Source organism: Hypanus sabinus, chromosome 9, assembly GCF_030144855.1.
Source record: "Hypanus sabinus isolate sHypSab1 chromosome 9, sHypSab1.hap1, whole genome shotgun sequence".
Lineage (NCBI taxonomy): Eukaryota > Metazoa > Chordata > Chondrichthyes > Myliobatiformes > Dasyatidae > Hypanus > Hypanus sabinus.
The window spans coordinates 40,641,329-40,929,686 of record NC_082714.1 but is presented as its reverse complement, the minus strand read 5'-3'; the positions used below and the strand labels follow the sequence as shown (position 1 = coordinate 40,929,686).

Here is a 288,358-nt window from a genome sequence, read left to right as displayed (position 1 = left end):
GCTAGAAATGGAAGGTGGCTATCATGTTTTCAACTAGCTTTTAACAAGTTTTGCTAAACAAAAGTGACCAAATATATGATTTGTGAGCTGCAGATTGGCAGAGGTTCAATTAATGAACATTGGTTGATGGACTGGCTGAAGGGATACTGAAAATCTGTGCTAACCAATAGGCTGGAATGTTCAAGGACATCTTCAACCTCTCACTGCTGCAGTGGGAGCTTGCTTCAAAAGGGCAGCAATCAATCTGGTGCCCGGGAGGAGCAGGAAGAGATGTCTCAATAACAGTCACATGTTCACATCCAGCCGGTGACATTCACATTTATTGTGATGAAGTGCTTTGAGAGGTTGGACATGGCTAGAAATAGATACTGCTTGAGCAAGAACTGCAATTCGCTGACCATTACACCAGGTCTGCAACGGATGCAATCTAATGGGCTGTCCACTCAGCTTTGGAGGGCCTGGATATCAGCAATACATACATCAGGCTGCTGTTTATTGAATACAGCTGGGTGTTCAACACCACAATCCCCTCAGTACTATTCAACAAGCCTCCAGGATCTGATCCTCTGCACCTCCCTCTCCTGCTGGAGCCTTGGCTTCTTCATTGGGAGATGTTGCTGACAATCAACACAGGTGCACATCAAGGATGTAACTTAGCTCACCAGCCCATTCTCTCTACACCAGGGGTTCCCAGTCCGGGGTCCATGTGCCCCTTTCTTAATGACGTTGGTCCATGGAATAAGAAAGGTTGGGAACTCTTGCTCTACACTCATGACTGTGAAGTTAAGAATAGCTTATGCACCATCTCTAAATTTGCCGATGATGCCACCGTTCTTGGCAGAATCGCAGATTGGGACGAGGAGGTGTAACAACAATCTCACACTCAACATTGACAAGACTGATTGTGCGCTTCAGGAAGGAGAGGTCAGGAGAACACACACCAGTCTTCATTGAGGGGTGTAAAGGGTGGACAGTTTTGAGTTCCTGGGTGTCAACATCTCAGTGGATCTATCCAGGGCCCAACACATTGATGCAATCATGAAGGAGGCATGCCAGTGTTTCTACTTCATTAGGAATGTTAGGTGACCTGCAAAGACTTGCAACTTTCTACAGATGTATGGTGAAGAGCATCCTGACTGGTGACATTACCACCTGGTTTAGAGGCTCAATGCACAGAATCACAAGAAACTGCAGAGGGTTATAGCCTCAACCAGCTCCATCACAGGCACTACCCTTACCATCAGTGAAGACATCTTCTCGAGGTGGTATCCATCATAATGAGCTCTCAACATCGGGGACATGTCCTCTTCTCGTTACTACCATCAGAGAGGAGGTATAAGAGCCTGAAGACCCACACTCAATGTTTTAGGAGCAGCTTCTTCCCCTCCATCATCAAATTTCTGAACAGTCCATGAACTACCTCATTGTTCTTCTTTCTCACGTTCTGTTATCTTGTAATTTACAGCTATTTTTATGTTTTGCTCTGAACTGCTTCTGCAAAACAACAAATTTCACAATATACAGTACTGTGAAAAAGTCTAAGGCATGTGTAAAAAATTCTGTAAACTGAAGATTCCTTCAAAAATAATGAAAGGAAAAGTTTCTAAATTTCAAAAAAAATTATTACAAAGAACAGTAAACAGTAAAAAATGAAATCCAATCGAAATTTGGTGTGACCATCCTAAGCCTTTAAAACTGCGTCAATTCTCTTAGGTACGTGGTTGTGGAGTTTTATAAGAAAGTTGGCTAGTAGGTTCTTCCAAGCATCTTGAACATAGAACCTGGAAATCTACAGCTCATTACAGGCCCTTCAGCCCACAATGTTGTGCCAACCATATAACCTACTCTAGAAACTGCCTAGCATTACCTTACTGCATAGCCCTCTATTTTTCTAAACTCCATGTGCTTATCTATGAGTCTCTTAAAAGACCCATTTATATCCATCTCCACCACCATCACCAGCAGTGCATTTCACACACATTTGGTTATCTGTCTCTCCAGGTAACCCTGGACAGCCTTGATCAGGGCTCTGTGGAGGCCATACCATCAGAAACCATACGAAAAACCTAAGACTTTCGTTCAGTACTGTATTTCAGCAATAATGAACCTGATTCTGATTCTCTTTCTGAATTTTTGAAGCTTCTACCAGTTAGTTATTCTAACTAGTTATTCTAGTATGGCAATGTCCTACTTCTGATATGTGTTGATGCACTAAACTGGGTGTTTATGAGGACATTACATGAGAGATGTGGTGGTGGAGTGATGGTGGGTGTCTTGGTTAGGGACCTGAAGGGAGCAGTAACATTATGAGAAGCTGGGATGGGCTCCAAGTGTTGAGTTGGGCTCTGCTCCAGGGGCACCTCTAAATGGTATTGGCACCTCCTTGGATAAGATGCTCAAATTGCCCAGGCAATACTCCAACCGAGCTTTACATGGGGAGCGACGTTAAACCATGTGTGGCTGATATCAAAAGCTCTACAGGCACACATGGATGGACCAGAGCCACTCTGCTTTCCTGCACCATGCTCTTCTGCTTGGAAATCATTGCCATTGCCTTCCACTTCAGAAATAATTATTTTTAACTCACGAGCTAGAAAAAAAAGTAGGCATCCAAATTTCTTATCTGTTGTAGTGTTTTAAAGATATAACACCTAAAAAGAGAGTTGACTGAAAAGTTTGCCCCTATGACAGCATCATTTTGTAATAACCTGAAAAAAATTTGCTTCTTTAGAGAATGTTCCAGAGTGATTGATTTTCTGGGATTGTAGAAAACAATATCTGGGACTGAGAACAGCTAATGTGAAACCCTTTGGAAGTGATATTTTCTTCTTCTTGGGCCCTTAGCTCCCAGCAGAGCATGAGCCATTGATGACCCCCGTCTTCATCGTCCGAAGTCGATGTTATGATGGGAGTTCATCAAAGTTTTTGTAATCCATTGTAACCACTGTGCAAGGGACTGGCCTGTACATCTTCACCAGAGCCCTGATGGCTGGCCTTTACTCAGTTCCACCTCTTACCAATGGGATGTAGGGTTGGACTTTGAGGGGTGGAAGTGATATCAGAAAGAATGTCATCATGGGTATTGAATAGTGGACCTGAGGCTGGTGTGAGGTCCAACTCTTTTTCACAAGGGAGCTCAATTAAGATCAGGCACGGTAAAAACTACACTCTGGTGCAAGGTAAAATTAAGTGGGTGAGTTGAGTTTGAGGATCATGTAACACTACATTAAAAAGGAGAAGCAGATGCTTTAAATGGTCAAAGGAAACATCATTTTAGACTATCAGGCAAATTCTTTGCAGCATCACTTGGAACCAAGTTATAAATTGTAGTAGCTTTGATGACTAAAGACCACACAAATGGCATGAAATGTATTCTCCCTTGCTAGTGATCACTTCCCAACTGGAACTATTAATATTATGAGCATAAAATGGCTGCACTCCAGCTTTCAAAGAAAACAGTAGTGTGATTGATAAAGCTCTGCTATTTGATCCTGAATCAATATAATTTATGAGCTGTTTCATTACACTCAGAAAATACCTGCTGGGATTTGGAAAATCGAAATGTAAGGGGACTCAGTCTGACCGTTCTCTTTTAACCTCACTGACACTTAGTTCTTATGTTCAAGCATAACTCTTAGTTGTATAAAATTAACTTGGTAAAAGCTTGAAATTCAAATTCATGAAAAAATGAGTAATTTTAATAGCACTGCCAGAACATTAATGATTATCTTTTGTGAACCATTTAATTCAAATTTTATTCAAATACACATTCATGCTCAATTCAAACTCTCCCTATAGATATTTTGCTTGATTACAATTATTAGGAAATTAAGTTTTATTACAACAAAATAACCTTTACTTACGCCAATGACATCTATGAACGAATTACAAATTGTCTTATAGAACATTAGAGTTGAACTAAATTTTGTTGTATGACGACAAGTAGAAGTAGTGAATTGTGTATCTGTGTCTTCAATTACCTGCCTATCAATTTGATTTATATAATGTTTCACAGTGTGACCACCAGTCATTGCTGTTGAAAATTAAAAATTAGACACAGCAAAACAATGGGAACAATAATGAGGCTATGCTAAGATTTTTGCCTTTTCATTGGTACATCCCAAATCAGCAGGAAAACATTGAAGAAGTACTGGGCCTAATAAAAGATTGACAGCTGTGCTTGATTGTATTCCTGGAGGCTTCACCTGCTGATCCACTCCTCCCATTGATCTACCAGCACATTTAAATTTTTTTAAAGCTGGGGTTGCCCAACAGTTTAAACCTCACTTCACTTCAAATAACTTACTTTTGTTCCACAGTCCAATTCTAAAACTTTCAAAAACATTATAACTCATTGATGAGAGTGAGTGTAAAGATGCTGACGTATTCTACCTCACAGATTTAAAAAGGCTCTAAAACATCCATCTTCTGATTGTACTACTTGATGGCAAAGGATTCTTCATTCTATATCATCACTGATCTTTGGTATTTTTGTGACTAATAAATTGCAATTCTTAAAACCTAAAAATAGAATCAGTCCTAGAGTAAGGTTTTGATTCATTGACAGTCCAGGACAATGCAAAGAGCATTGGCAACTATAGTCTTGAAGAACTGGCCAATTCTAGCCATAATAGCAGATCAAAAGCAAATTCTCATTGATGATTCCATGAAGCTCGAGCCTGAACATCTATGAGTACACTTGGTGCACATTTAGGGCCACATTGGATTAAAGTGAAAATAGACAGGGGTGTGTGTGTGGGGGGGGGGGGGGAATATCATCTGAATAATGTGATTGGCTGATCCTAAATCTATAGTAACAGGAGGATAGAAATAGTTTGATTGGTTCCTGCCAGACGAAATGTAGCATCAGGAAATAATTATCAATGTGATTGGCTGCAGCTGTCAAACGGTCTTGGGGACAAGGATACTCAAGTGGTTAGTTTTCTGTAAGTTGTCTTTTACTTATTGATGTAAATCGTACATCAGAATTGCACTTGATTTATTTGTGTTTAACATTTTAATACTAAATTAGTCATTCACCGGATAAGATGTTATTTCAGCCTGTTGCCAACTCTTCTCTTTCATGAGGATTTGTACTGTACCATACCATTGGAAGGGTATTTCAGTGGTATTATATAGTGCAAATCTTGACTGCAGGGAAGACTTCCTGGATGAAGAATTTAATTCTTCAAATGGATCAGACACAACAGAAAAATTAACACACATTTTAAACAAAACATACAGGGTTCTGAGTATACATGTTTTCTTAGAAAATCAACATTTCCACAGATGCAGTGAAAATTAATGCTAAATATTTATGAAACATCACCCTATGCTAACCCAAACAATCCATCCTAAATCTTGTTATTGAAGGAATTGTGTAAGAGTAATTTATTCAAAGTGGTTGGGGAGCCATTAAGGTTTGAATTGGATGTTTTGATGAATGTATCGCTGAAGTATCTGCTACAAGCAAGGTGGAATACTTTGTCCTTCCAATCTGTTCCTTAGACACTTCCTTACAGAAAAGCAGAAAAGAAAACATAATTTAAGTTTAATGATTAATAGCTATGAAATTGATGCTTATTGGATTTAAAGACAGGACATTGTTCTGTATTTGTGATTGATTATTGTCCGTCAATGTAAAACTGAGGCATATGGTACAGAGAGAAGCCAGGCTGAATACTTTACAATGACTTCTGCTGGAGGTGTCTAGGAATGAATGTCCAGTGAGTTCAAAACTAGATTCAAGTATGTAATCCTACATTTTCATCACCTTAGTTTAAACATTAAGACCGGATATACAGGAAAACTGTTCAATTGTAGACGTTCCTGGGACAGTTCCCTAGAAAACAAATTAAGGTTTTATGCAAGGATTGAAGGTAATTAGGTAGAGAAAAGATCATCATCCTGGGTACTAGCCTACAAAGTACCCAGGACATCTTCAGAGAGCAGTGTTTCAGAAAGGCAGCGTCCATTATTAAGGGCCTCCAGCACCCAGGGCATGCCCTTTTCTCACTGTTACCATCAGGTAGGAGGTACAGAAGCCTGAAGGCACACACTCAGAGATTCAGGAACAGTTTCTTCCTCTCTGCCATCTGATTCTTAAATGGACATTGAACCTCTGGACACTACCTCACTTTTTTAATATTCAGTATTTCTGCTTTTTGCACAATTTTTAATCTATTCAATATATGTATACTGTAATCTATTTATTTATTTATTAATCATTATTTTCTTCGATATTATGTATTGCATTGAATTGCTGCTGTTAAGTTAGCAAATTTCATGTCACACGCCGGTGATAATAAACCTGATTCTGATTCTGCTGTGTTACTTTAGTGGGTAAAATTGGTGATGAAGAAATATTACATTGACATAGTAGGGTTAAGCCTACCATAATAAGCTTTGCACTAAAAGACTGTCTCAGAGCAGAGTGTAACTGATCCAAATCCTTATGTATCCTTTGACATCTTTACCCATTGCCAAATTTGTGACAATTTGTGTATTGTCTGTGGGCTTATTAATTAGACCACCTACATTTTCATCCAAATCATTGAGGTACATTATAAACAACAGAGATCCTAGCACTGCTGTTTGTGGACATTGCTCACAGATCTCCAGTCAGAAAAACACTCTGGTTTCCATTTATGAATCTAATTTACCAACACACCATGGATTCTATGCATGCTAATCTTCTGGCCCAGCCTACTTTATCAAATGCTTTGTTCAAGACAAAATAGAAAACATCCATTGTGCTATCCTCATCTATTATATTTGTTACTTTATCGAAAAATTATATCAAATTTGTGAGACAGGACTAAGCCATGCTGACTATCCCTAAGAAGTCCAAATGGAAGTAAAACCTGTCCATAAGAACTTCCTCCAATAATTTCCTTACCACTAATGTGAGACTCACCTGCATAATATTTCCTGGTTTGTCCCTGTTGATCTTTTTAAACAAAGGAAGAACATTGGCTATACTTCAGTCTTCTGGCACCTCACCTGTGGCTAAAAGAGGATACAAGGATGTCCATCAAAGTCCTAGTGATCTCCCTTTATTCCCTCAGTACCCTGGGACTAATGCCGTCAGGCCTGGGGACTTATCCTCTTTGCTTTTTTTTTCAAGATGCTCAGTTTCTCTTCCTTCTGTATATCAACATGCCCTAGAATTTCAATATATCCCCCAACTGCATCTCCCCATTATCCATGTCCTTCTCTTCAGTGAATGCCGATGCAAAATACTCATTAAGGAGCTCAGCCATTTTTTTTCTGGATCTACACACTACACCCCTCCCTGGTTCCTTGTGTGGACCCACACTTCTGCATTAACTTCCTTGGGATTCTCCTTGATCCTATTTGCCAGGGCATTTCATGGTACTTTTAGCCCTTGTAATTTCTTGCTTGAATTCATTCCTGCCTCCCTTATATTCCTCAAGGGCCTTGTATGATTTCAGCTTCCTAAGTATTAAATATACTTCCTATTTTTGATTGAACTTACAGTACTTTTCGTCATTCAATGTTCCTGAACCTCACCATTCATGTATTTCATCTGCACAGAACATACTGCTTTTAAAACTGAATCAATGGACTTTCAAAAGACTCCTGTGTGTCATTGTCACATTAGATTCATGCAGCCGCTCACAGTTTATGTTCTCCAATTTCCATGTAAATCTGTTATAATTAGCCTTCCTCCAATTTCATACCCAAGAACCGATCTTATCCTTACTCGTAACTAGCTTAGAACTTGTGGAATTATGGTCACTTTTCCCAAAATATTTCTGTACTGAAACTTTGATCAGCTGGCCAGACTCAATATGATGCCCAAGTTGGAGTATGTATATATCTAGATTCAAGAAACTCTCCTGGATGCACCTAACAAATTCTACTCATCTAGGCCCCTGGCATTAAAGAAGTTGCCATTACTATTAGTAAATTAAAATCACTCACTTCTGTAATCCTGTTGTATCCACTTGTCTACCTGCATATCTGTTCTGAAAACACTCCCTGGCTGTTGGAAGCCCTATAGTATAACCCCAGCATTACACCTTTCTTAGTTATGAGTCTGACATATTTGGCCTTGCCAGATAGGTTCTTTTTTAGTGCAATTTATGGCATTCACCTTAATCGGTACTACAATCCGTAAGAGCCTATGATGCTGCTTCAGTTTTTTATTGCACCTATGAACACATGTACTTATGCATATGACAATAAGCTCAACTTTGACTTTGCCTTTGAATTCTCCCAACTTACTTTGTTATCCCTTGTTATCATATCTGAAACATCTATATACCCTGGAACGCTGAGCTGCTAATCTTGCCCTTCTCTCAGTCTAGTTTCTGTATTGACTACAGCATCATATTTCCATGTGTTAATCTTGGTCCTTAGCTCATCTTCTTTACCCATTATACTCCTTAAATGAACATGAATGGTGCCCAACTAGTAAAGGTTGATGCATAAATACTCACGTAATGTAAGTGAGGAACAACTGCCTGTTTTACTTACAGCCTGTTACTCCACAAGCATTTAGGGAAACAATGAAGGTCCTCCATCTCTGGTGGGACTTCTTCTCAGTTTTTGCTACTGTCAGTCATGCAAGTCCTGGGTGGAGACCCAGGAATGCCATCGCCCTCAGATGTAGAAGGGACATCTCTCATAACAATTTTGTTTTACCAGTCAGGATTGTTAGTCCTGAGCTGAACCCCTGAACCTGGAGGACCGGTGGACCACTCTTAGTCTGTTCTCTACCCTTTGACCTGTTTGGCATGGATGACCCTACCAAGAGCCAAAGCGTAAAGCCCTGACTCCAGCCAACGTAGCTCTCTGGGCCATTAAGGCACGCAAGCCTCCAAACCATGACAAGTTCATGGTCCTCTTGGAGGATTTGCCTGTTTTAAACTCCTAGCAAATTTACTGTGGAATTGGGCAGAGCAGGAGCTGAGTTTTCTCCATTTGGAGTCAAAATCATTTGCCACCAAATGTTCCAATTATTTTTTTTTAATATTTGTCTCTGGCTATTATTTGCCCCATTCCTCTTCACCTCATTGTAACTCCTCCAGCACATGAAACATGGCATAAGGACACTGCTCGAGAGATACGCATGCTGACATTCATGTTTAAATAATGCCGGGCTTCCAGGGCATCTATGATATACATTGCAAGGTTCACTCAAGTCAAGCAGGTAAGACTCAAGAATCAATCTGGGACAATGCTCAGCCCTCCCACTTGGGTAGACCATTGTTGCTTCAATAAACTTGTAAAATAATAACCAATTTCCACTCCATCGTATAAAGGATAGATGTACGTAGGGAGCAGGTGAATCTTAGATCAGACCAACATCACTGTATGTTATTGATGCAATAAATCACACCTAGCCACAATTTGTCTCTCGGTTTACAAGTTAATTTCACTTCTGCAGATATTTATCATACTTTGGCTAAGACAAAATCCATGGGAATGGGCTATAATAGTTCATGGAATACATTTGTGTCTACATCTGTGGTGCACCTTTATTTAACCAGTTCTGGCAGATTATAAAATTGCCACATCTTTGAAATTCTAGGTACAAGAGAGCAATGGAATGAGTGCTTTAATTGGGAGCTGGTAGGATGTAGATTTGAAGGAGCCCACCTCTCAGAGCTGGCATGTTAATTCATAGGAGCACGGAGATCAGAGTCCATCCGTTTATGTAAGTGAGCTACCAAAAGAAACAAAAGTCACGGGAAACTGGAAATCTGAAGTAAAAATCTGAAAATGTACTAAATCTCAGCAGTAATAGAAATGGAAGCAGTTTTGAGGTTTTAAGTCAATGATTTTACCTCTCCCTCCACAGGTACTGCCAGGTCAGTAAGGTAAGTGTATGTGGAAAGCATTTGAATCTCTACTCATCTTTTCCCTTAAATCCAGACTCCCAAGTGCTCAGTATTTTAGGAGGAGATATCAAGTTTGCCCTCTCTTATCATATGGTTTAGTTGAGTTCACAAGAATCCTTTCAAATCTTATTGGAAAATCACCTCAAAGCCGAAGTCAATGGAAATTTATTATCAAAATTCATGTCTGTCACCAAATACTACCTCGAGATTCATTTTCTTGCAGGCATTTACAAGAAAATAAAGAAATGCAATAGAATTTATGAAAAGCTATACATAAACAAAGACCAATAAACAAACAATGTGCAAAAGATGACAAATCATGTAAATAATGATTTAAAAAAAAGTATTTTGATAACACGGAGAGCCTGAGTTGTAGATCATTCAAAGGAATCTGTAGGTTGTGAAGTCAATTCAGTGTTGAGATGAGAAGTTATCTACGCTGGTTCAGGAGCCTGATGGTTGTAGGGGAGTAACTCTTCTTGAACTTGGTGGTGTGGGTCCTAAGGCTCCTGTACCTACTGTCTGATGATAATAGCGAGAAGACAGCATGGCCCAGATGATGGGGGTCCTTGATAATGAATGCTGTTTTAATGTGGCAGTGCTTCTTGCAAATGTGCGCAATGTTGGGAAATGCTTTGCCTGTAATCGACTAGGCTGTGTCCAACACTTTCTGTTGACCTTTTCCATTCCAGGGCAAGTGTTTCCTAACCAGGCTATGATGCAACCAGTCAGAAAACTCTCCACTGTGTACCTGTAAAAGTTTGTCAATGTTTTAGTTGACATTCCAAATCTATGTAAACACCTACGGAAGTAGAGACACTGCTGTGCGTTCCTTGTGAAGTCACTTACGTGCTGGTTTCAGAACAGATCCTATGATACAGGAGCACCAAGGAATTTAAAGTTGCTGATCCTCTCCACCTCTCATTGACCTCTAGTTTCTTCCTCCTGAGGTCAATAATCAGCTCTTTGGTTTTGCTGATGCTGGGTGAGAGGTCATTGTTGTACCATTCAACCAGATTTCAGTGTATTTTAGCTTGAAAGTAATCTGCACAAGATAGACTTGGTTCATAATATTGAATGCTAGTAAAGACTCTTGGGCTAATTCAAGCCATGGAATAACTATAACCAGATTGAAAGGTCTATTGAACAATACAGAAGAGATGTAATTTATAAAACTTACATTCCTCAATTGTATGAGAGGCTGTTGCTCCTGACTCAAGCCACTTATTGATTCCAATGACATGGTTGTTTAGAAATTAGAAATTAGAATTTATCCTCTTGTTGCATTAATTATATGCTGCATCAATCTCTAGTGACTCTATCCATTCCTTGATAAGTTTGTGACATTGGTAAAAGTATGTGAAAAGTAATGGAATGCTTTGCATCCAAATCCGTGTGCTTATCAGAAACTTCAACATTTCTGTTAATAGCTCCATTAACTCAGTGCTGGGAAGTGTGGATTAGTGCTTAAATATAAAATGTTGGAAACACTCAGTAGGTCTGGAAGCGTCTGTGAACAGAGAAAAGTTAATACTTCAGATCAGAATCTGTGTTCCTATTTCAGTTATATTAGAAATATAGAAACCCCACGGCACAATACAGGACCTTCAGCCCACAAAGCTGTGCTGACCATGTCCTTAGAAATTACCTAGGGTTACCCATAGCCCTCTATTTTTCTGAGCTCCATGTACCTGTCCAGGGGACTCTTAAAAGACCCTATCGTATCCACCTCCATCACCGTTGCCAGCAGTCCATTGCACACAGTCACCACTCTCTGCATAAAAAACTTACCCCGATATCTCCTCTGCACCTACTTCTAAGCACCTTAACATTGTGCCCTCTCGTGTCAGCCATTTCAGCCCTGGGAAAAAGCCTCTAACTATCCACATGATCGAATCCTCTCATCATCTTATACACCTCTATCAGGTCACCTCTCATCCTCCATCGCTCCAAGGAAAAAAGGCCAAGTTCATTCAACCTATTCTCATAAGGCATGCTCCCCAATCCAGGCAACATCCTTGTGAATCTCCTCTGCACACTTTCTATGGTTTCCACATCCTTCCTGTAGTGAGGTGACCAGAAATGAGCACAGTACTCCAAGTGGGGTCTGACCAGGGTCCTATAAAGCTGTAACATTACCTCTCAGCTCTTGAACTCAATCCCACAGTTGATGAAAGCTGTATGATTTCTTAACCACAGAGTCAACCTGTGCAGCTGCTTTGAATGTCCTATGGACTCGGACCCCAAGATCCCTCTGATCCTCCACGCTGCCAAGAGTCTTTCTTTTTGTAATTTATTTTTTAATTGAAGTTCATCAAACAAACATTTCCATTAATACTATATTTTGTCATCATATTTGACCTACCAAAATGAACCACCTCACACATATCTGGGTTGAACTCTATCTGCCACTTCTCAGCCCAGTTTTGCATCCATTAACTGTCTTGTTGTAACCTTTGACAGCCCTCCACACTATCCACAACACCCCCAACCTTTGTGTCATCAGCAAATTTACTAACCCATCCCTCCATTTCTTCATCCAGGTCATTTATAAAAATCACAAAAAACAGGGGTCCCAAACAGATCCCTGAGGCACACCACTGGTGACCGACCTCCATGCAGAGTATGACCCGTCAACAACCACTCTTTGCTTTCTGTGAGCAAGCCAGTTCTGGATCCACAAAGCAAGGTCCCCTTGGATCCCATGTCTCCTCGCTTTCTCAATGAGCCCTGCATGGGGTACTTTGTCAAATGCCTTGCTGAAATCCATATACACTACATCTACTGCTTTACCTTCATCAATGTGTTTAGGCACATTCTCAAAAAATTCAGTCCGGCTCGTAAGGCACGACATGCCTTTCTCAAAGCCATACTGACTATTCCTAATCATATTATGCCTCTCCAAATGTTCATAAATCCTTCCTCTCAGGATCTTCTCCATCAACTTACCAACCACCGAAGTAAGACTCACTTGTCTATAATTTCTTTGGTTATCTCTACCCCCTTTCTTGAATAATGGAACAATATCCGCAACCCTCCAATCCTCCAGAACATCTCCTGTCCCCACTGATGATGCAAAAACCATCACCAGAGGCTCAGCAATCTCCTCCTTTGCCTCCCACAGTAGCCAGGGGGTACTTCTCATCCGGTCCCAGTGACTTACCCAACTTGATGATTTCCAAAAGCTCCAGCACATCCTCTTTCTCAACATCAACATGCTCAAGCTTTTCAGTCCACTGTAAGTCATCCCTACAATTGCAAGATCCTTTTCCGTAGTGAATACTGAAGCAAAGTACTCATTAAGTACCTCTGCTGTCTCTTCTGGTTCCATACACACTTTTCCACTGTCACACCTGATTGGTCCTATTCTGTCATGTCTTATCCTCTTGCTCTTCAAGTACTTGTAGAATGCCTTGGGGTTTTCCTTAATCCTGTCCACCAAGACCTTCTCATGGCCCCTTCTGGCTCTCCTAATTTCTTTCTTAAGCTCCTTCCTGCTAGCCTTATTATCTTCTAGATCTCTATCATTACCTATTTTCTTTTGAACCTTTTGTAACTTATTTTCTTCTTGGCCAGATTTACCACAGCCTTTGTACACCACGATTTCTGTACCCTATCATCCTTTCCCTGTCTCATTGGAATGTACCTGTGGAGAACTCCACGCAAATATCCTCTGACTTGTTTCGTTTATCAGGATTCTTGCTTGAGTAGTGCAGAGGCACATCTAGTAGAACCATGGCTCACATCTCCAGGGACCTGAGTTCAATGCTGACGTCAGGTGACATTTGTGGTGAGTTTGCATGTTCTCCCTGTAGCCATGTGGGTTTCCACCGGTTGTTTCGGGTTCCTTCCACGTCCCAGAGATGAGCTGCTTTGTAGATGAAATTGCCTGTTGTGTTGGTGAATGGTAGAATCTTGGAGAACTAAATAAAATGGATTTAGTGTAGGATTTGTGTAAATGGCTGTTTGATGGTGGCTGAAGAACCTGGTTGTGTACTACATGACTCTGCGTGATTTCAGACTTCCAGAGTCTGCAGATTTTTGATTTTCATTTACGATCTTTAAATTTTTCTCCCAAGGCAGCCGCAATGTTGTATTTACGGTTAATTTATGTTTTTTTATTGTGAATGCTGCTAGGCATCTGTGAAATGGGCTGCAACTATTTTTATTGCATCTGTACATACATGTACTTGTGCATATGAAAATAAACTTGACTTTTACAAAATGGTGGGAGAATAAAGGGTGTGGAAGTAAAAACACACGGAGAAGGAACTTTGCCTTGTTCAGTGTGTCTGGGCAATCCAAAAGTGAAGAATTAGTCCTAGTGACTCCGCAGTGGGAGTGGTTCCAATCCAAGTGAGCTGCAGACTCGTCAGGGCCAAAGGTTTCTGCAGAGAGCTCACAAGTGATCGCACAAAAAGGTGGCAATCTGTAAACAGGTTGAATGAGTTCTTTAATATTATGGTTTCCATTGTAAAGTGAATTTGGGAGATACTGATCTCTGAAGGTCCCCTTTCTGCTGACAGCAAAAGAAAGGTGTGTTGTGTGACCCACGATGTCATGAATGCACATCTGGCAGCAAGTGAAGGCCCCTGAAGGGCCTGCCACAATATTGCAAGGGTTGCTGATCAACCTTTGAAAAGGGTCACAGAGTTATTAAGGACTGAGATTTGAGAAAGGAGAAGATGAACTTGTTGACAATAGATACAATTTCCAGGCATTTGTCTCGCTGCTAGGTCTCTAAGGATATGAGTTTGAAGCTGAAATGGCAGCCACAAACTGGTCAAGCATGGAATAATGCCTTGTCCAGATAATTATTTGACTACCCATGTTGTCATATTTGATTGACAGAAGGGGATGATGCCTCTGGGACATGCAACTCTGATTGGTTAACTTTGTATGAAATGGACTTCTTTGACTTTAAGTTACAAAAATACGATGATTCTCAGAATTCTCACAGAACTGGCATCAGTCATCAGAAGATCCAAAGGAGGTATAGGAAGCATTTTTTTTTCAGCAGTCACTTCGTAGTTAAAAGGTTACTGTCTGTCAACGGAAGCCCTCTTTGTCCAGAGGTTGTGCTTAGTAGCCCAGGTGGCAAGGTGGGAAATTAAATTATGTGTTCCATGCATAAGATGGGGGAGGAGTAAGAGGGAAGTTCTTCCTTGTATTGTATATACAAAAGACAATTTTTAGCAAGAATTAGAGATGCAAGTGGAACAGGGGCAACTTTTCATCTGGCACTATGGATTAGAAGTTGGAATATCAATGGTGGTAAACAACATTGTGGGCAATTCTAATCTTTGTGAAAGCTGAAAGAAGAGTGAGATCTTCACAAGTTCATTACTCAGGACCGTTTGTTGTGTTTTCTTCAGTAAAGCTCCTCTAAAGCAGAGCATTCCCTTTTAACATTGCAAAGTGAATACATAAAGAGAAGGATTGGGAATATGTCATCATAACCTTCTGCCCGTTCTGCTACCCATAAATATTATGGCTGAACATCTACTTCTGCACCATTTTCCAGAACTATCAGCACATCGTTTGATTCCCTTCACGTCGGGAGATCTGTCATCCTTGGGTTTGAACAACTAAAATGACAGCCTACATAGCTATCTTGGGCAGATAGTTCCAAAGATTCACTACCCTCCTGGGTTGAATTGAAATAGGAAATAAATTCATGTTGATTTTCAATCCCATTATTCTTTTTAAGGAGTTCTGTAATTACTTCATTCATTCTATATTCCAGTATTTTACCGACAATTGATGGGTTGCAACATTTGCTACGTAAATCAGTGGAGACAATTTTTAATGCTAGCTCATAAAGGGCAAACAACAATGTAAGAATCACTCTTCTTACCATAGGAACACTTGGTCTTGAATGAGTGAATGAACGGATGCTGTAATGATGGCAAGGATATGGGGGAGGGCTCCCAAAGGGTCTGAGGGAATTAGACAAGCTGGCGAAGAGCCATTCCTTCAGTAGGCATGCCACTTTTTGCAAGAGACTCCCCAGAGTTACAGCCCAAGAACTCCAGCAGATAGTTGGCAGGAATTATGAGAGGTGTAAGAGAAATCACCAACAGCCTAGAATCTAAGAGTGGCAGTGACACCCCGACCCGTATAAGAAAAGCAATCCAGCTGTGTGTGTAATGCTGTAGCAGTTCACAGGAGGACAAAGAATGCAGTCTGAGTGTCCTCCCTTTAAATAACAGAGTTCCAGGGGAAAAAATTAGTAGAACCTGACTGTTCTGTGAATAAATAAGACTCAAAGTAGTGAAGTAGAAAAAAAATCTCATTGGAGTTTGTTGACAGAGATGGGGCTGTTCTACATTGGAAAATAGGCATTAGAGGGTAAATGAACATCTTGCTGAAAAGTAAAGTTCTGTTTTCAAATGCTGCTAAATGATCAGAAAGGTTTGCAAAGTTGCTCTACTCTGACTCCAGCCAATATTCAACTGCACTGTGTTACTTCTTTGGAAATGCATGGACATATTTCCTGGTCTGTGACTCTCAAGTTTCCAGGAGACAAACAAATCTCCTCCAGTTTAAGAAGATAGATTCAGTCATGTTGCACATTAATGCAAGATATCATGATATTAGAAACATTGCATTCAAAACACACAGTACAGAAATAACAATCCATTCAGATTATGAAAAATTTTCACTTCAGAAGCTTAACAAGAGAAAGAGTAGACAATGCGTCTCTCAACTATTTTCTTACATTCTGCACTTCCTTGGCTGAACTTTGAAATCCCACAAACTTCCATATCCTTTGATACCCTTAGTAATGGACCTTAAGAGAGAGAATTTGTAGAATGTCTAAGGGATGGCTTTTTAGAACAGCTTGTTGTTGAGCCCTCTTGAGGATTGACTGTGTTGGATTGGGTGTTGTGTAATGATCCAGAGATGATAAGAGAGCTTAAGGTTAAGGAACCTTTGGGGAACAGTGATCACAATATGATTACAATATGATCGCGTTCACATTGAAATTTGAGTGGGAAAAAATAAAATCCAATGTGAAGGTATTTCAATGGAATAAAAGAAATTATAATGGCAGGAACTGGTCAAAGTTGACTGCAAAGGGACATTTGCAGGAAAGGCAGCAGAGCAGCAATGGCTGGAGTTCCTGTGAAAAATGAGGGAAGTGCAAAACAGGTATATTCCAAATAAGAACAAATTTTTCAAAGGGAAGAAGGACACTACTGTGGTTGACAAGTGAAGTCAGAGCCAAAGTAAAAGCAAAAGAGAGGGCATACAAGGAAGCCAGAGCTAGTAGGGAGACAGAGGATTGGGGAGCTTTAAGAACTTGCAGAAGGAAACTAAGAAGGTCCTTCAGAAGGAAAAGATGAATTATAAGAGGAAGCTAGTGACTAATATCAAAGAAGATACTAAAAGCTTTTTAAGTATATAAGGGGTAAAAGAGAGTTGAGGGTAGATATAGGACCAATACAAAATGATACTGGAAATATTGTAATGAGAGCTGCAGAGATGGCAGGGGAACTGAATGTGTATTTTGCATCAGTCTTGACAGTGGAAGACGTCTGCAGTGTACCGGACATTCAAGGGTGTCAGGGAAGTGAAGTTTGTGCAGTGAAAATTATGACTGAGAAGGTGCTCAGGAAGTTTAATGGTCTGAGGGTGGATAAATCTCCTGGACCTGATGGAATGCACCCTTGGGTTCTGAAGGAAGTAGCTGGAGAGGTTGCGGAGGCATTAGTGATGATCTTTCAAGAATTGATAGATTCTGTCATTGTACTGGATGACTGGAAAATTGTAAATGTTACTCCACTATTTAAGAAGGGTGGGAGGCAGCAGGAAGTAAGCTATAGACCTGTTAGTCTGATATCAGTGGTTGTGAAGTTGTTGGAATCGATTGTTAGGGATGAGATTACGGAGTACCTGGAGGCACATGACAAGATAGGGCAAAGCCAGCATAGTTTCCTGAAAGGAAAATCCTGCCTGTTAAACCAAGTGTAATTCTTTGAGGCAATTACAAGCAGGGTAGACAAAGGAGATGCAGTAGATTTGATTTTCAGAATACATTTGACAAGGTGCCACACATGAGGCTGCTTTGCAAGATAAGAGCCCATGGGACTACAGGGAAGTTACTTGCATGGGTGGAGCATTGGCTGGTCGGCAGAAAACAGAGAGTGGGAATAAAGGGATCCTATTCTGGCTGGCTGCCGGTTCCACAGGGGTCGGTGTTGGAACAGTTGCTTTTTACGCTGTATGTCAATGATTTGGACTATGCTATTAATGGATTTGTGGCTAAATTTGCCGATGATACAAAGATAGGTGGAGGAGCGGGTAGTGTTGAGGAAACAGAAAGCCTGCAGAGAGACTTAGATTGTTTAGGGGAATGGGCAAAGAAGTGACAAATGAAATACAATAGTGGAAAGTGTATGGTCATGCACTTTGGTAGAAGAAATAAACAGGCAGACTATTACTTAGATGGGGAGAGAATTCAAAATGCAGAGCTGCAAAGGGACTTGGGAGTCCTTGTGCAAGGTACCCTTAAGGTTAACCTCCAAGTTGAGTCGGTTGTGAAGAAGGCGAATGCAATGTTGACATTCATTTCTAGAGGTATAGAATATAAGAGCAAGAATGTGATGTTGAGGCTCTATAAGGCTCTCGTGAGACCACATTTGGAGTATTGTGTTCAGTTTCGGGCTCCTTACTTTAGAAAGGATGTACTGACATTGAAGAGGGTTCAGAGGATATTCACGAGCATTATTCCGGGAATGAAAGGGTTACTGTATGAGGAACCTCTGGGAGTTCCTGGGCTGTATTCCCTGGAGTTCAGGAGAATGAGGGGGGATCTCATAGAAACATTCTTGATGTTAAAAGGCCAGAACATGGCAAATTTATTTTCCATGGTAGGGAATTCTAGGACAAGAGTGCATGACTTCAGGATCGAAGGACATCCTTTTAGAACTGAGATGCGGAGAAATTACTTTAGTCAGAGAGTGGTAAATCTGTGGAATTTGTTGCCACAAGTGGCTGTGGAAGCCAAGTCATTGGGTGTATTTAAGGCAGTGATAGATATGTTCTTGATTAGCCAGGGCATCAAAGGGTATGCAGTGAAAACAGGGGAGTGGTGATGACTGGAAGAATTGGATCAGCCCATGATTGAATGGTGGAGCAGACTTGATGGGACTAATGGCCTATTTCTGCTCCTATATGTTATGGTCTTATGGTCCATTCGTCAAAATTTCAACAGATCTCTGTCTTAAATATGCTCATTATTTTGGCAAATGCATCACTTCACTCTGAAAGTTCATAAACCATATGAACTAGTCCTCATTAGGGGATTAGAAATGGAGAGTGATAGCAGCTTTAAATTTCTTGTTAAAATATCCGAGAATTTGTAAAGAGGACCGATAGTGGCTCTACTTTTCTAGAAGATGTGTAGATTCGGCATGTTATGAAACTCCTATAGATGTACCATGGAGAGTATCCTAACATCAGCATCATGGCCTGGTGTGGAAGCATCACTGCCCACAAATGGAAAAGTGGTGAAGGGTGTACTTTCCTCATGATGGCACTTACCTGCTGATCCCAGGACAGTTCCTCTGAAATGATAATGACAGAGAATTTAACAGTACTGACTCTCTCCACCTTCAATCCCCTAATGAGGACTGGTTCATGGATCACCAGCTTATTCCTTCTGTAGCTATAATCAGCTCTTTGGTTTTGCTGACATTGAGTGAGAAGCTGTTGCCGTGGCACCGCTCAACCAGATTTTCAATCTCCCTCTTACACGTTGATTTCAGTCTCTGAGACTGATCCTCACACTGGATTCAGAGACTGAAATCATAGGGTTGTCAGGGGCTGTGGGTGTTTATAAAGGTACTTCCATGTTCTGTCAGTCAAAGTGAGCATGAAAGGCATTGAGCTCATCTGAGAGCAAGAGCTTGTTGTCATTTATGTTGCTTAGTTTGATTTGTGTGAGTAATGGCATTCAAGTGCTGCCACAGCTGTCGAGCATCTTTCTGTGATTCAATTTTCATCCAGAATTGCCATTTTGCTTGTGAAATAGATTTCTAGAGGTCATACCCAGAGCTCTTGTACTTCCCTGGATCACCAGACCTGAACGCCGCCAACTTAGACCTTAGTAGATTGCAAATCTTGTGATCAATACAACCCATTCCATTACGGGCAAAGCCCTCCTCACTACTGAATACATTTTACATGGAGCACAAGAACGCAGCCTTAGGTCCCACAGCATCAGGTTCAGGAAGTTATTACTCTACAAGCATCAGACTTCTGAACCAGCATGGACATCTTCTCTCCTCAACTCTGAATTGACTTCACAGCCTACTGTATTTATTTACTTTCCTGTAAATGCCTGCAAGTAAATGAATCTCAAGATAGAATATGGCAACAGGTATGCACTTTAATAATAAATTTACCTTGAACTTTAAACTGTCAGGAGCAGAGAATATTAACCCAACCTACCTGCTATCTATATGTAAATATCACATTCCTTTTAGATAATAAGACTATAAGACACAGCAGCAAGATCAGGCTATTCAGTTTGACTCTGTTCTGCAATACACTCTTGGCTGATTTACCCTCAGTGGCCATTTCATTCACCCTTGTGTACCTAATAAAATGGCAATTGCACATATGCTTGTGATCTGCTGCTGCTGTAGTCCATCCACTTCAAGGTTCAACATTGTGTGCATGATTATTTGAGTTGCTGTCAGCTTGAACCAGTCTGGCCTTGGACCTCTCTCATTAGCGCCATGTTTTCACCCACAGAACTGCGCAAACTGGATGGGTTTTGTTTGACACACCTTTCTCTGTGAACTTTAGAGACTGCTGTGCATCCCAGGAGACCAGCAGAGTCTGAGATACTCAAGTCACCCTATCTGGCACCAACAATCATTCCACGGTCAAAATCACTTAGATCACATTTCTTCCCAGTTTTGATGTTTGGTGTGAGCAACAGTTGAACTTCTTGATCATGTCTGCATGCTCTTATGCATTGACTTGCTGCCTCATGATTGGCTGATTATGTATCTACATTAACAAGCAGGAATATCTACTAAAGTGTCCATTAACTGTCTTACCCATCTCAATCCCATTCTCCTATTTCTCTCCACAACCTTTGATGCTTTTACTAATTAAGTATCCTCAGCCTCCACTTTAAATATGCCCAATGACTTGGTTTCCATAGCTGTCTGTGGCAATGAATTCCACAGCTTCACCACCCTCTGGCTAAAGAAATTACCCCTCATCTCTGCTCTAAAGGGACCATGCTTCAATTCTGAGGCTGTGCCCTCTGATTCTAGACTCTATCACTACTGTAACACCCTCTGCATGTTCATTTTATAGTAGGTTTCAGTGAAATCCTTCCCTCCTCATTCTTCTAAACTCCAGTGATTACAGGCACAGAGCTATTGTACACTAATCTTTTCATTCTCATACACCTCCTTTGGACTGTCTCCAATGCCAGCTCGTCCTTTCTAAAACTGCTCACATCTCTTTACATGTGTCTGGTCAATACCTTATAAAGCCTCAGCACTACAGTTACTTTTATATTCTAGTCCTTTCAGAATGAATGCTAAAATTGCATTTGCTTTCATTACCACTGACTCCATCTTAGGGAATCCTGCATGAGGACTCCTAAGTCTCTTTGCACCACCAGTTTCTAAATTTGCTCCCAGTTTAGAAAATAGTATACAACTTTCTTCCTTCTACCTAAGTTCATGACCATACACCTCCCTACACTGTATTCCATCTGCCACTTTGCCCATTTGCCTAACATGTCCTTCTGCAAACTCCCTGCTTCCTCAGCACTACCTGCACCTTCACTGACGGTTTGTCCACAAAGTTGGCTACAAAGCCATCAATTCCATCATCCAGATCACTAAGATATAATATGAAAAGTACTGGACACAACATTGACCCTTGTGGAACACCAATAGTCACTGGCAGCCAACCAGAAAAGGTCCCCTTCATTCCTGCTCTTTGCCTTTAGCCAGTTAGTCAATCTTCTGTCCTGTAATACCATGGGCTCTTATCTTGTTTAGCAACGTTATGCAAGGCATCTTATTCATCAGTATGCAACATGTGTGGCCCCACTTTTCATTCCTTCAACTTGAATAAACTCCTGCATTGTGGTTCTCAGCTATATCGGCCCTTCTTGCCTCAACAGTACATTCATTGCCCTACAGTGCAAGGTTCGTGTACAGAAAAGACTGAGGCATCTCCACAACCACATTTATAGAGCCTTCAACACACAAATTGCTGGAGGAGCTCAGCTGGGTAGGCAGCGTCTCTGGAAAAGAGTGCAGTTGATGTTTCATCCCAAGACACTCCTGCTTGGGTTTCTAGCCTCTGCAGATTTTCTCTTGTTGTTATAGAGCCTTCAACTGCCTAAGGGCTTCCCTAGCCTCTTGCCCCTCGCTATCAACCAAATCAAACTGGAATGATGATTCTCTCTTCTTGATATATTGTATTGGGCCAAAGTCTAACAGCAGGCATGTCCATGGAAGCCGCTACTAACTGCAGTGTACATTTCAGCATCATCTCGATTACCATATTGTCTGCCTGATTTCTTTCACATCCATTGAATTTTCCTTGAGCCCACACTGAGTCTAGAGATAACGTGAAATCCCCTAAGGGTGTCATACAGCACCAAAAGAGTCTCTTTTGACAGTGAGTCTGCAATGATCTCTCATTTGACTGACACTACATTCACTCTCCATTTTTACTCTCAGCACATTCTCGGCAACTCTTGCCAGACTCTGCCACCCCCTTGCCCACTAGGGGCAATTTGTAGTACCCAATTAAACTACTAACATGCACCCCCTTGAGATGTAGAAGGAAGCCAGGGCATCCAAGTGGAACGATGTGCAAACTCCATATAGTCAGCACCTCCAATCAGGATTGAACTTGTGTCTCTAAAACCGTGAAGCAGCGATTCTACTAGTTCCAGTGGCTAACCCGAGACGTTGCTGAATATGGCTTTGTAGTTGATTATTTTGAATAAGCTTTTTAAAAAATTCTTAGCATACTTATGTTTTAAATGATAATACTTTAAGGTATTCAAAGTAAGTTATCTCTTCATTTTCTTTACTTTAGTTTTAATATTTATTTAGTTTTTAACCAATTTCAATAGGTCACAGAGTGGCAACCATTATTAAAAGCTTTCAGTCAATACTGGAGGCAAGATCTCAGTAGAGCTTAGTCGCCACTCATGGCCTGCTTCAGAAGTAAGGACTGAAAAAGCCAGTATTGAACCAAAAGTTTAGGGCAGCTGTACGTCTAGCACAGGAGGCAACCTGGATTCACTATATGCAGTCCACTGCCTTCAGCTCAATGACCAAACCATGGATCTATAAGTTGCAAGTTTGACTAACTGCAGATGGGGTTATCTGTGGCCATGCTGCTCCTTTCAAATTCCTGGGCTTTTACTCATTTGAATTTAGAATAGAGAGAGGTAATCTCACTGAAATATGCAAAATTCTTATTGGGTTTTACAAGATAGATTCCTAATCAAAGTTTCTCCTGGTTGGAATACCAAGAATAAAGGGCTACACTATTTCAAAATGGCACAGCTTTGGAATACAAGGACATCCATTTAGAACAGAAATGAGGGGCAATTTCTTTAGCCAGAAGGTGGAAAATCTGTGGAATTCATCTGTGGAATCTGTGCAATGAACGGCATTGGGTATATCTAAAGCAGAGGTTAATAGGATCTTCATTAGTAAAGATACCAAAGGTTGTGGGGAGAAGGCAGGAGAATGCAGTTGAAAGGGATAATAAATCAACCATGATGGAATGGTGGAGCGGACTCTTTGGGACAAATGGCCAAATTCCTGCTTCTATGCCTTATGGTCTTAAATTAAGGAGTTGGACATTCAAGATGGAGAAGAAATACCTTTGGTATTCTCCACTTGGCTTTGGAGGGTCTGCCAATAAGTATATGCAAGATGGGGATCACTGGATTATTAGATCAAGCAGTATGAGGTCTGTGCAATTAATTGGCTCCTCACAAAAAGGTTGCTGTTGTTGAGTGTTCGAGCAGGTACAAGGGGCTGAATGGTCTACTCCTACTTCTATTTCTTATGTTCGTAAATTATACTCATTGCATACATAAGCTACTTCCATTTAACCTTGTTTACATTGTTACCTCATACAGCTTGATGTGGTGGAGAGCCCCATCCAACAGCATTATGGGACGATCTTCAGTTGAAGGATTAAATTGGTATAAGTTTGTGGCTCACCACAAGTGACAATTAGAGATGGACAATAAATGTGGGTACTTATTGCCAAGCACTTGAAAACGAATTTTAAAGTAATGTCACAGATTATTTATGTATATTTTAAAAGGCAATTAATTTAAATAGTTTAAGTAAATTAGGAAAAAAAGCAGGTGCAATCCACTTAGTCCTTTGAGTCTACTCTGACATTCGGTTAAATCAAGACTGACCTTCTATCTCAGCTTCAACTTTCCCACATGAATAATTTAATTAGGTATTACTGACAGGCTCCCAGATTCCCTGAGTGTAGAGAGCAAACAAGTTGTATTCCTCACCAACCAGCTGCTTTGTGACATGGACAAGTCAAGGAGCTGCTTACTCCATTAACATGCAAACTACCAGAAAACTCACACACTTCAAGCCCTCTTTTACCTTACTTTAATTTATATTTATATATGGATAATTACTTTCTGCTTTGATCTTCCTTCCCGTATACTAATTGACACCGGTTGGAACACGGACAACATTTTAAATATGTTGCCTCAAGCTTATACAAACATTACAAGAAAATGGGCAACTTGACCCTTTTTTCTGCATCAGTTCTCACTAAATCCTTACCATCCCACTCTCTCACTGGACTCAATTACTATTGCAAGCTGTGGTTATTGCTTATGCCCTGTTCAGAAGTTCTGTGCTCCTGCAGAACTTCTCTCCTTTTGTACATTTTGAGTTCACAATAGAATCCAAATGCCCTCACTATTTGTAACAATCACTGTTGATACAGATCAAGTTTATATGGAAATAGCAGCACTCCGTGGGCATATCAGTTTGCTTTAGCAGAACTTCCTATTTTTATTTCGGATTTCCAGCACCTGCGTATCTTTGATTTTCAAAATCCAATTTATACGACACCAGCTGCAGATTGACTACTTATTTTGTACAGTAATTATACTTTAATGATTTACTACTTAAGCTAATATATCAACTCATAGCTATTAAATCCTTATATTTTCAACTACAATGTAAGTTACAAATTTGTAACCAGTGGAGTTTCGAACTAATTGCAGTGTATTGGCAATGAATGTTAAATCCATTCACTCCACATCATGACTGTTTCGTATCTAAGAATTTAAGTAATATTTTAAATTTTGTCCAAACCAGTTAAGGTAAGGATCTTTGTTCACCTGATTCAAGCATAATTCATATGTATTCCCATCCTGGTATTTAAACTGCAAGACATGTTAAGAATGTTGCCTGATTCTTCAGCTCATATCTATCAAGATCCATAACCCACTATTGTTTTTGTTTTACATGCAGCTTGAACTGGGACAAACCTCTGGTGTATTTGTATATTAATTATCCCATCTTAATATTCAAGGTATGTTTTAAATGCAGATCTTGGAGTTCTACTCATGCACTGATGAGGCAGCAGTTCTGGATTTCTAGGTTTGAATTATTACTTCTTATGAGCAATTCAAGTAATTTTCTTTATTGTTCCTGTGAACTTCTTTTCAAATCCTTCATAAGAGATCTGCATTTCTGCTTCTCTTGTGAAACCCAAATACTCCTTAGAAAAGCTTCTTCAGAGTCCACCTTAGTATTTGTTTCTTCAGTTCCTCTCTTCAGTTTCTTCTGAATACCAATGGTGGTTCTCCGTTCTGTTGCTTCAATCACCTGCTGAATCGCCTCTCTGCATGATCATGGCACTTGGGTACTGCCCAGTGCATTTTGAATTTCACTTAGCTTTTTTGGAAGGCCAAGTGAGACAAGTTAAATGCTTTTGTTCAAACAGTAGCAATTTAGCCTCTGAGTCAGTATGCTCTGGTTGCAAGACCAGCTTCGGAATTTAATGAGGCTGCTACTTCATTGCAGGACTTAGGAATGTTAAAAAGACAAACAAAGCGCTGGAGGAACTCAGCAGGTCAGGTAGTTATCTATGGAAAGGAATAAAGAGTTTCAGGCCGAGATCCTTCTTCACAACTGAGGAACATTGTTTGGGTGTTGGAGGTGTACCTTAGTAACATTTTGAACTGTCCACCTTGTTGGTGGTTCATGGTACCTTTGTAGGAGGCTTATTTGTTGACTTGAAAAAACTACCTCTCATATGCATCATTCCTAAAATATACTAACCTCCTTACTTTAGCCCTTACTGAATGCAAGTTTGTTGTTGTGCTTTCTTACATAACAACAGTAATTGTATTTCTAAAGTTAATCATTGGATGTGGAGCACACCAGGAATAATGAGAAGCACAAATCCTCTCTTTCTGTAGATAATCAATATCAGTAATAATCAAATACTCTGATTTACAAATTAAACCAAAAAAATGGATATAACTACTGAAATTTATCTTCAAAACATTGGCAAGGACTCCAGAAAGTCATGCAATAAAAGTTTGTCAAACTCCATGTTACTCCAAACTCTGTAGCCCTGAAGATACGCTGATATTGCAGACTATTATAAGTTAATGTTTCCTCCACGTTTGTATTACCTACTGTATGTATTTTTACACCTGTGTGGTTAAATACACTCAGTGGCCATTTTATGAGGTACACTTGTACACCTGCTCATTAATGCAAATATCTAATCAGCCAATCATGTGGCAGCAAGTCAATACATAAAAGCTCACAGACATGATCAAGAGGTTCAGTTGTTGTTTAGACTGAACATCAGAATGAGGAAGAAATGTGATCTAAGAGACTTTGACCATGGAATGATTGTTCGTGCCAGACAGGGTGCTTTAAGTATCTCAGAAATTGCTGATCTCCTGGGATTTTCATGCACAACACTCTCTAAAGTTTACAGAGAATGGTGTGAAAAACAAAAAGCATCCAGTGAGCAGCAGTTCTGTGGGTGAAAACACCTTGTTAATAAGAGAGATCAGTGGAGAATGGCCAGACTGGTTCAAACTGTCATCAAGGCAGTGAAACAACAATACAGAGACAAGACTCAGACTCAGCTTTCACCAACACCACACACAGCTTATGGCAGGGTCTGCACACCATCGCAGACTTCAAAGCTAAACGCAACGGAGTTTCCAACATCAATGCCTCTCTCCCAGATGAGCTAAATCATTTTTACACTCAACTCAATGTCACCAACACTGAGCCCCTGAGGAGACCTGTTGATGATGTGACCAGTGCCTTGGTCATCTCTGAGGCTGAAGTACGCAAATGTTTCCAACGAGTGGGCAGTCGCGAGGCTGCAGGACCGGACGGCATCCCAGCGCGAGTACTCAGGACGTGCGCAGCACAACTGGCAGGTGTGTTTACAGACATTTTTAATCTCTCTCTCTTCCAGTGTAGAGTGACCTCCTGCTTCAAAACATCCACCATTGTCCCAGTACCTAAAAAGACCAAGATAACATGTCTGAATGACTGGTGTCCTGTCGCATTCACATTAATAATAAGCAAATGCTTTGAGAGGATGGTCAAGGCCTACATCTGGAGCTTGCTACCACGCACACTGGGCCCCCTACAATTTGCCTACCGACACAACCGATCGACAGGTGGTGCAATAGCCACAGCTCTACATACCGTCCTTACACATCTGGAGAAGAGGGATGTTTATGTGAGAATACTGTTCTTGGACTCCAGTTCAGCATTCAACACCATAATTCCCTCCAGGCTTGACAGGAAGCTCAGAGACCTTGGCCTTCACCCAGCTATGTGTAGCTGGATCCTGGACTTTCTGTCAGATCACCAACAACAAGTGGTAAGAGTGGGCTCCCTTGCCTCTGCCCCACTGGCCCTCAACATAGGTGTCCCTCAGGGCTGAGTACTGAGCCCCCTCCTTTACTCTCTGTATAACCATGACCATGTGTCCACCCACAGCTCCAATCTGCTAATTAAGTTTGATGATGACACTACACTGATTGGCCTAATTTCAAACAATAATGAGTCAGCCTACAGAGAGGAAGTCATCACTCTGACACAGTAGTGTCAAGACAACAACCTCTCCCTCAACATCGCAAAAACAAAGGAGCTGGTTGTGGACTACAGGAAGAATGGAGACAGGCTAACCCTTATTGACATCATTGGATCTGGGGTTGAGAGGGTGAACAGCTTTAAGTTCCTTGGCATAAACATCACCGAGGATCTCACGTGGTCTGTACATACCGACTGTGTGGTGAAAAAGGCACAACAGCACCTCTTTCACCTCAGATGGTTGAAGAAGTTTGGTATGCCCCCCCCCCCATATTCTAAGAACTTTCTATAGGGGCACAATTGAGAGCATCCTGCCTAGCTACATCACTGTCTGGTATGAAAACTGTACTTCCCTCAATTGCAAGACTCTGCAGAGCGTGGTGTGGACAGCCCAGTGCATCTGTAGGTGTGAACTTCCCACTATTCAGGACATTTACAAAGACAGGTGCGTAAAAAGGGCCCGATTCACCCCAACCACAAACTGTTCCAGCTGCCACCATCTGGGAAATGGTACCTAGCTTAAAAGTCAGGACCAAGAGGCTCCAGGACAGCTTCTTCCACCTAGGCCATCAGACTGCTTAATTCATGCTGACACAACTGTATTTCTATGTTATGTTGAGTATCCTGTTGTACTTAATATTTATTATAAATTATTATAGTTGCACATTGCACATTTGAACAGAGAGGTAACGTAAAGATTTTTACTCATGTAAATGAAGGATGTCAGTAATAAAGTCAATTCAATTCAAACTGACAGGAAGGTGACAATAACTCAAATAACCACACATTACAACAGCAGTGTGCAGAAGAGCCCTGCTGAATGTGTAACACTGTGAATCTTGAAGTGGATGGGCTGCAGCAGCGGAAGACCACAAACATGTACCTAATAAAGCGGCCTCTGGGTGTAAATCTACTGCTTAGTAATCATGTTTTATTTTTCTGAATGCCTGTCCTACTCTTGGCATTAGCATAAAATGAATCTGCTGGTTAATAACTGAACATTATAGACAAGTCCAGCAGATCACAATCTGTAGACCTTAGACTATCCATGAACAGTTTTATTAATAAAGCTCCATTCAGTATGTCCCCAACTCATAATTCACATTCACTTTATTCGATTATTCTGAGGTTGTTGTTACTAGATAATTACATTACTGTTTTATCTTGCATGTGACAAAAGGCAGGTCTATGCTCATGTGATTCTCATTTTGTGTACAATGATGCAATTAGATGTTTCACTGATCAGCGAGGCCAACTGATATTCCCGGTCTCCAAGGCAAATCATTTTGCCCCTGATCAACCCTAGCTCTGCTGTCTTCAGATAAGGCTTGGGATGCTGTAGCTGGGCGCGATAGACGGAAAATCAATTTGGATTCCAATTTCTGATTACAGTCCTATAAGTCTTGCAGGGAAAGGTATGTGCTCAGCAGGGTCAAGTTGCACTGTCAAGCCTAAGTAGTGAATAGCACCTCTGGCCTTATTAGTTAAGAAGACATGCTGGAGGCCTGCTGGGTGGCTGCTAAACCATTTCCCAGCGCAAGTCGCAGTTACGTGAGAAGGACAAGGACAATAGATCAGAGTAAGATCCAAGCTGCCACTCACAATCTCCACATACAAATAATCATGTCACTGTACTGTAATAACTCTTACATGTTTATTCTGTGTCAAAATTATCTGACACTTTAGTGTGGTCTGGTATAATAATTGGCACAGTTGTGCAGTTGGTGGAGCTGGTGTCTCATAGCTTCAGGGACCAGGTTCAGTCCTGACCTCTGGTATCATCTGTACGGTTTGTGTTTTGCCCCTGTATGGGCTTGCCCTTGCAGCTCCGTCTCTTTTCCTATTTTCCTTTTTTATTTTAGGGACACAATGTGGAACAGGCCCTTCCCAAAGAGCAACCCACCTAATTAACACTAGCCTGGTCACATGACAAGTTACAATGATAAAAATTAACCTACTAACCAGTGTGCCTTTGGACTGTGGGAAGAAACCGGAGCACCCGGAGGGAACCCATGCAGTCACGGGGAGAAGGAATGGTGCAAGAATTTGATTCTGAACTCCGACTGCCTCAGCTGTAATGGCATTGTGCTAACCACCATTCTTCCATGGCGTGATTTCCTAACCCCATCCTAATTACAGTCGGGGTTGGTGGATTATTTGGCCACAGTAAGTTGCCCCTAGTGGGTAGATGGGTGGTAGGACCCTGGGAAGCATTGAAGAAGAGGAAGAGAAATTTGGCGAAGAATAGGACCTTTCTGAGAAGTCCCTTTCCCCTTCCTTCTTCCTCTATTGCCCATTCTGGCCTCTTACATTCTCTCCTCAACTGCCCATCACCTCCCCTCAGTGGCCTTCCTTTCCCCCTTTCTTCCATGGTCCACCCTCCTCTCCTATCAGATTCCTTCTTAAAACATAAGAGCATAGAAGTTTGCAGCACACGACAGGCCCTTCAGATTGGCCTATCAAAGTTCTCTTTGGGAACTAGCTGACTTGATCAGCATTTCTGATCTGGCTATTGTTCACGATTGCACTTAACAATATTGTGCCAACCATGTAACCTATTCTTCTCCAGCTCTTTGCCTTTCCCACCCACCTGGCCTCACCTATCAACTTCTAGCTAGTCCTCCTTCCCTCTCCCCACCCATTTTATTCTGCCGTCTCCCAGTCCTGCAGAAGGGTCTCAGCCAGAAATAGATCTGTTGTGAACTGTTCTGCCTATCTTCTTTCATGAAGCTCTAAGTGTGAGTGTTGCCCTGAAGCAAGACCAGTAAGTGCCAAACCAACAAGGTCAGCCGGCATCTGCGGAGAGTGAAAGAGAGTCAGTGCGTCTGGTCAGTCAGCTTTGGAAAGAACTGGAAAGCTGAGAGTATACAAGTGTGTTTTATGATGCAGAGAGAGGCTGGAGAGAGAACATCTGCGGTAGGTGGAGACCAAAATTATCCGGGCAGAGTAATTGATTTCATTGTGGCAATTAGGAGAGGAAAATACAAAATAACACATTGGAGTTGAACACAGCTGCTGCTGAACATCTGAGAGGAGAATGCTGAAGAAATTCAGCCAATTGTACAGCAACTGTGGAGAGAGAAAAGCCAAATGTTGGGAACATCAGAACTGGACACAGACAGATATTGCCTCGATGGAAAATGAGATCCTCTTCTCTGAGCTTATCACTGGAACAGAAGAGAAATCCAAAGAGGAGGAGACGGTGGAATGGGGAGGAGAATTATGGTGATACGTCTCCCCTTTGGTCAGAACAATGGTGATATGCAATTTTTCCCCAGTTCTAGTGGGAATGTTGGCCCTTGTTTCTCACTCCATAGATTCTGTCTGATCTGCTGAATATTTCCAGCATTTTCTATTTTTGTTTCAGCTCTCCAGCAACTGTAATTTTTTGCTTTGATACATATTGTCCTGAATATTTCATTAGTTTCTCCTGCTCCTTCCTTCACGATGCCTTGGATATTTCTTACACGTTTTATTGCCATATATTTGTGAGAGTTAAAAGCGAATCCATTTTAGCAGGGTGAATTTTATCATCAATAGGACTTTGAGATTATTGTTAATGCCTTAGGACCTCATTCTGAAACGTGAGCACAGTACTTTGACAAGTAAGTGCTGCCTCTTTCAGCCTGCTGCTGTTAAAAGCTATCCACTTGTCTCCCTGGAAATTAGTGTCCTTTATTTTGAAGACCACTCTCCCTTCTACACTCGAAGTCCAGCAACCCCTCACTCGAACAGACATCCACATCGTGAGCAGGACACGTTAAGGGAACTCCCAGTTCTGTTATAATTAATATTCTATTTTCAATTTAATGTATCAATATTTGCTTTAAGAGGCAAGTGAGTTTAGGACTTTATTTTGTCGGCAGCCGCCTGCTGGCACACATAATCCCTGCTTTATTAGAAAACAACAAGGTTGGTGAGGGGTTGAAGGGAGAGTGTTGATCCGTATTTAGTTCCCATTCTGGAAGAACTGGAATCCGCTTTGAAGATGAGACCGCAATGTGAGTTTTAGCGCGGTGTCTTGTGAGGAGAGAGAAGAAGGGAGGGGAAAAAAGCTGGAATCTAAAAAGGAAGTCCCCCCTTTTTTGTTGCTGTTTTGTGTCAATGCCGCTGAGTGAGGTGAGCAACCTGTTGTATTAGACCGGCTGACTAGATAAAGATACAGGCAGAGAGAGACATTCACACAGGACAGGAGGAAGGGTCAGATGGACGGACCGAGTGAAAAGGTAAGGTTTTATCCGAATGAGATGTCCCAGGCGAGGGAGGTTATAAAAGCTAGGAGGCTGGGTGATAGAAGGACCCATCTGACGATCCATCAGCCGAAGTGGGGATCCGGAGGCAGATACACTGATAAATAGAAACGCTGACATTTTGTTTCTCGTGTTGATTTATAATCGGTGGGAACACAGCAAACTGTTCTTTCAGTTATCAGTCAGCATGTAGTATTTAACGGAGTGTTTTTCGTTAATTTGTGCATTGCTTGTCGAACTAAAAAACATTTCTATTTTATATATCGAATAAATATCCGGAAGAGGGTTTCTCCGTGTGAGACAATTTAACAAAAATTTCTGCCGTGAGCAGATTGACGGCAATTTACTTTCAAACAAACGAACGGGGAGACATTTTTCAAAAATCAAATCCTCTAACATACCTACTTCTGAGTACAAACGTGGTATATTATTACTGTTTCGTGTACTGATTGTCAAACATGACTGATTATATCTGTATTTTGCGGAATCTTTGGCAACATTAGTTACATGCAAAAGGTCCTGAAGACCTTGTAACACTGACCCCTGCCGCTTGTTACTGGGACACCATCCTGGCGCTTTTATCGCTTCCCTCAGTTGTTTAAAGCCGCAAGTTTTCCATTTCAACCATCCTCGAAACCCCTTCCATTTTACGAAGGGAAAACCCCTCAGAATTCTAGTAACTAAAGTTAATACCAGTGTGAGAAGATTGGAAAAAAAAGTCGCGTAAAGCTTCCCTGAAATGAAATTGAAAGTACAGTTTTTCAACTGGGGTGGGGGGGGGGGAACCAAATGTGGAGAGTTTCATAGGGTGGGCGTTTTAAGAAAAACGAGGAGAGAGCGAGAGCCTCCTTACCCCCTCCCCGATGATTACAGAGCAGTGCCCCTAACCATCTCACCGAGAAGGTGCACGCTGCCGCCCAGAATGTTAACGGCGAGCAGGTTGAGGAAAAATGTGACTGAAGGGTATTAGGTTGTTTCATATTCGGAAGGATTTGGCCAGCGGATCGGTTGGGATCATTCGCCAGGAGCTCAGATTAGCTTCTTCAAACATCAAAGAACACAAATAATTTGTCGGAGGCTACCAGGCCGAAATGACTGCAGAGAACTAACGCCGTGATTGTAAATAGGTTATTGTTTAAAACAGCCGTAAATAAGACTTGACAACATTGATGCTGTTATAGACGCCCTCTAGCCTCTTATAAATAATCATGGCAAAAAAATGTTGAAGGCTTGTGTGTTTTTTCTCTTTTAAATTGGCAATGAAGTATTAAAGCTAGTGAGGCCGGGTTTCCTAGATGAAGACTGGGCTAGGTCGAGCAGCGAAGGTCATTGTTCATGAGATTAAGTCCCTTTGGTCAGCCTCTTGAGACAATTAGTAAGATTGTGAGTTGACAATCAAAATTGCTGTTATTAACAATAGTGACGCTTCCCAGCAGATTTGATTGCAAAATCCTTGTCTTTTTTTACAATGTCACGTTTAATCTCTTGTATTTTTCAAGATTTATGTATTTTGCACGGTATCACTACAAAGCTGTCTGCCTGATCTATCCAGTCCTCACCAGCATCAATTGATAATCTAATGACTAACTCATTACTGTTTTTGAGGCATTGCAAAACATAAATTGCTTCCTGGGCTTTAAAGAATTTTGCTATTTCTTGAATCCAGGAAAATTGAGCTGTTTTCTCCTCAGGACAAGAGGCAGAAATCCTTAGTGTCAAGTTGCAAGATGAAACCTAACATGTGAATGGTTGTGATGCTTCACTCTACATGAGCTCAACACCTCGTAAACACACTTTGAAAGGGAGAATAAAGCAACATCTGTGCAAATCCCTGCAGCATTGGTGATTCTGTCTCCTCTGTCTTGGAGGCCAACGTCGGAACATCTTTCAAGAGTGGGAGCCCTCGCAAGACGTTAGGCCCTGGTGTAGACACTGAAAACCTATGCCAACCAATTGGCAGGAGTGTGTTTAGTGGCATCTTCAATCTCGTACTGCTGCAGTTGAAGGTTCCTACCTGCTTCAAAAGGGTGACAATCATACCAGTGCCCAAGAAGAGCAGGATGAGCTGCCCCAACAACTTTCACCCAGTGGTACTCACATCTACTATGATGAAGTGCTTTGAGATGTTGGTTACGGCCAGAATCAAGTCCCGCTTAAGCAAGGACCTGGACCCACTGCAATTTGCCTATTGCCACAATAGGTCTACAGTGGATGCAATCTCACTTGGCCTTGGATCATCTGCTTGGCCTTGGATCAAAAGCAATACCTACATCAGGCTGCTGTTTATAGATTACAGCTCAGCATTCAACACAATCATACCCTCAGTTTTAATCAACAAGCTTCAAAACCTGAGCCTCTGTACCTCCCTCTGCAACTGGATCAGTGCATCTTCTCTGGGAGACCAGTCAGTGCAGGTTGGAAATACCGCCTCCTCCTTGCTGGCCACCAACACTGGCGCACCTCGGAGATGCACACTGAGCCCACTGTTCTACTCTCTCTGTACCCATGAGTATGTGGCGAGGCACAGCTCAAACACCCGCCAGCTATAAATTTGCCGATGGCACAACTATCGCTGGCAGAATTTCAGACAGTATCTTTTTCACAGGGTGAAATGTCTAATACCAGAGGGCATGCATTTAACGTGAGAGGGGGTCATTTCAAAGGACATGTGAGGGGAAAGGTTTTTAACCCAGAGAGTGGTAGCTGCCTGGGCAGTGGTAAGGCAGAAACATTTGGAACTTTTGAGAGGTGTTTAGATAGGCAAGTTCAAGTTCAATTGTCATTCAACCAGACAGGCATACCCATAAATCCAGCCAAATAAACAGAGTTGCTCTGGGGCCAAGATGCAAATTGCAGTACCAGCAGTTACACATGTCACAGAACACAGATAGCACATATAAGACAGCAGCGCATATAAGTTATCAGTAAAGGGGAGATAAAAAAAAATATATAGTCCAGGATGCTGAGTCCATGAATGTTGCAGTGGTCTGCAATCGAACACAATACAGGTTGTCTTCTGCCAAGCGAACACTGGGGGAGCAGCAATGACTCCAGCTGGGACACTGTGCTGTACTGCCTCCAGTGGAGCATGCTGACTCTCCCCTGGGTGGTTGTAAACAGGCAGCACTGCAGCTTGAGACCTAATCCTGGCTATGACTGAGGCCACACAGCTCCCTCGCTGTTCACCCCCACTGCCTGCCAATAAATCAGTGAATCGCACTTGCTGCATTCCCCATTGACAACGTCCAGCAGGATGTTGTGATCACTAGAAAAACAGACATGAAAAAGAGGAAAATGGAAAGATATGGCCATTGTGTCAGCAGAAGGGATTAGTTTAGTTAGCTATTCAATTGCTAATTTAATTAGTTCAGCACAACATTGTAGGCCAAAGGACCTGTTCTTGTGGTGTGCTATGTTCCAAGTTCTGATTTAATTTTTATATATATTTCTTATTGTAATTCATTGTTTTTATTATAATGTTTGCAATGCGCTGCTGCTGCAAAACAACAAATTTCACGATATATGCCAGTGATACTAAATGTGATTCTGATTGTAATTATATGCAAGCGGGCTTTATGACCACCTGTGGTAGACTGGATATCTGCTATCTAAATTCAGCAGATGTGAACTAATTAGAAACAATCTTCATCGTTCCAGGCTACCTCACCTGTGCCTAACTGAGATAAAAACAAAATTTGCTTCTTAACACATTGACGTGGTTGCCAAAGTTTAGCTGTTAACATGAGATTCTTATCAATCAGTTCCAAATCTCACCAGGGTGTATCATACAGATGAGTAATTTTAACTGGGCAATTGTTTCGTGACAAACTGAACTTTTGCTTGACTTACATCTGTAGGCACATGTCTACATCTGTGCATGCACAGGTTAACATTCAAGGGCAGTTTTAGACACACACACACACACACTCTCTCTCTCTCTCTCTCTCTCTCTCTCACACACTCACACACTCACTCTCTCTCTCTGACAGACACACACATACACAGCTATACACACACATGCACATATGCATATATTGTATAGTTACAAGCACACGGCTGAAACATATACACCTCAGCTACTCATACACAAGTGCAGTTATACACATACAACTACAAATATAAATACACACATGCACACAAACAAACACACCTTTGGGTGTTTTAAGTATGTCATTAAAGTAGAAGTTTTCAAACTTCTCTTTTTGCCATTTGAATATCACACACCTCTAAGATCATCCCAAACACTAAAGATTCTGCAAATGCTGGAAATCCAGTGTAACACATACAAAACAATGGAGTTAGGTGAAGCCAGGTGGGTTGAAGTAAGAAGCTGGGAGGTGATAGGTAGAAAAGGTGGAGAGCTGGAGAAGAAGAAATCTGATAGGAGAGAAGAGTGGATCAGGGGAGAAAAGGAAGGGGGAAGGTCACCAGGGGAAGGTGATGGGCAGGTGAGGAGAAAAAAAAATTAAGAGGGAAGTCAGAATGGGAATAGAAGAAGAGGGAAGGGGGAGAGGGAAATTGACCAGGTTAGAGAAATCATGGCCATGATGAGGGCACTCTCAGGTTGAAGGAGCAACGCCTCATATACCGTTTAGGTAACCTCTGGGCTGACGATGTGGACAAGAAACCTCATCTAACAAGAAACCTCACCTTTCAGCCAATACTCCTTCCCCTCCCCCATCTTCTTATTCTGGCTTCTTCCCCCTTCCTTTCAGTCCCGATGAAGAGTCTTGGCCTGAAAAATCGACTGTTTATTCACTTTCATAGAAAGTGCCGGACCTGCTGAGATCCTCCACCATTGTGCATGCATTATGTTAGGATTATCCCACATATTTTCCATCTGCATGATGCCAACACTGATCATGAGCTTAATGTCACCTCAATGATCAGACAAACCCATTTATTTATCTTGCAGTCACTCAGGACAGGACTTTAACTTACAAACCACATTTGAAACCAGCTTCACAATTCAGAACGAAGAACGATTTTGTTGCCAAGCTTTCAGAATGCTCTTGGTGTGCTAGTGTGCATTGTGGGCACAGGCAGTGCATCAGTGAGTTTCAAAGGTTTGTGCCCTGGAGCGTACTTTATTTTTTCTTTGTGGTAACTTGATAGTGCTGGCCCTTTGGGACATATTCCATCCACCAACATTTCTCTGGAGATGCATCATGCACATGTGCAACAGTCTCTGCTCTATTCAATATGTCCAACTTATTCCATCCTTCCAAAGCCCTTTGTTTTTTTTGTTTCCTCAACTGCAAGAAAGGTGAAATGAAATGTAAAATGAAGTCCTCTCCTCTCCACCCACTCATCTTCAACAACTCTGCAGTTGGCACCATTTCAACATTCAGGTTTGTGGGCATTATTATTTTGCAGCGCCTCATGGGAGACCCATATCTCTTTCATTAACAAAAAGGCTTGGCAGAGGATCTACTTCTTGCAACAGCTGGTAAAATTCCATCTTCTCCAGAACATATTGGATCAATTCTTTACTGCCATCATAGAGAGCATCTTCACATCCGCCATTACTGTCTGGTTTGGTGCAGCATCCTCTCTCAATATACGAGGGCTAGAGCCAACAGTAGATGAGCAGAAAAGGTTGTTGGGTGTAATCTACCATCACTGCAGGACTTGTGTATGTCCAGGACAAAGAAGTGCATCCCTCAGCTCATTGTTGCAAGCCTTGGAATATGACTGTGAAATTCAGTTGTGAGTGATCCTTGCACTGGATGTTCAGCATGTCTTGAACAGACTATGGTGTATCTTTTACTGAGTTGGTAATCTTCCAACAACTGCTGACATTTGTATTGGCACATGTTCTTCGTGGACCACAGAGTCCTGTGTTATGCGTCTCCTTGGGATAAACTTCCAAAAGACCATTGCATTGGTTTTCAGAACTTCTTGGCAAATAAATACTCCAGAAGAAGATAGATGACAGATCCTCACCACAGCTACACCAAACTTCCATCTCTGTATGAAACAGCCTTCTCATCATCAGTCCTGCAAAGTTTTGTCGTTTGTTTGAAAGTTCCGATAATGAGTCTAATGCAGAACCATCCAGCAGGGTCCACCATCACAAGGCCTCATGCAGATTGACAGTGGTCAGATACGATCTGCACAAATGCCTGGTATTACAAGGCCTGACTGAATGTAACACCCAGGGCAAATGGTACCTCAGTGCATAGTGTCTCTTGGTGTACTGCATATTTAGAGTCTGCTCATAGTTTGATGCAGCCACACACAAAGATGGCCATCAGGAGATGGCCAGATAATCAAGCAAAAACAATTGCAGGTGTTGGAAATCTCACATAAAAATAGGAAATGCTAGAAACACTCAACAGGACAGACAGAATCTTGTGGGGTGAGAAACACAATAAATGATTCAGCTCTGAGGCCTTCCATTTTCTTTTCTCTCAACTTTTGTTGGAGGTTTTTACATTTCAATATGTAAATGAAATGAACGGTGGCTTGGTTGCTGCAAAGCATATAATGCAAGACCAATTGCACTCCCACATGGTGACAAGGTGTTTTCCTCAATGGAGAGCGAATCCATTGCCAGATTTGCAGTATTTGTTTCACCTTGGCTATCTGCTCCATGGAGACTTTGAGGCATGCTACTCCTCCTCGCCTTCAACATATTCAAATGATTAGGCTTGATGGTAATGCAAAGTTAAAAGTAGCTTGAATTGTTACTGGCCCACATCAGCTTATGTTTACCTCTGCAGTGAAGGGAACAAGAGAGACGTCAGGGAGATGCTAAAAACATGGTCTCATATTTCCTCTGACTAACTCAAGCCCTTGAGGCCAGTTTGAACTATTTACAGATGCTCATCAATCTGAAGACCGGCAGCAAGTCCAAGCAGAAGACATTTTCTCTCTGTCCAATATTTTTATTAATATATATATATATATATAATCTATGAATACAGTACAGGAAAAAGTATATACATCAGTACATCAAATTAAATCGCATATAAAGATTCCTTACCCTAGATTCGTACAAGTCAATTAGTTTGTAACATTGAAAAATAATAATTTTATTATCTAAAAAATTCTAGCACACTACCAAGACCGAAGCTGATTAGTAGAAAAAAAGAAAAAAGATCGTTAGTCATCATCTGTGCTTTAACAGCGAATCAGAGGTTTTGAAAATAATTCAGAAAAGGTCCCCACAATGTTTGAAAGTCTTGATTAGATTCAAAGATTGAACAACGAATCTTCACTAAATTTAAACATGACATCACATCACGTAACCATTGGGCGTGAATAGGAGGGGCCACATCTTTCCATTTAAGCAATAGCATCCTACTGGCCATAGGAGACATAAAAGTCAAAATGTGCAAATCAGATGGCTCCAAAATAATATCCTTTCCTCCAACAGTACCAAGTAAAGCAGTCAAAGAATTAGGCTTGAAATTTACTTTAAAAAATATCGAAAAGGTTTGAAATACTTCTTTCCAATATTCTCCAAGACTCAGACATGTCCAAAACATATATGAATGAGTGAAGCTTCTCCGTTATTCCATTTATCACAATATGGAGATATATCTATATAAAAACGAGACAACTTATCCTTAGTCATATGGGCAGATATTTTCCAAGTATAGGGAGGCTTTAACCTTTCTTGCTTAGATTGTCACCCTTCTAGTGCTCACATCAACCCTGATGGATTTGGTAAAAGGCTTGAACAAAGCAAGGTAGGGAAGGCAGCCTTGCCACGCTCCTAATTTAATGGGTAGACCTGCTTGCTATTTATTAATTATTGGTATTTGTATAAAGCGGCTGCATCCATTTGTACGTTCCCTCCCCAAGCCTTGTCATGAGAAGCACACCTCCATGGATTATCCATCATATGGATTAGCCTGATCCAAGATGGTTAAATAAATGCACACTCACTGGCCCACACACAGTCAGAGGGTCCCTGATTGTACAAAGCCGTCAGAGTTCTTCCCGCTGGGTACAGGACAGATCTAATCCCAGTGTATCACCAGTCTCAGAGCATATTTTACTCATTTAATGCTGTCCAGTTATAATAATTGCCATATGTTCATCTTGAGACATTTGCAGGGGCTCCAGATCAAACTCCGGAAATACAGTAGTAGATACAGATAGGATGAATGCACACAGTCTTCCCTCCAGGGAGGGGGAACGAAACACTAGAGGGCATCAGAAGGTGGCAGAGTTACAAGGGACCTGGGTGGGAGCAACTTCACACAGAGAGTGGTGGGCATATGAGTAGGTGGTTGAGGCAGGTACAATAGCAATATTTAAAAGACATTTGGATAAGTATGTATGGCTAGGAGGAGTTTAGAGCAATATGTGCTAAATATGGGAAAATACATCCAGCTTGATAGACATCATCAATAAGTGGGGCTGAATTCTGTTTCCATGCTGTATTAGTATAGGACTCTGCCAAATGCTGCAGCTATTGGAGAAAATAGTATTTCTGTAAATTCTAACATCAGCATAAGACAATAAGTAGAGAATAATTAGGAATTATGATGAGAGAGAGTAACCTGACTCCCAGTTTGGGAACCTGTGCTCCACAGGTTCAAAGTAGTTCAAAGTAAAATTATTATCGAAGTACATATATGTCACCATATACAACCCTAAGATTCGTTTTCTTCCAGGCATACTCAATAAATCCATAATAGAATAATAACCGTAATAGAATCAATGAAAGACCTCACCAACTTGGGCATTCAATCAGTGTGCAAAAGACAACAAACTGTGCAAATACAAAAAGAAAGAAATAATCATAATAAATAAGCAATAAATATCAAGAATGTGAGATGAAGAGACCTTGAAAGTGAGCCCATAGGCTGCAGGAACAATTTCAATGATGGGACAAGTGAAACTGAGTGAAGTTATTATCCTTTTGTTCATTTTCATTTTTCAATCTTTTTTATTGATGTCCAAATAAAGAATATGCAAATTGGAAGAGGAGTTTAACAAGTAGATAATATAAAAGACATATAAACAGCAATAGTAAAAACAAAAAGTATATAATATCAAAGTCAAATAAGTAAAATATTATGCTGTAATATATGCAATGGTCAAAAAAAAACTACAACTCCTCATAACAATCGTAAAAAAAGATTGGAAATTTTATTGATAAGGAAAAAAAAACCCACTAAACTAAACTGAAATAAAAATCAAAAAAAAGAAAGAGAAAAAAAGGAAAGAAAAAGAAAGATTGGGCAGTCCAATTGAAGATAAAATTAGAAAAAAACAGAGAGGGAAAAAAACACATCCTTCCAGTCATCTCCGAACCTTCACGGACAAGAATTTTCCCCAAAGAGAATTTTAAAAATAAATAAAAATAAATTAAATCATGTGAAAATATTGTATAAAAGGTCACCAGACTTGTTCAAAATTATAGGATGTATCAAATGTCCATCTTCTAATTTTCTCCAAGCTTCGACATGACATAATGGAGGAGAGCCAATAGGAAACAGTGGGGGGTTAGCTTCTTTCCAGTGTAGCAAAATAGCTCTCCTAGCCAGTAAAGTTGAAAAAGCTATCACATGTTGGGTGGAAGCAGACACTTTGCTTGCTTCCTCTGGAATAATCCCAAAAATGTTTGTATCCCAAACATTTGATATTATTGTTAATAATTGATTATTGATATTATATTATTAATTTGATATTATTATAACATTGTAATCCCAAAAACCCTCATATGTTTTGGTCATGTGTAAGTTTAAATAAATTTTGGAGGGATGTGTTTGGAATATTATCAAAAGTTATAGATATGGATGTTTAACCCTTTTGTTCAAGCGCCTGATGGTTGAGGGGTAATAACTGTTCCTGAACCTGGTGGTATGAGTCCTGTGGTTCCTGTACCTTCTAGCTGATAGCAGCAGTGAGAAGTGAGCATGCCCTGGGTGGTAGTAGATGCGCTCAGTGGTGGAAGTAGAGACACTGCTGTGCTTTCTTCATAATTGCACTTAGGGTGCATGCTGGACCCAGGACAGGTACTCCGAAATAATAACACTAAGGAATTTAAAGTTGCTGACCCTCTCTGCCTCCGATTCTCCAATGAGGACAGCTCATGGACTTCTGGTTTCCCATTCCTGAAGTCAATAATCAGTTTCTTTGTCTTGCTAACATTGAGTAAGAGGTTGTTATTATTGGCACGACTCAACCAGATTAATACTCTCCCTCCTACATGCTGATTTGTCACCACCTTTGATTCAGCCTACGACAGTGGTGTCATCAGCAAACTCGAATATGGCATTAGAGCTGTGCTTCGTCTCACAGTCATAAGCATAAAGTGACTAAAGCAGGGGGCTAATGATACAGCCTTATGGTAAAGATTGTGGAGGAGATGTTGTTGTCAATTCAAACTTACTGGGGTCTACAAGTGAGCAAATCAAGAATCCAATTGCACAAGGAGATATTGAGTCCAAGGTCTTGAAACTTATTGATTAGTTTTGAGGGGATGATGGTGTTGAATGCAAGCTGTAGCTGGTAAAGAGCATCCTGATGTATGCATCTTCGCTGTCCAGATGTTTCAGGTTTGAATGAAATGGCATCTGCTGTGGACCTGGTGCTCCAGTGGGCAAATTGGAGCAAATGCAAGTCACTTCCCAGGCAGCAGTTGATATGTTTCATCACCAGCCCCTGTGGATGTAAGTGCTGCTGGTTGATAATTACTGATGCAGGTTACCACTTTCTTCTTGAGCACTGGTATAGATGAAGCCTGTTTGAAGCAGGTAGATTCCTCAGACTGCTGAAGCAAGAGGTTAAAGAGCTCAGTGAACACCCCAACCAGTTGCTCAACACAGATATTTAGTCTTACTGGTAGGAATCTCCTTAGGAAAACATCAGTGCTTTGATTTGGCCACAAACATCATCAATGTGGTGTGATGTTTGGTTCACTGTGTTTGGAGCATCTTCAGCTAACCAAAAGAAGAAAAGAAATCTTGTGAAGCAATGGGTGGTGGAGGGGAATTTTCTTGACTGCACTTCTGCCTGAAAAAGATGCGATAAGCTAAGTGAAGTTCCCTGAAGGGGGAAACTGTTCGCATCCCAGCTGAGTAAACGCAAGCTGAAATTAGTTGCTCCCAAGCTGACAACTGGGGGGGAAATTACTTGAACCACAGAGTCTGATTATGTCTGCAAAAATGAGTGTGTGGTTTATGTTTTGGGTAGAGTCACTTCATCAAAGTGGACAGGTTATCGCTGCTGAATCCAGTAGGTGGGACAATCTGATTGCATAGTCTGTCCTCTCACCAACGCATGAGGGATGCTGGGGGTAAAAAGACCATCAGCAGGAGACTTTGAAAGAACAAAATGGCATTAAAGCATTGCCATAAGTAATCATCAAAATAATGGGGGAAGCTAGGTGTGCATCAGTCTGGAAAAGTTGGGTTTGTTTAACTGTGCTTGAGTTTTGAAGGCTGAAAAGTGGCTAAAGATGTCAGCTTTAAAATGTAAGCATATTGGCATCTGTAACAGGCCAAAGAAGGACTCTCTGTAATTGGAGTGAGGAGAATTCAAGTTTAAAAAGGATGAAGATGCTAGCAGGAGGGGATCCTGTGTCAATATTTGGGCTCATCGGAGTAAAACAGGCCACACCAAGCAAATGGTGCCTGAATTGAAAACAGTACACTTAAGCTGCTGCCTTAGGTGAAGTGCTGGAGGGCTGGTGCTAATCAAGAGGTTAAAAATAAAGAGTGGAGAAACTGATTTGTGTTCTGAAAGTGCCAGTAGAAGTGATTTTGGTGCAAGAGTGATAAGAGATGTCTGGAAGGATTGTGGTGTCCTAGAAAAGAGGGATTGAAGGGAAATGGGGTAAGGAAATGTGATTTGACAATCAGTCACACTGGAGTTGTGCTGATGATATGGTGAAAGGGAAGACTAGTGAGATGGAAGGAGAGGACATGGAAAAATCTGAAAACATTCTTAGAACAAATAATAGATAATGTGTTGGTCGAGTGACCTGAGGTACTGTGTTTCTGTCTGCTAATTTTAGTGACGAAGTAGGAATGCCCACAGTTTGTCTCATCATTGGCAGAGGAACAGACTAACTATTTCTCCAAGGTGCTCTGAGGAATTCTGTCCAACACCTGCTTCATAAGGAGGGACAAAAGGGAGAGAGTCTAAATGAGAATCAGAATCCGATTTAATATCTCTGTCATATGTCATGAAATCAGTTTTTTAGTGGCAGCAGTGCATTGCAATAAAAATTATACACTACAGTAAGTATACCTATACACACAAATAAATTAAACAGGTAGTGCAAAAAGAGAGGGAAGGGAAATAATTACTGTGGTAGTGTTCCATTCAAAAATCTGGTTGCTGAGGGGAAAAAGTCATTCCTGAAATATTGAGTGTGCGCCTTCAGGCTCCTGTACCTCCTCCTTGATGGTAGCAATGAGATGAGGAAATTTCCTAGACGATTGGGGTCCTTAATGATGGATGCTACCTCTTTGAGGCATCGGCTTTTGAAGGTGTCCTCGATGCTGGGGAAGCTATTGTCCATGATGGAGCTGGCTGAGTTCACAACATTCTGCAGCTTTTTCCGACCCTGTGCAGAGGTCCCTCCAAATCAGGTAGCACCAGACTGGCCTCCACCAGTTAAAATACTCTCCGCGGTACATCCGTATAAATTTGCGAGTGTCCTTGGTGGCATACCAATTCTCCTTGAACTGCCAGCGAAATATAGCTGGTGACATGTCTTCTTTGTAATTGCATAAATGTGTTGGGCCCAGATCCTCAGAGAAGTTGACTCCCAGGAACTTAAAACTGCTTACCCTTTCCACTTCTGCCCTGTGTTCCCAAGTCTTGCCCTTTCTCAAGTTCACTATCATTTCCTTGGTCTTACTGACATTGAGTGCAAGGTGTTGCTGTGGCACCCTTCAAACAGACTATCTATCTTGCTTGTGTACGCCTCCTCATCACCATCTGAATTTCTGCCAACAATAGTTGTGTTGTTGGCAAATTTATAGATGGCGTTTAAGCAGTGCCTAGCCACACAATCGTGGGTGCAGAGCAGTGGGCTAAGCACATATCCTTGTAAGTGCTTAAGAGTGTTGATTGTCAGCAAGGAGGAGGTGCTATTGCCAGTCAGTACAGACTGTGGTCTCCCGTGAGGAAGTCAAGGATCTAGCTGCAGAGGGAGGTAGAGGAGCCCAGGTTTTGGAGCTTGTTGTTTAGAACTGAGGATATATGATTATGTTGAATGCTGAGCTGCAATCAATAAACATCAACCTATCGAAGGTATTACTAATGTCTGGATGATCCAAGGCCAGGTGGAGAGTCAGTGAAATCACATCCACAGGATCCATAGGCAGGAGCTGATTCTGACCATGACTAACCTCTCAAAGCTCTTCATTACAGTAGATGCGAGTGCCGCTGGATTACAATAGTTGAGGCAGCTCACCCTGCTCTTTTTGGCCACTGATATGATTGACACTCTTTTGAAGCTGACGGGAATCTCTGACTGCAACAGTGAGAGATTGAAGATGTCCTTGAACACTCTCACCTGTTAGTTGGCACAGGCTTTCAGAGCCCTACCAGGTACTTCATCAGGACCTGACACCTGGTGAAGGTTCACCTTCTTGAAAAATGCTCTGAAGTCGGCCTCCAAAACAGAGATCTCAGGTCACCAGATGCTGCAGGGATTTGCACTGGTGTAGTTTTATTCTCCCTTTCAAAGTGTGTATAAAAGGCATTGAGCTCATCTGGGAGTGAAGCATCACCTTGTAGGAGTAGTGGCCTGCAAACCCTGCCAGAGCTAACATGCATCCAATTCCATCTATAACCTCAACTGGAGAAATAATTTTATTTTCAGAAAGACTTGTTCATGACCAATTGTGAAATATGTACAGTTAAGAAAGAAAAGTCTTTACCCTAGGCTGAACGGGCTTCAACACACAAGTTTAAAATGTCGTGTTTTTAGATTGGACTACGATAGTTGCTAAGACTGAGCCAGCTCCCAAGTTTTCCCAATTCAACCCTGGCAACCACATCCCAGTAAATCAAATCAGTTCCTTATGATCCGGCCTCTGCAATGAAGTTGTTCTGATTTAGCAGATCAATTCAAAGAAACAATGGAACACACTGAATCCCTGCAGAGTGGCCTGCAGTAGCAGGACAACAGTGGCTCATTAACTTAAACGATAGAAGCAATCCAAATACTCATCAATCTGATAGAGGTAATGCACTAAAATGCAAGATGGAAACCACAGGACACTGTGGCATCTAACATTGCCATGCAAAATGCCACTGATATTTGTAAGCAGAATTTCTTCCATGCCTGATTTGTTTGTCTAAAGACAGCACATGAGCGCATGGTCACTAACTCACCAGAATTAATGCATTCTCATTTTCTGCTTCCCAACATTTAGTGTGCCTTTGTCACTTGTTTCACATAAGGTTTACCATCTCCTCATATTTCCACTCAAATCCTCTTTTACTTCTTTTCAAATTCTTCTTTTTCAGTACTATTGGATGAATACTTGGTATACACTCAATGTCCATTTTATTAGGTACACCCGTATGTTTGCTCATTATTAGAAACATCTAATCATTCAATCATGTGGCAGCAACTCAATGCCTAAAAACATGTGGACATGGTGAAGAGGTTCCGCTGCAATCAGACCAAATATCAGAATGGGGAAGAAACATGATTTAAGTGACTTTGACTGTGGAATGGTTGTTGGTGCCAGATGGGGTGGTTTGAGTATTTCAGAAACAGCTGATCTCCTGGGTTTTGCACACACAGCTGTCTCTAGAGTTTACAGAGATTGGTGCAAAAAGCAGAAAATATATAGTGAATGGTAGTTATGTGGGTGAAAATGCCTTGTACTGGGAGAGGGCAGAGGAGAATGGCCAGACGGGTTTAATCTGACAGGATCACAACAATAACTCAAATAACCATATATTACACAAGTGGGTGTGCAGAAGAGCATCTATGAATGCACAACACCTTAAACTTTGAAGTGGATGATCTACAACAGCAGAAGGCCATGAACGTACATTCAGTGACCACTTTATTAGCTAATAAATTGGCCATTGAGTGTATGACCTATAGCTCTACTCCCTGGGCTGATTTTGTTTTGAAACTTTTGAAACATTTATCTATAGAATGAGTCTTTTATTATGGCTTTGTTCCAAGATATATCATATTTCAAGCAAACTGATACAGACTCTGGAGGGAGCGATAAAGAGATTAGCTTTATTGGTCACCTGTACTTTGAAACATATATACAGCCAACACAATGTGAGTATGTGCTGGGGTCAGCCCACAAGTGCCGCCATGCTGAAGGCTCAACCATATTATGCCCACAACTTACTAACCCTAAGCCTTTGGAATGTGGGAGGAAACCCGAGTTGTCACAGGGAGAATGTACAAACTCCTTACAGACGGTGGTGGGAATTGAACCCCGATCGATGACACTTTAATAGTGTTGTGCTAACTGCTAGGTTACCCTTCCACCCAATTTGGCAATGTAGCCGCTGTGGGGTTGCTTCCTCTGGTTGAGGACTCGAGAATTAGAGGGCACTGTCTCTCGATAAAATGGAAATGAGGAAAGAAAAATCTTCAATTTGAAGCTGCACACAGAAACTGCTGGAGGAACTCAGCAGGCCAGGCAGCATCTATGGTAAAGAGTAAACACTTGACATTTCAGGCCAAGACCCTTCATCTGTCCTGATGTTTTCTGGCTTGCTACGAGGAGTGCCATGAGAGATCTGATAGATCTTTTAGATATACTTAGTTGAAGTATGTTTAGCAGGAAATGCAGAATTAATGTATTATTTTTGATATACAGGGCACTGCACACATAGGGCCTTTAGCATTGTCAAGGAACCCTCACATCCATCCAACAATCTCTTTGACCCCCCCCCCCCCTACCGTTAGGCAGTAGGACAAGGACTATAACAATGGGAAACAGCCTTCGCCCAGGCCATGAGACTTGCCACCACTCAGATCTCACCACATATGAAATGTCACTAGTATTACACTGTTTGCTTTTTAACTTGTGTCTTAAGTGCATCTCGTGCTAAATGTCAATCTTCTAGAATATTTTTTATTATTTGTTAATTTACTAATTTGAAGCCAGTCAGTCAGTTATGTATATGTACCAGCTTGTGCACCTTGGTCCAGTGGGACGTTGTTTCGTTTGGCAGTATACGGAGTTCGATTGGATGACAATAAACTTGAACTTAAACCTGAGGTGTGTGAGTGTGCCTTTTGTGATGGGAATTTATTGCTGTGCTAAAGAACTTCCACTCTAAAATCTTCCTTGATTTATTTAGTCCAGTGACAAGCTCAGATGAAATAGGTGCAGTTCACTGTCAGTTCTGTTCAATAAAACAAGAAAAAATAATTAAACAATGAATTCTTTAGGGAATCCCAAAAATATAACTGTAATTCAGAGCGAGGAGTTCAAATTCAGGCAATTTTTGTATTTTGGATGTCCAGGCATTTCTTGCAACTTTCGCAGGGATGAAGAGTGGGGGAGGCCCCAGCTGAAGTTGTAGTGTGGTGAATACCAGGAAGAATGGAAGTGGATTTGATGGTGAGCTTGAGTATTGCTGGTATGAACTGCAATTTGATGAAAAACCTGCATGAATATCAGTGATCTGAATAAAGAATTCTTCTGCTCTGTGAACAGGAGGTTTGATATGATGCTCTGGCTTTGAAAAGGAAGTAGTGTTGGATTGGATTGAACTGAAGGGGAGACCTATGTCAACTTGAATTAAGGATGAATGGGTGTAACTCCGAATTTGTTCATTCAAGGATTTATTTATAGCAAAATTTATGTTCCACTACATTTTCAGTGCAATTAATTAATTTCATACAGGTTCACTTTTTAAGTTGACAAGTAGTTGAGAAGATGGAAAAAATCTTGCCAACTGTTCCAAGTCATTGTTTAGCTCTTCATGGGTGTCTGTTTTGACAGACGTTGCATAAATCAGGGGTTCCCAACCTGGGGTTCATGAAACTGGTCAGTGAATGCTAGGGGTCCGTGACATAATGTAGTTTGGGAACACTGGAGGCACAAGACTGCTGATGTTGTAATCTGAACCAATAGACCATCAATGGGTTAAGCATCAATTCACTATGGATTCCAGTCTTTATATACCTCTATCTGTCATGAAGAAGGTCTTGTAGCCCTCTACTTCTCTCTGCAAATGAAGGTCCAACCAGTTGCTTTCCAAAAGCACTCTTGTACAACTGGCTGAACTAGTGCTTAGTCTGAACAACTTCTCTTTTGACTTCACTCTCTTCCTAAAAATCAAAGGTATAGCCATCGGCATTCCCATTGGCTTTCTCTCCACTGACTGCATGGAAAAGCACTTGCCCCAAATCTTTCTGCTGTTGTTACACATCTCACTGTGTTCCTCGAGCAGATTTTGTTGTTCCATACATGGGTTCGGGTCATGGTATCTTACCAGCAATTGTCGCATGACAGATTTTATTTGGATGTAAATATTATTAAGTCACCCACTCATGTTTTCCATTCATAAGAATTATATCCCTGTATCATCCCCAGTTTAATGTGAAAGCTTACATTGTTCTTTAACGTGAGAGCATCCTTCAGGAAGGTGAACCCCTGGAAAATACATCTGGCCCAGATAGGATACCAGGCCAAGTACTAAAGACCTGTGCTGATCAACAGGCTGGAGTGTTCTCCAATCTTTAACTTATCTTTAATTTCTTGCTTCAGCATTCTGAAGTATCATCTGCTTCAACTAGGTTTCGATTCTACTGGTGCCTAAGAAAAACACGATAACCTGCCACAGTGACGATCACCCAGAAACACTTACATCCATGGTGATAAAAAGTGTTTTGAGAGGTTGGTGATGAAACATATCAACTCCTGCTTGAAAAGTGACTTGAATCCACTTCAATTTGCCTACCGGGGCAACGGGCCTACAGCAGATGCCATTTCATTGGCACTTCACTCAACCCTGGAACATCTGAACAGCTTGGTATTCAATACAATCATCCCCTCAAAACTGGTCAATAAGCTTCAAGACCTTGGCCTCAATACCTCCTTGTGCAATTGGATCCTCAATTTCTTCACTTGCAGACTCCAGTCAGTTCGGATTGGGAACAGCATCTCCTCCACAATCTCCATCAACACAGGTGCACCCCAAGGCTACGTGCTTTACACTTATCTCTCTGTGGCTAAGCACAGCTCCTCTGCCACTCTCAAGTTTGCCAATGACACCTCCGTAGTAGGTCAAATGGAAGGTGGTGATGAATCAGTGTATAGGAGGAAGGTTGAAAACAGCAACCTCTCACTCATTGTTAGCAAGACCTAAGAGCTGATTATTGACCTTAGAAGCAGGGAACCAGAGGGCCATGAGCCAGCACTCATCGAGAGATAGGATGAGGAGAGGGTCAGCAACTTTAAATTACTCAGTATTATCATTTCAGAGGATCTATCTTGGGCTCAGCATGTAAGTGCCATTTCGAGGAAAGCTCAGCAGTGCTCTTACTTCCTTAGAAGTTTGCGAAGATTCGGCATGACATCTAAAACTTTGACACACTTCTACAGGTGTGTATTGGAGAGTACATTGACTGGCTGCATCCAAGCCTGGTATGGAAACACCAATGCCCTTAACTGGAAAATACTACAAAAAGTAGTGGATATGCCCACTCCATCACTGGTAAAGCCCTCCCCACCGCTGAGCACATCTATATGGAACATTGTCACAGGAAAGCAGCATCCACCATTAGGGACTCCCACCACCCAGATCATGTTTTCTTCTCACTGTTGCCATCAGAAAGAAGGTACAGGAGCCACTGGAGTCATGCCACCAGGTTCAGGAGCAGTTATTACCCCTCAATCATCAGGCTGTTGAACCAGAGGAGATAATTTCACTCAGCTTCACTTGCCCCATCACTGAACTGTTCCCACAAACAATGGACTCAAAAGTGACTCAAAAAATGGACTCTTCATCTCATGTTCTCACTTTTATTATTTATTTATTTATATTAGTCTGTATTTGCACACTTTATTGTCTTTTCCACTGTGTTTGTCCACCCTGTTGGCTGCAGTCTTTCATTGATTCTGTTAAGGCTGTTGGATTTACTGATTATACCCACAAGAAATCAAATCTCTGGGCTGTATATGGTGACGTACTGTATATGTACTTTGAATTCTCCCAGCTTCCTACTTTCTCAAATGACTTCTATGCCTTTATCAAGATTTATTAAGTAGTTGACAGACTGGAGTCTGAGTTTGTTTATGGGGATGATTTTGAACATTGTACAATTGAACTGCTTTGAACTGCCATTGAGTCATTTAATCCCTTCTCTTTTATCCAAAATATTTTACTTTTTCCTTGAGCCCTAACATAATACTCCTCAAAAATTGTATTGTACAATATCAAATACATTGTTGATTGGTATTAATTTGTGACATTCTTTAGAGATCCTAATAAATCTGTTAATACATCATGCAGTTTTATATTGTACATGCTGCCTGGGGCTGTGGATTGGCTGACTCAAACTCAAATAACTAGGTTTTTACTGTACACCAGGGGGAACAGGTTTTCTAAAGGTTTGTCGTCTGAACTCTTTAATGTAGTTTAAAAATAATTTGTCTCTTAGCTACAGGGTAGGTCAATATACTTATGTTATTTTGTACTTTCTTAAAGAAGACCTGACATTTTTTAACCCTTGCCAACATTGTGTGAAGCATTGTATCGTGTTTTATCTTCAATTAATTGTTTTTGTTCTGCAATATTTCTTGCTTCATGCTTGAACTTGGAAACCTGTTGGACTGCAAGAAGGTCCCAGAAGTAGAAAAAGTTTTATTGTTGAGAAAGTTTACTGGGCGGATCTTACTTTGCTAGCTAGCACTTTGGAATATTGAAGTTTTGAATATGCTGGAGGTCAGATACTGACACATTTGATCACTCGTTCCACTCCTGGACTTAACACTTGAGTCCTGGAGCAGTTCTTGATCAACCTGAGCAAAGATGCCTGATAGACCATGACAGGCTTCATTGTTTTGCACCAGTTATTTGAATGAAGTTACCAACTTTTATTTAAAATTAGTGAGGATTATGATTTTCCTCATTGTTCTTTATTTCAGTTTAAATATTTCAATTTCAGTGTTTTCAGACAATTACTTTCTAAATATTTATATGACTTGGATAATTAAATGCAGTTCAACTGTGCCCTCATGTCTTCGATCATCAGTTGCAGCTACTGCAACTAATCCCATGCATTAACACATCTGAGGGGCTGTCTGCTTCAATATTAATTCTATATTAAGAAATATTATTCTTAATTTATATCTTCTGTACAGAGAAATATAAAAAGCTTCCAGGATCATGTTCAGTGCAGACATAATGGGCTGAATGGCCTACTTCTGTGCTGAACTCTTATACATTCTACGTTCTTTCTAGGGTCTTCCCATCCTCCAACAGTGAGCAGAATTGGATACTATGTTCAAGTGTTTCATTGAGATTCAACATAAATTTACTGTTTTTGAACACTGTCTTTATTATGAAGCTGAGGAACCCATGTGTATCACCTCAGTCTTTCTGCATTAAGTTTTATCTTTCATGTGTGCACCCATTTCACCAGCCTGTCTTTAACTTCCATCACTCTCCTAGTCACTGTTTACTGTATTTCAGCTCTGTATTTTCATATTTCAATTGCAAATGTTGAAATGGTTCCCAATACACTGGCCCATTAATCTGTTAGGAAGAGTGCCTGTACTAACACCAGCCTCAAGGTGGCGCCACTGCATATATTCCTCCAGCCTGAGAAACAATCTTCCTTCCTAATTCTGTGTCAAGATCTCCAGCCAGTGTCCATGCTGCTAAATCTTTGTTTATTTCCTTTTCTTCCAATTTTCAATCGATTCCTAATCCAAACATCTTCAAACATTATAACTTTTTTTGCTGTTGAAGACAGCATATACTGGATTTAAGCTTAACAGTGTACTTCAGAATGAAAAGGGGATTTTTCCCATACATTGAACTGTGTGCAAAATGGCCATGTGATTTCATTTTTACGTTCACCAAACACTGCTGAATGAACACTGCTTGGTTACTTCTACAAAACAAATTGATTTTAAAATTTAATTTAATCCTAAATTTGGAGAAGGTCAACATCGGCCTCATATCTTTCAAAATTTCCTTCTTGTCAGTTTAAAGAACCAGTGGGAGTTTTAATAACAAAAATATGTAGAGAGTTCAGTGCATCAATAAAACATTCATTTACCCGATGCTTCGAAGTAAAGCAAAGCGCTTAAGTTTATCAGGATGCAAATACAAGAAGATTGGACAAGTAAATATTTAATAGCTGCAGAGCACAGCAGAATGATTACCATTGATAAATAAAGGTAAAAAATGACTGAATGTCTTCCTTCATTAAACATGTGTTAGTAAAAAAGAGCGCAGATCAGACATTTACTCAACATAAGCTCAGACCAGCAGAGTGAGGGCAAATAACCACTTTTGTCACACAACTTAATGCACAAGTGATGTAATATTGGCTAGAACATCCGCTTCTTTTCCCTCCCTTCCCTTTTCTGACTTTGGCTCCTGTTGCATAAGGTCCTACAGGCATCAACATTTGCCTGACCTTTCCCAAGCAGCCATTCATCAGGCTCAACCGCAGGTGGTAGGTGTTGGAAAACTTGTCTCTGTGAAGTAATGGCCAGGTAAAACCACTTCGGCCTGAACAATGTCCGAACCAAAAGTGGCAGATCAACTGGGATCTGGCAGAAGTAACATTCAACGGAGACAGAACACCTTCCCCTTTGTGTTCCACCATTTGAGATTTGCCTTTTAGATTACTCAAACCCCAGATCTGGTTTTTAGATGAGTGGTGAATTCATACAGCTTTGAGTTGGTGTCCAGATACTGGAAGCTTTTCTCAGATCAAGTGGATAGAAGCCTGGAAGGCGGGGACCAAATGAGTTTTTCTTTCTTTTTCTCATATATTTAAAAAAGATTAAATTTAAAAAGTAGTAAAAAAAGTAAGAGAAGAAGTGTTCTGGTGAAGAGTCTCGGCCCAAAACGTTGACTGTAGTCTTTTCCATATATGCTGCCTGGCCTGCTGATTTTGTGTGTATTGCTTGGATTTCCAGCATCTGCAATTTAGTAACAAGATAGTGTTCGTGGGTTCAATCCTTTCAGAAATCTGATGGCAGAAGAGGAAGAAGCTGTTCCTGAATCGTTCAGTGTGTGTGTGCCTTCAGGCTCCTATACTTCCTCCCTGATGGTAACAATGAGAAGAGGGCATGTCCTGGGTGATGGGAGGGGTTCCTTAATGACGGATGCCACCTTTTTTGAGGCATCACTCCTTGTAGATACCCTGGATGCTAGGGATGCTAGTGCCCATGATGGAGCTGACTGAGTTTGCAACTTGCTGTAGTTTATTCTGATCCTGTGCAGTGACCCCCCCCCCCCCCACCCCACCACCATACCAGACTGGTGCAGCCAGTTAGAATGCTCCTCATTGAACATCTGTAGAAATTTGTGATCGTCTTTGGTGACATACCAAATCTCCTCAAACTCCCAATGAAATGTAGCTGCTGTTGTGTCTTCTTTGTAACTGCATCGATATGTTGGGCCCTGGTTAGGTCCTCAGAGATGTTGACACGCAGGAACTTGAAATTGCTCACCCTTTCTGCTTCTGATCACTATGAGGACTGTTGTGTGTTCCCTTATCTTACCCTTTCTGAAGTTTACAATCAATTCTTTGGTCATACTGACATTGAGTGAAAGGTTGCTGGTGCAACATCACTCAGCTAGCTGATATAGCTTGCTCCTGTATGCCTCTTCATCACCATCTGAAACTCTGCCAAAAACTGAGTGTGGTCCACAAATTTATAGATGGGGTTTGAGCTTTGCCTAACCCCACACTCATGGGTGCAGAGAGAGTAGAGCAGTGGGCAAAGCACACATCCTTGAGGTGTGCTGGAGTTGATTGTCAGTGGGGTGGAGACGTTATTTCTGATCCACACAAACTGTGCTCTTCAGGTGAGGAAGTCGAGGATCCAGTTGCAGAATTGCATTGGTCACCATTGCCTTGATTTCCCTACTGTAATCTCAGTGTTTCAGTCCTTCCATGGCCTCACCTTTCCATCTTAATAATATACCTGAGCACCTCCATTAAGGTGCACACTGATTCCTTTGCCTCATCTGATGAGCCTACATTTTGTCTGCAATATTCCTTTGAATAACTGGAGGTCGACAGAATTCTAAATTACAAAGAAAGGTCATTAAGCTCATCAGGCCTTCATCTCTTTGTCTACATCCCTGTAAGCACTGGATTATAAAGGTGTTGTCCAACTTCATACCAAGCATTGTGTGGCCTTCTGCAGGCAGTCCTACTACTCAGGTCAATACCCTCCGGAGCTTGTCATTTTGTTGTGCTGACTTTTTAAAATTTTGCTTCCTTCTGACAGATGAAAGAATAGCTTTATTTGTCACATGTACATTGAAATATTAAAACGTACCGTGAAATAGATCATTTGCGTTAAATCAAACCAGCAAGGATTCTGCTGGGGGCAGCCCACAGATGTCGCCATGCTTCCAGTGCCAACATAGCATGCCCACATCTCACTCGCCCAAATTGTACATCTTTGGAATGTTTCTATTTCTACGTTATTGCTTTAAATTGCATTTCTCTTTCTGAGAAATATTCCGTAAGCAATAAATGGACAGGTTAGGAATGGGGTGTTTTAGGGGATGGTGGAGATAGGGAGGCATGGATGATAGGGGCAAATTGAATGAATAGGAAGGAACTGATCAGGGAAGCTGAGAGTGTTTGCCAGGAAAGGGGGGGGGTGACTGAAATTGGGAGAGAGGTAAGTAGAGAGACTGACACAGGAAAGGAAGGAGGCTGAGTAGGAGAGAAGGAGGTAAAGAGGCTGAGAGAGGGAAAGAAAGAGAGAGTAAACTGAGAGAGATGGTAGGGAGACTGAGTGAGAGGAAAAGGGGCACAAATGGGGTAGAGAGAGACGGCTTAGAGAATGAAGAAACAAAAAAGAAAAGAGCCTGAAAGACTTTGAGTCTGGTGAAGGTTAGAGGAGAGATGGAAAGAGAGGGAATGAAGACCAATAAGAAGAAACAGCTAGTGGACACATTCCATGTCCAAGCAGTTGCAATTCTCATACGAGCTGCTGGACCTGATAAAAGAATCGTACATATTAATCCTCCCATTGCTGCTCACTGTCTTCCTGTGGAATGGCGCCTGGTTTCTGATCCGTGCTGTCACACGTTCTGTTTCCCACTGTGAGAACAACTGCTGAGAGGTGTCACTTTTCCACCTTTGAAGATTAGGACTTTAGTCGGCGACTGGACAACCATCTTTCAGTAGTGATAAATTTGTACAATTTTCCCATTGTTGGATAAAATGACTGCCAGGCCTTTGGTTGTGCAGGAAGCTGTGGGAGAGCGTGAGAAGACTATGACTGCAGTGCTTTCCAGGATTTGGCATTATCTTCAGGGAATGGTGAAAAGGATCAGCTGCACACTGAACAAGCATGGTGCCAATTCCTTGCTGGTTGGCGCGCTCTCTCTCTCTCTCTCTCCCTCATGTCCTCCTCCTTTGAATCAAACATTTGGCAGTCATGCTGCCTTTGCCCACAAATTGTTTTCTTCTGCTCTTTCATGTAGTTCCATTCTTTCCTCTCTGCTCCTTCCAGCCAGTCTGGCTGTAATCAGAAAAAAAAAGCCCCAGAGGTTAGTACTAGATACATGCTTGTCTTTTTTAAATTGAATTTTATTTCTTTAAGCTAGCCTCTGGCTATTCATTTCCCTTTTTTCAATCAGCAAGCACAATATTAGTGTGGCTCTTCAGACCCCTGCCGTTGCTAGGCAGCACCATAGCTTATTCAGCTGGTGGTACTGGAGTTGAGCTGCTCTCTGTCAACCTCCATTTTTATTTCAAGAGTCCTTATGGGATTCAATCAGCAGCCTGACAGATGCAATGATTACCAGAGTTGAAAACCAATCAGGGCACGATGTTCTCGGACCTGGTTAGGTACTGATTGATGGTAAAATCATAGACTGGTCACAAGGAGCTAATTAGATAATTGGTGGATTATCTAAGATGCAGGTTGAGCATCCAGCATTTTAAAAATTCTATTTTAATGTGAGATTCTCATTGGTGCACTGAAATGACAAAGGGTTTGGAGAATCCTTGTACAAGCATAGGTAACAGTTGGGCTGAATAGCCTTTTTTACTGTTTTTTTAACATTTTCTACATTATTTGGTATAACGTCTTTACATCTCTCATTCCTGTTTGTATATATTATAAGATAGATATCATATTTCAGTTAAATTTATGATTGAATATATGCTTCAATATACATGTGAATCTGAATGCATGGGCGTTTTAGAAATGATTGTCCTCGTGTGGTAATGGGCTACACAAGTCAGGAGACTAAGTTTTGTTCTCTGCTGTGTGCCAGGTTTGTTGCACTGCCTCTGATCTCTGTTCAGTCGCTGCAGGATGCAGTTTGGATGCACTGAGCTTCTTGAGTGTTGCTTGATCTGCGCTGGAAAGTCCTCATCAAGCTGCCTTGCAAATAGTGGAAAGGATTCGGGATGTCAGAGTGATGAGTTGCCTACTGAAGGATCCCTAGCCTTTGATCTGCGATATTCAATTGGCTAGTCTGGTTGAGCGTCTGGTCAATGGTCACTCCCCAGATGCAATGATGGGGATGTTATTATGGTTTGTAACTCCAAAACATAAAATTAATTGAAAGGAAAGCACAGAGGGTCTGGAATGCAAGTCTAATTTCATTTTTATTTTTAGCGAGGCGAGCGCATATGATGTGATGTTTATAATTCACTTATTTTACATATAGCACATTATGAAATATTTAAATGAACAAGAATGCTTAATCAAGCAACATATTTACAATATTACTCAAAGACTGCTGAAATATTGAAAACACAACACACACTTCCCTGCTCCAGCTCAATATAGAATGCGTCTCAACTTACTACATTATATATACAGTATGCTACATAATATACTATATGGACATCCACAGCAAGGTAATTTTTAAATTGTCCCATTCAGGCCTAAAGATTTAATCGCTGGGGAGGATGTCTTACTCTTGTGGGATAACGCCTTTCCTGCAGAATGGAATCACTCTGCTTAGCAGGTGAGACTTGAGGCTGTGACACTGTCTCAGGTCCTTGGACCTCATCCATGGTGGTTGTAGGATCATAATGTTTGCGTAGTGTCTGATGCCATCACTTCCTTTACTTTTTCAAAAGCCACCTCACACTGCTTTGTCCATTGCCATTTCTTCCCAATCTGTAGTAATGAGTTCAAGAGGTGGGGCACAGTAGCCACGTTTGGCAGGGACCATTTATAGTAATTGATAAATAGTAAAGACACAGCACTCCCAGACTTGTGGCTGTGAAACAACCTGAAGTTCTGAGGCCTCCTCCATGGTAGTTGTAGAAGTTGACTCAGGGACTGCAAGAAGAGGTTCTGACAGCTCTGCCCACGTTTCTTCTCTAATAATTGACTCTGCTCTCCTCAACTGGTTGATATGTTCTCTTCAGATGGCTTCAGATGCAATCTCCACTGTGTAGGGGAGCAATTCAATTCTGTCCTTAATCTTTCTGGGTACCCACTTTTAATCACCTTGGCAGTCTCTCACCAGACTGCTTGTCTAAGAGTGAAACATTAAACCTCCTTGTCTGAGCAGCCAGCAACTTGCCTCAGCTGTTTGTCTTGCATACTTGTTCTGAGGTTGGGTTTGAGGAGATCCAAGCATGAACGCAAGGGTTGACCCAGGAAGAGCATAGCGGGTGAGTTGTGAGTTGTGGAGTTATGGCTACAATGCGATCTACAAGGAGGAAATTGGCGAGTTTCTGATTCGGTGTTAGTGTAGTGTGTTCTGCTGACATTACTCACAGAAAATTCGTTAGGCTCCAGACAAATCTTTCCACCAAGCCAATTGTAGCCGGGTGCTAGGTACAGAAGTAATATGTCTTATTCCATTCATTTTCAGGAATGACTGAAACTGTTCCACAACAAACTGTGGTCCATTGTCATTGACTGAGTGTTCTGGAACATCAGGCCTTCAGAAGGGGCTTCTCATCACGTCAACAGAGTGCGAGGCTGTCGTGGAGGCTATCGGGAACTCTTCTGGCGGCTTTGTATCTGCATCCACTACTACCAAGAAATGTGTGCCCATGAATCCTCTGCCAGGGTATTGCAAACCATTCACAGGGATGGAGAGGTACTGCTCTTGGCATCTTCTTTATGTGTTGGCATCCCGCACAGTGCGTGGCGGGCTGCTCGAACTGCTGATCTACCCCAGGACACCAGACAAAGCTTTGAGCTGGTGCTTTCATTTTGACAATGCCTAGATGTAGCTCCTCCTACACTGTACACCTCAGCTTGGATGGTACAACAACTCTCAATCCCCACATAATGCAGCCCCGTCGAGGGCAAGTTCATCCCAGTGCTGATAAACATGGGGGGAACTGGAGTTTCTTCTTCACGTTCCAACCATTTTGTGTGGCCATGTAGACCTGAGACAGTGTGGGGTCTTTTCTGGTTTCTGGATTATCTCTGCCTTAATAGGGAGACTTCCAATTTGCATTACAGAGAATACATCAAGAGCAGTAACCTTTTTTGTAAATTCTTCAGGTATTTCCTTTTCCAAGGATAAATAGGGCATTTCCATGATTAGTTGTCCTCCTGAATTTGATCTTGTAATTGTGTCCTCCAAGGATCTGAGTCCATCTCTGCATTCGTGCTGCTACTGTTAGTGGAACAATCTTCTGTGGAGTGAAAATGGACACTGGTGGTTATAAACCCTCTCCCATACAAGTAATCTTTGAAATGTTTTACACCCCAAACTGGACTCTGTCAATCTGTGTGTAACTTTTCTCTGCTAATATGTGACATGACTGCCCCTATACCATAAGGTGAGGCGCCACAGCTGAGCTTCACTGGATGATGTGGATCACCATGTATCGGTATTGTGTCTGATGTTACCTCTTCCAACGTCACCTCACATTGTTATGTCCATTGCCATTTCTTCGTAATCTGTAGTAATAGGTTCAAGTAGCAAGGTTGACAGAAACCTATTACATTAATCGACCAATCCTAAAAAGGACCTCAGCTGTGACACATCTTTTGGCCTTAAGGCATCCAACTGCTTAAATTTTCTCAGCACACTTGTGTAATCCCGGTGTATTGATGGTGTGAGCACAGTAGATGATACTTGGTTTGAAGAATTCATACTTGTCACATCATACTCTGAGCCCAGAGTCTTCTAATCTTTTTAACACTGTGTTGAGATTCTGGAGATCTCCCTTGTCATCCTTTATGGTAACAATAATATCAACCTGGTAACAATGATTCCTGGACAGCCTTGCAGCACCTGGTCCATAGCTTTCTGCTGGAATGCAGGTGTAGATGCTACTCCAGATATAACTTTGTATTTGACAAAGTCCTTTGTGAGTGTTTATGGTTAGAGGCACTTTGGACTCTTCTTCCATCTCCATCTGTAGGTAGACCTCAGCGAAGTCCACTCTGCTGAAGCATTTTCCTCCTGAAAGGTTTGGAAGAATATCCTCTGCCCTGGGCAGAAGATATTGATCTAATTTCCATACTGGGTTGATGGTTACCCTAAAATCACCACAGATGCATTCTCCTTGACTGCTAGGACCACTGGCATTGACCATTGGCTCCTCTCAACCTTGGAAGAAATTCCTTCAGCCTCCGTACGATTCACAGGACTGTGCAAAAGTCTACGGCACATAGACATAGCTGGGATACCTAAATCCTTTGCACGGTACTGCATTTGTCAATGTGGAGTGGAGAATGAGCTTGTAAATCTGGCAGGAGCAAATGATATTGGGGGGAGGGGGTAGAGTGCCATAAGGGAAGTGTGGAACAGGTGGCAGAGAAGGACTGCCAGGGGCAGGGGGTGGTGTGGGTGTAACATGCTCAGCCCTGAGAGACCAGGCAAGCTCATTTGATTCGAAACACTTGGTTTATTTATCATTATAGAATATCTCTCTAGTGCTTCCTGCTCCCTCCTCTCTCCCTTCCCCTTTTCCCAACCATGATTCCCCTCTCCCTGCCCTTTTCCCACTCTCAGTCCACAATAGAGACCCATATCAATATCAGGTTTATCATCACTCACATATGTCATGAAATTTGTTTTTTTTTGCAGTCACAGTATAATGCAATACATAAAATTACTATAGCACCATACAAAAGTCTTAAGCACCCTAGCTTTATATATGTGCCTAAGACTTTTGCACACTACTGCAGTACACTGGCTGCTTTATCACGGATGGTACAAATAACTAGACAGGCTTTGTAAAAGCAACACACACAAAATGCTGATGGAACACAGCAGGCCAGGCAGCATCTATAGGAAGAAGCAATGTTGACGTTTCGGGCCGAGACCCTTCATCAGGACTAACTGAAAGGAAAGATAGTAAGAGATTTGAAAGTAGGAGGGGGAGGGGAAAATGCGAAATGATAGGAGAAGACCAGAGGGGGTGGGATGAAGCTAAGAGCTGGAAAGGTGATTGGCGAAAGTGATACAGAGCTGGAGAAGGGAAAGGATCATGGGACGGGAGGCCTAGGGAGAAAGAAAGGGGGGGGGGGAAGCACCAGAGGGAGATGGAGAACAGGCAGAGTGATGGGCAGAGAGAGAGAAGAAAAGAGGGGGAAAAATCTAAATATATCAGAGATGGGGTAAGAAGGGGAGGAGGGGCATTAACGGAAGTCAGAGAAGTCAATGTTCATGCCATCAGGTTGGAGGCTACCCAGCTGGTATATAAGGTGTTGTTCCTCTAACCTGAGTGTGGCTTCATCTTGACCGTAGAGGAGGCTATGGATAGACATATCAGAATGGGAATGGGATGTGGAATTAAAATGTGTGGCCACTGGGAGATCCTGTTTACTCTGGCGGACAGAGCGTAGGTGTTCAGCGAAACGGTCTCCCAGTCTGCATCGGGTCTCATCAATGTATAAAAGGCCACACTGGGAGCACCAGACACAGTATACCACACCAGACAACTCACAGGTGAAGTGTCACCTCACCTGGAAGGACTGTCTGGGGCCCTGAATGATGGTGAGGGAAGAAGTGTAAAGGCAGGTGTAGCACTTGTTCCGCTTACAAGCGCAGGAGGGAGATCGGTGGGAAGGGATGGGGGGGGGGGGGGGGGAATGGACAAGGGAGTTGCGTAGGGAGCGATGGGTGTGGCATTTTCAGTTAACACTATTTTATCCTTGATAGTTTCTCTTGAACACTGCTGTGGCTTTATCTAGTACCTTTCTTAATTTGCTTTAAGTTGACTCTATTCCAAGAGATCTGGCATGCAAACAGGGGCTGGATCCAATCAAATTGTAGTTGTTCCGGCCAATTAATATTGATCCTCAAGAGTGATCTTTTCTCCAGTGTAAATTCTTAGTTGGATATCTACAGGCTTCAGTTTAGTATCTTTGAAATGCTGTTCAAACTCATTTTGCGGAATGACTGAAACAGCCGAGCCAGTGCAGAAACTCCATTTCAATTAATTTGCCATTCACTGCTAGTGTAAGCCATATTTCCTGTTGATTGTTAGTTTTCACAGTATATATCTCAAGGCTACTCAGTCCTGTGTCATTCTCATCATTATTAGATTTTTCATGAACAGCATGCAGATTTGCGCTCAAGTGCTATGTTATAGTAAATGACCATTGTCCAGTGGCTCTCATATCTCCTCTGATGAAATGCTTTGAGAGGTTGGACATGGCTAGAATCAAGTCCTGCCTAAGCGAGGACCTGGACCCATGGCAATTTGCCTCTTGCCACATTTGGTTTACAGCAGGTGCAATCTCACTGGCTCTCCACTCAGCCTTCGACAATAATAATACTTTTGTCAGGCTGCTGACAGCTCAGCGTTCAACACAATCATACCCTCAATTCTAATCAACAGGTTCTAAAACCTGGGCCTCTTGTACCTCTCTCTGCAAATGGATCATTGACTTCCTCATTGGGAGTCCACAGTCGGTGCGGATCAGAAATAACATCTCTTCCTCACTGGCAATCAGTACACCTCAAGTATGCAAGCTTAGCCCACTGCTCTACTCTCTCTACACCAATGACTGTGTGGCTAGGAACAGCGCAAACCTGCCTTTGGCAGAATTTCAGATAGTGATGAGGAGGCATACAGAGGTGATATAGATCAGCTAATTGAATGGTGTTGTAGCAACAACCTTGCACCAATGTCAGTAAGACCACGGAATTGATTGTGGACTTCAGAATGGGTAAGACAAGGAAACATACACCAGTCCTTATAGAGGGATCAGAAGTGGAAAGGGTGAGCAGTTTCAAGTTTCAAGATGTGAGCCAATGTCTCTGAGGATCTGTCCTGGGCCCAACATATTGATGCAATTACAAAGAAGGCCTGACAGTGGCTACATTTCATTAGGAGTTTGAGGAGGTTTGGTATGTCACTAAAGACACTCGCAAATTTCCATAGATGTACCATGAAGAGGATTCTAACTGGTTGCATCACCATCTGGTATGGAGGGGCCACTGCACAGGATCAGAATGAGGTGCAGAGAATTGTTAATGCAGTCAGCTCCATCATGGGCACTAGTCTCCCCAGCAATCAGAACACCTTCAAAAGGTGATGTCTCAAAAAGGCACATCCATCATTAAGGACCCCAATCACCCAGGACATGCCCTCCTCACATTGCTCCCATCAAGGAGGTACAGAAGCCTGAAGACACACACTCAACATTTCAGGAACAGAATGGACAATGAACTTATAAATGGTGATACTTTTTTCTTTGTTTTATTTAATGAGTCATAGAGCTATATTGTACAGAAACAGTCCCTTGGACCATCATTTCCATGGCAGTTATTAGGTGCTAATCCCATTTAGCAATGCTTTGCCCCTAGTCTTGGTAGCTCAAGATGCTTTTAAGGTGTTGTGATCATAGTTGCTTCCATCACCTTTTCAAACACTGGTTTCAGTCACCACCTGGGTAAAAATAAAATCTTTGTCAGATTCTCTCTGAACCTCTTATTTCTCACCTTAGACATTCCTGCCATGGGGATTTTCCATATTTGTCCCATTTATACCTCTTATACTTCTGTACATCTCTTAAGCTTCTTTTGCTCCACAGAAAATAAACACAATCTATCCTGTCTTTCCTCATAAATGAAACATTCCACCCCGGCAATAACCTGGTGAGTTTCCTCAACCTCATTCTTTCTAAGTAGTGGTAACACTATATTCCTGCTGTAGCGTAACCTATGTTTTATACAATGGTGCCACGACCTCCCTGCTCTTAATAACCTGGCTAACGAGGCAGGGAGTGGAAAATGGTCACTCACACATTTTATTCTTACTCTGAGCCTGGCTGAATATGCTGTCAAAGGTTTATGAAAAGAATGTTTTGCACAGATATCATCAACAGAATTGCAGGCTACTGTAGAAGACCCTCTGATAAATAGTCATATGAAAATCATCTATTTATATTTGCAGATATTTAGAGGTTTATGGGCCATTGTTCACACCTAATTCCTTGCTCCACCTCAAGGCCTGTATGTAAATTGATCTTTGTGATATGTTTTGTAACTTCAAAACATTAAACTAATTCAAAGAAAGACACAGGAATCCAAACTGTGGGTCTAAAACATGGACCAAATGTGGTAGTGTGTTGACATATGCAATTCATGTATTTATACATATAATCAGTAATGGATTATTTAAATGAACAAGAATATTTAATCAAACAATATATGTACAAGATTGCTCAATATTTACAATATTACTGAAATATTAAATACAGAACAAAATCCCTTTACTTTGCTTTACCTCATTCTGTCACCCATCTCTTTTTCTCTCTGTCTCCTCAATGCTCTTTCTGCTCATTGGTGAGGTTTCTACCTATCCTCTCAGGTGGATATAAAAATATATCTTGATACTGTAACCCCCTGGGTCACCTCAGGCTCGCTCAGCTCGTTCTCGTCTAGGGGGAGCAGCCTTCAGCCCCGCCAAACTGGGTAATCAGCTGGTGTGGATGCTGTGTGATGTCCCCGCCTCGCGAAAGAACAAACAGGACACCATATGTGATTAAATGATTACAGTTTATAAAGATTACTATAACTAAGTAATAATGATACAGTATGCATGAAGGAAAAGAAAATACAGAAAAGGCGCCAAACTTATTAAAGTCCAAACCACTTCATGCACAACCATTGGAGCTCAATTACTGAAGTCTTCTGGCCACCATTCGATTCCCTCCGAATTCCTTGACTCGCAGCTCAGGACCACCCGAAGTGATCAACCAAGCACATCTATCTTCGTCTCCTCTCCTCGGGATACTTCCTGGCCTTGGACCCCCGCTTGGGGTCCGTTCCTCGCCCAGCTAACAGCATCACGTCCTCTCTCTCTCACCCCCTCGCGCCGACCTCCCCAAAAGCCCGCCAACAATAGCTTACAGACTCAGAAGAACGAACAACATTAATCCCAATTGGTTTACAAAGGAATATAATTCTCGTTATCAGTAAATTTTAACCCAAACAAGCTTCCAGCACTCTCTCGCAGTAAAGAAGCATTCCTACTTTTAACAAAACAAAGAAGCCATTTTGATTAAAATAGACAGTAACAAAGAAAAAGAAGAAACCCCCATTTACAATACTACTTAGAAGAAGACAAATTCTCCAATCCTATTGCCCTGTCCAGTTTTTATCACATAACAAACACTACTGAAATGCATTTGAAATGGTATTTTATTACCTTGTTTGTGAGAACTTTTTTCTCTCTATTGTAACATATAGACATCAGGGGCTTGTCAATGATGATTTTTCGATGTACACTCTCTGTTGTTCTCTGGAGGCAAAATATTTCAAACATCTACACAAAGTTTGCTGCCACAGGTTGACTACCTGAGCTACAGATGAACTTGAGTAGAGACACATAAGATTAATCTATCACATGGCTGTCAGACCATTGCTCAAGCGGTCAATGAAACCGCATCACTGGCAGCCTGCTTTAAATGTTAAATTCTGGAGCAAAGGAATCAACAAAAATGTTAGTGCCATTTTAAATCCAATTACCAACCCGTCTATTAAAGCCTATTGACTTTACCTGTGAAATAGAGGATCACTGGTACATTTTACTTTATCTTCATTATCTTCATTCAGTGGGATAATCTGATCCTCCTTTTCTCATATCTCTTATCTCTGGTTCTTCGATTTCCAAATAGCAGATCTAGTCAGCCACTTTCTCACTAACTAATTGGAGACTGGTGTGTAAAGGAATTTAGAAAAGATTATTTTATTATCTCAGATTTTATATTAGAAAAATGGGATTGGACATGTGGGAACAATTTGAAAATATGCATATGTAACAAATCTTGGACATGTTGTGAACTGTGAGCACAGCAAGAAACTTCAAGAGGATATAGGTTTGTTTTTCAAATAGTGAATTCAATTTAATTTTCAAATACTAAGTTTAATTAATCTATTATCGTGATATATTTTGATGAGAGGGAAAATCAATAATATGATAGAAATTGCAAAATAAAAATGAAATAAAAATAACAGTCCGAATTAGATTTTAAAGGTGCAATGTTGAAGGAGGTGAAGAAGCAGGGAAACTGTGTGTATCTACATACAAATCCTTTTGGATAGCAGAACTTTAGGGAGGACGTTAAGGTCTTGAAAGGAGGGAACACCAATTATGAAGGACATCAGCAATGTAGATGTCCTTCGTAAATCTGGAAAATCTGTGGCTTGAGCACTTGAACAGAACAGGCTGTAAATTAACTTACAGATTGGTAGAAATGTTGAAAATCAGCTTCTAAAATTGTATTTATTTTGAATAGGCCCTTCAGGCCCTTAAAGCTGCACTGCCAGAAGCCCTCGATTTAACCCTAGTCTAATCATGGGACAATTTACAATGACCAATTAACCTGCCCAGTATGTCTTTGGACTGTGGGAGGAAACTGGAGCACCTGGAGAAAACCCAAGCATTCCACGGGGGGGAACACACAAACTCCTTACAGACTCCTGGAATTGAACTTTGAACTCTGATGCTCTGAGCTGTAATGACGTCACAATAACCACTACGCTACTGTTGCACTCATTTTTTTTGAGATTCTGCTGGCAAGGCCGGTATGTATTTTGCTCGAGAGGTGTGAGGATAAACTACCTTCTTTAACTTTTGGTGAAGGTGCCCCCATGTTGCTCACGAGCAGTGAGTTCTAAGATATATACATACCGTGGAATGCACCGCCTGCATTTGCAACCAGCACAACCTCAGGATGTGCTAAGGCCGGCCCACAGGAACAGCCGCTCATCTCAATGCCAACATAGCCAGCCCACAATGTACAGCAGAACTACAGAGAACACAATAAAGCAGAACACAACAAACAACAAAACGCAACACCAAAAACAAGCCCTTTTCTTCCCTCCCACCCACTCATTCACAAAACACAGACAGGTTTTCAGACCCAGGAGAGAGGGCTCCAGTGGACTCACAGACAACAGGCCTCTGACCTCCCTGTGTCCTCTCACACTCACACTGAACTGGCTGGCTCGAGTACCTAGGGGATCACCGGTCCTTATGCCTGCATAGATCCAGGGGCATGCTGAGCTGGAGGCGCCAGCAGCACTCTCCTCGCTGGTCCTTGTCCACAGCGTTTGCTAGCATGAGATCCGGCGATGTCCACGTCGCTATCCCTCGAGCCTGGAGCACAGACTGGACACCTGGACTGTGGACGCCCTTCACCACATGTGCACATCGCCGGCCTTTGAATGCGAAGCCGGTCTGACCTGTAGCATCTCCCTAAGAGTTAATCTGTCTTCTACTTAACCCACATTCTTGCTCCTAAACCCTAATCAGACCCTCTCTGTCCCCAAAGTCATCCCTACAAATTTTAAAATACATCTAAGTGTGAGCCATGACCTTGTTGCAGACTAGAACTCATTGAAGATTACAGTGTTAGTCTTGGTACCCTTTTGCTTCTTGGTGGTAGAATTGGTGGGTTGGGATGTGCTTTTGGATTAGTCTTGGTAAATTACTGCTACGTTCCCTGGATCTCACAGCTGTGTCCTATGGCTGAGTTCCTCAAGTGCTGTGAAGTCACTGCTCATCCAGATTAGTGGGGGAAGTATGCCATTTCACTCCTAACTTGTGCCTTGTAAGAGCATTGAATGGCTTTGAGGGGCCTGAATGTGAGTTAATCACTTCTGATACACAGCCAGAGTATTGATGACATTGAATGCCAAAGGAGACACTTTCTGTTGGTGATGGCTATTGAATAGCACTTTTGTGATATAATGTTACCTGCCATTTGTCAGACCACAATCATGTCTAGGTTTTGCGGAAGGCACTCATGGAATGCTTCATGTGTTGAGCAGTTGCAAATGGAATTTAAAGGAGAGGCAATGGACGGTGTTTACTTGGATTTTCACAAGGCCTTGGACAAGGTGATGCACATCACCTTAAAGAACCTATGGTATTACAGGAAAGATACCAGCATGGATAGATGGGCTGACTGGCAAGAGGCAAGGAGCAGGAATAAAAGGGGCCTATTCTCATTGGCAGCCAGTGACCAGTGGTGCCAGGACTGCTTCTGTTACCAGGTTCAGATATGGCCCAGGTACGGAGAGAGAGACACATGAAGCAGATTGATAGAACATAGACTTTAATGCGAACAGTATTAAAGGGAAATAAAACAATAAATGCTAGGCCAAACAGGGCCATTAACTAAAACTCTCAAAAGGGAAATGAAGCCTACACTGCAGCTGAAAAGAACATCTAAACATTAAATGAATACCACTCGTCTCAGAGTCAGTTTACTTCAAAGTCCAATATCTCAGGGAAGGCTGAATGCAAAACAGCAGCGAAGCATTGCTACGCCCTGTCCAAGTCTGGACAAGCACTACGACGACAAGTATGGAGTTAAATACTATCCTGATTAAATAATAATTAGCTGACACGTGCATATTCACAAGCGTAATTGCCGTATTTACTGTGCTGCTGAATCCATGGTTGTGATGGGGCCCCCCTCTTGAGGCGCAGCCCCTGAGGCGCCACGGCCCAGTGTCCACTGGAAGTCCCAGATCAGCGACTTGTCCAAGATGTCCTTCATCGGGATCCAAGTACGTTCTTCTGGACCGTACCCTTCTGTTGTGATGGAAATGAGACAGATTCCTTGGGTCTCAAAGGCAAGGGCTCTGGACACACAGTTTTAATAATAAGAAGTTTTTATACAAGGTGAGAAGAGCTTGGGAACAACACAAGCGGTTACAATATTCGCACAAACACGCTTAGTATAGACGAGCATGGGAAAAGTCAGGTTGGCAGTACAATACACGGGAAAATGGTGTGGGGACAGAGTACAGGTACACATAGAAGCAAGGGAAAAGTAACTATGATACCTGCCAACCTTTGACTATGGGCAGCCATGGCTCTCTGCTACAGGGACAACAATAAACGCTCCCACAACCCTACAGCTCACCAGATTTCTCCAACGCTGTACTGCAGTCTTCAGCCTGGGTTGAAGCAGGGTGGTCCCTCGAGGATGGCAAAAAGAGAGCGAGCCAAGCACATGTAGCACCCTTTATAGGTCAGGGGGCTGGAGGGTCAGGCCCAGGTGATTCACCAGGGGGCCAGTGGCTTGGTGCTAGACGGGGTAATCCAATTAAGATGGCCAGTAGTTAAGTATGCATTGATTAGTTGGGAGGGCTGAAATGTTGGCTGGCATGTGTCATGCCTTCTGACCAGGTGAGGGCAGTGCTGTCACATGACAGGTTACACCTTCCCAGTCCACAAGGTGCTGGACCTTACCATGTACCCGGTGAGCTGCCAGCTGGCACCGCACAGTATAGACAAGGGAACCATCTACAAGGTGGGGAGGAGGGGGAGGTGGGGTGACTGGGGCCAGGGGAGAGGTAGTAACCAGCTTGAGCTGGGAAACATGGAATACTGGGTGGATCTTCAGTGATGCTGGTAGACGCGATCTATAGGACACCGTATTGATGGCCTTTTCCACTACAAATGGTCCCACGTAGATCGGTGCCAGTTTCCGGTTCTCGACTTTCAGGGGAAGATCTCTTGAGCGAACCAGACCTCCTCCCCTGGTTTGAATGGCCTTGCCTGTCGACGGAGCTGATCAGCCTGCCGGGAATGGTGTTTCTGGGCGCGCAGCAGAGTAGTCCAGGCTCATCTCCAGGTGCACTTGTAGCGCTGGATCAGCTGTTCAGCAGGAGTAACTCCTACGTTGATCTCCTGATCAGGGAAGAGCAGGAGCTGGAATCCCTTCTGACATTCAAAGGGAGGCATGCCGGTGGAGGACGACTGGAGGTTATTGTGGGCGATCTCTGCCCAATCCAATTGGGAGCTCCAGGATGTGGGATTGGAAGACACAAGGCAGCTCAGGGTTGTCTCCAACTCCTGGTTCACTCTCTCAGTCTGGCCATTAGATTCGGGGTGGAAGCCATGGAGTCTTGAGGAAAGCCATGGAGCCTGAACATACGCAACACACACAAAATGCTGGTGGAACGTAGCAGGCCAGGGAGCATCTATAGGAAGAAGTACAGTCAATGTTTCGGGCCGAGACCCTTCGAGTCCTGACGATAAATGCTTCTTCCTATAGATACTGCCCGGCTTGCTGCATTCCACCAGCATTTTGTGTGTGTTGCTTGAATTTCCAACATCTGCAGATTTCCTCGTGTTTGAGCCTGAACATATGTTGAACCATGAGTGTGGCGGTCTCACAAGCTGATGGGAGCTTGGGGAGGGCAATGAAGTGGGCAGCCTTGGAAAATTGATCCACAACGACCAACATGGTGGCGTTTCCATTAGATGGGGGTAGACCAATGCTGAAATCTACTGAGAGGTGGGACCAGGGATGGTGGGGCACAGGCAGTGGACATAACAGACCCCCAGGACGCTGGTGTGATGTCTTGTTCCGAGCGCAGGTGGGACAGGCAGATGCAAAGTCATGGACATCTGGGACATAGACAGCCACCAAAGTTGTCTATAAACTCCTGAGACCATTGAGTTCCTGGAGGTTCAGCCAGACGGGAGGAGTGACCTCATTCCAACACTTTGGAATGCACTGCAGCAAAGACAAACATTCGGTTGGGAGGAACCCTATCTGGGCCTGGATCTGATTGTTGGGCGGCCCTCACCTCTGCCTCTATTCCCCCGATCACCGGAGCAGTGATACATGAGCGAGGAAGAATGGGCTGTGGATTGGCATTGTCCTCAGATCCGTTGAACTGCTGGGAGAGCGTCGGTCTTTGTATCTTGCTGCCAGGATGATAAGTGAGGATGAAATTGAACCGTGTGAAGAAGAGAGCCCACCGAGGTTGCCGAGGGTTAAGTCTCTTAGCATTGTGAATATAGGAGATGTTCTTGAGATCTGTCCAGACCAAGAATGGATGCTCTGCCCCCTCCAGCCAGTATTGCCATTCCTCCAGCACTTCCTTGACAGCCAGAAGCTCCCGGTTCCCAACAGCGTAATTCCTCATGGCCGGAGTCAAGCGACGGGAAAGAAAGCCACAAGGGTGCAGCTGGCTATCCGCAGACGAGCGCTGAGAGAGGACAGCTCCATGCCGACATCGATGCATCCACCTTGACAACGAATGGCTGAGGTGGGTCTGGGTGTTGCAGAGGCGGGGCCGTGGTGAAACGGCGCTTCAGCTTGGAAAATGCTTGGTCAGCATCGTCTGTCCAATGGAATCCTGCCGAGTTCTTCATGGTGAGTGCATTAATTGGAGCAGCGATAGAGTCAAAATTCTGGATGAAGCGGCAATAAAAGTTTGCAAACCCCATGAAGCGCCATGCCTGTTTGACTGTAGACGGTTTGGGCCATTCTGCAACTGCCTGAACTCTACTAGGGTCCATTTGAACACTGGATGGGTTAAGTATATAGCCCAAAAACGACACCTGGTCTTTGTGGAATTCACACTTTTCAGGCTTGGCGTACAGGTTATTTTCAAGAAGGCGTCTGAGTCCTCTCCAGACATGCTGGACGAGCTCCTGATGATAAGGATGTCGTCTAAATACACAAACACAAACTGCCTCCACATGTCCCTGAGCACATCGTTAACCGAGGCCTGGACCAAAAGGCATCACCAGGTGTTCATAATGGCCATTAGAGGTGTTGAAAGCCGATTTCCACTCACCCCCTTCTCTTATGTGAATCAGATTGGAAGCATTGCAGAGATCAACTTCAGAAAATATTGTTGCTCCCTGGAGGTGTTAAAACGCAGATGCCAGCAAGGGAAGAGGGCAGTGATGTTATTCAGGGACCAATAATCGATGCAGGGACAGAGCTTGCCATCTTCCTTGCTCACAAAAAAGAAGCCCACTCCTGCTGCCCATGCTCAATGCCTCCTTAATGTTTCAGGCCACCGTTTCAGGATGAGGGAGGGAGAAGAGTCGGCCCTGGGGAGGACTAGTGCCAGGTAGGAGGTCTATGGCACAGTCGTATGGCTGGTGGGGTGGGGGGGATGCAGGGTGGTGGTCTTTCTTTTACTGAAAACCTCAAGGAGATCCACATATTCAGCCGGAATCCCAGACAGGTCCGCATCCTCAGCTGACACGGGCGGAGGGGATTCATGGAATGGAGCTTGAGCTGGACCCCGACAGGTAGACAGGGATGCCTGTCTCCACTCTTGGAGTAACTTCAGAAACCAATCGATCCGTGGGTTATGTCGGGATAGCCAGGGGAGACCAAGTACCAGTGGCAGTTCAGGTGAATTAACCAGGTAGAAAGGTGTTTCTTCATGACGGTTGCCTTCGAGCACCAGTTGGAGGCGTTGGGTGGAAAGGTGGATCTGGCCGTTCCCAGAGGTCGGCCGTCCAGCTCCTTGACGTTGATCTTTTCTCTCAATTCCTGAGTTGGAACTCCCCACCTTTGAGCGGGAGAGATGTCCATAAGATTCCCGGCTGCACTAGAGTCAATAAACGCCATAAGTTCATGGGTCTGAGACCTCCACGACAAGGAAGCTGCGAGCATTACAGAATCAGGGGAAGCTGACCGAAGAGAGAACCGACCCATCGGGATTCCCCTCCCTGCTGACGGGTATTCTCTTCTACTGGACGCTTGGAACATGCCGCCCGGAAGTGTCCTGGATCACCACAACAGAGGCAGAAACTGTTCTCCAGTGCTGCTGTCATTCCTCCTGAGACAATAAGTTTGTGGACGGCAGCCAGGAGTGCAGAAATCGCAGACACCTGAGTCCAATCGTCTGTGATGAGCTGTTGAACAGTTGCGGCTAGGGACGATACCAGTTCCTCCAAGTGAGACTGGGCGTGTCGGCACGAGGTTATCTGCACCATTGTCTCCGTAACTTCACTGAGAACAGATTCCATTGCCTGTATCTTGTCTCCTACCTGACCAATGAATCTCACAGCCAAGGTCAGCTGCTCTCTCTCTCTGCTGGGCCCACCTTTGTCATTCGAGACTTGCTGTCACCAGGTTCCGATATGGCCCAAGTGCGGAGTGAGAGACACTGAAGCAGGTCGATAGTTCACAGACTTTAATGCGAACAGTGTTAAAGGGAAAAGAAAACAATAAACGCCAGGTCAAACAGGGCCATTAACTAAAACTCTCAAATGGAAAATGAAGCCTGCACTGCAGCTGAAAAGAACATCTAAACATTAAACAAATACTGCTAGTCTTCAGAGTCAGTTTACTTCAAAGTCCAGTATCTCAGGGAAGGCCAAATGCAAAACAACAGCAAGGCGTTGCTGTGCTCTGTCCAAGTGTTGACAAGCACTACGACGACAAGTATGGAGTTAAATACTATCACAATTAAATAATAATTAGCTGACATGTGCAAATTCACAAGGGCAATTGGTATATCTACTGCGCTGCTGAATCTGTGGTTGTGAATGCTTCTTTATACACCATGTGTCAATGATTTGAATGACAGAATTGATGGCTTTGTAGCCAAGTGATTAAGTATATTTAAAGCAAAGGTTGATAGGTTCTTAATTAGACAGGGCATCAAAGGCTACTGGGAGAAGGCAGAAGAATGGAGTTGAGAGGTCTTATAAATCAGACATGGTGGAATTGCACAGCAGACTTGATGGGCTGAATGGCCTAATTCTATTATGTCATGCCCTTACAGTCATTGGGGAACATCCCCACGTCTGCCCTTATGAAGGAAGGAAGATTCTTAATGAAGCAACTGAAGATGGGCTGCTTCATTAATAATTTGAGGAAGGGCATAGAGAAAGTAAATACATGGAAACTGCACCCCTTGGCAGAGGAATGATGAACAATGAAGTTACAGATTTAATATGAATCAAAGGGAATTACAAGACACTGGCACAGGTTCAGGGGACTGAGTGGCCAACTATGCTGGGATGATTCTCTCTGTCTAACTCTGTCTTTACTTTCTTCCGTTGAAGGAAATAGAGAAGATTCCTTGCTGGACATTGTCACCCACAATGCACCTGCCCCATAGAGTCTATCCCAAGCTGCTGTTCTTCTGAAACTCCTTTTAGGCTGCAGACTTCCCTTACCCAAAGGACAACCCTACACGACCCCTCCAAACTCTTACTTAAAAGCTGATGACGATGGTTTATTTCACCTCTATTAATTGCACTCATAACCCAGTGGTTATTCCAGGATTAATCCCGTCTTCAGGTGGAGAAAGAATTAATAAAGTTTGCTCAAAATTTCTTGTACTTTTTTTAGAAAGTGTTATGCGGGTCTTTAACTGAGAGTGCCTAAAGGAAATAGAAACAATAATGTTCATTTAATCAAAATATCTAATTTTCATTGTCTCAATTCCTTCATTTGATTGGATTATTTTATCACCAATTAACAGACAGTGAGTGTTTTTGTTTTGGCAAATTCACCTCTTTCTCTGTGAAGGCAGTCTGTCCAAACATAAGCCATCATTTTTCAAATTCCATCTGCTAACACATTGGCCCCTACAGTGCTCAAGAATGAATAAATGTGTCACAAGGTGCCCTTTGCTGGCTGGCACTATAAATCACTCTGATAACTGACAGTACAAAGATACAGCTTTCAGGAGAGCAATCCTGCCCAGTAAAGTAAATGCATCAGGTAGGTAATGATTTCAAATAGAGATTAAAAATATTGTTCTTTTTACAGAACTGACTATTGCAATTTGTGTTGTTTTCATCCTAATGTTCATATTTGCAGTGGAGAGTACATCTTACCATTCTTGCTACCCTTACGTTATATACAGTATAATTGTATATAAACACAATAATATCTGAGTGAAACTTTTCCAAGAAGGCTACTGACATACAATGCAAAATACAATTGGCAACACCTGACATTAAATTATTTTTTTCTTTAATTAACACATAACAACTTGATTGAATTTATTGTTCCTTTGTGAAACCAATTTCAAGGCCAAAGGTCTGTAATACAGAAAAGAAAAAGTTAAGTTCTTCGAAAGCTCCCTCTATGATTTTGGGATGTCCTTTACAGCCATTGAAGTACTTTTACCACCTGGTCACTATAATCATGGAGTCATATCGCACTGAAATAGGACCTTAGGACCTTTGGCCCACTAAGTTCCCAAGATGGTTTCCATTCTGTGTTCAAAGGCCAGCAATGCGGACATGGGGCGTCTGTGGACTGGGCCGGTAAGCCCACCAGATGTCAGGCTGGACCCCCCCATCACTGCATCAGTGAGTTGTCAGCAGTTTCCAGAGTTGGAGTTCCATGCGGACAGGAGGAACGAGCTCTGATGATCTCCTAGATTCGCAAATCGATGAGAAAAGAGTTCCATGCCTAGTGTTTGGGGTCCTGTCATTGACATGTTCAGAGTTTGAGGCCTAGTGATCAGCGGGTTCTGGGGGTCAGTGCTGACCACTATGTCCTTGTCTCAAAAAGGAGAAATGTGGAGGAGCTGAATGAAAACAGCAGACTTTGTGTTCCACAGAGCAAACCCCCAATTACTTCTCTGGAGGGAAACTCTACTGCAACAGACAGGTAAGCATTGCACTAAGGCTGCTGATGGAGTTTAAATAGGATGGCTACTCTTAATGACAAGGACTTGTGTGGTCATTGCAATGTATGGATCTATTTCTTTTAGAACAATGACCACCACACACCCCCTTAGCACTATGTATTGATCCGTTGTCCGCGTATGCGCATTGTTCTCTCTCTCGTTGTAATGTGAATACACCAGTTAAAGCCATCTCCTGGATGCATGCTTTTATTTACTTGATATCTATTGTGCATGGACACAACAAATTGACGACAAGTATGAACCTGAATGTCAATAAATATCATGACTGCACCGACAGTTGTGGGAGGGGACAGCAAAAGTTAACCAGCACAGGAAAGCTGAAGGACATATGAGTAACGGTGAAAGATGCGCTGAATTTAAAATAAAAATAACGTGGCAATGGCTTCAGTTGGGGAAGTTGACAAATCTGATAGTGCTGATGAAGGCTGGAAGTCATATATCGCGAAGGTTGAACTGTATAGTAACATGAATAACGTGGAGGAGGAAAAGAACGCCCCTACACTTCTTAGCTTAATGGGTGCAGAGTCTCTTATGCAACCTAGTAATCCCTGAAAGTGCAGCAAGCAAGATGTTCGACGAAATTGTTACCATTTTACAAAATCACTTGAGCCCTAAGCTGCTAGTAATAGCTGAGAGATTTAGATTTTACAAAAGGAACCAATCAAAAGATGAAAGCAATTTTGAATACACTGCAGAACTGTGCAAACTTTCCCAATACTGTGACTTTGGAGAAGGACTTTCTGATGAATTAAGGTACAGGTTTGTATCTGTGTCAGGAGTGGCACACCACACAGTCTTTTGTTCTGTGCCTTGTAAGCCATGAAAAATGCCCAACGCTGGCGTCTCAGGCCTGAGTTGATGTCTTCATCATCATCTTGTATCTGGCATGCATAGTCGAAGCGCTCTAGAGACTACTATCCAAAAGGGACCGAGCCTTACATGTCCCATTGATCATTGCAATATTGTTACAGACTGCAGCAAAGGATGCAGCAGACCTACAGAAAAAGAGGTTAGAATGTGAAATACACAAAATGTCACTGAATGGTGGAAAAAGCCAAAAATGTTATCAATGTGTTAATTCCTCCCATGATGCAAAAGACTGGTGGTTCAAAGAAAGAGTTTGCAGAAAGTGCCACAGACAAGGTCAAATAAAGAGAGTGCAAGGCAGACAAGAAGCACAACCAAGTAAAAAGTTTCAAACACAAAACTAACCAAACGTGTAAAGTTACCAAATGTAAAACAGATTCAGACAACATAGAGTCAGACAAAGGTGAACTGTTATCCCTAGAACTGCACAGTATAACTGAAGCAGATCACAAAATAACTTGGATAACAATAGGTGTGTCTGGAAAATGGAGCTGGATACCTGGTTGGTGCTGTGTATAATTCCAGAGACTAACTAGAAGAGATTGAGAAGATCTCAGTGATGCTAAAGTGGCAAAAAAGTGTCTCCTAAATGCAAACTGAAAGTAAATGTGACATATGGAGACCAAACACAAAAGTTAGAGCATCATGTATTGAAAGGTGGAGGGCCAGCACTTTTCAGACATGAATGGTGGAGGAAAATCCTACTAGACTGATACTCAATCAAAGATCTTGGTGTGACATCAACAGGCAACTGCAGCCCAAATGGTAGCACTAACCAGAGACTGTCACAGCTGCTTAATGCTAATGAGAAGGTGTTTGAGAACTGAATAGATAAACAGATCGAAGACTTGGCAAAAAGATGTTTGATTTGCCAAAAATTTTGGAATACACCCCCACAGGCACCATTACACCCGTGGGAGTGGCCATTGTCACCAAGGCAAAGAGTGCATATTGACTTTACTGGGCCATTCATGGACTCCATGTTCCTGATTGCTATGAATCCTCAGTTGAAGTGGCCAGAGGTTATGCCAATGAAGTCAACCTTCTCAGCAAAGACCGTCTCCACTCTGAGGACTATCTGTGCCAGAAATAGCATGCCAGAACAAATTGTGAGTGACAATGGACTCTTCCAACCGTTCATGAAGAAAAATGGCATCAGGCACTTCAAGTCAGCTCCTCACTATCCAGATTAGCTGAAAGGTTTGCCCAAACCTTCAAGAAGTCCATTAAAGCAATGGACAGGGAGGACATTTCTCAACAGCACAAGGTGGACAACTTCCTTTTTGTGTATCAGAACTCTGTTTATGTGACAACAAATCAAACACCTGCAATGCTGTTTATGAACAGGAATCTGAGATCTCGAGTAGGTCTCCTAAAACCAGATCTACGGAGGGAAGTACAGAATAAACAGTTCAGCTGGTTTCCAAGTGAAGCAGCAAGTAGTTTTGAGATTGGACAGTAATTTCTAGTATGTGATTATTGAGAAGACAAGTGGATATCCAGTAGGATAGCTACAAGAACTAAATTACTGATGTACATAGTGAATTTTGGAGATCAGACACGGAGGCATTATGTGGACCAGGTACTGGATGCTCAGCCGAAGAATACACCTGAGTCAACTGCATCCAACAAGACGGACACATTACAGTCACCGGACTTACCTCTCAGTGACGATCATGTCACTGACAGCAATATGACACCAGAACCCGAAAACATTGTCTCAGACAAGACACCTGCCAAACCTGATGCCACCCCATAGGTCCAGAGGTGCTATCCTGAAAGAAACAGAGCACAACCCAAAGGACTGAATCTTTAGAACTGTGAAGTTGGTTATAGACTGTTATTGTGAAAGCATGTTTATTTGGAATATGGGTTTATGAAAGGGAAATTGAATGTTTGTACATATTGTTACATGCCCGTGGGTATCTTGTGACTGTCACATGACCATGATGTAATTGAGTATCTGGTGAGCATTTTGTAATGGTCCTGTGATGGTGGGGTGATGTAATTTCCCGCCAGTGTGAGGTCACATGATGTAATTTTCCCACCAGTGAGAGGTCACGTGATGGCCTGTTTCAACAGGTATAAAACAGGAAAGCCTTGCTGTGACACAGGGTAGTTTGTTGTTTAATTTGTCAGTGACTCCATTACGCTGCGTATTTATCTCATGATGTAGTTTTGTTTTAAAGTGGAGTTTTACTTTCTGTCTTAAGTCTGAAAGGTTATTGCCGGCATTCTCACCAAATGCAGCCAGTATTGGTTTCTACCTTTGCAGTCCAGTCGGAGAGTGAAGAATTTATTGAAGTGCGGAGACCTGAAAGATCGAGTAAAGTTGGTTTCGTCATCGGTAATACAGGATTGACTTTGTTGAATCCTCATTCAGAGGGTGGAGGAAAATCCTACTAGACTGATACTCAATCAAAGATCTTGGTGTGACATCAACAGGCAACTGCAGCCCAAATGGTAGCACTAACCAGAGACTATCACAGCTGCTTAATGCTAATGAGAAGGTGTTTGAGAACTGAATAGATAAACAGATCGAAGACTTGGCAAAAAGATGTTTGATTTGCCAAAAATCATCCGAGATAGCTCCTGCATTGTGAAAGCAGAAAGAGCTGGACGCAGCCATATTCGCCAAGGAAAGGTCAGTGCCTTTAAGCCATTTTATTTCCTTCATTGTAATTCCTTCGGGCAAGGCATATTTCGGCTGGGATCAGCAGTAACGTCATGTCGTTGAGGAATTTGTTACTTCAGGAAAGTCTCTCCTAAATGACTGTGTAAATCATTGGGACTTCTGCATTTACCATTTTTAAGAACTGTGTTCACATTTATTGCTTTAAGATCTGTTCGAGTTGCCATATAGCCATTAACTTCCGGTTAAGTTAGTCGTTCGTTTACTTTTCATTTTTTTTCATTGAGCAGTGTTTAATAAATGTTTTATTTGTTTATAAAAATACCTGTCTCAATTTTATATTAATTGTTGCCATATCATAACAATATACAGTTTCATGTTGCATTAATCTAAAGGGGGGAGAAGTGTAATGTATGGATCTATTTCTTTTAGAGCAATGACCCCACCCCCCTTAGCTCTACATATTGATCTATTGTCTACGCACGCACATTGTTCTCTCTCTCTCTCGCTGCAATATGAGTATGCCAGTTAAAGTCATCTCCCATGTGTATGCTTTTATTTAATTGATATGTAGTTGTGCATGGACACAACAGATATCTGCATCTTGTATGGGCTCCTTGGTCTGGGAGATAAATAGAAAGTGGATCTGAGGCCAAGCAGAGAGATACTGGCTACTGCAAGAGAAAAGGGCCAGCTCCTTTCCCCATGACAGGAAATGGATATCCTCCTATATAGTCCTGGATCCTCAGTGCCAGATCATTAGTGACACACTGAGAACCCAGGCTGCCCTGCTGACCATTCCCAAATCATCCTGAAATCAGTCTGTATCCCACCGCAGCACAAGGAATGCAATACACCATGGTGGAAGCCTGTAGCACACATCAGCGCAAGCTTCGGCACTACACTGTAGTGTAAAGGAACACACCGTGAAGGTGAAGGAGGTTGAAGAAGTGATGAGCCTGAGGTACATTTGTTAACTAAAAACATTATTGTCTGAATGATTGAATGAAGAGAATCTGCTGACAAATCTGCTTCTGTTTGGACCTCCAGGCAGTTAATTAATATGAATTAATCAAATAGCTGCATCATTATGCAAAATCTATAAATCAATTATCAACATTTCTGTTATTTAAAGATGTCTTGAACTCACTAACTATTAAAGGCAACACAATTCAACCTTGCATCCTCTGTTCAAAATGCGTATAGAACTAGGAATTCCATAGCTTTACTTATTAAAGAAAAACACAGTGAATTGTTGGAAATGCTTAGTGGGTCAAGAAGACTCTATCTGAGTCTGTTGAATTCAATGTCCACAGGGCTATTGTCTGGTCAGAAGATGCCGTGCTGCTCAGTGAGTGTGATAGAGAGCAGTCAGTAAATGCACTCCTTACACATGTGCATCCACTCACACACAAACGTTGCCTTGTCATTCTGCCGAGGTGGCAGTGAGTGTGCACACTTCATTGTCTTCCCCGATATACCCACTGTTCTCCCTCTGCATTGCTACGCACATTCAGAGTCAGACACCAAAGTTTAGTTTAACTCTAAACTGAGCTGATGCACTGGGGTTAGCTTTACGGTGCCTTTCCCGCCAGTCACGGCAAAATGGGGACATGTAAGCGTGGATATGTTGTTTGTATATTGCATTTAAAGGAGGTACTTCTGTTTATTTTGTAATATGATTGTAACTACATTGTGGGGTGCATCATATTCTGATTCATGTGTAACCTTAAGTTAACTGTGTTGGTAATTAAAGATGGTATATCCCTGTGCCCAGATAAAGGAGCTCTTCGCCCTCAGTAAGGGAGAGAGATTGGGGCTATCGGGAGTTCACATCGGACAATAATAAGTATGAGCTATTATTGTGTTTACTTGTAGATGTCATTTTGTAAATATCGGCATTTTTCTTTTCAAGATATTCATTAATTTTTGAAAGTTTGATTCTTGATGCACCTACTGAACACCCTTGCTCTAAAGTGGGAAGCGAGCTCAGCCGTTGTTTCTTTGGTCATAGCCCATGACTGCAACAGTGACTTCATGCAGAACTCATTGGGATACTGTTGGAGTTGAAAGAGAAAGTGTTGGAGAAAAATAAAATAACAGGGAATGTAGGGAAGTAGTGGGAGTGGTGTGCAAAACAGTCATCCAACTATTACATTCCTTCATAGGCTGTGTAGTTCCATTCCTTACGTTTTCATCTTAGCCCCCAGTCTCTGCAATGTTTTGATTTTTCTTCACGTTTAGTGCTTTGGACTTTATCAAATTTAGATGTATCTGCTGCCCTCTGATGGTCATCTACAGGATTTTTCTTCAGTAGAAAGCAACGACCGAAGGTTGGGAGGAGTTCTGTGATTATAATTGCATTGTTCAGAGTGATTCTGAAGGCTATTTGAAAAGGAAGTGTTAACAGTAAAATTTTATTGTTAAGCATTCAGAAATCGATCCTAATTACCTAAAATCTACACCATTATTACACTACTGTCACTATTAATAGAAATTAATTGACACATAGTGAATTAGAAATGAGATCTTGGAATGAACAGATCTATAGTGATTCAGTAATTGATGTATTTTTTTTTTGTATTCAATCACCCAACATTGACCCAAGCCTCCACGTGCAATAGCAGAAGGAGCCTAGCCCGTGGATTTTCCCCACAAAAGAAGCCTGAGGCAACTGCAGATAAAAGAAATCTATATTCTATATTCAACAAATGGCTGCTGGTGGATTTAATATGGAAATTTAGTAGTAATTTAGGATTGATTGTGTGTTCCATTGTCAACTAAAGGTAAGTACCTGTGGGTGCACACAGCAAGATCCCAGAGAGAGCAGCAAGGTTAATGATATGATAATAATTTCTTCCATTGCCCCATCACTGACACACAGCAGCACCAGCCTGGATTCGATCTTGAACTCACAGCCTTTGTATTTAACACGCTGAAGTGTAAACAAACCAACAAGACGGGTATGTTCATGCAATGCAACAATCTGATGCATCACAAAGAACGGTCTTGTGCTAGTTAATGAACAAATAGATTAGTTACTGTGTTATATTTTTATGGTTTCTGGTGTAGTTGTAGCTTTCCTTCTAAGGTTCTTGCTTCTAAGGTGCAGCTGTTATACAACATATTGAAACATGGATTCAGCTCACAAAAGATTCCCAGTGCTTTGTGTGGACACTTCGCTCCTCACCCATAGACACGGCACCTTTTAGTGCCACCAGCCAATGAGCAGTGCAGGCGGAGCCAATCAAAGTGCTGCCTGCAGTACACTGGAGGTTCAGATTTAATTGTGTATCATATCCCCACACCCCCTTTTACAGTTGTATATTGGAGGTGCAGATTTAATTGTGTACCATAATAAACACGCCCTCTTTTCCAGTGGTTCATTTATCTCTTATATTGTTAATTCCAGTTACATTTCCACTGTAAAATACAAAGTTTGTGGTTTCAAGACAAATCCAATCTGCAGTCCATGCTCAGGGCTTTGAACAGAGAATTCAAGCTGTTGCTGATATAAATCTGCTAGAGAGTGAAAAAAGAAATGGATCTAATTATTTCTTTTTCTGCATCTGCAACTGGATCCTCAACTTCCTCACTGGAAGACCACCCTCTGTGAGGATCAGAAATAACACCTCCACCTCACTGGTTCACCTCAAGGATGCAAGCTTAGCCCACTGCTCTACTCTCTCCACACTGCGTGGCTAGGCACAGCGCAAATTCCATCTATAAATTTGCTGATGACACAACTATTGTTGGCAGAATTTTTAATGGTGACAAGAAGGTGTACAGGAGTGAGATTGATCAGCTGGTTGACAACCGTGCGCTTAGAATTAACTAAAGAATTGACAGTGGACTTCAGAAAGGGTAAGATGAGGGAACACACACCGGTCCTCATCGAGGGATCAAAAATGGAAAGAGTGAGCAATTTCAAGTTTCTGGGTGCCAACATCTCTGAGGACCTATCCAGAGCCAGACATATTGATGCAGTTACAAAGAAGGCTCAACAGTGGCTACGTTTCATTAGGAGTTTGAAGAGTTTTGGTATGTCACCAAAGACACTCACAGATTTCTACAGATGTACTATGGAGAGCATTCTAATTGGCTGCATCACTGGCAGGTATGGGGGAAGGTGCTCTGCACAGGATCCAAACAAGCTGTAAACTCAGTCAGCTCCATTACGGACACTAGCCTCCCCAGTATCCAGAACATCTTTAAGGAGCGATGCCTCAACAGGCAGCACTATCATTTAGGAGCCCCATCACCCAGGTCATGCCTCGTTCTCATTGCTACCAGCAGGAAAGGAGGTACAGGAGCCTGAATGCACATACTCAATGATTCAGGAACAGCTTCTTCCCCTCCCCATGAACACTACCTCTCTACTTTTTTTTGCACTACTTATTTAATTTAACTTTATATGTACTATACTTCGTAGTTTTTATTATTATGTATTGCAATTACTTCTGCCGCATAACAAAAAATTTCATGACGTATATCGTTGATATTAAATCTAATTCTGATTCTGATATTGTGCATGGCAATATGCATCCTGTGAAATGGGAGGAAAATACTATTAAAGATAAATCCCTTGCACTATATTTGGATCTTAAATCCTCCAGTGACCACCCATTGTAAATCATAATGCAGGATTTGGGAGGTGACGTGTTCTGACAAATTTCATTTCCTCTGCTGCTCAATCAGGTTTTTTTGATGTTGTTTACTTTGAAGATGTGAGTCATGTAGATAATGGTCTGAGAGCATCATTCACTATTTACTTTAGATTGTAGATAACATTATCTACTTATGGCCACTAATTTTTACTTGCCTACAAGTGGAACTCTTGTGGCATTGGTCTCCATAATCTTTTTTTAAGTGACATATCTGCCTTGTTATCAGGTGAGCCTTCAGAGGTGTGGAGCTGCTAACAAGAGGGTCAGAGTCTAATAGTGGCCTCAAGACCAAAGGTTTATTAGCACATTAACAGGAATGGTTTATTCCTGGTTTCAACATCTCAGAAAATCTATCCGGGGCCCAGCATATTAACGGTCACAACGAGGACATACCAACAGCTATATTTCTCTCCACCTCCTTACATCTTTCCCGACATTATCCTAATCAATCTGATTCAGTGTGTTGGCCTCTGACTATGTTGGGTCTTTTCATCGAAGAAGAGGTAAGACCTCTCAAAGTGCAAAGATCCAAACCTTTGACGATACTCTGTGTAGTTTATGAAGCACTGGACCTGGGCCAGAGGTTATGTGGGGTTTAGGACTTGTTGGAAGGCAAGAGTAGGAGAATCAGGCCCAGTTGCCCCAGTACCTGTACTCCCTTTTGATCCGTACAAATCAAATCTTTCTGGCTTTCTTTAAGTTACTGCCCAGTGTTGTGATGTGGGAGGGGCAGGAGTGAAACCAGGAAGGAAGAACTGTGATAAATGGGACACTAAATTGGATCTCTACTGTTTACTGGCAACCAACTATTATCCCTTATGTACAATTGTTGCTGCTGTTTTATGAGCTGGGGCTGAAGACCTTCATTACTCCTACTCCACGCCCAAGCTGCAAGATGCTGTTATATAATACTCACTGTCTTTATCACTGGATGTCACTGGGCAATGAAACCAAATTGTTAAAATTGTTAAAATGCCACAGAATTGCAGCTTGAGTTTGTTGGCTAAGTACCAAATTGTTCTGGCGAGACCTCTCTGCTAACACGCTAGATGTTCCATTGTTGCTCAGTAAGTTTTAAAGCTAGCACTTGGCTTTGGGATGCTTACATTGCAGGCAGTGAGACCAGCAGTGGAAAGGGTGAGCAGCTTCAAGTTCCTGAGCATCAATATCTCAGTGCCTCTGTCCTGGGCCCAACATATTGATGCAATCATGGTGAAGGCACACCGGCTGCTACACTTCATGGGCAGTTTGAGGAGATCTGCCCTGCAACCAAAGAACCTTGCAAATTTCTACAGAAGTACAATAGAGAGTATTCTGGTTAGCTGCATCACCATCTGGTACGGAGGCTTCAATGTGCAGGATGAAAGAGGCAGCTGCAGACAGTTGTCAACTCAGCCAGCTGCATCATCGGTACAAGCTTCCCACAGTTGATGACGTCTGCAAAAGGCGATGCCTCAAAAAGGCAGCGTCCATCATTAGGGGCCCTCACCAAGGACATGCCCTCTTCTTAATACCACCATCAGGGTAGAGGTGTAGGCACCTGAAGGCCCACTCTTATCATTTTAGGACCAGATATCAGATTACTGATTTCAGAATCAAAATCAGAATCAGATTCATTATCACCAGCATGTGATGTGTAATCTGTTAACTTAGCAGCAGCAGTTCAATGCAATACAAAATTTAGCAGGGAAATTAATAATAACAATAAATACAATAAAATAATAATAATAAATCAATTACATATATTGAATAGATTTTTAAAAACATGCAAAAACAGAAATACTATATATTTAAAAAAAGTGAGGTAGTGTCCAAGGGTTCAATGTCTATTTAGGAATTGGATGGCAGAGGGGAAGAAGCTGTTCCTGAATCGCTGAGTGTGTGTTTTCAGGCTTCTGTACCTCCTGCCTGATGGTAACAATGAGAAAAGGGCATGCCCTGGGTGCTGGAGGTCCTTAATAGTGGACGCTGCCTTTCTGAGACACTGCTTCCTGAAGATGTCCTGGGTATTTTCTAAGCTAGTACCCAAGATGGAGCTGACTAGATTTACAACCTTCTGCAGCTTCTTTCAGTCCTGTGCAGTAGCCCCTCCATACTAGACAGTGATGCAGCCTGTCAGAATGCTCTCCACGGTACATCTATAGAAGTTTTTGAGTGTATTTGTTGACATGCCAAATCTCTTCAAACTCCTAATAAAGTATAGTCACTGTCTTGCCTTCTTTATAACTACATCAACAGGTTAGATCCTCAGAGATCTTGGCACCAAGGAACTTGAAGCTGCTCACTGTCTCCACTTCGGATCCCTCTATGAGGATTGGTATGTGTTCCTTCATCTTACCCTTCTGGAAGTCCACAATCAGCTCTATTTACTTAGCCCTATGCATTTAACTTAATTTATTTTTGTAACTTAGATATTTTTTATGTACTGCTGCCAGAAAACAACAAATTTTATGACATGTGCCAGTGATTCTGGTTTTGATTCATCTATGGAGATTCAGAGTGTAGGCATCCAGGCCTTATATCACTTCGAAAAGCAGAATCCAGAGGTAACAATGCAGACCTTTTGCCTAATATTAGAGAACTTGCATTTAAACTTTTAAAAAAGGCCTCTTCTTTGGGGCTTTATGTCAATTTCCTTTACTGAAAGAATGGAGAATCAGGATGGCAGGAACTTGCAGGGAAAGTTAGTGGACATTCCATTGACCCGTTCCTCTCTCAGCAAGCTTGAACCTGCACTGCCCTGATGTGAAAAAGTGGCACTCCGGATTCATTTCTGGAGTGACAATTCCCTGAAAGGGTGTGATGATCACCAAATAACTTGAATACAGGACCAACTTTTAATGGAGTATATCATAGATATTGGCCTCTGGGATCCAAAAGTTCAAAGTCCAATATAAATTTATTATCAAAGTACCTATAAATCACCCAAGATTCATTTTCTTGTGGGCATTCACATTGACTACAAAGAAGCAGCACAAAATCAATGAAAAAACTGCCCACAAGATGGACAAACAACTAACATGCAAAAGACAACACACTGTGCAAATACACACAAAAAAACAAAATAATATTAAGAAATACCGTACATAAGAAATAAGTGTCCCACTTGGTGGTGCAATAATATCAGCGCCGGACTCCGGAGCGAAGGTTCCCGAATTCAAATCCAAGTCGGGTTGAGCATTGAGCTAGCAACTCAGCCTCGTAAAAACAAGAATAGCTTGCTACGGAAACACTGTCGACTTAAGGGCTATTCTTCTTCTTCATCATAGGAAATAAGTATTGACAAAATGAGATGAAAGTGAGTCCACAGAGTGTGGGAACAGTTAGTGTTGAGAAGAATGAAGTTATCCCCTCTACTTCAAGGGCCTGATGGTTGAGGGGTAATAACTGTTCCTGAACCTGGTCGTGTGGGTCCTGAGGCTCCTGTATCTCCTTCCTGTTGGCAGCAGTGAGAAGAGAGCATGACCCGGATGGTAAGGGTCCTTGACGATGGATATTTCTTTCCTGCAACACCACTCCTTGTAGATGTGCTCTGTGGTGGGGAGGGGTTGATGTGTGATGGACTGGGCCAGATCCATTCCTTTTTGTAGAACTTCCCATTCAAGGGCATTGCTGTCCCCATACCAGGCTGTGGTGCAACCAGTCGGTATACTCTCCACTGCTCATCTATAGCAGCTCATCAGTTTATTTTAGATGACATGCCGAATCTTCACAAACCTCCAAGAAAGTAGAGATGGTGCACTTCTCTCTGTGTAATGGCACTTCCATGCTGGACCCAAGTCCGATCCTCAGAACTGATAGCGTGAGGAATTTAAATTTGCTGACCCTCTCCACCTCTGACCCCTGGAGGAGAACTTTTGGTTTCTGCTTGCAGTCAATAGTCAGTTCCTTGGTCTTGCTGACAATGAGTGAGAGGTTTTTATTGTGGCACTAATCTTTCAAATTCTCCCCTATATGCTGACTTGTCACCACCTTTGATTTGGCCAATGATGATGGTGACGTCAGCAAACTTCAATATGGTTTTGGAGTTAGTCTCACAATCATAAGCACAGAACAAGCATTTAATGCAGTCAAGTGTGAGGTGTTGCACTTTGGGAGGACAAGCCAGGGTAGATCTTACACAGTGAGCAGCAGGGCACCTGAGGAGTGTGGTAGAACAGATTCATATTCCTTGAAAGTGGAGTACAGGTAGATAGGCTTGCAAAGAGTTCTCTTGGCACATTGACCTTCATTAATCAAAGTATTGAGTGTAGGTGTTGAGATGTTATGCTGAAGTTGTATAAGACATTGGTGAGGCCAAATTTGGAGTATTGAGTGCAGTTCTGGTCATATACCAACAGGAAAGGTATTAATAAGATTGAAAGAGTACTGAGAAAATTTACAAAGATGTTGCTGGGCTTGAGAAACAGTTGAATAGGTTAGAACTTTATTCATTGCGGGATAGAAAAATGAGGGAAGATTTCATAGAGCTATACCAAATTATAAGGGGTATAGATAGGGTAAATGCAAGCAGGTTTTTACCACTGAGGATGAGTAAAACTAGAACTGGAGGTCATAGGTTAAGAGTGAAAGGTGAAATGTTTAAAGAGAACCTGAGGAGAAACTTCTTCACTCAAGGGGTGAGAGGGTGGAACGAGCTGCCAAATAGATGTGAATGTGGATTGCAATTGTTAATAGAAGTTTGGATAGGGACACAGTTGAGAGGGGTGTGGGGGCTACAGTTGAGAGGGATGTGGGGGGCTACAGTTGAGATTGGTGTGGGGTGCTACAGTTGAGAGGGATGTGGGGGGCTACAGTTGAGAGGGATGTGGGGGGCTATGGTTGAGAGGGGTGTGGGGTCTAAGGTGCAGGTATTCATTGATGGGACGAGGCAAAATATCAGTGTGGCATGAACTAGATGGGTTGAAGGGCCTGTTTCTGTGCTGTGGTGCACTCTTGACTATATAAAAGGAGGAACTGTCAGCTCTTTTTATGAATAAGAACTAAATGGCAGCAGTGCTAAGTGAGTTGAAATTTTTAGGGAAAGGACAGACAGGTTCGGTAATTTAGAAAGAACCTTTGATCCATTGTTGAAAAGGAATTGGATGCTTTTGTTCCTGTAATTGTGTGAAAGCCAGTGATGTTGCGGTTCTGGTGCTGCATTTTGAAATAATGTGTTTGATTATTCTAAGGTCACTTTGCATCTTGCTATTTGTAGTCTGGGTGTTTCTCTGACTGATCGTCAGATGCCCTTGACTAATATTAAGGCAATTAATATTGATGCTGAATTAGAAACAGAAAATGCTGCATGCATCTTATTATAGTCACTTCTGTTTCTTTCCTCACAAGTGCTCCTGACCTGCTGAGCGTATCCAGCATTTCAGATTTCAGATTCACTTATTTATCCCGAGTACATCAAAACGTAGTGTGAAGTGCACCGTTTGTGTTAACGACCAGTACTGCCCAAGGGCGTGCTGTGGGCAGCCCACAACCGAAGCCACACGTTCTGGTGCCAACATAACACACCCACAATGCTCGGCAGGGCAAGCCAGAGGACACCAAAATAGAAAACAGCAAGCAACAAATCAGTAACATTGAAACAAGCTCTCATTCGTCCCTCCTGCCCACCGATACACACGGACAGTCTTCCAACACCAGGCCTCTAGGTCTTCAGTCTCCAGCCACCTGGTGGTGTGGGTCCTGAGGCCCCTGCACCTCCTCCCCAATGGTGGCAGTGAGAAGAGGGCGTGGTCTGGATGGCGGGAACCCTTGCTGAAGGATGCTGCTTGCCTTCAGCTGAGCTTCATGTAGATGTTCTCAATGGTGGAGGCGGTTAATCCGTGGATAGGGATGAACCACTTCTTTTGGGGGACTTTTCCATTCAAGGCCGTGACGCAACTAGTCCAATAGAGTCTCCGCCGCACATCTACCCATGTTCCGGATCTCCCTCTCACCTCCTGCGTTCTTGACGGCAACACCTCCAGGCCTTAAGATTCAGAGTTAAAATTCACTGAGACTTGATGAGGTGTGGCTTTCTGGAAGCCGAGGGATTCAACAAGGCTCTCTATATTTCCCTATAAGAGGTTATTTGACCATTAAGTGATCCCATCTCCCACAAATTTCTCTTCAGCCTATTCTCTCTCCTTCTACTACCCATCTGCAGCAGGGGTAACTCACTGTGGTTAATCAGCCACCAACCGGCTCAGCTTTGTGATTGGGAGGAAACCAGAACGCCCTGTGGAAATGCACGCGATGGAGTCCCTGCAGACTCCTCACAGAGAACACTGGAGATCAACGTCGAACACTGGCCGTTGGAGTTGAGAGGCAGCAGTACCAGCCGCTCTGGCCTCGCCCTGCTTCAAAGGTCGGAGCATTCGAAGAGCTAGACTACGAGCTGGTCCTGCAGTTTCCCGGCAGACTGCACAGCAGATCCGAAGTCAGCTTCAGGAAGACAGAGTCAGAAGCAAGAAATGGAATGCTTCCCAGAGTCCCCCAACCAAAGCAACCTTCAGAACAGTAAAACATGTTTATTGTTGAGATCCACATCGCAATCTGGGTGATACTGATCGAGGGACATGAACTCAAAGCTCGAGTATTCAGCTTCATTTACTCCCATACCTTGATGTAGTGATGAACAAAGCACTCGATACCAGGCAGTTGGACCAGTCTGCAACATTGGACAGGCCCTACCAGATCTCACCGGAGTGTTAGGAGCAGTTTTAGCACCTTGCTTTGAAGGATAACTTGGCTATGGAAGGAGTACAGATTAATTAAACACAAAGTACACTGCAGATGCTGTGTCCTGACGAAGGGTCTCGGTCCGAAACGTTGACTGCTCGTTTCCACGGATACTGCCCAACCTGCTGAGTTCCTCCAGCGTGTTTGTACGTGTTGTACAGATTACTTAATTGATGTCTGAGGGTTTATTTACGAGGGGAGGTTGCATGAATTGATGTCATCTCCTCAAATGTACATGGTTCAGGGGTGATTTGAATGAAGCGGATGGTGTATAGTCAGAATGAGCTACCAACAACAGTATTTTATGAGGCCTCTCCATTGGGGTCGACCATGGAAGTTGCATCCTAGCTGTCCAGATACGCAAGCCTGGGCAGTACAATAAGGAGAGCAAGCTGTTGCCCATGTAGCAAACTCCCTCTCTCCAAGCAGCTGATGAACCCAAAGGGACGCCAGAGACCAATACAGTTTGGCACCAGCAGCACTGCCAGAGTTACCAGTCAGCAGTGAACTCAATGTAGGACTGCCTTAGGGACTCCAGCTGCAGATTTTTCCCCTCGGGATTTACTCCTGCAGCCTTCTAAGGCAGCAGAGGTTTGAGATCAGAGTTTTCCTTCTCCTGGATGAGCTGCCAACCACAGCTGATGAGCCCCATCTGCCCGAAGCGACTGGGTTTAAGGCACCAGTAACCTGCCTTTGCCCCTTCTCCAGCCCGGTAGAAACAGTTCCACCGGACTTAGCAGTTAAGCCACATGTGAAGGCCAGGAGCTGGACTTGGTTGTCAGAGGCTATTTGAACTCACACCATTGGGAGCTTTTTAATAGGTAGTGGACGCTTAACCCCATTACCACTGTTGGCTATAACAACCATAGGAGGAGTCTGGAGAACTATGGACCAAATGCAGGTGGATGAACTAGCCCACTAGGAAGGCTGTCGGCATTGGACGAGCTGTCCGAAGACCCTGTTTCCATCTGGATGAATCTAAGACTACTGTTTTCTTAGGCTTGCTACAATCACCTTCACAAAGAATTATTGTATTGTTACACCAAAAAAGAGAGAGAAGGCCCTTTAAAACCAAGCCATCTTCGTGTAAGATAATTGATCTCATTGTCCTGCTCATTCTCTTTGGCCTCGCAACAAACACCAAATGCTGGAGAAGCTCAGCTGGTCGGGCAGCATCTGTGGATAAGAATAAACAATCGACGTTTCAGGCCAAGACCCTTCTTCAGGACTTTTCCTCTAAGTGCTTATCAAGTCTTTTATAAAAGTCAGATTTGAATCTGCTTCCGTGTCTGCAATTAGCTAACTATTCCTAGTAATTCCTGTGTTTACTTTGGTGCTTTTATCAAAAACTTTAGGTTAGTATCCTGTTCTTTTTGTTGGTTAAACCCTTCATTGATCTCCAACACTATCAAATCTCCTCTCAACCTTCTCTGTTCCAAGGGACAAAACCTTTTCTTTCCCAGCCTGTCAGTGTAATTGCATTTGAGGAATTATTTTGCTAAAACTTTTCTATGTTTTTACCTGATGCCTTCACGCCTTTCCTAAAATGCAGTGCTCATGCTGGTGCAGTGCTGCTTGAAAACGAACCATTTCTTTTTAAGAAGTTCCGCATCATCTCCTTATTTGTCTAATTAACAAAACTTAAATTATTCAGCTACTGATGCCACCGAATTCTGAGCCCAACCTCCGAAGTACCTGGCGAGCAATTTAATTACTTTGCTCTCACTCCATATCAACAATCTTAAATGAAGCTATGGAGCTAAGAAGGGCAGATAAATCTTTATGGGCAACACACACAAAATGCTGGAGGAACTCAGCAGGACAGGCAACATCTATGATAAAGGGTACTGTCGACGTTTCGAGATGAGACCCTCCGAAACATCAGCTGTTTACTCTTCTCCAGAGATGCTGCCTGGCCTGCTGAGTTCCTCAATCATTTTGAGTGTGTTGCTTGGATTTCCAGCATCTGCAGATTTTCTCTTGTTGGTGATTAAATCTTTATGGGTACTGACTTAAATCTCCCCCCAACCTGAAGGTTATCTCAAGCATCATCAACCAACCCTTCACATTAACACCTGTCTCCAGCGTGTATAGTAAGTAAAGCCCAGGTCCTGTATTTGCACTTTCACATAATCCTTCCTGCTTCAAATGTTTGTGCACTTGAATTCACGGTGTATCCCTGCAGATCATTTTCAGAAATATTTAATACCCCATTTTGAGTGAAATTTCTGTTATTGCCTGTAATTTACAAACTTTAATTTATTTTGTTTTATATATTTAGACAAATGCAGTAAAATCTATTTCGTTCATTCATTTATCTATGGACTTATTTAAATAAATAATTCACAGTGTGAATTAGGCCTTCCAGCCCATCGAGCTGTGCCACCCAGCAAACCTGCAATTTAACCCTAGCCTAATCACAGGAAAATTTACAATGAACAATTAACCTACCAACTGCTACGTCTTTGGACTGTGGGAGGAAACCGGAGCACCTGGAGGAAACCCACGCGGTCACATGGAGAATGGACAAAATCCTTACAGGCAGCGGCGGTAATAACTGTTGCTATTTAAGTCATCTTATATTCCCTCAGACTAACTATGCCACACTATTTCCTGCTATGGTGATGCTTCAATTTCAAAGCCAGTTCTCGTTTCCTTGTTCTAAGGTTGCCTTTACTTAAGCCTTGGCTGATAACATTAATTAACTTTACAGCCGGGAAAAAATTCCCAGCTTTATTTAAGGGGAAATCATTCAGTTTGATTGGGCCTTTCTTTCCCCCAGAGCTGGGTCCACGGTTCCATGAATCTGTAATATTCCCTCAGTCATATTTGCATTCATTATCAATGATCTGCATGGTTAAACCCAAGTTTATCTGATCAATGTTTTCAATTAAATCAAGAAATTGGCACTTTTTTACATTCTACTTGGTCTTGTTTTAAAATTCAACCTTTTTGGATAAATTTAAGAGTCTTATTGGAACAAATCATTGGAATACAACTTCCACATAATCCAATATTATTTTTACTAGGTGATATTGAAGGGATAAAACCAAAACTTAAATTGAACAAATATCAGAAAAAAATTATAAAAATTGCATTGGCAGCAGCCAAAAAGGCTATTCCAGTTACTTGGAAATCAGATTCATACTTAACTATGGACCGTTGGAATAATGAAATTTTTAGCTGCATTCCACTTGAAAAAATTACTTATAATTTAGGAAATGAATATGACATATTTCTGAAAATTTGACATCCTTATTTACAAAAGATAGGATTAAGTATATAAGTTCTTTGAAGATAAAGTTATTAGCCATTTGGGGAAAGAAATAAATATATATATTAAAGTTATTTTCAACTCCATGGAGCATGTGGGGATCTTCCGATATCCAGGCACTCTTACTTTCTTTCTTCTTTCTTTTTCTTTTCCCCTTTTTTTTCAGATGGGGATGTTAGCGGGGGAAGGGTTAAGGGGAGGGGGTAGGGCTGATATTATACTCTACTATTCTATCACACTATTCATTCTATGTAATTATCTTAAAAATTGAATTAAAAATATATTTTTAAAAATGATCTGCATGGTTGCTGATAAATCCAACTTATTGACATCGGCCTCCAACTCTGGCAACTGAACCTTCTCTGCATGAGTGGAATGTCACAAAGCAATATCAACTATCTTCAGCTGCCAGGATAAAATGTTGGTACCCCAGCGAAGAACATTTACTCAATATGCACATGTTAAGGTCGCTGTTATGATGGACAGGTAATATTTAGAAGGATTTTAGAGAGATTTCTGGGTTATATTAGCAAAACTAGCCTCATTTACATAGTCTAGGATTGTTAAAGCGGAAGTGCTATCGTAAGACTTTATTTTGCCGTATTTGTAATTCAGACCCTGGATATACAACTTGAGTCCAGGAGCTGGGAAGTATTAATATGGTGAATGAAACAATCTTCATGGTCATTTAAAGCATTCGCCAAGCTCACCGGAGGGTTTCGAGAAAAATGTCTTCCATCTTAACCTGTTGTGCCTACTTGAAACTTCCGATCCAGAACAAAGATGTTGACTCTTTGCTGCCCTCTGAAGTGACTTTGCTAATCTACATCAGAATGGCTTCAGTGGCTCAAAATGGTGTTTTATCATCACATCCTCAGTGAAGCCTTTCTACGAAGGCTGAGGAAAGTCCATCTCCCACCCCCCATCCTCATCACATTCTACAGGGGTTGTATTGAGAGCTCCCTGAGCAGCTGCATCACTGCCTGGTTCGGAAATTGCACCATCTCGGATCGCAAGACCCTGCAGTGGATAGTGAGGTCAGCTGAGAAGATCATCGGGGTCTCTCTTCCCGCCATCACGGACATTTACACTACACACTGTATCCGCAAAGGAAACAGCATTATGAGGGACCCCATGCACCTCTCATACAATCTCTTCTCCCTCCTGCCGTTTGGGAAAAGACACTGAAGCATTTGGGCTCTCACAACCAGACTATGTAACAGTTTCTTCCCCCAAGCTATCAGACTCAATACCCAGAGTCTGGACTGACACATTGCCCTATTGTCCTGTGTATTATTTATTGCAATGCCTGCACTGTTTCTGTGCACTTTACGCAGTTCTGTGTAGGTCTGTAGTCTAGCATAGTTTTCTCTGTGTTGTTTTTTTACATAGTTCAGTCTAGTTTTTGTACTGTGTCATGTAACACCATGGTCCTCAAAAACGTTGTCTCATTTTTACTATGTACTGTACCAGCGGTTATGGTCGAAATGACAATAAAAGTGACTTGACTTGACTTGATAGGCACCAAATACTGGTCTAGCCTATGATATCCACTTTTTGTGACTGAATAAAACAAACTTGATGTTGATTCTATCACTCAAATGGTGATGGAGTCTGGAACCTACTGCCTGAATGCGGCATTGTGGTAGATAGCACTTTAGAGAGATTTTATAAAATGGCTGAATGAGCATTTATGGCAGAGATTGATATTGGGGAAGTAATAATGGTGTGAGAGTTATCAAGGAGAGACAGGGTGGGAAAAAGACAGATGAGGGAGGGGAAGGACAAGAGAAGGAAATAGAAAGGATTAACTGAAGAAAAGGAAAGGTTTGGGAGATAAAATCAGTGTGACCAAGACAGCTGAGAGACGGGTGCAAAAAGGAATGGAGAAAGTGATGAGGAAGAGAAAGAAAGGTTATGAAGATGAGAAGGTACAGAGAGAGGGAGAGGGAGGGAGGGAGAGGGGAAGGAGAGGGAGAGAGAGAGGGAGAGACAAAGAAGAGAAAGAAAGGCTATGGAGATCAGAATGTACAGAGAGAGGGGGAGAGTGAGAGGGAAATGGGGAGAGAGAGAGAGGAAGAAGAGGTAGAGGGAGAGTGATGAGGAAGAGAAAGACTATGAATATCAGAATGTACAGAGAGAGCGAGAGAGTGAGGAAGGGAGGGAGAGGGAGAGAGAGATAGGGAGAGGAAGAGGGTGTAAGAGAAAGGTAGGTAGAGAGTGAGCGAGAGAGTGAGTGAAGAGGAAGAGAAAGAAAGGTTATGAAGATCAGAATGTATAGGGAGAGAAAGGAAGAAATAATGATAAATTAATAGCGGAGCAAGACAAAATTAAATAAAGTGTGAAATAAAAAAGAGAGCGAGGAAGAAAGAAAGAGAATAATTGATGAAAGAGTTTTAAACAATATGCAAATTTAGTAATTAATGTGACTTTTATACCAAAGTGACCCCTGTATGAAAATAGTGAAGATAACAATCTTAGGGAGATACATTGTTCTCAGAGTGTTTTGTAAATTTATTAGAATATAGTTTGAGAAATGAGAGTTAAATTATAAATGAGATTATGCAAATTAATATTTTATTGCAATTTCAAAGGCTAAGGGTAATTTGATTGAGGTTTGCAAGCTGTTAAGGTACATTGCAAGGAAGTTTTTCAGTAGATGGCAAGTCTAGAGCCTGAGCCTAAAAATTAACTATGGGCCTTGCAGGTGAAGCCGGGAGACCTAGTCACAGTGAGTGAGTGACAGCAGTCTGCAACTCTCTTTCTCAAATATTTCTTGCTGAATCAGTCTTGAAGTTCAAATCTGAAATCCTTATTTTTGATAAATGAAGACAGTAAACAAAAGGGAAATTAGATTGGCCATTATTTCACTGAAATTGAGAATAGTTTGAGGGGCTAAGTCATCTTCCTTTGTCCCAGCCTGTGTTTAGCTTGGCAATTCTAAGTAGCCCCTTCACTCCACTGATTCTTTCACATCGCTGAATATAGGAAAAATCCCTCCTTGTAGATCTTGGACCGCAATTAGTATCTTAAGTGCCCAGATCCAATCCACTTGTAACTCTGACTGTAAGATTTCTCAGCACAATTATTTCCTGTTGAATCTAACAGGAGATATGTGGTCCATTCATTAGCATAGATACACGGTCACTTATGAAATATCACAATAGTGGCTTCTGAGTTATCAATGTGTGAAAAGAACTATTAATGGAGAAAGATGTTGCAGTGTAATGAAAGATCCCAGAGATGATCTCCACACTGGATGGTGGTATGCCCAGAAACCTATAAAGCAGGCTGGTTGTCAAAGGCAGAAAACAAAGGGAAATCTTACACTAGTCCAGTGAGGTAGCTATATTATATAAATAATTAACAAAAACTTTCTAATCCAGGAAAAGGCCTTAGCAAATATAAATAACATCAGAAAGTAGATATCTTTTGACCTTGAACCAGACCAGTAATGACACAGCCCATAGCCAGGGTTTGTAAATTTTATCTTCCTTACATATGGAAAATGCAAAAGGAACCCTGCTATTCTCTGCCATGAAGTTGTGACCACTGATCTGGCTCATGAACACCAGGTTCATGATCAAGAATAGATCAAGGATCATAATAACTTGCATTTATATATTTTTCATTTATTGATTTTAATGATCTGGACATCGCTAGCTAGCCTGCACTGATAGCCATCCCTAGATGCTCTTAAGAAAGTGGTGCTGAGTTCACTTCTTGAACTGCTGTGGTGAAGGTACTCACACAGTGCTGTCAGTGAGGGAGTTTTAAGATTTAAACTGAACTATGTTGAAGGGCCCATGATATATTTCCACGTCAGAATGGTGCACAACCCAGGGAAACCTACAGGTGGCAGTGTTTTCCCACTTACCTACTACGCTTGTTCTTGGATATTGTGGATGTGGGTGGTAATATTGGAATAACCTGGGAAGTAAATGAAGTAAAACTTGTAGCGCAGGGGCTGAATGTTTAGGATCACCCATGGGGCGCCTTCGCTCAGTCTGCCACAATAGGCGGGTTTTCCCAGTGGCCACCCGTTTTAACTCTACTACCCATTCCTATTCCGACATGCTGATCCACGGCCTCCTCTGCTGCCATAATGAGGCCACTCTCAGGTTGAAGGGGCAGCACCTCCTATTCAGTCTGAGTAGCCTCCGGCCTGATGGCCTGAACATCGAACTCTTCACTTCCAAAAATGTTTCCCACCTCTCCCTTTTCTCTTTTGCCATTCCCCATTCTAGATCCCCTCTTACCCCTTCTCTTCACACGCCTATCACCTGTCTCTGGGCTCCATCATCCTTTCTTTTCTCCCATGATCCACCCGCCTCTTCTTCTTTTTCAGCCCTTTACCTTTCCCACCTATCACCTCCCTGCTTCTCTCTTTATACTGCTCACCTTTCCCCTCACCTGCTGGTCATATCTCTTGCCCCTCCTTCCCCCCCTCTTCCCACCTTCTTATTCTGGTTTCAACCACCTTCCTTTCCAGCCATGAGGAAAGAGCTCAGCCCTGGACATCAACTGTTTGTTTATCTCCATAAATGCTGCCTGAGCTGCTGAGTTCATCTAGTGCTTTGTGTGTTACACAGGGTACCAATCAGGAAGGCTATTTTTGCCCTGGATGCTTTCTCTGCATCATATGAAAAAGATTGATATAATTAAATACAACCTGTTGAAAATGAGTCTTCTTCAATTAAAATTTAAATGGGAAATGCTGCTATATAAACACTTCTCTGTTTGCCTTTTGGATGTTTTTCTACGGTGCTATAAGTTCTCGTGTCAGTTTATACTTGAGAAACCCTCTATTGGAAGTACTTTTTATAAAATTTTGTTGTTTAGTTTCAAATAGCTAAATTTCCCGTTATTTTTAAGTAAATCCATTGTTTCTTACATTGAAGAATGCAACCCAGTATTTATTCAATAACTTTTAATGCTTCAGTTTAAAGATTTTAGAACATACGAAGTATTTCTGTTTCACATGGAAAAGTATGAAAAAATTTGATTTTCTCATACTCAAAGCATGAGATAATTTGATATGCCTTCTGTGCAGCACATCAATAAATGATTATTTAAACTAAATATCAGGAACTTGAAAAGTTCATTAAGATTAATAAAAGATACCTATTTGCTAATTAATGATTGGTGAAGTCATTGGAAACAGCTGTCCTGCATACATATTTGATGTCATAATTAGCAAAAGCATCTATGTCTCATTTCAACTATATAAAAATAAAAGTTTGAGTTTAAAGAGTATATTACACTGAATACTCAAAGCCTTACTTTTTGTTTACCTGAAGCTCTGCTCTTTTTACAAAGTGTGTATATTCCAAAATTAAATTTTGATAAAGCATGTAGGACTATATTGCATTTCTACCCCATTGCCTATATAGACATACCATTCCCTCTATTCAACACACCTGAGAAGCTGGAGGAACTGGCAGGCCAGGCAGCATCTATGGAAAAGAGTACAGTCAATGGTTCAGGCTGAGGCCCATCGAAAGGACTGAGTTTTCTCTTGTTTGCCACTCCCTCTATTAATTAGTTTGCATGCATGTTTATATATTATCATAAATACTGCACATAGCATTTTTTGGAACTAGATCCCTCAAAGTTGCCATGTAAATTGATAAGGTTGTTAAGAAGACATACGGTTAGTTGGACTTCATTAATCAATGGACTGCATTCAGACACCACAAGATAATGTTGCAGCTGTATAAAGCTTTGCTGAGGTCACACCTGGAATAGTGTGTTCAGCTCTGGTCACCTCATTATAGGAAGGTTGTAGAAATTTTAGAGAAGGCACACAGGAGATTTACCAGGGTGCTGCCCGGACTAGAGGGCATGGTTTATGAAGATAAGTTGAGCGAACTAGGGCTTTTCTCTGTGGAGCAAAGGAAGATGAGAGGTGACTTGAAAGAGATGTACAAGATGACAAGAGTCAACGATTGAGTGGACAGCTGGAGACGTTCTCCCCCAGGGTGGCAATGGCTAATACAAGATGGCATAATTTTAAGGTGATTGAAGGGAAGAATTGGGGTGGGGGAGGGGGGAGATGACAGGGTGTGGTTGCTGTGTGTGATGCACCATCAATAACTCTCGGAGATGTGAGTCAAGGTAGGCTTTTATTAGCTGGAAGAAAGCACCGTCAGCAGCAAGAGTCCACCACACAACATCCTGGAGACTGAGGGAGGAGCAGTGCCTCCAATCGCCTTTATACAGGGGTTTGTGGGAGGAGCCACAGGAGCAGTCAGCAGAGGGGTGTGTCCAGACAGGTATATGTAGTTCACCACAGTGCGGAACGCCTGCAAGGGGTGGTGGTGGAGGCAGATACTTTAGGGACATATAAGAGACTCTTAGTTAGAGACGGATGATAAAAAATGGAAGGAAGGGTTAGATTGATCTTTGAGTAGCTTAAAAGTTTGGCACAACACAGTGAGCTGAAAGGCCAGTACTGTACTGTTCCATCCTTTATGATTCAAAGTAAAAAGAAGCAAGCTGAAGAAACTGTTACTCTATTAACCACCATCTCAATCTGATTAAAATTGAAAATCAATGCTAAATTGTGCTTGAGTGATGAATATTGATCAGGACTTCTGTCCTTAAATCTTATACTCATTTTAACATCCTATCTGAGAAATGGACCTGAAGACAGTGTGGCATTCCCTCAGTCTTGCACTGAACATGCTGCCTAGTTTAGGCGATGACGTTTCTGGGGCAAATCTTGAACCACCACCACCACCTTTTTGCGATTCAGAAATGTGTTTGCCCCAACTGAGCCTCAGCTGTCACTGAGTGGAATAGGGATGGGGGGAGCTCACAGAATTTCCCAGAGTACTTCACCATTTAAGAAAAGGTTAGTTGAAAGTGGGTTGTGAATCTGGATAAAGAACAGGATCACAACTACTGATCATTGTGAGGAATACACACCAGCTCAGAATGGTTGATTCCATGTTGCCTTTCCAATGTCATTGCATCTCCTCCATCGTTTATCCCAATGGAGTCGAATGACTCATGGCGGATGAGGGACATCCTGCCTAGTTTCTCTGTTAGCTTGTTAACGTATTGGCAAAGAGCCCATTCCCAAACACAACATGGGTTCCCTGGTAAAACATATAAAATTGCTTTGATAGGATGCACCTTTCCAATAATGTAATATGTGAGCATGTTTCCCCTCAAACAACACACTTGCTTGCCTGGTAAACTTGTTCTCGCATTGGAAAAACTTCTCCATTCACTTTCTCCAATTTAAAGGCAGAGCTACGGACACTTTCATGCATCTAATCAATGATTATCTTTTTATGGGATATGTTGTAGTCTTTTTTCACTTCTTGCTCAGGCTCCCTTGATTCTTCCACTGAGACGTCAATGACTCATAGTGCCGCCTCCTGTACTCACGCACAACTCGACCACTGCCTTTGCTCCTATTTTTGAGCTCACTGAATTTCTAATGAAATCTGAGTTTTATATCAAATTGCAAGTTCAATGTTAACTCTAAGAAACTTCAGTTTACTGGCGGCTGACATCAGCCAACATTTAGACGTCAAATTCAGGAACAGTTAAAAGCTTAGAAACTAGAAGACTGCTGTGCAAAATTGCTTCCATGATCTGCCTCATTTGCACCAGATTTACCACACACTAGCTTCCCAATTTTTTTATACAAACCAAGTAGTAGCCTGCTTTTAATAACACGTTGAAAAGATGACTGAACAACTGTTTCTGTTTTGAAATTAGAAAGTTTCCCCTTTCTGGTGAAGGAGATCGAGGATGGCTACTCTGGGCACAGAGAGTTTCAGGAGTGGGACTCCAACTCAGACACCAGAAGGGAATGTGGTGATGAACTTCAGTTTTGATGGATATCCACTGGAAGAGGATGAAATTCAGATCAAGGAGAGGAAGAGGCAAGGCAGCAGGATGTCCATAGTCAATGAACCAGGTGATGTGGCATCTGTAAATGTGTATTTGCACATTAGTTCCTTTACTTACCCCACTTCAGTCCTTTACGTTGTCACGTACATGCAGCCTGTAAAAGTTTCAGCAGCAACAGAACACACCCGGAGTCTGGTTTTGCTGTTAACAAAACACTATTTCATTAGTAATGACGTAATATAGTCACTTAAACCAGGTAAATCAAGAGTTAATGGTGTTATGCATATATAAGTGTAAAATTATAAATATCAAAACTTCTTTAAGCTTAGGTGGTAAGAGTTACAGTCTTACGATAGCATGTAAGAAAAGTTCAGTTCAAAATGCACAGGTTAATTAATGCGAGATGTTTGTAATCCAAAGGTGAATGTTGTGAGAAGGCAATTACGTCAATATTCCACAGATTCCACGACAGCAATACAAAAGAACAGTAGCAGTAGGTTTTATCTCCGAAGTTGTTCCACTCCACACACAAAATATCACCAACAGTGATCTTCAACGAATATCCTTTCAATACAAGTGGTACCACACCCAAATTCAGCTAAGGGGCATCCCAAAGTGGTGACCACAGGATACTCAAACAGAATCCACGTATGGATTATCACCAACAGTAGCTTGTCACAAAGGGGACCATCTCCAAGGGAACCACCAGGCAAGGGTCGACACAAGGGTAGATTCCACAAGGTTACCCCAATCACACACAACGTGATAGCCACTTATCCAGTTCCACATCATGCGAGATAACTCCAACAGTGATTTCTTCAGAGAACTACCACACCCAGACAAAGCGTAAACACACACGTGGTATTCACAAAAGTTTTCCCCTCACCAGAGAACCCACTCCTGTGGATTAACTATGTGACAATCACACTTTGGTAGCTGAATGGAAACAAACTCACCCTTATGGGCTACTTAGAGAGAAAGTCCAAATATTTGATCTCTTTGTCACCAGGTTTCTTCTGTTTCAAACCTTCCTCCCCTCCCCTCCCCTCTCCTCTCCGCTCCACAAAATTTCTTCTAGTTGCAGAAAACTTGTGAGAGTCATTTATCAATACTCTGGATCAATCTCAACTCAGCCCTTTTGGGCCAGTGAGAGTTTAAACCAGCGACCGACTCACTGGTGTCTTCCATTGCCTGAATCTATCTCGACTCTGACTGTGTGTGTCTGTGTCCTTGCAGAAAGTAAACGAGGTGCAGAGAAACCGTAACATTGATTGTCTATCAAATAACTCCACTCTCCACGTCATAGAAACCAAAGCAACTTTGTAATCAGTAGAAATCCATGTGTCCAAAAGTCAGTCTCATTCTCTCGTCATTTTAAAGTGACGATCCACAGATAAAATGAACCCTGGTGGTACATAACAATGTACCAGCAGACTTGCTGCACTCATGCCAGTGGTTGTGCTTTAGGTGCAAGCTTTGATGATACTGGGGTGAAATCTCTCTTCCAGCCTTAGTGTGGTGGGGACCTAGGCGAGGATGCATATGATGGAGCATCCAAAACTAGAATTGATGGTTCTAAGCTAGCCGCTAGACGAGAAATCAAAGTAGAGCTGACGGTTGAGCACCAAACCTCAGATCAGGTACTCTTTAAATTTAGAATCCTGTCGCCAAACTATGGCCTCCAATTAGTGAGATGGGCACGAATTTTTAAAGAGGCTGCGCCAACTATCCGTGTTCTGGAGAGTCGGAGCATCTAAATCCCAGAAGCGGGCGCAGTTAGGTGCGTACCGAAACAATTAGTCTAGGCATGTGAGTGGGAATATTCTGACATTGGGAAGAATGAAGTCAAATCTTCTGGAAGTGAATACAAGTGTCAGCCAATAGCAATGCTTATGTTAAATGCCAGTGACAGGACAAATATTCATCCTGCTAATGCTGATTATTGGGAAAGTCTCAGCCCGGGACCTTTCACTACAGCTCTTTGTGATCACACTCACAAACTAACGTCCCTTCACTCCAACACCTCACAGCCTCCTTACCATGGCTTTACATTATAACTACACAATCACCCCAAGAACTGATTCCCAGATCAAGTTGACCAATTGCATCTCTAGTTTCACCTTTCACATGTTGGCTTGTTCAAGAATGGGTCCTAGCTACTTTTACCTTCGTCTCTCTCTCTCTCTCTCTCTCTCTCTCTCTCTCTCTCTCTCTCTCTCTCTCTCTCTCTCTCTCTCTCTCTCTCTCTCTCTTCCTAAGGCTCTGTATCTTTTCAAATCTTTCCCCGGTCGGAAAAGCTTGGTCAAAAACCCACCGCTTTGATCAATCCCCTTAAGTTGTCTCCTCTTTCTCCTGATGAGAGGAACCTGGAATTCGTGTAATGTCATTGCTGCTCCTGGATTTGTTAATTTAACGGAGCAGATTTGAAAAGCTAGAGGCAAAAATATGTTTGAAAATTAACGACAAAACATTAATCTTTAATACTCATACAAATAAATTAGCCTTGTGTCTAATCACTCATTTGCATAGATTTAATTAGGAAAGTGGTTTCATCAAGCTTGTTCACACCACTGAGGTCTTGAAAGAAGCACACCGATCTTCCTTTCTAAATACATGAAGACATATTTCCATATGCAACACCTTCTGACATTTTGGGACCATTCAGCTGAGGATTACCAGACAAGTGAGAGAACCGATTTCTTTTCACACCTTTGTGCTATTTACCATCATTGCTTTTCTCAAGCTGATTTTTTTGCATCAATATTTTCAATAAATATCAGGCATGAGATTTCTTTCCGGACCACGTGTTATTTAGGTGCTGCCATTACAGTTACTGCTCATTAGCCACAGGCGTTCCGGGGGACAATGAAGCTTCTCCACCTCTGCATGGCCGTAACATTGCACACAAATAAAGAAGGATTCTTCATTGCCGTTTCTGTAACAATTACGTTTGACCAATCGGGGTCGTTAGCCCTGAGCTGGACCCTCAACCTGGAGGACTGGTGAACCACTCTTTGCCCTGTTTGGCCTGGGTGACCCTACCAAGAGCTAAAGCACAAGGCCCTGATTCCAGCCAATGTAGCTCTCCAGGTCATTGAGGTACATAAGATTCCAAACCCTACGACAAGGCTGAGGTTTTGTTGGAGGTTACTTACTTGCATAAATATAGCACCTGTGTAAGCCTCCATGCTTGTGGCTGCTGATGATGTGTGAGTATTCCCAGCTAATGCACACATTTTTGATGACAGTGCGTGTGTAAGTGTGACTGGATGGTCCTGCAAAGCCCCCAACAGAATCAACAATTATCTTTAAGGGTAGTTCTTGGTACACTCTCAAGAAGTGTTGTACAAGGAAGAAGGGCATATCTGCCAAGGATGACTGAAGGGCAATACTCTTAAGGGAACCTCAATAAGAGGCAATATCCAACGAACTAACATGAAATGTGTCACCTTCTGAACATTTCTGATCATGCCAGTATTTATTAGTTTTTATTTTATTGAGATACATCATGCAGTAGGCTCTTCCAGAGCTTCAACCCACACCACCAGCCTAGCCTAATTATGGGACAATTTACAATTTACAAAGACCTACCAACCCCCCAATATGTCTTTGGACTGTGGGGAGGAACCAGAGCCCCTGGAGGAAGCCCACGTATTCACGGGGAGAACGTATAAACACCTTACAGGCAGCTGCGGGAATTGAACCCCGGTTGCTGGTACTGTAAAGCGTTGTGCTAACCACTACGCTACCGCGCTGCCCTTACTTAGCTCCTGAGTTGAGCCATTGGCCAAGATTTGGTAACGGTGGCAGATTTCTTTCTCTGAAGGATATTTAGTGAACCAGGTGGGATTTTAAACAACAATCTGCCACTGAGACTATTTCTAAACAAATCAGCACTCTTTTAATTGTTTAAATTGAAACTTACCAGTGGTCAATGTCGGACTTGTAGATCAGCAGTCTAGAAAGCTGACTGCTAGTCCACTCATTTTAGCCGCTTCACCCTGCACGTCAAAGCTTATACCACCACTGCCAGGCCAGGTTCCAGGGTGTGACTGTCTGAAAGGAGAGAGGCTCCTTGTTGGAGGGAAGGTTTGTTTTCAGTGAGGGGTTGTGGTGTGTAGATTAAGGGACTGCCCCATTGGCTAATTGAATCAGAAACAATTGCTGGATGAGGAGAACGGACTCAAAATGAAGTGCTGCTGGCACCTACCGTTCCATGCCCACGATTGGCTAAACAATAGCCACCCCATGGATGGAGACCACTGCCTTTGGTATGACTGACCCCCCCCCCCCCCCACCATTTGGGTTGCTGCTGCTATCTCTACTTGTGCATTACATTAATCTATCAATGCAAGACAAGTGCAGTGTGACTGTGAGAGATGATCAAGGCGTTTGAGTAATGTGACTGCTGTATTCACAAACTGACATTTGGATGCCATGTGGTAACAGAATCAACTCTTAGGCTGTCTAAGAAAGGATGTGGGAAAATTATTAGTAGGTGAGTGTTGGAGCTATGGTGAATTGATCAGTGTCCGAGGCTAGAATGTAGTTGGTGGGTAGAGCTTTTGAAGATGCATGCGCAGGCTTGGTCATTGACTGTGTTCATATATCTGGGCAACACACACAAAATGGTGGAGGGGATCAGCAGGCCAAGCAGCATCTATGGAAAAGAGTAAATAGTCGACATTTCATCATCTGAAGGGTGAGTTCCTTCAGCATTTTGTATGTGTGGCTTCAATTTCCAGAATGTGCAGATTTTCTCTTTTTGTCGTATACCTGGGGCTTGACTTCTATTTGTTTATCTGACGGGTCACCAGTCTCTGTAGAGTGAATGTGCCTCTCTTGCTCATCACACTCCCCACCAAGACTCCAATTCAGCTTCTAAACATTACGATGCTTTTTTCTTCCATGTGCCATTGAATTACTGTATTGAGCAGGATTATTGATCAGATAGGGTAGGATAAACCCTATCACAGGAGCTGGGCAGTTCACAGTTTGGGGTTAATATAATAATAAAACTATGGATTGTTAAAACACCCATCAGGGTGGCATGTTCTGATTAGTAACTCCAAAACATAAAACTAATTGAATGAAAACACAGAGGGGTCATGAATGACAAGCAAGAGAAAATCTGCAGATGCTGGAAATCCGAGCAACTCACACAAAATCCTGGAGGAGCTCAGCAGGCCAGGCAACATCTATGGAAAAAAGAACAGTCAATGTTTTGGGCTGAAATGTCAGCTGTACTTTTTTCCATAGGAGGGGGTGGGGGGTGCGCGCGCATGCATATGTGTGCGTGTGTGTGTGTGTGTGTGTGTGTGTGTGTGTGTGTGTGTGTGTGTGTGCGTGTGTGTGTGCGTGTGTGTGTGTGTGTGTGTGTGTGTGTGTGTGTGTGTGTGTGTGTGTGTGTGTGTGTGTGTGTACACATATGTACTTCTTACTGAGTTTGCTAGTTTGCTATGTCATGGCTCGACCGAGTGCCCAGCGGTATAATTGGGCAGGCAGGCTGGGCTCATCAGCCTTGGCTGGGCGCCAGCCTAGGAAACAGACAACTCCGATTCCAGACCCCGGCAGGTGGGACTCATTGGCCTTGCCAGACAGTCTGTCTAGGAGAAGGAAAACTCCAATACCCAACCTACAGCCTTGCAGTTATCGCAGCTTGCTGTGCCATTGTGGAACGTCCCTCGACCTGAAGGTTGGAATCAGTCCATGAACACTGATCCTCACTATAAACCTACACAGGCAGGTGGGAAGAAAAGTCCTACAGCGATGGAGAAGGGGAGAAATGACAGGTGTTAGATGAAACTGGGAGTCGCAGTCTCAATTCTGCATGCAGGCGGCTCAGACCCAGGGGTCTCTGTCTGTTAACCTGAGGCAACAACAGCCTTCGGCAGGCTCTGAGTGACCCAGCAGCCCCTCCTCAGGGATAGACTGCCTGTTCCTGATGGAGACGGACCTAGAAAAGGTTGCCCAAAAAAATCCTTCCTCACCACCACCTGGTTTGTTCACCGTGCCCAATGGGCATCTTACTCAAGCGGTACGAAAAAGGAAAATAAATCAAACAACGTCAATATATCTCAACATCATATGCTGGAATGTACACACAATGCAGGACTCTACAGAAGTGACTGACCCCATAGATGCTCAGCGCTTGTGACACGAGAACAAGCTTGGTGGACAATATCATTGCTGCTATAAGCAAAGTACATTTTGAAGATCAAGGGTCTTTAATAGAGCGTGGTGCAGACTACACTCACTTAGGTCAGGCAGAGGCAGCAACAAGAACAGATTCTTTGGGCTGGCCTTGGTGATCAAAAACACCATCGTCAATAAGCTTCAAAGCCTACTGATCCGACACTCAGATCAATTTATGTCCCTGCAACTCCCGCTGCAAGACAACCAATTAGTCACCCTTGTAAACATCTACGCCCTGACACTGCAAGCAGACCCTGCTGTCAAAGTGATGTTCTATTGGGAGCTGAAGTCCTTCCTATTGGAAACATGTAAGGCAGACAAGATCATCGTCCAGGCAACTTCAATGCCAGGGTGGGTAGAGATGGCAAGGTATGGCTGGGAATCTTCTGTCATCATGGTGTCAGAAACTGCAACGACAATAGGAGGATGCTCCTGGAGCTCAGCACAGAATTAGATCTGGTTAGAACTTTTGTACCCTGGGGAAAATAAACACTCAGGACTAAAAATACTTTTTTAGATCTTTAATTCCTTTATCCATTTTAGGTGTTTTAATGCAGAAAGAGGGTATCAAAATAAAAACAACAAAATGAATTTTAAAAAAGAAATATGGTTCCTGCTGTTATAATCTCAGTTTAGTATTGGTCCACACCCTTGCATCAACTAGTTACGAATGCAGGACAAAAATAAACAAAATACACAAAACCAATATGGTAGTGGCAATTCTTAAAAAAAAAAATACAATACAAACAACATTAGAATCCCACCAACCCTGTACCTTATACAGAACATCAAAAATATAAATAAATGCACCTCATCTTAACTAAGATGTATACTCACTTTGCCACACATGTGCTTAACTTCCAGACACGTACAGGCTAGATCCTGAAACGAATTCTCCTCACTCACGCTACTAGGCCGATAAGGAACTTCACACAACCGTGCTATCCAGCGCCGATACCTTACTTGCGAAAATCTAAAGCATCTGCATGTAAAACATTGCAAATTACCAATATTCTAGATTTACAAACGAGTATGAAGGAATAATATTATCAAATATTATTGACCCATCCTCACCATATGATCAGTATTCAATGTTCTTTCTAGAACGTGGCAACCCTTCTTTCTACTCCGCACATGCATAATGATGTCACCATTTTCTCTTAAAGGCACAGGCTGCTATTTTAGCATTACCAGGGTGAATACACAAGTGCACTTTAACAATAAAAAATTCAACAGTCACTTGGCACATTACAAATTTGCTGTTTTAACAGAAAGCCAGATTCAAGATGACCTGAAGACACGCTCGATATGAACACTGGCACCTCCTGGACTACATCCTGGAGCTCCAAAAGGATGTGTCAGATGTTCTACACACCAGGGTCATGCCGAACGCAGACTATTATACGGATCACATGCTCGTCAGGGCAAAAGTCAGACTGGCTATCAAGCCAGCAATAAGGAAAAGGGGACCAGGGTTGAAGAGACTCCAGGTGGATAAGCTCTTTGGCTTTCGAGATGTAATCCAGATAAAGCTAAGGGAGAAACTGGACAGCAAAGGCACCCCAAATGCAGACTCCAACACAGGACAGCAATGGAAGCACCTGAAGACTGCCATCCAGGATGTGGCTGTCGAGGTAGTTAGGTACTCTTCAAGAAGAAACAGACTAAAACAGCCGAGCCAGTGTCCAATTCCATTTTAATCAATTTGCTCTTCTCTTCTGATCTAAGCAATGTCACTTATCTGTTGTTAATTTCCATATTGTACATCTCAAGGCTACTCAGTCCTGTGTCACACTCATCATTATCAGATTTTTCATCAACAACATGCGGATTAGTGCTCTATTTGAAACTACAACTTGACTTTTTTTTCTTTTTTTCCCTTCCCTGTGCAGTCCATTTATTTTTGTCTGCCCTTTGTATGAGTCCTACTTTGTTGCATTTTCTGCAGGTTTCATCTTTAAACCTGCTGTGGTCTGGTGTAAGTGAACATCTGCCACAATGGTAACACAGTTTGTTCAGCCAGGCAGGTCTCGGTTTAAATGTTGCAATTTTGTCATTGCTCACTTTTATTTCTGTCTGAAACTCTCTGACTGAGATTTCCATTGATACAGTTATTTCAACTGCTCTTTTAAATGTGACATATGCTTTAGTTAATGGCTGTTTTTGAGTGCTTTCTTGTTACATTCTACAAACTAAATGATCTCTCAGTGCGTCATTAAGCCCATTACTGATCTGATAATGCTCAGACAATCTCGTCAATTCAGCCACAAACACTAAAATGGACTCCCCTTCCTTTTAATTCTGCTTTGAGTCCTAAAGCATTCTGCAATCGACAATGGTTTTGGTTCTAAGTGTTCCTGCGTTACTGTCATGATATCAGCAAAGCTTATTTCGGCTGGTTTGGTTGGAGCAGTCGAACTTCCAAGCAAACTGTATGCTCTTCCACCCAATATAATCAGCAAAACTGGCACTCACTTCTCATTGGTTATTTCATTTCCTTCAATGTACTGCTTAATTTGCTCTGTATACAAAATCCAGTTATTTCTTGTACAACCAAACACATCTATCTTTCAGATGTAGTCAGCCATTTCTGCTTGTTTTAAATCTATAATCATTATCATCTGGTATTCACTGTTTATGAACACATGATTTTTGTTCATTTTCTCCTTTTCCAAAGAACATGTGCTGCTATGAAAAAAATGTGTTGGCTTTTTTCCAACTTGAACATCTCACTGCACTTGAACAGGTTAGCAGTTGTCTCAGGTTTGTTAAAAACATTTTTGGTGCCTCTGTTATGTTTTGGAATTCCAAAAGATAATAGTAATTGAAAGGAAACATGAAGCCAGGAATGCACGTCTTTGTTTTGTTTTTACTTTAGCGAGGCACACACGCCTAGCGCCCTGGTTCATATCTTTACTGTTATACTGTATGAATTTCATTTAGCAGCTCTGCAGGAGCAGTTGTTCTGCTTTCAGTCTGTTAGGGTTATTGTTGAAGATGAGGGATGGTGTGGAATGTGTGTCATCCAATTAGTGGGAGGTGTTTCTTGGTGAGGGACAATAAGGTTGGTCTAGGGCTTTTGTTCGAGAGGAGATGAAGAGGGAAGACACTGAGGAGAACCATTTGTAGCATACGATCTGGTGGGAGACCCATTTGGTGGAGATGGATTGCGAGCAACGTTCGGAAGGTGGTGTGGGCTTTCACACGGACCGAGGGCTCAGCGCGCGAGTGATAGAGAAGTTCAAGATGAGCTCCAACTTGGGCACATTTGAATGTTTAATTGTAATGGGCACTTTTCTTTTTGATATTCTTTACTAACCCTTCAGTTAAGATTGATAAATACAATTCCTTTAATCATATGCAGTGTACTGTCTGTTATTTCATGGCATGAAATGGTAGCGAATGACAGTGTCCACACAAACAGGGGTTTGGGGGGGGGGGGAAGCTCGTGCCTCAATCTCTGGGGTGGAGATTGTCTTCCCTAGGCTTACGCAGCTGAGGAAACCCCAGTGTTTCACATGTATGACATGGTCATTCTGTGACTTACTCCATTCAAGTTTTTTACATATAACCCATAGTTAATCATTTAAATGAACAAGAATGTTTAATCAAACAATATATTTACAATATTGCTCAAATAATAATGAAATATTAAATACACAGCATGAGAAATCTTCCATTTTTATTTGGCTTACATGTGCATCTTTACTGCATTAAAACTGTGTTGCAAAAGTGAAATGGGCATTCTGCTATCCAGAGTTTTTAATGAGAGTGAATTTTCAGGGCGGCCATGTTAGTATTCCACCTACCTTGCAAGCAACGTTTACAACTGAACTGTGTGTCTTGATTCCTTCGCTAGTTCTCAGTCTGTTCCAGATTAGTTCAGTGTTGCTCCATCGCACTTTTGCTGCACCATTCTCCTTCTCCTTGATTTTCAACTGCTTCAGTAAAAGGCCTGAAGCTCATGGCCCAGAAGTTCGATTGCAGAGCACATTCTGTAGTGGGACACAATTTCAAAATCAACAGTTGAATGTGATGTGGACTTTGCAGCATGCAGACAGCATTGACTGTGTACAGGCGGTGCCTGAGAAGGTGCTGTGTGGACAACAGCAGTGTCAACTGTCTTGCAAAAATACACTGTGTATACTTAATGAAAGAACAAGGCAGAAAAGCAGACGAAAATCAGAAAATGTCCAAGAGTAGAGCTTACATGACCGCTGTGGCAGAGTCTGTTCAGAAGAAACCCAGATAGAGTAAAAGACCAGACCTCTAGTCATTATTAATGTGAAGCTTCTGTTCTTTTTCATGGGGTGAAATCTTGGTTCATTCAGTCTATTGGGATGTGTACTCCTGGGTGGCGGGGTGGAGATATGTCTCTACCAAAGGAGGTGTAAGGCGCTCCTTCCTTCTGCTAGCCTGCAGGTCACCCTTGGGTAAGGTATAGCACCTAATTAGCCCCCCGATCAGAGTTACGTGAAGCCATGGGAGCAGGTGGTGGATGGTGGTTTGAGCAGTTGGCGCATATCACAAGTCCCGGTTATGCGACCACTGATTGCAGTCTAGACAGTCTCTGAAGAGTGGGGTCACCCGTCTTGTAAAGACGCTGCCCAGAAGAAGGCATTGGCAAACCACTTCTGTAGAAAAAATCTGCCAGAAACTGTCATGGTCATGTGATCGCCTACGTCCTAACACGGCACACAATGAGTGAATGAACCCCTACTCTACTCTACAATGCCTAATCTCACAAGACTTGCCTTCCCCTCTTCAACAGTGTTTTGCCCAAGAAGTGACTTTGCTCAGATTAGTTTGCAGTTAACATACAACTCCTAAAATTACACCTCGTTGCCGCATGGAGTTCTACAAATAGCCCATTAATTGTGCTGCTTGAACAAAAGAGTTGGGCTCAGCTGTTGCTCATTCTGATAGAAGACCTGCAGCATTGGGACAAACAGGCCCAGTCCTCCAACAGCACCACTTTATGCATTTTTAAGTGGGATTGAAATTCCAGGTCCAGATACTTCAATCTTTATTTCTATATTTCTTTAAGCCAGCGCGCCCATCTTCCCCAGGCAATGTGCTTCGGTGTATCCTTCTCCAATATTATTAGGGTCACTGAAGGGCTGCAGACAGGCTTTCTGAGAATATGATTTAAATGGATTGTGTCTGCTGTGCTGGCGTTTTCAAAATCACTCTTACGGAGCCATATTATATTCACGCAGTTCTTCTATCAGGATAAGTTGTGCGGCAGCTGAGCCCAATTTTTGTTCAATTATACTTGCCAGCGGAGGTCACTGTTTGTTTCTTTCATTCTACTGAGCCTGAGAGTTTCCTGAAAACAAAATGGATAAGGATCAGTTGTGGGACCTTCTTAACTGTGTGCTTGCTGCTGCTCCATATGGTGCATTTAGCTACAAAGCCACAGGCATTTTGGGGCCTAGGGTGACATTAGAGGCATATTTTTCCTTCCCTACCAGATGGTGGTCAGATCGCAACCTGGCCTAGATGTTAATGAAATGTTCCTTTTATTAATCTTTTAAACTTTATTTAAAGGGCACCCTCAGAATGGAGCCCAGCAGCTCCCCTGTGATCACTCGATTCAGCACATTCTACTCTTCGCTTCTTGCTGACCTTTCTGAATTATTGACTTGATTCACTGCTGCTACGAGGGAGGCCAATGCTTCAGTTAACTGTCTATTTGATGGACAGAAGCCCTAGTTCTCCAGCAGTGAATTGTCTGAGAGCTTTCTCAGCAGTCAGTCAATAGCACTGCATTATTCCATTAGGCTCAGGATAAAAGGTTGGAATCTGCTTCTAAAACCACTATCTCATATAGTTCTATTTTATTTTCTATATAGTAAACAGCATTCACAAATGCTATGCATTCTAGTGCAAACTACCTAATGACTGAGGCATTGAACATTTAATTATATACATCCCTGTAAGAATGGAGCTCAATTTGATTGTCCCCAAAAACAAGCTCAGGACTCATGACCCTCAAGTAATTAACTTCCACTGAATGTAGTGAGTCTATCAACTTTGTGCTGTCTACTCTAATCCAAGATTAGAGCCGCACTGGATCAGTTGTTCATTGGCTGACTTTTCAGCAGGCTACCAGTAACATGTCGCGGAGCCCGCACCCATTGCCTGCTGCCCCTACCTCTTCTCTTGTGTGCTGAGCTCAACCAGTCCCCATTTGTCCTCAGCCACTGCAATCTGCAGTAGGATGGTACCTGGGTTCTCTCAGAGGTTCTCCTCTATGGCCATCTGCAGCCACTAAGAGACAGCTGTCTGCCACTGGTGGATGGGAAAACAAGGTCATGATATGTGGAGGTCCAGATCGAAGTCCAAAGATCGGCTAGACGTCCCTTTGAGGCCTGATGGCCAAAACCCTAAGTCTGTGAATTTTTGCAAGTCTGCTCAGGAAGTTGGGGCCCAGTGTCTGTGAGTCCATAAGTCTGCAGGAGGATGGAGGCTGAAGTCAACTTGCCCTGGCGTTAGAGGATTCTGTATGTGCTTTGGACGTGAGGGAAGAACGGGTCTTGATTCATTATTAGTACTTTGTTGCTTGGTGTGTTCTGTTTTGCTGTCTTCTATCTTGTTCTGCCAAGCTTTGTAGACTCGCTATGCCAGAATGTGTGACCACATGTGTGGGCTGCGCCCAGCACACCCTTGGGTGTGTTGATCGTTAATGCCAAGGGCACCTTTCTCTGTGTGTTTTGACGCACATGTTATAACTCTGAATCGGAATCGGAAACGATCACCTCAGATTTAAACCAAGCAGAAAAGGCAATGTCTAATTTGCCACTTCCTTCACCACTGCCACCTCAGCATCCACTCACACCGTGACTGCTGGCAAGGTCTTTGCTCTCAGGAGAGTGAGATCGGACCGTACACTGCAAGCACCACAAAACCTAAAGCAAACTGCTACCGAGCTGGAAATCTCTAACAAAAACAGCAATTGCTCAAAACGCGCTGCAGGTCAGGCAGCGATTGTGGAGAGAGGAACCAAGGTAATGTCTCGGGTTAGTGACTTGACATTTGAAAGCTGCCGAACGCGTCATTAACGTGGAGTATTAGCCAAGTGTTCACCGACCTGTTAGACAATTCCCGTATTTATGTTCTTCCCAAACCTTGGCACCAATTCTGCGGCAGGGCTCTTCCAGGACTGCTCGGGGCACTGAGGCAATGTAGTAGAACAACAGTGTTTACTATCACTAGAATTTTGTGTGCATGCTGCTCACATGTGTATGGGATGTGCAGTAGAAACGTCAGCTGCGTTGCAGGTCATGAGCTGTGGTGACTGCAGTGTAGCTGGTACAGAAAACGGTTGCAAAGCGGGGGCATTATAGCTTCTAGTGGTTTACTGCCGATCAAACTACCAAAGCCATTGGATTTGGACACAAGTCAGCTGGACATTGAAGGGGTGCACACAGCAGAGCCAACACGCATTGCTTGTGAAGTGACGTGTGCAAGTAATGGCAGTCTGTGGTATGAGGAAGCCTTCAGACCTTACATGATTATATAATCTCTTCAACCATCATCCCCTGGGAAACGAAAATAAAATATATTTGGCTCTCTCTGAACAGGGAACATTAGTGACTTCCTTGGACACCAATGGGCAGCTGACTATAAATCAGTTCCAGCCTGGGAGAGCTCAAGTATTTTAAAGTTCATGAGTAAGGTGATTTTAGAAGCTCCTACCAATGAGGTCCTAGCCCTGCTCTAAGCTTTCAGTGGAAACTGTCATAGACCTCAGATAACGGTGGGAATGCCCTTTTGAAAGAATGACTTCTCAAAAGACTATTCCTTGCTAGGTTCAAATTGGAAAATTACACCTTGAACAGTTTTTGGTCTTTCTTCCACTGACACAAGGAACTAAGCCCTTTGTAATAACCGTTCAACTTATCACTGATGGAACACTTGCGAATGGAAAATTGATGCAGTAAATATTGTAAAATTGTGTAATATATTTTATACAGTGAAAGCCAGAAGATGAATGTGCATTATTATATATTTTTAAGAAAACATGAAAAATGTCATTTAGATTGACCACCCTAAGCAGATTTGACTTTCTCTCCTTTTTCCAGTAGCCTGTTCTCCTTTGCATTCCCTCTGCCACTTCTTCAAACGTGTTATATTTTAAAGTGAATGGCTCACCCGTGGGACAACCAGTTTGTTCATAGGCCTCTCGTTAGCAAAACTTTCAAGCTCCTGTGTTCTTTCACAACTTCAACAAGCTGGAAAGGAATTAATGCTTAAATCAGCAACAGAAAGATAAAAACACAGCCACCAATCTATTTATAAATCCTTAGAAAAAGATCTGTGGGTGAATTCTTCCTGCAGGTGTAGCCAACCATATGCCTTCAACAGAATGGGAAATGCTTGCTCTGTATAGTTCCAGAGAGCATTCAATGACAATATGCCAACACCTTCAGCAACATGGCATCTGGCACAATTCATTTCATTAATTTGCACGTTAGCCTGGATACAATTTAAGAGTTCTTGTAGCATCCAAATAATGGTCAACCTTTACTCTTTCTTGAGTTTTGATTAAGATGAATACCCATTTCTTGGCTTGAAAGTCTCAAGGAAGATTCTCGAGTGCTAGCAGGGTTGACAGGGCATATGTAGTGGTGCAGGGCCTCCTCAGGCAGTGTACCACTAGATTCTGTAGGATCCCATCCTATAATCTATCACTCAAATGGAACCAGCGCACAGCTGTGATTCTACATGACTCTGTGAGTACTGAATGCAATAGCTTAGTATCATTTGCAGCAGATTGATGAAAATCCCTGAGTTTCACTTCATGACAAAATATTGATTAGCCATCGACTCCTTGTGGGTTGGAATTTTATCAGCTGTGTCACAATAATAGGAATTTATTTGTTTATGTCTTGCCTCCCATGTCCTTTGAAATTTAGCTGGCTGCTGTGTGGCTGGCTGGCTGTTGTCACAGATGGATGCCAGACCGTCTGGAATTCTCACCTTCACCAACCGCGACAACGTGGGGTGTGGTGCTGGGAGGTTTGTAGTTTACCTCAACAGTGGTGATGGAAGTGCAGCACTTTGCACAGAGCTACAATAGCTCACTAGTCTGCACAGCGTAGAGAATTCAGAGGCTTCAGAACATGTTCTCAGCTGGTGGCATAGAAGCACCACATTCTGAGGCTTTCAAATGGGAAACTTAGTTCACACTTATTTTAAGCAACTTGCCGGAAAAGTAATTTACCCCACCCGCTTCCAGGTTAGATCATTTCCAGGCCAAACAGCAATTGTTAGTAAATTTGTCCATTGCTTTCGCAAATGAATCACTCCGGTGCAGCAAGTCACACTGAACAGTCGATCAGCCAGTCCACTGACTGGGCTCAGGCACAAAGGAGAGCACTGTGCACAGGTCCATAGACAGTCCCACACCACTACAGCAGCTACTACCACCACTATACTGTGATTGCCCTGGGGAATGTTCTCTAAGTGCCGACTCTGTTCCCAGCAGTCACTATGGCAATGATTTGTGTGGTGGAAGCTCTGTGAGCAGTACATGATGGAAATCAGACTTGAATGGGGGTGTAGAGTGCCATTGTGCTGAACTTTATTGATTTTTATAAAGTTGTGCAGATTTCTTGGGGAGCTCTAACTGTGTGTAAGCACATTTTGAACAGTCCAATGGAGGATAGAAACCCATTTCTCGGCTTGGAAATCTCAAGGGAAATTCTCTAGTGCCGGCTGGATGATAGGACTTTCACTGTAATGTGAGGCACCTTCAGAGAGTGCAGCACCAGACTCACTGTATGACTTTCTGCTTAAGTGACCCATCACCATTCGGTGATGTGCTCCCTGCTAACTCAGCTTCCCACTTAGAACGTGGAACTTGCTCTAACTAATAACACTGAAATGAATCTCTCATCCAGCCTGCCTCTTCAGGCTGCGACTGCTGCATCTATGGAAGAATGTCCCAGGAACTAGTTTGCCGATCTGCACAGATCTGGAAGATCCCAGAACAATCCTGGTCTGATTTAAGTGGATCATTTAATTCCACTAGTTGCCCACTAGCCAACTACCAAATTCCTACCAGTCCAAATCAGGGTGAAAGAGTGTGAAGATTGTGCAGAGAATAATGTCCATATTTACAGTTGACAACCCCCGATGCCCCAGCCTTAATCTTTAAAGACTAGAGTTTGCATTGTGTTTTAATTACTTTTTATTGTTGTCTTTACTACACAGATGTTGAGTCACATCCCAAGGATAGCTATCACAGCATCTACTTTGCAATGCTTCTGGCTGGAGTTGGATTCCTACTGCCTTACAACAGCTTCATCACGGATGTAGATTATCTACACCAAAAGTATCCAGGTACAGCTCTTACGAGGGAATGGGTGAAACATTAAGATGATTAGCGCAATTATCCCTAGGTGTAAAGTCACCAGATATCAGGAAGGCAGATGTTTGGATCTCGTTTGATCTCAGCCAGTGGATTTCCAATAACATCATTCCTAAGGATTCCTGCTCTAGTATCTCCTGTGGAAATTGGGGGTACAGATTTATGGGTGGGGATAAAGGAAGGATGGTCTGTCCCTATGCACCTTTAAAAACACTATTGAAGCTGCAGAAGCAAACAGTGAAATTAACTGCATGCGTAGAAGCATGTGAAAGATTGAAACCTCTTAAAAGCCTCTTAAAACAGCCAGAAATGGCCAGTTGTTGCAGCTATATACCCATTTGCATTGAGCTAACTCCGGGTTATGTGGAGCTACCATTAGTCCAGAGTTTATTAAGTAACTCCTGTCATTACATTCTGTTGCTTTACTCTGTGAAATCTAATATTGCTGCCTCTTCTGCTGTGGGTCCCCACAATAATGACCAATTATTTTTATTGCTTAATATTTTTTTTAGCATTTTGTAAGTGATTTCAAAGCATCTTAGTATGTATATTTTACAAACTTAAATTAATTACATCATGTTTAAGAAGTTAAATTTCTTGACAGGGGGTGAAGTTCCACCTCCAGCTTTGTCTTCTATCAAAGCTGTTGAGGTGTTCTAGGCTGGATCCTCGAACCTACTCTGGTGAAGGTGTACCCACACTTGAGGCCTTGTGCCTAGCCTCTCTTGTCTCAGCCAGACACCACTAGCCTCCATGGGCTCAGTCAAGTACACACCTATACCAGGTTAACGCAAGAGGTCAGGGGAGCTTGGGCAGTAGTTAATGTGACACCCCAGATCCTGCAAATGGCTCATTTAATAGACTAGTTTTAATTAAAGACACTCATGGTGTAATGTTTTTGATGACAGGGAGAAATAAACATCTCTCTCTCTCTCTCTCTTTCTCTGCCTTTCTTCTTTACTCTCTTTGAAATCTTAGTCTTTATTTTTCTCCGTTTAATCCAAATTATCAAAAGTTTTTCTGAAGTATTATGAATAATTAAGTTTCCACACAAGGGAAATTCCGCAGTTGCTGCCTGTGATTTTTGTTTTTGGGACATTTATTTTGGAGTTACAGCACAGAATAGGCCCTTCCGGTCCTTGGAGGCATGCCACCAGCAAACAACCGATTTAATCCAAGCCTAATCAATTTACAACATCCAATTAACCTTTAGATCGTAGGAGGAAACTGGAGCACCTGGAGGAAACCCATGCTATCCTGGGGAGGGCATACAAACTCCTTACAGACAACATTGGAATTGAACTCTGAACCCTGACGCCCCGAGCTGTAGTAGCATCATACTAACCGCTAAGCTTTGTGATGCCCTGAGCTGCAGATGGACATTTTACAACCGCAATGCATATTTTTTGTCTTGCAGGAACATCCATTGTATTTGACATGAGTCTCACCTACATCCTTGTTGCTCTGATCGCTGTGATTTTGAACAATGCATTGGTGGAGCTACTCAGTTTGCATACCCGCATTACTGTTGGTAAGTGCAGGGGTTTAAAGAACATCACAGCCTGTCAAGGATAACAAACACTAAGTGTACTGCTGATGCTGTGGTCAAATCAACACACACAAACAAGCTGGATGAACTCAGCAGGTTGGGCAGCATCCATTGAAAGGAGCAGTCTTTGGGTCTTGGCCCAAAATGTTGACTGCTCCTTTCAACGGATGCTGTCCGAGCTGCTGAGTTCATCCAGCTTGTTTGTCTGTCAAGGATAAGTTGTTTCTTATGTCTTAAACTAGAATGCAGAGGTTTGTAAGATACACTGAATAACTAACCCAGACAATGAAGAAATTACTATTAAATGGTTAATTGACACACTTTATATTAACCCCTTCCTAAGTCATTTAAGTAAAGCTGCTGGGTAGAACAGAGAGTTTATAGGTGTAGATAAGTTCAAAGCTTTCTGGGCTAATGTGCCTTTGTGCCTTTAGCTTGCTGCATAACAGAGTAATTCTGTGATACTCTCTCAGCCAGATTGATTGGCCTTGAAATTGCAAAATACTTTGTTGTTTTGAGGAGCTGCGTTTGATGGCAATGCAATGCTGAAGCACAAACATTTTTAGAGTTTTAATGATATTGGTCCCAATAATTTTTTTAAATTACCTATATCCACTTCCCATCCCTTTGAAGATGTCCCATAACAGTACAATGACAATGAACTGTTAACAGTACAATGATTTATGTATAGGTTCAGCTATATATGGTAGTAATTTTTTGCACAAAGCTAGATTCCATATACATCAATGTGACAATTACATCAATGTGCAGTGCTCCAGTTGGACTGAACCTCAGGAAATGACTTCACCATATGCATCCCAGGCCTGGAAATTGCTTCAGAATGTTAGAATGCCCAAATAGAACCATAAGTAGGCCATTATAACATAGGCCTATTGTATATGGTCCAACATTCAACAACACTTTCTTGTATTAGCCCCATAACCTTTAATATCCTAAGTATCAAAAATTTTTTGAATACAAGCTGGTTCTCCAGAACCTTTGGGCTTAATTTATCTTCTGATGTCAGATCCAGTATTCCAAGAATCAACGTTGTGAACCTCTGTCCCTTTCCCTCCGTTGCCCTTGTATCCTTGCTTGGGTAGGAACCGGAGCAGGCAGAATGCTGTCATCAGCTCATGCTACGGAAGCCAATAATAAAGCTAGAAACAGCTCTGAGTGGTATTCTGTCAAGCTGCTGTTGTCCTTACAGAACTCTAGCTTAATCAGAGCTTCAATTGTCTTGTTGATGACAGGTTACCTGTTTGCTTTGGGCCCTCTTATGTTCGTGAGCGTCTTTGATGTTTGGCTGGAACTGTTCACTATACAGCAGGCATATGGCATCAACTTGGCAGCAGTGGGCATTGTTGCTTTTGGCTGTACAGGTAAGCATTCCTTCCAGCCCTTGTTTGAGAGTCATACACAACATTTCTTCATCATCCTTCCCATGCATGGAAAAATTCTCCTTTTTTCTCTTTCAAACTCTTCCTCCACCCTCCTCTGCATCCTGACCTTCTCTTCCCCAATCATTATGGCCATTCATCACCAAGGCATTGTTCCTCCTCTCCTGGCCTTAGCAGAGAAGCAATGGGCACTGTACAATAACTCACCAAGGTTAAAACCACATGGAAATATTTCTTGCAGTATTATTCCTCTTTCTTTCCTTTATTTATGAGTGCTTTCATTTCAGTTTTGGCTGAGACATCATGGTTTATGTGCGTGGGCGGCTCTGTGCTTGTCAATCATCGTAACCTTTACAATGTTGTGACAAAGAGATATGATATTGTCAAAGTAATTGTTGTCACCAATAATAAAATAACTAAAATAACGGGGCCCTGAACACACGTAGTACTATTCTCAAGCATACCTTTTACTTATTTGTGCACAAGGAGAACAGCATAGACCCCTGTCACCCACACTGTTCTCTAGTCCGAACAGAAAACTGCTATTTTTATACAGAGTTGGCTTGTCAGTTACGGATACTAATTACTGTAAATTGTTCATGTTTAATTACTCGCGGCATCAATGGCTGTTCACAATAGAGATATTAAAGTCAATTGAAACTTTAAGCAGACAGTTGATGATATTTTGAAATTAGCAAAGACAATAGAGTCTTAGTTTTTGGGTACCTTTCATATCCTTTTGTTATCGCATCTGTCTCTGGCACCCCATGGTGTGTTGTCTTTTAGGAAGCCACTTCAGGAAAGGTCTCACTACAGAGACTTTACTCATTTGGCTTGAGTACTTACAGCTGCGGTTATCTGTAGCAAGAAGAGGTTTCTTGTGCGGTTTCACCTCGTTTGACTAAAACTGCCCCAGGTTATCACTGCCTTCACTACAACTTGCACAATATTTGTGCTGTACAATTCATGCGCCACTAAACAAACCTCCGACAACCTTGCACGAGAGAGTTTTGTTCATCAGGGACATCATTGTGGAAAAATGGAAAAATTAGAAGAAGAACAGATCAATGGCTGGACAACATTGATCTGTATTTCTACTTGTACTCAGTGCCAAGAACAGAAGCTGAGGGGCAAGGCAAAAGATGTGTGGTGGGGTCACAACTCAGCTGTCAGAAGATCTTTTATTGGATTCTTGGAAGCAGAGAGGCAGATGAGCAGATGTGTCAACAGGAAAATGAGGGAGACAGAGTAACCTTTTTACCTACCAACACTAACCACATTCATCCATATAGGGACCATTTCCCTTCATGCCTTGCCTTTTTAAGTATCAGTCTAATATCTCGAAAACACAGTAAATGCATCTGGTTCCATCATCTCCTCAGTTATCAACCATTAACTGTATATTAAGCACTCCTCAGATACTCTTTAAGACTTCTTCCTATTAAACCTGTGCCTTCTAATTTTTAAAATTGAAATTTTTGATATTCCAAAGAATGCAGTTTGTTAGGTTATTTGTCACCAGTGAGAACTAGGGTTTCGGGAGAGTTGAGGGGACTGTATGGAGAATAAAATGGGGTGGGTATAGGATTAGTGTAAATTGGTGCTTAATGCTCTCAGTGACATTATAAGAACAAAAAAGAGGCTGCAGATACCATAAACCTGAGACAAAAAATGGAAAATGCTGAAATCAGGTAAAGCATCATTAGTGGAAAGAGAAACAGAGTTAGCGTTCCAGGCCCGAGAACCTTTGTCAGAATTGGAAAGTGAGAAAACCAATCGGAAGAGAGAGTAAGTGATAGGCTTGGGTGGGACAAGAGGACAAGAGATCTCTTATAGGGTGATACTGAAGGAGATAGAGTCAGATTTATGTTTTCTTACCTGTCGGTCATGTCCGACGATGATAAGAAACCTGCGCGGGAGCGTTTTTAAAGTGGAAAAGCCATTGCGCTCTCTCGACCGCAGAAGTCTGGGACCAATGGTACAAATAGTGTGTTGCTAATCTCAGAGCTTTGGGACATGCACAGAGAAAAAAGCAGAGCCAACATTACAGAAATATCCAGTTCTGGGAGAGGCAGAAGAAAAATGAACAATCTGAAGATGAAGTATTTGAGATTGAGTCCAAAAGGCTGCAATGCATCCATAAACAAGATGTGGTGTTTTTCAATAGGTTTCAATAGGTACATTTAATGTCAGAGAAATGTATACAATATACATCCTGAAATTCTTTTTCTTCGCAAAGTTTTTCCTCAGCCTTGCATTGGGTCTGATCATAGCAGTGAAGAGGACACAGATACGTTGGTGTGAGGGGAAATAAAGTGGCAGACTACTGGAAACTACGAATGCTGGCTGGAACCAATCTGTGTTTGCTTTCTCCATTGTAAGGGAGATCACATTGTGAATATGCTATCACCTTTTGATTTGAGTTTAAATTCTCCCCTGAGTATCCCAGATTAGGTGAGAGATTTGGGCTGCATTTCTAATCTTCCATATGTGGTGCTTTGGAACCCAGTCTGTAGGATATAGAAGACTGGCTGGAGTAGCTCTTTCTCTATTTAATCCACTGCCCCAGCAAGAAGCACCCCAGCACTGACAACTCGGCTTGTGAGCAAACAGGTTACTTTGTTTGGCAACTAATGTTATATATTTATGTTTTATATATATATATATATCAGGATGAGGCCCTTCATTAAGGACAAAGGAGATGTCTTCCTTTTTTAAAGAAAGGGGCTTCCCTTCATCCACTATCAACTCTGCCCTCCATCGCATCTCCTGTATTTCACACACCTCTGTCCTCACCCCATCCCCCTGCCAGCCCACCAGGGATAGAGTCCCCCTGGTCCTCACCTATCACCCTACCAGCCTACAGATCCAGCGTATAATCCTCCGTAACTTCCGCCACCTCCTACAGGATCCCACCACCAGACACATCTTCCCCTCCCCCCCACTCTTGGCTTTCCGCAGGGATCGCTCCCTACGCAACTCCCTTGTCCATTCATCCCCCCCCCATCCCTCCCCACCGACCTCCCTCTGGGCACTTATCCCTGCAAACGGAAGAAGTGCTACACCTGTCCCCACAATTCTTCCCTCACCACCACCCTAGGCCCCAGACAGTCCTTTCAGGTGAGGCACCACTTCACCTGCGAGTCAACTGGGGTGATATACTGTATCCAGTACTCCCGATGTGGCCATTTATACATTGGGGAGACCCGCCACAGACTGGGAGACCGTTTCGCCAAACACTGGCGCTCAGTCCTCCAGCAGTGGCGGGATCTCCCTGTAGCCACACACTTCAATTCCACAGACCACTCCCATTCCGATATGGAGCAATATCTTATCTCCCACCTAGGTAGCCTCCTACCTGCCGGCATGAACAGTCAACTCACAGACCTCCGTTGATATCCCTGCAACCCCCCCCCCCCCTTACCCCAGCTCTATCTATAATTTTAGTCTGGTTCTCTTTCTCTCTTTTCCCCCTCACTATAATCTCCCCCCAGCCCTACCTTTCTTTCTCTTTTATTTCCCATAATTCCCCACCTTCCCCCTAGCCCATTTCCCTCCAGCCTATCACTTCCCAGCTCTCTACTTCATTCCTCCCCCCACTTCTTATCCCCCCTCGACCATCCCATGTTACTTCACTCCTGATGAAGGGTTTCAGCCCGAAACGTCGTCACTTCCTCCTCCCATAGATGCTGTCTGGCCTGCTGAGTTCTGCCAACATTTTGTGTTTTTAATGTTATATGTTTCCTTTCTTTTGCATGAAGTGCAGCAATCGAGTTTCTATGGCTACACGGGGATGCTACCCAAACGATACACCCAAGGGGTGATGACTGGTGAAAGTGAGTAGAAGTGAAATCTCCTGTTTTCAGTTTTGAAAGGGACCCCCACCATTTGTGGATGTTAAATATATTACTAGGAACAATACTTATTTTAAAGTAAAGCAGATTACTTTTTCTATTTTTAATACTGTCATTCCTATTTTAATATAATGTACTCAGAATTAATAAGGTTCTATCACCATCTGTTAGGAACGCTAACACTGGTGAGATGTATCCCTGGTGTTATCTCCACATGACCATTTGCCTCCAATCCCGTTGCAGCAATCCAACACATGCCTCCTGTCCTTTGATACGGAATAAATATAACTGGTCAAAGGAAATGAAAGCACAGAGCACAGGTTTTCACATATTTCCAGTTTTATTTGTGGGTCACATGTCAAGGAGTTGAACCTTTTGATCCTGAATTCTCCACGGTGTTCCCGGAGCGTTGGCAGTCTTTGACAGTAAATCCATCAGGTTCTATTCTGGCTGTAAAATTGCATCAATAGGAATGACTATGACCAGCCAGATGGAGAGGTTGGCTTTGTGCTATCCACAGCCAAACCAAAATTTCCCTGTTCACTGTGAACATCTTCACATACAGTGGCTTGTATTGCTGAAGGATTCTTTTTAAAGTTCTTTGGATAAATTAATTATTTCTTTAGCAAGGAAGGTTATCAAAGAATACAGAAGGATATAGTTGGAAATTTTGGAGCAGAAATCACAAATAGAGTTTAATCTAGACAAGTGTGTGGTGATGCATTTTGGGATGTGGAAAATACAGGACAATTTGGAGCATTAATATTTGGAAGGATCTCTAAATGACATAGCTCTCTGAGTGGCAACACAAGTGGGGGGGGGGAAGGTGCATGGCGTTCTTGGCCCTCAATGTCCATGGTATTGGGTATAAAAGATAGGAAATCATATTGTAGCCGTATAAAACGTTGGAGTATTTTGGTCACCACACTATAGGAAGCATGTGGAGAAGATGCGGGAGAGGTTCATCAGAATCTTGCCTGGACTGGATTGCATTGCACTGAGTTGGATTGTTTTCTCTGGAGTGTCAGAGGCTGAGGGGTGATCTGTTAGAAGTATATAAAATAATGAGAAGATAGATAGAAACATAGAAAAACTACAGCACAATACAGGCCCTTTGGCCCACAATGCCCTGCCAAACATGTCCTTACCTTAGAAATTACATAGCATTTCCCATAGCCCTCTATTTTTCTGAGCTCCATGTGCCTGTCCAGGAGTCTCTTAAAACACCCTATTGTATCCGCCTCCACCACAGTTGCCGGCAGCCCATTCCACACACTCACCACTCTCTGTGTAAAAAACTTACCCCTGACATTTCTTCTGTACCTACTTCCAAACACCTTAAAGCTGTGCCCTCTCGTGCTAGCTATTTCAGCACTGGGAAAAGGCCTCTGACTATCCACACAATCAATGCCTCTCATCATCTTGTACATCTGTATCAGGTCTCATCTCGTCCTCCGTCACTCCAAGGATAAAAAGCCGTGCTCACTCAACCTATTCTCATAAGGCATGCTCCCCAATCCAGGCAACATTCTTGTAAATCTCCTCTGCATCCTTTCTATGGCTTCCTGTAGTGAGGTGACCAGAACTGAGCACAGTACTCCAAGAGGGGTCTGACCAGGGTCCTATATAGATGCAACATTACCTCTTGGCTCCTAAACTTAATCCCACGATTGATGAAGGCCAATGCACCGTATGCGTTCTTAGCCACAGAGTCAACCTGCGTAGCTGCTTTGTCTGTCTTATGGACTCAGGCCCCAAGATTCCTCTGATCCTCCACACTACCAAGAGTATTTGACCTACCAAAATGAACTACCTCACACTTACCTGGGTTGAACTCCATCTGCCACTTCTCTGCCCAGTTTTGCATCCTATCAATGTCCTGCTGTAACCTCTGACAGCCCTCCACACTATCCACAACACCCCCAACCTTTGTGTCATCAGAAAACTAACTAACCCATCCCTCCACTTCTTCATCCAGGTCATTTATAAGAATCATGAAGAGCAGGGGTCCCAGAACAGACCCCTGAGGCACCCCACTGGTGACCGACCTCCATGCTGAATATGACCCATCTACAACCACTTTACCTTCTGTGGGCAAGCCAGTTCTGGATCCACAAAGCAATGTCCCCTTGGATTCCATGCCTCCTTACTTTCTCAATAAGCCTTGCATGTGGTACCTTGTCAAATGCCTTGCTGAAATCCATATACACTACATCTACTGCTCTACCTTCATTAATGTGTTTAGTCACATCCTCAAAAAATTCAATCAGGCTCGTAAGGCTTTTCACAAAGCCATGCTGACTATTCCTAATCATATTATGCCTCTCCAAATGTTCCTAAATCCTGCCTCTTTTTCAGAATATTTTTCTGATGGTGGACAATGTCAACTACCAGGGGTCACTGGTTTCAGATGAGAAGCGGGAAAGTCGAAAGGGGATTTGTGAGGCAGGTTTTTTTACACAGAGAATAGTAGTTACCTGGAATGTGCTGCCAGGTGACGATAGTAGAAGAAGATATAATATAAAGTATTTAGGCAAATACTGTGCATGTCCAAGCTGGAAATATATGGATCATGAGCAGGCTGATGGGATCAGCGCAGACATGGAGAGCTGAAGAGCCTCTTCCTGTGCTGTACAATGTTCATGTTCCATGTGTGTTGCTGAGTCTTACTGACCAGTTATAGTCCTGGTTTCAATCAGGCTTTGAAGAATGAACTCATTCTATTCAAATGTGTACAAAATTAAACTAAATTCTAAAGCTGTTAATACATAGAGTATCTCCCTAGTCCAAGTGCATCACCAACATCAATGAAATTATTATGAGTATGAGATGATATTTCCATAAAATTGTTTTTTTCTGAGTTTCTTCTTCTCAGCTCATCGATCAGTTGGTTCTGTTTTATTCTGCGATTCTTCTCTGATCTGATTCCAAGGTGTGAAAGATTAAGCATGGGACAGAAGTTAGGGAGGGAAAGTTGCTTTTGGCTGCTAGTGCTAAATGAGCACAAAGCCTTCAGCAGCTGCTTGTACTCACCCTTTGATGTAGAGTTCAATTGATGGAGGAGTGATTAAAGAAGTGCTCCTCCTCCACCGTCGCCAGTGATACTGTTCTTCCAGTTTTAACGTTACACATTCAAAATTAATGAGCACGATACAATTAAGTACAACTTTTCACAACGTGTAAGTCATTAAAACTGTAGTGCTAGAGATTTGAAGCAGAAAAAGAAAATGGTGAAAAATCTCAGCAAGTTGGGCAGCTTCTGTGGGGAAAAAACAGTCAAAGTTTTGGGTCTGAACAGATGCTGATCCAAAACGCAATGCAGGATTACCGAGCGAAGCTTCAACTGTTCCTCTTTCCTCAGCAGTTGCTTGAGTTTTTGGATCATTCTCTGCTCTAGTTTATATGGGACATACTTTTGCATGCTCACACTGATGTATGGCAAGACAATTATGCAACAAAGTAGGGCTAGTACCATGCTTCACTCGGTTGAGGTCAAGCTCTGCATTCTTTGGGAATGGGAAACACATAGGAAGTTTTCTGTGGGACGTTGCAGGTTTTTTAAGGAAGTAACACAGACCTTTTGTTGGTTCTGCCACAGACATTTGTTTGTGAACAGTATATTTTCTCCAAAGTAATGGAATATTTTAAGTGACGGATGCCTTCTGCTTGCAAAGAAGTGGCAAACCATTGCAATGTCAGTGAACATGTTATGAGTTGGAAAAAGACTCATTACATTTTTATGGGTGGAGTATTTTTGTTGCTGATTTATAACACTGAGAGATTATTTTTTTTCTCTATTATAGGCACTGCTGGTGTCATCATATCCCTCAGCAGAATTTTTACCAAACTCCTGCTTCCAGATGAAAGGAAAAACACCATTATCTTCTTCTTCATTTCAATTGGAATGGAGTTTATGTGTTTCATCTTGCACTTGCTGGTGAAAAGAACGAAGTTTGTGCGATATTACACTGCTCATAGTAGCAAAGGCCATGAACGTCTAAAGGGCAAAGGTCATGTGGATCAGGGCCCTGGTTACCGGGTCCATCATAATGTCAATACAGAGGAAGTAAGATTTGTAAGTTTTTACTTCAGATTGCGAGAGTGAAAATGACGATAGACAGGATATCTCAAAGGGTATCCAACAACTTGAAGATTGATTTCTGTAATTGGATCCCAGGGTTTTTTTGTCATAGGAAGAGAGAGTTTATGGCACAGAATGAAAGCAGTCAATTTATCTGTCCCTGCTAGCCATTACTGTGCTGTCTATATAAAAACCACTTCCCAGCTCTTGGTGGACAGCCCTGTGGGTTATGGGTCTTCAAATGGTCATCGAGATACTTCTTAAATGTGAAGAAGTATTCTTTCTCTATCGAGTCTTCCCTTTTAGGCTTCTGACATTGTGATTGGATTCTGACAAACCTATCTTTGTTTTGTGGATGGAAGAGAGAAACGTTTTATATTTGATCCTGTGGTTCTCCTCTCGCTTTAATGGAATGTGTGTTTTAATAGGAAACATTAATAAAAGTTGTGACATTTAGTTTTGTAAAATGAATGACCCATTCAAATTGCTTACCCTAAGAAGATTTGGCTGGGATTCGAACAACAGCATTTGCAAATAAGTCACTCAGGGAAAGCACAAGTGGGATGTTCTTGTAGTGCCAGTAACATGGTATTACAGGGCCTCTGGTTAACATGCGACAGATGTAGTGTAACTGGACTTTGATGGAGAAAATTTATTGTTCTTAGTCAGAATTTCATCTTTCATCATGTTATGTGGAAATACTAATACTACTTTTCATGTTTGCCTTAGTATGAGTGATTTTCACAGGTACAAGAGTCAGGGCTGGTTTAACTGCAGGGTCTCACTTACTGCTAAATGGCCCTCTTTTGCAGGTTGTGTATAGATAAAGTTAAGAAAAACTAATGGTTGATGATAGAAGGCACACACTGGGATGATTGGCAAGTGATCCAGAGGAAATATCAATGCAAACAGTGCTTAGGATCAGGAGTTTACTGCCCAGTATGTTAGTGGAATTAGATTGGAAGTGGAATTAGAAAAACACTTTAAGGAGAAAAAACAATGCAAAATCTAACCGTGGGCTGAATGACCTTCCATTGCACTCAATGATTCTATAGTTTTTGAATGTTCTTCTGTAAAATCTGATTGGCTAAGCCTTCCAACTGAAGCATCAATTCGGCTTTCTTCTTTAAGGGGAAGTATCAGTTCCCTGCTTAACCTTGGCTGAAATGATTCTACCGTGCCTTCAATACAAGTACAACATGCTGGAAACGCTTTATCCATTTTGATATCTCTTGCATTCATTATGCTTTCATGAGAATAGGGGGCAACTTTGACTAATGGCACTACCACTGTTAAGGTTCAAAATCACCAATTTAGCAGCTAAATTTCCTACTCCACGGATGTTACCTGACCTGCACTTTGTTTTCAACTTGACTCTGGCTCACTCCAGGTCCTGATTTAGACAGACAACCTCAGTCCATAAATATCTGACGTCAGGTTATCTAAATGTGTAGAGATCTTCTGGAAATGGCTGGAATAGCACATGGAATTCCCTGCTGAGTCAAAGTACTGTTCTTAAGATGCTAAAGCTAGGAACTGTAAATAGAAAATACTGGAGTACTGAAATTCAGGCAGTACTTGTGGAGAGAGAGAAAAATGAAAATAAGAACTACTCTATTGTGTTTTATTTTTGATCCAGGGAAAGCCAGCATTTATTCCCGCAGCTGAATATCCCCTGTCTGCTCACCTGGTGCCTCGGTATACTGCGAATGGACATAATGCTACTAGTTACCTCCTGATCATTCTTACCAGCAGAGCAAAGTACTGTCCCAACACCACTAGTGTTTATCTGTGTGAAGGATTTTCAAATCCTTGTGAATTCAATGTAGCATGAAAGCATTTGAAATTCTCTGCTCATTCTCTCTGAAAAAGCAATGGTTAAAATTCTCACAGTGCACAACATATCAGCAAACCAGTGCTGGGGCTTTGTAGTCATGCCTTTAACTGTTATACTCTCTGACAGTGAAGCTTCATGCTGGGAGTAAGGCCTCAAAATTGTCCCTCGAAATAAAAGTGTATTCAAAGAAGACATGGGACTCTGAGAGATGAAAGAGCTCAACTTGTGCTTGAGGGGGAGGGAATAGTAGAGATAATTAGCACGTAATCTTGTTCCGTTTTTACAAGTACTGATGTAGGAACACCTGGGATGTAAAAGAATCACTAATGGAAATAAATTTGCGATTGGACATGGTGTTTAAAAAGCGTAATATGGCTAAAAATGAGAAATTACTGAATCAGAACATGGACAGAAGTTGGAAAGCTGAACTGCTGATAGTCAGCAGAAACGTCCAGAACTCCACGGGGGGCATTTCAGCTTGTTGCTATAGTGCAGAATAGATACTTGCAATGTCACAGCTTCCCTGAGTTTTTATTTCTAGTGAGAGTTAAGAGATGTAAAAAAATCAGAAAAGATGGAAAATGGGCTGCTAAATTGGGAATACCTAGCATTCCTTGGCTTGTGGAATTGGGCCGAGGAGCTGGAGAACAGGGAATATTCCACCTTTCTTCAAGAAAAGCCAAAGGCTATTAGTCTCACCATGGCCATAGAGGAGAGACTTAATGGAGATTTTCAAAATGATGAGAGGTGTAGACTGAATCTTTTCTCCTGGGTAGAAATGTCAAGCACCAGAGGATGCGCTTTTAAGGTTAGAAGGGGGAAATTGAAAGGTGGCATGAAGGGGCAAGTTTTTTACACAGAGGGTGGTAGGTGCCTGGGTAGTGGAAGCAGGCAATTTGCTGAAGTTTAGGAGGATTTTAGATAAACACATGAATATGAAATGGAGGGATATAGATGACACACTAGAAGAGTATAATTGGCATTGAGAAAGGCTCATCATGGGCTGAATGGCCTGTTCCCTGCTGTACTGTTCTATGTTCTATTGTTGCAATAAACATCCAGGGAGTCATTTAAAAATAAATAGACTATTGGTGAGTTAAGGACCAATTCCCTGTGGCTTTCTGTTAATTAATACAAATTTTTCTGTAAAGTGTGTGAGATTTTGTTTTGATATTGGTGCAACCTCTGCTGTCTCACTACCAGTGATAATTAGCCGAATTATGTAGTAAGTGAGATCAGTATTCTTCCTTAGCTTTCAGAATGACAGCTGCATTTCCCGCCTTTGCTCCTCTAGGAAAATGGTACAATGGAGAGTCCGCAGTCAGACGGGCTGGAGCAAGATGTCCCAGTGACTGCAGCCTACATAAGGTTTGATGCACCAAGGTCAAAGCTGAGGAGAAACTGGCCAGGTTTCAGAGGTAGGCCTAAAATTGTGTTGTATAAAGCTACGTTCCAGGAACACACTATTTAATTATTCCTCTCCCATTTGCGTTCATGTATTAATATCAACCAAGAGAAAGAGTGACTGATCCACAAGCCACTACCAACCCCCTTCACTAACTTTAGCCAGCTATGTCTGTAAGACATAAGAGCAAATTTAGGCCATTTGGCCCATTGAGTTTGCTCCTACCATCCTTTGATATTGTAGGCTGTCTGTATATTGGCTGTCCTTTGGTATTGCATGTTGCCTGCTCTCCTTAAATGTGTGTATGTTCTCTGCCTCACTATCCTTTGTGGTGCGAGTTCCATCTTTTACAGCACTCTCTAATGTTGTTCTTCATTGCCAGTTTGGTTTCTGCTCACTTACCTTATATGGCCTTTAGCTTGTCCATTCTCGTGAGTAGGGTAGAGATTCATCAGCAGGTCGGGCAGCATCCTTGAAGGGAAAAGAACAGTCGATCTTTCGATACAAGCCCTTTCATCAGGACTGGTAAGAAAGAAGGTGGAAGGCAGAATAAAAAGATAGGGGGAGAGGGAGGAGCGCAAGCTGGGAGGTAATACGTGAGTTCAGGAGAGAAGGGGAAGGAAGGTCGGTGAAGGTCGGGCAAGGGGAGAAGCTGGGAAAGGCAAGGGGCTGAAGAAGAAGGAATCTGATAGGATACCTGCTGGCTTGTGCTCCTCCAGAATTTCGTGTGTTGCTCAAGATTTCCAGCATGTGTATAAACTCTTATGTCTCCGGTGTAGAGATTTATTGGTGCCAGCACACCATTGAATGTTTTCACGGGGGTTGCCTCAAATTTAGCAATGCCCAAGGCCCTAACCGCTTGCATTTGCTGCACTAATATGAAATGTATGAAGCAAGGTATCAGGTAAGTCCAGGACCGGAGCAGGATCTGGAGACTTACAGGACAGAAAGGGTTGTTGGTTGAATCAGGGCCTTGGTCAGGCAGAATGGAGTTTATCTTAGAGATGAGAGTTGGACTTAATAGTATGGGCCACTTGGAAACTTGGGAGTCAGCCAAGGTGAGGAGTGTTTAGGCCAAATTCAGTCATCATTTGGGAGTTTCTGAAGGGACAAAATTTAACCCAGAGATCATCACAACTACATTTCATTCTAGAGAAAAAAATGGTATCTTCATTAAAGTCAAATTAAAAAGAAAAACAAGTGTTTGAATTTCTAGATCTTTTGTAGTCAAATCTATTAGTGTTTTCATAACGTTAACAGCCCAGTCTGTTCCTCTTTCACCACCATCCACATAAAGTCCAATTTGCACCTGATCCATTCATTTTATATCCCTTAAGAATGTAGCAGGCTGAACACAATACTGTTCTGCAAATGTGGCCTAACCACAGTCTGATGTGAGTTTAATGAACCCTTATATCTCCCTGTTCTGAAGCTCTGTATTTATTTCCTTGTGTTTGGTTGTTTTGCTTTAAGTGGCCTCACTGTGCTGCTACTTTTAGTGATATATACATTTGTGCATCAAATCCTTTTGCTTTCCTAACTCACTTACTTTCCAAGCAATATCTGACTTCCTTGTTTCTCTTAACAAAATATAATATATCAAACTTAACTTTGTTGAAATTCATTTCCCAATTATGTCTAGTTCACTGCCATCATCTTCAATATTCATCATCCCCTCTCCTCCCAAGTCACCATATAAAATGTGTTTTTTATACCAAAATTCAATAACTTATATTGCTGACAGCAGTGGTTGCAATATTGATCTTTGTGGAACTCCATTTTAATCTCCTGCCACTTTGATTGCATTTGCTTTCCATCCTGAAGCCAGCCGAGTGCTCTTTCTGGTAGTGTTCTCTAACTCTGGGTGATTTTCCCTGTTCACTAGCCAATTATATGACATTGTATGAAGTGTTCATTGGACATCTAAATATACTGTACTATTAGGATACTGCCATATATGGAGGCTCCTCTGGTGCCAGAATGTTTGTGTTGGTATGAGTACCTTCAATTTGATTGGCCACTCTTGTGAGGTAATTGATCCTTTTACCAAAACTATGAGGTGCAGCTACTTTTATGCCTCCTTCTTTCCATTAAAGACATCTTCAGGCGGGATTTCCATTCTTTGTTGTCTATTGGAAATGCCCCTCATGATTTAATTAGCTGCAGACTTGTGAAGGTAATATTACCCAAATTCCAGAAGCGAGAAGCTAATAAAAAAGCAGAGGTTTATCTTCCAGTTTCTGATTTATGAAAATTCTGTCGGGAAATGCATGAAATAAAATAACACAGGATTTATAGGACGGGTATTTGTTTACGTTACTGTTAATGCTGTGCTCTCACACTCCACCACGCCCTACCATAAGCTGGTCCTCGAGAGACGAATCAACAACGCCAGCAGGTAATATTTTGGCCGTTGCTAAGAAAAATATTACCTTCAATGTTTTTGATCTAAATATCACGGTGGCCATCCGGATATTTAATTTAGCGAGAATAGGACCCATGAACTACAATCATCAGTTTACACGTAGAGAGCAATCCATCTTGTTGCCATCTTTTCATTGTTTGCATCTGTCGTTTTAGACGCATTTTAACAATTATTTGAGTAATTTCAAGTTATTGGGGAGTGGAATTCAAAATGCACCTGATCAAATGGAAATTGTTACCAATGATGCTTTAACAGAGATCAATGGACTGAAAAAAAGCAATTTAACCTGGTTGCTAGCGGCCCCAGTTCTCCAGGGCACCAGGTTGCAAAGCAGTTCATAAATGATAAAGTGCAGTGAGGATTGAGATTTACAGCCTGTTTTCAGAAGTCCATGCAGGTATTTTGAAAAATGGAACAGTAGCAACTAATAAATAAATGAACAAAACAAATTGCGGAAATGTAAGTCACCTACAAGGATCAACACCTGTCCTTGCCTCGATGAGTTATGAATGATTAAAGTGACTAACATCATTTTGGGTCTCACTTGTGCAATTCAGAAGAAATCATGAGGCTATAAAATGTAATACAGAATCAGAACCAAGGATAACATGAAATTATTGAGTCCACATATCTATAAAGATGAGTGATTAAACATTTTGGAATATGTTAGAGTGGGAATTGCATTATAAATGAGCATTAGTTTAATTAAATTGTTATGGAAAATTTGGAAACCAACTACTTTTACTACTGCTTTACCTTTAATCATTGTCAAAGACTTGGGGCTGAATGTGAATCTGGATCATGGTTTACCTGTTGATTTAATGAAGCACAGCAACAATTTCTGGGTTTCATTTATTGCTATACATCATTCCTTTCCTCTGTAAGTGTCTTGGAATAAGGACAAATTGACCTGCTGCCTTTGGCAATTTATTGGCGAGCGAGCTGAGAAAGGACGTTTAGCTCATTCCCTCGCAGAAATTTATGGTAAACGTTTTTCTCCCAGAGTAAGATTCCTGCTTGACCTTATGTTACTGTTGGAACCTCAGCTCAGTTTCATAGTTTGGGATTTGCTATTATGCACTTGAACTGGAGGTATGTCTGTTGCCAAGAGAGAGATTATAGTCAAATCCCAACATCATGGGAGGTGGCAAAGAATGAAGAGGTGCAAGGAGTTAAGATCAACATTGTAGCATTCCATAGCAGGCCAGAGTATTTCAGATGTGATTTGCTTTGAAATTGATCTTCTACTATTTTGTCTGGTTGTTCAGGAGCCACGTACTGTAATGTCGGATCAAGTGCAGCTCTCCCATCTGCAATTAGTATTGACTGCTATTTTGACTAGTTTACATTGCACTCAGAATCTGACCCATTTTATTTTGACCAGAAATAGCAGTAGCTCCAATTCTGAATATTCCAGGGAAAGCTCCAGTCTTATACTGTATAACTCCCTAAAATGATATGAAACCAATTTCTTGCCCACCGCCAGGTACCCTCTCACTCACCTCCAGGTTGGCTGCAATCTTTCACATTACTTTTCCTGGAATTTTGGACATCCTGGCCTAGAAGCGGAGTTTAGATACAATGACATGTAACAGTAACATGAGATTCAGCACAAATACAATCGATGCCATGCAGAATGCAAAGTGCCTAATGCAACTGGAATACAGTATGTGGTTGTCTGAGAGTTGTACCTGAAACAGGCCAAGATGAGGCCACCCTCAGGGTGGAGGAGCAACAGCTTCTATTCTATCTGGGTACCCTCCAACCTAATGGCATGAATATTGATTTCTCCTTCTGGAGAATAAATTCCTCCCCCTCCCCCACACCTTTCAAGTCTTCTCACCTGCATATTACTTCCCCCAGATCCTCTCCTTCTTCCCTTTTTCCTATTGTCCACTCTCTTCTCCCACTAGATTCTTCCTTCTCCAGCCCTTGACCTTTCCCACCCACCTGTCTTCACCTATCACCTTCCAGCTAGCCTCTTTCCCCTCCCCCCCCCCACCTCTTTCATTCTGATATCTTCCCCCTTCCTTCTCAGTCTTGAAGAAGAGTCTTGGACGGAAACATCAGCTGCTTCCTCTTTTCCGTAGATGCTGATTTCCTCCAGCGTTTTGTGCATGATGCTTTGGGCACGTGTTTGACAATGCTGCTACCATGTTACAACAAAGAGACAGTGGGGCAATGCACCAAATATCAAACCCTAACAGAAGGAAGCATCTCTCTTAAGCTCTTTCCCCCGTTTGCTGGGAATTCCATTAGAGCAGACACTGATGTGGTCTGCTGAATTGCAAGGATAAATCCACCTCTTGTTGAGAAATGACCGCGGTGAATTCCACCCTAACTCAGGATCTCTACCTCAGCTAAGGTGATTCCTGAAGAAAAGAGGTGCCCTCTGTTATGTCTGTCTCATCAACCAGTTCATCTTAAGCTGTCCAAAGCCCTACCACAGCCTCTATAGTTCACCACCACAATTTTGACACCATTATTATGTCAATGCTGTGTGTATGCTATATGCCCTACTGTGTCCAGTACTTGAGATTACCTGCAATTAATGTAAATGGCTGTGAGAAAAGATAGCAAATCATGCCATTTCTCTGCTCAAAACCTCAACACTGTGTACAAAAATCTTTGTGTATTATCGGTGGCCTAAACATGTGAAGTATTTCATGTACCATCTTCTTATATTTTCATGAATGTACAAATTTCTTCCCCATTAAATACAGCGCGGAGCTTTCTGGACTCCACTTAGGGTGCCGCTCTTCAAAACATCAAAGGCGTTGAGCTACAAACAAAAATTGCTGGAAATTATGAAGAGAGATTCATTTTAGTTTGACAAGCTATTATCAGAACTGTCTCTTCTGAAATGAAATTTGTCTACACTGAGTTCGGGGAGGTAATGTTGAAATGAGTGTTTGGTGATATATTTTGTTCTTTGGTTACTAATATAAAGTTAATAGGCCTGAGATTGCTGGAATTTGATTTATATCCTTTCTCGCAAAATTTAATATCGTAAAGCCTGGATTCCAATCTAAGGACACCTCCTGTCTGTGAATCCAGGGAATCTTCCCTCTGTCAAACCAGGGAGACCTCCCTTCTGTCATAACCGTCCAATAATATGGATTTTAGCCCTCATGTTACTTATCAACCTCCACATATGCAAATAACCTTTGTAAGGTCTGAGCCTTGACCTGAAGATACCAGAACATAACAATTTGTTGATAGTAAAATGCTGAACAGTCAAGTACAAAGTAGTAAATTCTGCCCAGTGAGTTTTATGATTGAGCCTAGCTTGTCAGCTCAAAGTTCAAAGTAATCTTATTATTAAAGTACGTAAATGTCACTGTATACTACCCTGAAATTTGCCTTCTTGTGGGTATCCACAGTAGAACAAAGAACTGCAATGGAAGCAATAAAAAACTACACACAAAGACTGACAAACAACCAATGCCAAAAAAAAAATATTATTTATTTCATTTTGGAGATACAGCGCAGTAACTCGCCCTTCCAGCCCAACAAGTCCGACCTGCCCTATTGCACCTCTGCAGCCAAGTAACCCACTAACCTGGAGATCTTTGGGATGTGGGAGGAAGCCACAGGGAAACTGTATAAACCCCTTACAGATGGTGCTGGGATTGAAGCCCAGGTAGCTAGAGCTGTAAAGCATTATACTAACCACTATACTACCACGCCGCCCCAAACGATAATAATAACAATACAAACTCATAAATGAAATCACACCTTACTGTAACTACAACCCAGATCCAGTTTTAGAGTCAGAATACCACAAATTATACTATGACCAATCAGTTGTTACAGATAGAACCATAATAACCGTCTAGCTATAATACTACAGGATAAACAAGCAACAACAACTTATTCAATAGATACAGCCATTCCAAACACACATAACTTACCGAAATCCATAAGTGAAAAACACCAGAAATATTGCTGAAGTAAAAGAGGAAATTGAAAGACTTTGGAACATGAACAGGGTATGCATTGTCCCAAGGGTAATTTCTACAACTGGTGTCATCCCAAAGGCACTGTACAATAGCATTAAACAATTAGGGCTACACAGTGACATCTACGTAAATCTTCAGAAAGCCACAATACTAAACACCACTAGAATAGTCTGTAGGTTCCTAGCAATTGGCAAATGAGTGTGCTTGACTAAGCCTGTACCTCTGGTTTTACCAGCTTGAGCTGAGAAAAAGTACCATTTTTGGTAGGATTTTTCATTCAAGGGCATTGGTGTTTCCATACCAGGCTTTGATGCAGCCAGTCAATACAATCTCCACGGTACATCTATAGAAGTTTGTCAAAGTTTTAGATGTCATGCTGAATCTCTGCAAACTCCTAAGGAAGTAGAGGCACTGCCATGCTTTCTTCGTAATTGCATTAGCGTGCTGGGCCCTGGACAGGTCCCCTGAAATAATAACACCTAAGAATTTAAAGTTGCTATTCCCCTCCACCTCTGATGAGGACTGACTCATGTACCTCTGGTTTCCTTCTCGTGAGGTCTATAATCAGCTCTTTAGTCTTGCTGACATTGAGTAAGAGGTTGTTGTTGTGACAATACTCAACTGGAGTTTCAACCTCCTCCCTTCATACTGATTTATCACCACCTTTGATCTGGTCTACAACAGTGATGTCATCAGCAAACTTGAACATGACAGTGGAGCTGTGCTTAGCCACGGAGTCGTAAGTGTGAAGAGAGTCGAGCAGGGGCTAAGCACACAGCCTTGTGGTGCACCTGCGCTAATGGAGATTGTGGAGGAGCTGTTGTTGCCAATTTGAACTGACTGGGGTCTCTCAATGAGGAAATGCAGGATCCAATTGCACAAGGAGGTGTTCAGGCCCAGGTCTTGGAGCTTATTGATTAGTTTTGAGGGGATGATGATATTGAATGCTGAACTGTAGTCGATGAAGAGAATCCTGATATATACATCCTTACTGTCCGGATGTTCCAGGGTTGTGTGAAGAGTCAATGAGATGGCGTCTGCTGTAGACCTGTAGGCAGTTGGAGCAGATCCATGTCACTTCTCAGGCAGGAGTTGATATATTTCATCAATAACCTCTCAAAACACTTAAAACTATGGACCTGCAGGTCACTACACTGTTCTTGGGCACCGGTATAATTGAAGCTTGCTGGAGGCGGTGGGTCCCATACGCTGCTAAGCAAGAAGTTAAAGTTATCAGTGAACATACCAGCCTCAGTGACTGATGGGAAATAATAAAGTAGTGGTGGAGTTAGTGGGTGGAGGTGTTGATGAGCCTTATTGCTTGGGAAAGTAACTGTTTTGGAGTCTATTGGTCTTGGTGTTGATGCTATGTAGCCTCCTCCCGGATAAGAGTGGGACTAACAGTCCATGAGCAGAGTGTGTGAGATCTTTCATGATATTACTGGCCCTCTTCTGCCCCTTCTGTATAAATGTCCTTGATGGCGGGTAGGCCGGTGTCGGTGATGTATTGGACAGCCTTCCTGTCCACTGCAGTGCAGTTTCCATACCAAGCAATGATGCAGCTTGTTAGGATGCTCTCTACTGTGCATCTGTAGGATGACGTGAGTATGGATGTGTGAAGTCCAGCTCTCTTTAGCCTCCTCAGAAAGCAGAGGCATTGTTGAGCTCTCTTGACCGTGTAGGATGTGTTCTGGGACCATGAGACTTTGGGTGTGGTGTGCACTCTCAGGAGTTTGAATCTGCTTGCAGTTTCCACTGTTGTGCCGCTGTTGTAAAGGGACAGGAGTGGTGTGAGGGCTCCTGAAGTCGATAACCATCTCCTTTGTCTTGCTGACGTTGAGGAAGAGGTTATTTGCCCGGCACCAGTCCTCAAGCTCTTCCACCTCCTCTCTGTAGGCTGCCTCATCATTGTTGGTGATGAGCCCACCACTGTTAAACTTGGTGATGTCATTACTCTGGTGTTTGGCTGTACAGTCATGCGTCAGGTTCCTGTATCTCCTTTCCTACAGCATGATCTGGTTGGTGGGGGATCCTTGAAGGTGGATGCTGCTTTCCTCCAGGAGCCCTCCTTGTAGAAGTTATCAATGGTGGGCAGGGCTTTTCCTGGGATGGACTGGGCTGTATCCACCATTTTTTGTAGGCTTCTCTGTTTTTGAATGAGAGCCAACCATTGAATGAAACACGAGCTACTTCCGTTTATCCTCCATGTTTTCTATCTGCTTTGTATTCTGTGTTGTGTGTCTATTTTGTTTATTATGGTAGTTAGTCACATGGGTGGGGTGTGGTAGCAGTGAAGAGTTTTAATTACCTGTTCTTGTTTCTTAGAGTAATTCTGGTTAGTTTCAAACGAGGAGGTAGGTCAGGTGATATGTTTTTGTTGACAATTGTTTAACCACTTGTGTTTAACTTCATTTAACTCCACTTAATTCCACTTAAGTACATTTAATATTGCTAGTTTTAGTTTCATTATCTCTTCAAGATTGTTGGTTTTGCTAGTTTCTGAATAAAGGATCGAATGTAGGTCTTCGACTTTGGCCGGGATTAACCCCCCCTCCCCCGGTCTAATCTCTAATTAGTGTTGGTTGTTCACATAGTTTCTACACTCAGCTCTTGGACTGCATCTGCTCACGGATGGGGTCCCAATTCTCCCTTCATTCATATCCTCTTATATAATCAGAATCAGAATCAGGTTTATTATCACCGGCATGTGTCATGAAATTTGTTAAGAAGGTTTTGCATTTAGCCTTTGTAACTATGCTTCCCTTTTGCCCTTCTGATTGCCATTTCACACCTTAGCAATGTCCTTCATTTTTCTCTCCTAAGACTTTGTCAACTTTATATTTCATTGATTTTTCTTTGCATTATCTTAATCCTTTTAGGGCCTTGAAATCCTGCAATTACTACTCTACACTATTAATATTACTGGTTCTGCAAGAAGACCTTTAAAGTTCTCTGTCTAGAATATTATTGGGTCATGAAAGCCTGAGGGTGGTGTTTTTCTTTTTGTGGAAGGCACTGTCAGATTGGGGGCAGGGTTGGGTGCTCAGTTGTTAATGGGGGGGAACATTCAATCAGGTAATCAGTAAAGGGGGCTTAGTTGAATGATTGATAGGCTGAGATGATCAAGAGAGTTGGTGGGTGGGAAGGTCCAGCTGAGGGTTGTGAGCTAAGTGCGGAGGTTAGTACAGTGAAAATACAGGTGTTATTAGTACACCTGTGGCACAGTGAGGTAAATAATTTAAAGGGAACCTCTTGATTTGGGTCCCCAATGCCAAGCAGGGACATTCTGGGGAAGGCCTCTTAACTCTGCAGAGCTCACGGCACGTATTTAAGTTAGGAGCAATCAACAAAAGGCATTTTTGATGAACAAAATCTAATTTCTTCCTGCAACATTGCAGCAATCATTCCACCAGGACAGGAGTGAAGTTATGTATGCTTGGCAGAGAAACGCCTTATCAGCACAAGCATGATTTGCAATGAGAATAACCCCAATGAATTTGCAAAATGGGATAATTAGGCTCAGGAAAACATATTCCATTCATATTCGGCTGAAATATTCAGATTTCCAAACACATAGCTATGATAAAGGTCTTGCTATATGACTGAATTTCTAAGCATTCATTTCTTTCTCAGCTGTTATTTTGTCAGTTTTAGTAAAGCCTGCTGTTAATTTCATTCCATTTTCTATTTAGGCTACTTAGGATCATCAGGCTGAAATGTGGGTTACCTTTTGTAGCATTCCAAAGATCAGAAGGTGGATGTCAAATATATTCACTAATCCCCTTACAATATTTCACTGAAAGTCCCTCACATGTCATCCTTGTGTTTACACTAAAATTCTTTGTAGAGTAACCCACATTTCAGCTCACTTGGATTCAATGGTCAATATTACTCACACCAAGACAGACCCTACCATTGGAAATCCAGTTGGTGGTCATTTTTCACTTTCTGGTGTCTCTGACATATACATCTCCTCCATTTCTTTTACCATATGGCCATATTTTTTCAGAGCAAAAAACTTAACGTTGAATCTTTGAAATCCATGCAAATACCTCAATTCTTCCTTTGCGTCCTCCAATGCGGTATAGACTATCAATAGAGTCTATGTTAGGAGAAACCTACCTATTTGAGCAACTTCCACTGTATAGCATTTGATTTTCTGTTCTTCCAGAAATCTAAAACATCTCTCCCAGAATTAACTCAAGAGATTCTGCAGGTGCTGGAAATCCAGAGAAATATGCTCAAAATGCTGGAGGAACTCAGCAGGTCAGGCAGCACCTAGGGAAATGAATAGACAGTCGTCATTTTGGGATGAGACTCTTCATCCAGTCCTGATGAACAGTCTTGGCCCATCATTATGTGATTCCACCAGCCATGTCTTCACACATCTAACTTGTTTCTTCCTGACTGCATCAGTGTGAGCCATCCTGACTTAATTTGCTGACGTGATTTTGATTTTCAGTCTTGAAGCAAACTCCGTTTGCAGGCACTTTGAACTACTCATTCTTTCATTAGTGGATTAATTGAAGGAATCAACCTCTGCATTATTTATAGGCTTTTATTTACTTCATTTTAACAAGTGCTTTCCATCACCCTGGCACCAGAGAGACAGCGCTCCAAATCACGCAATCAGTCCCTGTTAATTATGGAATCCCACTCCACTGAAGATCCTCTTCTTACAAGAATCATCACTCGTGTTCTTATTGGTAGTCACTTGCTCTGTGATAAATGCAGCAATTCACTATTGACTTACATTAATTGCTTCGGAATAAGGAAATGTGAGGCAAAAGAATCCGGAAGTATAAGCATTCTGATCAACTTGCAGATTTGCTTTGAAGGATTAGGAGGCTTAAGGCAGAGTGACGGTTTTCCACTAGCTTTGAGAAGTTTGGGTGGCCATGCATATTCATAAATAGTCATGGTGAATTCTGATTTAATCTTTCAATGCTAATTGTTCAGAAACAGTAAGCATTATTTGCAGATCTATCTCGCTCTGTTCAAAGGTTGCCAAGGAACTGATGCTAGATCAATACTAGATTATCACAGAGTTGACCTACATTTCAACCATGAACATTGGATGCAATAGTTTCCGCTCTTACAGTCATGCATCTGACTTATCTCTCCTGCAGGGGTTCACCTCTATTGGTACCAAATGATTCTATTTTTTATCTTGCTCAACCATGTGTATCACAAGGACATTTGGCTGGAGGGGACTACTTCTGAGTTTTAATCCATTCGATATCAGTTCAAGCACAGAAATTAATGGTTCGATATCAGGGATTAAAACTAAATTTACCCCTTACTCCATGGAGGGTGGAGGGGCAGTGATATGTCTCTAGCAAAGGCAGTGTGAGGCCCTCCTTCTTTCCTGTAGCCTGCAGGTCATCCTTGGGCTAAGTGTAGCTCCTGCTTAGCCCCTGAGCAGGGTCACGTGAAGTGATAGGAACAGGTGGTGGATGGCTGTGTGAGCAGCTGGTGCATATCACAAGTCCTGGTTATGCGACCACTGACGCCAGGCAGGCATTCTCTGCAGAGTATTGATAATGGCTGGGGTCGCCTGTCATTGTTAAGACACTGCCCAGAAGAAGGCAAAGGCAAACAACTTTTGTAGATAAATTTGCCATGAACAACCATGGAGAGGGAAAGACCATGATCGCCTACATCAAACAAAACGTAACGCAATGAGCGAAAGAACCACATGCATGCTCCAGTCAAATGTAGCAACTAATTTATTTTATTGTTGCTGCCTCCATCAGTGCTTGTACATGGGATCTTCTTGATCAGTGCTGTCATAATGCTCACCTACTGAGAGAGCCAAGCAATGCTGAATCTGTAAACCTCCAGCATGATTAGCAATGTGATTACCAATGGCCAGAGTGAATTAACTACAGTGGCTTCTACAAATCTGTATGCACAGTAGCTTTACTGGAGATGCATAGATATTTACAACCAGAAGTAATCCACATGAATGTTTTTAAATTCATTCATCTTGGCTGTAATCTGGCAGTCCTGGACTTGGACTTTGGTTGTGTATCGATTATAAATGACAAACTTACCACTTAAAAGCATTGAAGTGTTTCCTATCATGGCAACATTTTCTAAAAGGGTGTTGTTTTGCCATCTGTCCTTTTGCAGACATCATTCTACACCGGTATATCGTGGCTGGCGTGATATGGCCGTACATGCTTTCCATCGCTCTAACGTATTTCATCACTCTCTGCCTCTTCCCTGGCCTGGAGTCTGAAATTCGGAACTGCACTCTAGGAGAATGGCTGCCAATTCTTATCATGGCCATCTTTAACCTCTCTGATTTTGTGGGAAAGGTAAGGCCCTAACCCTAACCCTAAGCCTCACAGTAACTATTTCCCATTAATATTAATCAGTTAACACCACTATTGGCCGGTATAATACATAATACATTAGAGATGGCTGAGTTCCTCTTCATGCACCTCCTGGATTTACAATATTGCATCAGTGACTGTATTTCGAATGTGAAGTGTATTTGCTCATCTCAAGGTTGTGAAATGTTCTAAGTGAAAGTCTTTCTGTCATTCTTTTTCACTGCCCTGAGAAGGCAACCTCTTCAGTCCAAGTATTAACAGAGTAATGGCTCTAAATTTTCAGTCAATGTCATTTTAAAAACATCCATTAGCCACTGAAGCTTTGCATACCCTCATATGTGATTTCACCTCTTTGAAAATTACAGCTTATTATTCTTTATTGATCATAGGTAGTTCTGATAATCAATCTGTCGACTCTTTCCAAAGCAATGAAATCCTTAATGCCTAACAGTGCAATTCCCATTGATTACCTTGGAGTCCATGAACTTCCACTCAATTAGAATGCTGTAAATATTTTACGTGGTTGGAAATATGTGCAAAATTTTACGTGAACACAGATGTAAAGATTTCAGGATTTAAAGGCTATTGATAAGCCTCTGGAGATTTATTCTCAGTGTTTCCAATATATTTTAACCATTCATCTGTTTATTGTGCCTTCAGTGCACTAGTGATTGCACTTTGACAATGTCTTTCTGAGAGTGAAACTTGATATATTCTAAGAAGCCTGGAGAACATGGAGATGGGGATAAAACGTGTTATCTACACGATACACAATTAGCACTCAGTATCATCCGACTGGTTAACAAGAGGCACTTTCCTTTCCAGTTGTGTGCAAGGATCAATGTCCTCGATTGAAAAGTGGGAACAGGGCAGTTGGAGGCAGGGGTACATACAAGCAGAGTTGGCAGTGTTAGAATCCAAATGAAATGATTGTGGGAACTCACCCAGAATTGGATCCAACAGCTTTACACAGACATCTGTCCAAGTCAATAGGTAGCTTCCCCATCAAGTCTGGAGTCTGGAAGAGTGTCCCAGTTTCGTCTGTCTTGTTTGTGTGCTGTATAGACCCGTCTGCCAAAACCATCAGGAAGGATGAGAGCATTAGAGGGGTGATGCTGCCGGGGAGTGGAGGGACCCAAGAGAAACCCACGCCTCCCTATCCCAGCCGTGCATGAACAATGCCACCATCTTCAGCTCAGTTTGCCACTATTGATCAGCGTCTGCAACCTGCATAAGGGGTCATTGTTAACTGCACGTAGAGTGAGCCCATACTCTTCAGCAACTGACCTGGCCGATCCAGTGTCCCTATCAGAACTGATTATCTAAAGGTGCTGGGATCTGGTTCAGAGGGGCCGAGGCGTACAACAAGAATTGGCTGGAGCAGACTAGGAAGCTAAAACAGAAATTGGGACAGTGGGGAGGGCACTCCCTATCAATTACTGGGCAGAGCCTAGTCTTCAGGTGTGAGGTGCCCTCAGGGCTGCTGAATGGCCCAGCCCCCACTCCTCCAGTTTGGGGATCACCTGAGTTGTCTTCAGGTCCATCTGCAGATCCAGGATGGAGCAGGTCATACGAATCACAACACACAAGTCCCTGGACAACGGGAGCAAAGTTGCCCCCACCCTGATTACCACTTTTGTGTGTGGCTGCATCAGGCCATGTGTGTGGAACCTAAATACGTGGGCACCAAGTGCCACCATGTGCCGAGGTTCTATCTGTCCATAGTGTTGCAAAGGATGGGTCTGTCCTCAGCTGGACATTCTCAGAATACCTGTCCTTCATTGAAAAGTTCTTCCAGACCAACACCTTTGACCACATGTCCTGCAGACACTGCTGGAGAAGGACTCCGTGGGGTGGCTCCTGGGGCAGACTGTCCAGACTCTCTGACAAAATGCCTCATTGCCAGGCCTCACTGATATGCACCAAGACCTTGCCTGGCAGTCAGTGGAGAAGGGCCCTCGCAGTCAGATCCTTTCTGCATAACTGGAGCATCACTCTCTCATCCCACTGATCACAGGAAGGTCATAGCTGCCAAGAGACAGCAGCTCGCCTCTTTGTGGGCTGTGGGTTTGCAAAGAGGGTCTGGGGGAAGATGCAGAAGACCTGCATCGAGTTTCATCCTGAGCAGCTGTGTAACAGAAGACTACCTGATCTGCGGGCTGGTCCTAGGGACACACACGGAGACAAACACCGCACACTGCTGGCAGATCATCAGCTCGGTGAAAGGTGCTCTGTGGCCTGCCTGAGTCTTGTTGGTCTACCAGCATGTCCAGATGTCCGTGGAAGACTGGCACTTCTCGGGCTGCAGGAGTGCGTGCCGAGGGATGCACTGAAGCTTGGCGCAGCTCACTGCGATGGACCATGGTGTAGGGATCTTCCCCTACCGGAGAGAGAGGGAATAGGTGGAAGGAGAATTATTGTAATAGTTAGAATACCACCCCAGAGAGACACATGAGTGGCAGCAATGTTATTAATGTGTATAGATCAATATGGAAAACATTGACCATGCATGTAAAGAATGAAAAGGCATTGAACCATTTATTCTTGTAATCTTTTTAAAATTATGTATAGTTTATTTTGCTCAATTAAAAAAAACCTCAAGCCCCTCTTCTCCACTGCCACCCTGCCCCATCTGTATATATTCTGTACACTGTTGTGAATGAGATTGTAATTGATTTAATAAAGGCCTGGATTAGTCAGTACTGATGTGTCCTTTTACCGTCTCTTGAGCATTATGAAGTTCGGATGAAAGGAGTCTTCCTTTGCATCAGAGGGTGAAGTTACATAGAACATAGAACATAGAATAGTACAGCACATTACAGGCCCTTCAGCCCACAATGTTGTGCCGACCCTCAAACCCTGCCTCCCATATAACCCCCCACCTTAAATTCTTCCATATACCTGTCTAGTAGTCTCTTAAATTTCACTAGTGTATCTGCCTCCACCACTGACTCAGGTAGTGCATTCCATGCACCAACCAGTCTCTGAGTGAAAAACCTTCCTCTAATATCCCCCTTGAACTTCCCTCCCCCTTACCTTAAAGCCATGTCCTCTTGTACTGAGCAGTGGTGCCCTGGGGAAGAGGCACTGGCTGTCTATTCCTCTTAATATCTTGTACACCTCTATCATGTCTCCTCTCATCCTCCTTTTCTCCAAAGAGTAAAGCCCTAGCTCCCTTAATCTCTGATTATAATGCATACTCTCTAAACCAGGCAGCAACCTGGTAAATCTCCTCTGTACCCTTTCCAATGCTTCCACATCCTTACGTTCTAACCCTTGCTCATTAGCTCATTGGTTTCTCTTACAGATCCTTGCAGCTTTACCATATGACTGGAAAGGACTTCACCTCCTGGCCTGCTCCTGCACCCGAGTTATATTCATCCCACTCTTTTTGCTGTGTGTGCTCCCAAGTGACCGGCCGGTTTTCAGCCACCCAGCCTGGCCGTGTGTCTTTTCTTTGCTAATGGGGATTTCAAACGGCTATTTTGGGAGTGTGCCCATGATCTTGGCAGCTGGCAAAGTCAGCCCGGAGCAGAGAGAGCTGGCAGGTAAGCTGTAGCTGTTTCACTTGCCTCGGCTTTCTCAGAGTTACTGATAAAAGAAAATCGATTTTGCCATGGCAACCACCATGCCTGCTATTAGAAGCAGCCACTTCAATGTAGGAGAAAAATACTATTACAATTGGATCTCAGGTGGATTTGTGCTGCTCTAAATTTGAAAGGTCATCAATTTATTGATTGTTGTTCCTGGCAATCTTAAATGATTCACTCTGTTCTGCTTGGTCCAGAACTAGCCTGCTCATTTCCTCTGTTTCATATACAGGACCACCATTACAACAAGCTCAACTATAGAGTGAAATTTAAGTTGCAAGAACATCTTAGAACATTTCAAACAAACATTGCTATTATGGTATAATATTCAAAAATGTATTAGGGCAGAAAACCAAAAGCCTGGTCAAAGAGGTGGTCTTATCCGAGGAAAAAGATACTTCAGAGAGGCAGAGAAGTTTAGGAAAGTAATTCCAGGACTTAAGGGTATAGCAGCTGAAAGCCCTGCAGTCCATAGTGGAGCTGTTAAAGCCAGGGATTAGCTAAAAACACAGATATAGAGGGCATGGATTCTTGGAGGATCAACAGTATGGAGATTACAGAGGAAGAGAAGACCTTGGAAGATTTTATAAGAATGATGACAAATTAAAAATTGATGTACAGCTTGACTAGAAGCCAAAGTAGGTCTGTTTAAATAAGGGCGATAGATGAATGGAACAGTGAGCTAGGACAAGCTGGACAATGATTTAGGTGATCTCAAGTTTATCGAGGGAGGGACAAGAGGAAACAGCCAGCAGCTCACTTGAGGAGTCTTATCTACAGACAGCTGCTGAATTACAGATGCCTTGTGGTAGAGGTAGAGTTGGGTTATGTTTCATGGGCTGCCATGCTCCTCACAGTGGAAGGAAGAATTGAAGGAACATTTCCATTTGCAGCGTCATTCAACATCCACTCGAAAATTTTGTAGTTAGTTATGTGTTTATAAGTTTGACCAAAATAAAAACCTTTCAGATCTGTTGTCTGACCTAGTTGAGCTGTTGCAGTTCCCATCTCTCGTCAAGTTTATTGTCATATGTACAAGTAAATGTATGCACAGGCCCAATGAAAATCTTACTTGTAACACAGCTTCAAAAGCACATTGCATCATACAACCAGCATTCTCAAGAAAACATAAATTAAACATAACCTGTACACATTTTTTCAAGAAAAAAACATAATTAGCAGAAAAAGAAAGTCAGTCTTAGTGTAAAGTGATGATAGTGTTGCTAAACTACATTGGTTAAGTTTTTGTCAGTTGGTTCAAGAACCAAATGAGCGAAAGGAAGTTCAGTAGATGTTCTTGAACCTGTTGTTGTTAGACCTCAGGCTTTTGTACCTCCCGACCAACAGTAGCTGTAAAACAATGACATGGCCTGGATGGTAGGGATATTTGATGATGGATGCTGTCTTCATGAGGCAGCATCTCCTATCGATATTACCACTAGCGCTGGACCACTAGGATGTGGTCATGATGTTTTGGGCTGAGTCTGTTGTTGTGTGAATGAAATCATCGGAGAAAAGTACCAGGGGATAGAAAGCAGCTTCTTTATTCGATGAAACAAGGTACAGTGGACATCTTTTGGAGAAGCTTTTGGTCAAATGGTCTGCTGGCCCAACATGGGGCTTGATATTTGATGTGCTGAACATCAAAGGGCAACTCCATATTTACAATATATGGACCACACTTTCTTTGAAATTACACACACACATCACATTTCCTGATTCGCACGTACACCACAGACATCCAAGTGAATTTTAATCAGCATTCTCTGTCCTGGGATTGACAGCTTTTTGGAACCCATTGTTCAGAGCTACACTCCAATTTAAGTCCGTAGTACATATTCAGATGTGAAGACTAGTGGCCAAAGTCATTTGCTAAATGTAAGTATGCTAATCCCAAAAATCCGCTCCAACAGAATCCACAACTCTCTCGGGGTTGTACATGTTTGTACTTTGATAATAAAATCTACTTTGAACTTTTCATCTGAGAGATGGCAATAGAAGCATTGACAGGTTAAGCAGAATATCTGTTTCCAAGACAGAATAAACAAAAATAAGAGGCAGTTAAAGGTTAAGTTACCTCTGTGTAAAAAAAGTTGAAATTAGATTAATAGGCCTAATGGTATCTTTCTGTGGTATAATATTCCGTGATTCTCTTCTATCCCTTAGACTTGTGGCTGTAGCAATAGCTCCAGAGTGTCCGGTGCAGAGTAATCCTAACCTAAGCGCCTGCCTCCAAGTGGATCAGATGCCTGCAGAAGATTTGTGTTGCAAATTCCAGTGATGCAAAGATTGGCATGTTGTCAGAATTGTCATTTATGTTCAGCTAGCGTGAAGCAGATTGCAAAGCTGTACATAAATATTCAGACCAAGCTTATTCTGAGAATGATTTCCATGAAATAATTACATCAGCATGAGTGATGGTTGAGTGACACTCTCCAGGTGGGATTGATATGGGGAGTGAAAAACTGATTTTAACTGATAGTTGTTCTCTTTTCTGGAAGCTTAGACAAGACCGGTTTGATGGATTTCATCCAAAAAGAATCCAAAACAGACATTCTTAAGTTTGCAGTTTCACTTATTTTCTTAGCCATTCTACCATTTTATTGTGAATGCAAGAAAGCAGTGTTTCAAACACTTATACTGTGATTTCTTGACCCAGAGACCCAGGCACTTCAGTTTAATCTATTCTGCAGTTGATAAATATTTTAAATGGGCTACAACAAACCAGTATGGGTGACTACCTTGTACCTTGGGGTGACTGCCTCCACAGTGTGAAGTATCTTGAATATTTCTAGAGGTGTCTCCCAACCCACACCAGCGTCCGATACAGAGTTAATGCTACTTCAGGACTAACGAGCTCCAACTTGTATTGGCCACTCAGGTTCCATCCCAGAATCTTCTGTCATAGTCAACTAAAGTACCAAACATTTTAAACTCTGGGCACATTCATCAAATGGGATTGGCAATTGTGTGCTTGAGTGCAGCTTCAGAATTGCAGGCACTCAGAGATCTCTGTTAGCTGTAGGGAAGGTAACGCCAGAAATTGACCAGAAACCAAGAATAAATTCCTCCCCCCATCTTTCCTCTATTCCCACTCTGACCTTTTGCCTCATCTCACGTGTCTATTACTTACCCCTGGGTCCCCTCCTCCTATCCTTTCTCCTATGGTCCACTCTCCTTTCCTATCAGATCTCTTCTTCTCCAGCCTTTGACCTTTCCCACCCACCTGGCCTTCACCTATCACCTTCCACCTAGCTTCTTTCCCCTCCCCCCGCCCTTCCCCCTTCCTTCTCAGTCCTGAAGAAATTACTCAGCCTGACTATTCATTTTCATGCATGCTACCTGACCTGCTGAGTTCCTCCAGCATTTTGTGTGTGTTGCTATAAATTTTTAAAAGTGGATACAATGCTGAACCGGAGGTGTGGTAGGTCAACCAAAACAGGATGTTCTGAGCTGGATGAGACTAGTGAAGGATATTGAATGAGATCAGGTTTGTGACCTGCTGGAAACATTCATTGTCCCTTCCATTTTTTACAGGTAACACCATGACTGTGTCCTACATGTCTGGACTAACTCTAGGATCGGCAGTGGCCTACGTCACGTTCAGCTTGACCAGTATGTCTCACACTTCATGTATTCACACTGAAACAATCAACAGTTCTTTCACCACAAGACTCTAAACAAAGGCTCTCTTCACAATCTGAATAGGGGTGAGCAAATGTATAGAATTTCAGTTCCATTGGCTGTGTGGCTTGGATAAAGACCATAAGACCATAAGGTATAGGAGTAGAGTTTGACCATTTGGCCTATCGAGTCTGCTCTGCCATTTCGTCATGGCTGATCCGTTTTCCATCTCAGCCTAAATCTCCTGCCTTCTCCCTGTATCACTTCATGCCCTGACTAATCAAGAATATTATCAACCTGTGCATTACATATACCCAATGACTTGGCCTCCACAGCCACCGGTGGCAACAAATTCCGCAGATGCACCACCCTCTGGCTAAAGAAATTTCTCCTCATCTTCATTCTGAAAGGACGCCCCTTGATTCTGAGGCTGTCTCCTCTGGTCTTAGATTCACCCACCATCCTCTCCACATCCACTCTATTGAGTCCTTTCAACATTCGATAGATTTCAATGAGGTCACCCATCATTCTTCTGAATCCCAGAGCCATCAAATGCTCCTCATATGACAATCCTTTCAATCCCAGAAGCCTCCTTTGAACCCCCGCCAATGTCAGCACATCTTTTCTTAGATAAGGGGCCCAGAACTGCTCACAATACTCCAAGTGAGGCCTCACCAGTGCTTTATAAAGCCGGAACATTACATCCTTGTTTTTATATTCTAGTCCTCTTCGAGTGAACATTGCACTTGCCTTCCTCACTACTGACTCAAACTACAATTTAACCTTTAGGGAATCCTGTGCGAAGATTCCCAAGTCCCTTTGCACCTCAGACTTTTGAATTTTCTCTCCATTTAGAATTTAGTTTACTCTTTCATTTCTTCTGCCAAAGTGCATGACCCAACACTTCCCAACACTATATTCCATTTGCCACTTCTTTTCTCAATCTCCTAATCTATCTAAGTCCTTTTGTAGCCTCTCTACTTCCTTAAAACTATTTGCCCCTCCACCTATCTTCGTATTGTCTGCAAACTTGGCCGCAAAACCATCAATTCTGTCATCCAAGTAATTGACCGCTTAAAAGAAGCAGTCCCAACACAATCCCCTATAGAACAGCAATGGACACTGGCTGCCAACCAGAAAATGCTCCCTTTATTCCCACTTCTTGCCTCCTGCCAATCAGACAGTGTGCTATCCATGCTAATATCTCTCCAGTAATATCATGGGCTATTAACTTGTTTAGCAGCCTCATGTGTAGCACTTTGTCAAAGGTTTCTGAAAATCTACATACATAACATCCACAGATTCTCTTTTGTCAGTCCTGCTTGTTATTTCTTCAAAGAATTTCAACTGTTTTATCAAGCAAGATTTTCCCTTAAGGAAACCATGCTGACTATGGCCTATTTTATTATGTGCTTCTAAGTACCCTGAAACCATGTCCTTTACAATTGACTCCAACATCTTCCCAAACATCGAGGTCAGACTAACAGGCCTATAATTTCCTTTCTTTTGCCTCTCTCCCTTCTTGAAGAGTGGAGTGACAATTGTGGTTTTTCATTCCTCCAGAACCATGCCAGAGTCAATTGATTCTTGAAATATCATTACTAATGCCACCACAATCTCTTCAGCCTCCTTTTTCATAACCCTAGATGTATACCCTCTGGTCCAGGTGACTTATCTGCCTTCAGACCTTTCAGTTTCCTAAGAAATTTCTCCCTAGTTATGGCAATTTCACCCACTTCTGTCCCCTTACACTCACAAACTTCCCGCATACCGCTAGTGTCTTCCACAGTGAAGACTGATGCAACCATTTCCTTGTCCCCCCATTACTACCTCTCCAGCATCATTTTTCAGCCATCTGATATCTAAACTCACCTCTCTTTTACACTTTATGTATCAGAGGAAACTTTCATTCTCTTCTTTAATATTATTGGCTATAAAGCTTTAACATCCTTACCCAGCCCAAACCGAGCTGATCCCCTCCACCTTGGAGAGGCTTTTGCAGTGTCTCTTCCTGTGCAACATGAGCTTTTGCAGCCTTAGTGTCTGACTTTGTGCTTTCCTGCTCAGTTATTTCTTGGGTTTCACTAATCAGCTCAATACTTGGTCTCCCGACCTCTGAATAAGACTTTCCCGTTGAGCCACGAGACTGAATTCAAAAAACCCTCCAGTTCACTGTTTCCACGAGGTTTATGTTAATGCCAATTATGTTGATTTGTTCTTACATAACATTTAAGGCAAAGTAAGGGAGAGCAGTGTTTGCTGCCAACAAGGGGAGCACGTGGGCTCCTTGCAGACAATGGTGGATATCGAACCCCGATCGGTAATCTCTGGTGAACAGAGATGGGGAGGGATCACTTTAGCCAGAGGGTGGTAAATCTGTGGGATTCACTGTCACTGATGGTTGTGGAAGCCAAGTCATATTGAAAATGGAGGTTGACAAGTTTTTAATTAGTAAGAGCATCAAAGTTTGTGGGGAGAAGGTAGGAGAATGGAGTTGATTAGGAAAATAAATCAGCCGTGATCAAATGGTAGAGAAAACTTGATAGGCTGAATGGCCTAATTCTTCTCCTATGTCCTAAGGTCTTATGGTCTTCATATCACTCAGGCCAGTTTCAGTCCTAATCTGAGATTCAGCATTGACCACAATAAATGTAGTTATCTAGGTTCAAAACTATGAAAGACTTTGGAAAAGTCAATTAGCAGAAACGACTTCCCACAGCATTAGGATAGTTGTCCAACGAAGCAGAGATGGCATGAGGAAAAGTAGTGACACAGTTAGGTGTTACAGTCTGGTGTTCACTGCCTGTTACGGTGCAGAAGCAAATTAACTCATAACATGCAAGGGGGAATTGGAGGAATTCATGAAAGATAAGATTTGCAGCGCCATTGGGGAAAGGGAGGGAGAGTCAGACACGCTGGATTGTTCTTATAAAGAGCTGACACAAGCACAATGCCTCTCTGCCTTCTGTTGCATTTCATTTTGTGCTTTTATGCCTTTAGATTTCAGAGATTAGTGCAAAACCATTCTAAAATATTCATGATTTAAAACTTTACTAACTTAAAATTATCTGTTATGTCACTTCAACAAATAATATACTTTTATCAATTATTCAGTGTGTCTTCCCATAGTCCATCCAGATATACAAAATCATATTCTCTGAAGAGAAGTGTCTCTGAAATCCTTTCTCTCTCTCCCACTCCTTCTCCCCTGAAGGTGCTGGTGGGCAGCTCCATTCTCCTGAGAAATAGGCATCTGTTAGTCTCGTGAGACCATGGATTTGCACCTTGGAAGGTTTCCAGGGCGCAGGCCTGGGCAGGGTTGTACGGGAGACCAGCAGTTGCCCATGCTGCACATCTCCCCTCTCCACGCCACCGATGTTGTCCAAGGGAAGGGCATTAGGACCCATGCAGCTTGGCTCTGGTGTCATCACAGAGCAACGTGTTGTTAAGTGCCTTGCTCAAGGACACGAACACGCTGCCTCAGCTGATGCTCGAACTAATGACCTTCAGATCGCTATGCTGATGCCTTATCCACTAGGCCACGCGCCAACACTCTCCTGAGAGTTGTCAATCTTTTTTGAATGCCTTTCAGGAGGTTTTATCACAAGACCTCTTGTTTAAAAATCATCTCTGCCCACACAGATTCTCCATATTGGATATCTAAACGGCCATCATCAGATAGCATCATGTCAGCCAGTTGTAAGATACTCGACTCCTTTCCTGATGTTATGATTCTTGATTATCAAAATCATAATGTATTTACTCAGGGGTCTTTAATGAATCTATTGTACTACCCGTTAAACTCAATACCCAAAGACATATGCTGTTTAAATAATAAGCTAATAAGTTGAACACAAGGCAAAGCAAGACATATACCAAACTGTTTTATAGATAAAACGGTGACAATTTAAATAGTGTGTCTACAAACAACAGGTACAGAATTCTTTCTAAATCAGGGTGTGTGTTGGAAAGTTTCAATTTCATTCTCAATCTTTTTTTATTGATTTAAAAAAAATTAAACTTTTTTTGTGTTGGGAAGTTCCACATGTACTGTCCCGGCTACTAGATATGTGTTTGTTCATCTGATATTTAGATACAAATTCAACTCTTACCTTCAAAAGGTAATTTGATCAAAATGTGAAGAAAAATTTGAAAGAGGATAAGGGATACATTTAAATGGTTGGCATAATAGCACAGGGATTGTGGGCCTGTTCCAGTGCTGAACTCTTCCATATTCTATTAGAAAGCTTTAGGAATGTCCAAGACTGGCACGATATGCTAAATGGCTACCTTCCATATTGTACTTCTGACTGGGCATAACCTAAAAAGATATATGACCATCCCTTCATTTATTAAAACTATGCCATGATATCTTATTGTGTATTCAGTAAATGATGGAATTGTCCATAATGAAAATGATGTGTAGATTCAACCAGAAAGAAATGATAATAATTTATGTGCAAGGATTCTCCTGTGATTGGTGTGCATTAAGGTGTCGTTATTTTCCCTTGCAGGGTAAATGAAGAAATACTACGGGGTATTTAATTCATCCTACAGAAACATTGCTTGTTGCGTGCCATCTCAGACACATAGACTGCTTTCCCAATCTGTCTGGAACTTCGTTTTGGGTGTGCTTGTCCTCTAGCATTAGATGGGATCTTCAGCGAGAACAAGAAGGGTTTGAAGATGCCTCAGGAAGAAAGGTCACTCATTGAAATCACGGATAGTCTTTTCAGCATCCTAAAACTTTATCTTAGTGTGCCTGATTGTTACCACTTTACCATCTTTTTTGTCTGTAAGCATCAACTATTTTACAGTTTGTATGTCCACCTATGGAAGAACTCTTTTCTTCTTGGTAACTGAATGCAGCTTTTGTGACTAGCCTGGAAGAAGTGAGAGAGAAAGTTGTAATTTTGCGATATAATATTCGATGGTATTTTCCATAGGAGGTTAATTGGCTTAAACAGCAAGTCTTTTGATCCATTGTGATTTTTTGATGACTGTGTTAGTATATTTGCACAGTATTTCTAAAAAAAATCATGAAAATTAAGCTCTGTATATTCATCAGATGCATTTACATATGGTTTTATTTTGTTCTATAATATCTGAGTGGAGATTGCCAATCATGATTATGGACAAAGCGAGACTCCCATTGTTCATTTTTGTTTACAGTGTAGCTAAACTCTTACCTGGTAATAGTAAACATACAAGTTTTAATGCTTCATTATTCAATGAATGCTGGGGTATACCCACATATGAAACAGGAGGAATACCTGTCATTCTTTCTCAGCCCATTAAATATACTTATTTAAAGACTTTTAAAGACAATTCATACTCAAGGAGTTCGGTCCCAGGTTAGTAAGCTTTGAAGACCACAACGTCACATTAAAGTCCTACCTTCTTTCATTGAAGCTAAATGCATGCATGAAAGAAAATGCAGCTTATGCTGTGAGAAAGATAAATTAAGACCACACAGTGATGCTCCCTTACAGCTCCAGAACCAGTAAGCTGGGATCAGTCCTGACCCCAGACGTTGTCTGTATGGAGTTTGCTCATTCACCCTGTGGCCAGATGAGTGTTCCTTTGGTGTTTTGGTGTTTTGGTGTTCTCTCACATCCCAAACATGTTGGTAGATTCACCTCTTCATGTAGGAAAGTGACAGAAAGAATCAAAGCATAGTTGGTGGGAGCAAGTTGCAGGAATCCTGGGAAATAAGAAGGGACTTGGATGGGAATGATGGGATTGCTCTGCCAGGAGCCTATTATGGGCCTGATGGACTAAATGGCCTCTTTCTGTGTCATAATGAGTAAGAGATTTTGTCCCTTAGATAGTGCTGCATTGCCCAAGAGGGGCTCCTCACAGCAACAATTACCTTGTGTAAGGAGACCACTGGAGGGGCCCTGGTTGCATTTTCAAATGGATGCTGAAGTACCAGCTGCCTACTGTCCTCCCTCACTTGTGTTTAACTCCATTAACTTGAATGGCGCCAATGACCAAGATAAATTTGTACCCCTTTTAAAATTGTAAGTACATGGGGGGGGGGGGATTACTATTCTGTGTCAAATCTTGTTGTGTGTCATCTTGCCTTGTGCCTTGAGGTAAAAGATATAATATATAGTGCCAGAATTGGAGTGACATTTAAGATACTAGTGTTGATATGGGTTTCAGATTTTACGTATGGAGGAAAATGGCAGTGGGGCATTTGAGGATTACATGAGGGAAATGTGAATGCAATACTATACATAGGGTGAAGTGAAGTATGCTCTTGCAGAGCATGAACACCAGTATAGACCACTTGTGCCAATTGGCCTTTTTCTATGCTGCAAGCCAGTAGTATTTGTGTTTACAATAAATATAGAAGTACTGTGTTATATTGATTTTAGTTTCAGCTAAGTATTCGCCAATTCTGATTATACAGTTCCATTGTGAGCAAAAGAGGCCATCGACTTGTGACTGGATCATGAAATGTAAGTGCTTGCCCTTGACTAAGCATGTAGTGATCACCACAGCAAAGTCACTGTAGCACATAGGAGCAGAATTAGGCCATTCGGCCCATCCAGTCTACTCAGCCATTCCACCATGGCTGATTTATTATCCCGCTCAACCCCATTCTCCTGTACCCTTTGAAATATTTAAGGGGACAGAGAATTCATCTACTGCCTGGGCCTGGATGTTCAGTTTTACTGGAGATGAAGCCAAAATGACTTTTTCTTCTCGCTGTTAAATTATTTGTAGATACACTTAAAACTAACATAGGCAGAAAACATTAGATTAATCTTCTGTGATACTAGCATCAATATTTATTTGACATTTGAAAAATTTAGTAGTAGTATTCTAGCTGATTCTACTACTGAGGTAATTCGAGTTACGTTTATTAGTTAGTAGTAGTGAGTGATTGTTGCTGTCTTTAGAATAAGTGTGCCTTGTACTTTATTATGAAGTATTAACAAAAGGGGGAGGTTAGAGGAAATGGTTGTTGAAGATTATGCTGCTTTGCTACTGAGTAGATACTAGGCTGCATAGAACACCTGGTTATATACCCCAGTCAATAAGATGCTCCTATTATGCCTCTTGCAGGTCTCAGATGCCCATGTCCCTGGTACCCTTCCTGGTGAGACTTCTCGCGTTTCCAATCCTTTGTCTTTCACACTTTGTCTCCACACCAGTGCTAACAAAATGTCCAGTTCATGAGAGCTGAGCATCAGAGCTGCACGTTGCTATTGTCACCAACCCCAAGCGTTTTGGTATCATTGACTTTGCCCTGCCATTTAAAATTAAATGCGATGCCAAGGCATTGCGATGCGATGGCATTGAAATCTTTCCAATGGTTAATATCCATATCGCACTTGTAAAGATTGGTGACCCTTCAGTCTAATGGCAAACCACTAAAGGCCTCTGAAAGAAAACACTTACATATTCAATAGTTCAGTAGTTCCATTTAATATCAGCGAATGTATACAATATACAATCTGAATTTTTTATTCTTTGCAGACATCCACAAAAACTGAAGAGTGCCCCAAAGAATGAGTGACAGTAAAAATGTTAGAACCCCAAAGCCTCCCTACTCCCCCCCCCCACACAAGCAGCAGCAAAGTAACAAACCTCCCCCACCCCCATTTACTTCAGCAAAAAGCATCAGCCTTCACCCACCAAACAAGCAATAGCAAAGCCTCCAAGAAAGACCATGATCTGCAGTTCCACAAAAATTAATTGTTCATTTGATAATTCGATATACCACGGGCTCTCTCTCTCTCTCCCTGATAAAGTTCAATTCAATTTGACCACTAATAATCAATATTTCCACATGCATTTTCCCAGCAGTCAGTTTATGCATCGGTTTTGCATTCTTCAGGCTAATTGTGAAGCCAGTGTTCTGAATCCAAATTTCACCAGCTGATTTTCATTTTAGTTTTATGCAACAATGAGAAGAAATTTAAGAGAGGTTTGGATAAATACATGAATGGGAACGGCATGGAGGGCTACGGTCCAGGTGTGGTTCGATGGTACTAGGCAGAATATCAGTTTGGCTTTTTTCTGTGCTGTAATGCTCTATGACTGATGAAATACGCAAGTTATACCTTAACATTTGTAGAGTTGACCAAAGCTTGTAACCAAAGTAGGTCACACAATTTACCTTTATTTGAATTCGCTTTACAGTCTACAAGGTATACATTACAACATCAAGTAGAACAGAATCTATTACATATCCTTATTTTCAGACATTCAAATTTGTTTGTACATCCTGTTGTTATTACATCCTTTGCTACCTGCTGATACTTCCCAATTCCTGGCCTCTTGAATTTGTGTCAGAATGAGCAAGAACTTCTCTGAATGACTATATTTTGCCGATTAGTTTCCAAACTGCTTGAACGCATCAACCAAAAATGTAATTATATTCGATTAATTATCTTCAACCCTATAGAATTTTCCTACAAATCTAATAATCGTTTTGCTTTGTTTTCATGTTTTCAGAGATTCTTTTGTAGTTTTACTTCCAGATTTGAATAATTAAGAAAGTGGGAATTTGAACAAAGTGTTACTCACTATTTTTCTAGGGAGTATTAAAATCCACAGAAGTTCAGAGGCGACCTTTTTTCTGATTAATGTACAATTTTTCTTGGCAACCTTGTTAAGAAATTGACACAATCTATTTGTTTTTTTTTGGGCGCCTCCTCCTTACTGTGAGAGACAGTGCTAACAGGACAAAAGACGAATAAAATGTTCTTATTGAGAAGCATCTGTAATATGCAATTGCCTGTGTTTGGAAAAGAACATGTGTGTCTGGAACTCACTGGGTTTCTAAGCTTCAAGTCTGTATCTGTTGTGGACAAAATGATTGAGATCAGACAGCCACAGTACTATCAGTATATTATGTGACCATTAAAAAGTGTCTTGGTGTTTTTTCTCCCTATGATCCCTACTTACCTGACAGGATCTCCTGGCCTTGCAATCAAATCCATAGTTTCTATGCAAATAGAAGAATTGTATCAGTAATTCTTTTAGCCTCTATACCAATAGGCACCTTCATGGTGTTGTATTCTTATTGAGTGAAACGTGTTGGAGAAGTTTTCATGTTTGAATAAACTTTATTGATGTTATTTACTTTTGTTAATGTACGATGGAATAGAAAAGTGGAGTCAATGGAGGTTTATGTGAAGATGGAGGCAGGTTTTTGTAGAGAAACATTGTCCCTTTGTTAATGTTCATTCTGTTCAAAATGGCAATATTTTCTTAATGAGCGAAAAGTAAACTGGTGGAAGGACTCAACACTTTAAGCAACACCTGTAAAGGCAAAGGGATGTTTTGGGTCAAGAACTTGCATCAGGACTGATAAAAGATTTTGATCCAAATTGTCAATCATGCCTTTGCTTTCACAGATGTTGCATGGCCTGCTATTTCTCTCTCTGGTTTATCTTTTCTTCTGGCCAGTTTCCAGCATGTTCAGTCTCCTGTGACTCCAGTACTTTCAATACTTTTTCCTGGCTTACACTGGGAAAGAACGCCAGCGACACCTAGTGGCTTTAATAAAAACACCAACAACAAACATATTCCAAGGCCAATTGTATTTCAAAGAAGTATATAATAATTGTTTTGCTCCAGTAAGCTAAAGCCTGGTGAGTGGAATTTCTTCAGGTTGAAATTTATTCAGTTTAGGATATTTAAAAAAAACAATTCAAACCTACAGTGCTAAAGGGGTTAATAGGAACCCAACAGTGCTGTTGAATTTGTGAGATTTGTTTCTGTACTTCTGTGCATTCTTTTGCTGATAATAAACACAGAGCAATGTTGGAAAACCTAGATTTACTTGCAGCTTAATTGTCATATTACAATCACAATTTTGCTTCTTCAGGAAATGATCTCATCACTGTACTGGCCTACAAACACTGTTAATTGATGAAGGTTGATTGAAACTAATTGTCTTAATGACTGTTGCAATCCTTTGACGTTTGTGGCTTTTCTGTCTATTGTCATAGCAACCAGTGCATGTGCATTATTAAGCCACAAGAGTAATTCAATTGCTTGCCATCTAAGAAATAAAAAGCCCATGTACTGTTCTCATTTGAACTTTAGTTTACTTGCAAAGTTTTATACCAGGCAATCACCCAGCACCAAGCAAAAACAGAGTAACACACACAAAATGTTGGAGGGACTCAGCATGTCATGCAGCATCCAGTAAAAGGACTAAACAGCTGTCGTTTCGGGCCAAGATCCTTCATCAGGACAGATTGAAACAGATTTGTTGCTACAATAATCAAGTTGCTTTCCCATGGCAACATCTTTCGATCCCACTAAGTACTGATTTCCTGGTACGCTGCGGGTGTTTAGGGTAGCGATGAAGGTCCTCCAACTCTGGTGGAGTTCAGGGCTTCCTTCACTGTGTCAGTAGCTTCCTCAATTTTCACTATTGTCAGTCGTGTAAGTCCTGGGTGGGCACTCAAATGTAGGATTCCTCATTGCTGTTTCCATAACAATTTTGTTTTACCTGTCAGGGTTGTTAGCCCTGAGCTGAACTCCCCAAAACCTGGAGGACCTGTGGACAACTCTTGGTCTGGCCTCTAACCTTTGACCTGCTTGGCATGGATGACCCTCCCAAGAGCCAAAGCATAAAGTCCTGACTCCAGCCAACATCGCTCTCCGGATCATCGAGGCACACAAGCCTCCAAGTTCATGGTCATCTTGGAGGACTAAATATTGACAAGAATATTAAATGTCAGATGTTCCAAAATACAAATGTGCGAAAACCTTTCTTAAAATAATGTTAAAAACCAAACACTAAGCATCTGAGCTAAAGTGGGGGGAAGTCCAGGCCATTTGGTCTCTCCATTGCGAATGCAGAAGCTGTTCGGAGATTAAATCTAAGGAAGTAAGAGCATAAGCCAGATAATGAAATGAGAAGGAAGCTTGCTGGAACATTATGAAGTGTATGAGAACCAATTAGAAGTGACAAATGGACGAGGTAATACAATTTCATTTCATCAAATTAAATGTCACTCCTACCTCATTGCTGTCAACTTGCAGGCTGGAGCATTCTTGTGACAGCTCCATTTCATGTCTGAAGGATGACGTCACCTAATGCAACACAAAGCTGATTCTATTACCTTGCAAAAGCAAGCTGAAAAATAAAGGGATTGACTAAAACTGGCTTCCTATCGTACGATACTGGAAACTACAAATTAAATTGCTTTTTTATAGGGGTTTCACAATAAACAGCTGTGTCTGCAGCATTTTAAAATTCAGGGTACACATTCTCAATCAGTCTGTTGATTTTTAACTCCCTCTTTTCTGGTGGGGAAAGAAAGGATTTACCTTCTATTTTCACAGTGACAGTCTGCTGACCCTGTCAGAGTATACTGGCAGTCACATCGTAGTAATTCAAAGCTCAATGTTCAATGTGAAGTTCAAAGTAAATCTATTATCAAAGTATGTATATGTTACCAGACACTACCCTGAGATTCATTTTCTTTCAAACATTTACAGGAAAAATGAAGTACAATAGAATTACAATACAATACATAAGCAAAAACTGACAAACACCAATGTGCAAAGGACAAACTGTGCAAATAAAAATAATATGGAGAAGAAGTTTTAAAGAGCTCTTGAGAAGTATTGAACTTCATTACAGCTGTACCGCTGGTTAACGGTTGTGTGTGTGGTGATTGGTTACCCAGTCAACCAGTTCAGATGCTTGTCACGCCAGGTTCAAGATTCTAGTACATTTATTATCAAAGAATGTGTAAATTATATAACCTTGAGAGTTGCTTGCTCACAGGAAGCCACAAAGCAAGAAACCTGAAAGAACCCAATTGAATAAAAGAATAAAAATAAAAGACCAACACTCGGTGCATGAGAGAAAGAAAAAAATAATGGAAGCCATGCGAACAATTGAAGTGAACAACAGCATTCCGAACCAAAATTGATTCCTCTAATCTAATTCCTGGAACAGCCCGGAATAGGTTCAAGGCCTCGGTGATCTGTTCATCATATTAGCGGGCACGGAGCATAGCATCCGGGGCCAGTCATCATAGCCTCATGCCATGGAGATGACCTTGGAGGAGAATGAGCAAAATCAGCTCCTAGGGCTATCCAACCTTGCAGCTGGGCCTCTTGTACAGGCACTGAATATCCTCAGCCCAGGCCCCCACTTCTTCTCTCAGTGCCCAGAACGATCCAGCCTCACTCCCGGGCCAGCGGTACAGGCATTGGAACTCCATCTGTATCACACCATCTCGGCTCATGCCCTGAACTTGCCTCGTCATCGCTCACCTCTTCACTGTTTGCGGCAATAACAACACAATTTACCTCAGAAAAGATATTTTAGTAATGTTTTTAGTCGTATTTCTTAGCTTTTTGGCATTTGCTAGCACCATCTTAACTGGATGATTTGCTCTTTTTGCACAATAAATGTGATGCTGGGATGATGAATCCCAATTGCAATCAGTTTTGTACAGAATATGTTCCTTCTACATATCTTCTATTTACGCTCTCTCCTTACTGCAGCTGCCTGTAATGCTCTTCCTACAGTCCAGTCACCCTTACTAATACATAGGGACTGGTATTTAAATCACGAGAGGTCCTCCACAGATTAGTTAAGGAAGTTCCTGACAGTCATTCTCATAGAATCCAAGTTGGCAAGTAACATACCAGACTTACCAATCATAACTCCCAGACATGCCCTATCTTCTTACCATGACAGGTCAAACAGAGGCCATGCCAGACTGAGGCATGGGCCGAAGGAAATTAAATCCACTAAATTCAAGCCAAAAGACCATAAGACCATGAGACATCTAGTGATTCGTGAAAGATCTCTACTAATGCCTGCACGGTTTCTTCAGCTACCTCCTTCAGAACACTGGGGTGTAGTCCATCTGGTCCAGGTGACTGATCTGCCTTCAGATCTTGCAGTTTCCCAAAATCTTTCTCCTTGGTACACTCTATACTCACATCTGCCCCCTGACACGCTTGAATTTTTGGCATACTGCTGGTGACTTCCACAGTGAAGCAAATCATCCCTCTTAGTGTACGCTTCCAATCAACTTCGGCCAACTCCTCTCTCATGCCCCTTTACCGCACTGTAATATTGATATATCTGATCTTAGTTTCTCCCTCTCTTCTGATCCTATGGCTCTTCTTTCTAAGGATTTAATTTCATTTTTTACCAACAGAGCCGCCCCACTTCCTCTACCTACCTGCCAGTCCTTTCAATACAATGCGATTCCCTGAACATGAAGTTCCCAACTGTGATCTTCCTTCAGCCATGACTCAATGATGCCCACAACGTCCTACCTGCTAATCTCTAACTGCATTAAAGATCATCTACCTTATTTTGTATACTGTGTGCATTCAAATATAACATCTTCAGTATTGTATTCATCAACTTTTTAATTTCAAATTCTTATCCCTTTCTAAACTACACATTGCATCTACCCGTAAATAGAAACTGTGCTATGCTCTGCCCCTTTGCCCCTGGCAAATTAGTTTAAACTCTTCACTCCCCCCCCCACCCCCCCAACAACTCTAGCAAACCTGTCCACATAGAAGTTGGTTCTCCTCGAATTCCGGTGTTATCTGTCCTTTTCTTCCCCAAAAGAGATCCCAATAATCCAGAAATCTGAAACCCTCGCCCCTGCACCAATTCCTCAAACCCTTTGAAGTCTTATCACATCAGGGCATACATGGACAACAAAACTTTCTCCTGATTAACCTTTCCCTCAATCCTTCATATTGAGTGAGAATTGGAAGAAAGACTGAACGTAGCAAAGGAACAGAATGTATTCTGGTTCAGAACATAGAACGATACAGCACATTAATGGGCTCTTCGGCCCATGATCTTGCGCCGATCTATATGAACCTGGTCCACGCTCAGTCTAGCTCTTCCCTGCCTCATAACCCATAACCCTCCATTTGTATTTATCCATGTGCATATCTAAGATTCTTTTAAATGTCCTTGGATATTAAGCTCCCATCTATGATCTTCTTTCATAGGTCAAATCTTAAAAATTGGAGATCAGCATCCTCTGTAGAAGAGGCAGTGAGAGGTTCGACCTGCTGTGGATGCTGAGTCAAACAGAATTTTCAAGATTAACATTTGCATTGGGAAATGACATTGACAGTCATGGGACTAAGGTAGCGACATTAAGTTAATGTTTAGAGATGAGCAATGATCTAATAATACAGAAAGAATGTCACAGCCTGGCAATCTGGGGCTTTCTGGCCAGTTACTGAATGAGTACAGGCATTGCATCAGGGTTGGTTTTCTTTGGCTAATGATCTGAGCTAGATCACAGGTTGTTTCCTCTCTTTACAGTGCTTTTCTTTTTTTCCTTTTAATCATTGCTGTCTTCTTTGAATGAAGCTGTGAATTTCAGAAGTATTGCTAATTTAAAAGACTTGTTATAAATGAATAAATCCATGGAGCCCACAGCTTGATCATTCATAAAGAACATGGTGTCTCTTCAATACATTCCACTGTGGTTCAAGATTATTTGCCTTTCTCACACTCATTCCATGTATAGACTCTTTTATTCACATCCAACTTTTTAACAAAGGCGAGTCTCAGTGCCTCTTGACAGGATGTAGAACTCTGAAGACAACTGAAACACCTCAAATTTACAGAATACCATTACACAGTACAATATTATAATTTTTAATAACAGGGACGTCACAATAGCATAGCGGTTAGCACAATACTTAACAGTACAGGTGACCCAGGTTCAATTCCCACTGCTGCCTGTAAGGAGTTTGCACGTTCTCCCCGTGACTACGTGGGTTTCCTCCGGGTGCTCTGCTTTCCTCCTGCAGTCCAAAGATTTACCAGTTAGTAGGTTAATTGGTCATTGTAAATTGTCCTGTGATTAGGCTCGGTTAATTGGTGGGATTGCTGGGCTGTACAGCTTGAAGGCACAGGCTGTATCTCAACAAAAATAAAATAGTTCATTTCACAGGAGTCACATAAAGAGATATTAACTTAGCAAAACCTGGTCAAGGAGGTAGAACAGAAAGGCTGGAGACACTCCGCAGGTGGGTGGCTCTCTCTCTCACACACACACACACACTTGTCCTCCCTCTTCCCTCCCCATGCCCCTCCCTCATTCCCATCCTCCTCTGCCTCATCTCCCCCTCGCCCTGTCTCTTTTATATCATACATGCACATGTCTAGATATGCCCGTGCCTCTCTCACACACATAGTGTTACACATATGCTTTTACTTGCTCCTTTCCCATCCCACCTCCTCCACCAAACTTAATCAGCTCCTTCCTTTGGTCGAATAGTACCATAGTGAAAGAAGAGATTACAGAGTTAAGGAGCGATCTGGTCATACAAGGATTCTTCTTTGTCTGATGTGGATCTTCCAAGGTTGCAAATTCTTCCATTGGCATGCACAATACAATTGGTTTATGCGGTGAAATGTGGCATTCAAATAATCAATCAGAAAGACTCTTAGAATTACATATGGGCAGAATTTCAACTCCAGTCATTCGAAATAAATGTACCATTTTGTGGCCATGCTGAATTCTACTCCACTTCTGAAATTTGGTTCCACTAAAGTCAATAATAATAATAATTATTATTACAATAATATTTGATGAATGAATTAATAAGCTTTACTCCCAATCTGTTCTTTTTTTTTCTACTGCCAACTTCCAATACCTTAGCAAAAAAAAAGGCTGATTCCTTTACTAAATCTTTGATAGATCTTCATACTGATCTAAGCCACGTCATCTTAAAGCAAAAGTGTGTTTGTGCCTTCAGGAGAACAGGCATTGATTGGTGTGTGAAGCAGCTGCAATAGTAGAGATGAAAGGACAAACACAGACTGTTTGCAAAGTTCTAACAAGCAAGTAATGCTTTCGGCTTTTTCTTACAGCTCCTGCATAATTCATTTGAAACCAAATTGAGAAATGAACAATCTACTACTAATGCATGAATTTACCTGGCATCGTCTGTGCACTATCCTTCTTAATGAACAGGGTGAGGATGTTAGTAATATAGAATGGACTGTTTCTCCAGCCAAAGTTCAATGTTTGACACCGTTTAGTTTGGTATTGCACAAGTGGGTTGTTCTGATGTCCGAAAATGTATCCAAATTCCAGGTTCAGAAGAACAAACTTATTTCACCAGCTTTTCAGTTCAGCTTCCCCTGTTCTCGAGGTATATTTTCCTCAATTTCTATTTAATAATTAAAATTGGAATGTAAGTTTTTAATACCAATGTACAATGTATGTAAGACAGCTCCTCAATGTTCCCAGATGATCTTATTGTTACAGTTCCTTCTCGAGTTTTGCCAGGACCCTCTGCCGATGCCACACGCTGATTAACAGAATCTATTACAAAGACTGAAATATTGTGAGAATTATAATTTTCTGTTGAGAAAGAACAGTCCCCCAAGTGGAGCTTGTTCTACTATGTCTCCAAGAGAAACTGGTTTGTGTGTTTGCCCAAAGTTGCTTTCCATTTTTATCAAGATACCTTTCAAACAACATATTTTGTAGATTGCTTTCAAGTGTCTTATAGTCACAATCTGATAAATCCAGAAATGTCTGTTAAAAACATATTTCCATTCATCCACTTTTTTGGTTGGTAAATATATTGGCTCATTAAAGCCACACAAGCTTCCAGAAAACTACTAAGTTGTTTTAACTGGATGTCATGAATTGACACCATCCTACTAACTTTATCCCCACTGACGTGATTTGATGCTGCTGGGCTCAGTTAATAAAGATCCTGAAAGTTCTGTTCCATGGAACATAATTTTCTGTGTGTCCCCTGCTAGAATCTTGGCAAAACCTCACTGTCAGATACACATACATGGACCACCAGGCATATAAATTAATGCCAAACACTGAGTAACGTATTTTGATATTGCTGAGGCACATGAACAACTAAGGTTTCCACTGTGAAGGAGGCCACAACAGAGAGGCAGAGAGATGCACTGGCAATAATTAAAGGGATGCAGACCTCTCCGACCTGCTATCGTGGAGCCCCAAATACTCACTTCCTTTCAACTAGCTTCTGCTTTGAATATTTTTACTGGTGTTCACTCCCACAAACCTTTCGCTCAAAGTCAATGTCCTCTAGTTCCTTGACTGTGTGCCTGATTTATCTTGATATTTTCACCATAGACCTTACCTTAGCACCCTCAATCCTCTCCCCAAATGAAACCCCACAATTCGCTCTATTCCTCTTCCTGACTTATACCAGAATCAGAATTTGGTTTACTATCACTGGCATATGTCATGAAAATTGTTATATGGCAGCACTAGACTGCAATACATAATAATAGCAAATGTAAATTACAGTAAGGAGTATTTGATTGATGGCATCCGTTCGTCTCGCGAGACCACGGATCTGCGCCTGGATTTTCTCCAGGGTGCAGTCCTGGGCAGAGTTGTATGGGAGACCGGCAGTTGCCCATGCTGCAAGTCTCCCCTCTCCATGACACTGATGTTGTCCAAGGGAAGGGCCAGGGCTGATACAGCTTGGCACTAGTGACGTCGCAGGAGTTGCCAGAACAAGGTTGGAGGCAACGTCGAACTGCCTTAGGGACTCCAGCTCCAGATTTCTCCTCCAAAGCCTTTCCCATAAGTGGGTACGGCCGCAAGGCAGTGGAGGTTTGAAATCAGAGCTTATATATGGTTAAATTAAATAAGCAGTGCAAAAAGAAAGGGAAAAAAAGTGGTGAGGTTCAATGTCCATTCAGAAATCTGATGGCGGAGGAGAATCCATTCCTGAATCACTGAGTGTGCATCTTCAGGCTCCTGTACCTCCTCCCTGATGGTAGCAATGAGAAGAAGGCATGGTCTGGGTGATGGGGTCCTTCACGATGGATGCTACCTTTTTGAGATTTCGCTCCTTGGAGATGCCCTGGCTGTTGAGGAGGCTTGTGCCCACGATGGAGCCGACTGAGTTTACAATTTTCTGCAACTTATTTTGATCCCCTGCAGTGCACCCCCACCCCTACCCCCCCCCCCCACCTGTACCAGATGGTGATGCAGCCAGTTAGAATATTTGACATGGTACATCTGTAGAAATTTGCAAGTGTCTTTGGTGATGTACTGACTGTCCTCAAACTCCAGATAAAATACCAACCATACCAACAACTCCAATCCTCTCCCCACTCCTCCATTCTAATTCAGTTAAACTCTATTAACATCACCCGTTTTGTGATCTTCTCTAATAACACTGTGCCGTCATCTGTTCCGCCCAGCCTTTCCTGCTGACCATGATGCCTATCGATGTTAATGCCATCTGCCCTCATTAGGTCCTTATTCCTTCAGTAATCTCCTAATCAAATACCTGTACAAAGAAACATCCTGATGAATCTTCTGCAGTCTGTCTCATGCTACCACATCTTCCTGTAACGTAGCAACTGGAAGAGTACACACCACCCCAGTTGTACCCTGATCAATGTTTTGTACAGGTGTGACATTGACATCCCAATGCCTTGGTCTATAAAGGCAGGCATGCCATATTCTTATGTACATCAGGCCTGTTCAACTGCTGTAATAAGCACAAGGAACTCAGCAGGTCAGGTAGCACCAATGGATGGAAATGAACAGTCGACGTTTCGGCCGAGACTTTTCATCAGGACAGTGGATGAAGGGTCTTGGCCCCAAACACTGACTGTTTCTTCCCATCCATGGGTTCAGCCTGACCTGCTAATCTCCTCCAGCACATTGTGTGTTTTGCTTTAGATTTCCAGCATCTGCAGTACCTCTTGTGTCTGTGTTCAATTAGGGTGATGTCCTGGGTTAACTCTCAGTGCCAGAGTCCATGAAGTTGGTGTCAGAAGGTCACTTGAGAAGCTGATGCTGTGTTTGCAGATGATATTACTGAGACCCAAAAAGTAGAGGAGATATGGAGGAGATAGGTGGTGGTGGTGGGGAATGAGGGGGTGGGGGAAATGCTGGAGGGGAGACGAGGGGAAAAGCACCAGTACCATGCAGATGCCAAGAGAGAAGCCATTAGTGGAAATGCCCAGGCTGTGAGAAGAATATAAACAGGAGTGTGCTCACATCTAAAACTGAATATTGTAGTTGGCCAGCAGCTGGTCTTGACGTGCACAACTATCGCTCACCACTGGAGAGCAAAATTAATTTCATCCCCTTATATTTCTCAGTAGACATTTGAGCCAATCCTGGACATAATTTGTTCCAGCTCACTTCCTTCAGCTGCCTTCACTCAACATTGGAAAAATTTCTGTTCATAAATATAATGACCTCAGGGTAAAACCCCTCACCATTTCTCCAGGTGGTAGTGGCATGGTGAAGGCTGAAGAATGCCAGGTATTGTCTTGTAATGTGCTGAAGTAAACTTTAGTCATGCATGAAGCTGCAAGGCAGGATATTCAGTTACGGAACTTCACAGTTACCTAGAGATATTCCTAAATAGCAGCCAGGTTAGGGAATCCAGACAGCTCCTTTTCCTAACACAGACATTTGATCATATAATCCAGATGACTCATCAGTGTCAACCTGCTACACATTTATAGATGTTAATGTCAGATACTGTCGCTGCAAAGAGTAGTGGATATGGCTTAATTCAACGTAGCTAGAGCCCTCCCCACTGTTGACCATACCTACATGGAATGTTGATGCAAGAAGGCAGCGTCCAACGTCAGGGACCCCCCAACACCCAGGTCATGCTCTCTTCTCACTGCTGCCATCGAGAAGAAGGTACGAGAGCCTCAGGACTCATGTCAACAGGCTCAGGGACAGTTATTACTCCTGAAACATCAGGCTCTTGAACCAGAAGGGATAACTTCACTCAACTTCACTGGTCCTGTCACTGAACTGTTCCCTCAACCTACGGACTCAATTGATCTCATGGTCTTGGTCTTTATTGTTTATTTATTATTATTATTTCTTTTTGTATTTGCAGTTTGTTGTTGTTTGCACTCTACCCTGTTGGTGCAGTCTTTCATTGATTCTATTATGGTTATTGGATTTATTGAGAACGCCTGCAAAAAAAATTGATCTCAGCATTGTATATAGTGACATGTATGTACATTGATAATAAACTTATTTTGTACTTTGTACTTCGAACATTAAATCTCCGTTCTTTCAGTCTAATAAGATTATTGTAAAATAGCCCACCTCACTATCAAAGAAATGCAGAAGAATTTTAATGTTCTGGTTAAAATGTATCTCTCAACCAATATGACTAATAAGAAAAGATCATCTTGCTATTTATGGGAGCTTGCTGTGCCTGATGGGTTGGCAGAGAGTTGATGGTTTTAAATTGATCTGTAACAGGCAGGAAAGAAGCTATAAAAACAGAAAATCATTCATTTTATGCTTTCTTTTTCTAAAGCTTGATTATTTGTAGAATGTCAACCAAAAATTCCCTCTCTCAGCTACTGAACCGAGAAGCCAACTTAATTTCATCATGTCTAATACGGAGGTACATTTTCTGCATGGGGTGCATGGAAAGGGGGTCAGGCAGTGGTGTGGGTTCACCTGTAATTTGATGAGCTTATGCATTGGTGCACATCAAGGAAACAAAAACATACCACTCCAAAAACCAGCTCTTTTGGAATCTTATGCATTTGCCTGCATGTACAGAAAGAACATCAGCCCTTTCCCTTTTGAAGCTTAGGGCTGTTCTTGTGAAAGATGTTTGTAAAATGGCTCTGTATGCCAATAGAGTCAACATAGAGCCAAGATTCGATGAAAGGCTGTTCCAGCATCAAGTTCTGATCATTCTCAGGACAAAAAGTTGGCAACTCCATTCTGCATTGATGGAAGAATGAAACTGACACAGAACATACCATTGATTGTGATCATTGTGTCATTGAGGAGTTTAAGTACATTAAGTAATGTTTTTGTGGTTTCCTTACTAACACCATAACATAAAATTCCTTTGAATAAATAACAAGTAGGACAGACAAAAGAGAATCAGTTGATACTGTGTACTTGGATTTTCAGAAGGCCTTTGAAAAGGTGCCACACATGAAACTGTTTAACAAGCTACAAGCCCATGGTATTACAGGAAAGATTCTAGCATGGATAAGCCAGTGGCTCATTTGTAGGAGGCAAAGGGTGGGAATAAATGGAGCCTTTTCTGGCTGGCTGCCGGTGAATAGTGGTGTTCCACAGAGGGCTGTGTTGGGACTGATTCATTTTACATTATATGTCAATGATTTGGATGATAGAATCGATGGCTTTGTTGCAAAATTTGCAGACGATATATAGAGTGGCTGGTAGTTTTGAGGAAGTAGAGAGGCTACAGAAGGACATACAGTTTAGGAAAATGGTCAAAGAAATGGCAGATGGAATATAGTGTTAGGAAGTGTTTAATCATGCACTTTGGTAGAAGAAATGAAAGGATTGACTATTTTCTAAGTGGAATGAAATTACAAAATGTTGAGGTGCATAGGGACTTGGGACTCCTTGTGCAGGATTCCCTAAGGTTTCATTTGCAGGTTGAGTCTGTGGTAAGGTAGGAAAATGCAATATTAGCATACATTTCAAGAGGTCTAGATATAAAAGCAAGGATATAATGTTGAGACTTAATAAAGCACTGGTGAGCCCTCACTTGGAGTATTGTGTGCAGTTTTGGTCTCTTTATCTTAGAAGGGATGTGCTGAAATTGGAGAAGGTTCAAAGAATGTTCACGAAAATGATTCCAGGATTGAATGGTTTGTCATATGAAGAGCGTTTGATGGCTCTGGACCTGTATTCACTAGAATTCAGAAGAATGAGGGGTGACCTTATTCAAACCTATTGAATGCTGAAAGGCCTCAATGAAGTGAATGTGGAGAGGATGTTTCTTATGGTGGGAGAGTTTAAGACCAGAAGTCACAGCCTCAGGATAGAGGGGCAACCTTTTAGAATGGAGATGAGGAGGAATTTCTTTAGCCAGAGAGTGTTAACTCTGTGGAATTCATTGCTATAGGCAGCTGTGGAGGCCAAGTCTTTATGGATATTTAAGGCAGAGGTTGATAGATTCTTGATTGGTCAGGGCATGAAGGGATACAGGGAGAAGGTAGGAGACTGGGGTTGAGAGGAATATTGGATCAGCCATGATGAAATGGCAGAAAAGACTTGATGGGCCAAATGGCCAAATTCTGCTTGTGATTTTATGATCCAAAATAGAGACTGCTGACAACATATTTATGATAAGTTGCTTTTATACATATCTCAAGATGTGTCGTACAACACTGATACCAAGAAGCTCTGATCATGGACATGTGTCAAGAACACTAAATAAGAATTCTACAAAACTGGAGTTTAGGGAAGATTGTCCAGGATTCTGTCCCCCGATGGCAGAACGTACAATAATTAATGGTGGAATGGAGGAAGGGGGTGTTTACATAAGGATTGAAGTTGAGCATATTTCTCGAAGAATTGTATGGCTGGAAGAGGTTTCAGAAAAAAAAGAATTTGCTGGGAACTTAGTGTGAGGAGGAGAATGTTTTAAGAAGGTTGATAGGCAGAGAGCCAAAGTAGGAGAGGGAACCCAGTCATCATATAAGTAATGGCAGGGGCCTTCTGGCTGGATGGCAGAGCTTTGTGCAATGAAGAGTCAGCAAGTGACAAATAAAGGACTGGAAGGAAAGTGACAATCAGGAGCCAGCCCTGCATTGATTATTACTTAAATAAATGATTTACCTCTTTAAATGTTGCTGCAGTGTGCTGTTGCTGCCAGTGCAGCTCTCCGTTCCAAAACTGCAGCCTTGGCTTGTCACCCGCAATGTTAGTGGTTTAGTGGGCTGGTTAGCAACTGAAAATAAGCCTTAGGCCAGCAAACCTTGGCATTTTGTTTAACAGTTATTTTCTGTGCTTATAAATTTCAATAAATATTTATAATGGTTGTCCAGTATGTAATAAGCACAAGGGATTTTACAGATGCTGAAATCCAGAGTAACACGCTCAAAATGCTGCAGGAACTCAGCAGGTCAGGCAGCATCTATACAAAGGAATGGAGTCAACATTTCAGGCCACAATCCTTTATTAGGACCGGCCGTTGTGACTGGACCCTCAATGATTCCTAATGAAGAGTCTCAGCCCAAAATGCTGACTCTTTATTCATTTCCATTGATGCTGCCTGACCTGTTGAGGTCCTGCAGAATTTTGTGTGTGCAGTATGGATAAATATATGCCCTTAATAACTTTGTGTTTTGTGATACAGCTTTTGATATACTGCTGTAGCAGACACTGCTGTTGACGGCACTCAATAAAGGATGTTTTGTTAATAGATTTATCTTTGTTACTTGCTCTAGTGGATGGCAGTACCAAAGAGCCAATGGACTGTAAATTGTATCCATAAAATCCTGGCTAAAATGCTCAGTAAATGATAGCCACATCTCTGATTACCATTTGAGACATGTACAAAACAGTTGGTTGAGAGTTTTTGTTTAATATATAACACAACTTTAAAGACACTACTTGAAATGAGTTATTAGCATCATACTCAGATGTGGTATAACTTGCACCATTGCCTGTGCGTCGACTTTTGGATAATAATGTAAATAAGCTTATTATTTCAAAAGTGCATTTTGAGGAAAAATCATTGGGTCTCATTGTAGATTTTCCACAAAAATGGGATTTTACTCATATCTGCTCCACTAAACTGATGCTTACACTGGATGAGGGACATCCAAAAAATACAAAAATTAAGAAATCTACCTTTAAATAAAAATCAGTGGCTGATGCATTAAATTGTGACTCTCACAGATGCCTGTAGAGATTGCAGCTGCTACTTGGATTCATGGAGCACAGGTTACAGACTACATGAACTGGATCCATGGTTTTTACAGTGCAGTGGCGTAAAAAGATATCAAGGTCACAGGGAAAACGCAGACATGTGAACTCTCTAGGTGTAGGGCAACCCCACCCCAAACTCCATTATAATCATCTTTATAGAGACCTGTGTCACACATGCCGCGCCATTTTGCCAGAAAACACAACACAGACAGCGCTAGACAGTGACTTCTTCGAGCTCCTCTGCAGAAACAGCTTATTTCTACCTTTAGTGTCTCTCTTTTTCCTCTTTAAGGTGGATGGGGTTCTGTCAAAGACCCTGACCTAGACCTGCACTCAAATTTCTGTTCTTTATGACGATGGTTCCCGCTCCTGGGGGCTCACCGACCGGCCATTTTTTTATTGATATCCTAAGGGCACACCCTCGATTGCGCCTTCAAAGTTCTGAGGCTTCACGGCCCTGAGGATGAGCCGATTCTATGCTAGTACCGCTGAATGAAGCGTCGCAGGAGAAAACAGAATATCGGGAACAGCAGGTCAGCTGTCGGGCCTCTGTACTCAGATCGCCTCTCTCTTCTTCTCTCACTGGTTGCTGATTCTCGTCTCAGAGAACAGAAAAAGTGACATGGCACACTCTAACACTTTAAATCAGCGAGTTGTTTTGTCTATGTCTCCCCTCTCATAGAGTGACACCTCAGAGACACCTCCCTTTCCCCTTATGAAGGATAGAGAGAGCCCGTGGCAGATTGAATTGTTGGGCGAAGGATTCATCTTTGTTGTTCTGAAGATCATGGTCTTTCTCGGGGGCTTTGCTACTGCTTGCTTAATAGGTGGAGTGTGCTGATGCTTTTTGTTGAAGTAACTGGGGGAGGGGGAAGGTCAGTGCTCAGCGACTGCTTGTGTGTGGGAGGTGGAAGTGGGGGGGGCCTTTGGGGTTCTAATGTTTATACTGTCATTCATTCTTTGGGCACTCCTCTGTTTCTGTGGATGTCCGTGAAGAACAAGAATTTCAGGTTGTATATAGTATACGTTCTCTGATATTAAATGGAATGATTGAACTATTGAACTATATCTGTTATGTACATGACTTCAAGTTTGCAATAAGCACCATGACACACATTTTACAAAAATTGAACTCTTTAACAGAAACAGGCGGACAGCAGCTCATCGATGTCCCAGTCAAGATCCTTTCATTCATATTGTCCATGACTTACTCTTTGTTGTGCTAGGAATTAAGATCACACTATTGCTCCAATTTCTGTGGCAAGACAGAAATGAGAGTAGGGTGCAAGTGCATAAATGATGCTGGAAGAAAAGCCAACATCACTGGAGTGAGCATTGAACAAAGCTCTCAATGGGCGGCACTTCCAACGGAAATTGTTGCTATCACATTGCAACATGTGCAAAAAAACTTCTTGTACGTGTTTAATACATAAAGTACAAGTGGTATCTGCTCCAAGGTGCCTAGCTGCTGTTCATCAACTCTGCACTGTGTGGTAACCTGAGCTTCTCTAATGCACACGTTCACTTATGGTATCTCTTGATTAATGTTTTGCTGATAAGAAGAATAGTGTCAGTCGCCGTCGTTCAAATTCAATCTGGGGTTTTCCAATTTCATTTCAATGTGTTGGGAAACTTCTTCATATCTGGGTCCCAATTCTCTGTGTGTGTACCTTGCCTTTGTTGTTTTCATCCTTTGTCTGCTAAAACATAAATACCTTCATTCACATTGCACCTTCCGGTTCTTTCAAAAAGTTCTCTTCCCCATGGTGAAGGGGTACTCAATATCTAAACAGGCAATTCCTCATGCTCAGATCTTCTTTGTTGATGGCGTTGTTGTACATTTTTCAACTCCTTGAATGCAGGTTTGTTTGCATTCTCCACTCCACTTGAAGAGATCGATTAAGGTCCTGTGCATGGGGGCAGGGGTGGGTGGGGTGGGCAGGAAAGATACGAGAAGGTTAGGTTACTGTCAGAGGTGGCTTGCCAAATCCAGACTTCACTCGCCTGAATCTATAGTAGAGAGTGCAGAACAAGGGGATGCTTCCTCAAAGTTAAATCTAATCCGGTCAAGAGTAATATGGAATATTCCTTACAGAGCTTCAATCAACACTCCCAAAGTTTTCAATCAACAACTCCCAATTGGGTTTCTTGAGTTTTCTTTTATCATAGGAATATAGGAGCAATAGAGGACCTATACCCTGCATGACTATTCAGTATGATTGTCCAGATTCAATACTCTGTTCCAGCTTTCTCCCCAAATCCCTTAATCACTCTTGTCCTAACTAAAATGTCCTGACTCCCTCTTGAGCAATTTGGCTTCAATCACTTTCTGCAGCAGAGAATTCCATAGGTTCACCCCTCTATGGAAGAAGAAGCTTCTCCCCATTCCAGCATTAAATGGCTTTCCTCTTATCCTTGGACTGTGACTGCTAGAAAAGCTTATTAATAAGAACAGACTCTTGAGGGTAGATAGGTTAACAAGAATAGAAATAGTACAAGCTCCTCACTGATGATTAAGCTCCTATTTATCCGCACAAAAAGCATACTGCACTTATAGCAAATTATTCTGTCATTCTTTTCTTCTTAAAATTTTTCAGGGATAAATTATTTTTATGTACATAAGTTAACCCTAACCCAGTCATAGTGGCAGTCCACTATGGCATTGATTACCCTGTGTTTTAAGTGATAATGATGTCTCACATATGAATAACAGTGATTGACTAAAGGGCACTTGGTAACTAGGGAGCAGTACACGGGAACCAGTCTGGTCATTCAATTGGACATTTTAGTACATCTACATAATTGAGGAAATGCAGCAAACTGGATAAGGAAGACAAGTTTCCATGATGCACCTAACCCATGGAAGTTAGACAATGAATTTGATTATCCTTGAGAAGCCATTAGACCATTAGGAATAGGAGAAGAATTTGGTCATTTTGCCCTGAGCCCATTCTATCATTTGCTTATGGCTGATCTATCTTCCCTCTCAACTCCAGTCTCTTGCCATCCCCCCCATAACTTTTGATTCCCTTTTAATCAAGAACCTATAAACCTTTGCTTTACAGTAAATATACTCATTGACTTGGCCTCCACGGTTATCTGTGGCAAATAATTCCACAAATTCACCAGCCTCATCTCTGTTCTAAAGGGACATTCTTCTATTTTGAGGCCGGATTACTCTAGTCCTAGAGTCTTCTGCTATTGGAAACATCCTCTCCATGTCCACTCTATCCAGGCCTTTCAATATTTGGTAGGTTTCAATGACATCCCCCCTCATTCTTCTAAACTGCAGCGAGTACAGGAACTCCATCAAACTCATGTGTTATCCTCTTATTCTCAGGATCATTCTTGTAAACCTCTTCTCAATCCATTCCCATGCCAGCCCATCCTTTCTTAGGTATAGGGCCCAAAACTGCTCACAATACACCAAACCTCTGGATATCGGATTCCGGTGGAGGCTGACAGGAGGGTGAGCACAGACAGATGTTGACCAACTGATGTCATTTTAGAAAGGATTGAAAAAAACTTTGGGAATCAAGTGCAACACCCACAAAATGCTGAGGAACTCAGCAAATCAGGCAGAACCAATGGAGATGAAGATAGGAAGCAGGTGATGGGTTATACTGTGCAGGTTTGAAGAACATTGTCAAGCAATTCTGACTGAACACCAGTTTGTTATTGCACAGTGCAAACTTTATGGTTCAATTGCAACTATGACCTGAGCAGTCCATGGAGCAGGTGGCAAACTTTACTTTCCTTAACACATGATAACCGGTGTATTCAAACAAACATCTGCCATCCATTTAGACCGAAATCCACACTTGCACTTTGGCCCTGATTCATTTCATCTAAATTGCCCGAGCAAGTTACAGCTCTGTAACATAATCTCATCCATTTGACACTGTTTATGTACCATAGTTAATTCAGAACTTTAAACACCTGGAGAATATATCTTGTCTGAGGTACAGCATTACAACTTTTGTAAAAATCCTCCTGAATCTCTGCTCTAGTGGCAAAACATAAGTTCAGGGGCAGCTCAGTCTTCATAATATACATAATTTACCTGGCTGAGAAACTCTACCCGAGTTTTCAGACCATGGTTGAATGCCCCAGCTGGAAATATTAACTGGTTATTTGGAAAATGGATTAACAAGAAAATTGTACTTGTTTTTAAATTAAAATGGGAATGTTTTGGTGAATGAACGTAGGACAGGAACTGAATGTTCCAGACTTCTATGTGGTCCAATAGTCAAACCTCTGTACACATCTGAACTCCATAACCACTTCAAAGTTCTACTCAATAAAGTTCTATTAATCTTTATCATGGAAATTCTCATATTACAATTGAAATATATTATGGAACATAAGCACTTTGATGTTATTTTACAAATAATACCTGATCCAATAATCTGTAACACTGATTGAGCACTCCAATGATAAATAATAATTTTAGTCTTTGGCAGATGGAATCTAGGGATAAACAAGCTGGGATCATTCTCTATAGAAGTCCTCATTATGTCATCAAGTTCATCAATAATTAGATGATTGCTCTAAGACAGTAAGGTTGGAAGGTCACCTAATATAAGTAATATAAAGGCATTGTCAGCAACAGGAGTCTGGAGAACTAATTGCCCATGAGGTTCAGTGCCTTCAGGAAAAGTAGGTTGTCCCTTTTTTCTCCAGATCTGTTTCATTTTCCATTATTTATCTCTTTGGCTATCCTATTCTGAGCTGTGGGCATGGACCCACTGGAGTAGTTAAGCGTGAATTGGAGCTAATCTTTGTGGGGTCAAGCCTCATTGTCTATTCACTGAGCACCTTGACTCTTCAAACTGGAAGGTGTGTAATGACTTGAGAAGGAGCTGATCTTGTGTATGGTTATAAAATCCTAATGATTATAATGTGGAACCACAAGCCAGAGGCCATGAGCCCAACTGTGGCTGGTTGCAAATGAAATTTTGCTATTGGTCATCAGCAGTGGAAAATTACTTTGAAAGTTGTAGAACTTAAACATTAGTTCAGTCACTACAAAGTCTGGCTGAGACATAAATACAATTTGAAGCTGTGTGATTGGATATAAATGTCAGTAGAGCACACATGGGTGCACAATAAATTCAACATCACACAATGTACTGGAAGAACTTATCAGGTTTCAACTCAAAATGCCGACGACTTCTGTCATCCAATAGATGCAGCATGACCAGCTGAGTTTCTCTAGTACATTGCTTGTTGCTCCAGACTTGTGCGTCTGCAATTTCTTGTGTCTCCAATACATACAGCTTTGCTAGTAATGCCCGAAGATCATTTCAAGTATTCTCTTTCAACAGATGCTGCCCAAACTGTTGCGTACTTCCAACATTTTCTGTTTTCATCTGCAACTTCTAAAATTTTCTTTTAAATGGTCCTGTAATTTGAGTCAGGCAGCAGTTTGGATTATTGTGCAGTATATAGTGATGTGGCTTCCAAAAGTCACAACTTTTCAACATCTGGAGTTTTTCATTTAAACTTGTGTTTACTAATTGATTTTACAGAAACACCTCCATATGGAACCACCATGAAAAGCTGAACAGTTATCTTACCTGCAGTCATGTTTGTTAGTTTTATACCTCTCGTTCCTTCAGCCACAATGGATTTACGAACTGGTTGCAGCAACAATTCAGATGTGGTAAAATCAGACATACTGGATGTACGGATGAACAGGAACACGATTCCCACTCCCAAAATTATCTGTAAGACCAGATTATAATTAAGGCACATTGATATCTGATCAAGTACTTCAAACGGAACATTGATTTCAGATTTCCATGACTTTTCTTTTCAAAACTATGCACTGCACTGAGCTTGAGGATATAGTTTCAGAGTACAGTCCGTAAATATTGAAGCATTGAACAGATTATACCATTACTGAGGCAACTTAAAACATTTCTACTCTGGATATTAGGATATTAAATGAGATGCATTTTCTTGTCAAGTGAAATTTTCAGCCTACCCGTCACCCCTGAGTATTCTGCTGTGTTTTCCTGTGTAGTAGAGGATTTTGGAGAAGCATGTTACACTTCACTATATGTATGTTGCACTATATTACATGCACACATCACACATTCTAACCTCACAGCCTATCAGGTCTACACCACTGGCAATGCCCCACAAAGTCTCCTATCGATATATATATCAACACTAGAAGTAATCTAGGATTATACAAAGTCTAATATTGCATACAATTTACTATTTGGAGAGATTGCATGAAGGAATCATCATGCTGGGACATCAGGGTATGTTCTTTCAGTTTGGGGTTAACTATCTTCCCCATACTTTTTGCATGCAATATCTGAGCTGGTGCAAACACTTTCCCCAGCGTGAACTTTCTTTTCCAATGAACATAAACCTCACACCAAATACCAAGTACACTAACATTTACTGCACTTGTCATTATTCGATTGCCACGAACATAACTGAAGGGAAAATCTCTCTTCATTCCATTTACAAACAATCGGTAAGGAATCCCACTGTCTTTGATACATCCACAATTTTCACCTTGAATGACACGTTGTTCTCTTCAAAAGGTATCTTCCATTGTCCAAGCAGTAGATTGCCCTCAGAAACTTCCACTTTTGTGTCAATTCAGTGTCAGACATCTCCATTGCTGCCTTCTTTTGCTACCTTCATGTTATAACTTCGGGAATGCTGAAAGATGGTATATTTGCTGTGTTCATCTTCACTCATAGGTCAGCTCTGGGAAACATGAACTGAGCATAGTGCACAATTTCACCTTGCCTCTTTGCTTGTCTTCTCAGACTCTCCACTATCTTTGTTCTATCAAAATGCCTTTATAATATCTCGTCTTAAAACGTAATGTCTGATATAACAGTTTTGAGTCTGGAGTTCATTAAATTCAACTTCATTACCCAACCTTGTTGAGTGAGACTGCTTACAACTTCACTTATCATAGAGTTACAGAGTTAGGAATCTTGCACCAACACTGATCAGTGGAGACCCTTTCAACTCCAAGCCCTTCTACGCTTAAGCGATTCAACTACTTATCTAGACACTTGTCAAACAGTGCCAATGACCCGATTTAAAGACTCACTCAGACAGTGCATTCCAAACCTTTTCCACTCTCTAGATGTAGAAAGTGCTTTTATATCTCATCTCAATCTCTTCACCTTTACCCAAATGCATAAGCCCTGGTTTTATCTTCTGATATGGGGAAGTTTTCTACACACTAGCCATAATTTTACATACAGGCAACTCCTGTGTTATAGGCACTTGCGTAACAGAATTTCACCCTTACATAGTTCACACAGGGCACATGACAGCACAGAGGTTAGCGTGACGGTATTACAGCTTGCATAATCGGAGATTGGAGTTCAATTCTGGAAGAAGTTTGGATGACCTTCCTGTTGATCTCTCTGGGTTCTCTGGTTTCCTCACACGTAACAGTTAGCAGATCAATTGATCATTGTAAATTACCCTGTGATGAGCCTAGAGTTAAATAGGTGGGTGGTGGGATGGTGCAGTTCATAGGACTGGTAAGCCCTTTTCCACTCTGTATGTCTAAATAATCCACAAGTCATTCCCAAAATATTTGGGATAGAGAAAAAAAGTCACCAACACAGAAATTACATGAAAAAACAGTAAATAAATGCAACAAAATTAATTATTACTCAACAACACAAATACAAGAGCTTCTGCAGGTGTTGGAGATCTTGAGTAACATACATGAAATGCTGGAGGAACTTCAATAAATCATGCAGCATCTATGGAAGGGAATAAACAGCTGACATTTTGGGCTGAGACCCTTCGTCGGGACTGGAACTGAAGGGGGCAGAAGCCAGAGTAAGAGGGTGGGGAGAGGGAGAGGAATCCAAGCTAGCAGACCAGGTGAGGGGGAAGGTGGGTAGGTAGGGGAGGGGGGGATGAAATAAGAAGCTGGGAGGTGATAGGTAGAAGGGGCAAAGAGCTAAAGAAGAAAGAATCAAAGAAAGAGGCAAAGGGCTAAAGAAGAAGCTCACCATGGAAGAAAAGGAAGGAGGAAGGGAGGTGATGGGCAAGTGAGGAGAAGAGAAGGGGCGAGAGTGAAGTCAGAATGGGGAATAGAAAAAGAGAGAAGGAATGAAGGGGGAGAAATTGCCGGAAGTTGCAAAAATTGATGTTCATGCCATCAGGTTGGAAGCTCCCAGTTGAAATATGAGGCATTGCTCCTTCAACCTGAGCTTAGCCTTATCACAGCAATAGAGGAGGCCATGGACTGACATGTCAGAATGGGAATGGGAATGGGAAGCTGAATTTAAATAAGTAGCCTCTAATAATGTTTTTCAACTCATATTTCTTGATGCATGTGCAAATGATGTCACTTCACGTTATGGAAAATCATGATACTGACTGTTTTTGACAAACACAATACCCCTGTAGCACATTGATCAGGTCCTCCCTTAACTTACGACATTCCAGCAGGAACAGTCCAAGAGACTTCATTCTCTCCTCAGAACTAAATTGCACCATCCATGTAACGTCCTGGAGAATCTCCTCTCAACCCTTTCCAGTGTTACAATGTCCTTCCTATAACATAGTGTCTCGAACTGCAATGCACTTAGTACTCCAGCCGAGCCTTGACCAAGGTTTTTATAAATTTGGAGCATAACCTCCCTGTTTCTGTATCCTATATGCCTTTCCAACCAGATTATTTACTTATGTTGCCATCTTTTAGGATCTATGCACTTATACTACAAGGTCCCTCTGTTCCTTAATATTCCCAAGGACTCTGCCATACATTATTCCTAGCCTCATGATTATTCCCAAAATACATCAGATTTGTCTGGATTAAATTTCATCATTACATTTACCTTTTCTCAGCCCACTTTACCAACATCTTGACAAATCTCTGCAGCCTATGACTGCTTTCTGTATGATCAACAACTTGGCTAATCTTCATGTCATCCACAAACTTAATGATCTTGCCTCTTAATTCCAAGACCAGGTCATTCACATTCATGACACAGCAAAGGCCCCAATAACAATGCTTGCAGGACATTTGTTTGGCCATGAGCTGTACTTTTGAGTCCATGTCCTTTCTACTCTAATAGACATATGACTTTCTTGCCATGATTCTGGTTGGCTGTTCCCCTTTAACGCTCCTTTCTCCCTGATAGTGCCCTAATTTCAGTCATTAGAGTTCCAATTGCTGCTAGTTTCCTCAATTACAGTATACCTGGTTTTCATCAGAGACTGTGAAACAAGTACAATGGTGTTGCTATCCCAGGTTGCCAGTTTGTTGGTCTATTCTCGTGTGATACTTCATTCCCTTGTCCGATTAGAATCGTTAGTTCTAAGTTCAACTCCAGTTTCAAGATAGTCCCTGTAAATCCCGTCTCCTTGTCAAGATTCCTCCAGTTTGCTGTTCTACGTTCACGTCTACGCCAGCATCCCCAACTCAATCGACGTGCCGGTGTCCTACACTTGGGTTCTCTTCAATTGCCCCATGCAACATTTCTATTCCAAGCTTTCCTATCTAGCTTACCATCTTGCATCATTCACAAACTTTAGCTCATCTGAAAGTTTCTTTCTTATATATATTCTGCAATCTCCCATTCACCCATTATTCTAGGCTTTGCTGATCTACAGAGGTTCCCAATGAGCTGATGGTGCTGAATTAAAGCTTATTTCCTTGACCTTAGGATTATTCATGACTTCAGCCAAGATCCATTTTCATTCACTCCTTCTCTTCTTACCTCCTGTAACCTCCTCTGGTTTCCCTCCCCTTTCCCTTGCTTCCGTGGCCCATTGATCCTTTCTATTAGATTCTTTCCTCTTCAGCCTCTTCTAACTATCCTCTTCCAGCTTCTTACTTCATCCCACCTCCCACCTCCCCCTTCACCCATCACCTACCAGCTTGTTCTCTCTCTCACTCAACCTTCCTTCCAATCTCTCATCCTCTTGCCCTAATATTTAATGGTAATTCCTTTTCCTTTATCCTTTCTTTCCCTCCCTCCCTCCTTCAATCTTACTGTCTTTATCTCTGCTCACTAGATTCCATTCTCAATCTTTGCAACTTTCTTACTACAAATTGAAAAATAGAAGTGATAGACAACATTGTAGGACTGCCAAAGGTTATGGCCGGGTCTTAAATGGTTTTCTTGGAAAAGAGCTGTAATTACTTTTTTACTGAACAGTTGCTGAAAGTCTGAAGGCCAGCCCCTAGGACTCTAGAGGTAATTTGAGTTTTCAAGCAGAGCCTCTGAGACATGAAGTGCTAGACACTTCAATATAAAGAATCTTGGAGAATGCTGAGCTGTTGGAGATGTTGTGCTCCGCATGAGATGTGAAATGAAGTGTTGATCTGCTCGCTTAGGTGAAGATAAAAGATTCCAGGACACTATTATGCAGAGAAACTGTGGAGTTTTGGTTAAGACATGAAAAAACATATGCTTTGGTCATTGTTATCAATGGGAACTGCCGTTTGCAATCTAGCTTCAATGTTCCTACTTTGGAACCTCAATAAGTGATGTGAAATGTACTAAGAGGTGGGCAAAGCAACCTGGCCAAAAGCTGATTAATGCTCATAAACTCCCTCCACTTCCCAAGAGGTCTGGAAGGATTGGGGCTCCCTTGATCTGCCTTCCATCTTCTGTCAGTATGCCCCAGTCATGGAGAACAGTTGCATAGTTGTGCTTAAAGACAGGAAAAGCAAGAACTCACCTTTATGATATATAAACCTATATTTAAATATCATTCACATCCTTATATGGAAGTTCCATTTTTATGCCACTGAAGATGTATGGGGTGAATTGTTAAAGGACATAAACTGCATGTCCCCTTTTTCCTTTCCCTTTTTAGACATAACTTGCCTCTCTGACTACCTATGGACCTCCAACAGAAGCTCTGCTAAAGTAAATATGAACTATTACTGAAGGAAAAAAGACCATACTTACTCTTCCTTTGAAAGTGTCTTTATGTAGTTTTGCATAAATCACAGATGGACAAATAAAACAGATGATACTCCCCATGGTGGTTCCCATTACTGCCAGCACAGTCTGCACTGAAACACCGAACAGAAACCATAATCAGGGGAATGCGCAGAAATCTATCAGTAGCCAACAGGCTGGAGATTACTCTCGCTCCTGACCTTCCTGCTGCCTGTGATATAATTTCAAGCTTTGTTGGCCGAGCTTCACAAGGACGGAAAAGGAAGGGCTGTTATCACACGTTGGACTTCAACAGAATCAGAAGACAGGGAAGGATAACAAACAGTCCATTGTGCCAATGCCAGCTGGATGAAATCAGTTAGTCCCACACCTCTTCTCTTTTATCATTATTTAATTATCCACTTCACTTTTTAAAGTTATTATTTGCTTCCTATGTTTTTTTCCGTCAATTCATTCCTGACCATGGCAAATAACTTGATGAAAAAAACAGAAGTATTTCATGCCCCCCTTTTTTGTCATATTTCTCTTGCATTGAGGATCAAAGACAACTCCCACCACTGAGGCCTTGAACAACAAATTATTATTGTACATATGCATTGCCAATTGGAGTGCAGCCTAAGGAACAGACTTAAATCCTTGCCATTTCAAGGTTCTAGACTTGGCACAAGTTAAGACATGATCTCTGTGACTTTCAAAAGTGACACAACACATACCAGCAGCTCATGAGGTAGATCCTTTGCCAAAGGACACAGTAAATCAATAACAATGAAACATGCAACACACACTAAATGCTGGAGGAACTCAGCAGGCCATACAGCATTTATGGAAAAGTCAGTGTTTCGGGCCAAAAACCTTCATCATGAAGTTCCTCCTGCATTTTGTGTGCATTGCTTGGATTTCCAGCATCTGCAGATTTTCTCTTGTTTGACAATGAAGCACGCAACATTTTTCCTTATTTTGAAAAGCCACCTCTACCTCCCTTATTTATCCTCTGCCACACTCAACTGGGACCAGTGCTTATGACAAAATGTATATATGAGGTTTATCAGGGGATCTGTAGCTCCTAATAATCCAGCTGCAGTAAAATTCAACCTCTACAACCAATTACCGCACTTAATCACTCTAATGTTCCAGTGCTATTGTGAGGGAATGCAATACACTCAGAGCCCTTTCTGTTGAGGCATTGAACCAAGAGTCTCTCTGATCTATCAGAAACATCCAAAAGATCCCTTAGAAGAAATGTATAGGAATTATCCCTAGTCTCCCTGCCTACAGCTAAGTCCCTCAATGAACATTACAGGAAACAGATTATCTGGTAGCTGCCTTTTTTGTTTGGTTCACTCTCCACACTCTAGTCTGATATTTTTTTCAATACAGCTGGCTCTGCCTTTAAATCTGACCTTACAAACCCCTAACCCCTCCAGTACTTCAATATTCCTGAGAGAAGAAATCACAAAAATAATGTAGAAAGGAATGGTATTGCAAAGGTTTTTCTGGTACTCCATAGCCCCAGCTCTCTTGAATGCCGTCACTGGTGTAATAAAGGAAATGTATCAGTCAATGTACATAGAGCTAGTATTACAAACATCAATTTAATGGTACCATAACAAGGTCATTTGTTTGTGTGGTATTGATTGAGTAATAAATATTGATCTGGACTCCAGAGATAACGCCTCTACTCTTCTTCAAAATAATTCCATGTGATTTTCATCTACATTTACCTAAAGAGCTAAAATGACTCAATTTAATACTGTATCCAAAAGACAGTGTGCCCAACAGCACTGCCACCCTCCTGGGGCACCAGCTTATAACCATGTGTGAAAACTTCTGAAGTGAGTTTTGAACTAAACACCTGTTAATATTACCATGTGAGCCATAGCTAACAACAAGAAGCAAAGATGTACAGGAGGAGAGAGATTGCCTTTTAAAGGGGGAAAAAAACAATAAAACTTACTTCTACTAATGGCTTTAGCTTTCACATTACTGCAATACATACCATTTGGCACCAGGACACCCATTATCAATGTGCAGTAAATAATCAGCACTGTAATTATGACATGTCGATGAAAGGTCATTTCACCACTCACTGAAAATATGCCATCCTCCTATAAAATATGTAAAGATATCATTAATAATTACCTTTGTTAACAAAAATATTTGGCAAAATTTCTAACACATTCAGAAGCTGAATAAAGCACGACACATGTAGATTATATCTAGGACATGTGTTCCTCATGGGACGTTGTTCACAACCCAATCCTCGTAGAGGGATTAGAATCAGAGAGAGTGAGCCATTTCAAACTGCTGGGTGTCAATACAGTAGAACCTAACCTGACTGCAACATATTGATAAAGAAAGCAAGACAATGGTTATACTCCGTTATGAGCTTTTGGAGATCTAGTTTGTCACCTAAAACACTCGATAACTTCTACAGATGTTCTGTGAAAAGTATTCTAACTGGCTATATCACCATATGATATTGGAGGGCTACTGCACAGGATTGACGTGCAGATTTTAATATCTTTAACCTTCTTTAATCATCTGTAAAAGAAATGAAATGTTTTGATGAAGTTGTGTTTTGTGTCTACAGGATAAGAAGGAAGGTGCAGCTTTGGTTTCTGTCAAGGTCTTCTTTCAGCAGTTCTGCATGGGGAACATATCCCGGCCCATCACATGATGCAATTTATACCTAGAAGGACAGGTTAATGGTTTCTACAAGACAGATTTTCCATTGAGGTAAGTGTGGACCTAGCAAGTAGGCAGCTGATGAAAGCAAGAGCCTCACTACAGCCTGGAGATTCTCAGCTATCAGTTCAGGCAACCACAACTTTTGTAACTCATTGAGCAAATTCATCATTATTTTATATTCAATGTTATTTTTTAAAATACATATTTATGTGAATTGTTTTTAATCTACACAGAATTAATGTAATTTTCTTTTCTACTTAGTGTGTAGACTGGCAGTTGAAATGATTTCCAATGCAATCTCTATCCATATCCATGCTGACATGTCAAGGAGAGTTAATTAGTGGGAATATTTGCTTGCCTTCATTTTTGTACCAGATTACTGAAGGTCTATTTCCACTTATACTGATACCCTAGAGCACCTTCTTGAAGCGATCCTCTTTTGGTTTGTGAGAACTTTCAGCATAAGTAGGTTTGAGTGTATCAGAGCCCAGAGCTCTGTCGTAAGCTTTCTCTCTCTCTCTCCACACACACACACACAGAGTCAGGAGCAGGAATAATTGCTCTGTACTTTGTGGCGACCCATTTCCTGGCACATCCGAACCGACTCACAATTAGATAGCCTACGGGGGTTTGCGAGCACAGAGCTTTGGAGCCTCTGCGCCATGGGGGGCAGGTTGAGGGAGGCTTAAAAGTGAGGCTGAAGATTTCGAATAAAGTTTTTTTCCTTCGACTGCAGTTACCGACTCCGTGTCGTAATTTTAGCGCTGCGTGTAGCACACCGCTACAACTTCATATTTCTTCCAGACTCAGAAGCACTTTGTGCTATTTCCACCTGGAAGTCAATCAGTCCTGAATAAGGCAGGTCCCATAAGTCTGGTCAAGCTCCACATTTATAAAATACTTTTTTACAAATTCAGCCATTTGACTAATTTCAGTGAAAGCACTGGCTTTGTTTTTCAGCTACAAGATAGCATCAATTAAGTCAAAGTTATAGTTTATTCAAAAAGTGTCTGATTGGATTGCCTTTTTGTTATTTGTGACTATTGTAATGATGTTTTGGTTTGTGATGACTTAAGTCTGATTAAGGTTAGAATGGTTGTGCATTTAATATTCCAGTGATATTTGAGTTATGTTTTAAATATATTGTTGGATGAAGCATTCTTGTTTAAATGATTCATTATGAGTTGCATGTAAAAGTACGTAAATGGCATATGTTATCATGACACCAAGTATTATATATGCACGGGCATCACTTAAAGTAAAAACAAAGTTAGCCTCACATTCCCAGCTTCATGTTTCCTTTCAATAAGTTTTTACGTGTAACAGTGGCGACAAGAAAGTTTTAAATATACCCAAGAAGAATCCCTACCTATTGAAGCACAGTGAGATGTTAGAGTTTTTTAAAAAAAGCACAGTGAGACATTCAAGCTAAAAAAAAATGCAGTGCAGCTTGTGTTTCTTCAGAAGGAGGCATGAGGTACAGTCAATTTTTTTTAAAGGCAGAAAACAGAAGAATTCATGGATTCATAAACAGTGAGCATTGGGTGATAATAATCACTTTTTAAAAAGAGCAGGAAAGGCTATCTACATTGGAAAGATTGATGTGTTTGATCACACAACAGATAACTGGAAATTGTACATGGAACTGATTGAGAAGTACTTTTAAAAAATGTAATAGTCAATGAGAAACAAATACCAACTTTCTGGTTGCGTTGGATTTAAAGGCATTCAGTTTGCTCAGAAGTTTGGCTGTTTCAAGAAAACCAGCTGAAATGAGCTTTGCTGTTATCATGAAAGTAATGCAGGAACATTTAGAACATAGTCTTGCTGAAAGGTTTCGGCCTGAAATGTCGACTGCACATTTTTCCTTTGATGCTGCTTGGTTTGCTGAGTTCCTCCAGCAACTTACGTGTGTTGCTTGGATTTCCAACATCTGCAGATTTTCTCTTGGTTGTGATTTAGAACTAAAACCATACTTTACTGCCAAACACTATAGGTTTCAAAAACAGAATCAAAAGAATGAGGGGCCAATTTCAGCTTACGTGGCTGAACTGAAAAAGTTAGTTCAAAAAGGGGCTTAATGGTGCACTGAAATCACACAAAAAAAGCATTAAAAACGGCTCTTAGATGACGCACAACTTACATTTAAAAGAGCAGTTAAAATAGCCGTATCAGTGGAGACAGCAGACAGAGACACAGTTGAGTTGCAGCCAGGACTGAGTACAATGCCTGGGTAGCCTTAAGATTTACAATGTAAAAATTAACAATAGACAAGCAATATGGTTTACACCAGAAGTGAACGGTAAATTAATTAAAATGGAATTTCTGCACTGGCTCAGCTGTTTCTGTCATTCCACAAAATGAGTTTGAATGGCACTTCAAAGATACTACACTGAAACCTGTAGATATCTAACTAAGAACTTATACTGGAGAAAAGATAACTCCTGTGGGAATGACATTCTTAACAGTGAACTACAATAACCAACAAGACACAATGGAGTTGTCTCTGGTGAAAACAGAAGGGCCATGAGTGGATGAGACAACTACAAATTGATTTGAGATCCATCCACAAATTGCATGCACATCCCCTGCAATTGAGTCAACTGAAAGCTAATTAAGGTACTGGATGATGCCACAACTGTCTCCATGCTGTACACTGTGAACCATTCCCCAACAGAGGGCAAACAGGTGTTGGTGCAAATCTCTGTGCCTCAAGTTGGAAAGCATATTGGACCAAGGAAGGACCAAGCTTCTCAGAGGAAGCATGAAAGTGATGAAAGCAGTTACAGCTACAGCAGTTTTTTTCAGGCAAAATACCTGAGAAAGCTTCTGATATGTTAATCAGACAACTTGCAAAATGTAGCTTGGTTTTAAGTTGGAAGAGAGTTTGAGGAGCTTCAGGAAAGTTGTAAGTATTTGGCTTTTTTAAGTATAAAGAACCAAACTCTACACTGCGTGCGTTAAACTTATTGCATGAACATCAAGTGGGGACAAAGAGCTACTTGTAAAAGTAGATGCAAAGAGCAAGGTGAGCTGGATGAATAGTAGGCCAAAAAGAAAAGAGTCAATGGAAAATGCAGAATTTATCAGATGATGTTGTGGATGAGGAAACCAGGAGGAGAGATCAGATTGTAAAGAGTGGAATAGAAGACAAGAACATAAGATTACAGCGTGCAGTTCTGGTCTCCTTACTTGAGGAAGGATATACTGACTTTGGAGGTGGTGCAGAGGAGGTACACCAAGTTGATTCCAGAGATGACGTGGTTAGACCATGAGGAGAGATTAAGTCATCTGTGACTGTACTCGCTGGAATTCCAAAAGATGAGAGGAGATCTTATAGAAACATATAAAATTATGAAACAGGTGGATAAGATAGAGGCAGGGAAGGTGTTTCCACTGGTAGGTGACACTGGAACTAGGGAACATAGACTCAAGATTTGGGGGAGTAGATGAGGAGCAACTGCTTTTGCCAAAAAATGGTGAACCTGTGGAATTCTCTGCCCAGTGAAGCAGTGGAGGTTACCTCAGTAAATATATTTAAGACAAGGTTGGATAGATTTTTCTATAGTAGGGGAACTAAGCGTTATGGAGAAGAGGCAGGTAGATGGAGATGAGCCCATGGTCAGATCAGCAATGATCTTATTGAATGGCAGATCAGGCTCAACAAGCCAAATGGTCGACTCCTGCTCCTATTTCTTATGTTCTTATGGTATACTGTGTACTGTATATAGTTGAGCTGCATTCTATACTGAGTTGGAGTTTATAGCTAAGCAGGGAGAAAAGTTGTGGGCTTAATATTTCAGTAATATTTGAGAAATTTTGTGTATATATTATTTCGAGTAAGCATTCTTGGTCATTTAAATAATTCATTATGTATAAATATGTGAATTGCATACGTCATAACACTGCCACATGATACGTGTGCACCTTGCTTAAAGTAAACCCGGTTAGACCCACTTCCCCAGACTCCCATGACTTCAATGAATTAGTTTAATGTTTTGAAGTTACAAAATATAACAACATGGTCTGGGCTCCTTTCTCTCTCATTACCACTCTTTCTTCTATTGAGTATGTGTATCCTGATCTCGAGAAGGTGCATTTAGTTCAGTGGAATATTCTCTGATTAATCCTTCTATTTCTCCCTTTACAATCTGATCTCTTCTCTTGGTTTCCTCATCCACAACATCATCTGACAGATCCTCTGTTTTCAGATCTCCATTGACTCCTTTGTTTTTGGTCTTTGAACTCAAAAGCCTCACTGTGCTTCAGCAGATCAGTAAACCATCTCAGATTCATTTAAAATATTGCATCCTCATCACCAATATTATGTTTTGTAACTTCAAAATGTTGAACTAATTCAAAGGAAGACACAGGACTCCAGGAGTGCGGGTCTAACTTTGGGTTTACTTCAAGTGAGATGCACACGTCACAATGTGATGACATACGTAATTCACATCTTTATATATATATAACCCATGATAAATTATTTCAATGAACAAGAATGCTGAATCAAACAATATATGTATATACACACAAGGTTTTCAAATGTTACTGAAATACTAAATACACAACACAAGTGAGAAACAAGGATCAAAGTAGATCCAGAGAGAAAAGCTGAGGAAAGGAGAAGATGTCTAGCACTGTCAGAACCATTTCCTGCTGTCTTAGAGTCAACTCCTACAACCACCATGGAAGAGTCCCCAGAATCTGAGATTGATTTCACCTGCCAAGCAGAGTGACCCCACTTGTCAGGAGAGATGTTATCCTGCAAGAGTAAGAAATTCTCCAGTGTAATCAAACCTTTATGTCTGAAAGGGGCTATTTAAAATTTACTATGCTATGATTGTCTTGATAGTAGTTGCATTATATAGTATAATATATCTGTTGAGATGCATTCTATATTGAGTTGGTGTTTATAAACTAAGCAGGGAGGAGTGTTGTGTATTTCATATTTCAGTAATATTAGAGTAATAATGTAAATATATTGTTTAAGCATTCTTGTTCATTTAAATCATTCATTACAGATTATTTGTAAAAGTACGTAAATGGCATACGTCATCACACCACCACATCATATATGCACGAAACTTGCTTAAAGTAAAAACTAAGTTAGACAAAAAGTCCCAGCTCCTTTATTTGCCTTCAAGTAACTTTTATGCTTTGAAGTTACTAAACATAGAAATGGTGATAATTTCTTTCAGTGTATTGGAACTGAAGATCAGTGAGATGTAAGAAAAACTAGGAGCTAGATTGCGTTGGTGTTTGGATTCATCAGCCAACTCTAGCACATTCCAAATACACTTTGTATCTAATTCTTCAGCTTGCATCCACCATAACTAGTGTATCTAGCACAGTCCCATTTATCTGCAGTGCTGGCCTTTGTTAAAAAGGCAACTGAAAGAAAGCATTTTAAATACTTGATTTTCATAAATATTCATATACTAGTTACTTACCAGAAGTTAATTGTGTTCTATATAAATTTATTAAATTATTTTACTTTTCCATCAATGGGCTGGTGCCCTCTCATGGTCCAATTCCCTCTTTAGAACCGTCTGTGTACCACGGATTCAAGTTTTTTGGAAGATGCGTGGCTGTAAATGGTTAGGGGAATTGGGATGGGGTATCACATGGGACAGGGAGGTCTAATAGCTTCATATTGAGTACTGCGTTCTGGCAGTGGGGGTTTTGCTACTTTGGAATTGAGAGGAAATACTTTGGGCATCATTTGAGCATTATAGTACCTTACACTATACTGCTATAAGCACCTCCATTTACTTAGAATCAATATCTTCCATCAGAGATAGGCCTGGGTAGCATGGGATAAAAGCCAGTGACACAAGTTTGATCCTGAACTCAGGTGCTATCTGTGAGGAGTGTGCAGGCATTCTTCCCGTGACCCTATAGTTTTTCCTTTGGGTACTCCTGTTTCCTTCCACAACCTGAAAACATGTAGATTGGCACATTAACTGACCAATGTAAATTGCCCCTAATGAATTGGTGGGTAGTAGAATCTAAGGTGTAGTCTCGTAGAACGTAGGAATACTGTGAAAGCATAAACTTGATGGGTTGAAGGGCCTGTTTCTCTTCTGTGTCACTCTATGACTCTACTCCATGCTAAGTCAGTTTTCCCAAAATGAAATGATAGCTTAAATTTATGCATAATATCATTAGCATAAGCCTGAATATAAAATCTCCCATTAATCAGTGCAATCAAGCAGTGCAATCTAATGTTGAATGTAATCAATTTGTGGTTGGAACTGTTCCAGTTCATTCTCAAGGTGCTTGGGTAGGAATGTGTGAATAAATTGCACTTCAGGGCGGTGGTGACTGCCACTTTACCCTTTGTTTGAATTAGTCCACAGTAACAGGATCGACAAATAGGTTCATCTAGCTCCTGCCCTTTATTACAGAAGGTTAGGTGATTAATACTGGATTCTTGAGATCAAAATTGTCTTATGCCCAATATTCCTTACATCTAATTTATCCCCTTCATTAGAATAAAGGGCTCTGTAAGATCACCCCTCACTCTTCTCCTGAGTTTTAATCTATTAATCTTTTTCATTCTTTTTCCATTTGAATAAAACACTGACCTTATCTTCGAAAAGGAGCGTGTTTATGGCTTGACGACACGGTAAAATGACCAGTGGGAAGTTTGATGTGAGGGACATCAAAAAAATGGCACGTATACCATCTGTTACAAGACTTGGAGACAGAGCAGCAAGGATGTTTCCTGGTACAGATCCAGCGTAGGGCAGGTAGCCGCTTAATCCAACCTGAAATTTTAAAAATAGGGAAAAAAGTAATGTGAAGAACTAGTCTCAGTTTGTCTCAAGATATAGCCCGAATGCTTTTTATAGTGAACAATGAGAATACATGAAACAAAGTTTCATACTATACTCAAAGTTTATCAAGTAAGTTTTTCTTTTTTAACTTGAAAGGTAAGCTTGTTTTTAATTATTTTTACAACTTAATTGATTTTACTGCTTCTTAATTTTAAAAATTTCATTCAGCACACCTTTCAAATCTTTGATCTCCGTTGGACAAACAGATGATTATGACAACATTCTTGCGGGCAGATTTACCAGAGCTGTTGTGAGTGGTTTAAACTAATATGGCAGGGAGATGGGAACAGCATGACAGAACTGAGGGTGAGTCAGTAGGTTTACAAGCAGATGATAGATGTAACATGAATGTAAGGAAGGACAAGCCAATGATTGGGTACAAATGCAGATAGAGCAAAGAGTCAAATTGTACCACGGAAGCAAAATTCAAAAAAGCGAAGATGTAGGACTGAAGGTGCTGTATTTAAATGCGCGTAGCATTCAGATTAAGGTGGACGAACTCATGGCACAATTGGAGATTGGTCAGTAGACGTTGTGGGCATCACTGAGTCGTGGCTGAGGGAAAGCTTCAGTTGGGAGCTTAACATCAAAGGATATACTTTGTATCAAAAGGACAGGCAAGAAGGCACAGGCGGTGGTGTGGCTCTGTTGGTAAGATATGGAATTACATCTGTAGGGTCAGAGAATGTTGAATCTTTGTGGGTGGAGTTAAGAAACTGCAAGAGTAAAAAAAACCATTATGGGAATCATATATAAGCCTCCAAATAGTAGCCAAGATGTGGAGTTAAGATTGCAAAGGGAGCTGGAAAAGGCATCTTATAAGAGTGATGACACATTTGTAATGGGGGACTTCTATATGCAAGGGGATTGGGAAAATCAGGCTGGTGCCGGATCACAAGGGAGGGAATTTGTTGAATGCCTATGAGATGGCCTTTTTAGTGCAGCCTGTGCTTGAGCCTACTCAGAGCAAGGCAATCTTAGATTGGGTATTATGCAATAACTCAGATCTTATTAGGGAGCTTAACGTAAAGGAACCCTTAGGAGACAGTGATCATAATAGGATTGAAATCATACTGCAGTTTGAGAGGGAAAAGCAAAACTCAAATGTATCAGTATCGCAATGGAATAAAGGGAATTACAGAGGCATGGGAGAGGAGCTTGCCCAGGTGGATAAGAGGAGGATACTGGCAGGGATGACAGCAGAGCAGAGATGGCTGAAGTTTCTGGGAATAGTTCACTAGGCGCAGGGATAGATATGTCCCACAGAGGAAAAAGTTCTCAAATGGCAGGGGTAGGCAACAATGGCTGACAAGGGACGTTAAGGACTGCATAAAAGCCAAGGAAAGAGCAGATAAGGTAGTAAAAGTGAGTGGGAAGTTGGATGATTGGGAAGCTTTTAAAATCCCACAAAAGGCAACTAAAACAATTATAAGAAGGGAAAGATGCGGGCAGCCTAGCCAATAATATAAAGCAGGATAGCAAACAGTTTTTTTCAGTTATATAAAGAGTAAAAGGGAAGTGAGAGTTGATATTAGACCACTGGAAAATGGTGCTGGTAAGTTAGTAATGAGGGACAAAGAACTTGCAGATGAACTTAATGGGTAATTTGCATCTGTCTTCTCTGTGGAAGACACTAGCATTGTGCCAGAGGTCCATGAGCAGGAATGAGTGCCATTGCTATTACAAAGGAAAAAGTGCTAGGCAAACTCAAAGGTCTTAAGGTGGAGAAGTCACCTGGACCAGATGGACTACAGTCCCGAGTCCCGAGAGAGGTTGCTGAAGAGATGACAGATACATTGGTCATGATCTTTCAAGAATCACTTTGATTCTGGCATGGTTCTGAAGGACTGGAAGATTGAAAATGTCAGCCCACTCTTTAGAAAGGGTGGAAGGCAAAAGAAAGGAAACTATAGGCCAGTTAGCCTAACCTTAGTGGTTGGGAAAGTATTGGAGTCTATTAGGATGAGGTTTTGAAGTACTTGGAGACTAATGACAAAATAAGTCAAAATCAGCATGGATTCTCTAAAGGGAAACCTTGCCTGTTCTTTGAGGAAGTAACAAGCAGGGTGGACAAAGGAGAGGCAATAGATGTAATTTACTTGAACTTTCAGAAGGCGTTTGATAAGGTGCCACACGTGAGGCTGCTTAACAAGATAAAAGCCTACGGCATTACAGGAAAGACACTGGCACGGATAGGGGAATGGCTGACAGGCAGGAGGCAGCGAGTGGGAATAAAGGGGGCCTTTCCGGTTTGGCTGCCATTGACTAGTGGTAGTCCTCAGGGGTCAGTATTGGGACCGCTACTTCTCACATTGTTTGTCAATGATTTAGATAATGGAACTAATGGCCGTGCGGCAAAGTTTGTGGATGCTACAAAGATAGGTGGATGGGTAGGTAGTGCTGAGGAAGCAATGCAATTCCAGCAGGACTTAGGCAAATTGGAGGAATGGGCAAAAAAGTGGCAGATGGAATACAGTGTTAGGAAGTGTATGATAATGCATTTTGGTAAATAGTGCAGACTATTATCTAAATGGAGAGAAAGTTCAAACATCAGAGGTGCAGAGGGATTTGGGAGTCCTTGTACAAGACTCCCAGAGGATTAATTCACAGGTTGAGACTGTGATAAAGAAGGCAAATGCAATGTTGGCATTTATTTCAAGGGGAATAGAATATAATAGCAAGGAAAAAGTGCTGAGCCTTTATAAAACTAGACAGGCCACATCTGGAGTGTTGTCAATAGTTTTGGGCCCCATATCTCAGAGAGGATGTGTTGTCATTGGAGAGAATCCAGAGGAGGTTCACAAGGATGATTCTGGGAATGAAGGGGTTAACACATGAGGCGTGTTTGGCAGCTTTGGGCCTGTACTCACTGGAATTTAGAAGAATGCATGGGATCTCACTGAAATCTACTGAATGTTGAAAGGACTGGATAGGGTGGATGTGGGGAGGATGTATCCTATAGTGGAGCTATCCAGAACCAGAGGGCACAGCCTCAAAATTGAGGAATGTCCCTTTAGAATAGAGGTAAGGAGGATTTTTTGTAGCCAGAGAGTAGTAAATCTGTGGAATACTTTGCCACAGACTGCAGTGGAGGCCAAGTCCATGCACATATCTAAGGTGGAAGTTGATAGTTTCCTGATCAGGGCATCAAAGGATATTGTGAGAAGGCAGGTGTATGGGGTTGAGTGGGGTCCGGGATCAGCCATGATAGTATAGTAGAGCAGGCTTGATGGGCTGAATGGCCTAATTCTGCTCCTATGTCTTATGGGAAGAAATGCAGCTGGTCTAGTTCCCATGAGATACATATAATTCTGGTTTGGGTATATATTGCCTTCCTTTTAATGGCTGAGGTGATATGTCTTCAGTCTCCTGAATTAATTAAAGTGCAAGCAATTTATGATGAGCTTATTTCACCTTTTTCTAGATTTAGGACAGCTTTCGAGCAGCATCTTAAATGGTATTAAATAGACAGGGGGGTTGACTTTGGGCAAAAGCTTAAAGCAGCTGCTAACCCCCAGTTTTACAGTACTCTCCAATCACACCTATAGAAGCAAGGTTTGGGAAAGATGTTTCTTAAGGATTATTCCTTTTACACCATCACTCAAAGTCACAATAGATCTGTCACAGTTGTTGTAAACTGTGCCTTAGTTAGTGGGTTCCAGTCCCGAGTTACAGGTCCAATTACAAAAAAAAGGTTAATGCTCCAGTACTGAGGGAGTGCTGCCTTGCTTTAGGTTCTGCTTTTCAGGCAAAATGCTAAATGGTGCTTTTCCTGTTAAGATGGGAGCAACTGATCTGCACCACTTGCTCAGAGAAAGGGATGCAAGTTACCTCCCCAGCCCCTGGCTAATATTAATCATGATCCAACAAGAGGAAATAAAAACTCACCCTGAATGTGAGGTCAGATTGTGACCCCACCTTTTGCTTTTGTGTTCATCTGGGGCAACCAAAAGATGTGAAGGACATCCTATGAAGCGATCTGTTATATTCTTTATGGTCGGAAATGCATCATCTTAACTTGTGAATTTGTCTTGCATCCGGATGAAACTTCTGTTCTTTTATTGCATGTTTTCACAATTCAGGTACAGAGCTAGATCCTGTCCCAATTCTGGCACAAAGCAGAGAGAGTGTTCTTACAGGAAGAAATCCTGAAGAGCTTCCCTCCATTTGGGTTGGGGATATTCTCTGAACCAATACTGCACGAGTACAGTGCCAAAGCCAAAGTGAAGTTGCTGTGCAAATGCAGCATAACTTACCATTATGTAGAAAATGACAACAGTGATGCTTGCTTGCTTGTATGCTGCATTCGCCTCATCCTCTGTCTGCCCGTGGAAGTTGAAGTATATTGGAAGCACAAGTCTTGAAATGAAATTTTAAAGAGTAAAGTGATACAAACAATACTTAGACTTGATGGTCATTTACTGCTTCACACTCATCAGATATTACCAATGTATCTAAGTCCCCCCAGTCAGCTAGATAATAAGCTGTCCAACCTTACATCAATTTACTGATTTTGGTGCAATTGATTAACTGCCTTCTCCTTTTGAGCTGCATTATTGCTGCAAAATGGTGTCACTGCACCCGGCAGCCATGAAGGTACAAGTGCAACACCCTTTGCGCTGCACTACCTGATCTCGAACAATATGTCCGTTACACTTTACTTAGTTCTCTACATTACCACCACCAGGCATGACCATTTCCACACAAGATTCAACCACTTTCCTCTGATACTCAATGGTGTTAACAGAGGTGTCCAGAAATTCAACTGGACAGCCCCATAGGTACAGTAGTGTCAGAGGCAGGATAGTAGAGTGCTGAACAAGCTGCCTGGACTATAATTCTGATCAGTAGGACCCTGTAGCATGAACTCAGACCCCCTTCATGACTTTCATTAAAATGAACATATTCAAGCATGCATTGGAAATTCAATACATTGTAATATTATCACACATATTCAACAATACATTTGGAGTTAATCTTATTTTAATGGCCAAACGGAACAAAATAGATGTACCATATCGCCGTATCACTTACGGGTGGCTGCAGAACGAGGTGGCGAGTATCGGCAGACACGTAGGAATTCCAGACCAGTGCCACAAGTGGACCTTCTCCAGTATCAACCCACCAGAGAGCGCTGAAATTAGGCAGTTTATCACCAGCTGGAGACAAAGGAAACCATTGAGACAATTTGGCATTTCAAACGTACAACCTAAACCAGAGAATGAACTGTTTTCATTTCAGATTTTTGAACATCTTCTATCAGAGAATGACAAGAACAGTACAACAGTTATTACTTTAGCATTCAACTGTTGTGGTGATTTCCATTAGGAGAAATCAAGTCTTCATTTAAGAACATGTCATGTGAATGTATGAATTAGGAGCTGTAGGGGGCATTCAGTCCTTCCATCATCTAATAAGATCATGGCTGATCTGAACAACACTCCCCACCTCACCTCCAGCCCTCATATAAACAGCCTCCATCATGAGCACTATCTGTCAGAGAAGGTAAAGGAAGCTTAACTCAAAAGCAGAGCAGCAGAGACAATTTATGGTGCGTGATAATTTTAATAATGGACTGCAAAATAACAAGCCATGAGAGGCCACCAGCCAGAGAGAACAAATACTAAGCCCAACAGTAACAGGTTAACAGTAACAGGTACTAAGCCCAACAGGTAACAGGTTAACAGTAACAGGTTAACTGGGAGCAACTGTTGAGTGCGGCAGCCTTGATGAGTGAATAAACACTGTGGATGAGAGCTGGGGTTAAGTAGGCTGCAGGTGATGAGTTAGAAACAAATGGCTGGTGGCTCTATTAGCTGGGTACAGACTGGGGGATGCCTACATGAGCAGGACGAATACTATCTATCATTTGCTCCGAGAAACAGTCCTGGCTAGGAGAGTGATAATGAATGAAAAATAAATGCAAAACCATATCCTCCTTATTACAGACAATCTGCCATGGTGCTCTGAGTGGACATTGAATTTTATTAAATTTGATTGGTCTAACCTGAGCCACATAACTTTTTATGGTTATTGGTTATTAATATTCATGAAGTCTAAACAAATTGAAAAAATCTAATCTCTTTAAATTCAGAAACTAATCACTTTTTCGATGATTTGAAACCATGATCATCATCAAAATAGTATTCATTATTGGCTGATCAAGATAACACATGATTTTTTATATTAATAACACTACCTTTAAGAGAAGTTTGACAGATTTAATTTCATCCCCAGCTTGTTTTACTTTGTCTTTGCGTTGTTAGTTTCAGTTAAGGTAAAATTCAGCGGCCTAGAAATTCAATTGCACATGATAACTCATACTAACAAGGCATTGCAGAGAGGACCTGTGCTGTTTGTCCCAGTGCAGATAGCACAGGTGTAGCTGTGAGCAAGTTCAAAAAATAATAAGGGAAGTGGTTATTGTACAAAACTGGAAAGATTAAGTTTCAGTTTTACAGAACATTGGTGAGACAATGCCCGGAATATACAGTATAAACAAAATACCAGAATATAAAAGCAAGGTTGTGATGTTGAGGTCTCAGTTGGCGTATTGTGAGCAGTTTTGGGCCCCTTATCTTAGAAAGGACTTGCTAAAACTGGAGGAAGTTCAAAGGATGCTCACGAAAATTATTCCAGGATTGTACAGCTTGACATATGAACAGTGTTTGATGGTTCTCAGTCTGTATTCACTAGAAGTCAGAGAATGAGGGGTGACCTCATTGAAACCTATCAAATGGTGAAAGGCCTTGATAGAGTGGATGTGGTGAGTATGTTTCCTATGGTGGGAGAGTCTATGGCCAGAGGACGCAGCCTCAGAATAGAGGGGCATCCTTTTAGAATGAAGATGAGGAGGAATTTCTTTAGCCAGAGAGTGGTGACTCTGTGAAATTCTTTGTCACGGGCAGCTATGCAGGCTAAGTCTTCATGTATATTTAAGGCAGAGGTTGATAGATTCTTGATTAGTCGGGGCAGGAAGGGCTATGGGGAGAAGGCAGGAGACTGGGGGCTGAGAGGAAATTTGGATCAGCCATAATGAATTGACAGAGCAGATACGATGGGCCAAATGGCTTAATTCTGCTCCTATACCTTATGTTTTTATGGTATTTGTCCCTTTATTTTAAGAGGGTGAGTGGTTTTGTGAAGAAATACTAAATAGGCTTAACTTGGATCTGCTGGAATTTAGAAGAATGAGAGACTTGTTTGAAGCAGTAGGGGCCCTATTGTGCAAATGTGGAAAGGAGACTTCCTTGTGGGAGAATCTTGAACAAGAGGTGTTTTGTTTAGAAATCAGATTCAACATATTTAAAACAGAGATAAGACTTTTTCTTTGTCTTGGAAAAATGTGAGTCTTTGGAAATCTTTCTCAAGGATGGTGGATGGAGTTTTTCAATGTTTTTTAGATAGATAATTGATAACAAAGGGAGTGAAGATTAATACAGGTAGGCAAAATCACAGCACTGTGATCCCTATAAGAGCAATCATGATCTTATTAAATTGAGAGACTGAATGTCCTACTGCTACTCTTAATTGACAGGTTTAGAAGTTCATCTCACGTAAGGATCTGTGCACTTTGGTGGCATGAATATCTGACAGGTTTGCATTAGCACACAGTAACCAAAAATAATCCTAAGGATTCTACATCCTAAATTGCACGGGTAAACATCATGGTTGCACTTGTAAAGGAGAAAATTACTACCAATTGTACCCACAGTTGAAAATTGTTGTGCAGCTTGTGTTGAATGTAACGGACATCCTGTTCCTCCAGTGCTGACCTTGACATTCCAATGGACAAGCCGGACACCAAGGCAAGATGTGATAACTGGTACTGCTGAAAACAGTCAGCAGTCAGGCAGCAACAGTGGAAAATTCACCCAAAGTATGAACTGTTTCTCCCTCCACAGGTGCTGCCTGCTCTGCTGAGTGTTACATTTCTGCCCTTGCTTCAAGTTTCTGGCATCTCTAGAGTTTTGCTTCTGACCAGTAGAGAGTCTGGGAGCTTAGAGAGCCCAGAAACCCCATCAGGGCTGAGGGCGGCCACATGAGGCAGTGGTCAGCTAGGTCGAAATGCACAGTGAGGCTCTAAAGATCTGACCCCATTGCCGAGTAATGATTTTACAGCTAGGTTTCCTTAGTCACAGTGTTCTCAGTCTCCATCTACGGTGAAGGAGGGCTTGCCCTCATCTTCCCTCCTCCTGCTCCTATTTGTGATCAAGTTCCAGTGGTACAACTACAAACACATCCCCATTGTTACAGACAAGCTTAGCAGCCAAATGTTCAACAGAGAAAAAAAATGCCCCCTGATCAGTTCATCCCAGCTGATCTTACCGATGTCCCATCCGGTTACGTTCCCAGCAAACCTACACACACTGAAGTAACAAGCGTAGATCCCTTTAACGGTCTCTTCAGTCACTATAAGACTTGTGTGAGTTCCACATCTTGGGGGAACATCACCATGAAGGATCCCCATCATCAGGGTCCACAGCATCTGACACAAGAGATTCTGCAGATCCTGGGAATCCAGAGTAACACACATAAAATGCTGGAGAACCTCAGCAGGTCAGGCGGCATCTCTGGAGAGGAATAAATAGACAATATTTCATGCTGAGACCCTCCATTATTCCTCTCCATACATACTGCTGAGGTCCTCAAACATTTTGAGTGTGTTCCTCATCATCTGAGTTTGGTGATGGTAGTTGGGTCTCCAATGAGAGGACAAAAAGAACCTTGCATCCAATCACCACAATCATGCTCCAATACATACCTTCTTTGTAATGGGCTGTGATACACGCGGAAGTTATTTACCCCTCATTCCGATCAATAATTCTATCATCCCAGAATAGTCCCCTTCTGCTCACAATACTCACCACTAAAGTTAAGAAAATGTAAAATACGGTGGAGATCAGCGACTGCCAGGCTGAATTGAACACCTTTTTCTGTAGGCTCAGTGGGAGAACTGACACTGTGGTGATGGCGACTAGTAATAAAAAAAGCTGCCAAGTTGTAATCTGTCAGGAGAAAGCAGAGGAGGTTGTGAAACGATACAAGCAGAGGACCACAGAACACCATGTCCTTCACTCATGTTATCAGCAGTCACGACCGAATTTTTACTGTTTCACCTGTACCTCTACGAGTCCAAACCAATCTAATTTTGCTTGGCTTAATGCTAACTGTTACCTTATGGATGCTGCATTAAGCAGAGATTCAATGCTCTCACACAAAGGGTTATAAAACCTATTATATTGAAGAAGGGCCAGTGATTCAGGAACAGCTTCTTCCCCTCTGCCATCTGATTTCTAAATGGATATTGAACCCATGAACACTACCTCGCCTTTATTATTTCTGTTTGTGAACAGAAAAAAAACTGAGTTAATATTATTACCACTGGACAAGCTTAAAGCAAAGCTGGCAAATTCCAATATAAACCGAGGAAGTGATTAGACTGAAGTTCTTGAATTTAACTTTGAGTCGAGAAGGCTGTCCTCCAAGAGAACTACAGCCTTGTCATTGGATTTGGAGGCTTGCGTGCCTCAGTGACCTGGAGAGCTATGTTCGCTTTATGTTCTTAGTGGGGTCGCCCATGCTAAACAGGTCAAAGGGCAGAGGCCAGACTGAGAATGGTCCTCCAGGTTCAGGGATTCAGCTCAGGGTTAACAACCCTGACTGGTAAACCAAAATTGTTCCAGAAACAGCAATAAAGAATCCTTCTGCATCTGAGTGTGATGGTATTCCTGGGACTGCACCCGGGACTTCGAACCATAGAACCATGGGACATTACGGCACAGTACAGGCCCGTCAGCCCTCCATGTTGTGCCGACCCATATAATCCTTTAAAAAAAAGTACTAAACCCACACTACCCCATAACCCTCCATTTTTCTTTCATCCACTTGTGTGACTGATAGGGGTGAAAACTGAGAGGAAGCTACTGAGATGATAAAGGAAACCCTGGACACCACCAGAGGCGGAGGACTTCCTAAGTAACAGAGGCATAATGGCTGTAAGTGGGTTAGAAGGCTGTGATGAGCCCAAATTTAAGATGAGGTGTTATTCCTCAAGCTTACGTTGAGCTCGGTTGGAACAATGAGGAGGCCGCAGACTGACTGGTCAGATTAGGAGTGGACAAAGAACAAAAGTGACAGGCAACCATAAACTCGGGGCTGCCACCACACACTGAACAAATGGGTTCTACAAAGCAGTCGCTAGATTGCTCCACTTTAGAGGACTCAAAGCAGTACACAACATTGGAAGAAGTGCATGTGAATTACTGCTTCACTTTTCGGTCCCCGGATGATGGTAGGGGCAAGGTAGTAGAGCAGGTGTTGCCATCACCTGCAGTTGTACAGTAAAGTGACTTAAACTGAGGAGCGGTTGGTGGAGGTGTCGGAGGGGACTGGGGGATCACGAAACGAACAGTCCATTCAGAATGCTGAAAAGTTGGGAAGGACGGAAGATGTGCCTCGTGGTGGAATCTTGTTGCTAGTGGCTGAGATTGCAAAGCAAGATCCAAGTGAGGTTAGTGGAGTGGAGATCGCTAGGGCGTTCCACCGTTGTCTCTCTGTGTGGGAACTAAGATGAGATGCGGCCAAGGGCTCTGAAAGCGGTAGTGGAGGTGAGACCGCTGTTAAGGCAAAATGAAGACCCCCCCCCCCCCCAAAAGCAACTGAGCACGACTCATCGTGAGTGGATTTCAGTTTTTGAGAATGAGCCTTGTTTGCAGTTACCATCAATGAGTCTGTGATTAATGGCCACTCGACAAGTTACCAGAACATCACATTTGCCCAAGGATATATAATGTGCAGAGGCTGCATCTTACTTGAGGTGGACTGGGGGAGAGACTACAGAGAAAGGAACAACGAAAAGAGAAAACAAACTCAATCAATGGGTTTCCTTAAAAAACGTGGACTTACTGGGGATCCAGTCAACTTCAGGAAGAGGATGGCTACCAGATCTTCCAAGGAAGCAAAGATAGCGATGCAGGTCCCCAGCAATAAGCCGATCATGCTGTAAGGCAGAAAATCAGCAACCCACTATATTAAAGTGAACTGCAATATAATTATCTTTTAAATGTTTTACCTGTACCCGCCTCTACCATTTTCTCTGGCAGTTCATTCCATATACCCACCAACTTCTGGTGAAAAAGTTAACCCTTTTAAATATTATATAAACCTACGCCCTCTGCTTTTTGATCCCTGAAAGGGACCAGATGGAGGGAAGGGCTGGGAGTGAGATTGTGCCTCTGCCATAGTGTATCAGATTTGGATACTATGGCCCAGATCCCTGTCGTTCACAGTTCAGGCGGGACCCTGGGGGAGGTTTCCAAATCTGCCCCCTCCCACATCCCCTCCATCACCTCAGCCCAGTCCTGAAGCTCCAGGATTGTCAGGAAACTTCCCCCTCAGCTGGGGGGAGGGGGTTGCTGGACTCTAGGATTCTCAGCTGACAGCAGGCAAGGGGGGGGTTATAGGATGAAGGCTGGAGCTTGGGGACTAGTCATTCAACACCTTGGAGGATAGCAGAATCAACCTGAGAGAGGTAAATATAAAGATTAGCTTTATTTGTTCCACATTCATCAAAACAGCAAAACATACAGTGAAATGCATAGTTTGCATCAACAACCAACACAGTCCGAGGATGTGCTGGGGGCAGCCCGCAAGTGTCACCCTGCTTCTGACACCAATACACCATGCCCACAACTCATGAATCCTAACCTGTGTGCATCCTAGGAATACGGGAGGAAACAACAGCATCCGGAGCAAATAGGAGAACGTAGAAACTCGGTACAGATGGCTGCGGGATTTGAACCCTGATCGCTGGCACTGTTAAGTGTTACCCTAACCGCTACACTACCAGTCTAATGTCTTGAGTGGGAGAGGGGTTGCAGAGGGAGGTTGAGTTGGGGGTTCAGGCTACCTTAATTTCGGGCAATGCGAGCCTGCTCCTTCGAGCCTCTTCTGTCCTGGGACCCTGTCTCATCTGATGTCTCAGTGTCACTGACTGTGACCACAGACAGAGGGACCAACTAATGGTTCACATCTTCCCCATCATCACTGGTGTAGGGCCAGGGCAGGAGCAGGCCCTTTACCCTGCTCATCTTGTTCTCCCCATCTGATAACGAACGTTGCCATTCTCACCACGCACCCGTCTCTCCTGTCCCAGCCCATGTACCCGCTCTGAAATGACCCACGAGGGCCAATTGGGAACGCATAACAGATGTCGGCTTTTCAGGATCCAGAGACTGAAGAGATTAGAAGGAAGTTCTGAGTGAGATGAGGAATCTCGACATCAGAGGCCTGTAGATGTGTGGAGTTCCTCCTCAAAGGGAGGGATGCTGAAACCCAAGGCCAACGAAGTAAGGGTCATAACACATGGAAACAGGCCTTTCTGTCTATCTGGTCCATGCTGACCAAGATCTCCTCTAAGCTAATCCCATTTGTCAGCAGGGTTCCAATGAGATCACCGCTCTATAACGTTATTCATAGAAGGTACCATGGAAGTATAAGCTTTTTTTCATCTATTCGTTTACTCAAACACTTTGACAAGATTATTTTTCTTCCATTATGAGGTGGCATTGTAGCATAGCAGTTAGCGCAATGCTTTACAGCAACGGCTACAAGATCGGAGTTCGATTTCCTCCACTGTCTGTAAGGCATTTGTACATCCTCCCCATGACCGTGTGGGTTTCCTCCAGGTGCTCTGGTTTCCTCCCACATTCCAAGTGTGTGCAAGTTAGGGTTAATGAGTTGCATGAATACTATGTTGGCGCTGGAAGCATGGCAACACTTCTTACTGATTAGATTTGACGCAAATGATGCAATTCACTGTATGTTTCAATGTACAGCTGACAAATAAAGCTGATCCATAGAATCTTTAAATCACACTATTTTAGAGCAATTGAAGTGCTTCAATGTTTTTCACAAATAATTAGGAATGAAAATGTTTGTAGTACTAAAAAACAACAGCAATTAGCTTTACTGTAGCAAAGGTGTTCTGAAGTGCTTCAGAGTGCTGCCAGAGAAAATAAAATGAGCAAGTAATAAGTAGGGTTACGGTTAGGGTTAGGATGAGGATTACAGTGAAGGAGAGTCAATCGTGTGAATAAAAGAGGTGGAGTTTCAGTAAAGTTTATTGGGAATGTTCAGATGTGCTCTGTTGGCTAAATGCATACTCATCAATGTTGGAACAAACAGAGGGGAATTTCACAAGTTACAGTAAGGGACCTAATTCAAGATAGTCCGGGGAAATGAGTACTAGTTTGTAAACAAGAAACATGAGATCCAGCTGACTTCCTACATATTTATGTGGATTTTGCTTCTGTTAAGACCCAAGTTAGATAGACTACTGAAAAAGAAAATCCAAATATTTATGCTAGGAGGTATCTTGGATAAAATCAGTATTGATAGCTGATTTCTTAGTATAGGATGAAATTTAAAGACTAGTAGGTGTGGTTAAAGTCAATGGGAAGGAGATCGATTTTCACTTTATGTGAAAGTGTAAAATGGATAATAGCAAGTCAGCAGTCCAGTTTACAGCTCTCTTGGGTTTTATTTTTGTGGACTCCAAATACCTCTTAAACATGCTTTACGCTTTTGCACAAAATCAAATTCTACCCCAGGGATATAGTCAAAGTAATGCGATATCTACAGAGCACAGTTTCCAGTCTTATTTTTATGATAATGCAAAGCAGAAAACATCAGTGTAAAACAGAGGAAGAGAAAATGTAAACTAAACACTATAACTCGATAATGTTCTGTGTTCTATATATTCTACATGCATTGCTCTGCAGTCCTTTTCCAAGAATTAGATATGCCTGATAACAGTTCAGTCACCTTCCCCTTAAATGTGCAGTGAGACTAAAGCTGCAAACAACATTTGATATGATAAGAATCCCCACCCTCAGGGCAAGAAATCTCCTAGAGCTGAATTTATTGAGGGTGTCTTACCTTATTTCCACCACCAATTTTCCAGCTATTCCATACGAGGCTTGAGCTGAAATGGAAATTGTTAAGTTTGGTCAGTGTTAGTTGAAAATACCCATCTGTGGCACATCTTTGGGAAAGGGGAAACGGAGGAGCTAAAAGAGAGTGGAAGTCCACCGGCTTTCCGGGTGCATGCTGCTTTGTGAGCTAAGCAGGGAAATGGTTTAATTAATGAGAACATCTCGGGTGGCTCAGATATGAAGATGAAACAGACTCCAGGTGCTGGAACCCAGAGCAGCATACAAAATGCAGGTCAGGTAGCTTCTGTGGACAGTCAATAATAAAGGTTCTTCACTTACCTCCACAGATGCTGCATGGCCCAATAGGTCCTTCAGCATTTTGTTTTATAATTAATGCTTGTTGAGTACATGCATTAACTAATATTGAAATACAGCAATATTTTTGCTCTCTTTTAGATCTCTCCATGCCTTTTGCTTTTTGGCTTTGACAGAAGTGGTTCTACAAAAGCTTGGATAGATTCCCTAAAGCAGAGGAGGAACAGAGCAGGAGGTGGCCACAGGCCAGATCCACATGGTAGTGACATCACAACTAACATGTGACTAGCTCCCTTGATAGTTATCCTAAGATCTTTGTGGCAAATTGATGGTGCCACTGTGGTAAACATCCATCCATTAATTTATTAAATGGTGTAATAGGAATAAGGAGCCAAGTGACATGCTGGTTCTCGTTCTTCTGTTGATCATCATTTACAGTGCATCAGACACTGCTTTCTAATTTTCGTTCCATTGAAGTTAATGGATCTGAATTTCAGAGTACACAGCTGCTACTATGGAGAGATAATTAGTACAATCAACTCAGAATGTATTTCTACCTAACGTCCTTAAATTCTTTTTATTATCAGACATTTGGCAATCTCAGAACTACGATTAAAAATTGATTCAGCAACAATTGACATTTTCCGGAGAGAGTTCTAATTGTCTGCCACGCTTTTCATGAGGCAATGTTCATAACTTCATTTCGGGAAGAATGAATTCTCATTTTCAGGTTATGGCCAAGAAACTGGACGGTATATCAGAAGATGGCCAACTTATCTTTCACACGTGAGCTCTTGCAACATAAATCTAATTCAAAGCAGGTGAAAGGCCATGGAACTTGGGGGCGTGCTGGTAATTTTTGTGGAGGAAGGATGGGCCTTTAGTTGAGTGGGGAAATCAACGTCAAGACTCACATTGAGGGATTCAGTGGGAATGGAGTGAACGAAAAGAATGTGAATTCGGGGTTAGGTTTGAGCATTGTCAGACGGTAACATGATGGTTGGGAACGTGATTGGGCTGGGGTTTGATAGCAAGTATTCCTGAAGCATACCCTCAGTGATTAGGGCGGAACTAAAGGAACTGAAAAAAGTGATTAGGAACTAAAGGCTAAACAGAGACTTACTTGTTGGACGACTCATTTTCCAAACTGATGGTCATGGGCTTGGTCAGCTGGTTCTCTTTAAGTAGCTCGGAAGCAGCCCTTAGCTGCCTCCTCTGATGAGCCAAAGATGGATTGTGCCATGCCAGAACAAAGTAGTGCTTTCAGCAAGAACAATGCTGAAGATGGAGTTAATTTAGAATGGTTGGCTGCACACTTAAAATTCAAACCACAGCCCTGACATCCTTTAGCTATTTATCATAATCCTTGCTTGAGGTAACTTACATCCTGCATTTTTATACAGTGAGAACTCACCGAGACCAAAGTATGTTTTGCATTTAGCTGAAATTGCCGCTTCAATCAGCATTACACTGGAGCTGTGTGCCAACCAGGAGCTGCTGATCAGCAGGAATGATCCCAGGACTACGCCACACTAGAAAAACAATAAACAAACAAACATCAGCCTTCAATATTAACTTTACAGCACTACTCTGTAGTGAAATCATTTTCGCTCTAGACTTTATAAAAAATCAAGACATCATTAAATGATAGAGAATGGCTCATGTTTTTAAAACAGCTTTCCTGATCTTAGGTCATTCAGAAGCATTTTGTGGCCAGTGACAGATTTTTGGATGTGAGGCCATTGCTTTATTGTAGGAACTGAGGGAAGTCAATGTAAATTCCCACAAAGAGCAGGATGATAAATGACTAGATAATTTTTCATGATATTGGCTGATAAATTTTGTCCATGCTGTCAAAATCAATTATTTGTTTGTCTTTGAAATAATACATTGGAATCCACCCACAGAGAAAATACAGACCTTGACTGAACACTTAGTGACACAAGTATATTCAGTGGCCACTTTATTGGGTTCGCCTATACACCTGCTCATTAGAGCAAATAACTAATCAACCAATTATGTGCAGCAAATCAATGCATAAAGGCATGCAGTTGTAATCAAGAGATCCAGTTGTTGGTCAAAACAAACATCAGGATGGGGAAGAAATGTGATTAAGTGACTTTGACTGTGAAATGGTTTTGGTGCCAGATGGGGTGGTTTGTGTATCTCGGAAACTGCTGCTCTCCTGGGATTTTCACACACAACACCCTCTAGAGTCTGCAGAGAATGATGAGCAAAACAAAAATCATTCAGTGAGAGGCAGCTCTATAAATGCCCTGCTAATGAGAGAGATCAGACGAGAATGGCCAGGTTGGTTCAAGCTGACAGGAAGGTGACAATAACTCCATGTGTTCCAACAGTGGTGTGCAAAAGGCTATCTGGATGCACAACACGTTGAACCTTGAAATGGATGGGCTACAGTAGCAGAAGACCATGGACATAAACTCAGTGACCACTTTACTAAGTAAGTAATAACGTGGCCACTGAGTGTCTATCCCTGCACCTTGAGATCTCCATTAGTATTTCTTTTTCTCAGGCAGACTTATTTTCAGTGTGTTATTTATTAAGAATGTGAAAACCACAGACTCCTCCGCAGATGGACAAAGGCTCCCTGGCAGGATGAATGATTATAGGCAGTCGGAAAGGCAATGCAATCTTTTTACTATTTAATCGGGGTACTGTGTGCTCCTAATGGATGAGCTCCAGGTTCTCAGAATTATCTCAAATGCTCCTTTTGTATTTTGGGTTGCTACCTTGGTGATTCATAAACAGAGCCCTCCGGCCTAGAACTACACTTCCTTAGTCTCAACGATGCCACCAGTTTGTGTCACCTTCAAACTTACCAATCATCTCTCCTATATTCACATCCTAATTGTCAATGTATATAACCAACATTAAGGATGCCAGCACTGATCCTGAGTATTAGGCTTCTAATAAAAGTAAATAACTCTCCCTTACCTCCTTGTATTTCCAAACCAGACTCTCAAGTTGTTGTGGCTTTACACACTGAGCCAATTCATTAGTAAGCAAGATATTGAAACAATTTACCCAATGGTGAGACGCTTTCAGTAAAACCAGCCAAACTAAATAGTTGACTCAATCATTTAACAAATAGAGCTTAACAAAAGGAACTGGTAAGACCGGTCAAACTGCGTGCGTAGTGAACAAAATAAAGAACAATATACTGCAACATAATCTCTCTCATACACAAGATTATCTCCTAAACAATGATCTAGAATGTTACAGGATCATAGGAAAGGTTACAGAATAGAACTAGGGAATTTTACCCGTAATTTCCATGTCAACTTTCCTGCAGTCTTTGTTTCCATTCTCCACTTTCTTTATAAAGCCTTGTAAGTTGTTCCTTATCACAGTTAGTCTCCTCCACAAATCCACAACGTAGTCTGCCTTCACCACAGCAGCAGGTGATGCATTCTACTTTCCAATCACACTACGTTATAAAAAAAGCTTTCCTTCACGTTACTGTCCACCCTGTCCTGACCTCTCACTGCTTTATATGCTTCCATCTATCACCCTCAGCTTCCTCTCCTTGAAAGGAAATAGCTGAGCTTCTCCCATTTTATTCCCACAATTGTAGTCTTACATCACAGGAACTATTTCGTAAATCTCCTTTGGACTCTCCCCAGTATTTCTTTATCCATGTGATAAAGAAGCAAACAAAATTAAAGACTATTCGTCAGTCGTATCTGTAATTTTGTTTATTGTAAGTTCAGCTTGACACCTGATTTCATATTCTATGTCTCAGTGATGATGCTCAGATATAGGATCGTATTAATGCTAATATATGGGATCATATTAATGAACTGTTGGGTTTTGAGTTATTTTTTGTTACATGTTTGTAACAAAATATCAACAGCAATGAGGTGCATTTTACCCTCACAAAGGAGATGTTGAGCTGTTTTTTTTGAATAGACTGATCAAAAAGGTTAAAGCACATGCGATCAGAGATTTGGTAGATTTGGCCATAGAGGAACACGGTGGAGAAGTGTATTCTGATTTGATGTCTGTGGTCAGTAGTAAGCTGCTTAGTGAGTATGTAGATGACACAAGCATTGGCGGAGTAGTGAGCAAGGTTGTCAGATTACGCGCTCGGTTCCACTTTATTCGGCACCTGACTGAGCTGTAGCTGATCTACTTCAAGGTTCAACGTGTTGTGCATTCAGAGATGCTCTTCTGCACACCACTGTTGTAATGTGAGGTTATTTAAGTTACTGTCGCCTTCCTGTCAGCTTGAACCAATTTGGCTATTCCCCTCTGACAAGGCGTTTTCACCTCTAGCGCTTATTGGTTTTTCACACTATTCCCTGTAAATTCTAGGGAATTGGAATCAGAAATATCAAGGGCATGTGTCTTGATTTATTTTTGTTTTGTAGCCAGCAGTACATTGCAATACATAACAATAAAAAAGCTAAAAATAAAAATAAGAATTATATATGTATATATAAATTAAATAAGTAGTGCAAATAGAGAGCAAAAACATTAAAAAAGTGAGGTACTGTACATGGGTTCATTGTCCATTCAGAAATCTGATGGCAGAGGGGAAGAAGCTGTTCCTGAAATGTTGGGTGTGTATCTTCAGGCTCCTGTACCTCCACCTTGATGGCAGCAATGAGACGAGGACATGCCTGAGGTGATGGAGAACCTTAATAATAGATGCAGCCATTTTGAGGCATAGTCTGTTCAAGCTGTCCTCAGTGCTGGAGAGGCCAGTGCCCATGATGGAGCTGGCTGTGTTTGCCACTTTCTGCAACTTTTACTGATCCTGTGCAGTGGTCCCTTCATACCAGACGGTGATGTAACCAGTTAGAAAGCTCACCACAATAGATCTGTAAAAAATTGCAAATGTCTTTGGTGACATACCAAGTCTCTTCAAACTCCTCATGGAATAAAGTTGCCATCGTACCTTCCTTTAACTACATTAATATGCTGGGCCCAGGATAGATCTCCAGAGATGTTCACACCCAGGAATCTGAAACTGCTCACCCTTTCCACTGGTGATCCCTCAGTGAGGCCTGGTGTGTGTCCCATTGACCTCCTCTTCCAGAAGTCCACAATTAATTCCTGACATTGAGTGCAAGGTTGTTGTTGCAAGTGGGGAGTAGAAGAAGAGTGGAGGGGATGGGAATTTTTTTTTCCAGAAAGGAGAAATTAATGTTCATGGCATCAGGTAGGAGGCATAAATATCAACTTCTCTGTCCAGTACAAAAACTTCCTCCCCCTCCCATCTTCTTTTATTCCCCACTCTATCCCTTTACCTCTTCTCACCTGCCTATCTACTCTCCCTGAGTCCCCTCCTCCTTCCCTTTCTCCTGTGGTTCACTCTCCTCTCCAGCCCTTTACCTTTCCTAACCCAGCTGGCTTCACCTATCACCTTCCAGCTACCCTCCATCCTCTCCCCCCTCCACCGACCTTTTTATTCTGGCAACTTCCCCCTTTCTTTCAAGTCCTGAAGAAGAGTTCTGGCCCAAAACATTGACTATTTACTCATTTCCATGGATGCTGCCTAAGCTGCTGAACTCCTCCAGCTTTTTATCTGTGTTGCCTATAAGCACTGATCCCTTAAATACAGTGCAATATGAACCTGACTCCCAAAATCAAACTACAAACATGCTCTCTCCTCTCTGTTAACTTTTGGATCCTTTCTGTGCGCACCTCCTCTGCCATTTCTGTTTTGGCTTGCTGCTATGACTTTCACTTCAGCATGGACATTGCGTAACCAGCCTCTACCTTGTCTATATGCTCTTGACCCAGCAGACAGCATCACTGCTCTGCCTGTGCTTATTTTTGTAACTGGCTGACGACTGAAGTTGTCTCTGTAACATTTCCTCCACTTAACTGTGTTTGATTAACTTCATTTAAGAGTTTCACCAAGTTGAGAGTCAGGTGACGAGGTGCACCCCTTTGGAGGGTGTACAGGCTTGAATTCACCTGTCGTATTGGGACCGATGCCTTGTCCCTGGGAGTTCATCAGCTTCAGAGACCTTCAAACCAATTCTTCTGCTCTTAAGTGACAGAAGGTCATCTACTACCATGTCTTGCTGGTACCTGTGGCTAGGTTATCCACTGAAGCTGTTGATCAATAAAAAGCCCAGACTTTAATTTGATTGCTGCTTCTTGCTAAGTCAGAATGTTTTTGATCTGAAGTTTGCTCAGAAGCAGTGATTGGATCAATTTGACAAATAACCTGTATGACAGGAGCCCTGGAATAAGTTTGCTTCATGTCTTCCAATAAATCTCACTGGTCTTATCCTTTTCCCACTAAGCTTGTGACCAGCATCCTTTATGTACTGGCTCTGGTGCATTGTGGTTCCTTCTTTAATTAATCTATAGGCAGTCAATCAAAGAGACTTTGATTTCAAACCTCTGCTGCCTTGCGGCCATACCCACTTATGGGAAAGGCTTCAGGAGTAAACCCTGAGGAGAAATCCGGAGCTGGAGCCCCTAAGGCAGTCCGACGTTGCCTTCAACCTTGTTCTGGCAGCTCATGCGATGACACTGGTGCCAAGCTGTATCGGCCCTGGCCCTTCCCTTGGACAACATCGGTGGCGTGGAGAGGGGAGACTTACTGCTTGGGCAACTGCTGGTCTTCCATACAACCTTGCCCAGGCCTGTGCCCTGGAAACTATTCCATGCACAGATCCATGATCTCACAAGACTAACCGATGCCACCACCACAGAGCTGAATATTGTTGATACTCGTATACTCACTAAGACAAGAATGATCAAGCTAACACAGTCTTTATTAGTAACTGTCAGCCTTCAGCTCCTTTAACCATGTTACAAGAAATAACCAATTGATAGTCTCTGAGCATAGTCACAAGCTTTCAACCATAATGTGACATTCTTCCAAGTGTTTAAAAGACATGCACCATATTCTGCAGTAATCACACATCAAATGTCCTCCAAATACTTTGTAAATGTACTTCTGAACCTTAATGTGAATGTGAGCAACAGTCTCATCACCAACCTTGTCAGAAGAGCTCTTTGCATTATTTACTAAGGAGTCAAACTAGACATATATATTAAGATTTGAAATGCATAGCAAGTCTATTAGCCCTGGAGGAGTGGGAAAGGTGCTGCAGTTTGATAACCTTTTAAAAAATGTTGCTTGATGTATGGATTGTTCTCACTTTTTATCCTGGCTCTAACTAAAATGTGTGGTGGTCTCTGAACTTGTAGTTCAAGTTCAATTTTCATTCAACCAACCATGAATACCCATGAATACAGCTTTATGAAACAGTGTTACTCCAGAACCAAGATGCAAAACACAGTACCAACAGTCATTCACAGCACAAGGCACACATAGCACGCTGTGTTATCTGTGTAAGATAGCTGTAAAATACAGTCACACACAATAAAATATAGTCCAAGTCCCTGAGTCCCTGAATGTTGAGGCAGTCTGCAGTTGAACACAATACATCTTGTAATAATTGTATATCTGACAGTCAAAGCTCATGATATAATCAATACTCTTTTCCCACCTCTCACTATTATGGTCGAAAGCTCCCACCTGCTTCAAAAGGGCAGCAATTATACCAGTGCCCAAGAAGAGTAGTGTGAGCTGCCTTAACGACTATCGCCCAGTAGCACTCACATCGACAGTGATGAAATGCTTTGAGAGCTTGGTCTGGCTAGAATGAACCCCTGTCTCAGCAAGAACCTGGACCCACTGCAATTTGCCTATCACCACAGTAGGTCTACGGCAGACACAATCTCAATGGCTCTTCACATGGCCTTAGGTCACCTGGACAATATAAACACTCTGTCAGAATGCTGTTTGTTGACTATAGCTCAGCATTTAGCACCATCATTTCTACAGTCCTGATCGATAAGCACAGAACCTGGGCCTCTGTGCCTCCCTCTGCAATTGGATCCTTGACTTCCTAACTGGAAGATCACAATCTGTGCGCATTGGTGATAACATCTCCTTCTCACTGACGATCAATACTGGTGCACCTCGGGTGTATGCTTAGCCCACTGCTCTACTCTCTGTATACCCATGACTGTGTGGCTAGGCATATCTCAAATACCATCTATAAATTTGCTGATGATACAATCATTGTTGGTGGAATTTCAGATGGAGATGAGAGGGTGTACAGGAGCGTGATATACCAGCTAGTTGAGTGCTGTTGCAGCAACAACCTTGCACGAAAGAGCTGATTGTGGACTGCAGGAAGGGTAAAACGAGGGAACACAAACCAATCCTCAGAAGGATCAGAGGTGGAAAGAGTGAGCGATTTCAGGTTTCTGGCTTTCAACATATCAAAGCAGGTATAAAGAAGGCAAGACAGCAGCTATATTTCATTAGGAGTTTGAAGAGATTTGGCTTGTCAACTAAAACACTCGGAAGCTTCTATTGATGTACCATGGAGAGGATTCTGAGAGGCTGCATCAGTGTCTGGTATGAGGGAGAGTGGTGCGGCTATTGCACAGGACCGAAGGAAGCAACAGAAAGTTGTAAAATTAGTCGGCTCCATCTTGGGTTCCAGCACTCATAGTGTCCAAGATATTTTCAAGGAGTGGTGCCTCAAAAAGGTGACATCCATTATTAAAGACCCTCATCACCCAGGCCATGCCTTGTTTTCACTGTTACCGTCAGGTAGGAGCTACAGAAGCCTGAAGGCACACACTCAGTGATTCAGGAACAGCTTCTTCCCCTCTGCCATCCGATTCCTAAATGGACATTGAATCCATGAACACTACCTCACTTTTTTTGTAAACCTCTGTTTTTGCACTATTTTTATCTATTCAATATACATATATATATACTTACTGTAATTTACTTATTCTTTCTATATTATCAAGTATTGCATTGAACTGCTGGTGCTACGTTAACAAATTTCACAAGACATACTGGTGATATTAAACCTGATTCTGATTCTGCTCATTCATTTGCAGTTAATGCATGGCATGGCGGTGATAGAAGGTTTCAGAAAATGCTGCCTGTGTCAAAATTGTAATACTGAATCTGCTCAATGATAGGAAACAGGGGGTGATGTTTGAAGGTCAGGTCTCCTACAGGAGGCCTGTGACTAGTAAAGTGCCCCAGGAGACTGTGATGGAGCCTCTATTTTTCATTATTTATGTAAATGATGGGGATGTGAACGTACATGGTACAATTAGCAAGTTTGCTGATCATACTAAATTAGGAGTTTTGCTAAGAGTGAAGCAGTTACAATGAACTATAAACTCAGTTGGGGGGCATGGGGGCAAACGGATTTCAGCTCAGCTTGAGGCAATGCATTTTGGACATTCAAGTCAGGAAAGGGCCTATAAGTTGAATGGCAGGGCACTAGTGAGTGTTGTGGAACAGAGTAATGTGGGACTGCAGGGGCATAGTTCATTGAAAGTGGCTGTAGATATAAGACAGGGTGGGGAAAGGAAGCTTTTAGCATGCTGCCCTTCATCACAGCATCGAATTTAGGAGTAGTAATAAAGCTCAGTGGAACAAACCTACTCAGAACCCTATGCAAGTGTCCCATTAACAACCTCCACATATCAGTTGTACATTTGTCTGAACACATCTGTTGGCAATTTACACTCCTGCCTTAAGGGCACCATAATTTGCCCTCCACTAATTAAATATGCAGCTAACCTTATCTAAAGCTATAGTAAAGGTAAGTGAGTTGTGGTCACTGTCTCCAAATTGCTCACCCACCCAGAGATCTGTCTTCTAACCAGTTTCATTCCTGAATACTATTTGAAGCATAGCCTCTTCTCTGTGTCAGAAACCCTTTCTGGACAGACTTAATAAATTTTGCCCTATCTAAACTTCTTGCAATAAGGAAGTGCCAAACAATATTAGGAAAGTTGAAGTCACCCATAGCAACAAACCTGCTACTTTTGCACCTTTCCAAAATCTGCCTCCCAATCTGTTCCTCAGTGTCTGTAGAATACTCCCAGTTGAAAGCTTGCTCTTTCTAACTTAGACCACACTGACTCAGTAGACAATCTCCCTCCATGGCATCCTCCCTTTCTACACCAGTGAACTATCCCCGATTAGCCACACTCCACCTCTCTTACCTTGACTGCTGTCCCTTTTGAAGTATCTAAACTCCAGAACATTCAGCAGCCCTTGTGAAAGCTAGGACTCTATAATGGCCACAACTTTGTAGTTCCATATATTGATGCATGCTCTAAATTCATCACCTGAGCGTTACAATACTCACACTGTAATCCATCTAACTGATTACAATTTTACCCTATCAACTGCCTACTCTTGCCCACAAGGATAGTGGTTCACATTGAGTTTAGATATAATTTGTCCTTTGTGTACGGGTCATACCTTCCCCGGAAGATATGACTGCACAAGATGATCCCACAGATCCACAAATCTGAAATCCTGTCCCTTGCCCCAATTCCTCAGCCACACACTCATGTGTCAAATCATCTTATTCTTGGCATGTGACACAGGGTGAAATCCCAAAGATTACTACTCTTGAGGTCCTACTTTTCAGCTTCATACTTATCTCCTTATATTCTCTCCTTAGGATCTCATCTCTTTTCCTACCTATACCATTGTGACCAATATGAACAACGACTTCTGGCTTCTCACCCTCCCCCTTCAGAGGGTGACATCCCTGACCCTGACAGCTGGGAGGCAACATACCCTCCAGCTGGCTCCCTAATATACACAGAATCTCTTGTCTGCTCCCCTAACCATTGAATCCCGTATCGCCACCGCACTCCCCTTCGCTCCCGTTCCTTTCTGAACCAAAGAGTGCTAGATACCTGATCACTGGCTCTCCCCAGTAGGTCATTCCAAACAATACAGTGATATACCTGTTAGTGAGGGGAATGGCCTTAGGAGTACGTACTCTACATGATTTGCTGATTCCCCTCAGAGTTACCTAGCTACCTGCCTCCTGCGGTTCAGAGGTGACTACAACCCTTTAGCTCTTATGTATCACTGTCTCATTCTCCCAAACGAGCTGGAGCTCACCCAGCTGTAGTTCCAACTCCCTGACATGATCTGTAACCTGCAGCTGGATGCGCTTCACACAGACGTGGTTATCAAGGAGACTGGAGGTTTCCCAGAACTCCCATATCTAAAATGGAGAGCACACCACTAACCCCAGATCCATTCTCACTACTCGAGCTAGGCACAAATAGACGAAAGAAGAAATAAACTTAGCAGAAACTTACCTTTGTCTCATCTCTTGAGCCGAAGCCTCAATCTCTCCACTCCAAGAGTGACCCACTCACACTATGGCTGCTCCCACAGTGGTCATAACACTTAAACCAATCTTTTTATAGATCTTTTCAAAAGGCCCGATAAACTGTTTGCTAATTTAGTAATTTACAGTAAGTTACTAAAGTTAGAAAAATTGAAGTATTTGCTTATGGTCACGTCCTATATGATTAAATGAACTTTTGTTTTTTTCCCCCTCAACATATATAATCTATTGTTTAGAAATTATGCAAGTCAGGATAACAGCAGAAAGTTATCTGTTAATGCTTCATTGCAGAATGATGAAAGGAAGCCAATGCAGAAGACAGAGCTCTGTGAAAATCCATGTGCAAGATGCAGAACTCCAGGTTTTCCACAAGCAATTATCATGCCCCCACGTAAATTTTCTCCTCTGCAAAGTAGGAAATAATGTAGACAAAACTGTTATTAAACAGGAAAGCCTGCAGTAAAGTAAATTAAAACTACAGTCAAAAACCAAAGAGGTATTGCCTCTAGCATGTCTTACTGGAGTTAATAGCATTGTCTCGGCTTGCTAGAGTCAAGGTTTAATCTGAATAGAAATGGAAATTACAGGAAACACCTGCTGGCCTGCTTCAATTTAATCAGAGTAGAATTTACCTGTTGATAGCAGAATGGAAGAGTCAGTACAGAGACTCCAAGAATACTGTTCACAACGGTGATTGTTGAACTTATCCCCTTCCAGTACATTGGCATGTGATCCTTTAAGTGGTGACAAGTTGAGAAGGAACTCGGTCGAAGGCTTCTTCCACTGCTTAATGCTGTACTCTGACATTAAATAATGCTCATGTTTTAGCATCATTTCCTGCTTGCTTACATGTTTGTGTTAAACTCCTCCCCAAATGAATAATAATTGGTGTAGGTGAGAGTGGTTAGTTGGGAATGAGGAATGACATTCAGCCCTTGCTATTTCAGAATCTGTCCATGTCTGAACGAATCTTATTAGGCAACTCCCAAATTTCTGCCTCCTCTTTAAGAATGACATGGCAGTGCTTTTGTAAGGGTACCTTTACAACTTTTGGTCATCCCAAGACACTTAACAGAGAATGGATTATTTCTGAGGGATGGTCATCTGCTGTATCATAGTAAATAGATGAGAAAGTGTGCCCTACCCCATTTCCAAAGACTTGATAAACAATGTTCCAATCCAGCAATTATAAAAAATACTACTTAAGGAAAAAGATCTTCCAACTGTGAAGGCCAGCTCGTCCCCCCTCAGAAAGAGGTAGTGTCACCGTTACTCCTTAACCCTCTCCCCTTTTTAGTTACCTTCTCTGCCCTCCTTCCTCACTCATTTATCTGCTCGTAAGCCTCCTCCATTTAAACCACAAACTGAGCTTATCCCACTTCAGAGGCACAGGTTGAATGTCAGGGGTTGACACCCTCGTCACAGTGCAAGTGGAATGCTACAGAGCCAGGAACACAATGGTGAGTTATTAAATCAGATGGAAGTAAAGAATAGCATTACTTTAATTATAAGCAGGGAGGTGCTGTATCATTTAAATAGCTCCAAATTATCTATTTATTAGCTTAGTCATGTTGCCATAATTCAGATAAGAATCAGTTTTTGTACAAAAATGGGATTGCAGTCCTGTCTGGTCTCTCACTATGCCCCCAGAATCATGAGGACAGTCCTGTATGAGAGGTTAGATATACGCTGTAAGCAGTCCCGCAGCTTTACGCAGCCATTTGAAAGGGTTTGCTGAGCTAAACGGAAGCAGCTTTTTCTGCTTTGAATTGACTAACATGAATGCTTTAATTTAAATTTATATCTGATGAATGTGGTATATTAAAGTAATAATTTATATTGCTCAAGATGGCGCCGTGTACAGCAGCCATGTTGCAAGCTCTTGACCAATTTTACCGTGTCCTGTTAATTTCCACAATTTCCTTCGCTTTTCTTGTTCAAGATCCTGATAGTCACATCAGATATGGTAGATTGACTGTCCTGAGCATCGGGAAGACGGCATTTAACCACAACGTGCCGCCGTTTCTACGCTGGGAACCCCTGCTTACGCGATCCATGGGAGGCTCATTTATTACACCACCGCTACCTCAGAAGCGGTGCCAGAGGCGAGGGAGAAGGGCCGGCGACCTGGTGAGGCTGAGACGGTGTTCTAATTGGTCGCCATTCCCTAGCATGCTCCTGGCTAACATTTGGTCCCTGGACAACAAGTTGTGCGAAATGAGAGCCAGAATCTCCCACCAGCGGGAAACAAAGAAATGTAACCTTTTATGCCTCGTGGAGACATGGCTGATGGAGGAGATAACAGATCGTGCCATCGAACCCTTCGGGTTCTCCCTGTTCCAGGCAGACAGGCGTAAAACCCCCTCTGGGAAGAGTAAAGGAGGTGGGGTATGCGTCATGGTCAATAATGCTTGGTGCGACCCCTGGAATGTGCGTGCCCTCAAATCCTCTTGTTCCCCAAATCCGGAGGACCTTGTGCTGCTGTGTAGATCTTTCTGGCTGCCTAGGGAGTTCACGGCTGTTATCATCATAGCGGTGTACATTCCTGATGCTGACCTGCCTCCCAAGGAACTGTACGAGACTATCATCTCCCGGAGACTGCACACCCAGACGCTGCCTTCATTCTCACTGGTGACCTTAATAGAGCATCACTGTCTGAAGTTTTGTCAACACATCCAGCTGAGCTCAAGGGGAGACTGCATACTCGACCACTGCTACTCTCCCTTCAGCAATGCTTACAAAGCACTCCTCTGCCCGCCGTCTGGAAAGTCGGATCACTCCTCCATCTTGCTTCTGCTGAGGTACAGGCAGAAGCTGAAACAAGAGGCGGCCATTGTTAAGACTGTCCACTGTTGGCCTGACCAACCAGACTCCATGCTACGGGACTGCTTTGATGACGTCGACAGGAATGTCTTCCATACTGAGGATGTCTCCGAGTTCACAGAAGGGGTCACGAGCTTCATTCGGAAGTGCATCAAGGATGTTGTCCCCCAAAAGTCGGTCAGGGTCAATCTGAACCAGAAACCCTGGATCAACAGTTCCACGCAAGCAGCACTTACCGTGCGACACAGAGCTTACACCACCGGTAATCAGCAGGAGCTCACCAAGTGCAGCTATGATCTGTGCAATGTCAGCGAAATAACAGTACAGGGACAAGGTCCAGACACAGCTCTCCAGCAACAACACACGCAGCTTATGGCAAGGTCTGCACACCATCGCAGACTTCAAAGCTAAACGTAACAGTGCTGCCAATATTGCCGCCTCTCTCCCAAATGAGCTTAATTTTTTTTTAATGCTCGGCTCGATGTCGCCAACGTTGAGCCCCCGAGGACAACTGCGAAAGCAACCTGCAGCTCGGTCACCTCTGAGGCTGAAGTACGCAGAATGAGTGGACAGTCGCGAGGCTGCGGGACCGGACGGCATCCCAGCGTGAGTACTCAGGATGTGCGCAGCATAACTGGCAGGTGTGTTTACTGACATTTTTAATCTCTCCTTCTCCCAGTGTAGAGTGCCCTCCTGCTTCAAAACATCCACCATTGTCCCAATACCTAAAAAGACCCAAACAACATGTTTGATCAACTGGTATCCTGTCGCACTCACATTAATAATAAGCAAATGCTTTGAGAGGATGGTCAAGGACTACATCTGGAGCTTGCTACCACCCACACTGGGCCCTCTACAATTTGCCTACCGACACAACCGATCAACAGATGACGCAATAGCCACTGCTCTACACACCGTCCTTACGCATCTGGAGAAGAAGGATGCTTATATAAGAATACTGTTCTTGGACTACAGTTCAGCATTCAACACCATAGTTCTATCCAGGTTTGACAAGAAGCTCAGAGACCTCGGTCTCGAATTTCCTGTCAGATTGCCAGCAGGTGGGAAGAGTGGGCTCCCTCACCTCTGCCCCTCTGACCCTCAACACAGGAGCCCCTAAGGGCTGTGTACTAAGCCCCTTCCTGTACAAGGGTACAGTCACAGTATACCCTTGACTGTGTCGCCACCCACAGCTCCAATCTGCCACAGTAATTAAATTTGCTGGTGACATTACACTGATTGGTCTCATCTCAAATAATAATGAGGCAGCCTACAGAGAAGTCATCACCCTGACACAGTGATGTCAAGAAAACAACTGCTCCCTCAATGTCACTGATGCACCATCAATAATTCTCGGAGATGGGAGGTGAACGATAGGCTTTTATTAGCTGCAAGAGACCACGATTAGCAGCAAGAGCCCACCACACAACATCCTGGAGACTGAGGGGGGAGCAGTGCCTCCAACTGCCTTTATACAGGGGTCTGTGGGAGGAGCCACAGGAGCAGTCAGCAGGGGGCATGTCCAGACAGGTATATGTAGTTCACCACAGTCACAAAAACAAAAGGAGCTGGTTGTGGACTACCGGAGGAATGGAGACAGGCTAACCTCTATTGATGTCATTGGATCTGGGGTTGAGAGGGTGAACAGCTTTAAGTTCCTTGGTTTCCACATCACCAAGGATCTCACGTGGTCTGTACGTACCGGCTGTGTGGTTAAAAAAGCACAACAGCACCTCTTTCACCTCAGATGGTTGAAGAAGTTTAGTATGGGTCCCTAAATTGTAAGAACTTTATCCAGAGGCACAATTGAGAGCAGCCTGACTGGCTGCATCACTGCCTGGTAAGGGAACTGTACTTCCCTCAATCGCAGGACTCTGCAGAGAGTGGTGCGGACAGCCCAACACATCTGCAGATGTGAACTTCCCACTATTCAGGACATTTACAGAGACAGGTGCGTAAAAAGAGCCCAAGGGATCATTCGGGATCAGTGGAGTTTCCCCAACCACAAACTGTTCCAGCTGCTACCATCCGGGAAATGGTACCTAGCTTAAAAGTCAGGACCAATGGTCTCCGGGACAGCTTCTTCCACCAGGCCATCAGACTGATTAACTCACACTGACACAACTGTATTTCTATGTTGTATTAGTTGTCCTGTTGTGCATGCTATTTATTACAAGTTACTATAAATCGCACATTTAGACAGAGACCAAATGTAAATATTTTTACTCCTCATGTATGTGAACGATGTAATAAAGTCAATTCCATTCAGTTCAAATCCCTTTAAAATTATTCCCATCTATTTAAACTATAAATTTTTGGAACAACCAAGACAGACCAGATGGAAGTGACTGCATCAAGCTGTTACAAAGCCATCAGGAGGGCTCGTGGTGGTGGAGCGGGGTCCTGGGATGTGCTCTCTTAGACCTAGCTGCCATTCGAGGACTGCTCTGCTTCATGGGACCACTGTGACGCGAGGCTTTGAGGTTCACTGGTGCTGCAGAGCTGCCACACCAGTGCTGCCGTGGGAACAGCTTTCAAGTGGGCAAACTTGAAGTCTGGACTGGGTCAAGTTCAGTGCTATGCAAAAGTCAGGCACATGTGAAAATACTCTTTAACGTGAAGATGCTCCCAAAATAATTTTAAAAGAATTTTCCAAATACCAGAAAATTACTATAAAGAGCAATAAACAGTAAAAAAAAATAAATCAAATTAATATTTAGTGTGACCACTGTTTGCCTTTAAAACTGCATCAATTCTCTTAGCTACACTGCTGTGCAGTTTTATAAGAATATCAGCTGGTAGGTTGTTCCAAGCATCTTGGAGAACTTGCCAAGTTCCTCTCACTTGCTTCAGTCTCTCCAAGTAATCCCAGACAGCCTTGATGTTGAGATCAGGGCGTTGTGCAGGCCATGCCATCTGTTGCAGAACTGTTTGTTCTTCTTTGCCCTGAAGATAGTTCTTCATGACCATGTCCGTGTGTTTAGGGTAAGTACCCTGCTGCAGAATTAAGCTAGGACTAGTCAGACGCCTCTCTGATGGGATCTGCTTGTACTTCTCACCATTGACGATTTCATTAGTCCTCACTGAATCACCAACTCCATTTGCAGAAATGCAACCTCAAACCTGCAATAAAACCTCCGCTTTACTTCACTGTTGCTGCGGACACTCATCCATGTAGTACTCGCCAGCTCTTCTGTGAACAAACTGCCTCCTGTTAGAGCCAAAAGAGTTCACCTTTGACTCGTCAGTCCAGAGCACTTGCTGCCATTGTTCAGCACCCAGTCCTTGTGTTTTTATGTGTAGCTGAGTCTCTTGGCTTTATTTCCTCTTTGGAGGAATGGAGTTTTGACAGCAGCTCTTTCATGGAGACCACTTCTGAGAAGATTTCTCTGGACTATAGAGGGGTGTACTTGGGTTCCAGTGGTTTCTGTGAGTTCAGAGCTGATAGCAATACTGGACTACTTTGGATTCAGTACAATGTATCTCTCATCTGCTGCACTCAGTTTCTATAACCGACCACTGCGTATCTGGTCCTCAGTCTCGCCCGTTTCTTTATGCTTCTTCAGAAAAGCTTGGACAGCACATCCTGAAACTCCTGTCTGCCACGTAATTTCACCTTGGGAGAGACCTTGCTGATGCAGGATCAGCACCTTGCATCTTGTTGCTATGCTCACCCTTGCCATGGTGTAAGGATTGATGATTTAAAGGTTAAAATGTCAACATCTGCCACACCCTCACCTTTTAGTTTGGTTGTCCTTCATCCAGTTTGATTCATTCTACACCCATTTCCATTTCAGTTCATCACTTTACTTCATTCGACTCATCGTATCATTGATTATTAGCATTGTTTATTATCCTTGTTTTTTTATGCATTCGCCTATATACTGTATCTACAAAGTCATAAGGTTTTTATTTGGAAAATGGTCTATTACTTAAAGATGTTACTTTCTTTAATAGACAATAGACAGTAGGTGCAGGAATAGGTCATTTGGCCCTTCGAGCCAGCACCGCCATTCACTGTGATCATGGCTGATCATCCAGAATCAGTACCCTGTTCCTGCCTTCTCCCCGTATCCCATATCTTTAAGGGCCCTATCTAACTCTTTCTTGAAAGTATCTAGAGAACTAGCCTCCACTGCCTTCTGAGGTACAGCATTCCATAGATCCACAACTCTCTGGGTGAAAAAGTTTTTCCTCAGCTCTGTTCTAAATGACTTACCCCTTATTCTTAAATTGTGGCCTCTGGTTCTGGACACCCCCAACATCGGAAACATGTTTCCTGCCTCTAGCGTGTCCAATCCCTTAATAATCTTATATGTTTCAATCAGATCCCCTCTCATCCTTCTAGATTCCAGTGTATACAAGCCCAGTTGCTCCAATCTTTCAACATATGACAGTCCCGCCATCCTGGGAATCAACCTGGTGAACCTACGCTGCACTCCCTCAATAGCAAGAAAGTCCTTCCTCAAATTTGGAGACCAAAACTGCACACAGTATTCCAGGTGGGGTCTCACCAGGGCCCTGTACAGCTGCAGAAGGACCTCTTTGCTCCTATACTCAACTCCCCTTGTTATGAAGGCCAACATGCCATTAGCTTTCTTCACTGCCTGCTGTACCTGCATGCTTACTTTCAGTGACTGATGAACAATGACACCTAGATCTAATGAAATACAAACATTTATTTTTTTGGAAAATGAAAGTATGTCTACCTACACACTAATGCAGTAGACAAAAAATGAACATTTATATAAAATGTAGGGTGTCTGAGACTTTTGTACAGTACAGGCCTGATTGTTGGAGGTTCTTGGTTGTAATCTGGTTGTTAAACTTCCAACAGTGACTACTATTTACAACTACGTCATTGGTTGGAAAGAAATATCCTGAAGTAATGACAGGAAATATCCCACAATTGTTCCCAATAAATGTAAGTGTTTTCCCCCAGTCAATTTAACATTCACATATTTTATATGTTTCTGGATTGCGGCCAGTATTCGAAAGCTTATTTTATTCATGCTGATATTCTGTGCAATTTCTTTTAATCTCCCAATCCACAGGGCATTGTGAGTAATTTTAGTCAATAACTGCTCCCTAATTTAAGATTAGTTGACTCAGTTAACTAGCAGCTAAATTTCAGAGTTTATAATTGTCTGTTGTTCCAACTATCCATTAGGATTATCTGCTGAAGGCAAACTTTATCAGAGTCATTACCCTTTTGTGGATGAGAGTACAGGCAATTAGAAATGCAGATATGAAATTAGCTATAGGCTGGATAATAGGAGAAGGCCATGGTAATCCTTCATCTCTTTATTCTTCCATTCTTACAAAGGAGCACTTAAGCATGTCCCAATGAATTCTTCTTCCAATAACATGTTGTAATAAGATAAGGTATGTCTTTAGGACTTGTTGAAATCAAAACTAAACCTAATAAGCAATCTAGCTAGATTCAGGGTAATGAAGTGATCTTAATCAATAATAATACCGTGAGTAATTCTTTCTTGGTGTTGAATGTAAAGCATGTTAATGATAGATAAAGAAAACCAGTGGGAACATTCACGTAGACCCAAACAATGAGTAGAAAGTGTAGCTACAAAAGTCAAGTAAAAAGGCGATATTATTAGCCCTCACAAATTGGAAAGCAACAGCTAAAATCTTCCAGACTTCTGTTTTGTCCCCTGTGAGTTCAGAGGTGGAAGACTGAACACAGCTTTGGGCAGCAGGTTACAAACATACAACAATCAACTGAACTGCACGATGTGTTTGGTATCTGAATACCACACAGCCCCGCAATATGTAAGGTGCAGAGGAGTCACCTATTGAGAACTTCAGAGATAAAAATAAACCTGATCTGCTAACCCTACTGGGACCTTAGTAACGTCCATTTCCAGTTGCAGGAATAGCACAATCCATTCAGGAGATGCAGCATATTCAGTCATGACCTTCTTGATTTCAGATTCTCGGAAAAGAAACCAGAATGGAATAATCATTCAGAGAAAAATATTTCACCAACAGTTAACAAGGCTGATTTCAATCAGTAGAAATGAATAATTAAATGTAAACAACACAGATTTAATCCTACCTCATATATAAATGGGAGATGACAGAATTATATGTAAAATTCAAAGTATTTTAAGAATCACAATCAAATGCCTGAAATACTATTTTGAAGACGCTGAATCTATCATCTCTGAAGGAGCTGCCACAGCACATGATTTTCACTTCAGTTTTTTAATTTTACCTTCTAAGAATATCTTTCTGGTCTGCTCCTACCTCACACATGTGATAAGTATCAAGATATTAGGAGATGTGCTATTGCATAACCTGAAGCACAAAAATATCACCTGACGTTCCTGAGCAGTTTCTTAATTAGAATTGTGTCCAATGTATTTAATTTTCTATAAAGTGCTTCAAAGGTGTATCACATCATAAAAGGTGCCATAAATGCATTTAGTTTCAGTCAGAAGTTGGGGAAATGAGCATCAGTAGGGTATTTGCTTCCACAAACCACTCAAACTGTTCATTTCAATTCTGTCACAGTGTGAAACTTTTTTTTTGCGTTTATCAACTTTTGATTGTTCCAGTAGCCACCTTAACGATGTTGCCATTGTTATTAAACTTGCTGGTGGAAACAATCTCTTCTTTGTTGCTTCATCAAAGCCCTCCATGAATTTCAATGTCATGGCCCACTTTACACTTAACCACCTCAGTTCTAGGAAGATCAATTTCTCCAAACAACCAAAGACTTTCAAGAATGCTACCATTCTAGGATATCTCCTTTTCATTCATCTCTATGGCCTCGACAACCAGTTGAAGTGTGCCATCCAGAACTAGCCACATAACTAGAATCATTGAATTAAATTGACTTTATTACTTACATCCTTCATACACATGAGGAATAAAAATCTTTATGTTACGTCTCCATCTAGATTTGCAATGTGCAATTATAGTAATTTATAATAAATATTATGTACAATGGGATAGTCAATATAACAGAAATACAGTGGCATCAGTATGAACTAAGCAGCCTGATGGCCTGGTGAAAGAAGCTGTCCCGGAGCCTGTTGGTCCTGGCTTTTATGCTGTGGTACCATTTCCCAGATGGTAGCAGCTGGAACAGTTTGTGGTTAGGGTGACTCTCTTCTCCAATGATCCTTCGGGCCCTTTTTACACACCTGTCTTTGTAAATATCTTGAATAGTGGGAAGTTCACACCTACAGATGCGTTGGACTGTCTACAGTCTCTGCAGAGTCCTGTGATTGAGGGAAGTACAGTTCCCATACCAGTCCGTGATGCAGCCAGTCAGGATGCTCTCAATCGTGCTCCTATAGAAAGTTCTTAGAATTTGGATGGGGCCATACAAATTTCTTCAATCGTCTGAGGTGAAAGAGTCATGGGTGCTTTAGGAAAGATTTGAATCTTCAGATATACAATGATTTTTTTTAGCCAAGGAGACACTTTAAATGCAAATTCCCAGTAATTCAAGAAACATGCCAGTCAAATGCACATAAAAAGCTCCCAGAAGCAGCAAATATGTCATTTATTGCAGAAATGTATGTGGACTCTCAGGCCATTCAGCCCAAATATTCTATGTTATATTTCAGTTCCATTCAGGCCTCCTTCCTGACAATGACCAATGCTATATAGTTCAAAGTAATTGTTATTATCAAAGTACATATATGATACCATTTACAACCATTTCCAACGAGGACTAGCTCATGGACCTCTGGTTTCCTTTTCCTCAAGTCTATAATCAGCTCCTTGGTCTTGCTGGCATTGAGTAGAAGGTTGTTGTTATGGCACCACTCAGCCAGGTTTTCAATCTCCCCCTATATGCTGATTCATCACCACCTTAGATTAGGCCTACAACAGTGGTATCATCAGCAAACTTGCATGTGGCATTGGAAATGTGTTTAGCCTTAGAATCATAGGTGTGAAGCGAGTCGAGCAGGGGCTAAGCACACAGCCTTGTGGTGCACCTGTGCTGATGGAGATCATGGAGGAGATGTTGTTGTTAATCCAAACTGACTGGGAGGAAAACCGGGTATTGTGATCAAGACCTTGGAGCTTATTGATTAGCCTTGAGGGGATCATGGCAGTGGATGCTCAGCTGTAGCCAATAAGGAGCATCCTGAAGTATGCATCTTTGTTCCAGCGTTGAGTGAAGAGCTAAGGAGATGGCATCTGCTGTAGACCTGTTGCTCCACTAGGCAAATTGGAGCGGATCTAATTCACTTCTCAGGCAAGAGCTGATAGGTTTCATCACCAGTCTCCCAAAACACTTAATCATCGTGGATGTAAATGCTATTGGGTGATTGTCATTGAGGCAGGTTACCACGCTCTTCTTGAATACCAGTTATAATTGAAGCCTGCTAGAAGCAGTTGGGTTTCACGCACTGCCAGAGTGAGAGATTAAAGATCTTAGTGAACACTCCAGCCACTGAAGTTGATTGAGGACTAACACTGGCTGAAAGTAGGTAATGGCCCCTGCTATTCATTAAAAGGATGCAATGAACTCACCTACATCCATCAATAAGTCTGCTTAAGATTTCAGTTGAATGAATTTCTAACGTCCAGTAATTTCTACTCCCTCCCCCTGCTCAAATTTTTTTATTCTCCATTCTGGTTCCCCTTTCAGTCCTCCTCTTCTCCTCACCTGAGCATCACCTCCCTCTGGTGGCCCTCCTCCTTCCCTTCCTTCCATGGTCCACCGTCCTCTTCTATCCGATTCTTCCTTCTTCAGCTTTTCACCTCTTCCACCTATCATTTTCCTGCCTCCTTCTTCATACACCCTCCCCCACTCACCCCAAGCTGGTTTCATCTATCACCTACCAGCTTGTACTTCCCTCACCCCCACACACTTTCTTATTCTGGATTCTTCCCCCTTCTCTTCCAGTCATAATGAAGGATCTCAGCCTGAAATATCAACTGTTTATTCCCACCATAGATTCTCCCTGAGTTACTGAGTTCCTCCAGCAATTTGTGTGTGTTACTTAAGCACAACTTACTTGCGTCAGGACTCTGATGAAGGGTCTCAGCCCGAAACGTTGACTGCTCGTTTCCATGGATATTGTCTGACCTGCTGATTTCCTCCAGTGTGTTGTATGTGTTGCCTTGACCCCAGAATCTGCAGTGTACTTTGTGTTTGCTTTTTACCTATAAAGCCAAGGCTCCTGTGAGTCATACTGCAGACTCTGGAATTCACCCAAACATCTCCAAAGATCAATTCTTGTCTATTTTATATGATGTTACCATTTATGTCATTTTGCCTTTCTTTCTTCAAGGTGCCCCAATGCATTGTTAAATATTTTGCAGGTCTTCCTGGGGTTATGAATGCCAAACTTACGTGTAGCTGATGTGAAGGTCTGCTTGGAAGACCAGTGGGATGGGCTTGCCTGACATCCTGGGGTACAGGTGCCTTCCGCCATCCGGGAACTGGGCTCAGGGCTGCATCTCTGATTTGCAAGACGTCAGGAACAGAACCCAGCCATAGCCTAGGGAGGAGCAATAGTTGGTTTTAATGATGTCAGCAGCTGCACGAGTCAACAAGCAATGATATCATCCAGCATGCATGCGCTAGGAAAGACTTTCTAGCTTTATTTGGCTATCATTTCTGCTTTATTTGGGTATCTGCTTTGCTTGTCTTGAGAATCCTTTCAAGTTATTTCCTGCTGCTTACTGAGGGAATGACTGGCCTGGGAAATCTTTATCGATAGACATTCCTCTTTTTCATGCGCAGCAGACAGATGGAGTTACAATCAGCACCACTATATGTGACATTATTTACATCCATAATCTTGTAAGTGCAAGACGGGTTCAGATTCCTAGTTCAAATCTCTGGTGTGGGGCCTGAGAGTGCACCCTTGCAATTCAGTGAAGTTCCAATACTGAACAGGTAAGGGTCTGAGGGAAACTTGCCTGTAAGCTTGTGAAGTCTGTATCTCATAGCTGAAGCTCAAGCATTTTCACCTTTCCCTTCAGTGAAATGCTCAGTGAATTTATGATGAACAGCTTTGATAGAACTTCAGTTGGGTTGTTTGAACAAGCACCTCTTGGGAAACGGGACATCAATAGACACTAAGGCATTCCTGGGAGGAGGATGCAGAGGAATATTTTGCCCGCATGGAGTCTATTTTCAACTAGCAAAATTATGTCCAAATAATTAACATGTTCTATGTGTGTGGTCAATATTATGGAGGCATTGGTCTGCTATAGAAAAAGAATCTAAGGTATGTGACATACTTGTGGTATCAAATGCTTACTTTAAATGAAGTCCACGTGTTGAGAATGCTTGTTAGTTTACGGACAGGAAATATTTAAGCCCACTGTAGCCAAGAAATGGAAAAGGCTCTGCAGGGACAGATGTGAGTGCTTTAAAGTCCTCAAGGCAGAGGCTCGTAGTTGATTGCTTATGCTAAGTGCAAGATCTGAATTGTATTGCGCTTCCAAAATTCAGACTTCAGAAGCTGATAGCAGTGAGTGGGTTTACAAGGTTGCACACTGATTACAAGCAAGCAAGACTGAGCTTCTGTCCCATAGGTTATCGCAGTGTAAATTGATATCATTCAGTCTATGATGCTGCTGCCTCTTTGTAAACTAAAACTAATTAGTCCACACCACCGATCTAACATTGTGGTCCTGCATACATTACCTTCTCAAGTGTCATAGTTCGTAGAATATATGGGGGAATCAATTTTATCACTTATTGAAACATTGAATTTCTGGTTGTTATAATGTGCTATGCAAACAACTTTACAATTTGGAAATTGAATGACTGGAATTTGTGAAATCGATGTTCATGCCACCATGATGGAGGAGCAACACCTTATATTCCATCCGAATATCCTCCAACCTGATAGCATGAGCACTGATTTCTTGAGCTTCCAGTAATTACTTCCCCCTCTATTCGCCCTCTCTCTTTTTCCATTCCCTGTTCTGGCTACCCTCTCATCCCCTTATCTTCTCTTCACCTGCCCATCACCCCCCTCTGGTTCCCCTTTCCTTCCTTTTCTTCCATGGTCCATTGTCCTCTCCTGTTAGGTTTTTTCTTCTTCTTCAGCTCTTTGGCTCTTCCACCTATTCACTCTCGGCTTCTTAATTCATCCTCTGTCCCCACCGTCCCCCATACCCACCTTTGCGTTCATCTGGTCTCTTATCACCTGCCAGTTTATACTCTTTCCCCACCCTCCACCTTCTTATTCTGACATCTGCCCCCTTCCTTTCCAGTCCTGATGAAGGGTTTCAGCCTGAAACGTCAACTATTTATTCCCTTCCACAGAAGCTGCCTGACTTGCTAACATAATCCAGCATTTCTGAGCGTGCTGCTCAAGATGTCCAGCACCTGCAGGATCTTGCTGATAGTCTTAAATCAGTGCCTTTCAATTACTCAGTCTTCTACTTGTGGAAACAGTTTCAAATCTTTTGTTAAAACCCTTCTCAACATCAGACATCTCTTTTAAGTCACCAATGTTATGCCTGCAGCCCCCTCCTTTGTGAGAATCGCAAGATCACTGTTGGGTTGGGTCAGGGGGCCCAGGAGAATGAGAGAGAGACGTGCGGAATGTCTCGTTCCCTCAGCGATGTAAAGCTACGGGACATGGCCATTGTCTCCGGAAGGCGAATTTTGTGGATTGGAGACTGTACTATGTGGACGCCCTCAGGCAAAGTGGGCTGGTTGAGGGAGAGATTGCATCACCCCCAACCTGATTGACATCTAAGACCCTGCGAGTCAGGATAAAAGAGGGTCTGGGGGAACAGGCCCTCGGAGGCAGCAGAAGAAATGCTGGCACTCCTGTGATAACGGGAAGCCATTTTGAAGGAGGCCACGTGCGTTCAGTTCTGTTGCCTGGGACTGGTGGCTTGTAACACGGAAAACGGCTTTTAGCTAACAACGGGGAAACCAACTCCCCGACTCAAAGGATTGGCATCATAAAAGACTGGGCAAGTTTAAACCGTCTCTCTCTAAAACCCAAAACACTGCAGCTTGAAAGAACTAACAGTGACTTTTATATTTCCATCGGACAATACATTATCCCCAGACAACAATAGAGCTATTTCATATTGGTTATTATTATACCCGCGCTTTAGATTTAGTATTGACGACGTATATTATCTGTATGTTTGCATTAATCTTATTTTTGTGCCCCTTTATCAATAAATACTTTTAAAAATAGTACCATCAGACTTCAACGGACCTCTCTATCTTTGCTGGTAAGTGACCCAGTTACGGGGCTTCGTAACACCAATAAACAAAATCAGCTTCTCCAACACATCCTAAGAAAACTGAAGTCCCTCGACCCTGATGCTGAGCAGTAAACTCCCTCTGCAATTTTGCCCATCCATTCTAAATTATTAAGCACAAAATTGGACACAACAGTGCAGCTGGGGCCCAAACACTCTTTCATAAATACTTCATAAAACACCAGTGTTTTACTTGCCCATTATTTGTTCATCTGCTGCCCTTTTTATTGGAATCCACCTGCTAGATTCAGAGTTTAGGCTTCAAAACTATAATGCATGCAGACATTAACAGTACTTGTTTTTTTTAAACCATTGTACGGGTTATCCCTGAGTAACAAATGGCTTCCTTTTTTATCGACATCCATCTGTCAATTTTTTGTCCAAAATTCAGAAAATATACACGTCACTCAATAAAGACCATTCTTCCATAGTATTTAAATGAATGGGATCAAAGGGGCATAAGGCTGATAAGAAAGACCATTTACTAAAAGCAGGGAGAGAGACGAAACTAGTTCTACCATTCATAGAAATGAATATTTGTAAATACTGTATGTGTGGCTTTTGAATTTACTAATGTTATGGAAGCTAATTCATATGTAGGAATGCCCAAAGTCAGGAATTCTTAATCGCAGGGCAGTATGAAGTAGAATTTTCTAAGCTGCTTCTCAGAGTTGTTATTATCTGAGTTATGAACCCAGCTGGAAGAACCGTTGGAACCTAGGTAACTGGAGCTTATATGGTCTCCCCCAGTCGTCTGTGTTTTGTTTCTTGTTGCTGTTTTCCGGGGGGGGGGCGGTGATATTAGTTTTTGTGAGGGGGGGAGTTGGGGATTTGGGGTCTGATGTTTTTGTTGGTGTTTTGCTGTGTGGGGGATCTGCTAGGTTTTCTTTGTGTGCAAGAGAGGAGTTTGGGGGTTTGATGTTATTGTTGCTGTTTTTTTGTGTGGAAGAGGTTTGGGGAGTTAGGGAATTGATGTTCTAGCGGCTATTTTCCAGGTGGGAGATGTGTTCGTTTTTTTATGCGAGGGAGGGAGTGGCGAGTGTCGTTTCTTCTTCTTTCTCGTGGGGATTGGTCGATGTCTTTTCTTTCAATGACTTCCATGCTGTTTCTGTATTTCATGACTATTTGGAGAAGATGAATCTCAGAGTTGTATTCTGTGCACATAATTTGACAACAAAGTGAATCTTTGAACCTCTTTGAACCATTGAAGGCACAGCCATTAGTAATGGAGGCAAGAAGTTTGCACTGGAGAAGCACAAAGATGTCCAAAATTCAAAGTAAATTTATTATCAAAGTGCATATATGTCACCAAATATGACTCTGGGATTCATTTTCTTGCAGGCATTCACAGTAAGTACAAAAATATAATAGAGTCAATGAAAGATGGGCAATCAAAGTGCAGAAGACAACTAACTGCAAATATAAAACTAAGAGTAATAATAATAAAGAAATAAATAAGGAGGCAAGCAATATGTATTGAGAACATGAGAAGAAACAGCCCTTGAAAGTGAGTCCTTAGGTTGTGTGAACAGTTCAGTAATGGGGAGAGTGAATTCAAGTGAAGTTATTCCCTTTGGTTCAAGAACCAGGTGGTTGAGTGTTAACAACTGTTCCTCATTGTGGTGGTGTGGGTGCTGAGGGTCCTTTACCTTTTCCTGAAGGCAAGAATGGAGCATGGCCTGGATGGTGGGGGTCCTTGATGATGAATGCCGCTTTTCTGCAACAGCGTTGCTTGTAGACGTGCTCAGTGATGGGGTGGACTTTCTGTAGGCAATTCTGGTAAGGAGCATTAGTGTTTCCATACCAGGCCACAATGCAACCGGGCAATGTACTCTCCACTACTTGCCCAATCCTCGCAAACTTCTGAAAAAGTAGAGGCGCTGTCATGCTTTCTTCATGATGGCACTTCCGTGCTAGACCCAAGACAGGTCCTCTGAAATGACAACCCAGGCAGTTTAAAATTGCTGACACTCTCCACCTGTGGTCCCCCAATGAGAACTGGCTTATGGATCTCCATTTTCTTCTTCTGGAAGTCCATGATCAGCTCATTGATTTTGCTGCCATTGAGTGAGTGTTTGTTGTTGTGGCTCCACTCAGCCAGATTTTTAATCTCTGTCCGGTATGATGACAGGTCATGTATGCAGGAGCTATAGATGGATCTGAAAAAAAAGGATTTGAATTTTAACACTGAGGAATTGCCAAATTAGGAAGCAATCTGAGTTAATTTTATTTATTTATTCACAGATGCAGGCATCACTGAATGGGTCAGCAATGATTGACCCTCTTTCAAATGGAGTGCCTTACTGAGGCAGTTAAGAGTCAAAAGTTTTGCTTAAGAAGTGTGTTATTGTAAAATTTCCTTCATTCTTCCTTCCTTGAAGAACTTCAGTAAAACAGATTTTTTTAATAATTTCATTGGTCATGATTAATGATGATAAACTTTTTAAGTTACAGATTCATTTAATAACTCAAATTTAATAATTCAGACCTAAATTTCAAAGCTGCCATGGTAAGATTTCCCTACATTAATATTCCAGGCTTTTAGATTCAAAGCCACAAATCTCAATATTATATTGCCAACACCACAGTGCACATATCCTTTGCACTTAAAGAATTCTGTGTATCTGTGTGTATGTGTGTGCATGTGTGTGTGTGTGAGTGTGCACACACAGCTTCTGATTACTTTTAAGACTACGATAATCTCCCTGTACCTAACCAGAAGTTGAGCTCTAAGCCATCAATGACTGAAGCTCGCCTTAAGCTCAGCAACTTCATGACAAAATGGGCCACCTATCAACTTGCACATGTGTCAATGCACCCCCCCCCCCCCAACGAAGGAAGCTCACCTCAGCAACCCGGAAGTGGGAAACACTTCCCATATCTAAGAACCCACCCCTCAATAAAGGACATTGACAATAAAGCTCAGCACTGCCTTCAATGTGGCAGCAGTCTCACTGGTCAATGTAATAAAAGGATTCCAGCCCTGGTACAAACCTTATGATGCAATGTGCGATCCCAGCCACCTTGCATACTTCTGAGTCCTAGCCATACTACAGCAAGTATCTCAAGACACTGGAAAAATAGCACTAAAATTTCCTCTTTAAATCCTCAAAATCCATTGGAAAGACTGTGAACCATTGTTAATGTACATGCAAACACTCTCGGGCTAGTGTTGTGGCTATAGTTACAGTAGGTATGTAGTGCAAGTCATATAACTGATATGTAATGCTATGTCCTGCACCACATAACCAACTCCTGAGACTCCTGACGTCCTTGTGGAGTACATTGGGAGGGTGACCAGCAAAGCAAAGTAGAAAAGTCCACTCTAAATTGGTGTCGTGTCTGACTAACTACCCAAGGACTTCGCTACTTCAGACCTCAACATTTTGTTTGACAAAATGTTTGACAGTGAGCTGTGCTGATGAAATTCATATCTCAGGATAATAATTGAGGACTTCAGGTTTCCATGGAATTGAAAAATGGTTAAGCATCCAGTCTTGGTTGGTATCCAGAGATCCTGGCCAGCAAGTGTGGGGTTTATTTGGAGGAGGGAAAGGAGGAAGAAAGAGTGATGGCTGTCCCGTTCGGATAGCCAATTGAAACTCTCCATCTATAATGAATGAGAGCATGCCTTGTCAGAAGATGCCTGGTGTTTATTAGCCATACCACAGTGTGATTGCCTCAGTGAACCATTTAGAGCAGGGTGAGGGATGGAGGGAAAATTAGAGAAAATATATAATTAGGCAAATTGATTCCATGTACAACGTAAAGTAAGTTGGTTCTATTTACAGTATTAGCTTTTTCATCAAATCCCATGGTAATGTATGAAAGTTAATGGCCCTGCAACCAGGGACTTGCTTACCTTGATAGAACAGTCCCAGGAGGATATTTATCACCACAGACTCTTAATCCATTAGGAACAGTCAGAGCAGAGGAATTGACAAGCTTGGTAATGAATGAGGCTCCTGCTTTAAAGTCACTCTCCAGAGACCAGTCCCAGTGCAGCCCAATTCCATTCATCTGAAAGTAATGCAGGTAATGGACTGGAGCCTTTTTGTATCTCTGTAGTAGGGAAACCTGGCAGGATGGGATTTTCTTTTAATTTTTGGAGTTACTGTTGCAGAGTTCACACAATAAATTTATCTCCTACTTCACACAGTAAATTATCCCTTAATATTGACTCCATGAAAGCCCCACTTTAGAGCAGCTTATTGGGATGCCAAGAGGGTAAACCAATTATGGTTTTATGCTTTCTTATGCAAATGATCTTCAGAAAAGTTAACGTACAGGAAGAAAGACTTGCTATTGTACAGAACATCTCCAACTGTACAATAATATATTTCTAGAACTCAGCAAATGTCCCATACATAAACAAAGACAGCCACAGCTCGTTTCCCCAAACTGCAGTACAATGAATGACCTCGGAATTTGTTTTGCTGGAGTGTTTGAAGAATGTCAGTCAGAACATGGGCAGGACTCTTAAAATACTGCCATAGGATTTTCCAAATGCTCCTGAACAAGCAGCATCTCTTCTTGGTATTTATAGGACACATTTGCCAATACAACATTCAGTTACTATTGCAGCTAAATGTTAGCCTGACTGATGTGCACAGCATGTGTGGTTAGTGTTTGAATTTATGCAAAAATGAGTTGACAGAACCGACCTTCTATGAAATCAGTCTGTCTAATTCCAAAGTGGAGTTTAAACCCAGGACAGAACTTCAGAGGTAAATTTAACTGACAGAATCAGGTTTAATATCACCAGCATATGTTGTAAAATTTGTTGTCTTTGGGGCAGCAGTATAATGTAATACATACTAATAAAATTAACTAAGTAGTGTAAAAATAAAAATAAAGAAGTGTGAGGTAATGTTCATGGGTACACTACCCATGATCAAGCCAACTAATGCTATGATGGGCCCTTGCAGCAGTTGCACACATCAGAAAAAGCAGGTGATCCAGAAGTTAGGTTCATTTTGGTCCATGGTTTTCCGCTTTTATTTGTGTATGCTTAGGAGTCTTGCATGTTTACATCTATACAGATGTAAATGTGTATGCAAATGCTTATGTGCAAATCCAAGTGTGTGTGTGTGTGTGTGTGTGTGAGAGAGAGAGAGAGCAAGAAACAGAAAGAAAGATTTGGACTTTTATAACTCCTTCCCCACTCACAAGAAGTCTTAGCTCCACAGAGAATGAAATGCTTTTAGAGTATAGTGACTGAGGCAATACAGAAATTCAAGGAGTAAGGTTAAGCAAAGCAAGCCCTATAATCAAGTTTGATAACTATACAAGTCTCTGTGCCTATCTATAGGCAAGACCTTTTGTGTGTAATTAATTGTGTGTGTGTGTGTGTGTGTGTGTGTGTGTGTGTGTGTGTATCTGTGTCTGTGTGTGTGCATTTGTGTGTGTGTGTGTGTGTGTGTGTGTGTGTGCATGTGCGTGTGTGTGTGTGTGTGTGTGTGTGTGTGTCTGTGTGTGTGCATGTGCGTGTGTGTGTATCTGTATCTGTGTGTGTGCATCTGTGTGTGTGTGTGTGTGTGTGTGTGCTGGCCTTGGATGTGTGAGTGCATCCCTTCAAAAATGCTCATGTGCATGACTGAGCTTTCTGTCAGACAATTAGAGAAGGAAGAATTTAGCTCAGCTCTAAGGGTTTTTATGTCAGTTCACATTACCAACACAACAGAGAAATGACCATTATACATGAAATCCAGAACGACTGAATCTGCAAAGCATGGGTGGCTTTGACCTTTTGACGTATTGCCACGTTCTCACACTCTTATCCATCCTCAACACTTTGAATACAAGACATCAGGTAAATATTTAAGGGAAAGGATTTGTTTTGACTAGTTTGGATAAGATGCTTCAAAAGGCCAGTAGCTGGGAGCCATATAGTTTATTCTCAGTGTACATAGAACAGAACGAATCATGTACTGAAATTCATCGCCATGGAGCAGGAAAGCAAGACTAAAGGTGTCTTTTTATGCAATCTCTAGATGTTTTGCTTATAATTATGTTAATGACAAACACACAATCAAAGGTTATTTCTTCAAGGTTACTCCCCTCAGATTTTGGCAAAGCTTCTCCAGAGATGTATATATGAACACACATAGGAGATGCATATATACAGAGATGTATGTATGAACACGCATAGGAGATGTATACATACAGAGATATATGTATGAACACACATAGGAGATGTATACATACAGAGATATATGTATGAACACACATAGGAGGTGTATACATACAGAGATGTATGTATGAACACACATAGGAGATGTATACATACAGAGATATATGTATGAACACACATAGGAGGTGTATACATACAGAGATATATGTATGAACACACATAGGAGATGTATACATACAGAGATATATGTATGAACACACATAGGAGATGTATACATACAGAGATATATGCATGAACACACATAGGAGGTGTATACATACAGAGATATATGTATGAACACACATAGGAGATGCATATATACAGAGATGTATGTACGAACACACATAGAAACCTACTTAAAGCAGATGGCGTTCAGCCCTGTCTGCCCATATCACCACTCAACATCATACACAGCTCTACACTCATGACCGCTTTAGTAGGTACAGAATATTTTGTACAGGAATGGGATATACCTAATAAAGTGGCCACAGAGTGTATGTTTGTGGCCCATTCCCTTGAAGCTTTGATGTATTGAGTATTCAGAGATGCTTTTCTGCTACACCACTTTGTAAAGCATGGTTGTTTGAGTTACTGTCACCTTCCCATCAGCTTAAACCATTCTCCTCTGACCTCGCTGATCACAAGGTGTTTTCACCCACATAACTACCATTTCAGAACGGAGATGAGGAGGAGTATCTTTATTCAGAGAGTGATAAACCTGTGGAATTCAGTGATGAATCTGTGGAATTTTTTGCCACAGGCAGCTGTGGAGGCCGGCCAAGTCTTTCTGTATACTTAAGGAGTGGTTAATAGATTCTTGATTAGTCAGGGCATGAAGGGACACGGCAAGGTAGCAGATTGGGGATGAGAGGGAAAATGGATCAGCCATGAGGAAATGGGGGAGCAGACCTGATGGTCCAAATGTCCTTATGGTCTTAAGGCAAACAGCTCAATCTAGACAAACATCCCAGGAGAATGTTGAGGGAGGTCGGCGGTATGAGTGCTTCAGTGTTCTGGTTGAAGGCTCTGCCTGCCCATTGAAATGGATGTAAATGCTCCTGTGGCACCATGCATGCAGGAATAACACTGGCTTAAAACAATTGTCTCATTACAGCCTGCTTCTTTAAACTGGATCTTTTATTTGCTGATATTACAACATTGCCTGCATTTCATACGAACTTCATCGGTTTAAGGGGAAAAAAACTTTCATATGCCCTGAGATTCTGCACACTCTATAAAAAGAAGCCTTTACTTCCTTAAATTTCATATGTTCACACTTTCCAGGAGCAGCTGGGTTGTATCCAATACAAACAAACATGATTTGACTGACAATCAAATGAACTGCAGATGCTAGAAATCTGAAATAAATCTAGAAAATGCTAGATATGCTTTAGTGGAGAGGGAAGCAGAATTACTTTTCAGGTTCAGGGCCCTACATTAGGATCTTGTTTGAGTGTTTTGTTAGCCGTGGGCATTGTAGCTAATTGTAATAGATAAAGCAGATCCATCAACTCAAACTTTCAGAGATCTTATGACCTCTACACTTTCTGAATAAGCCCAAACTCCAAGTAGTTTCTACTACATACTTGAAACCCTTTCTGAGAACAACAGTACTTCCCATTTTTCCAGTCACATTATAGTCAATACACGTGTGGCTCACGGCAAGGACACCTCCCAAAAAATTGTTCAAAAATGCAACATCCCAACAAAATTGGATGGAGAAAAAGGTGGTGAGTGAATGTTGGTAATCTTTTTCTTAATTTTTTATTAAATTTTCAAATGATTACAGAAAGAAAGAAAAAAAATTATCAACCCTTCCCCCCCTCCCCTTAACCCCTCCCCCCAACATATCCCTATAAAAAGAAAGAAAGAGAAAGGGAAGAAGAAAGAAAGAAAGAAAGAAAGAAAGAAAGAAAGAAAGAAAGAAAGAAAGAAAGAAAGAAAGAAAGAAAGAAAGAAAGAAAGAATGCCTGGATATCGGAAGATCCCCACATGCTCCACGGAGTTCATAATAACTTTAGTATATATATTTATTTCTTTCCCCAAATAACCGATAATTTTATCTTCAGGGCACCTATATATTTAATCACGTTGGTAATCTTTAACAAATTACTCAACTTGGGTATTTAGTAAATGTCTCAGTGAGGAAATGTTTCAGGGAGCATTGCACCATTTCGCCAGAAGAAGAATGTAAACTTCATTGTGAAGACCTACAAGCAAGATCATCTCTGATGGCCCACTCTGGACCAAGATTGATTGGTTGTCCATCGTATCTGTCGAGGAGAGTTAAACCTGCCTGGGAGACTTGTTAAAGTGGAAAATGCAAAGCACTTGGGCAGATCTCCTCTCTCATCCTCAGGAGTCAAAATCAGAATCAAAATCAGGTTTATTATCATTGGCATGTGTCATGAAATTTGTTAGCTTAGTAGCAGCAGGTCAATGGAATACATAATATAGAAGAGAAAAAATAAACAAAGAAAAAATTGTAATAATAATAAATAAGTGAATCAATTACAGGATATATATATATTTAATAGATTAAAAATGTACAGAAAACAGAAATACTGTGTATTAAAAAAGTGAGGTAGTGTCCAAGGGTTCAATGTCCATTTAGGAATCAGATGGCAGAGGAGAAGAAGCTGTTCCTGAATCGCTGAGTGTGTGCCTTCAGGCTTCTGTACCTCCTACCTGATGGTAACAGTGAGGAAAGGGCATGCCCTGAGAGCTGGAGGTCCTTAATAATGGACATTACCTTTATGAGACACTGCTCCCTGAAGGTGTCCTGGGTACTTTGTAGGCTAGTACCCAAGATGGAGCTGACTAAATTTACAACCCTCTGCAACTTCTTTCGGTCCCGTGCAGTAGCCACCCCTCTCCCCCATACTAGACAGTGTTGCAGCCTGTCAGAATGCTCTCCACGGTACAACTATAGAAGTTTTTGAGTGTATTTGTTGACATGCCAAATCTCTTCAAATTCCTAATGAAGTATAGCCGCTGTCTTGCCTTCTTTATAACTACATCGATATGTTGGGACCAGTTTAGATCCTCAGAGATCCTGACACCAGCAACTTGAAACTGCTCAGTCTCTGCACTTCTGATCCCTCTATGAGGATTTTCATGTGTTCCTTCATCTTACCCTTCCTGAAGTCCACAATCAGCTCTTTCGTCTTACTGATGTTGAGTGCCAGGTTGTTGCTGCGGCACCACTCTACTAGTTGGCATATCCTGCTCCTGTACGCCGCCTAATCACCACCTGAGATTCTACTAACAATGGTTGTATCATCAGCAAATTTATAGATGGTATTTGAGTTACGCCTAGCCACACAGTCATTGGTATATAGAGAGTAGAGCAGTGGGCTAAGCACACACCCCTGAGGTGCACCAGTGTTGATAGTCAGCGAGGAGGATATGTTATCACCAATCCGCACAGATTATGATCTTCTGGTTAGGAAGTCAAGGATCCAATTACAGAGGGAGGTACAGAGGCCCAGGATCTGCAACTTCTCAATTAGGATTGTGGGAATGATGGCATTAAATGCTGAGCTATAGTCAACGAACAGCATCCTGACGTAGGTGTCTGGGTGGTCTAAAGCTGTGTGAAGAGCCATTGAGGTGTGTCTGTCATTAACCTATTGTGGCAATAGTCAAATTGCAATGGGTCCAGGTCCTTACTAAGGCAGGAGTTCAGTCTAGTCAAGACCAACCTCTCAATGTATTTCAACACTGTCGTTGTGAGTGCTACTGGGTGATAGTCATTAAGGCAGTTCATATTATTCTATTTAGGCACTAGTATTATTGTTGCCTTTTTAAAGCAAGTGGGAACTTCTGCCCGTAGCAGTGAGAGGTTGAAAATGTCCTTAAATACTCCTGCTAGTTGGTTGGAACAGGTTTTCAGAGCCTTACCAGGTACTCCATCAGGACCTTCTGCCTTATGAGGGTTCACTCTCTTTAAAGACAGCCTAACATCAACCTCTGAGACAGAGATCACAGGGTCAACAGCTGCAGCAGGGATCTCCACAGCTGTAGTTGTGTTCTCCCTTTCAAGGTGGGCATAGAAGGCGTTGAGTTCATCTGGTAGTGAAGCATCGCTGCCATTCATGCTATTGGGTTTTGCTTTGTAGGAAGTAGTGTCTTTGTAGGAAGGAAGTCCACTTCCAGTAGTACAAATAGTCTTCACAGCAGAAGTCCTTACTTTCAGCAGATGATCATAACTTCTCCTGTACCTTGTCATGTCTCTGTTCTCTATGAAGCATTGCAGAACGGCCTTCCTGGCTGTTGGGTCTTGCTTTTGGTTATATCCACCCAGTCTGCTGGAGCTGACTTCACACACTAGGACAGGTATGTTCCTGTGTCACCAAGATATGGAGTCCACCAGCTATCTTTTCATGTTTTAGCCTTCCTGTTAAAGTAGTGTATGAGAATATGGCCACTGTTGCAGGTCTTGGAGTCGCCGGTGATCGCTGAGTGTCTGGTGGGGACCAAATGTGAGTGAACAGCCCCAGAACAGAAACAACAAGCCCCTAAACGGGAGGTGCTACCTCTCACTGGACACTCTATACACTCCTGATGAATATTGCTGCAAATTCTTCAACATAGAGTCTGCCAAGCAAGTGAATGATCAGTGAATATGTTGTAATTTAGCCAAAAGAAGCCCAATGTCTGAATTAGCTAGTGTCATTGGAAATTCTATATTGCCAAGCACAACAGATCTTTATAAACAATGTCCTGACAACCTGCTGAGTTATAAATTGGAACCAGGTGACCCACTCACTCATTGAGGCCTTGCATGTAGCTATTGGCTTTGTGCACCCTAGGAAAGTTTGATTCAAGGTCGGGTGATGAAGGTAAATGAAAACAAAGTACTTTAAAAGCAAGATCAGTATTTGTCTAGGGCCTACAGCAGGTGGATGGGGATGAACTGCCAAAGATTATAAATTATGATGTTATTATAAATTATGATGAATATTGAAGAGGGTGGAATCAGAGCTGCCTCTGGATCAGTGACAGAAGCTTGAGACAATGACAGCTTCAGCTACTTCAAAAGTGAACATTAGGCAAGCCAGCAAAATCTTTAAAAGTTTCTAACTGGAGTTTCAGGATTAAGTAAGAACTGTGAACCCTAAATTACTTTTAGTAGAAAAGTGGCCTGCTAGATCTTTATGATTAGCAAGGGAAAGGATACCAAAATGCAGGGTGATACAGGGAATATCCTCACCAGCTTAAATGATGTTTCATTCACTAGTCATAAATTATTGTGTTTCTTGTAATATTTCATTGAAATTCTATCAACTCCTCTTCCTGTTATTCTCACATTTGAATGAGAGACTGCTTGGTAACTATTTATGGTCTGTCACAGTTTTATGGAAATCCAAGTAGGATCAATTTGGTTTCAAAGTAGTTCCACGCAAGGCTGAAGTGTCTGTAGTGTAAAACACCACTTGATGAGTGATTGTCAAAATAGCTGCTGGATCTCACAACAGCTGTCCTTATTTCTGGCCATCCAATGCAAGAAGAAAACTTTAACCATATAAAAATGCTATGTATACCATTCCTCTGAATTGTTTATTGTTTATTTAGCCAGCAGTTCCCTGCCTACCTGCCACTCAAGAAAGTATGAAAAAATGATTTTTCATTTGTGGGCAAAAAGGAAATAGGGATCATAACAATGAAATGCAACTAGAACATTGGAAATACTCGGCAGGTCTTGCAGCATCCATGGAGAGGGAAACCGAGTTAACACAGGAGGGCAGTAATCTTTCATCCTAACTCTCAAAAGTAGCAACAAGCTTGAGGCAAGTACAGAAGAATATAAAGTGCGGCAGAGAAGAAAGAAAGAACTATCTGCAAAGAGGTGCAATGGAGTAGTGATTTAATGAAGGAAATTGTAGACTGCAGAATAGAATGGTTATGGGATAAGGAAAATAAAAGTGGTAATAGTGGAGGTTCCTCCAATAACAGCACAGCCATTATTAATAATTATTTCTCAAAAAAAAAGCTGCAGAGGATAAGAACTGAAATTGTTGAATTCATTCATGAGTCCAGAAGTAAGTAGGTGCCCAGTCAAAAAGTTAAGTATTCTTCAACTTAACTGTGAACAGAATCCAACATAACAGTGTAAGGACAAGGAGTCGGCCCATTTTCCTGTACTTGCTCAAAATGGCAGCAGGCCAGAAGTTCAGGGTTATGTTTTCTGAACTGAACAGAAATAATGTGAGAAGTGGTCACTCAGTCAACATTTAGACTCCACAGTGTAGATAAGATGCATTGAGAAGACCAAATACAGTCTACTGAAGTGAAAGAAGTACAGGTATCTTTCTGCTTCTTGTGGAAGGGAGGAAGTGAAGGCAGGTAACGTTTTTCCTGTGTGGGAAGGGATACAATGGTGCTGGAAGAAGAGGAAGGAGTGTTGAAGTGATTGAATACTGCACCTACTTGCCAAGAGGCAAATAGCCCCTCTGGAAATCTGAAAGGGGGGAAGTGAGGGAAAGGTATGATGGGTAGTTGCACTTCGTTGGGGCTGGCTGAGTGTAAGTCATTCCAGGAGGGCAAAGATGATCCTCACACTGCCCTGTCCTCAGAAAAGTCAGAAGTTTTGGTGATGTTGGCAATGAGGTTGTTGGGGCTGGGAAACAGAGATTACTTACAATGAAGGGAAGTGTCAGAAGTATTGAAGGACAACAGTAAAGTCTAGGCAAGGAGAGAGAAGGGTTTGAAATAAGATGACATCAGTTCTGTTGGGTAACATTGGAAGAAGGCAGACATCCTTGAAGGTCTTAGAACAAGATCTGAGCAAATTTTGTGATTAATGGGTGACCATGGAAGTAAAATCTCCAAAGGAGACAATATCAGTTAAGAAGCAGAAAATGATATTTGATGTCAAGGTGAAGAATTATTATCTGGAGGGATAGTGAGGGAGGCACTCAGAGAAACAGGCATCCACCCTGTTTATAACTACAGTGTTGCAGATGCTGGACATCCAGAGCAACACACACATAATGCTGGAGGAACTCAGCAAGTCAGGCAGCATCTACGGAGGGGAATAAGCAGTTGACATTTTGGGCTGAAACTCTTCATCTGAACTGGACGGGAAAGGGGGAAAAGCCAGAATAAGAGGGGGGGGGGGAAGGAGTCCTAGCTGGCAGCTAATAGGTGAAACTGGATGAGGAGAAGGTAGGTGGCTAAGGGAGGGGGTGTAAAGTAGGAAGCTGGGAGGTGACAGGTGGAAGAAGTAAAGGGCTGAAGAAGAAGGAATCTGACAGAGGACAGTGAACCATGGAGAAAGGGAAGGAGGAAAGGCAGCAGAGAGAGGTAATGTGCAGGTGAAGGGAAGAAAAGGGGAAAGAAGGGAGCGAGAGTGAGGAATGGAAATAAAGAGAAGGGGGAAGGGCAGAGAAAGTCAGTTTGCCAATTGTGAAACCTGGCCAGCAGGTTTAATGCTAATGTTGGAATTTGATATGTAAGACTAGACTGCTGCACGTTCAGTGGAATAAATTAGAATGTAAACGTGTATGCAAAAGTCCTGTTTACCTTGATAACCTCGGACTTTAGATACAACACTGAGTTACGTCACCTGCAGAAATTCTCTGATGACTCAGCAATAGTAGGGTGTATAAGGAGAGGGTGAGGGAATGAACACAGGACCCTGGTGGAGGACTTTGTCAAATGGTGCAAGCTGAATCATCTGCAGCTCAACATCAGCAAGACAAAAGAGGTCGTGATGGACATTTAGAAGACTAAGCCTGCACTGCTCTCTGTTACTATTGATGGTGAGGATGTGGATGTGGTGAGGATTTACAAGTACCTTGGGGGTGGTGGGGGGGGGGAACCTGGATGACAGACTTGAGTGGAGCACCAACATAAAGGCTGTATACAAAGAAGGGCCAGAGTCATCTCTGCTTCCTGAGGAGAACTGAGGTCCTTTGAAGTACGCAAGCCTCTTATTCACATGTTCTACCAGTCTGTTGTTGCTAGTACAATCTTCATGCAGTGGTGTGCTGGGGCAATGGCATCAACACGAGTGATACCAATATGCTCAATAAACTGATTAGAAAGGCTGGCTCTGTTATAGGAGTTAAACTGGACACATTGAAGGCTGCAGTAGAACAAAGGACCCTACGGAAAATGTTGATAATTCTGGACAATGCTTCTCACCCTCTGCATGTCACCTTGACTGAACAGAGGAGCTCATTTCGTAATAGACTAAGACAATTGCACTGCTTCAAAGAGCGCTATACGAGGTCATTCTTACCCTCTGCCATTAGACTCTATAATGTGTCAACCTATAGCCAGGGAAGTGATGACCCCCTCCTGTTAGACTGTTTGAAGTAACTTATTTTTAATTCTTTCTTACTTCTTTTCTAATATGTGTATATGTGTGTACGTATAATGCTACTGTGACACTGTAATTCTTTTAGGATCAATAAAATATCTATCTATCTAAATCTATAATGACTAAAATCATGCCAGCAGTGCCTCAATAAGAAACTTAGAGAGGTATAACTCCGGTGATGGGTCAGGGTGCAATGAAATTTCTGGTCTTCTCCCTGAATTGTAGATATTAGTTCCAAACCTTTAAAGTTCTAGTTCTCCCTGGACTTTTTCCACAGAGTTACCATAAATAAATCCACTGGGGGATTCAGGAGAAACTTCTTTCCCCCTGAGCCTGGTTAGATTGTGAAACTCACTCCTACTAGGTGAAGTGGAAGTAAATAGCATGGATGGTTTTAAAGGAAAGCGAGGGAGATACATAAGGGAGAGAAGATAGGGATATTATGGACGAGGGTGAGAAATGTTGGAAGGAAGCTTGTGTGGTGCTTCAGCATGGAGTAGCTACATCAAATGTCTGTACTATAAATACTATGTCATTCAATATAAAATAATACCCTGGAGGGCGCAAGAACATATGTGTTTACCCATCCACAAATCTAATCCACAGTTCATCCAAACAATACTCCTACCACACTCACTGAGAATGGTGGCACAGTAGCGTCGGGGTTGGTACAACACTTTACAGCGCCAGTACTTACTTACAGCCCATTAAGCTGCTGGCATTTGGGGCAGCAATGAAGGTCCCCCATCTCTGTCTGTCATTGGCCATCCTCTCTGTTGTGCCCCAGGTGTGGTTCAGGGTCATTTCAGCCTCTGCAGTACAGCACCCTGTAGTCTTTGGTCTCCCACATTTCCTCCACCCTTCTGGGGTCTGCCTTGTTGATGGAGTTGACCTCTCTCCTGATCATGTGCCCAATCCATCTCCAACTTTTCCTCATGATGATTGTGGACATGTCCTCTGGATGACACTACCAGCAACACAGGTTCAATTCCTGCTGGTGCCTGAATGGAAGTTATATGTTCTGCCTATGACCATGAGGCTTTCCTCCTAGTGCTCGTGTTTCCTCCTACTTTCCAAAGGTGTACAGGTTAGTAGGTTAATTGTGACATAGGCATAATTGGGCTGTATGGGCTTGTTTGGCTGGAAGAGCCTGATTCTGTGCTGTATCTCTTATTAAAAAATAAATAAAAGATATCAAGATCAGTATTGATTGATTTAATGTATCCTTTTTGAATAAGTGCTGTTGAAAACATTTTCCTTATACACAGATTGTGGGAATGTTCCCGGGCGCCTTAAACATGGTTCTTTAAAAGTTATGTATTGTGTGGGTATCCCCCAACTCTGGTTCAGGGTATGATAAGCAATGCCGAAGGTTTCAAGGTTCATTGAGGCACCCCCAGGTTTGGAGCAGACATTGTCGTTTCGGGTCAAGTGCCCGGGTGTTTTATTTTAAGCATGATCCATCTTCAAAGATCTGCTTTTGATTCAATTTATTTCCCTCCTTCTCTTTCCCCCCATTCTGCTGTTGAAGTTTCTCATTCTTTCCTCAGGAGTCAAATTTCCTTTTTTTTTGCAGTTCCTTGCTTGTGAAGTCATCTACAGAAAAGATCAATTTAAATTTTCAATGACAGAGAGGGGTGAGGTGCTAAAGAATTTCATTCATCGTTTTGTGGGAAGTTGCAATGATTTTGGGCAGAATGTGGGTAAAGCAGTGACTTATTTACAGGAATATTAATTAAATATTTGGACCAGCGGAAGACTCGGCAATATGGATGACAGTGGCCACAATGGATAACCCAATAGGACTAAAAGCCTCCTTCCATGATGTGGGCATGTCCAATTCTGTGAATTGAAACTTCGGCCTTGATGTGTTTCAGTTGTCCTCTCGTTGTTTTGCAGGGAGATAGGAAAGTTTCTGAATAAAGAGTGAAGTTGTTGCTTGTTGTGTTCTGTGTTATTCTGTTAAGCATTGTGGGCATGGAATGTGTGGTGACATTTGCGGACTGCCTCCAGCACACCCTTCGGTTATTTGGTTAGTTTTAACACAAATGGCATGTTTCACTGTATACACGACATATACATTTGAATCTTAAGTGAGCATTTCTTGCAGCTGCCGTCACTTTCCCATGACTCGTCTGGTTCCTGCCAAAGAGATTGCCAGAATTCTGACCGAGATCTGTAAGGTGCTGACAGTCAGTGTCTCCAAGTTTGGCAGACCTCTTAAATCTTTCCTAATGAAAGCTTACACTTTGCTTTGCACCTTGAATGTGGTTAGAACGGCACTGAGCTTCACAGGGGTGTAACCTACAAAGTAATGAATGACTGGTCAGTCAGAGAAGAAGGCATTGGTGCAGCAAGCTTAGTCAGAGAGGTAACATCTTAGAGGAGTGTTAAGAAAAGAAAATTTTGCTGTAATTTGAGCTTTTCATTGCCCGAGTATCAAGAGAAACACTTATATAACCATATAACAATTACAGCACGGAAACAGGCCATCTCGGTTCTTCTAGTCCATGCCAAACACTTACACTCACCTAGTCCCACCGACCCGCACTCAGCCCGTAACCCACATTCCTTTCCTGTCCATATACCTATCCAATTTTACTTTAAATTAGAATACCGAACCTGCCTCTACCATTTCTACAGGAAGCTCGTTCCACATAGATACCGCTCTCTGAGTAAAGAAATTCCCCCTTGTGTTACCCTTAAACTTTTGCCCCCTATCTCTCAACTCATGTCCTCTTGTCTGAATCTCCCCTACTCTCAATGGAAAAAGCCTATCCACGTCAACTCTATCTATCCCCCTCATAATTTTAAATACCTCTACCAAGTCCCCCCTCAACCTTCTACACTCCAAAGAATAAAGGCCTAACTTATTCAACCTTTCCCTGTAACTTGGGTGCTGAAACCTAGGAAACATTCTAGTAAACCTTCTCTGTACTCTCTCCAGTATAGTCTAGCATATGTATCTCTCTCTTATAGCTAGTGAAATACTACTGAAATGCCATATTGGAGCAGAACAGCAGACTGAAAGGTTATGAGAAGAAATTCCAGACATTGGGGCATAGACAGTTGAAGGGGTGAAGGGAATCAGTGTGAGGACAAGGCCTGTACTCATGAAGCCCGTCACAGAAACTAAAATGACTGACCAGTTATTCAGCTGCATCCCATCTGCAAAAAAAACTTTATTGAGTGATTCTGTAACTTGATGACAGTACTCATTTAAACAGAAAGATCTGATACCACAGACTGAGTGTGTGAAAAAAGCGGTCCAGCTGCAGTGGCTGAACTTAATGACGGCCACTGGTAGTAGTTGTCAAAACAACTGACTGCAATGGCTTCAGGTTTTTAGCCTTCTCGTACACTTCAAGCTCAAATTGCAGAAGCCCCCATGTTCTTTTTACAGACACACAACATTCAAATCCTGAAACAAAAGCTGCTGTGTTAAACAAAATGAGAACAGAGAATCTGGTTCTGCGATCAGATTATTGTGATCCAGTGCAAGTGGCACGTATGATCTCCTCAAAGTCGCGTTTGTATGTAAATTCAGACACATATAACAACCTTTAATTTTGAAACCCTGGATTTCCAGCATCTGAAGACTTGGCATATATCGACATGTTTTCGAAATGTACTTGTGAGCTCCCAGGACCAGATTTTGATGCCCACTTTGCATTTTTTCCTATGCTCAACAGAGCCAGGATACAAGGTTTGGGGGGGGGGGGGTGCCAGTGGGAGGATAAAACAGGGTTTGCCTTAAGGAGTGATATTGCCTTTGCACCCACTGTCCATTTAACACTTCATTCTAGGTAGTCTGTTGAAAACCTTTGCCATCTGCTGGTAAATGCCTCATAAATATACAGCAGTCAAGATCTTTTAGGACCTCATGGGATTTTCAACCCACATCTGTGCATGCAAAACTGAATGCCTAGATCCCCAGAGGAAGTCAGTCCTTAAAAGAGCTCAAATTGGAATAATTTTTCAGTTCCTATTTGGGAGCACTCCTTTGGAGTGGTCCCTTTGCTCTCCTCTTTACCCCATGCTTTCGTTAGCCCCCTGGCCTCCTGCGTCTCCCTCTACCAACCCTTTCCTTTACCTCCTCCCCCACCAGCCCCCACAGATCTTGTAACTGATAGGACAGGGCAGTTTCTCCTCATCATAGCCTTTTCTAGTCAAGAGCCCCATTTCCACCCACCACCCAGTAATGCTTACGGGAGGCACATCTTTGCAAGAGGAGTGAACTGTTAGAGTGGCTTGGGACTTTCTCCAGAAAGACCCAAGGTCCAGCGTGACCTTGTCTTTCAATCCTGCCATACCCCTATGCTGGAGCATCTCCAGCTCTTCAACTGGCTGAGAACAGAAGTTTCTAAATAAAATGCCAAGCTCCAACTTTGAGAGACTCCTCTTTCTGAGGTCAGGAAGGTAGAAGGACAGTGTTGGTGGCACTGAGAAATAAGAAGACATGAGTGACATTGGATGGTAAAACTTCATCATCTTGAACCCTGCATTAGAGTGATTTAGCAATTGGCATTGGCTACCAGTCTTCACATCTGAATATGTATTGTGGACGTAATTTGGCGTGCAGCTCTGATGAATGGGTTCCTAAAGGCTCTGAATCCCTGATCAGACAATGCTGATTAAAATTCATTTGGATGGCTGTGTGTGGGGATGTGAATCAGGAGGTGTGAAGGTTGTATGTAGTTTCAAAGAAAGCATTGCCCATACATTGTAAATATGGAGTTGTCCTTTGATGTTTGCCCCACTTTGGGTCAGCAGACCTTACGGCTGAAAGCATCTCTGTATGATACTTATTGCACCTTGTTTTGTCGAATAAAGAAGCTGCTTTATATTTATTAGTAATTTTCTCCAGAGACTTCATTCGTGAAACAACACCCTGCAACACAATCTGCTTTCCTTATCTCAAAATGGTCTAACAATAACGTGTAAAATTTCCTGGTACTCTCTTCGGCAGACAGGGATAACCTATTCCAGTTTGTTTTCAATCGCCTCAGAGGAAGTCAACAAATAAGGTGCAATTCATATACAGATAGAAAGAGTTCAGACTCTTCCTGTCAAGAGCCACATCAATTGGATGTTGGGATTGTTAAATCCAATCTTCATTCCTATTTAAAGTTTTAGCTTTGTGTCATCTATCCTTGCTGTTTATGGTCCATAAGACCATAAGACATAGGAGCAGAATTAGGCCATTCAGCCCATTAAGTCTGCTCTGCCATTTCATCATAGCTGATCCCGGATCCCTCTCAACCCTATACACCTGCAGAACACATCTTACATCCTTAAAGCAGGGTAAACAAGTATTTAGAACCAATGCACATTATTTTCAATAGGGATTGCGCTGTAGGCTTTCTATGTTTCTATGTCTTCAGAATTTATTTTAAAATTCTCTCAGAAAACAAAAACCTGACTTAATACTTTAATCTCAAATGTGGTCAGGCAGTACCTGTGGAGGTAGTTAATATTTCACATTGGCTGTATTTTAAGCTGAAGCCATGTTTGGCATGCCTGAATGCTTTCTATTTGTTATTTACCGTTGATGTTCTAACAGGCTAGTGTTTTGAGTTGATGTGGAACTAATTTCAGAATATTGAGATTGGTTATGTGAGTTCAGTGCAGACTGAACAGCTGTTCCAAGGAGACTTGGTTTGGCCTGGTGCTGCTGGGTTGAGAATGGAAAATTAAAAAGGATGAGGTGTTTATATTCAACTCCTCATGCCAACCCAATATAGCAACGTCACTGCACCCTGGGCTCTGTTTGGCTGGATTCACTGAGAGGACAGATGTCATAAATCATGGACACTTTATTTTTACAGCCAGTCGCATAATAATCAGAAATAAACCATAGTGGTTTGCTGGTTCCTGGCAAATATGCATGAAGGAATCAAAGTTAGACCTTGTTACTAAAATCTAGGACGCAAACAAAAATGTTCAGATTTAATTGCCAGCTTTCAGGATGTGGTCAGACAAAGTTTGTGAAGGGAGTCACTTCTTGCTTGATGAGCCTTTCATGCAGAAGCCCTGTTGAAAATGATTTTTTTGTTGTTCAGAATGTAAAAGAACTGTCACTTCTCCAAAGAAAAATTACCAAATCCTAACAGCACCTTAGGACCCTCATCTTTCTTTCCTCAGTTAATAGGATTTCTGAGAAATAACAATATTGGTTAATATTATATAAATTCAAAAGTTGATCCACTTAAGTGAAGAATGCAACAAAATTAATTTTTGCCTCCACTCCTGGATGTGCTACTGCCTCTAACCATCAGATGGTGCACTAGGTCTATCTGTCCCCACCTCACGTTTGCAATAGGAAATACAATAAGAAAACTGGTATTTATGCTCTTAAAACCCACAACAGATATGTTAGATATCTGCCTAGCCAAAGTTCCACATATGCTGGGGATCTGAAAGAAAAGCACAGAATGATGAAAACAGCATGTCAAACAGTGCCTGAAGAGAGGTTTCACATTTTTGTCCATTCTTAATATATTAACTCTGGTTGCTGCCTGGACTTCTGAGTATTTCCAAAAATGTTTGCTTCTGTTCCAGTTATATGCTATTGGCCCCAATGGCATGGACTAATTGATTTCTTTCATATGCATATGCAACATAAACTAGTTTAAACCCTTTATTTCCCCTGGTCCATCATTCAACTCCCCTCTTCTTTGCCCTAAAGGACTATTTTAGTCAATCACTTAAGGATGGGCCTTGAGGCATCCATGACACAAGAAATCATAGATTTGTATATGGGTTTATTTGAGGCATTATTCAGCCTCAAACTGGCCCTGTGTTCAAGAGGAAATCGCCTCTTCAGTGGTCCCATGATATGTCCTGATGGGATTCTGGCCAATAATGATTTCCTCTTTTTAGAATATGATCTTGCAAATTCCCCAATGCAACATCAATTAAAATGAAAAATCAATGAAGAAATTTCACTTATAAAACCTTTCCCATCTCAGGGTGTTCAAACCTGCTAAGCAGTTCTTTATCAGTCATTGTTGTAATGCAAGAACAATGGCTGCCAATTTGCTCTATGGCAAGTTTTCACATTCAGAACTATCAGATTATCTGCTTTAGCGATATTACTTAAGGGATAAATATTCGCTAGAATAATGTGAAGGACTGTTTTCCTTCTAGTAGTTCAGTGGGATTTCTTTTCCACCGAAGAGTAAATGGGCTTTAGTTTATCATCTCCCCAACCGACAGCACCAAACAGAGCAGGACTCCCAAGCACATGGGAGAACAAGCCTTGATAATGTGTTCTGGTCTGGAGTGGGAACTGAACCTTCTCACCTGGATAGGAGAGTGCTACCCATTGAGGCATTGTTGTCCTCACTAACTGGATCTCATGTCTTCTCTGCAACCACTATTTCAGTGTATTTAAATCTCACTGTATAAAGAACAAATGTCCACTGATGGCTATCGAAGCTTGCTATTCAAACCATCATCCTACCGTATACCTGTCTGCTGCTAGTGTCCCTTTAGGTATCCTGTGTATTCTAAGACATTCCTTGTAAAAAGAATGGGTGCTTGGTGGTCAGGGCAGATTCAATGGGCTAAAGGGATTTTATCCACATTGAATGACTCTCTGACACTATACAGATTTATATCAGAATTCCTCATGGACCATTTCACTAGATAAGAATCAGCCTTCATAGCTTCCTCTTCCCACCTGTAATACAATGGCTATATGCCCTTGGAAACAGCTACAGTAAGCAGCCGCGCCGGTCGGTGTCTGGAAGTTGGCCTTACCTCGTTTTATTTGTGGAACACTATTTAAGCAGAGTAAAATAAGGGTAAGTGTGGTTTTAATTAATGTGATGATTTTGCTGTATTCCTGAACACGTCAAGCAGCTTGGCCTGTAGACTGAAATGCCTTGTGGTGTTGGCTTTATGGAAGTTCTGCTCAGAGACCCCAGGGAGCAATTCAGGGACAGAGAACAATGCCTGATGTCTGTATACCATATTTTTTCAACCCCCCCCCCCCCCCCCCATGACATGTAAGTAGTTCCTTTGATATTGAGTCATTAAAGATCCAATTGACTCCTTAAAGCGGCTCCTGGTGTCTGCTTGGTCACATCCTTAAAGCTTCATCTTCCCATCTGTGATACAATGATGATATTCCTTTGGAAACAGCCACAGTATGTGGTGTGCCAGAGATTTTGGCATCTCCAGCATGAGTCTGGAAGTTGGCCTTGTCCCTTTTTGCGATGCAGTCGAGAATCCTGCTGCTTGCCACCACACACAGTCTGACCATGAGTAAGGATGAACCAACCACAAGAGCAGTATATGTACTTTGATAATAAATCTATTTTGAACTTTGAACTAATAACCATCTTTCTTGTCAGTTTCTATCCTTGCATTTTTATCCTATTTCCAACTCCTGACATTGGCCCATAGAATTTGCAAATAGGTTCATATCCACACTGTTCTAATGAAGTATCTGCGCTTAATTGTCACCAGCCTCTTTGCAGTTACTGACACAACCGCCTGTTCATTTTATTGGCTTAGCCTGCATCAAGGACTCTGGCTGCCAGCCCCACTCTGGTGTGTCGAACAGATTATCCAGACAGACACTCCCATTGGTTGCAAATGCTGGCCTTCAGCTCAAGGTTTTGACCAAAGCTACATTTTCCCTTTCAGGCGTAAATGAAGAATCTAATACCACAAGCTGAAGATTGATCTCAGAGGCATTGCTCTGGTGTGCTGGTCAACGCTTATCCCACATGTGGTAATTTATCAAAGGCTCTTTGTTATGTTGTGTGGCTCAGCACCACTCTTTTTATCTGCTCAAAGCTTCTTGGAAGTTTATTTAGGTAGGATTTACCACTAATATAGAGTTGGACGTCATTTAATAACAAAGTGGGTGGTGTATATAAGACCCTGAAACATTTTGTATGCTTTCGCCAAGTTTGAAGCGTTCTGCAAGTTCAAAGTCCACTCATCAAACAACCTCTGCTGAGCCCTTTGAGCAGTTCTCCAAGAAGTTAGTTATTGGCAACATGACGCACTGATTATTTTATCCAACAGTACAGAAGTCTCTTGTTTGTTGTGATTACTCATTCAAGGCTGCAAGAACTTAGCAGTTAGCTAACACCCCACCCCTCCAGCAACAGCTACAGAAAGGACTGGAAAAAGCCAGCATCACATCGACCTTATTGTTGGAGAACCCTACTCGTCTCAAGGGTTGTAGGATGTCCTCCATTCCCTTTGTCCAAATAATGATACTTGGTGGAAGAGAAGGCAACAGAGACTCTTCTGTTGACCCTGTATATGAAGTCATACTGCTTACTGTGGCTTTAAATACAATAGAATTGCAGGTAACATGTCTGAGTAAGGCCCTTGAGGCAAAGGGCACTTTCTGTGTAATTGGGGGTTTGTGTGGAAAGTGGCTGATAAAGAGACTGTGTTCCTTCTGTGTTGCTGCATCAACCCCAACGCAGTCAGGACCATATTATAAGGATGGCTAAACGTTAGTGTCTGCCTCTTGTGTGGTCAAAAGTAAGTGTGACCTTTCAGAACACCAAGACAGTCTTATTTCTCCGGTTTTCAGTTGCCACCTATCTCTGCTTCTGATTAGAGAGCGGCTGCAATGGTCATGTACCCCATGGATACCAATTGATGGTTCATTGCAAAGGTCAAGCTCAAGTGTCAATATATCTAACTCAACATGTAAGAGTCAGTAAATGCATGACCAAGCCAGTAACATTGCCCCAAGGTATCTAGTGCTAAGGAAACCTCCTGCTTTATGTCGGGAGATGGATTCTGAAGTAAGCGGCGCAGCAACAAAGAGGACTATTGTCCCAGGAACAGGAACGTCTAATAAATTATTTCTTTCTGGACCCACACCTTCCCTTTTGATTAACAAAGGCCAAAAATGTAAAGATTACCTCATCAACCTGTATGAACTGGTTGAGCAACCTCAAGGTCATGACAAAGAATGTTCACATGGTATCCTTTCTATCACTGTAGGGGAGGGAGCAGTCAATTTCTGGAGAGTCTTTGGATAGCATTCAAATTGCCTGGAATCAGGAGAGGTATCTCGTGCCTCTTGTTGACAAAAGTGGAACCACTTCCTGATCAACTAGCCCCATCCAGTACTTTGCTATTTAGTCTCCACTGCTAAAATCCACCCTGATTCAGCCTCGGGTCAGTTTGTAGAAAGAGCTGTGTACACCTTTTCTAAACAAAGAGGCAGACTACTTCAAATATTTATCACAGATAAAGCATCTGTGTTGTGGTCCTGGTGTCAGGGAGGTTGCAAAAGCCTGCTGTCATGCTCCTGACCACTGACTGATGCTCATTGACTACAGAGTGTTTGTGGGGTGAACACTGGCCTATAGCAAGATTGCATTTGACCTTGTTAGCTGAGCAGTCCAGTGTAATCAAAAAATATGTAGAAAAATTATGAACCTTTGTCAAGTCTCTCCTTGAATTCATCTGCTATCACTGGCTCCTGTGTAGCTCAGTCCAGAGCAGCTGCTTCCCAGACAGCAATTTTCAACAGGACTAGGACCAGTGTGCTTCAGTGCTTTTTTTGTCCTCGCCTATAGTCTATTACAATTCTAACATGCAGTCCTCTTCTAGTTTATTTGTTTAACATGTTATAAAATGCATTTTAACATTATCTTCGTGAGCACAATTCTACAACAATCACCTGACTTCTCAAAGCCTTTCCAACATGAGGAGGGAGCTCATTAAAACCTATTCAATATTGAGGGGCCTAGATAGAGTGGGCGTGGAGAGGATATTTCCAATAGTGGGGTAGTCTAGGAGCAGAGGGCATAGCCTCAGAATAGAGATGAGCAGGAATTTCTTTAGCCAGAGGGTGGTGAATCTGTGGAATTCGTTGCCACTATGACTATGACAGCTATGGAAGCCAGGTCATTGGGTGTATTTAAACAGAGGTTCTTGATTAGGAGGCTCATCAAAGGTTTCAGGGAGAAAGCTGGAAAATGACATTGAGGGAAAAAAAAATCAGCCTCGGTGGATCAGGCTTGATGGGCCAACTGGCCTCTTTCTGCTTCTATGCCTTATGGTCTTATCAGAAGGGTGATAGAATGCTCTCTGCTTGCCTGAATGAATGTAATTCCAATACTCAAGATGTTTGACAGCAACCAGTATAAAGTAGCCAGGCTTGCCTGGCATTCAATTAACATCATAAACATTCCATCCTCCTGTCACTCGCAGAACACAGCGGCAATTTGTGCCATCTACAAAATTCACTGAAGCAACTTGAGTATCTTTGCTTGCATGTTGTAAGCCTGCAGCCTTTCCAAGCAGAGGGATAAAGGCAACTGGTACATAGCCATACCAGAACATTTATGCTCTTCTTGAAGTTTCAAGCCCAGCTCTTATGCCATCACTGAGATTAAATCCTAGAACACTACTTAATTGTGCTGTAGGAGCACCTACAGCAAATGAGCAATGATAGCAGGTGAAAGAGGAGTCTGAAGACCATTCAAGGGCAGTTAAGAGATAGACAGCTGGTTACACTGCTAACATCCTATGGATGGACAGAAGGTTTAAACATTGAGAGAAGGTCTGCTGAGATCTATGACCAGGTTTAAGCCTCAGCCAAAAAGGACCACCTCACTTGACAGGACAGGTTGGGTTTTCAGACTGAGTTTTCTGGAATGGGCTCGTTCATTTGCCTCAGAAGCTGGAGTGCTACAACTGAATTCCAGTTTGCAGGAATACTTGAATGTGGGTATTGTACAATACTACCTATAGTAGATATTTATTCTTTTTGCATTACTTCGTCTTCTTGTTAGATAATTCATAGGCGTGTATGAAGTATGACGGTTAAGATTTTCTTATGGAGCATTTAAAGTCCATGACAAAGTCTTGACATTTCTTACACTAAGTACTCATTTCTCTTTCCAGAAAACATTCAATGGATATTGTTGCTCAATGCCAAAAAGTTCCAATATGCACGACGCACAATTACCAACTTTTCGTATCATATTTCTATAGATTTCAGTATATGGCATCTGATCTCCAAATGCCCCAATCTATCATGTCCCATCTTCCAACAGCCAATGAGAATGTCAATAGGCTCATCATTACCTGAAATGTTTTTCAAAAGTGCTCTTTGCTGCCACTTCAATTTCATCCTGAATTTACTGAATGAGTTTTCTGGAAATCCAGCGTGATCTTGGACTCAGCAACTCTCCTGTATTCCATAGGCATTGATTCCTGCTGTGTTTGACATAACAAGGAATATTTGGTTCCCATCTTTTGCAGTACCCTCATGACTGAAGTAGAAATATCAGAAATGAACCAGCCCACAAGTTGCTAATTTCAAACATGAATTAATATCAGTGATTAGCATGATTTTTATTAACTGAATTAAATTCGACTGGGCATCAGTGAAAGTCATGGCGCAAGCAAGCACATGGCATCCAAGAAAATTCCTAGCGGCATGGCTTTCCACTGTCAATTCTGTAAACAGACATGTAGGCCTCAATCCCATTTATGAGCCAATGCGGGCAAAATTCCAGACTAAAATTCACGGTGTTCACCAAATCAGCGACGAGATTTCCTCCTTACGTCACAAATGAGTTTCTGTAATGATGACCAATAGGCTGAGGCCAAGTGTTCAGAACAGACACCACAATTAACAGCGCACTGGTGATGTCTCCTCATATGGTGACAACACATTTGCAAGTAAATTGCCAAGATCGAATAGCAACACAACCCAGCCATTAACTGAATTAAGTCAGCAAGCAGAGAACGCAGAGCATGTGGAAAGCAGAGGAGTTAGAAATGGGTAAATAAATAAACTAAGGAAAAGGTACAGAATGATGTCAGTTCTGCGGAATAATTCACCGCTTGAGTTTTGTTCAGTCATATTGTAATGTTCTGTGATAGAAATTCCTGAAGGGTTGAACTGTTGAACTTTGCATCAGATGATGAATCTGTTCCTGAAGTGAATCATTTTGACATCAGGGTTTAATAGGGTTGTTGAACACAATCTGTGATATGTTGTCCCCTCACAGTTTTTTTTCAAATGTAGTGAACTTTTATGCAAGCTGTTTTATGGGAGGACAATGAACTTTCAACCCAAAAGTGCATTTGTTACATTATATTATGGCCTGGGACTTCAAATCTCATTATTCATTTCCAATTTCTCCCCTTAACCTCTTGCTCTCAAAGAGGGTGCCTTCTTTTGTCAAGATACATGAACTAAAAATACATTCATGGTGGAAAACTTGCCTTAGCATGGGAAGTAGACTAGTTCTGAAGCTATTCATGAAGTTTGAACATGCACTTTATTCTTAAGAAGCAATTGATTGGTTTTCTCAAAATGTATTATAAGGGGTTAATCTCAGGCCTTCTGATCACCAGCTCAGAGCACACTCGGTCATCTTCAACATCTCTGTGGAACAGACCAATGTCCCTACAGGCTTCAAGGCACACTCATCCCAATGCCCAAGAGGGTGACAGTAGCCTTCCTTAATGACTACTGTCCAGTGGCACAGATTTCAACAATCATGAGGTGCTTTGAGTAGCTGGTTAAGGATCACATTAAATCGCACCTTCCCGCTACATTGGACCATTTCCAGTTCACTGATCGCTCAAATCGGACCACTGACTGTGCCACATCCTCTGTCCTCCATCCTGTCCCATCTGGAAAATGGTGCCTCCTACACCAGGATGCTGTTTATTGCCTTCATCTTGGCATTTAATGCAATCATCCCTCAGAACCTGGTGGGTAAACTGTTCCTCACTGGATCCTAACACCACTCTCTCTGTGACTGGATCTCGGACTTCTTGACAGAAACGTTCACGTTGGCAGCGACATCTCGAGCTCCATCACGCTGAGCACTGGCACCCCCACAGGGCCGAGTGTTCAGCCGGCTGCTGTACTGCTCGACCCAGCTCCAACCGCAGCATCAAGCTTACTGATAGCACGACAGTGGTCTGCCTCATCCACGGCTACGACTAGAGGAGGTCAAGCAGTCAACTTGAGCCTCAGTGTGGACAGGACCAAAGAGATGATTGTAGACTTTAGGAAGGCGAAAGCCAACCATTCCTCAGTGCATAGCAGTGTCTCCATTTCCCACCCCAACCCCACAACCAACCTTTACAGGACTGTCCCTGCCAACTGCATCATCATCTGGTATGGGAACTGCAAGACAGCCGACCACAAGCTCCTACTAAGTGGACTTCTGAGAAGGTCATCGGAGCCCATCCGTCCATCCGATATATTTTATCTGGAGGGCATTTGGCATTCTCAAGGATTACCCCCCCCCCCATCCGTCCCACAATCTTTGACCCCCTACCATCAGGCATGGGGTGCCTTAGCTTTAGAACAAGGGCTGCTGGGATGGGAGGCCATGAGACTGCTAAACTCCCTGCCACCACCCTGGTCTCATCACGTACAGAATGAAGTGCCAGTAGTGTTACGCTGTTTACCTTTTAACTTGCGTCAGTCTTCTGGAATACTTTTCATTATTTGTTGATTTACTTGTGGTAATATTACTTCATGAGCCACTCATGAGTTCCATGTGCTCTATTGTGCTCCCTGGCGCGGTGGAATGTGGGTCTGTTTGGCTGTATACATGTTTTTGGTTGACTGACAATAAACTTGAACTTGTATGTTGATTGTGCACTGACTAAAGCCAAGCTTTCACTTCTTCAAGGTAGGAATGTCACTGGCACAGCCTGGGACAGCAGAGCACAAACGTGGTGATGCAGGCATAGAAGCGCACATTTTGCTGACGCTCCCCCTAAAATCACCGTGAAGAGGGCTGGCACAAGAACAGAGGTCCTGTGACTGTGTGACACGAGATGACATCCTGGAGAACGATCAGCAGGAATGAGAGGTGGTTGTTTTAAAAGGGGCAAAGCCCCAAGGAGCTGGTTCCAGTACTACAGTGTGCTTAATGGCCTCATAGTCAATGAATTTCTCAACCAATTCAACAGCTGAACCACACACATACTCCTCCACATGTCACACTCCAACACTCACCTCACACACACGCACTCTCTCTCTTTCACTCACTCTCCCTCACACACACTCTTTCTCTATGTCTCTGTGTCTGTCTCTCACTCTCTCTCACACATCTGCCCACACACACAGTCACTCACTCACTCTCTCACACACACAAAGTCACACTCTCACTCTCTCTCTCTCTCTCTCACACAGACTATCACACTCTCTCACACACACACACTGTCACACTCACTCACACTCTTTCTCTCTCACACACACACTATCACACGCTCACACACACACACACACACACACTGTCACACTCTCTCTCACACACACACAGTCACACTCTCACTCACTCTCTCTCACACGCACACACTATCACACTCGCTCACACACACACACACTGTCACACTCTCACTCACTCTCTCTCTCACACACACACTATCACACTCTCTCACACACACACACACACACACAGTCACACTCTCACTCACTCTCTCTCACACGCACACACTATCACACTCTCTCACACACTCACACACTGTCACACTCTCACTCACTCTCTCTCACACACACACTATCACACACATACACACACACACTCTCTTTCTCTCTCTCTCACACACACACACTGTCTCTCACTCACGCTCTGTCTTTCTCTCAATTATTCTCTTTCTCACTCGCTCTGTGTGTCTCTGACAGGCCTTTCGGGAATAAAGTTGATTTGCTTCCGGTCCAGTTTGTGATGTGTGTGACAATCGAAGCCAGCATGGAAACTGCAGACTTATCCACTGATAGGCAGGGGGTGCCTATAGTGAGGGCTGCTGGGTAATTTATGAGGTGATGTGCTGTTTCTACCACTTAAGGGCTTCTGAGTGTTTCTGAGGTATGACCTCAGGTTTCTTAATGCCATCCTAAATGTTCCTTCTCCATTTGGTCTTGGGCCAAAAGTTCTCAGGTGTCAATGGAGATGTTACATTATTCATTGGAGTTTGAATCTTTTCACTCGGTAACCGCTTCTCATGACAAAGCTTGGAATAGAGCAGATGGTTCAGGAGTCTGGTGTCAGGCAAATGATGTGGTCTGCCCAGTGGAGCTGACAGTGTGCAGGAAGAGCCTCGATACTGGCACGTCATCCTGGCAGAGGACTCCGCTGTTGATTCTCTTATCCTTCCAGAGAATTTGCAGATGCAGTTTTTTGGTGTTAGTTTTCCCTAGTGCCCTAAGGTGCTTGCTGCTGGTAATCCAGGGCACTAAAGTTTTAGACCCTAAAGCTTAGGATCTAGGGATGGTACAATTTAATATCAAGAATAGTATACAACCTGGAATCCTTACACTTTGCAATCATCCACAAAGCAGAGAAAGAAAACACCCAAAGAATGAATAAGGGAGAAATGTTAGAACCCCATGCCCACCGCCCATACAAGCAGCAGCAAGATTTAACCCTTTCCACCACTCGCTCCGGCAAAGGCAACTTCACCCCCCCACCACCACCACCCACCATGCAAGCAATAGCAAGCCTCCAAAGAGACCAGGATCGAGAGCCCATCAAAACCACTGTCCATCCCAACACCTCGACGTCTGAGACAGACTCTCTCTCACTGTCAAGAGAGAGGAAGAGATCGCTCGAGTGATACAAAGAAAGGTGGAGTGGTAGGTAGTGCTGAGGAGACTATGCAACAGGACTTAGACTAATTGGAAGAAAGGGCAAAAAAGTGGTGGATGGGACAGTGTTGGGAAATGTATGATAATGCATTTTGGTAAAAGGAACAATAGTGTGGTTTATTATCTAAATGGGGAGAAGATTCAAACTTCAGAGGTGCAGAGAGATTTAGGAGTCCTCGTGCAAGACTCCCAGAAGGTCAATTTGCAGGTTAAGTCTGTGGTAAAGAAAGTCAAATGCATTTATTTCAAGGGGAATGGAAGCAAAGAGATAATGTTGAGGCTTTTATAAGACACTAGACAGGCTGCACTTGGAGTGTTGTCAACAGTTTTGGGCCCCGTATCTCAGAAAGGATGTGTTGTAATCAGAGAGAGTTCAGAGGAGGTTCATGAGGATTATTCTGGGAATGAAGGGGTTAACATATGAGGAGCATTTGCGGCTTTGGGCCTGTCCTCACTGGAATTTAGAAGAATGCGGGGTTCTCATTGAAACTGACCGAAAGTTGAAAGGACTAGATAGGGTGAATGTGGAGAGGATGTTTCCTATGATGGGGGTATCCAGAACTAAAGGGCAGAGCCTCAAAATAGAGGGATGACCTTTTAGAACAAAGGTGAAGGTTAATTTTTTTTGCCAGAGAGTAGTGAATCTGTGGAATGCTCTGCCACAGACTGCAGTGGTCAAGCCCATGGGTATATTTAAGGCAGAAGTTAATCATTTCCTAATTGGTCAGGCATCAAAGTATATGCCAAGAAGGAAGGTGTATGGGGTTGAGTGGGATCCGGGATCAGCCATGATGGAATGGTGAAACAGACTCGATGGGCTGAATGGCCTAATTCTCCACCTATGTCTTATGGTCTTTTAAGTGCAGAGACCTCCGACAGTTGCGCCTGCGGTCTCAATGTTTTGACCTCCTACGACGCTGCAGTCTGCGACATCGGCAAGGAATTGGATCGTCGACAGTACAACAGCGGAAGGCACTCGTCTTCCAAGCCGCTCCTGGAGATACTGAAATGCTGAGCTGCTCGGTGAATTACAAAAGCGGGAACCCGCCACCTGTGGAGAACATAGCCTGAGCGCAGCTGTAGATCACAGACTCCAACAGAAGGAGTGGTGACTCTCAGGAAACCTGGAATGCGCAGTTCATCGGTCTGCAGCTACAAGAAAGATCTCAGAGGCTAGTGGAGCAGTTTGCCCAGTTCCTCAAGAAACAGTAAGATTTTCCCCCCTATTCTTTCAGCTGAAGGGAAATACTTTCCCTTCGCCAATTAAATGGTTTGGTCACAACACCCTTCTGCTTTTTACACGCAATGAGTCAGTATCTTCTTTAATACTGTATGTCAGTACCTTGTAATAAAAGACCTAGGAGATAATTGTGTTATGTTAATCTTTAATTCCCTTCACAGGGCTTTCTCAAACTGACCATAATTTCAGACTTCCTATAATCTGGGGTTTATCCAATGTACAATAACAACTTGGATATCTGTGAATATAAATACAACACAATAAAATGGACACATGGTATCAATGTGTTTATACATATTCCACTAAATCCATACCACATCTTAACTTAACTTTCTCAATGGAAAATGGCTAAGCACGCTAAGATTCACCAGATCAATCATATTCTGGGGTTTTTGTAATTTTATTTGCTTCTTCTGTTTTCTGTCTTTCATTTCATCTGGTTGAAAATTCCTGCACCGGGGGCCATAAACCAGCAACTGCATATAAAATTCCAGAAAAGCAGGGAATGAAAGACAATGGCCAAGAAGCCTTTGAAAACTTTAATTTTGCATTGATCCTTGTCTGGAATACATGACGGAAGGTCTCAAGTTCCAAAATAGGCCTCAGGCTTCACTTCCACAAAGCTGGTGCAGCTGCTGAGATATTCTCAAAGTTGTCTTAAGGAGAGAGCAGAGGTTCTGGAATGGAAGAAGTAAGAGAGAGAGGATAGCAGACCAGGTGTCACTCTGGAGCAGGTAGGAGGCTTCCATTCTTCATCTCTTCTGCTCCTCTGTCTCAATGAGGTATGGACAAAAGCTAATGAATGTTACTTGTTTATAACCATGATTTCAGGTCACGACTTAGGTGCTTTATAGGTCTGCAGTTGCCCGTGTAAGGGTAGAGCAGGCATCTCAGAAAAGCAGCCATTCATTCTGCATCAGGAGGATAACGATCAATATTGTCAAATCCTTTTGAGTGAGGGTAACCAGGCACTGATTCGATGCCTGGTAATCATCCACCGACGAGACAATGGATTCTGTATATCCTCCCCTTCCTGGAAGAGAGATCCCATGAGTGAGCAAGTCCTTGGGGCTGTCATTAAGCAAAAAGATTCTGTTCAATGCAGAACCTTAAAAATAAACTTATTTCGTGTTTACCAAAAGCAGAATGTTTGAGTGCATCCGTTTTCATTCCCGTGGTATTGGAGGGTCACATCTTTCCTGACCTCTCATCCACAGTGTGTTCTTGATACCGATGTCATATTACTAAATCATCCAGGGGGAATTCCACAATGTCAACATGTTGGTAAAGCTGGATCAGAAATGCTCCCAAATCTGCCTGAACTTGACTATTCACTAAAAGAACAGGACTCCATTCAGGCTCCCTCTATATTCACTGGCAAAACTCTCTCTGCAGGGAGTCCAGTAGAGTTAGCAAATATTTGCTGGTGTTTATGAGAAACTGGCTTCCAGTAAGGCCAATCAACCTAAAAAAGAAACATTTTAAAATGCCCTGAAGAAAATGAAAACAAATAGTCTTAAAAATGGTGAGTGTCTGAGCCAAGCTTTCGTTCAGTATCTCAAGATTGTTTTGCAGTGTAGCTGTTGTGGTCGTGCAGGAAATGCCGATGACAATGCCAGCCACATGCACAGTGGGCCTCACCTGATGAGCCCTGGAGGCTATGACGTGCCTCAATCAGGCAGCAGGGCTGGGTGGGGGAAACCAAAAGGAAGGGGTGTAAGCTGTGTGGGAGGAGTGCTGAAAGAGTGAGAGGAGGCAGTTAGAGGAAATAGTGAGATCAAGGCATGGAGGAAAGGCAAGAAGTTGGGATTCAGGAAGAGCGTCTGTGAGCGTGCGACCAGTGTACATCTGTGGAAGAGTACCTGGCTTCCAATTGTCTTGGACACCCTTTCAATTGGACCAAATCGTTTCCCTGTCGGTACAGTCACTCCATGTTAAAAGAATTAATTTGCAGGCAACTTGTGTACACTAGCATCCTTAAATAGCTTGAAGATAATGAATAGATATTTTGTTTTTTTTTCACATTGCTTAAAGAATAAATATCAGCCAGGACACTAGAAGTTAGATTTATTTACTGATATACTTATCAGATTCTTTTCATTCAGATATTTAAGGAAGTCAAAAATAACTTGAATCAGGTTATTAATTTAGCAGAGACTCTGATATACTAATATAGTCTGTGGTGAACTATGTGCCTGTCGGGACACGCCCCTGCTGACTGCTCCTGTGGCTCCTCCCACAGGCCCCTGTATAAAGGAGATCTGAGGCCTGACGCTCAGCCTCAGTCTCCAGGACATTGTATGATAGACACTCACTCCTGGTTCCTTCTTCCAGTCAATAAAAGCCGATATCTCGCCTTACATCTCAGTGTGAGTTATTGATGGTGCATCATAGTCATACACAAATAACCTCCGCAGGGACAAATGACCTAACACCTGGTTTACTAACCATGTTCATTTGGATTTGAGTGACCCTCACTGTTTAATATTAATCCAGTTGTGAAGTGAAGTGCTCTGACAGGATTTATCTGAGGCAGTTCAAAGATATTTCAACTATTAGCTATGTGTGCTCCTCAAGGTATAGAGCATTGCAGTGAGTAAGTTACAAGGTTAGCAAATAGAGTTCTGGACCATCGATCCAGAGATATGAGTTTGAATCCCACAATGCCATCTGGCGATCTTAAATTTGAGCAGTTAAATAAATCTGCATTTTTACTTTCTTTTAAGAGCTATCTGGTTAACTATCTGTGGAAAGCTGCCATCCTTAGATGGTATCGTCCAAATGTGATCACTTCTTATCTGTCCCCTCCGGTAACTAGTGCCTTTCAGCACAGAGATCACATGGAATGATTTCTAAGAATAGGTGAGTGAAAAAGGATCAGGCTTCCAACTGGGTACGGGTATCAATTATAACCGACATTTGGATATCAAACCCTGCCATCTTCTTCAGGGCATCAACCCTGAAGAACATGGCAGAGTTTGTCACATCGGTTATAATCGATACCTGGAGCCCGAGAAGAGTTTATTGGTGAAGAATAGGTGAGTTCACCCTGGAGTCAACTAATTTATCATCTCTACAGTGCAGACGATCCGGCCACAATCTTGTTTGGAGTTCATGAATCAGCTGTCACATTTGCTTCATTATGATAGTGATTGCCACATTCAAAACTTCTTTTGCTGGCTGTAAAGTACTTGTGATGTCCTGAGAATAAGAATATTTTCTTCAGCTTTGGAAATCTGAAAGGAAAAAAAAGCAGAAACTGCTGGAAAATCTATTCTTCTTACTTAAGGAACCGAAAGGTGTGTTTTAGTTTGGAGAACCATGCTTTGGCTAAAAGTTCCCATTTGGCTGGAAATGGAGAAAGTACTTGGAATGACCACTGCAATTTGCCTATTGTCTCAGTAGGTCTGCGGCGGGTGTAATCACATTGGCTCTTCATGTGGCCTAGACAACATAAATACTTAGTCAGGATTCTACTTATTGATCAGAGCTCAGTGTTTAACACAATCACTCCTACAATTCTGATTGAAAAGCTCCAGTACCTCCCTCTGCAAATGGATCCTTGACTTCCTTACCAAAAGACCACAATCTGTATAGATCGGAAATAAGGTCTCCACATCACTGATAATCAACACTGGCACACCTCGGGGATGTGTGCTTAGCCTACTACTCCACTCTATCTACATTCATGGCTAGGCATAACTCAACTGCCATCTATAAATTTGCTAGTGTTGGCAGAGTTTCAGATAGTGACAGCATACAGGAGCGGGATATATCAGCTAGTTGAGTGGTGTCGCAGCAACAACCTGGCACTGAACGTCAGTAAGACCAAATGACTGATTGTAGACTTCCGAAAAAGTAAGATGAAGGAACACACATCAATCCTCGTAGAGGGATTAAAAGTGGAAAAAGTGAGCAATTTCAAGTTTCTGGATGTCAATAGATCTGAGGATCTATCCTAGAATTAACATATCAAAGCAGCTAAAAGAAGGAATGACAGTGGTTATATTTCATTAGGAGTTTTAGGAGATTTGGTGTGTCATCAAAGACACAAATTTCTACAGATGTACGGTGGAAAGCATTCTAATTGCTGTATCATCATCTGGTGTGTGGGCTACCCACACAGGATCAAAATAAGCTGCAGAGTTGTAAACTTAGTCAGCTCCATTATGGGCACTAGCCCCCATGGTATCCAGGACATCTCCAAGGAGCAATGCCTAAAAAGGACAGCATCCATCACTAAGGACCCACATCACTCAGGTCATGCCTTGTTCTAATTGCTGCCACCAGAAGGAGGTACAGAAGCCTGAAGACACAGACTCAATGATTCAGGAACAGCTTCTTCCCTCTGCCATCTGATTTCTGAATGGACAATGAACTTACGGACATTACCTCACTACTTTTTTATTTCTATTTCTGCACTACTTATTTAATCTAACAATTACATATATTAATAGATAGATAGATATGCAGTATTATACTTCCTGTAATTCAAGTTTTTATCTCTCATTATGTGTTGCATTGTACTGCTGCTGCAAAGACGACAAATTTCACAATGTATGCCAGTGATTTAAACCTGATTCTGATTTTTAGGATTCAATAGCGTAACTTCAATCTTTAAGAAAAGGCAGAAATGTGAAAGGCAGAATTGACAATGGGCTGGAGAGTGAGCTCTATTATCAAAGAAACAATTCAGGTCCATCTGATTGTTAGAAGGTGATCATTAAGAACCCACGATGGCTTTATTGAATGAAGGTCAACATCAAGCTCATTGCTGGCTTTTTGGAATGAGGATACTTTAGTAGATGAAGGTAAATGTGGGTCAATATTCTATATCGTGACTTTCTGAAGGCTGTTGACAAGATATTTCACAAAGGATTCAGAGCAAAAATGAAGGCTCAATGAAATCAATGGTGAAGTGACAAAGTGGATGGGAAATTAGCTCACAAGAGAAGGCAAAGGATGGCTGTGAATGAGCTACAATAGCTTTTGGAGTCCCAACAGGATAGGTGCTTGGAATCCAGCTGTTCACAATATTTGCAGATGACCTTGACAAGTCAAGTATTATGATGAACGAGCCCACCTTTGCTAAAAATATCAAATTAGTGTGAGTAAGTAGGACAGAGAGGGGAAGGAATGTCAGTTAAAGAACTGTATATATTGCTTATGTAAGGTTAGATCAGCACTAAAATTAACCGTCTTTGTACAGAATCTCTCAACCAGGCCAGGGAGTTATAATATTTGGAATCGAGTTGTGGCATGGACTCATGCAGGTATCAATTTAAGCGCAAGTGGGGAAGATCCTTTTATATTCCTTCATGTACTTGATGGGACAGAGGACCCAGAAACAGCAGCAGGATTTCCTTGGGTTACTTGCCTCTTTTTATAGTTGGTCTTGTCTCAGATGCCCTGCAGGCTTGTTGGACATTGGCTTGTAGGGACCTTGGATTCTATCATGCATCGGATAAATATCTTAACATACGCAAATTAAGACTGCCAGCAGTCATTGGCTTCATCACAGAGCTATCTCACAAAGCCTTCTGTTTCCAACTCTTTATTCTCAACTTTATAAACTGTAAGAAGATTTTGTTTTATACTGATGTATTATTTTCTCTCCAGATACTTGTATTTGTTTTCCCGAATTTGCATTTGCCACAAAAGGAGGCCATTTATTTCATCAAGTCCATTCCTGACAAATTTTCCCTGTAACCTCCATATTCTCCCCGATTCCCACGAACTTTACTCATTTATACACAAGGGATAATTTACAGCCACCGATTAACCTACTAAAAAGTACATCACTTGGAAGTGGGGGGAAATTGGAGCACGCAGAGGAAGCCCCTTGTATTAGTCATGGGCGTAACATGTAAACTCTAAACAGATTGCACTAAAGATCAGGATTGAGTCCAGGGTCACAGGGGCAGAGAGGTAGCAGCCCTGCAAGCTGCATCACTGTGATGCCCCCTTAGACATCAGGTTTTACTTCCTGATCTTTGCATCCTAAAGTAAAGCCCAACAACTTTTAGCACCAGACTTGCTAACATGCTGGGTGTGGCTTGCAACCAGCTTCTTATTAGCAAACAATTCTGTCCCCACTACATTGTAGGTTTACAACATCCCTAAGATTTGAAAAGTACAGCTTCAAGTTTGGGCTTAGTATCGAACAGCATATTATTTGGTCTGTTTACCCATGTTTGCAAAAACCTATTTCCATGTGAGTCTCCAAACCAAACTATTCATTTAGAGTGCATAGTTGTCTGATATGAAGTGTGCACTTCACTATTAATAGATTTAAACAATTTTGAATGTAGGCAATAACACTTCTTGGGTCTCATTATTCTGAACATTAGTCTTGACAGGAAGCTTAAGAGATGATGCTGAGCCTCCGTAGTCTATCACGAAGGCACGTGGAAACTGCATAAGTGGGTCAAAGTAATGCCAATCCTGGTTCCACTGCACGTCCAAAGTTACATTGACTAAAAAAACTTATATAACCTGGTCTTCTTTCTGCTGGACCTCTCATTCAAGTCATGAAATGAAGAGATAAGATTATAAGATATAGGAGCAGAATTAGGCCATTTGGCCCATCAAGTCTGCTCTGCCTTTTTAGCTGGGCTGATTTATTTTCCCTCTCAACCCGATTCTCTTGCCTGATTCCTGTAACCTTTGATGCCCTGACTAATCAAGAACCTATAAACCTCCACTGTAAACAACCCATGTTTGTTTCGTTGACTAATCATGAGCCTGAAGAAGTGGGGCTCAGAGGGCAGTGTCAGCTTCATGCAGCTGATTAGCCCAGAGCTGGTTTAGTTTGAACCACACTGCTTGTTAGGGCTTAATTTTACAAGTTTCTGCAGCTTACTGGGAAGAATTTCCCAGGTTTTGTTAATGAGCCAGCAACTTTAAGTGCTTTCACGTCAGCTTCAGACATCAGATTTCAGTGTCTGCTAAAAAACTTTGACTTGTTTCTTTCCTGCAGTCCCAGCCATGTCATCCCAGAACCTCAGTTCCAAATAAATTCTAATGACAGAAGACCAGTCATCTGAAAGCAAGGCATCAGATACCAATGCAGAACGAACTGTACCAATATTTCATTAAAGAAAGGCATTTGGCTCATTAGTTGGGTCTATTGCATTCCTTGATAGACCCAGCAAAACAGCCAAATTATTATTAGGATAAGGGTTGCAGACACATGGGAACACCACCATCTGACCATTCCCCTTCCAGTCACACAAAATCCTGATAAGAAAATATATTAACATTCCTTTATTTTTCTGGTTCTAAACCCTCATGAGGGCAACGTGGAGAGGAATTCACGAGGACTACACTTATTCAAGATAATGGTTTACTCATACCTTCTCAGGGGCTGTTAAATACTGGACATATCAGCAACATCCAGATGCTGAAAAATGAGTAAGTACCTACGGTAGGTCCTGTAAGGACCAGTTCAGCACAACACAGAGCTGGTTCTGGAGCACCCTGTCTACGGTTGACCAGTCCCATTTACCTAGTTTTATCCAGGACTCTCAGCTTAATACACAGCGAATCAAACTGACCGGGCACTTCAGACACTACCCTCCCTGCAAGCTGCCTTTTCCAAAAAGTCCCTTCTGTAGGGCTATTGAAACAAAATCTGCACGCCATCTTAGAAGTTTCTTCCCCAGCCAGTTAATCTGATCAGCCATTCTTGTTGGACTGCCCCCACACCCCCGTCTATCTATTATCCCCATCACCGCATTGCACTGTAAACACCTTAAACCACTTTTTATAATACTGTTTAATATTAATTACTTACTGGTATTTATGTATTTAATATTCCATTTAAATATATTTGTATAATTATTCATTCTTCAGAATTGTCGAATGTTGTTGTTTTTTGTTACATGCCGCACCCAAGGCACTTTGACTAACGATGGTCTCAAATGCTTCAGCTGTGTCATTGTCACTCATATCCTGGCCTCTGTTGTCACTGAGATTGGGATTGGGCATGTCCGAAGGAACTCCTCCTCTTATCAAGTGTTTAACTCCGACACCTGTCATGACTAGATCCAGCAGAGCTGCAGAGCTTTGCTCTATTCATTTTGGCTTGGGATGTTGTTGTTGTATCTCCGTTCTATTGTTTGCATGATTTGTTTTTTTCTTTCTCCGTGGGTGTGGGGGTTGGTCTTTTTTTTAATTGGGTTCTTTCAGGTTCCTTCCTTGTTAAGCAAGGAAACCTCAAGGTTGTCTAATTTATACATTTGTTAATAATAAATGCACTTTGAACCTTTGAATCTTTTCTGTTGATTGGGGACTCACATAACTTTGTCAATAGCAGACTTTGTTGTTTAGCATGCATGTTCTAAGTTCTCACAGTTTGGTACCTCATTTTTAAATATGCATAATACTTTTGCTGGCATAGCCTTTACAGCACCTAGTTAAACCCAAAATAGCCATAAGTGGCTTGGTGTCATATCTTATTCTCGAGTAGTTCAATGCAGTCTACTACATTAAAAGTGCAGTATAATGCAAGTTTATTCTACGATTTTATGATGCACAAAAGTGCAATTATAGTTTGAGTACACACAGTATGTTCCCTTAATTGTCAGTATGTTGGCCATGAATTGCTGAATGATACAGATTAAGAAGGTCAGTGAAACCTCACCATTCAGCCAGATTAGGCAACTGTGAGCTGCCAATCAGTCATCCCCAGCAGCAGGGTCCTTGAGCAGTGGAGCATAACTTTACTGCAGGGCAGACAGGGATGACAATTCAAAATGGTTTTGAAAGCTACTTTCGCAGACAGGAAAATCGCAAGCTATCCCAAGAAGTCCTGCTAAACACACTCAGACTCTGCTCTGATGATGGATTGCTAATGGAGGGAAAAATTGAAGCATCGTCTTGCTACAGTTCTGCAGTGTGAGTGCTGACTGTGCGCTAGGATAGCCTTGGACTCCGATTCAGCAGTTCCATTCATTTCAGCAGATAGTAATGAATCCTCAGAGAAACCAATGCTATGAACATTAACCCCTCCAGTTCTGAGTTATCCATGACCAGCAAAGCTAATCTGTGCAAACTTTTCGTTAAGGTGCAACTTGGTGCAACAAAATCAAACTGAATGACCTGGGCCATGCTTCATAGTACGAGGAGAATCCCAGCAGATAGCTGAAGACATTATACCACTCCGCTCAGGATTCTGGAGCTGGGGAGTATCCTTTCAGCTTTGCCAGATCGTATTGCAGAGACCTCTGTAACAGCAAGACACCAGTACTCTGGTATCCTGGAGGACACCAGGACTTCCAATGAGACAGCTGTGGCACTCAGTCGCTACGGCTCCTACGCGGTCAACCAAAGGTGTCATTATAATGTATTTTATATTATCGCAAGACCCTGCTGGACTTTGAAGTACTGCAGGTCTACCCCATCAGCTCGTTGGTGAAGAAACTGAAGGAGCAGGGCTTGGTGTGGATTAAGCCACTGCCTGCATCAGGGAGGCATTGAGGAGTCAGTGAGCGAAGGAGGTGTGCAAGTGTGCAACAGCAAGTGATTGTCTTAACCGCTTTCCTTGTGTTCGCAGGATCCTGTTGGATACTGTTAATGTGGAATGCTGCAAGTCTGGTTCACTGATTTATTGGCAGATAATGGGGGAGCCGCGTGGCATCCGTAGGCCTCAAGCCACAGTGTTGCCTGTTTACAGCCACCCAGGAGACAGGCATCGGTGACGGTGCTCTCCACCTGAGGCGATGTGGTGTGACATCCGAGCTAAGGTCAGTCCTGCCCCCACCCTCCCCAGTGTTCGACCCACAAAAGTATTGTGTTCAGCTGCAGACTTCTGCCACATTCATGGACTCAGGGATTTGGAATATTTTTTGTGTGACTGTAGTTTACTGATATCTTCTATGTGCTTGCTATATGTGCTTTGTGCTGAGTATGACTGTGAGTACTATGTTTTGCACCTTGGCCCTAGAGGAACACTGTTTCATTTGGCTGTTTTCAGGTGTGGTTGAATGACAATTAAACTCGAACATGAACTCTGTCAGCCAGTAGTAATCAAACGAGTCTTAGAGATAATGACCTCAGAACCAAAAGAAAGTCACTTGAAGTGAAAATGATTTTCTTTCTCCAGAGAGAAAGAGCAAAGGATGAGATGGGAGGATCGCTAAAACAATAACAGTTTTTCTTTATATGACACCATAATTAACATGATATCTCAAGGTACTTCATAGGAGGTTATTAATAGAAAGTAATGTCAAAACTTCTAAAATAGCATTAGGGCAGATGCCTGAGAACATGCTCAAAGGATCAGATTTTTTATGAAGCATCTTAAGTAATAAAATAGATGTGGAGATTTAGGCAGAGGACTTCAGAAGCTAAGATCACAGAAATAAAAACAGAATTCAAGGCTGTCACATGCAAACTATTTAAAATTCAGTGATCAGAGTTAGAAACACTCAGAGGGCTGTGGAGCTAGAAGATTTTTCAAGGATGGAGAGTTTTGAAATGGGTTGTAGGGGTGCTGAAATTAATGATGAAATTTTAAAAGTATGCATATCATAATGAAGCCCAGGACAAGGCAAGTGCAGGGCACTTAATAGACTCTATCCAATCAGGATACTTGCAGCAGATTATTTGGATGACCTGAGATGTTTGGATGGTAGAACCAGAAGAGCTTTAGAATAATTAAATCTAAAGATTACAAAACAACTATGAGAGCTTCAGCAGTCGATGGTGCTGATGCAAGGCCAGGGGAGACTGAGGCTGCAGAAAGAAAGATAGTTTAGTGTTAGCACAGATCTGAATTTCAAAAGTTAACCTAGGACAGAATATGATAAGAAGAGTTAAAAGCGGTCTTGCGGAGCTTCAGAGAGTTGTTAGGCAGAACAGATTGGGGAACAGGTATTGCAATGGGAACTGGAGAGAACAGCCATGGATGGACAAGATGGCAGTAGATACTGCAGTGGGAACAGTAATGACCAGCAGACCAGATATGAGAGGTACCTGCACTGAGTATATATGTGGAGACATGTTGAGGAAAGGGTTGAATTCTTCGGTACAAAATGGTATTGGGATGCCTGTTCACATGACACTTCTGTGAGGGTTGTAGGCTTATTGAAAAAGGTTAATTAGTGAACAATTCAAAAGCCTTGTATCATAACTACCAGCATAGTTGGAGCTAACTTTGATGGATGTTTTTTAAAGGCGGCTGAGCCTTTAGAGAGTAACGACTGGGACATGAAAATCAGGGGAATGGAGAGTCCATGAGATGCAATCAGCTTATGAAGCAGCCTTTCATTCAGAATCTCAGTGAAAGCTTTCTATAAATCCCCTCCACAGGACATTCCAAACTGTATGAGGACAAACTGAAAGTTTAAGCCATACAGTCAAGAAATCTTTTTCTTTTTGTTAACTGAAAAGAAACAGCTGCAAAGAAATGCTGGGAAGGTTTGGGTCCGACTGACTAGGGGCGATCCAAAAAAATTAAGAAGCAATTTAATAGGGTAGTTATTAGAAAGTTATCTCCAGTTGTGGAAGAGCCAGGACTAAGGATCATAATAAATCCAATAAGGAATTCAGCAGAAGCATCTTATTTTGTGTGTGCAGTGAATATGAAAGTCACTGCTTTCAAAGCAAATGCCATTAGGGGCCCAAGGAGAAAATGGTTTATTTTAAGAGGCGAAAAACAAAAGGATGTCTTGATAAGGAGAGAAGAAGTAAATACTATTCTGGCACCTCATTTCTAGTTTATTTCTGTGCTGTAACTTGTACACTCATCGATTACTTTATCAGGTACACCTGTTCATTAATGCAAACATTTAATCATCCAATCATGTGGCAGCAACTCAATGTACAGAAGTATGTGTAAGGGGTTTCTTCTTTTTATGTTACTGCGTATGTAATTAAAACGGCTTCTTTGTTTGTTAAAAGTAAAAATGCTTCTTTCTATGCTAACTGGTGAGAGAGAGCTTTCTCTCGCAGCTTGTTTGGGTTATAACTACTGATTACGAGAATTATATTCGTTTGTTAACCAATTGGGATCAAAGTTATTCTCCTTATGGGCTTGTTAAGCTAGTGTTGAGCGGGGCTTTGGTAGAGATGGCGCGAGGGGGTTAGAGGGAGAAGACGCGATGTTGTAAGCTGGGCGACGGAACGGACCCCGAGCGGGGATCACAGGCCCAGGGCATTTGGTGAGGAGAGGAGACGAGATCAAATTCGTGTGGAGCGTCTGGTCGACCACTGTTGTTGGTCCCAGGTAGCAGGTTGAGGAGGTCAGAAGGGATCGAATGGTGGCGAGAAGACTTCAGTAATTGAGCTCCAACGGTTGTGCACGAAGTGGTTGGACTTTGTTAAGTTTGGCGCCTTTTACTTTTCCTTTTATATTGTATTTCTATTAAATGTAATCATTTAATCGCATGTGGTGTACTGTCTGTTATTCAGCGGGGTGGGGACATCACACAGCATCTACACAATCGGATTACCCAGTTTGGCGGGGCCAAAGGCTGCTCCCCCTAGACGAGTCTGAGGCTAGCCGGGGGGCTACATATGCAAATATGGTCAAGGGTCCAGTTGCTGCTCAGACTAAACATCAGTATGGGAAGCAATGCGATCTAGGTGACTGGCTAAGGAACGATAGACAATGCCAGACGGGGTGGTTTCAGTATCTCAGAATCTGCCAATCTCCTGGGGTTACAATGGACAACAGGTTACAGAGAATGCTGAGGAAAAACAAAAAGAATCATCCAGTGAGCAGCAAAAATGCCATGGAAATGAGAAAGGTCCGAGGAGAATGGCCAGACAGGTTCAAGGTGACAATAACTCAAGCGTTACAACAGTGATGTGCAGTAGAGCATCTCTGAATGCACAACATGTTGAGCCTTGAAATCAATGGACTCCTGCAGCAGGAGGCCAAGAGCTTACACTTAGTGGCCATTTTAAGAGGTGCAGGAGGTACCTAATAAAATGGCCGCTGAGTGTGAGTAATGCTCTGACTTGTACAAACACAGATCTCAGTTGAGCAGGAGAAAACAGATTTTCTCCTGCTTCCATGCTTGATCTGATGTAATCTTGCCAAGGAAGTGCAGGATAAGTAACGTCTGCCCTTTTACCTCCAGCTTTCCACTGCCCTTTCATGACGCATTCCAGTTACAATCTCAGAAGATGCAACGACTACCTTTTTATCCCCTTTCCTCTGTCACAGCCTGTGGAACAATCCGTTCCAGCTCCTACTTCTCATTATTATCCCATTAGACTGACTGCACAGCTGGTACGGCGGATTTTGCATATGTTTTTTTGAAGCATTGCTGGCCAGTTACAGATAATTCTCTTGGCATTGTGCACGTGCAGCTATTGATGCTCCTGAATGTAAATATAGCAGATTCTTACAGCAACACAGGCTGAACCAGAATCTGGAACCAATTCAGTTTGAGGCGATTCCACCAACTAAAGAAGAGAAGCAGATGACTCAATTCCTGTGTGTTTCTGTTTGCTATCATTCCAAATTCCAGGAATTCAACGTAATTTACTGTTTCAATTCTCATATTTAAGTCCTTCTCCATACGATAATGGAGATAGCATGGCGGAAAAGCCTGCAGTCCATCTAGCTCAGACGCTCTGCAGTTCAACTCCAGCTAATGTGATACACATCAGATGGGACTGTGGCCAAGAACCAGAGAGACTCCCAGGAGAGGAGCTTTCTGTTCCCAGTCTCTGATGGAGCAGGTGGTTGGTGGCCTGGGAGGAAAGCATGCAGCCTTTTGTCAGGCCTTGGCCCAGCCTATGACTTAACGTGGAACTTTAGTCCACCAAATGGAAGAAAGTGACCCTGGAGATCCTAGGCTTTGTCCATAGCTTTTATGCCTGTGGCTTTGTTTCATTGAATTATTGCCCCTTGCTGGGGCAAGCCCTGGAATGTCAACGTCCTGCTCCCTGGAGCTCACTAGCATCAGACTGCCATAGGTAAGGGTAGAAGACACCGGTGATCACTTACAAGCTTCATTGCTCACAGGTAGGTACAACAGCATACTGGTTGTTTTGGGGAAGTGTTGAGAGCTCAGATCATTGATCCAAAGACATTGGCTCAAGTCCAACTGGCAAATGAGAAATTCAAATGGTGAAATAAGTCTCATAAAATGGTCCTCTTTGGAGGTGGTTCCTCAGAACTGAGACTGAGAATGATTAGTGGTATGCACAAATTATTCTTGCAAATACTCATGTGACTAACTGATACATAGAAACATAGAAAACCCCCAGCATAATACAGGCCCTTTGGCCCACAAAGCTGTGCCGAACATGTCCTTACCTTAGAACTACCTAGGCTTACCCATAGCCCTCTATTTTTCTAAGCTCCATGTATCCATCCAGGAGTCTCTTAAAAGACCTTATCATATCCACCTCCACCACTGTTGCCGGCAGCCCATTCCACGCACTCACCACTCTCTGTGTAAAAAACTTACCCCTGACATCTCCTCTGTACCTACTCCCCAGCACCATAAAACTATGCCCTCTCACGCTAGCTATTTCAGCCCTGGGAAAAAGCTTCTGACGATCCACACAATCAATGCCTCTCATTATCTCCATAACATTCAAACAACATTGACAGAGAGTGCAGAATAGGCCCTTTCGCGCCACACTGCCCAGCAATCTCACAATTTAATCGAGTCTAGTCACGGGACAATTTACAGTGACCAATTAACCTAGTTAATTTAGGTTAATGGCCAATTAACCTACCAATCAGTACTCCTTTGGTCTGTGGGAGGAAACCAGAGCACCTGGAGAAAACCTGCACACTAACACTACTCCTTCCGAGTAGGAGGCAATTAGAGATCGACAATAAAAACTGGCATTGTTCTGTGAGCTGACAAATACGAAAAATACAAGCTGGAAAAAGTCAACATTTTCACTTTGTTGCTGATTTGAGCTGGGGAAGCAACTGAAGCCTGGAGGAGGCAAACGACAAAAGATCAAAGAATAAGGGAAGAACCTAGGAGGGGAAAAGAGGCCTATCTAATCTGTCACATTGGAGAAGATGTGCACTTTCAAGATGCTTGACACAGCACAAACATTTTCCCGTGTTTCTTTCAATCCACAAGTGTGGCATCTTTTACAAAGCAAAACCTGTGAGTAGTACAGATATTCGAGATTTGTCAAACTACGACATTGAAGTAAACAGTGCTGTTGAAGTAAATCATGGCCTTAGGCATTTACTATTGCAGAGCTATCCCCCATCCCTTCCTCGAACCACCACCCCCACCCTCCACGGGGAATAACCTGGCAGACTGAAGCCTACTGCTTGTGCAAGTAGCAGATGCAGGAGTCCAACAGCTCAGTTGGAGAATCTCTTTCTTTGCCTGTACAGCCAGCTGTTCCCTGCTCCAAGCAGTGATGTGATTGGTGGCTGACATTGACTTTGGTTGCAAAATATCTCAACTGTTGTCAAGTGACTGGACATCTTTGCCCCCAGGTTGCACCGGAGAAGCAGATTGTCTATATTCCAAATGCATCCTGTAGTATTTATTGTACCTCTAGCATGGCTTCCCCTGGGCCACGAGCAGCAGTTGTAGAGATAAAGCACACTTTGTTGACATTTGAGTTTCAAATGTTTCTTTATTCCAAATGTGCCTGCCTCCTGCCCAATTGCTCCCACAGCTCCTAAATCACCGTACAGTGAAGATCTGCAGGAACAAGACCCCACTGTGATATTATGCAGACGTTGCTCTACACTGTGCAGCACTGATTTTCATTCAGGCACTGGGCAGGGCCCTTAGTCCCAGAAATCATGTCGTCGTCGAATCCACTGGGAGGGATATATTTAAAGGGAAACTAGCTAGGTATGTGAGGGAGGGAGGAAGAAATGAATGTGTTGATATAAAGAGGTGGTCATGGACCACAAGTACCAGCAGAGTCCAGTGGGCTGAACAGCTGTCCCCATACTGTGAATTTTATATAATTGATTTGATTTGCCTTTGGTATTTTCTTTACCCGAAGGTCCTGACTAAACTGCAGCATTTAGAGGAATAACCTTCTGCCCATGGGATTTCCGTATTTGTATGGAGCGCTCTTATGCATTTTCTGTATTGCCCCACTTAAACATGTACTATTGGAAGTCTTAAAATCCGACTTAAGTCAAACAATAGCAGATTTCAATAGTATTGCCACATTTATACTGAATTAGTATGGGTTCATTCGACTTTCAGGGATCTTCAGACTCAGAATCAGGTTTATTATCACTAACATACGTTATGAAATTGGTCGTTTTGTAGCAGCAGTACAATGCAATACACACTTGGAAAAGAAATAAAGCAAATAAATAAATGATGCAAATAGAGGGCAAGATAGTGAGTCACTGTTCGTGGTCTGATCAGAAATGTGGTGATGGAAGGGAAGAAGTTATTCCTAAAACATTGAGTGTGCAGCTTCGGGTTCCTACTGCCTGATGGTAGTCATGAAATGAGGCTGAATATTGGATAGTTAAGGCCTTTAGTGATGGATGTTGCCTTCTTGACGCACTGTCATTTGAAGACGTCCTCAACGGTGGAGAGCCCAGTGGCCAAGATGGAGCAGGCTGAGTCTAACGTTCTGCAGCCTCTTTTGATCCTGTGCTTCAGAGCATTCATATAAATCAGTATCATCATCATTATCATTATTATTATTATTATTGTTATTGTTATCATTATCAGAAAATGGTATGATAGGGGAAGAGAGGGAGGGAGAGAGAGAAGCTATATTGCATTTATGTAGTATCTTTCATTACCACAGGATTTCTAAAAGTTCTTTTACAGCCAACAGACTTGATACTTTGCTGAAATGACACACTCAACTGTCCCAAGATTAAGGGAATGGAAAGGTTATCATATATGAGAAGCGTTTGGTAGCTCTGGGTTTTGAACTCACTGGAGTTTAGAAGAATAAGGGTGGGGGGATTTCTTTGAAACCTATCAAATATTGAAAGGCCTTTACAGAGTCGACAGGATATTTCCAATACTGTGAGAGTCTAAACCAGAGGCCATGGTCTGATCAGCCTCAGAATACAGGGACATCCTTTAGAAATAAGATGAGGAGAAATTTCTTCAGCCTGAGGCTGGGTAATCATTGCCATTGATGGCTGTGGAGGCCAAATCATTGGGTATATTTAAAATGGAGTTTGACTGGTTCTTGATTAGGAAGAGCATCAAAGGTTGTGGGGATTAGGCAGGAAAATGAGTTTCAGAGAGATAATAAATCAGCTGTGATCAAATTCCGGAGCAGAGTCAATGGGCCAAATGGCTTAATTATGCTCCTATAGCTTACAGTTTTATGATCTTAAAAGAAAATCACACCCAGGGAACCACAGACTTGCGTTTCTGGGCCTCTTTGAACCAATATAAGATTTATCTGCATTAATATGTTTTGCAGATATGAATGAATATAGTTTCTATTTTAGTAACCAAACAGTGATTTTATTTGATAGTGGAATTATAATTTTCTTCTTCCACTTTGCATACTTGTTTGTGAATGTTTCAAAATGAACTGCCATGCAATATGTAAATCAATTACTTTCAAATTAATTTCTTTTCTGAGGGCGAACATTCTCATAAGCTCCTGGTATATGTACTGTTTTGTTATTATTGCAATGTCACTCAGTCCTATATGTTAATCTACATGAACGGTACTTGCACATGACGATAACATGAAGGTTTGCTTTGTCCTAGGCTTTGGAAGGCAAAGAATCAATAAGGAGAGAACTTAAAGAGTAGCCATAGAGGGAAGGTAAAGAGCAGGATCATCACAGAATAACATTCTTGCCTTTCTGTTTCCATCACTACCTGATCATTTTTCCCTGAATCTAGTATTGTGGCAGATATCATAGAAAATGTACATTTAATTTGTGTTGATTCCAGCATAACACTGTCTTGACTATACCAAGACTTTTGGATGACGAATAAAGAAAAGCTCTTACAGCTCTTACAGTAATTCATTCTCACCCGGAATTCCCCTCTGCAGCCTCTCCTGTTCATTTTGCTAAAAGAGTTCCTGGGAAATCAGAGCTCAGAAGATCATCAGAGGACAATTGTTCTCTATTAGCAGCTTTGCATGGGAGTCTGGTGAAAATTTAGTTCCACTTGTACTGTGTTATTATTAGAACAGTGGCCAACATTTCCAATACTTGTTTCTCTTTGGAGTTCACTGACACCTTCTGCAGAGAAGATCTCAGCTGTGGTGGTTGTACAGATGCCGTACTTGATCCAAGCATGGAAAAGGGACACTTGAGCTGGGGTTCTTCTTCTTGCTGCTGGCTGTGACTCTCAGTTTTTTTTATATCTCGATGTTAGCTGCTGTCTTACTTCAAATTTCAAGAAAGTTTAGATTTGGGACCTACCACAAATTTGAGTGATTGAGTTGGGCTGACAGTGCTACTGCATTGTAAGGTGTATTGTCTTCCAGATGACACCTCAGACTGGGATGGCTGTGAAGATTCCTGTG

At 42.0% G+C, this 288,358-nt stretch overlaps 2 protein-coding genes and 1 long non-coding RNA gene across 3 annotated transcripts; 1 reads left to right on the top strand and 2 right to left on the bottom strand.

Moving 5' to 3' along the window:
- Positions 1 to 76,150: 76,150 nt before the first annotated feature.
- slc29a4a (solute carrier family 29 member 4a) lies at positions 76,151 to 157,546 on the top strand. Its single transcript, XM_059979535.1, has 12 exons — positions 76,151 to 76,190; positions 102,122 to 102,323; positions 118,673 to 118,801; positions 120,247 to 120,360; positions 121,632 to 121,760; positions 125,540 to 125,614; positions 129,436 to 129,707; positions 132,845 to 132,968; positions 145,478 to 145,665; positions 148,991 to 149,231; positions 152,811 to 152,888; positions 157,412 to 157,546. The coding sequence occupies exons 2-12, from the start codon at positions 102,155 to 102,157 to the stop codon at positions 157,414 to 157,416; spliced, it is 1,524 nt and encodes a 507-aa protein (XP_059835518.1). The 5' UTR covers positions 76,151 to 76,190; positions 102,122 to 102,154; the 3' UTR covers positions 157,417 to 157,546.
- Positions 157,547 to 163,616: 6,070 nt separating this feature from the next.
- Positions 163,617 to 164,241, bottom strand: LOC132399296 (uncharacterized). The gene is made up of 3 exons (XR_009513944.1): positions 164,205 to 164,241; positions 163,896 to 163,967; positions 163,617 to 163,753 (listed from the first exon to the last, which is right to left on the bottom strand). It is a non-coding gene; the product is annotated as an uncharacterized LOC132399296 (long non-coding RNA).
- An 11,903-nt stretch (positions 164,242 to 176,144) lies between these two features.
- LOC132399292 (putative sodium-coupled neutral amino acid transporter 10) lies at positions 176,145 to 234,446 on the bottom strand. The gene is made up of 12 exons (XM_059979534.1): positions 234,330 to 234,446; positions 212,721 to 212,838; positions 210,996 to 211,041; positions 207,963 to 208,056; positions 205,922 to 206,062; positions 202,089 to 202,213; positions 201,311 to 201,413; positions 196,803 to 196,985; positions 189,521 to 189,629; positions 187,531 to 187,637; positions 182,182 to 182,329; positions 176,145 to 178,509 (listed from the first exon to the last, which is right to left on the bottom strand). The coding sequence occupies exons 1-12, from the start codon at positions 234,384 to 234,386 to the stop codon at positions 178,502 to 178,504; spliced, it is 1,239 nt and encodes a 412-aa protein (XP_059835517.1). The 5' UTR covers positions 234,387 to 234,446; the 3' UTR covers positions 176,145 to 178,501.
- Between the last annotated feature and the right edge of the window lie 53,912 nt (positions 234,447 to 288,358).

Bases quoted from the DNA above. Each gene is read 5' to 3' on its own strand.
- slc29a4a (XM_059979535.1), top strand. From the start codon at position 102,155: ATGGCTACTCTGGGCACAGAGAGTTTCAGGAGTGGGACTCCAACTCAG. The intron at 125,615-129,435 runs GTGAGTAGAAGT...TCTCTATTATAG, and splicing joins AGGGGTGATGACTGGTGAAA to GCACTGCTGGTGTCATCATA. The intron at 129,708-132,844 runs GTAAGTTTTTAC...TTGCTCCTCTAG, and splicing joins ATACAGAGGAAGTAAGATTT to GAAAATGGTACAATGGAGAG.
- LOC132399292 (XM_059979534.1), bottom strand. From the start codon at position 234,386: ATGGAAACGAGCAGTCAACGTTTCGGGCTGAGACCCTTCATCAGAGTC. The intron at 208,057-210,995 runs GTAAGACACCCT...TCTGCCTTACAG, and splicing joins AAATTGGTGGTGGAAATAAG to CATGATCGGCTTATTGCTGG. The intron at 196,986-201,310 runs GTAAGTTATGCT...TTAAAATTTCAG, and splicing joins TTGTCATTTTCTACATAATG to GTTGGATTAAGCGGCTACCT.